This window comes from Pelophylax lessonae (assembly GCF_965119305.1).
Source record: "Pelophylax lessonae genome assembly, chromosome: 2".
NCBI classification, from domain to species: domain Eukaryota; kingdom Metazoa; phylum Chordata; class Amphibia; order Anura; family Ranidae; genus Pelophylax; species Pelophylax lessonae.
The window spans coordinates 199,869,579-200,157,936 of record NC_138769.1 but is presented as its reverse complement, the minus strand read 5'-3'; the positions used below and the strand labels follow the sequence as shown (position 1 = coordinate 200,157,936).

The 288,358-nt window shown below is 42.2% G+C and overlaps 2 protein-coding genes across 2 annotated transcripts in view; both read right to left on the bottom strand.

The window, feature by feature from the left end:
• Positions 1 to 115,670: 115,670 nt before the first annotated feature.
• Positions 115,671 to 247,229, bottom strand: CLCN4 (chloride voltage-gated channel 4). Its single transcript, XM_082245435.1, has 13 exons — positions 247,107 to 247,229; positions 238,560 to 238,716; positions 198,705 to 198,856; positions 191,204 to 191,303; positions 176,528 to 176,715; positions 168,782 to 168,904; positions 165,797 to 166,003; positions 165,630 to 165,710; positions 157,661 to 158,206; positions 141,551 to 141,737; positions 135,877 to 136,275; positions 122,582 to 122,798; positions 115,671 to 116,574 (listed from the first exon to the last, which is right to left on the bottom strand). Exons 3-13 carry the CDS (start codon positions 198,846 to 198,848, stop codon positions 116,484 to 116,486), a joined length of 2,283 nt encoding a protein of 760 aa, XP_082101561.1. The 5' UTR covers positions 198,849 to 198,856; positions 238,560 to 238,716; positions 247,107 to 247,229; the 3' UTR covers positions 115,671 to 116,483.
• Positions 247,230 to 268,514: 21,285 nt separating this feature from the next.
• The window catches only part of WWC3 (WWC family member 3), a 357,513-nt gene continuing 337,669 nt past the window's right edge, over positions 268,515 to 288,358 (bottom strand). The window contains exons 19-23 of the mRNA XM_082245434.1: positions 286,976 to 287,140; positions 281,451 to 281,543; positions 277,253 to 277,483; positions 273,503 to 273,630; positions 268,515 to 269,270 (exon numbers count right to left, since the gene is read on the bottom strand). Of these exons, the coding sequence (XP_082101560.1) occupies positions 269,204 to 269,270; positions 273,503 to 273,630; positions 277,253 to 277,483; positions 281,451 to 281,543; positions 286,976 to 287,140 (684 nt within the window). The 3' untranslated portion in view covers positions 268,515 to 269,203. The remainder of the gene's footprint in view (positions 269,271 to 273,502; positions 273,631 to 277,252; positions 277,484 to 281,450; positions 281,544 to 286,975; positions 287,141 to 288,358) is intronic.

Genomic DNA, 288,358 nt, shown 5'->3' with positions numbered 1-288,358 from the left:
GTGTAGATAGGTGTATGTGTATCATCAGAAACTGTAAAGATGTATTTCCTTTAAGGCAATTCTCTAAAGGTTTGTTAGGTATGTTTGGAGTTTTGCAAACACAATCTTTTAGAATGTAAGTAAAACATAAATTGCTGTTTCCACAGATCCTCCTCCTCCGAAAATATGACACACCCCTGTCCAAATTCACCAAGCTGACTGTTCTGTGCCATGTCAAGAACCAGCCAGAGATTCCAGCATCGCACCACGGTGCTACAAATTCAGCGCACTTGGAGTGACGTCAAGAGAAGAAATCCAAGAGCGATGAGGAAGGCAGCGGCTTGAATCTCTGGTAAGTCAATATGTGAAATAAATATGCGTGTGTGTGTGTTCACAGCCTTTTGAACTCCCTTTATAATTTGTCAGTAAATTATATCCTCTTTGTCTACTTGTTCTAGACACAGCTGATGTCCGCCAAGCAGTAGTCTGCTTGGTGAAAAAGCAGAGGAAGAGGAATGCAATCCTAAAGCTTGTGGCCCCAGGGAGTGAGCCACTGCAAAGGCTCCAAGGAGTTAATGGTAATCAGAAGCATGGGAATTTTTGTTGGACTCTCCACATTTTAAGTCCTTTAGAGGGAGTGTGGAGCATAAAAAAAAATATATATATACTCTTGGGGGGGCACCTGATCTTATTTCCATTTTTTAACAACTTGGATTGCTCTTACAATGAGGAAGATTGGAACTGCAATGCTTTTCGCTACCCTGAAAAGGGCTACATTCCTGACAACTGTGTTTGACTTTGATCTGAGCTTGCCTACACGCAACCACATGGTAAAAAGTGGTGTGATTGGGGCAGGTAGAATTTGCTAGCTGGGTGCAAAACACAGCTCACTGCTAAAGGAAGACAAACTGTTCTGAATAACCTGCTTTCAGAACAGCCTTCCTCTCATTCTCCAAATTATTCCTATATTCCAGACCTGGTTAAGTGGCCCTTCTTCTTCCTTTTATACAACATATTATACCACTTTATTAATATGTTGTACATTTTATTTTATTTTTTTTTATACATATTTTTATCATATATTTTTTATCATTTCTTAATTTTTTATTATGCAAGTAATCATCATTATCTTCTATCATTATCTTATATATGCATTTCAGTATTTTATTCATTGTGCATTCTTTATATAATATTCATTGTATAATAAATATTTAGCATTATGTAGCTCTTGGAGGGTGTGCACGTCCCTTCTGTCTCTGCTAGTTATGATTGGATCTGTCCCCGATTACACATCTTCTATATCTTTAAGATCTATCATCTTCAGCCACTATAATAAAATCATGGGGTTCTGCCTGGTTCACAAATTCTTTCATAGGAGAGACCGATTAAATCAAACACCGCCATACATTAGATATTAGATATATATTCAAGCAATAATATGGTTACAAAAACATGGCAGATAAAGCCTCAATACATTTTGTCTCTAGCGGCTGTACTTGCACATAAAACAGGTCCTCCGTACACCTCCCGTCATCCCCAGAAGAAGTCACGACGCACGTGACGCAACGCGTAGGGAAGTGGCGGAGATAACCCGAAAGGGACGCCCACACTCTTACAGAAGCATCGATGTACCCTGTTTTAAATGCGAGTTTATACTACTTATTTCCCCAATAAATATCATACTTACTGCACCATGAGAGGTTCTTTTTAACTCCATACATAAGAGACAGCTATATGGCAAAGGAGTAGTGGATGCAGAGGACACCGAGCGGGCTCCATTGACCCAGGACCACCAGGAGATATTGACCCATATATACTTACAGGCTGTTTTACAAGAAAGTTAAAGGTGAGCGGCCAGGCACACTATTTGGTGGCACTGCTTAGAAGAACACCATCACTTCTGTCAAAACACCCACTTTATTATTATCTGTTTTGCAACCCCAAAGGATACTAGTTACCGATCAAGATCACATCACTGTGAAAGTTTATTCACCTATCTATATGTTTAGACACCATATTGGACTTTATTGGTGACACTTATCAAGAAGTACTTTATATTTATTTATTTTTTCACGCTATTATGGACTTTTATTGACTATATGGATATCTGAAGATTAATAGTTATTACAGCTTTGTACATCTTTTGTATACCACACCATTGTGATTGCATGATTCTCTAGCACTTAGCACTTTGGTACATATCCATAAGTCACTTGGTTACTTATACATAGTTTTTTCTACCTCATCTGTTTATAGCACAGCTTTGCACATATACACTTGGCACTTTATTTTTATTTTTTTATTGTCTATCATTTATCTCACAGCAATTGCACTTTGCATCATCATATCTATATAAGCTTTGACAATGTTTTTTTATCTCGTAAGCATTTTTGATGTGATTATATCATTACTGTATGGGAATTACACTCTGTCTGTAATTTGTGCTGTTTTTCTGTAGAAATTAATGACAAGGAAGCCAAGGAAGATGAGCCCGAGTGGCAGGAGGCCACTCCCCCTCTGGCCCACTGTAAGTATTTTGACTGTGAATGTCTTTTTTCTGTGTCCTTGTTCAAACTTGGAGGACTGCAATGTTTTTGGTGTTTTCTTTTATTTTGTTGTTTATGTAGCACCAGCCATGCTGGCCACCAGTAGGGAGGAGAAGGAGAAGGCAGGCCATCCCCCACAAAAGGATGCCACTCTCCCTGTAGCCCACTGTAAGTACTTTGAATGTGAATGTCTGTTTTCTCGGTTTCTAGTCAAACTTTTGTGGCTTATTTCTATTTTTTTTTTCTTGGGTTTGTTTTTGGAGCAGCAGCCCTGTGTTCCCCCAGGCTTGAGGAGGAGGAGGAAGATGAAGAGGCCACCCCTGTCCAGGCCAATGTAAGTACCCTCCACGTGTTTGTGTCATCTCTGGGTCCCTGGTTTAACTTTAAGGGCTGCAATGGTATTTGTTTCATTTGTGTTTGTTTTGGCTTATGTAGCACCAGCCATCTCAGAAGCGGCTGAGTTGGAGGGCAATGGAAGAGGGGAGGCAATGGGAGCACCATGGGCACCATTGTATGCCTGTCTACATCTGGGGTGGTGGAAGGAGGAAGTTGTGTATGCCTCATTAATGTACCTCGGCCACGTAATGGCATGGCTAAGGTACATTGATGATTTTTTTATGGCCTGGCATGGTACAGCCGCGGAATTGGAACTTTTCATGGAGGAACTTAGTCAAAATAGACGTAATATTCACTTGACCTATGGTTGATCCAAAGGAAATTTATTTCCTGGATCTATATATTAGGTATTCAAAAACTACGTTTAGGGAGAAAACTGCTGCGAATACCCTGCTACACATAGAGAGTCACCATTCCAAGCCCTTGTTTAAGGGTATTCCAGTTGAACAGTTCCTAAGGATCAAAAGAAACTGCTCAAGTGAGAATGACCTCTACAAAAGGTTCAGGGAGAGGGGCTATTCACATAGGACCCTTAGGAGAGCAGGAAGTCTGGTTAGTAAAAGAACTAGGAAAGATTTGCTGGTTCCAAAACCAGCTGTCCCTGTAAACTCTGAAACTCCACGAAGGATCATCACTAAATATGGAGCACAATGGGATGCAGTTGGCAAAGTTCTACGAGACCACTGATTCTGACTAGATCAGAGAGATTATGGCCAATAGTAGGCCCTAGACCAATGACATGTTGAAACACTCTGAATTTCAGAGGAAAACCAACAGAAACTGGCTTACGGATCTCTCTGAGCTAAAAGGAATATTTGCCTGTGGCCACTGTAATATGTGCAAATTTGTGGATAGATCTAATGAGGTATCTGGGTGGATTATTCCTATATTTAATTCTGTAATTAGACTTTTTCAATAAAGGAACTTTTTTGCATCTTACACCGTTTTTGGTTCTCCTTAACAACTACCTTTTCGGGGTGTCTCTCAGTGTTCTCCACGGTTTTCTTATCTTTACGAAGATGGGAGGCCTCATCAGCCCAATGTAAGTACCTACAATGTGTTTGCCTACTTTATGTGTCCCTTTTCAAACTTGCCAGAGTGAAATGTTTAATTTTTTTCTTTTGGTTCGTAGTAGCAGCCAAGTTTTCCCCCATGGAGGAGGAGGAGGGCAATGCCCAGGCACCAAAGGAGGCAGCCTCTCCTCAGGTCCACTGTAAGTACCTTCAATGGGATTCACACATGTAATGTGTGTGTACTAGGGGGGATGTGTATATGTGCAAATGTAAGTTTTGGGAAGATCCAGTGTATTTAGCTAGATGTGACAGGAAGATTGAAGTGTTGGACATGGAGGATTGGGAAGTTCAAGGACAGAGAATATCCCGTCAGGGCCAATGTAAGGCTCTCCATCCAGGATATGTTTTTATGTCCTACCAATGGCCATTAATTGCTTTATTATTTTTCCAATGCAGTCAGTGTTGAGCGGCTATTGGTTAACTTTGCCCTATTCAAATCTGGTAGTGGGGGCTGTGGGGAGCATTGCTGGACATTTTAGGCTTTAGTTAGTTTCATGAGACCACCCTATTCTAATTTTTTGTTTTGTTCCCTGAAGTGTACATTGCATATTTTGTAACTCTAGTTTATTTTTTGGCATGTTAACCTCATCTGATCCTGGTGTTTACATGATTAAAAATGTGGTTGGATTGGGTTCAACATTATGTGTGTTCTTCTTAAGCTCTTAAATGCTTAACCCTTGGAATCAAACACATTTGAGTTAAATTTGTGTATTTTTTTCCCAAGGTTCATGGCCAGAGAAAAGGTCCTATCAGGCCAGCCAAGTGCCCAGAGGAGGCTGGGCATCCTCAGGGGAGTCAGTGGAGAGCCCAACATCTTCTCCTGCTCCCCAGACACATGGTCAAGTTGGTGAAAGTGTTTTTGACCAAATGTGCAATATTTGTTAGTGTTGAAAGTCTACGTATGTGTGTGGGGCAGAGCAAACTTAAAGTGGTTGTAAAGGCAGCAGGTTTTTTCTCTTAATGCCTTGTATGCATTAGGATTAAAAGGCTTCTGTGTGCAGCGGCCCCCCTCAGCCCCCCTTATACTTACCTGAGCCCATCTCACTCCAGCAATGTTGCAGGAGACACTCGGCTGGTCAAGACTCTCCCTCCTCATCAGCTGAGATGGAAGCGCGGCACCATTGCTGTCAGTCCAAATCATTGAGACAATCAGGAGAGAGAGAGGGCAGGGCCGGGTCATGGCTCAGTTTCTGAATAGACACAGGGAGCTTGGTGTCAGGTCAGGTGCCCCCATAGCAAGCTGTCTGCTGTGTGGGCACTCAACAGGAGGGAGGTGCCCGGAGTGGTGGAGAGGGGCCTGAGAAGAGGAGGATCAAGGCTGCTCTGGGAAAAACCACTGCACAGGTGGCAGCAGGTAAGTATAACATGATTGTTTATTTTAAGCATCAAAAAATGAGACGTTCAAATCGCTTTTATGTTCTTTGTGCCTCAGTCATACCTTTTCGAAGAACCCCCTTCAGCACAGAAGATGGAGTACATATCTGTAGGCTACACATTTCTCTCTGAAGCAGGAAGCTTGCAGTGTAGAAACTAGCTTCAGCACTGAAAAGGTGCGAAAAGCACCCTTTCAGGGGAGTGTGGAGGGGGTGAGGAGAGAGAGAGACAAAGGTAGAGAAAGGTGTAAAAGAATAGGGGGGTTAATTGGTGAACATTTAGAAAAAGAGAGAAAAGATGGGGAGGGTGGATATGGTGTGGATAAAGATGAGATAATGGGGGAGGGGGATAGAGGGGGAGAATGAGAAGGGGGGTGTAATGGTATCGTGCGTGAGGACACCATCTCATCCTCGGCATCCATTTTGTTTAGTGACCCAGGCTCACCCCCACCCCACCTCAATTAGTGTCACTGAATGCCAGGTTCCTGCACAGCTGACATTTTTCACACCTTTCATATACACAAGCAGACTGACTGCCCAGACATGCCGTCTCCCCGTCCTTAGAGTTAATTGGTAATCTGAACACAGCCATATGGCTCCCAGGTCATTCGAAAAAAATCTAGAAAGTAGATATTTGGATGCCACATAAAATACAGATCGAATCAAGATCAAACAGGAACACCTTCATGCCTAGGAAAGACAAGCTATCGATCAGATGCCTTACAGGTCAGAGGTTATTCCGAGATAACCCATGTTTAGTGTCTAAAGATAGGACATTGAAAACCGAACCATCAAATATCGGTTTCAAGCATGTAACCGTTACATAACTCAAGATAGGAGTGCTTTTAATAATCTGTCAAACCGGGAGGTCCCTTAGCAGTTTATAGACTCAGAGCCTATTGGCCAAGTACTTCTGGTGACACCCCTGGGGGGTCAGTGAAAAAGGGCAGGAACTGATCGAGAGCTCAGTTCTCATCCTACCATCGAAAGCCATAACATCGCCCAAGGGGAACCAATCATACCTGTTCAGCTTCTGAAACTAGGGTAATACCAGGACCGTTTTATTACAAGTATTTTCATTCTTTATTCTCATATTTCTAAATTGCTGTATTGTGTCTCTATTTCTTTGTAACCCATTTTTCTGTAAATATTTTTATCTGCACCAATCTTAACCTTTCTTATAATTAAACCTTATTTTGAAAAGTGTTAATTTTGTCTCTAAGCTCTTAAATGCAAACTGACCCAAAGAACCTGTCTCCTGAAAGCGCGCTACTGTTTAGGCTAACCTATCTGAAACATTCTTGTCTGAGGTGACAGTGTGTGTTACAGATGGTTATTCTAAAGTCATAATTGATATTTGTAAAATCACGAGCGTCCTCTAGGCTCATTATAACGTAGAGGTGGTGGCAGAGAAAGGGTTAATTGTTTAATTAGCCCGGTGACAATCGCTCTCAGTCTGCTGGCATCTAGATTGTGGTCCCGCAAGCTGGACAATCTGTGTGCTGGGTGCAGCTGAGAGTGGCATTGTTACGCAAGTGACGGCAGGGTGTGAGATTGCTTGGTCTTTGGTCACGAGTTGGATGAGAAGGCCAGGGGTCTGATACCCACCACCGTCACAGGGGGGTGTGAAGAGACATAGATGCAAACATAGAGAGAGCAACAGTGTGAGAGGAAGGCGAGGCACTCTCTCTGGTGTGTTTCTCCTCCTGCTCGGTGTGCTGAGAAATGGGAGGCTGCTATGCTGTGCTTTGTAGTGCTAAAGCGATCAAGACAGCCTGTCAGCCTTCCCCCCACCATACTTTCATTTGCCAGTGATGGAAGGGAAGGAGACCAAGGTTTTGGTGCAGGGCAGCAGAGGAGGCAGTGTGGCATGGAGAACAGGACAGATCTTGCTGTGCAGGGAAGCAAAGGATGTAGGTGTGTTAGCACAGAGTGGAGGAATGGACAACCCTGTCTTTGCTGGGTAATGTTCCAGGGCCAACACCTCCTCCTCCTCTCAGCTATTTTCTCCAGCTGCCTCCTCCTTCCCTCTCTATGTTGACATCATGGTTATGTGTCCTCCAGCACTGCCTGCCATCCTCTGCCCCTCTGTCTCCCCTAAGCATAATCCCATGTATCCACCTCACCTCCAAATCTCACTGATTCTGTAGTCACTGTCAGCAGGGTGGTGGAGAACTAGGGAGGCAGAGCCTTTGTGGTGAAGTAATGTCTAGCCTCCTCCACTTGGAGTGCTGGGGCCTAGGCATATACAGCAGTGATTGCTGGACACCGGGCAGCCATAGAAAAGAGTCATTGGACAGGTTATGGTATGCATCTTCCACAGGACAGGGCTCTGGGGATGGGACATGGGCTACTTGTGTGAAGGCCTGAGCAGTGTAAGCAAGGCCTGTTTGTTTGATACATTTCAGGCAGTGTGTTCCAAAGGTTCATGTGTTTTGGGGCCACCAATGAAGTGGCCTTAGGCAGCCAAAATGTTTAGGCTGTGTACTATGTTGTATGTTGTGTTTGGGTGTTGGGGTGTTTGTGTTTATTACAAATTTTCTTTGGATTGGCCACGCTATCTAAGAAGATAGGACCCTTGCTGGCCATACCATCTACTTAAGGAGATAGGACCCTTACTGGCCATACCATCCAAAGGAGCCAAGATATAGGATTTGAGGGCCAAAGGAACCATACACAGCCTGGATTACAGGCCTGCTATCCCTGCAGGGGTTATTATTTCTGGTAAGTGCGGTCCTGGGAGTGAGGGGAGCACCGTTGACCCATCACATCGGCCACACTTGGAGAGATTCGTTAAAACAGCACTAGAGTCACTTTCTGATGCGATACGATACGGAGTTGCACTGATTTATCCCTGCACTGGAGCACTTTCACTTTCAGGTGCAATTTGGACTTTTTTGTAACGTATTTGTATGTAACTTTACATTTCACCTTATGTGCTATTTGGACACTTGATTTGTAGCACTTTTGTGTGCGATTTGGATTTTTTTATTTTTTATTTTTTATGTTTATGCTCATGCGACTTTAAATTGGAAAATCGTACCAATTTGTAGCAACAATAAGCTACCTGTTGTGTAATAGATATTTCTCACAGCACTTTATGTTTATACCTACCTTTGATACGTCTTCACTCATTTAGTTTAACCCACACGCCTGGTGGGCTTATTTACTAGTTGGTATTACCAACACACGGTCACTCAGGCACTTTATATCTGACCCTGGTTGGGAATTTGCACTTTAATAATTATATATGGTGACATGTATCACAGTTTGATTTATTAGCACCTAGTCACTCGGTCACTTTATATAGATCCCATTTGAAATCTGCACTATAAACATTATATACGTTTTCTGATATGCATTATACTTTTTTGACTTTTATTATTCACCACTAAGTCACTTTCAATTGTGTACTATATTATGTTTAAGTTATAACTTTGTGACCATTTTTACTTATTTCTTTGGGCTATACCCTCTCCCTTACATACTATTTCTATATAAAATTTACATTGGGAAGCGCCAATTAATCAAGCATGGTACTACGTAATATTCCAAAGCATAACTGTGCTCAGCTCAATGGTTTAGTGGCTAGCACTACTGTCTATCAACACTCAAACAAATGGGTTCAAATCCTAGGCATACCATCATCTACATAAAATGTAGTAAGTAGGGTTGAGCGAACACGGACTGTATTATTCGTGTTCGTACCGAATAATTGGATTTTTGTTACCCGAACACGGACCCGAAAACGTTACTGTATGTTCGGGTAAAAATCCGTGTTCGGTCATTTTATTTCCGGGTTTTGCATGCATTGGCGCACTTTTCATGGCGGGCTTTCAACAGCCAATCAACAAGCGTTTAACTGGTGTGCCTAAGCCATCCCAGCCATGCCTACAAATGTATTAGTAGCTGTGATTGGCCGTCTGAAGCATGTGACCAAGTCTTTATAAGTTCGAGGCAGCGCCGCTGCGGCGTCATTCTGCTGTTTAGTTCAGGGAAAGAGCACACATCAACGTGCTGGCTGCTGATTAGGGACAGACAGGAAAAAAAAAAACATTTGTGTCCGGATAGAATTGAGGGACAGGTCGGAGTGTGTTAGGCAGGGCGAGTTGTAGGCATTTTAGGGAGAGAGTCTGCTGATTTTTAGGGTCAGTGTGTTCTACAAACTACAATCGATATTGCTGTGTGGGGTGGGGTTTGCAGTGACCGATCTACGATCTTATCAATCCTTTTAGGGAGAGAGTCTGCTGATTTTTAGGGTCAGTGTGTTCTACAAACTACAATCGATATTGCTGTGTGGGGTGGGGTTTGCAGTGACCAATCTACGATCTTATCAATCCTTTTAGCGAGAGAGTCTGCTGATTTTTAGGGTCAGTGTGTTCTACAAACTACAATCGATATTGCTGTGTGGGGTGGGGTTTGCAGTGACCGATCTACGATCTTATCAATCCTTTTAGGGAGAGAGTCTGCTGATTTTCAGGGTCAGTGTGTTCTACAAACTACAATCGATATTGCTGTGTGGGGTGGGGTTTGCAGTGACCGATCTACGATCTTATCAATCCTTTTAGGGAGAGAGTCTGCTGATTTTTAGGGTCAGTGTGTTCTACAAACTACAATCGATATTGCTGTGTGGGGTGGGGTTTGCAGTGACCGATCTACGATCTTATCAATCCTTTTAGGGAGAGAGTCTGCTGATTTTTAGGGTCAGTGTGTTCTACAAACTACAATCGATATTGCTGTGTGGGGTGGGATAGGAGATAGGCAGGTGTCAGTGGTCCACATCCATTTTGCTGTGTGTGGGGTGCAGTGAACACAATCTTTTTGGGGTGCAGTGAACACAATCTTTTTGGGGTGCAGTGAACACAATTTTTTTGGGGTGCAGTGAACACAATCTTTTTTGCCCACTGAGGAGGAGGGAGAAAAGTATTTTTCTATCAGGCACTGTGTGCAGCGTTTTTCCTTCAGATGTGCTGTGCTGACTGATCATACACTGCTGTGTTCAGTTCACATGTGCTATTATTGAGTGGTTTCAAAAATCATACACTTTTTTTCTATTCCACTATTCAATATACAGCCTTGGGTTAAAAAAAATTAAATTGTGGCCTGCAGCAGAGGTGAATGATATTTGGGGTTTTTGGGGTTCATCTCATACTTCTGAAGATTTGAGGGTGCTGCCTGTTCCAAACTCCTCCTTCTCCTCATCCTGCCTTTAGGGGTACAAACAATAGTAATTGGGGCCTAGTGTACTTCTGTACGTGTGAGATACATACACTTTTTTTGATCATATTTCCTATTCCGCTATTCAATAAAAACCTTTGGGGATCAATTAAATTGCGGGATAGTCTGTGTTGGTACGTGTGAGATCCACCTTTCCAAGTTTTTGGGGTTCATCTCATACTTCTGAAGATTTGAGGGTTCTGCCTGTTCCATACTCCTCCTACTCCTCATCCAGCCTTTTAGGGGTACAAACAATAGTAATTGGGGCCTAGTGTGCTTCTGTACGTGTGAGATACATACACTTTTTTTGATCATATTTCCTATTCCGCTATTCAATAAAAACCTTTGGGGATCAATTCAATTGCGGGATAGTCTGTGTTGGTACGTGTGAGATCCACCTTCCCAAGTTTTTGGGGTTCATCTCATACTTCTGAAGATTTGAGGGTGCTGCCTGTTCCATACTCCTCCTACTCCTCATCCAGCCTTTTAGGGGTACAAACAATAGTAATTGGGGCCTAGTGTGCTTCTGTACGTGTGAGATACATACACTTTTTTGGATCATATTTCCTATTCCGCTATTCAATAAAAACCATTGGGGATCAGTTAAATTGCGGGATAGTCTGTGTTGGTACGTGTGAGATCAACCTTTCCAAGTTTTTGGGGTTCATCTCATACTTCTGAAGATTTGAGGGTGCTGCCTGTTCCTTACTGCTCCTACTCCTCATCCAGCCTTTTAGGGGTACAAACAATAGTAATTGGGGCCTAGTGTGCTTCTGTACGTGTGAGATACATACACTTTTTGGGATCATATTTCCTATTCCGCTATTCAATAAAAACCTTTGGGGATCAATTAAATTGCGGGATAGTCTGTGTTGGTACGTGTGAGATCCACCTTTCCAAGTTTTTGGGGTTCATCTCATACTTCTGAAGATTTGAGGGTGCTGCCTGTTCCATACTCCTCCTACTCCTCATCCAGCCTTTTAGGGGTACAAACAATAGTAATTGGGGCCTAGTGTGCTTCTGTACGTGTGAGATACATACACTTTTTTTGATCATATTTCCTATTCCGCTATTCAATAAAAACCTTTGGGGATCAATTAAATTGCAGGATAGTCTGTGTTGGTACGTGTGAGATCCACCTTTCCAAGTTTTTGGGGTTCATCTCATACTTCTGAAGATTTGAGGGTGCTGCCTGTTCCATACTCCTCCTATTCCTCATCCAGCCTTTTAGGGGTACAAACAATAGTAATTGGGGCCTAGTGTGCTTCTGTACGTGTGAGATACATACACTTTTTTTGATCATATTTCCTATTCCGCTATTCAATAAAAACCTTTGGGGATCAATTAAATTGCGGGATAGTCTGTGTTGGTACGTGTGAGATCCACCTTTCCAAGTTTTTGGGGTTCATCTCATACTTCTGAAGATTTGAGGGTGCTGCCTGTTCCATACGCCTCCTACTCCTCATCCAGCCTTTTAGGGGTACAAACAATAGTAATTGGGGCCTAGTGTGCTTCTGTACGTGTGAGATACATACACTTTTTTGGATCATATTTCCTATTCCGCTATTCAATAAAAACCTTTGGGGATCAATTAAATTGCGGGATAGTCTGTGTTGGTACGTGTGAGATCCACCTTTCCAAGTTTTTGGGGTTCATCTCATACTTCTGAAGATTTGAGGGTGCTGCCTGTTCCAAACTCCTCCTACTCCTCATCCTGCCTTTAGGGGTACAAACAATAGTAATTGGGGCCTAGTGTGCTTCTGTACGTGTGAGATACATACACTTTTTTTGATCATATTTCCTATTCCGCTATTCAATAAAAACCTTTGGGGATCAATTAAATTGTGGGATAGTCTGTGTTGGTACGTGTGAGATCCACCTTTCCAAGTTTTTGGGGTTCATCTCATACTTCTGAAGATTTGAGGGTGCTTCAGTCTGCCTCCTGCCTGTTCCGAACTCCTCCTCTTCCTCATCCTGCCTTTAGGGTACAAAAAATTGTAATCTGGGCCTAGATTGTGTTTGTACGTGTGAGATACACCGTTTTGTAAAATTTCTCCTATTCCGCTATTCAATATACACCCTGTTTGAGTGTAAAAAATTAAATTGCGGGATAGTCTGTACCGGTACATGTGAGATACACCTTTTTAAATTTGTTTGGCGCATCTCCTTCTACCGCCGAGGATTGCAGGGCGCTTCAGTTTTTGCTCCTGTTCCCAACTCCTCCTACTCCTCTTCCTCATCCTGCCTTTAGGGTACAAACAATTGTAATTGGGGCCTAGTCTGTGTTTGTACGTGTGAGATACACTGTTTTTTTATCCTTTTTCCTATTCCGCTATTCAATATACACCCTTTTGGGGTAAAAAACATTAAATTGCGGCATAGTTTGCATATTTGACTGTCAGATACACCCGTGCGATACTGTTGTTGTTTTGTTCCGCTATTCAATAAACACCTTTCTAGGGCAAGATCATAAATTACAGAAATATGAGGAGACCGCCAAATAGGGGCCGTGGCCTGGGTCATGGTGCTGCTGGTAGAGCTCCTGTTGCAAGGAGAGGACGTGGTCGATCTGTGCCAGCTACACGCACAAGTGAAACACCTTCCACAAGTGTGAGTAGGCGACAGAACCTGCAGCAGTATTTGGTAGGGCATAATGCTCCTCTAGACGTGATGAGGCCTGAAGAAGTACAGGCGATAGTAGATTGGGTTGCTGACAGTGCCTCCAGTTCCCTCATATTGTCTCCCACCCAGTCTACTGCAGAAAGGTCAGAGTTGGCACCTGCAGCCAATGTCCAACCGTCTTTCACCTCACCCCCTTGGAAATCAGGCAAGCAGTCTGGGCCCCAATCCATACAGCAGTCTCTTGTTCTTTTTGAGGACTCTGTCAGCAGGGTTTCCCAGGGCCATCCACCTAGCCCTGCCCCAGAAGTGGAAGAGATTGAGTGCAGCGATGCCCAACCACTTATTTCTCAAGATGAGTACATGCAAGGACCATCGCAGCACGTCTCCGATGATGACGAAACGCAGGTGCCAACTGCTGCGGCGTTCAGCATTGTGAAGACCGACAAGGAGGGCAGGGGTGAAGACTGGGTGGAAGATGATGTGGAGGACGATGAGGTCCTCGACCCCACATGGAATGAACGTCATGCAGGTGACCTGAGTGGTTTGGAGGAAGAGGCGGTGGTCGCACAGAGCCACCAGCACAGCAGAAGAGGGAGCAGGGTGCAGAAGCGGAGCGGCCGTGCCCTAGACACTACGCCCGCTACTGCCCAACGCAGCAAGGGAACGAGCGCACCAAAGTCAGCTCAAAGGAGTTCTCTAGCGTGGAAGTTCTTTAGAAAATGTGCTGATGACAGGACACGAGTGGTTTGCACCCTGTGCAATCAGAGCCTGAAGCGAGGCATAAACCTTCTCAACCTGAGCACAACCTGCATGATCAGGCATCTAAGTGCAAAGCACGAGCTGCAGTGGAGTAGACACCTTCAAAACCAAGAAACGTCTCTGGCTCATCCTGCTTCCTCTTCTGCTGCAGTCTCGGCCGCTCCAGCCACATCTGTAGTGATACCGGCACCTGCCACCCCGCAAACAGAGGATCTGTCAGCAACACCACCACCTGGGTCACCAACCGTCTCCACAATGTCCCGTGGAAGCGTTCAGCTTTCTGTCTCCCAAACACTTGAGAGGAAGAGGAAGTACCCCCCTACCCACCCGCGATCCCTGGCCCTGAATGCCAGCATTTCAAAATTCTTGGCCTTTGAAATGCTGTCATTCCATCTGGGGGAGACGCACAGTTTTAAAAACCTTATGTTAGTGGCTGTCCCACAGTACGTCGTGCCCAGCCGCCACTACTTTTCCAGGCAAGCCATCTCTTCCCTGCACAACCAAGTGGGGGAAAAAATCAGGTGTGCACTGCGCAACGCCATCTCTGGCAAGGTCCACCTAACTACCGATACGTGGACCAGTAAGCACAGTCAGGGGCATTATATCTCCCTAACGGCACACTGGGTAAATGCAGTGGCGGATGGGCCTGAGGCGGATAGCAATTTGGCGCATGTCCTTCCACCACCGAGGATTGCAGGGCGCTTCAGTTTGCCTCCTGTTCCTAACTCCTCCTACTCCGCTTCCTCATCCTCTACCGCCTCCTCATCCGGACAGCGTAACACCTTCACCACCAACTTCAGCACGGCCAGGGGTAAACGACAGCAGGCAGTTTTAAAACTTGCCTGTTTGGGGGACAAACCACACACCGCGCAGGAGTTGTGGAGGAGCATGGAACAGCAGACAAATGAGTGGTTGCTGCCAGCGAGCCTCAAGCCCGGCCTGGTGGTGTGCGATAACGGGCGAAATCTCATAGCAGCTCTGGGCCTAGCCGGTTTGACGCACATCCCTTGCCTGGCGCATGTGCTGAATTTGGTGGTGCAGAGGTTCCTTAAAAACTACCCCGATATGTCAGAGCTGCTGCAGAAAGTGCGGGCCGTCTGTGCGCACTTTCGGCATTTTCACCCTGCTGTTGCTCGCCTGTCAGCGCTGCAGCATAACTTCGGCCTTCCCGCTCACCGCCTCATATGTGACGTGCCCACAAGGTGGAACTCCACCTTGCACATGCTGCAAAGACTGTGCGAGCAGCAGCAGGCCATAGTGGAGTTTCAGCTGCGTGAGTCGCTCTGCGGAACAGCACCACTTCACCACCAATAACTGGACCTCCATGCGAGACCTGTGTGCCTTGTTGCGCTGTTTTGAGTACTCCACCAACATGGCCAGTGCCGATGACGCCGTTCTCAGCTTAACTATCCCACTTCTATGCCTCCTTGAAAAAACAATTCGGGCGATGATGGAAGAGGATGTGGCACAGGATGAGGAGGATGAAGAGGTAACATTTCCAAGGCTTTCAGGGCAGTCATTCGCAAGGGGCTCCGAGGGTGGGTTCCTGCACACACAAACGCCAGGGACACAATTGTCCAGCAGGGGCACAGTTCTGGAGGATGAGGAGGATGAGGAGGAGGAGCTGCAGGAGGAGATGGAACCATGTTCACAGCAGGGTGGCACCCAGGCCAGCTCATGGCCATCACTGGTGCGCGGCTGGGGGGGATACAGAGGACACGGACGATACACCTCCCACAGAGGACAGCCTTTCGTTGCCTCTGGGCCGGCCGCCTGGCACACATGAGCGATTACATGCTGCAGTGTCTCCACAATGACCGCCGAGTTGCCCACATTCTAACTTGTGCTGATTACTGGGTGGCTACGCTGCTGGATCCCCGTTACAAGGACAACGTACCGTCCTTAATTCACTCACTGGAGCGCGATCGCAAGATGCGCGAGTACAAGCGCACGCTGGTAGACGCCATGCTGCTGGCATTCCCACCTGACAGCGGAGCCACAGTGGAAGCACAAGGCAGAGGAGGAGGAGGAGGAGGAAGAGGTCGCCAACGCAACTAGGGCACCGCCAGCACCTCAGAAGGCAGGGTTAGCATGGCCGAAATGTGGAAAAGCTTTGTCAGCACGCCACAACAAACAGCAGCACCAGCAGCTCATATGGAACGTCTTAGCAGGAGGCAGCATTTCACCAACATGTTGGAGCAGTATGTGTGCACACGCCTAGACGTACTGAATGAGGGGTCTGCCCCCTTCAACTTCTGGGTCTCCAAGTTGGGCACATGGCCTGAGCTTGCCCTTTACGCCTTGGAGGTGCTGGCGTGCCCTGCAGCCAGTGTATTATCTGAACGGGTATTTAGCACGGCTGGGGGCGTTATCACAGACAAGCGCAGCCGCCTGTCCAGAGACAATGTGGACAAGCTCACGTTCATTAAAATGAACCAGGCATGGATCCCACGGGACTTTTCCGTACCTTGTGCAGAATAGCGATGGATACCGACCTTACCCAGCCATTGTTCCATTTTTGCTATTTCTCACTCTTTTGGGGTGTACCCTCATTTAAAATTTGTGAAAAGAAGCAGTGTTGGCTACCTCGTCCTCCTCAGGGCCAGATTAACGTAGGGGATATTGGAGCTGCAGCTCCAGGCCCCGGGTTGGCCATATTCACTGTTACCGCTCTTCTGTCACTTGTAAACACAGAAGTCTGGCTTCTATGCTAGCTTCCCCAGGCAGCTCCCTCAGAACCTCCCCACACAGCACGAAGGCCGGACAAGGAGGGACAGTTGCCGATGCATGGATGTGTTTATGGGCTTCAGAGACAGCATCCCATGTGGAATTAGGCATGCATGGCTGCACCCTTCCTCCTCTGGGTGCATGCCAAGGCACGGCCCTTAAGACCCTTCAAAATCCTCAGCACCAAGCCCATGATGCTCTTAATCTGGCCCTGGTCCTCCTCCACCTCCGCTTCCACCTCCACCTACACCGCCCATAGGTGTGCGCAGCCTATTGCATTATATTATATTAAATACACATGCATGTGTTTGCCTACATGTACATGGCCCCGATACATTACTCTCCCTGCTGGCAAAGAGAAATAGAGCAGAGCAGGTCCGAGGGAGATCTTTCCCATCTCCTCACTGGCAAACAGAGCGATAATGCTATGTGCCCTAGGTGATTAGGGTGTGCCCAGGTACACCCGGCACACCCTGTGCACACGCCTATGACACCGCCACATCCACCACCACCTCAACCTCTCTCCTTCTCCATATGGGCCTCGTCCTTCAGAGATGAAGAACATTGTTTTATTTTTCTGTTTTTTTTTGTTGTTTTAAGTTATTTCCCTATCCACATTTGTTTGCAGAGCACTTGCCATGCTCTTAACTACGTTTTGCTGCCATTTGCAGCAGTCTAGCCCTTTCCATTGGTGTTTTAGAGCCATTTTAGTACCTGAAAGTTCGGGTCCCCATTGACTTCAATGGGGTTCGGTGTCTGGGAAAAGTTCGGCAAAAGTCCGGGACACGGACCCGGACTTTTTTTTAAAGTTCGGCCGAACCCGCCGAACACGGACATCCAGGTGTCCGCTCAACTCTAGTAGTAAGCTGTGGATGCTGAAACTAGATGAACACCTAATTGCCACTGCCACATCTGCATGGTTGTTTCCCTAATTTGCATGCAGATGTATGTGATTTAGCAAAAGTAATATCATGTGGAGATAAAATAAACACACACCAGCAAACACACAGGGTTTTAGCAGGATTGGGACTAGAACTCACGACCTAAGTAGTCTTTGTCCATGAGCGCAGATAACTACGCCAATGAGTACAATTAGACATGCGGGAAAGTTTAGCATGATTAACCACTTTACCACTGGTCACTGTGCTGCTACTGCGGCAAAGTGGGTCATTAAGGTCTGGCGACGTAGACCTATGTCACCAGACTGTCCCCTCCGCCGCCGGAGGTTTGCTCCCGCTGTATTCAGACACAGCGGGAGTCGGGCCAGGGGAGGAGATGCGGTGATCACCGCCGCTCTTCCCCGATCATCGGGGATCGAGTGAGGAAATCCGCCCGCTTGTGTAAACAAAGCGGGCGGATCTCCTCTGTGACAGACAGTGACAGATTACGGGATTCAGCATAGCTGAACCTGCGATCTGTGTCTCTGTCACACAACCCCCTCCCCCACACACGTCAGTAAGCATGAGACATACATTTAACCCCTTGATCACCAATAAAGTTAACCCCTTCCCTGCCAGTGTACAGTGCCAGTGTCCAGTATTACAGTAACAGTGCATATTTATAGCACTGATTACTGTAGTAATGTCACTGGTACCCCCAAAAGTGTCAAAAATGTCAGTTAGGGGTCCGATCTGTCTGCCGCAATGTCGCAGTCCCGCAAAAAAATCGCAGATCGCCGCCATTACTAGTAAAAAAAATGAACAATAAAAATGACAAATCTTTCCCATAGTTAGTAAACGCAATAACTTTTGCGCAAACCAATCAAAATATGCTTATTGTGATTTTTTTTTTACCAAAAATATGTAGCAGAAAACAAATTGGCCTAAAATGTTAAAAAAGTTTGATTTATAAATTTTTTTGGGGAATATTATATATCAGAATGTAAAAAATATTTTTTTTTTTTCAAAATTGTCACTCTTTTTTTCAAAAATTAAAAATTGATCAAATACCACCAAAAGAAAGCTCTATTTGTGGTGAAAAAAAGGACATCAATTTAATTTGGGTATAGCGTCGCACAACCGTGCAATTGTCCATTAAAGTAACACAGTGCCGAATCGCAAAATATAGCCTGGTCAGGAATGGGGTAAAATCTTCTGGTCTTAAAGCGGTTAAAAATACGCTCATTGAGAAATTTTTTGTCAAAGACATGTAGCTAAATACATTTTGGCCTAAATATATGACAAAAATTTAATATTTTGGATATTTTTTAACTGTCAAAGAAGAAAATGTCAATTTTTTCGCAAAAGAAAGCTCTGTTTGTGGGGAAAAAAGGACGTAAATTTTGCTTGGGTACGGCGTTGCATGACTGCGCAATTGTCAGTTAAAGTTGCACATTGCCAAGTTGCAAAAAGTGGCCTGGACGTTAGGCAGGAAAATCATCCAGGGCTAAAGTGGTTAAAGAATGAACAAAGATAATTAGAGAACTCTATAGTTTTCTAACAGGAAATCTAAAAGTTAAAACACATAACAGATATATAACTATAAATAAAAAATACATGTAACCTTACAGAATAGCAGACATTACACTGTAATAGTCATTCAGAACAGCATTTGTTAGCAAAAGAAGAAAACAAACTAAATAATAATTTTATCAAAACAATTAGCGAGTTAGAACACATCCAATATAACAATGTTTTTTTGGCATGCATATACACAAATAATCATAGCTGAATAGGAATTGCCAGTTATGGAACCGCGACCGCGACTATGTCAATTTGGAATTCACTATTGCATATGTGCGTACTTTTACGCGCTTTCTCCGTTCGCATGTTCGCCTAGTTGAGTTCTCAATTACTCTAAATGGGAGTAATTAAATGTAGAGCAACCATTTCTTCTCCTTCTTCTTAGTGAATTAGGCCCTATGTGTCAGATTTGTCCGCCGCAAAGTCACAGTTCCACATTACCAAAAATATGTAGCAGAATACATAATGGCCTAAATTGATGAAGAAATTCGATTTTTTACATTTTTGTACTGGGTATGTTTTATAGCATAAATTAAAAAATATTATTTTTTATTCAAAATTGTCGGTTTTTTTGTTTACAGCGCAAAAAATAAAAACCACAGACGTGATCAAATACCACCAAAGAAAGCTCTATTTGTGAGGGGAAAAAAGGACCTCAATTTTATTTGGGTACAGTGTCGCACAACCGCACAATTGTCAGTTAAACTAACGCAGTGCACTCAAACAAAGAAAATACCTGTTTATCATAATACAAATCTAGTATTTTGTAACTTCATGTGTACTATACTGAAATCTCAGATATTGTTGGCTCTTCAAGCTATTTTCAATGAACTACATAACTATTCTCTCTATGAGGTGGAGATGAGGAGCAGGAGGGGTGTTTTATAGCATTGGAATACATTGTTATTATTATTATTATTATACAGGATTTATATAGCGCCAACAGTTTGTGCAGCGCTTAACAAAATGAAGGCAGACATTACAGTTACAATACAATTTGAAACAAAAGAATCAGAGGGCCCTGCTCGTTAGAGCTTACAATCTAAAAGGGAGGGTCAATTGATACAAAAGGCAATAGCTGTGGGGGATTAGCTGATGGAGCAAGTGAAACAGTGTATTAGTTAGTAGCCGGGCAGTGGCGTACTAACGGGGGGGGGGGGGGGGGCGCGGCCCGCCCCGGGTGCCACGCACTGGGGGGGTGTCAGGCTGCTCGGAATATCAGTCAGTGTGAAGGAGCTGCAGCTCCTTTAGTCCGCGCTGCTCGCGGGGGCGGGGGCGGGGGCGGCGACCGGCGGGAAGAAGGTGAGCACTGAGCAGCCTCCTTCTGTGTGACTGTCTGGACTGGAGAGGAGATGGGACAGCTTTATATAGAGGGATTCATCTTTCCGTATTTCTCCTGCTGCCGTTGAATGGCCGATTCTCCTCTCCCTCCTGCAGTCAGTTAGCGGCAGCAGGAGGAATATGTAAAGATCAAATCATCTATCTGCAGCTGTCCCATCCCCTCTCCTATACAACTTGCTGGCCCCCTAGTGCTCTCCAGCCCCCCCCTCCCCTTGTTCTTAACACCCCCCCTGCTCTAAACACCCCCCTGCTCTAAACACCCCCCCTGCTCTAAACACCCCCCCTGCTCTAAACACCCCCCCCGCTCTAAACACCCCCCCTGCTCTAAACACCATCCCTGCTCTAAACACCCCCCTGCTCTAAACACCCCCTTGCTCTAAACACCCCCCCTGCACTAAACACCCCCCCTGCTCTAAACACCCCCTTGCTCTAAACACCCCCCTGCTCTAAACACCCCCCAGTGCTCTAAACACCCCCCAGTGCTCTAAACACCCCCCTGCTCTTAACACTCCCCTTGCTCTTAACCCCTCAGTGCTCTTGCCCCCCCCCCCCAGCGCTCCTTAGCCCCCCAGTGCTCTTCAGCTCCCCGCAGTGCTTTTCATCTCCCCCCTATGCTCTCTGGCTCCCCCAGTGCTCTCCACCCCCCTGTGCTCCCTGCCTCCCCCCTCAGTGAGTTCCAATTCCCCCCATGCTCTCCATCCCCCTGGTTTTCCCTGTCCCCCCTCCAGTGCTCTCCACCCCTGCGCCTTCCAACCCCCCTACAATGCTTTTCAAATCCCTCTTAATTCTCTCCAGTCCCCCTCCGCGCCCTTCAGCTCCTCCAGGGCTCTCTGCTTGCCCTGTGCTCTCCGGCCCCCCTAATGCTCTTCTATCTTCTATCATGTCTGCAGTCTCTGACCTTCTTTTGTATCATGTCTGCAGTCTCTGACCATCTCTTGTATCATGTCCTCAGTCTCTGACCATCTCTTGTATCATGTCTGCAGTCTCTGACCATCTCTTCTATCATGTCCTCAGTCTCTGACCATCTCTTGGATCATGTCCTCAGTCTCTGACCATCTCTTAGATCATGTCCTCAGTCTCTGACCATCTCTTGGATCATGTCCTCAGTCTCTGACCATCTCTTGGATCATGTCCTTAGTCTCTGACCATCTCTTGGATCATGTCCTCAGTCTCTGACCAACCATCTCTTGGATCATGTCCACAGTCTCTGACCATCTCCTGTATCATGTCCTTAGTCTCTGACCATCTCCTGTCTGTTGTCTGCAGTCTCTGACCATCTCTAGTATCCCGTCCGTAGTCTCTGGCCATCTCTTGTATCATATCCTCAGTCTCGGATTTCTCTTGTATTGGGTCCGAGTCTCTGACCATCTCTTGTATCATGTCCTCAGTCTCTGACCATCTCTTGTATCATGTCCTCAGTCTCTGACCATCTCTTGTATCATGTCCTCAGTCTCTGACCATCTCTTGTATCATGTCCTCAGTCTCTGACCATCTCTTGTATCATGTCCTCAGTATCTGATTTCTTTTGTTTTAGGTCCGTAGTCTCTTACCATCTCTTGCATCATGCCTTCAGTCTCTGACTATCTCCTTTAGCATGTCTCCAATCTCTTACTCAAACTTAAACACATTAATAATAGTATTAGCTATCTGTCTATGCCAAAGGTAGGACTGTGCAGGGGAGGCAGAGAGTGCAAAAGGGGGAACTGTGATTAGAGAGACAGGGGGGGGCAGACTGCAAAGGGCACTGTGATAGGGGGGCTGGGAAATTTGTGCAATAAATATTCTTGGAGACATTACAAATTTTCACGGGTGTTTTTACATTTTAAAGTGGGGGGGGGGGTGCCAGATATAGGATCCGCCCCAGGTGCCAAATGCTCTAGCCGGGTTCATGTATTTTTGTACAACAACTACAGATAAATTCTTTAACCAGTAGATGGCAGTGTTTATAAGATTTTAGCTGCATTTATGGTTAAATTTACTAAAGGTAAATAGTCTGTTCATTGCAAGTGCACCCGCAAGAGCACTGCAAGATCTGAGGGGAACATGCAAGGAAAATAAAAAACTGCATTTTTACTTGCACATGATTGGATGAATCAGCAGCACTTCAATTCCTTTCAGAGCTTCCCTTCAGATCTAGAGCAGCTGAACCTCCAAGTGCACTTGCAGTACACTTCTAGTGCACAGTATATTTGTTTTTAGTAAATCAAACTCTATGTCTTTTCTCTAAAATAAAGTTCCTGTTTTCTGTCTGCAGTTAAGCAGCAAAGCCCATGTGAACTGTGCACGGTCTGTCTGTTCTGTAGGGTTATATTCATAATTTCTAACATGTAGCCCAAATCAGGAAAGCTGCATAAGATGACAATGCTGCTCCTCCATAGATACAGTATGTGAATGTTGTCACCCTGGATCACTAGTAAAAAAAAAAAAAAAAGGAAAAAAAAAAACTTTAAAAGGTTACTAATGCAGCCATCACATCTAAGATGTCGCAAACTGCAAAAAAGAAAAAATTTGTTTTGATACTCCTAAAGCGGTTTTAAACCCAAAACCAAAACATTTATTATATTGCAGCTTACCAATTATTAGCGCCGGTTCACACTACCGTGACGCTACTTCCCGGGGCGACCTCCGAGATCGCGGTACGAGCAGCGCGCCGCGACCTCGGAGCGGCCGTCACGGACTTCATAACAAGTCTATGGCGGTCGCCTCCTGGTCGCCCCAAAGAAGCTCCGGACCCTTTTTCTAGGTCGGAGCGACTTGTGTCGCTCCTATTAGAACGGGTCCGCAGCTTCCCTATGGGAGGCGACCTGCGGCGACCTGTGAGGCGACCAGGTCGCCTCACAGGTCGCCCTAGTGTGAACCGAGGCTTAGATGTGGTGGCTGCATTTGTTTTTGTTTTGTCCCTTTAAGGATAAAGGTTTTACATAAATAAAGAAAAGCTGACCATTGTAAGCATCTCTGTCAGTGGTAAATGATCTGTCTCATTCTTGTAAACTGATACATATGGAAGAGAGCTTGTTCTTTTGAAAAGAAACATACTTACTGGCCAGATCACCATATAAAGATAAAAGAAGGAAAGCTCCAAAAAGAAAACTAATGCAGCCAACATACAGTATCTAAAAACTGGTCAGCTGCAATATAACAAAAGCTTGCTTTTGGGTTTAATACTGCTTTAAATGTCTCTCCAATACAGATAGATACATCTATCAAGTCACTTGAATGTGAAGACTCTCCACAAGAATACATTAATACTAGGATGTATCAGGTAATTACCCAGATCTGCAAGAGTATATTACAGGAACTAATTATAATGCTATTGTCCTAAAATATTCTGTCTCATTCATTTAATGTATGTCTAGTGGCCTTTTTGAAAGACATTAAATAGAAACTGATTACTAAGAGCAACGAGCAGGTACAAAATGTAAAATACAATAACCTTGATTTGTTTCCTAGACGATGGATAATAAAGAAGGTATTGGATTAGCGAGAGAAAAAGAAAATCAGAAGCATATCTTTATCTACAGTAGACACCCTTTTTTTGGTGACTATGCATCTGTATAAATATCACACCTTATCAGCCTGATTCTAGAGAACTGCAATAAATAAAAATCTCTTCGGAACTGCCAGCTACCCATATACTCTAATATGTGATTTAAACTATTACTCTCATCTACCCACAAAGAAAGTGTAATCTTCAAATTCAAAACATCACCCCCAGTCTGCCCAAACTGACAAAGGTGATTCTCACCCTGAGAAGGCATCTCATCCACTGTCACACCTCCATAAAATGCACAACAGTGTATTAAATGCCACTCCATCCAAAAATTCCCAGTATATACTGGGCATAGGGGTAGGGGCCTGCATGAGGGTGCTAGGCTTTGTCTTAAATTAAAGGGCTTGCATATTGGGCATAGGGGTAGGGGCCTACAGGGGTTGCTAGGTTTTATCTTAAATTAAAGGGCTTGCATTTTGAGGACCATAGGTTGTATAAATTGGGAGATTTGTCTCCTTATCCCCTTTATGCAGGCACCAGATGTTACCACAATGAGGGAACTAACTTATTGCTGACAGGTATATATACTATTATTACAATATACAGTATATTTTAGGAATTTTTACACTAATAATGGTATATACACTTTATTACCAATAGTATTGGGATGACTGTCTTTACATGCACATAAACTTTAATGGCAACCCAGTCTCCCATCCCTTCATCTATAGGGTTCAATATTGAGTTGGCCCACCCTTCAACTCTTCTGGGAAGGCTGTCTACAAGGTTTAAGAGTGTGTCTATGGGAAAGTCATGTTGGAATAGGAAAGGCCCATCCCCAAACTGTTGCCACAAAGTGAGGAGCATGAAATTGTCTAAAATGTCTTGGTATGCTGACGCCTTAAGAGTTCCCTTCACTGGAATAAAGGGACAAAGCCCAACCCCTGAAAAACAACCCCACACCATAATCCCCCCCTTCCACCAAATGATTTGGACCAGTGCACAAAACAAGGTCCATAAAGACAGGGATGAGCAAGTTTGGGGTGGAGGAATTTGACTGGCCTGCACAGAGTCCTGACCTCAACCCAATAGAACACCTTTGGGATGAATTAAAGTGGAGACTGCGAGCCAGGCCTTCTCGTTCACATCAGTGCCTGACCTCACAAATGCGCTTCTGGAAGAATGGTCAAACATTCCCATAGACACACTTCTAAACCTTGTGGATAGTCTTCCTAGAAGAGTTGAAGCTGTTATAGCTGGAAAGGGAGGGTCAACTCAATATTGAACCCTACAGACTGAAATAGGGATGCCTTTAAAGTTCATGTGTGTGTATAGGCAGGTGTCCCAATACTTTTGGTAATATAGTGTAGCTGTAGATATGCATGTTTTTTCCTTGGTAAGGACTCTACATATATAGTGTATATGAAGATGGAATACTGGGCTGACTTTAATTATATACTGTGGCCCCCTTTTGATTAGCTCCCTGCTACAATGGCTATGTAGTCTCCTTTATTTACTAATTATTTCATGTTTTTATAATCCATTATGACTTGAAAAGCTGCTTATGATGGTCACTAGGCATGAGAGTCGTGTATGTATTGCTATTAGTGTTTATTTTGTTTACTGCCCCATAGGAAGTGTTTACTGGGATGATACTTACTACCATCTCTTCTTTCGCGAATCTATGGCTGTTGTCTGGAGAGCGGAGGCCATGACCCAGCCCTAGATGCCACCCTGCCTTACTGCTTTTAATGGTTTTTGTCAAATATTGCTATTTACATGAGGTGTGTGCCAAAACACTGCTCTTCAGATACACTGGACAATTTAAATGTTTTTTTTTTAATGAGTTATATATGGTTAATTGCAGATATTTACCTCTATACTCTCCTGAAGAAGCAGGTTTGGGGTCTGAGAAATGATTTGAGATCGCCTCCTATCAGCCAAAGATTCCAAAATTCATGATTTAGTTTATGATTTTATGGGCTGTTATGGTGGAATGTAATGGTTTTATGTGATATTACATATATATTTACACATAATGTGAGCAGTAGTGTATGATATTTTAATCACTGAGGATGTTTTTATATAGTTAACACAATTAAAAAATATATATATATAAAATATGATTATGTAGTAACATGGATTATACAGTACAGTGCCCTTTAGAGTCCCACCTTTGACCCATCACAGGGTAGTTTTCTGGTGTTGTGGAATTTGTGGGATGTGGACACATTTATGTTTAGAAGCATTATGTAAAATGTAGGTATGCTATCTGTTTATTCTTACCATTGTCTTTATCAGTTGCTTGGTAATATAAATGGTTTTCCAATACAGTGTTTATGTTTGGAGACCAACCTGAATTGTATTTACTTTTAGCATGTCATAGTATTCTAAGTTTCCTTCATTGGTAAAAATTTTTCTCATTTTGTCAAATGCGTTATTCTGTTGAGATTCCCATTATAAGTCAGAGTTTTTCTGGAAAAGTTCTCCCAGAGGTGATAAATTCACAGCGAGACGTGGAAGTCATTTTGTTAGGCAACTGAATATAACCTTTTCTAGTTCTGAATAGTTTGCAGGTTATTTTGTGTGACAAATTGCTAAATTTTTTTCTGCATCTGGTTTTTACATTGTTATGACAAAAAGTGTCCACAATTTATGACTTTGGTTACTTATTTCATTTTCTATACTGAAGTCAGTCCTTTTTTCCCTGGATCATTCAACCAGGCTTTCAAATTGGAGTCATGTTCTTCAGTAGTGCTGCCAAATACTGAGACCATTTACATAGCAGGCTTCCATTTCGGTCCTGAATATATTTCACCTACATTGCTCTGAAACACTTTCTGTGCCAATTGAATTTCTACTGGTACACAGATAAATTGGTACATTTGTTCAGATGTGTTTAATGTTTAACCACTTTACCACCGGAGGATTTTGCTGTCTTACGTCCAGGCCACTTTTTGTGATTCGGCACTGTGCGACTTTAACTGACAATTGCGCGGTCGTGCGACGCTGTACCCAAATGAAATTTACGTACTTTTTTTCCCACAAACAGAGCTTTCTTTTGGTGGTACTTGATCACCTGTGCAATTTTTACTTTTTGCGCTATAAACAAAAAAAGAGCGTTTATTTTGAAAAAACAACAATATTTTTAACATTTTTTTATATGAAATTCCCCCCCAAAAAATGTAAAAATCAAATTTTTTTAAAATTTTTGGCCAATTTGTTTTCTGCTACCTATGTTTGGTACAAAAAAATCACAATAAGCGTATTTTGATTGGTTTGCGCAAAAGTTATTGCGTTTACTAACTAAGGGAAAGATTTCTGTCATTTTTGGTGGTTTTTTTTAACGAGTAATGGCGGCGATCTGCAATTTTTTTTGCGGGACTGCGACATTGCGGCGGACAGATCGGACCCTTGACTGACATTTTTGACACTTTTGGGGGTACCAGTGACATTACTGCAGTAATCAGTGCTATATATATGCACTGTTACTGTAAAAATGACACTGGCAGGGAAGGGGTTAATTTTATTGGAGAGGGAGGGGTTAATGTATGCCTAGTGCTTACTGACGTGTGTGGGGGGAGGTGACAGATGGCATGTTCAGCTATGCTGAACACTGCCATCTGTCACTCTCTGTCACTTAGGAGATCCGCCCGCTCTGTGTAAACAGAGCGGGCGGATCTCCAAACTATATACCCCGACGATCGGGGAAGAGCAGCGGCGATCGCCGCTGCTCCTCCCCTGGCCCGACTCCCGCTGTGACTGAAAACAGCGGGAGCGCGCCTCCGGCGGCGCGCAAGCGCCGCCTACAGGGGGAGGAGTCCAGCGACGTAGGTCTACGTCGCTGGATGGGATCGTGCCACATTGCCGCAGTAGCAGCAATGTGAGCGGTCCTAAAGTGGTTAAACTATTCTTGTGTAACTTTATTATTGGTATTTTACTAGCTTACTAGCTTACTAGTTTTGTCATCTACTAGCCTTGTATAGGGACAGGACTACACACCCCAGGATTCTCTGGGAAGGAAAGGATCAAGGACACCATCTTGTCTGCTGGGGAGAGGGGAGTCACCACGAGGCAGGAGAAGAGACTGGATGAAGGAGAGAGGTGTTGCCTCCCGGGTCAGTCCACCATGTTGTTCCAGGCATCCATGGTCAGTTGAGGACATCCAGGCTGAGGCATGAAGCATTCCAGGGTGAGGTGACCAGTCGGGTTTCCAGAAGAGCCTGCCTGTTCTAGGACATTTGTTTTGGACCTTGACCGCAGGATTAGTGAGAGGGCATGTGCCCATTTGCAGTAAACAAGGACACTGCACAACGACAGAGTTACTTCACTTTGCCCTTACTTGCCAGCACCTGGGTCTCATTGAAGCCCTGTTAAGCAGTCACAGTGTGCCCCCTGCTATTCGGATACTGTCAGCATACAACAGTTTACACTTTGCCAAGCAGAAGTTTAAAGCAACTAAAGTGGCTAGTCGAAGATACAAGGCCTCATCCTTCTTCCAAGGGACTAAATTTACTGGTTCCATACAGGCACGCGCACACATGCTCAGGGTCCTGTGTATGTAGTGTGTGTGCAGGGTAGTCTAACTTGGGAGTTAAGCCACTAAGCACTGAATTATGTACAGTGTTTGTAGTTGGACCCATAGTGTCAGGGGATAGAAGAGTGAGGTCTGACATAAGAGAAAGTCATTCTTCTGCTCTTCTCCTGCCTGGGTTCATAGAGACAATTTAAGTAGAGGTAACCAAGCCAGTATAAAGTTGCCATCTTGTGATTTGTTGTTATTGAAGTGTTTTGTCTCTGCTTTTGGGGCATTTTACAGATATGGAATCCCCTGAAAGCAGCCTGATATAATATATTGATTTATATTTCTCTTAATCTCAGTTATTGCTCTTCAGCTAAGTCATTCAAGAATATGGAAAAAACAGGGGGGATTTGTGGGACTTTGAGTGAGTACAGCTAGATATATGTATGTATATGATTGTATTGGATGTCACGGAGATAGGATAAAATCCCAAATAGGCTTGCTATTGATATCAATAAATGTGATATTTTAGGCTATGAATTTTGAATTTAATATGTGAACCATGTGTCAGCTCTCTGTGGGTCCCCATTTTCTGGGTCTTTTTAAGTGATTTATGTATATTATAAGATTGTGTACCTACAGAGATTTAGCTGTCACAATAAATCGGTTATTTATTAACAATGATTTTGTATATATTATTATTGCATTTATTCTTGCCTAGATTAATTACATATATGATCTATCCTTGATTCATGTTACTTCATTGATTGTGAATGTCATATTGGGTGCTAGGTTAGTAAAGGTCCCCTATTTGGGATTTTATCCTATCTCCGTGACATCCAATACAATCATATACATACATATATCTAGCTGTACTCACTCAAAGTCCCACAAATCCCCCCTGTTTTTTCCATATTCTAATAGGGATGGAGACAGCTAGATACTTTATTTATATGGCAGACCTATTCCCCTTTGCTTGCCCTCATTCAAGAATATACTATTACTGTCTGATACTTTTACACAGAAACCTTATAGTAAAGACATTTCTGTGTTTTATCATAACGTGAATGTTTTTATTGGTCTTTGCACTTACACTATTGCCAGGTGTGCCAGAGGGGCTGAGATTGTTCTTGGGGTTGAGAGGCAAGATCAGATGCAGCAGATCATAAAGCGGTAAGAACAATGCCCTAGATAAGGTGGAAGGAGGAAACTACCTTGGGGAGAAGATAACCTAAATACTATGTAATGCTAAAATAAAAGCAAATTTCTTTCCTACAACCACTTATCCTGCTCAGATAAGGGCCTAGTATGGACTGGGAGGGACCCCATGCCATTTTTTGTTCTTTCTTTTTTTTTTAACTAGTTGGGTGTCGGCAATTGCAGCCACTTAACTTAAATGTGATTTGACTCTGTTTTTTTTTTTCTTTAGAAATGTCATTTTTTGCTGCAGCATGTTCCATACTTGCTACAGATGTGCCACTTTACAGGCAGACTAAGGTAACCCCCCAGGCACTATATTTAGAGGATTGTTTCATTTTTATTGTGTTATTTTAAGCATCGTTACAATCACTGCTCCTACAAAAACGATCATTTAAAAAAAAAAAAAAAGACAATTTGCATTAATACATGTCCCCCAGGGCAGTACCCCTCCCTCCCCATACACTATAATCCCCTCCCCCCATACACTATAATCCCATCCCCCCATACACTACAATCCCCTCCCCCCATACACTACAATTCCCTCTCCCCCCCCCTCATAGCAGAGGAGCCAGACACAGCCAGCACACAAGAAACAGGCCCGGGGACATCGGTTTCAGAGGTGCCAGGTAAGTCCACTGCACATTTGCATTCTCGTGCTACCCTCACACCCCTGGAAATGACAATGTGGACTGACACGCTGACAGAATGTTACAGTTGAACATGGCAAACATGTATAATACATGTCAGTAAGTTTGCTATGTCCAGCTGTAACATTCTGTCGGCGTGTCAGTCCACATTGTCATGTAACGTTTATGCGTTTAATATCCATTGTTTCTTGACAATGGGAATCAAATGCATAAACATGAAATATTCCAGACAATTGTCATCAGTCATTAATATTTTCATGAATATATCATAGTAAATGTTGCATTGTATTTTCTGTGAAATATATGAGCGTATTTTTTTTTTTTTTTTTCGGGGGTGGATCTCGGGTGAGTTCCCACACTTTTTTCCCCAGGACTTGACCCCTGCATATATGTATATGCATATATATATATATGCATATATATATATATATATATATATATATATATATATCTATATTAATAAAACCCATATGTCCCTGCGTCCGCTTTCCGTGTGTCCTTGATATTGCACTACTGCGCATGTGCTGAACGAACAGCCGTTGGGACGCAGAGAAAACCGCCGCTGGAAAATTGCTGTCACGGACGAACCAAAGGTGCTGGAGACCCCAAAATTGTACTGCAGGTGGCCAAGACACTCCCCTACAGCTGAGAAAAATTTCTGGGTTCGGGGATGAAATGGCGCGGAACAGTGACTCCGAGAACCGGGGCACCCACCGCCATAGACTCCAATGTTAAACCTGGTCACCTCGCGGTTAGGTCACAGCCCGGTTCTCGGGGTCACTGCTCCGCGCCCTTTCATCCCCGAACCCCGAAATTTTTCTCAGCTGTATGGGAGTGTCTTGGCCACCTGCGGTACAATTTTGGGGTCTCCAGCACCTTTGGTTCGCCCGTGACAGCAATTTTCCCGGGAGGGAGGTAGTGGTGTATTTGGGTGTCTTTTCCTATTAAATGATCCACTGTTCTGTGTGTGTCAGGAGCTCCCCTCCTCTCTGATTTCCTGCCCTCACATCTCCCCTCCCCCACACCAATCTCCAACCCGACATTTATCGTTCAATCCCCCCATACACTACAATCCCCTCCATACATTACAATCCCCTCCCTCCCTCATACACTACAATCCCCTCCCCCCATACACTACAATTCCCTCCCCCCATACAATACAATCCCCTCCCCCCATACAATACAATCCCCTCCCTCCCCCATACACTACAATTCCCTCCCTCCCCCATACACTACAATCCCCTCCCTCCCCCACACTACAATCCCCTCCCTCCCCCCACACTACAATCCTCTCCCTCCCTCCCCCCACACTACAATCCCCTCCCTTCCCCATACACTACAATCCCCTCCCTTCCCCAACACACTACAATCCCCTCCCTCCGCCCCCCACTACAATACCCTCCCTCCCCCTCACGCTTTAATCCCCTCTCTCCCCCATACACTGTAGAACCCCTCCCCCATACACTGCAGAACCCCTCCCCCATACACTATAATCTCCCCCCCATACACTACAATCCCCTCTGTCCCCCCATACACTACAATCCCCTCCCTCCTCCATACACTACAATCCCCTCCCTCCCCCCACACTACAATCCTCTCCCTCCCTCCCCCCACACTACAATCCCCTCCCTTCCCCATACACTACAATCCCCTCCCTTCCCCAACACACTACAATCCCCTCCCTCCGCCCCCCACTACAATACCCTCCCTCCCCCTCACGCTTCAATCCCCTCTCTCCCCCATACACTGTAGAACCCCTTCCCCATACACTGCAGAACCCCTCCCCCATACACTATAATCTCCCCCCCATACACTACAATCCCCTCTGTCCCCCCATACACTACAATCCCCTCCCTCCCCGATACACTACAATCCCCTCCCTTCCCCAACACACTACAATCCCCTCCCCATACACTACAATCCCCTCCCTTCCCCAACACACTACAATCCCCTCCCCCCAACACACTACAATCCCCTCCCTCCCCCACTACAATCCCCTCCCCCCCACACTACAATCCTCTCCCTCCCCATACACTGTAGAGCCCCTCCCCCATACACTGTAGAGCCCCTCCCCCATACACTATAATAACCCCCCATTCACTACAATCCCCTCCGTCCCCCCATACACTACAATCCCCTCCCTCCCCCATACACTACAGTCCCCCCCCCCCATACACTACAATCCCCTCCCTTCCACACTACAACCCCCTCCCTCCCCCCCACACTACAATCCCCTCCCTCCCCCCAACACTACAATCCCCTCCCTCCCCTCCACACTACAATTCCCTCCCTTCCCCATACACTACAATCCCCTCCCTCCCCATACACTACAATCCCCTCCCCATACACTACAATCCCCTCCCTTCCCCAACACACTACAATCCCCTCCTCCCAACACACTACAATCCCCTCCCTCCCCCCACCCATGCTTCAATCCCCTCCCTCCCCCATACACTGTAGAACCCATCCCCCATGCACTATAATCCCCCCCCATACACTACAATCCCCTCTGTCCCCCCCATACACTACAATCCCCTCCCTCCCCCATACACTACAATCCCCTCCCTCCCCCATACACTACAATCCCCCCATACACTACAGTCCCCTCTCTCCCCCCCCCCCCACACACTACAATCCCCTCCCTCCCCCACACACTACAATCCCCTCCCTCCCCCATACACTACAATCCCCTCCCTCCCCATACACTATAATCCCCTCCCCCCATACACTATAATCCCATCCCCCCATACACTACAATCCCCTCCCCCCATACACTACAATTCCCTCTCCCCCCCCTCATACACTACAATCCCCTCCCTCCCCCCCACACTACAATCCCCTCCCTCCCCCCAACACTACAATCCCCTCCCTCCCCCACACTACAATCCCCTCCCTTCCCATTACACTACAATCCACTCCCCATACACTACAATCCCCTCCCTTCCCCAACACACTACAATCCCCTCCCTTCCCCAACACACTACAATCCCCTCCCCCCCAACACACTACAATCCCCTCCCTCCCCCCACTACAATCCCCTCCCCCCATACACTACAATTCCCTCTCCCCCCCCTCATACACTACAATCACCTCCCTCCCCCCCACACTACAATCCCCTCCCTCCCCCCAACACTACAATCCCCTCCCTCCCCCACACTACAATCCCCTCCCTTCCCATTACACTACAATCCCCTCCCCATACACTACAATCCCCTCCCTTCCCCAACACACTACAATCCCCTCCCTTCCCCAACACACTACAATCCCCTCCCCCCCCAACACACTACAATCCCCTCCCTCCCCCCACTACAATCCCCTCCCTCTCCCCACCCACGCTTCAATCCCCTCCCTCCCCCATACACTGTAGAACCCATCCCCCCATGCACTGTAGAACCCCTCCCCCATACACTATAATCCCCCCCATACACTACAATCCCCTCTGTCCCCCCATACACTACAATCCCCTCCCTCCCCATACACTACAATCCCCTCCCCCCATACACTACAATCCCCTCCCTCCCCCCACACTACAATCCCCTCCCTCCCCCATACACTACAATCCCCTCCCCTCCCAACACACTACAATCCCCCCCCCATATATATAGCTCCTTCTGTTCTAAGTATACTAAATAAAAAAAAAATAATATATATATATATATATATATATATATATAGCTCCTTCTGTTCTAAGTATACTAAATAATGTATACATATAAAGTACAAGTGTCTCTGCGTCCAGTCCCTGTGTGCGTGGGATTGTGCTACTGCGCATGTGCCCCACGGACAGCCGTTGGGACTTGGAGCGCAGAGACTTCGGGCAGCCGGGCAAAACTGTTGGAAGCGGTGGGTGCGCGCTGTTTGTCTGTTTTTACAAATGTTTGACCACATATGTTCTAGCGCCCGTTAATTTAACGGGCTTAATGTCTAGTATAATATAAAATGTGTTTTGTGTTTTGTGCAACGTTTTTTTTTTTTTTTTTTTTAATTTCCCTCCCTAGTTCCGCTCCCATGCAGCATTGCTGCTGCAGGGAACGGAACTAGGAAGTGATCAGACCGACGGAGGGACGGAGGAGAGGCGGGACTCTCGGCTGACGATCTCAGAAATGAGAGATCATCGCTGGATCGCCAGGAGAAGGTAAGAGAACACCGCTGCGCTCTCTGCAATCCACCCCGAGCGTGACTCGGGGTTACCGCTCCTGATATGAAAAATCAACCCCGAGTCACGCTCGGGATTACCGCCTAGGAGGTTAACAAAAGAATGATCTGTGTGTGTTTTAGATAATAAACCCAAAAATCCTTACTAGTGAAAAAGTGAATTTATGCTCCAAGGTGCTATGCATACAAAAATATTGGTGTTAGACTATATAAAGTGACTATGTGCTAAAATGTGTTAATTGTCTAAAATAGCAGTGTGCTGAGATCCTGCCTCTAGAGGGAGTACTCTAGGAATTCCTAAATCCACAGTGAAAATATGCAGTATAAATATATAAATGAATATGAAAATAGTTAATGTGTATAAAAAATATTCCACACAAGGATAAAAATAAATATATAAAAAATGAATCAATTATAAGTGACAAGTGCTCTTAGGATTCCATCAACCATAAGTGACAAGTACAAGCGGCAGACCAGAGAAGTGATCGGGTGAGCGGCGACGGTTCCTCCATGTCCAGCACACTAGCGTGGAGTTGGTAAGGACGTGGGGAACACCCCAAATCCCATATTTTACATGCGCTGTTGATGTTGGTTTTTATGTGAGTGCAACTACTATTTTTTAACAATAAAATTGGAAGTTTTAAAACTGTATTGCACTAGTGGATTCCCCTTTGTTTTTCCCTATATGTAAATGTGAGAGGAGAAACTTAACGGTGTTTTGCCATTGTGCTTGTAGCCCTGACCATGCAAATGGAGGGCATCTTGTTGGGGTGAGTTACCAGATGATGGGAGAGGGATCACACAGGTGGTGGATCTTAGTGGTGTCCAAAGCTCTTTCCTTCACACCTGTCACTATTTTAGCACATTTGATTAATGGACTTTATGATATATTTTGTGCACAATTACACTTTATGTGTGTTTATTCTTTATGATTACGATTATTTGTTGTAACACTGCATTTTTGGCACATATTTATGTGAACACTTATTCCCTTTAAGAGTTTTTTTGCGCAGCTTGTGGGAATATATTTTTCACATTTTATATTAATTGTGTGGTTTTAAGCTGCAGCATACTGTTGCCTTTATTATGTGTAAATGTGCATACACCCCAATCATTGTAGTAGCATGCACCTATACACATCTAGATCCTGAGAGATCTTACACAAAAGAGGTGGTTCTATCCGCAATACACTTTTATTGAAAGGGTTACATAATATATATACAAATTACACACTAAAATACAAAGTATTCTGTGAATGGACAGCGGAGAGGAGGGGCAGGCAGAGCAGCTTCTGTGTAGCAGAGTGTATCTCTAAAGTCAGAGTCCTGGGGGTATAGCAATAGCTGTACTTCCAGCAATCAGTAAAAATGTAAATAAAAGAGGTAAATCCATGAGGTGGTTAACTCCTCATTGGACTTAACTCCATACTACGTAGCATATTTGTAGACGTTCTGCAATTTCAAAGTCTCACTTTAATCCACAGTTTCAGACACAGCAAGCTGGAAGGCATTAACTACCACAGTTCTGCCTGCTTAGCTAACACTCTCTAGGAATCCCTTGTCAAGTATTACATTTTTATTGTAAAACAAAATATATATACAGTATATTCTAATATACTGTAATATACTACTGACCCAAAACCATTATTGATTTTAAAATAATCATCAACTAACCAAGTTATAGTATAATAACCCTACTGAAGATACTTCAACTTACCCCCAAATGTCCTTTAGTCCCATGAATAGATAAATTAGACTTCTGAGATTAAAATTAGATTTTAGAAGGTTCCTCCACTATTCCAACACAATTGAAAATTGACAATAAAAGATTGTGAGCTAGTGAATCCTTCAGTACATCCAAATTCTTAAATTATCACTTACAGTCTACTTTTCTAACTTGGAAATACAGTATATATTATTATGTTACAGAACTTCATGTATGGCACACCATGGATGTTTTATATGCATTTTATATTGAAGAAATCACAACCTCCTGGTCTTGTTATGGTTATGAAATGTTTGATATTTGTTTTTTGAGATGATGTGATTTCTGTCCTTTTTTTTACCATGAACATCGGAAATAAGTTACATCCCTTAAGTAACTTTGCCATGCTACACCAGTTCCTTATTTTTCAGTACAATCCCTTGAACTCTCTGCAAATGCCTGATTCTGGATAACACTTTTAACGATTAAAGTGAATTTTTCCAATCTTGAACATAGAGATATCTTCATAATCTGTGTGCTGCTTCCAGCAGTATAAGAGCAATGCAATTGCATTTATGTAATTTTGTACTTCTGTAACTCCTCCCCCTACATATGATGTGATTTTTCCTTCCTCATTTGCGAGTTCCTGTATTGTTCCAAAGGATGCACATCAAGATCAAGGCTAGAAAATAAATATTCCTTTTGACCACTTCCATCATTGGTCTAACATGGTGGAGACCATAGATAACTATGGTTCCACAGTATATTCAAACTTTACAGATACAATATGGAGCCAACCTAACTCATTCTAAAATCATACATTTTTATTGTTATATATCTGCCTGAGAGGGTGTCTCAGGCAGACATAGAGGTCATAGACACCACAGTAAATATTTCACAAGACTCACTTATCTAGGGCCACTTAAAGATAGAATCCAACTTTAAATATGTGCCACTTGCTTGTATGTCCGCCATACCACTTGCCACTTCCATTATTGCAATATCAACATCTCCCTTATATTGTTTGTCTCAACCCTTCTGCATGTAATAAAAATATTTGTGGATGCCAAGTGTTTGTTAAGTTCAGCTACTTAAAGATCATCTGCAGTGATTGTCTCTGCTATAGTCAGGCCATGAATAGAGATCTCAGGAAGGGATAAGTCACTATTATAAAAACTGGAGTCAGAATAATAAGCTTAATCAGCAGTCCTTTGGGTAAAATATGCAGCATAAGCAGACTAAACAGTGCTGAGAATGATATGCAAATTTTGACTTTTTGTCACAAGACAGAAACTAAGCCCTTATCTTCATCTCTAAATTCACCCCCTGGTCCTGACATATACAAAGAGCAGTGACACAATGCAATCCCAAGGTATGCGATCTGTGACTTCCTTCACCTTCTCTGTGACATGTAAAAGACAACATGGTGGTACCCAAGGAGAATACCTAGGTTTCCAGAGTAAATTTTCTGTTCACTGATTATACACATAAAATATACACCTCATTTTTGTCTGCAGTTTCTAAAAGCATTGTCAAAGGCAAGGGTTGCTTTAACAAAGAAGTTCCACCTAGTGTAAAATGTCAGTTGGTAGTGGGTGTTCATACACACTTCAAAAACTGGCATATCTGTACCCTTAATTTGTGGTCCTTTCACTCATTGTCTTGTGTATTGTCTCCACATTGCTGTTCTATAACTCTTTGCTGTATTGTTTCTTTTTATTATTGTGTTTTAAAGCATGTCTGTTCTTTCTATGTTCCGTTTGCCAGTAAAAAATGCATTGGAAGCAGATATTCTGTGTTATTCCCAGCCAACAGTGTTGATTTACTAAAACTGAAGGGTGCACAATCTGGTGAAGCTCTGCATAGAAACCAATCAGCTTCCAGGTCCGATCAAAGCCTTGTTGAACAACTGAAGTTAGAAGCTGATTGGCTACCATGCACATTTGCACCAGATTTTGCAGTCTCCAGTGTTAGTAAATTAACCCCACTGTCTCTGTATTTAACACTATCGGTTATATTTTTTTTGTCCCAAAAAAACTTAATTGAGTTTTAAAGTATGATAAATGACAAACAATTGGCTTATATTTTGCGAACGCAGCCGCTGAAATGTAAAACAATTTGCATATAGGAGGCATAACAAGTAATAAACAAGCAATGATCAACCTTGTTGTTTGATAACAGAGTTGTGGGATGGCCTTACTTAGGGCCAGGTTTACTTTTATGTCATGAGTAGGTACTCTCTCAGTAGTTTGATGATTATTAGGGTATATAGTTTATCTTTGTAATAGAATAGATAGGAATTCTGGAGTATATGGATAATTAACAAGTAAACAAGAGTTATTAAGAAACTGTGTGAAGAAGGAATTCTGGGCTGAGATTATAGCCTAGTAGGTATTATCTGGGGTCATGGTTTTGTGCAGAATTGATTGGGGTTGAGAAATAGAGGGGTTTAGCCAGGGTAGGGAGGTTAAGATTAATGGGGAATAAGAAAAGGGAGGGTAGGGGTGCTAATCAGTGGTGGTGGTGGTGGGGGGGGGGGTTCATTAGTGGGAAAGTAAGACTAGGGGTGAACGGGCAGTAGAAATAGGGGGTTAATTTAGTGAGAGGGAGTGAGGGGAAACTTAAACTTATAGAAAGTGAATAAGGAAAGGGGGTGACCATCCTCCTCCAGTAAATCGTATCTTTTCCTGGGAGACAGCGTTGGTATTTTACGCGAGGCGAGGAGGTTGCTCGTGTCTAATAAAATCAAGCCAGCAAGCCCAGGTTTTAAGTAAATTGGCGGGAGTGGCGGCACTGTCTATTGATTGATGGGTGAGTTCTTCCATTTCTGCAATTCTCTTAACTCTTTGGATCCACTCCTTGATCTATGGGTATTTTTGTCTTCCCAGTGTATAGGAATGCACATTTTTTTCTTGTCTGCCTGCACACTGTCAAATGAAGCCATATACTGAAAAAAAAATACCATAATTCTGTGCCCAGAAGTCGCTGGTATTTTAAACAGTCTCTTGTACAACTCTATGACTCTGGTAAATGCAGATTAAGCATGTACATGCATACAGGTATAGACGGGGCTCTTTTTGTCAGAGAATAAGTGCAGGAACTCCCGCCTTCAGAGCCACACCTTGTCTCTGCCCCCTACCCACCTCTGATCACCATCTCTTGGTTCCACCCCCTGCCCACCTCCCAGTACCGGACCTTTTAGAGAATGCAGAACCAAGTATCATTTTGCTGTGCTAAATAATTTGCATGGTTTTCGTTAATGATAACCAAAAAAGCAGTAAAATAGATCCTCTGCAACCAGCAACAATAGACCCCACCCCAGCAGTAATAGAAAAACCCCCAGCAACACTAGACCCACCCCAGCAACAATAGATCCCATACACAACATTATGCCCCCCCAGCAACAATAGACTACCTATTACAAAACAGCACACCAGCAACAATAGATCCACCACTGCAACAGTAGACCACCAGCAACAACAATAGATTTCCCAGCAGCCAGCAACAATAGACCTCTCCCTCAACAATTGACCCCCACCCCGCAACAATAGACCCCCTCAGCAACATTAGACCTGCACATAAAAATTGATTCCTAGCAGCATCAATAGACCTTCCAGCATACCCCAGTACCCCTTGTCATTACATACATTCAGTGCTGAAGATGCCAGAGCTGTGTTCCCCCACATTCCCTCTGAAAAAAGCCCTGGTTATAGACATGTGCCCCAATGTAGACAATCTTCATCAAGGGGCATACATTAATTATTTGCATGTATTTGCTTAGATCTGCATTTACTATCTTACAGCTGCATCCTGTCATTGCTTTGTACAGGCAGCTATACACAAAACCTGGGACTTTTGGGCACAGGATGCAGCTGCTTTTTACAGTCTACGGACTATTCACCGGTGTGCATGACCCCTAATACATGACCCTATTATACCCATTATGCCTTGGGTCCTGGGGTGAAGTAACTTCCATGAGCATCATTCAATGCTGGCCAATAAATATGGGCGAAGACACCAAATCCAAAAGAAGACCAGGCTAAAGTACACAAAATGAGATTGTCAGACAAATGATTGTCTGTTTATTTTTGCATGCTAATCTCCATATCAAAAATGAAAAGGTTACTAAAGTACAAAAATTCTCGTACAACAGAACAAAAATTTGGAAGTGATGTAATATATTCTATTGTATTTGCATTGTATTTTCGGATGAAAACTGTGCTGATTAACCACTTCTGGACCGGAAGGATTTGCCCCCTTAATGACCAGGCCATATTTTGCGATTCAGCACTGCGTTACTTTAACGGACAATTGCGCGGTCGTGTGACGTTGTACCTAAATAAAATTGACGTCCTTTTTTCCCCCCACAAATTGAGCTTTCTTTTGGTGGTATTTGATCACCTGTGCAATTTTACTTTTTGCGATATAAACCAAAAAATGTTTTCACATTCTGCTATATAACATTCCCAAAAACTAAAAAATCTACATTTTTTTTACATTTTAAGCTTATTTTTTTTCTGCTACATATTTTTGGTTTAAAAAATCACAATAAGCGTATTTTGATTGGTTTGAGCAAAAGTTATCGCGTCTACTAACTACGGGAATGATTTATGTAGTTTTTATTCTTTTTTTTTACTAGTAAAGGCGGCGATCTGCGATTTTTAGCGGGACTGTGACATTGCGGCGGACAGATCGGACCCCTAACTGACATTTTTGACACTTTTGGGGGGACCGGTGACATTACTATTTTAATCAGTGCTAAAAATATGCACTGTTACTGTAGTAATGACACTGGCAGGGAAGGGGTTAACATTGTGGGTGATCAAGGGGTTAAATGTGAGCCTAGGGGAGTGATTCTAACTGTGGTGGGGCGTGGTTTGTAAAATAATCATAGAGACCTGTGATCCTATATAGAAGGATCACAGGGGCTCTATGATCATTCCAGGGAGAAGAACGGTCAGCTGTGTTTACAACAGCTGACCGCTCTTCTCTCTCAGCGAGGAACGATCGCTGGTGTGAGGTGATGAGCGGGGGCGGGGGTGCGCCGCCGACGTTGTGTGCTCGCCCCCCCCTAGCTGCCTGCACGCAACCGACGTATACCTATGCAGTATAAAGTGGTTAAACGAAAATGATCCTGTGTACGGGTCTTAAAGTAGAACTATAGGCAAAACTTGTTTTTTCATTTTGGATATAGTAAGGGAAGGTTATAGATTTTATTTCGCCCTCTATTTCCCATTGCGGAGAATTCCCTTCACTTCCTGTCCCATAGCCAAACAGGAAGTAAGAGGAAATCCCTGTAAATTAGGGGAATTCCTTGGGGACTCCCAGGCCACCAGAATTGTGTCCCCATTGGAAAATTTGCCTTCTTTTAATTTTCTGGGGACAACACAAAATTTGGGATTTTCTCTTACTTTCACTTTCAATGATAATGGTAAACAGGACAATCAGAGAGGGTTAATCTCCTTAACAGGGGCCCAAACAGCAATAAAAAATGACAGAGGTTCTAATCCACCTCCCCTCTCTCTAAAAAAGAAAAAAAAGTTTTGCCTTTAGTCATACTTTAAGTTGTCAGCAGCAGCAATTGAACAATGTTGGGGATTGCAGACATATCATCACTGGAGGAGGGCACTTTGGCAGATAAATCTGCTATACTGTGCAATTATGCTGTAAATACTTAACCACTTGCCGACCGCCGCCCGACTATATACGGCGGCAGTCAGCCCCTCCCAGGCAAAGTGACGTACCGGTACGTCACTAGCCTGGGAGCGAATAGGGGCGAGCGCGCGGCCGCAGGAGGCGCGCTCCCGCCCCCCCGCTCGTACCCGACGAAGCCGGCGTGTGTGACCGGCGGACCCGATGTCCGCCGGTCACTCGCGATCGTCGGGTAGAGAGGGAGAAAGGCAGGCGGCTAATGTAAACAAAGCCGCCTGTCATTCTCCCCTGTGTAAAAGCACAGATCACTCGGTCCTGCTATGTAGGACCGTTGATCTGTGCTGTTACACCACTAGCCACATCCAATGACAGTTAGAAACGCACCCCTAGGGACACACTTAACCCCTCCCTCTCCAATAAAGTTAACCCCTTCCCTCCCAGTGTCATTTTTACAGTAACAGTGCATATGTATAGCACTGATTACTGTAGTAATGTCACTGGTACCCCCAAAAGTGTCAAAAATGTCAGTCAAGGGTCCGACCTGTCCGACCTGTCCGCCGCATTGTCGCAGAACCGCAAAAAAAATCGCAGATCGCCGCCATTACGTGTTAAAAAAAAAAACAACAAAAATGACAAAAATCTTTCCCTTAGTTAGTAAACGCAATAACTTTTGTGCAAACCAATCAAAATACGCTTATTGTGATTTTTTTTTTACCAAACATAGGTAGCAGAAAACAAATTGGCCAAAAATGTAAAAAAATTTAGATTTTTACATTTTTTGGGGGCGGAATTTCATATAAAATGCAAAATTGTCGCTCTTTTTTTGTTTATAGCGCATGATCAAAAAATCGCACAAGTGATCAAATACCACCAAAAGAAAGCTCTGTTTATGGGAAAAAAAGGACGTCAAATTTGTTTGGGAACAGCGTCGCACGACCGCGCAATTGTCTGTTAAATTCACGCAGTGCCGAATCGCAAAATACCCCCTGGTCAGGAAGGGGGTAAAATCTTCCGGGGCTTAAGTGGTTAAAAGTGTAAAAAAAATAAAAAATAAAAATGAAGAAGCAGTGTGTGGTTACTGTGTATACATAAACCAAGTGCTATTCTTAGCATACATATTTTAGCTACCTTCACTATTTCACTCATAAATAAACATCGATTGTAAGGATGAAGTAGAGATTTTTGTCTGATATGGCCTGTTTTGGCTTACTCTGTTTAGTGGCGGCCAAAAATTAGCACATGCATGGCCATGAAAATGCCTTCACCAGCAGTTTTGGTTTTGCAGTTAACCTCTATTTTCTAAGCTGTCAAGGCAAAGAAAAAACACAGCCACCACAGAACAGGTTTGTTTGAAGTCTTTTTTTAGAGAAAGAGTAAGATTTCCTGAACCATTTCGAAAATTTTCAAGCTCAGTGGCTTTACTGTAAACATAGTCTGAATGTCTAGTGTGCTGCTTCCCTTTGTCCACTGCCAAAAAGATGTCACAGTTTTCGATGATCAGCACTACCAAGTTTCGTCTTAAGAATTTACCTCTGTCTTTTAACAAAATTCAGAATAAGGCAATGCTTTATTGCAACTGTCAGGCCCAATTCTGCTTCAAGACAAAAGAGAAACAAAAACACAGTCCATCCAAAGAAAATACCAAAACAATGAAGCTGAGTGCTCACTGACCATATTGAACTGGTTGACTCTCTTTTTTTTTCTTATAAGAAATGTATAAGAGTTTTACATTTTATTTTAGAAATATATGTACTGCTTTGACTTTATAGTGAGATACCCCCCCCCAGACATAACTATGTATGTATAGCATGTGTAATGATCATAATGTAACATCATAATGTCAAATTTAAAAGCCAGTTCTAGTCTCTGTTGGCAGGTGCAGTTAACTTGCTTGCCACTAGATGGCTCTGTTGCCATTATGACATGGTAAGGGAAAAGTTATGAGCAGGTTTTAGGTCCCCTTTGTGAGAAATCCCTCCCTTAGGGATGTAATGGGTGGAGTTAGCGCTCATATAAATACCAGCTGTGAGCCCAGTTAGTTTGGAATATAGGAACAGGGCATCCCAGAGCGGCAAAGATGTAATCGTGAACTGAGCTGATCTAAGGAGCCCTGTGCAGAACTGAATTCTCAGAAGAGGTGGTTTCAGATCATGGGATGAATAGCTAGAGTCACCTTGTCTCCCTTGACCTCCTTCTGCAGGTCCTGTAGCAAGTGCATAAGTCCTTAGAGGCCTGGACAGAGTCTTCATATGTGAAAAACGGTGGACGCTTGGGAATGGGTTTATGATATAGGGGCATGCCTTGCTGAGCAAAAATATAGATGGGACATTTGTAAGGGAATGGAAGTATACTAAAAAAAAAAAAAAAGCCTTGCCCACCTGACTCTTAGATGCGGTCTTAACTCTGTGGTGCTCCCAGGGAGAGGAATAGGGGAGAGGGAAGATGCCTATTTATATGTGAAATTTACATTGTAGAACAACCCATTCATATTTAAAATTATAAATACATTTTTTTTTTTAAGTGATCATAACCTCTGTTCCCAGATGCAAAAGGAGCTTAGAGAGCTGGGGGTGGAAAACCAGCAGTAAACAGATCTTCCCAATGAATAGCTGTGTGTATGTGTGTAGGGAAGAAGGGAGAGGCATGTCAGCACAGGTCTGTGCAGGCTGTACTCCCAGCACAGCATGCATTGGCATGCAGAGGATCACCATCAGGTGCCATTTTCTCCTCCCCTGCCACATGGGGGAGTGTATCTGTAGCACATTCCCCCCTGGGAGGAGGTAGGATTCCAATTAGTCATCATGTTTCATATAAGGGTCGCTTATACGGCAGCCGCGTATAGTGTGTGACAATAGAAATTAGGCAGGTAATGTCCTACCTACGGGGGAGTGGGTGGTCTGCCCCAGTCGCCACATATTGGAGGGGTGTCAGGCCAGTGACCCTGCATAGGATGCCCCATCAGTGTTGAAAAACTTATAGTTTGGGAGCAGTGCCATCCCAAGCTGACCAATATTTCCCATAGGCGCCAATGTTATAGACAGGGAGCAGTGCCATGCCAAGCTGACCAAGATTTCTTTTAGACGCCAATGTTAAAGACAGAAAGCAGTGCCATGCCAAGCTGACCAATATTTCCCATAGACGCCAATGTTAAAGACTAGGAGCTGTGCCATGTCAAGCTGACCAAAATTTTCCATAGATGTCAATGAGCACTGAAAGCTGAAAATTGGTCTATGCAGGAAGGGGGTGAAGGTGTCCTGTATTTAAGTGGTTAAGGGGAACCCTATGTCAGAATTTAAAAAAAAAATGGCATGGCCCCCCACAAAATCTAGGTTTTAAGGGGAACTCAACGCCAAACTCAACGCCAAAATGTAAAAATAAAATGTCGTGGGGTCCCCCCCCAAAATCCATACCAGACCCTTCTCTGAGCATGCAGCCTGGCAGTCCAGGAAAGGGGGGGGGCGAGTTTTCACCCCCCTCCTGAACCATACCAGGCCACTTGCCCTCAACATGGGAAGGGTGCTTTCGGGTGCTCCCCAAAGCACCTTGTCCCCATGTTGATGGGGACAAGGGCCTCTTCCCAACAACCCTGGATTGTGGTTGTGGGGGTCTGCGGGTGGGGTGCTTATCGGAACCGGGAAGCCCCCTTTAACAAGTGGGTCCCCTGATCCCGTCCGCCCTATGCGAATGGGTATTGGGCTTCTTTAACACCTCAGCAGTGCCACAGGCTGATCGCCTCCATGCCATGCCGCAATGATGCAGTAATTCATACAAAAGGAGTCCTGATCAAGTGCATACTATACTGTGCATGGACATACTTTTCAGTAAGCCAAGATTTCTGTTTTAAAAATCCTTTTTTTTTTTATTTGTCTTATGTAATATTCTAATTTTCTGAGATACTAAACTTTGGGTTTTCACTAGCTGTAAGCCATAATCGTCAAAATTAAAAGAAAGAAACGCTTGAAATATGTTACCCTGTGTGTGGTGCATCTATATAAATTATACAAGTTTCACTTTTTGAATTGAATTACTAAACTAAATTACCTTTTTGATGATATTTTAATGAGATGATAAGTTATGAAAGATAATTCATTTGAACAATGTGTGCCCATTTAAAAAAGTAGAGTTGCATCTAGTAACCCATCTAAGTAGTAGCCAATTTAAGCCAATGTGTTTTTCTCAGACTGGGCATATAATTAGTATGTAGCTTCAAGGAAAAATAGGTTTATTTCAGCTGAACAATTTGTATGGAATGTTTACCTGGAAACCATCTACCTGAATTAATGCAAACTCCACGAGACATGCCAAATGAGTGTCCACTCTTGTTTCTAACTGCCTTATAAAAGGCATTGTTATGACCCCTAAGGCATATTGCCTTTCCACTGAGCAAAGAAAAGGATGATTGGACACAGCATGTGAATACATTTCTACTCAGCATCTGCTCCGGTCAAATATGCTTACATTACAGCTAAACCCAACACCATGGTGTGCTGGCTCTGGGTTGTGTTAGGTTTGGTCTTTCTTTAGGTAAACATCACACTGTATTGAAATCCACCTTCTACAGTAAGCAGTGTAATTTAATTGAACCTGCAGACATGATTTATGATAGGCTGAGTGTTCCACGGTCTTTGGTAAATCATTCTGCCACAATGGAATCCAGTGCACAAATTGTACTATGAGCTCATATAGATATGCTCATGGTAATGGACCGTTACTGTTGCCATATGGAGTTTAGGCGTAATTTCCCTTACCGTGTTGTGATGATGAGGAGATTATGTATAAATCTCCATTGTAGAGATTGTAAATATTTATGTAAATATATACATGTATGAGATATTGAGTTTTGGATTTTACATTTAGTTGAGATAGGATTGTCAATTATATGAAGCTGGGTGACTTCCTTTAGCAGTCAGTTATAGGAACCGGTTTAACCAGTCCATTTAAAATGCAGGCAACTGCTGTTTACATATAAACAACTACGGATAGTATCATCCGGTGATTACATCTTTGGAAGCGAGACTTTCTGGAGCCAGGGCACCACAGGTAGGAGTGAATCCCCCCCCCCAACAGAAAAGGAGTGGTTAGAAAGAGGCGTAACTATGGGAGGGGGAAATGGTCCAATCTGGGAGGAGATACCCCCACAGGAAGTGACAGAGCAAGATAGCTGAACCAATGAGTATTGCCCTATACAAGGCTATGGGAGATGGGTCTATATGAGGAAAGACAAGATAGAGCGACTTCCTGTTTGGCATGGGAGAGCGAGAGCCATCACTAGAGGTAATTATGGATTAAGGATTAAGGGTTTACATTGTATATTTTATTTGTGTGTCGGTCATAGTGTGTGTATATGAGTCTATACTCTATGCATTGTATTTGTTGAGTTAAACTAGGAATCTTTTACATTTTGTAGTATGTACAATAGTTGGATTGATGTAAATTAAGTAGGCTTTGCAAACCTTATACAAATAAATAATTGCTGTGTTAAAGTTTTCATTCAGTCATAGAACTCTCATTATTAACCCAAATATTGTCTGAGATAAATTAACTCTCATATATTTTTAGGGTAACAGTTACAAAAACTGCCACATTCTCAAAACATCCTCATGTTTAGCTAGAAAACCGCCGTGAATGAAAACCCATTTAGCACTGAGATCTGATGGTTTTTACCTTTGAAATGTTTTCTATTTCAAAACAGAATAATTCAATGATTATGGGCCAAAATACATGAGTTGGAAACACAGAAATGTTGTGAACTGAACCTGAGGAACCTTAATTAGTATTATGGACTACCCACTGTTTTATCATTCCTTTGATTATTTTCTATTGGTTAATGGTGCAGCAACATAAATAATAACTGAATTCAAAATAAAAAAAATATATATTTGTGGATGATTTTACTAAAAGAGATGGTAAAAGGAAACACAAACTTAAAGTGGCATCAATGGGTAATTTTTCTTTTTTTTATAACAAACATGTCATACTTACAGTACCCCGGTCCTCCACTTTTTGGGTTCCGCGCCAGCGCTCCTGGCTCCTACTCTTCAGCCAGTACCCCCAATAGCAAGCCGCTTGCTGTGAGGGCATTGGTGCCTCCCGAACCCCACTTTATACGTTTATAAAACACAGACAGCTGGAGAGACAGACACAAGGATGTATTTCTGTATGAGGAAGGACGTTAACCTTAGAGTCCAAAACGTTACTAAATGAATTACTCTGCAATTGTACTGATGGTGATACTGCGGGGGAAATTGCTGTCTGAGCTGCCCTGGAAAGCCACGGTACCTTGTGCCCTGTTTTGCACAGTGTGGAGACTTGTATGTTACCCATCTGAGCTGGTTTGAGATCTGGATCCTTCAGGAATTCCTTGAAAGGCTATATCTTATATTCCATCTGGTAAGCGCAATAGCTTGTCTTTGGCACAAACACATTGTGGAGGAAGATTCATTGAATTCTGGTGGAGGACTTCAACTTTCTTTCACATCCAATTTCCACTGCTTTTTGGACTTTTCTTTTTTCTTTATTTATATATTTAGACATATGTGAGCATTATTTTGCATGTTGTTATACATTCACTGTATCACATAGTATGCATAAGGGTTTACAACTCCCTGTTTAAAGTTGTGAACCCATACTGTATTGATAAGTTTATATCACATATATATATGTTTTATTAACATACATCACTAGTAGCGCAGCTACATTATTATTTGTGTTTAAGCGTGGTTATTTTTTTTAACATAAAAACTAATGCTGTATTCTGTAATTGTTATGCAGCCTGACTGCACCAAAAAAAGACTTCAATTGGGCTTTTAACATTTCATTCATATATAAACTGAGAATGTACAGACATTTTAATATCTGTCAAGAACTATGTTGATATAGTTTATCCTCAACTGATTTTAGGATTAAGTCTTCATTAATTACTACAGAAATTATAATTTACATGAAAGAAACAGCCACAAAATGATATAAATCTTCTGTAAAGTGTGAACTGCCAACCCTAATCTCTCAGTGGACTCATGGTCTAGCCAGATGCATTTTTTAATTCTCACAATGTGTAAAGGGAGTACGGCATTAATAATTCATTTTCTCGCAGAGAATTCACTTACTTGATTAAAGTGACACTATAGCAAAAAATATAGTGTTATGTTCATATGTTTAGTGTATGTAATGATAGCATTAGAATATGAAATCTTTGTTTTTCACATGCCTTTATTCATATTTTTCTTCATAGGCCAAGCTGTGCAGTCAAAAGGGACAGTGACAGGCTGAGATAAACCTTAAAATTGTTACTGAGCTTTCTTTTTTAGGAGGATTTAAAGCAGCTGACTATAACTACTTGACCTTCGGAAGATTTATCCCCCTTCATAACAAGGCCATTTTTTTGCTGTACAGCACTGCGTTACTTTAATTGACAATTGCGCGGTCATGCAACGCTGTACATAACTCAAAGTTATGTGCTTTTTTTTTTCCATAAAAAGAGATTTCTTTTGGTGGTATTTGATCACCACTGTGTTTGTTATTTTTGCACCAATTTATGCAGCGCTAGCTCCAATAATATTATCTTAAGGTGCTAAGTGCAAAAATAGCTTATATGCGATAATCAATAAATTATAAAGTGCATATAATGAATTATCATAAACACAAAGTGCTAAGTGCTAAAATAACATCTATGCAATAACTAATAAATTATAAAGTGCATAAATCCACATAAGTGATTATAAAAAGTCCAGGTGAGTATACAGTGCTTGAAAGAACAAGTCCTTATTGTGATCCAATTAAGGTGCCAAAGTGCCAAATAATTCAGGTGCTTGCAAAGTGACAAGGTGCCCCTCAAGGTTCCCCACTCACCAGATTGCTGATATAAAAAGACCTTGGAAATTATTGCACACTGCCCGGGATCTTATAGGACCAAAAACTTCAAAAAGTATGGCCATACTGCTGTCTGCTGAAAGCGGAAGCAGACCCAATTAACCTCGATGGCTACATAGGAGAAGTTTTTGGTCCTATAAGCACCAGGTATTTTGGACCAACTGAGAAGCAGAAAGAGTGGATCACTTGATAGGGGAGTATCAATAGGTATGGGTCCTTTCTTCAGACACTGTCACTATGCCTGACCTTCTACCACAGGATCTGGACCCCTTTGTGAGTTGTGAGTTCCCTGACAATGTCCTTTTTGGCAGCAAAGTATGAGCCTGACAATAGGAAATAGGTTTCCAAACTTCTTGGTTGGAAACCCAATTCCTGCCCCTAAGCCCCCGTTCACACTGGGGCGACCTGTCAGGCGACCTGGTCGCCTGACAGGTCGCCGTAGGTTGCCTTCCATAGAGAAGCTGCGGACCCGTTCTAATAGAAGCGACACAAGTCGCTCCGACTTAGAAAAAGAGTCCGGAGCTTCTTTGGGGTGACCCGGAGCGACCTGCATAGACTTCAATGTTATGAAGTCCGTGCTGGCCGCTCCGAGGTCCCGGTGCGAGCAGCGTGCCGCGACCTATGAGGTCGCCCCCGGCAAGTAGCGTCGCCCCAGTGTGAACGGGGCCTAAGAGCCTTAGGAACTGGTTAAAAAAAAAACCTTCTGCTAGGGGCACTACACACAGCCTATGCCTTTTGTTAAAGCAAAGTTCCAGCCATTTTTGTGTTTATTAAAAAAATAAATAAATAAAGTTTAACCTCCCTGGCGGTATTATTCTGTCAGGAATTCTGTTCCAAAAGCGGTACAATTCTTTTCATGGAAATTTGGCGTTATGTATTATAGGCCTACAATTCTTAGTAATTACTGACTTAAACCTGACCAAAACAAGACTCTAGTAGACATCCCAGATGTGATAAATTTGAAACACAAACAAGTGAATTATAATTGAATCAATAATATTATTTTATTATTTAATATATAATATATATAATAAAATTATATTATTGATTAGATTATAATTCATGCGCTATATATTATATATATATGTGTGTATATAGATATATATATATATATGTGTGTGTGTGTGTATATATAGGTATATATATATATATACATATATATGTACATATATATGTATATATATATATATATATATATATATATATATATTTGCATAACGCATGAATTATAATCGAATCAATAATATAATTTTATATATATATATATATATATATGTGTGTGTGTGTGTATATAGGTATATATATATATATATACATATATATATATATATATATATATATACATATATAAGTATATATATATATATATATATATATATATATATATATATATATATATATATATATATATATATGCATATATATATGCATATATATATATATATATATATATATGCATATATATTTATATATATATATATATATATATATATATATATATATATATATATATATATATATATATATATATGCATATATATATATATGTATGCATATATATATATATATATATATATGCATATATATATATATATATATATATATATGTATATATATATATGCATATATATATATATATGCATATATATAATATAAAATGTGTTATGTGCAACGTTTTTTTTTTTTTTTTTTTTTAATTTCCCTCCCTAGTTCCGCTCCCATGCAGCATTGCTGCTGCAGGGAACGGAACTAGGAAGTCCTCCTACCGACAGACGAGCGGCGGAGATCTCGCTGGCGGTCACAGCAATGAGAGCTCATCGCTGGATCGCCAGGATAAGGTAAGAGAAGCTCCGCTGCGCTGTCTGCACGCTCTGCCCATTGACCCCGAGCGTGACTCGGGGATACCGCTAATAGCAGAAAATTCCTACCCCGAGTCACGCTCGGGTTTACCGCTAAGGCGGTTAATAAACACACACGCACCTGTTCCATGATCCAGCGAAGTGGCCGCCCGAAGCCTCAGTTCTCTCCCTCAGCTCTTCCCGGCGCCGGCATCACTAGCTGCGCATCGTGACTGGCTGGGCAATCTTCTGGGACCTCTGACATGTCCCAGAAAATTGCAGGGAGAGAGAGGGAAAGGAAAACTTCCGCTAAGAGTGGGAGAGGGTACCTGTCAAATTTAGGTACCCGCTCCCCCCCAAAAAATGACATGCCCAATGTGGCATGAAAGGGGGTGAGGAGCACTTAAAGCGGAAGTTCAATTTTTGGGTGGAACTCCACTTTAATAAAAGAGTTGACTGTGATTTTACTTATTTTCAATTCCTGGTTTATGTACTAAACAGTTGGCAGAGCAGGAGGCACCTTTTCCTATTCTTTATATGGCTGGTATAGGTGTCAAAAATGCAGGGTCAATGAACTTTCATTTTCATAGCCATGTGTAGGCACAAAATGAAGATGTAAAAGATTGCCTAGGAAGGCAGACAAAATAAATCTGATAATGCACAGCACAGTAAATGCATTCAGTTTTGTGCACATTTATGTGTTTAACTTGTTTAGATTCATTGCTTCTCATCAGTAAATCAGTGTTTAAACAAGCGTGCCTTCAAAACAGATTACAAGTATTCAAAGCTATGGGACATTACATTTCTCCAGCTCAAAATAATGGTCTCATACATCACATCTTGCCATTTAGGGAAATGGTTGATAGATTGTTTGTACAGAATAGTAGTGTTGAGCGAACACGGACTGTATTATTCGTGTTCGTACCGAATAATTGGATTTTTTGTACCCGAACACGGACACGGACACTTTACTGTATGTTCGGGTAAAAATCCGTGTTCGGTCGTTTTATTTCCGGGTTTTGCATGCTTTGGCGCTCTTTTCATGGCGGGCTTTCAACAGCCAATCAACAATCGTTTAACTGGTGTGCCTTAAGCCATCCCAGCCATGCCTGCAAATGTCTCAGTAGCTGTGATTGGCCGTCTGAAGCATGTGACCAAGTCTTTATAAGTTCGAGGCAGCCGCAGCGGCGTCATTATGCTGCTTAGATTCAGGGACAGAGCACACATCAACGTGCTGGCTGCTGATTAGGGAAAGATAGGCAGGAAAAAACCATTTGTGTCCGGATAGAATTGAGGGACAGGTCGGAGTGTTTAGGCAGGGCGAGTTGTAGGCATTTTAGGGATAGAGTCTGCTGAATTATAGGGTCAGTGTCTTCTACAAACTACAATCGATATTGCTGTGTGGGGGGTGGGGTGAATCTGCACTCAATCCTGATCTACGATCTCTTCTCAATCCTGTTAGGGACAGAGTCTGCTGAATTTTAGGGAAACTGTGTTCTACAAACTACAATCGATATTGCTGTGTGGTGTGGGATTGGAGATAGGCAGGTGTCAGTGATCCACATCCATTTTTCTGTGTGTGAGCTGCAGTGAACACAATCTTTTTGGGCTGCAGTGAACACAATCTTTTTGGGCTGCAGTGAACACAATCTTTTTGGGCTGCAGTGAACACAATCTTTTTGGGCTGCAGTGAACACAATCTTTTTGGGCTGCAGTGAACACAATCTTTTTGGGGTGCAGTGAACAAAATCTTTTTGGGGTGCAGTGAACACAATCCTTTTTGGTGTGCAGTGAACACAATCTTTGTGGGGTGCAGTGAACAAAATCCTTTGTGGGGTGCAGTGAACACAATCTTTTTGGGGTGCAGTGAACAAAATCCTTTTTGGGGTGCAGTGAACAACATCCTTTTTGGGGTGCAGTGAACACAATCTTTTTGGGGTGCAGTGAACAAAATCCTTTGTGGGGTGCAGTGAACACAATCTTTTTGGGGTGGAGTGAACAACATCCTTTTTGGGGTGCAGTGAACAAAATCCTTTTTGGGGTGCAGTGAACAAAATCATTTTTGGGGTGCAGTGAACACAATCTTTTTGGGGTGCAGTGAACACAATCTTTGTGGGGTGCAGTGAACACAATCTTTTTGGGGTGGAGTGAACAACATCCTTTTTGGGGTGCAGTGAACAACATCCTTTTTGGGGTGCAGTGAACACAATCTTTTTGGGGTGCAGTGAACACAATCTTTGTGGGGTACAGTGAACAGAATCTTTGTGGGGTGCAGTGAACACAATCTTTGGGGGGTACAGTGAACACAATCTTTGTGAGGTGCAGTGAACACAATCTTTGTGGGGTGCAGTGAACACAATCATTGTGGGGTGCAGTGAACTCAATCTTTGTGGGGTACAGTGAACACAATCTCATACTTCTGAAGGTTTGAGGGTGCTGCCTGTTCCATACTCCCCCTACTCCTCATCTAGCCTTTTAGGGGTACAAACAATAGTAATTGGGGCCTAGTGTGGTTGTGTACGTGTGATATACATACACTTTTTTGGGATCATATTTTCTATTCCGCTATTTAATCAAAAACCTTTGGGGATCAGTTAAATTGGGGGATAGTCTGTGTTGGTACGTGTGAGAGAGATCCACCTTTCCAAGTTGTTGGGGTTCATCTCATACTTCTGAAGGTTTGAGGGTGCTGCCTGTTCCATACTCCCCCTACTCCTAGCCTTTTAGGGGTACAAACAATAGTAATTGGGGCCTAGTGTGGTTGTGTACGTGTGATATACATACACTTTTTTGGGATCATATTTTCTATTCCGCTATTTAATCAAAAACCTTTGGGGATCAGTTAAATTGGGGGATAGTCTGTGTTGGTACGTGTGAGAGAGATCCACCTTTCCAAGTTGTTGGGGTTCATCTCATACTTCTGAAGGTTTGAGGGTGCTGCCTGTTCCATACTCCCCCTACTCCTAGCCTTTTAGGGGTACAAACAATAGTAATTGGGGCCTAGTGTGGTTGTGTACGTGTGATATACATACACTTTTTTGGGATCATATTTTCTATTCCGCTATTTAATCAAAAACCTTTGGGGATCAGTTAAATTGGGGGATAGTCTGTGTTGGTACGTGTGAGAGAGATCCACCTTTCCAAGTTGTTGGGGTTCATCTCATACTTCTGAAGGTTTGAGGGTGCTGCCTGTTCCATACTCCCCCTACTCCTAGCCTTTTAGGGGTACAAACAATAGTAATTGGGCCCTAGTGTGGTTGTGTACGTGTGATATACATACACTTTTTTTGGATCATATTTTCTATTCCGCTATTTAATCAAAAACCTTTGGGGATCAGTTAAATTGGGGGATAGTCTGTGTTGGTACGTGTGAGAGAGATCCACCTTTCCAAGTTGTTGGGGTTCATCTCATACTTCTGAAGGTTTGAGGGTGCTGCCTGTTCCATACTCCCCCTACTCCTCATCTAGCCTTTTAGGGGTACAAACAATAGTAATTGGGGCCCAGTGTGGTTGTGTACGTGTGATATACATACACTTTTTTGGGATCATATTTTCTATTCCGCTATTTAATCAAAAACCTTTGGGGATCAGTTAAATTGGGGGATAGTCTGTGTCGGTACGTGTGAGAGAGATCCACCTTTCCAAGTTGTTGGGGTTCATCTCATACTTCTGAAGGTTTGAGGGTGCTGCCTGTTCCATACCCCCCCTACTCCTCATCTAGCCTTTTAGGGGTACAAACAATAGTAATTGGGGCCTAGTGTGGTTGTGTACGTGCGAGATACATACACTTTTTTTGATCATATTTCCTATTCCGCTATTCAATAAAAACCTTTGAGGATCAATTGAATTGCGGGATAGTCTGTGTCGGTACGTGTGAGAGAGATCCACCTTTCCAAGTTGTTGGGGTTCATCTCATACTTCTGAAGGTTTGAGGGTGCTGCCTGTTCCATACTCCCCCTACTCCTCATCTAGCCTTTTAGGGGTACAAACAATAGTAATTGGGGCCCAGTGTGGTTGTGTACGTGTGATATACATACACTTTTTTTGGATCATATTTTCTATTCCGCTATTTAATCAAAAACCTTTGGGGATCAGTTAAATTGGGGGATAGTCTGTGTCGGTACGTGTGAGAGAGATCCACCTTTCCAAGTTGTTGGGGTTCATCTCATACTTCTGAAGGTTTGAGGGTGCTGCCTGTTCCATACCCCCCCTACTCCTCATCTAGCCTTTTAGGGGTACAAACAATAGTAATTGGGGCCTAGTGTGGTTGTGTACGTGCGAGATACATACACTTTTTTTGATCATATTTCCTATTCCGCTATTCAATAAAAACCTTTGAGGATCAATTGAATTGCGGGATAGTCTGTGTCGGTACGTGTGAGAGAGATCCACCTTTCCAAGTTGTTGGGGTTCATCTCATACTTCTGAAGGTTTGAGGGTGCTGCCTGTTCCATACTCCCCCTACTCCTCATCTAGCCTTTTAGGGGTACAAACAATAGTAATTGGGGCCTAGTGTGGTTGTGTACGTGTGATATACATACACTTTTTTTGGATCATATTTTCTATTCCGCTATTTAATCAAAAACCTTTGGGGATCAGTTAAATTGGGGGATAGTCTGTGTTGGTACGTGTGAGAGAGATCCACCTTTCCAAGTTGTTGGGGTTCATCTCATACTTCTGAAGGTTTGAGGGTGCTGCCTGTTCCATACTCCCCCTACTCCTAGCCTTTTAGGGGTACAAACAATAGTAATTGGGGCCTAGTGTGGTTGTGTACGTGTGATATACATACACTTTTTTGGGATCATATTTTCTATTCCGCTATTTAATCAAAAACCTTTGGGGATCAGTTAAATTGGGGGATAGTCTGTGTTGGTACGTGTGAGAGAGATCCACCTTTCCAAGTTGTTGGGGTTCATCTCATACTTCTGAAGGTTTGAGGGTGCTGCCTGTTCCATACTCCCCCTACTCCTAGCCTTTTAGGGGTACAAACAATAGTAATTGGGGCCTAGTGTGGTTGTGTACGTGTGATATACATACACTTTTTTGGGATCATATTTTCTATTCCGCTATTTAATCAAAAACCTTTGGGGATCAGTTAAATTGGGGGATAGTCTGTGTTGGTACGTGTGAGAGAGATCCACCTTTCCAAGTTGTTGGGGTTCATCTCATACTTCTGAAGGTTTGAGGGTGCTGCCTGTTCCATACTCCCCCTACTCCTAGCCTTTTAGGGGTACAAACAATAGTAATTGGGGCCTAGTGTGGTTGTGTACGTGTGATATACATACACTTTTTTGGGATCATATTTTCTATTCCGCTATTTAATCAAAAACCTTTGGGGATCAGTTAAATTGGGGGATAGTCTGTGTCGGTACGTGTGAGAGAGATCCACCTTTCCAAGTTGTTGGGGTTCATCTCATACTTCTGAAGGTTTGAGGGTGCTGCCTGTTCCATACCCCCCCTACTCCTCATCTAGCCTTTTAGGGGTACAAACAATAGTAATTGGGGCCTAGTGTGGTTGTGTACGTGCGAGATACATACACTTTTTTTGATCATATTTCCTATTCCGCTATTCAATAAAAACCTTTGAGGATCAATTGAATTGCGGGATAGTCTGTGTCGGTACGTGTGAGAGAGATCCACCTTTCCAAGTTGTTGGGGTTCATCTCATACTTCTGAAGGTTTGAGGGTGCTGCCTGTTCCATACTCCCCCTACTCCTCATCTAGCCTTTTAGGGGTACAAACAATAGTAATTGGGGCCTAGTGTGGTTGTGTACGTGTGATATACATACACTTTTTTTGGATCATATTTTCTATTCCGCTATTTAATCAAAAACCTTTGGGGATCAGTTAAATTGGGGGATAGTCTGTGTTGGTACGTGTGAGAGAGATCCACCTTTCCAAGTTGTTGGGGTTCATCTCATACTTCTGAAGGTTTGAGGGTGCTGCCTGTTCCATACTCCCCCTACTCCTCATCTAGCCTTTTAGGGGTACAAACAATAGTAATTGGGGCCCAGTGTGGTTGTGTACGTGTGATATACATACACTTTTTTGGGATCATATTTTCTATTCCGCTATTTAATCAAAAACCTTTGGGGATCAGTTAAATTGGGGGATAGTCTGTGTCGGTACGTGTGAGAGAGATCCACCTTTCCAAGTTGTTGGGGTTCATCTCATACTTCTGAAGGTTTGAGGGTGCTGCCTGTTCCATACCCCCCCTACTCCTCATCTAGCCTTTTAGGGGTACAAACAATAGTAATTGGGGCCTAGTGTGGTTGTGTACGTGCGAGATACATACACTTTTTTTGATCATATTTCCTATTCCGCTATTCAATAAAAACCTTTGAGGATCAATTGAATTGCGGGATAGTCTGTGTCGGTACGTGTGAGAGAGATCCACCTTTCCAAGTTGTTGGGGTTCATCTCATACTTCTGAAGGTTTGAGGGTGCTGCCTGTTCCATACTCCCCCTACTCCTCATCTAGCCTTTTAGGGGTACAAACAATAGTAATTGGGGCCCAGTGTGGTTGTGTACGTGTGATATACATACACTTTTTTTGGATCATATTTTCTATTCCGCTATTTAATTTAACTGGGTCTCCATGCGAGACCTGTGTGCCTTGTTGCGCTGTTTTGAGTACTCCACCAACATGGCCAGTGGCAATGACGCCGTTCTCAGCTTAACTATCCCACTTCTATGCCTCCTTGAAAAAACAATTCGGGCGATGATGGAAGAGGATGTGGCACAGGATGAGGAGGAGGAGGAGGATGAAGAGGTAACATTTCCAAGGCTTTCAGGGCAGTCATTCGCAAGGGGCTCCGAGGGTGGGTTCCTGCACACGCAAACGCCAGGGACGCAATTGTCCAGCAGGGGCACAGTTCTGGAGGATGAGGAGGATGAGGAGGAGGAGGAGCTGGAGGAGGAGATGGAACCATGTTCACAGCAGGGTGGCACCCAGGCCAGCTCATGGCCATCACTGGTGCGTGGCTGGGGGGATACAGAGGACACGGACGATACACCTCCCACAGAGGACAGCCTTTCGTTGCCTCTGGGCAGCCTGGCACACATGAGCGATTACATGCTGCAGTGTCTCCACAACGACCGCCGAGTTGCCCACATTCTAACTTGTGCTGATTACTGGGTGGCCACGCTGCTGGATCCCCGTTACAAGGACAACGTACCGTCCTTAATTCACTCACTGGAGCGCGATCGCAAGATGCGCGAGTACAAGCGCACGCTGGTAGACGCCATGCTGCTGGCATTCCCATCTGACAGCGGGGCCACAGTGGAAGCACAAGGCAGAGGAGGAGGAGGAGGAGGTCGCCAACGCAACCAGGGCACCGCCAGCACCTCAGAAGGCAGGGTTAGCATGGCCGAAATGTGGAAAAGCTTTGTCAGCACGCCACAACAAACAGCAGCACCAGCAGCTCAGATGGAACGTCTTAGCAGGAGGCAGCATTTTACCAACATGGTGGAGCAGTATGTGTGCACACGCCTACATGTAGTGAATGACGGGTCTGCCCCCTTCAACTTCTGGGTCTCCAAATTGGGCACATGGCTTGAGCTTGCCCTTTACGCCTTGGAGGTGCTGGCGTGCCCTGCAGCCAGTGTATTATCTGAACGGGTATTTAGCACGGCTGGGGGCGTTATAACAGACAAGCGCAGCCGCCTGTCCAGAGACAATGTGGACAAGCTCACGTTCATTAAAATGAACCAGGCATGGATCCCACGGGACTTTTCCGTACCTTATGCAGAATAGCAATGGATACCGACCTTACCCACCCATTGTTCCATTTTTGCTCTTTCTCACTCTTTTGGGGTGTACCCTCATTTAAAATTTTTGAAAAGAAGCAGTGTTGGCTACCTCGTCCTCCTCCTCAGGGCCAGATTAATGTAGGGGCTATTGGAGCTGCAGCTCCAGGCCCCTACCTTTTATATAGGCCCCGGGTTGGCCATATTCACTGTTACCGCTCTTCTGTCACTTGTAAACACAGAAGTCTGGCTTCTATGCTCGCTTCCCCAGGCAGCACCCTCAGAACCTCCCCACACAGCGTGAAGGCCGGACAAGGAGGGACAGTTGGCGATGCATGGATGTGTTTATGGGCTTCAGAGACAGCATCCCATGTTGAATTAGGCATGCATGGCTGCACCCTTCCTCCTCTGGGTGCATGGCAAGGCACGGCCCTTAAGGCCCTTCAAAATCCTCAGCACCAAGCCCATGATGCTGTTAATCCGGCCCTGGTCCTCCTCCACCGCCGCTTCCACCTACACCGCCCATAGGTGTGCGCAGCCTATTGCATTAAGGTGTGCACCCCAAAGTTGAAATACACATGCATGTGTTTGCCAGCAGGGAGAGTAATGTATCGGGGCCATGTACCTGTAGGCAAGGAGAAATAGAGCAGAGCAGGTCCCAGGGAGATCTTTCCCATCTCCTCACTGGCAATGCTATGTGCCCTAGGTGATTAGGGTGTGCCCAGGCACACCCAGCACACCCTGTGCGCATGCCTATGTCACCGCCACATCCACCACCACCTCAACCTCCCTCCTACTCCATATGGGCCTCGTCCTTCAGAGATGAAGAAGAACATTGTTTTATTTTTCTGTTTTTTTTTTGTTGTTTTAAGTTATTTCCCTATCCACATTTGTTTGCAGAGCACTTGCCATGCTCTTAATTACGTTTTGCTGCCATTTGCAGCACTCTAGCCCTTTCCTTTGGTGTTTTAGAGCCATTTTAGTGCCTTAAAGTTCGGGTCCCCATTGACTTCAATGGGGTTCGGTGTCCGGGAAAAGTTCGGTAAAAGTCCGGGACACGGACCCGGACTTTTTTTTAAAGTTCGGCCGAACCCGTCGAACACGGACATCTAGGTGTTCGCTCAACCCTACAGAATAGTCCTTTTAAGATACTTGCGGGGTTTAACAGAAGTGAACTTGAGTCAATGTCAAGCTTCCAGTTATTTGCAGTAGAAGCTTTTTATTTTCTTTTATCTCCTGCACATAATTGGATGATCAAAATGAACACAGTTTCACATCACTTCATGTGCAAAGATTTATTCATAGTTATTGTAGGCCATACATAGAGAGGTCTAGCATTAATAATTGCAAAACATCTAATATTCGCCTATATTTCCAGTGAGCTCCTTTGAGTTTCATTTTAGTTTAGTTTAATATTTTTGATTTGACTTGCTAGCACTTCCATCATTTTATTGTATTAACCACTTAAGCCCCGGAAGATTTTACCCCCTTCCTGACCAGGGGGTATTTTGCGATTCGGCACTGCGTGACTTTAACTGACAATTTCGCGGTCGTGCGACGCTGTACCTAAACAAATTTGACGTCCTTTTTTTCCCACAAACAGAGCTTTCTTTTGGTGGTATTTGATCACCTGTGCGATTTTTTGATCATGCGCTATAAACAAAAAAAAGCGTCAATTTTGCAAAAATAACAATATTTTTCACATTTTTTATATGAAATTCCCCAAAATAAAAATGTAAAAATCCAAATTTTTTAACATTTTCGGACAATTTGTTTTATGCTACATATGTTTGGTAAAAAAAAAATCGCAAAAAGCGTATTTTGATTGGTTTGCGCAAAAGTTATCGCGTTTACTAACAAAGGGAAAGATTTTTGTCATTTTTGTTGTTTTTTTAACGCGTAATGGCGGCGATCTGCGATTTGTTTGCGGTACTGCGACATTGCGGCGGACAGATCGGACCCTTGACTGACATTTTTGACACTTTTGGGGTTACCAGTGACATTTCTACAGTAATCAGTGCTATACATATGCACTGTTACTGTAAAATTACACTGGCAGTGAAGGGGTTAACTTTATTTGAGAGGGAGGGGCTGTGTGTGTCCCTAGGGGCGTGATTCTAACTGTGATTGGCTGTGGCTTGAGTTGTAGGAACAATGATCAACGGTCCTACATAGTAGAACCCTATGATCATTGTTTCTACACAGGGGAGAATGACAGGCGGCTTGTTTACACTAGCCGCCTGCCTTTCTCCCTCTCCCCCGACGAACGCCGAGTGACCGGCGGCGCGCGCTTGCTCCCCAGAGCCTCACAGGCTAGTGACGTATATATACGTCACTTTGCCTGCGAGGGGCTGACCGCCGCAGTATATGTACTTGCGGCGGTCGGCAAGTGGTTAAATGGAGAGATTTGTAAATTACCCACAAGACTTTTTTGGAGTGGTGAGGGATTAGAATTGCTTTTGAGTTTTACTGCTATCTGTTTGAGAGATTTCCCCTCATTTCCTGTCCTGTTAGCCAGTGCTTTCATATGTTTATATTGTTTTTCAGAGCAACCCTCACTTCCCGTCTTGAGTGAAGGTGGATTAATATGGTTAAATCAGGGTAACAAATAGCTGCCCAGTAGTCACACAGTTAGTCAGGTTTAAAAAAAGACACTAGTCCCTCTAGTTCAACCAAGTAGAAATAAAAACGAACACCTCCATATACACAATCCTATACCCACAGTTGATCCAGAGAAAGGAAAAACGCTTCCTGAGGAAGCGTTTTCACGCGAAACGGCCGTAGATCAGTATTACATGCCAGAGGTCCTAGCCACCAGTGCTATTGTGGGTTCTGGTGGCTTTTCATGTAAGTGATGTTCTGAAGATTGGACCTTTGTATTTGTCTTTTTCTTGTTTTTAGTTGTTTTTAATAAATGCTACACTATGGAAAGCATTTTCTCTCTTGCATATCTATTGATATAACTTCCTGCTGGTTGGAGTACTTGAAGGAATTTTTTCCGGTGTCATCATCTCTTCTGATTTGCTTTCTGGCTCAAGACCTGCTGTATAAGATACAAAAACGCATTAGCTGTCCTAATAAGACAGCAACATGGTCTGGTGAGTGCGCATTTCTGTTTTTGGGTGAAGGACCACTGGTGGAGGATTGACCTTGTTTACACTGACACTGATTATCCATATGGACTTTTTTTTGTAGTTTTATGGACTGAGTTCATTATTTTTGATCATATGCACTATATGTTCACTAATTTTATGTTTTAGCGCTGCAACCTATTTTTTCAAATGTTTTTTATGTTTGTATTGTTTGCAAGCTGCTGATTAAGTATTTTATTTTAAGGCGCTGACTTCACTTTTATGTTTATATATGTTTACTTTTGGTAAGCAGTTTGTACTAATGATGGTGGTCACTGTTCCGCTGTTTCTTTGGTGAAGTCTGGTGTCTGAAACATTCAATTATCATATACTGGTTTTTAATTTACCTCATCTGGTAAGCAGTTTGTACGTCTGGTGGTGGTAACACACTGCTCGAGGAGTTTGGTTTATTTGGAACATCTGCCACTCTGTGGATTCTTCACAGTTTTGTGTGATTCACTCTCACGCTCAACACTTTTTACACTTGTAAGTTTTCCTCTATTCACTTCTATATAATATTTATCAGTTTTACGCTATGGGATCCAATCTCTTTTTTTAACTGTACGTGGTATGATACCGGCTAAGCCTACCTTATAGTCCAAGTTTGGGAACACAGTGGAGTACCTGTCCTTGAAGTGGAATATCCTTTTGGTGATCTCGGGTGTGCAAATTCCCTAAATGGCGCATTATACATTAAGTTCTGGTAAGCAGCCTGTACTATTAATCAATGCACACTGTCAGTGAATACTGAAAACAACATTGGGCAGATATACCTCCAACACAATAGTGTTAACGATTTGCAGATTGGTGTAGAGAAGCATACTGTTAATTACTCCTCTGTTCCCCACACGTCCTTATCTTCTGTCTTTCTAAGGTTCTTTTATATGATATTACCTAGGATGGACGAGAAGAGGGCTAGCAGAGATCATGAGTAAAAAGCATGTTACAACAGCAGCTTCCCTGCACTGCTCTACATTTGTTTGTTATTTGTTGTTAAATCTACAGCTTGCTGAGATCCAATATTTTCTGAGCTTTAGATCTTAAAAATGTTTTTCAGGGGTTCCCCAAGATCTAAAACATTTCACCAAGGCTTCCTCCAAGGAAAAAAGGGTGAGAAACACTACTCTATAGCAACAGAAAGTCTACCTGAGACTCCTGCCCTGCTGTCTAAACTGCTGAGAGTGATAAACTGAGAAACCTATTATAGCTGGGCATGTCCTGAAGCCCATGGGGTTGTAGTATATTAAGTTAAAGTGGCCTGAGCCTGAATCTGAGCATGGTGAGTAAATGGGCTCTCCACTACAGTAGGTGCCCATCATTCCAACAGGACAGGAAGTGATGTGGAATCAAGACAGAAAGTGAGTGAGAATCTCTTTGAAGGCACTCCAGATAGCAGCATACCTCAACATAAGTTCTGCTCTTTTTCCACTACATTAAAAACTAGTGTAGCACCCTCCTAGGTAGGTTGCTAGGATATAAATGGTTAGCATAGTGTGGTCTTATCCTTAATAGGAAACTAAGGGAAAATATAGTAGTTTTCTGCCTAACAGGGAGTCTGAATTTGTACAGCCAAGGAGTTCTGCGTGTTTAACAAGTGTTTCTGTATTTGCATTGACTCATCTATATCCAGGCAGTTTTGGAAATTGCTAGGTGGACAGGAGTGACTCATGCAGATCCGTAGCATGAACATGGATGCTGTCCCAGCCAATTGCCAGCATAGGGGCCTCTATGCTTGCTGGGAAGGGATATTTATGTTCAGTGAAGAGACACAGGAAGTGGTCTTTGCCTGGAGAGGAAAGTCCAGCTGAGGAGGGATGCCTCACCTTCCTCAACACCTGCTGCCACACAGCCTCAGGCTGGAGGCCTGGAAGCTGGAGAGCTGATCCATGTGTTCTGAAGAGCTGACTGAGGGAAGCCATGCCTGGGAGGATCAGGATGCGACTAATGTGAGTTCCGACCAAGGATCTAGGGGACTATTCTTTTGTAGGCTACCCGTCTGTGCAGCAGAAAGGGCATACTGGCTAGTGTACTGAAGAGCAATAGTCTATCCTTCTCATAGAGGACTTGTTTAAGAGTGCATGTTGCTTCAAGTAGGAAATCCACAGTCAAGTTGAGGAAGTTGTCTGCCCTGTAATTAGTTAAATCTGGAGTATCCTACTATGTTCCCTTCCTTATCCAAGTTCTCAATAAAACATAAAAAACAACCAAAACCCCTAGACTTAGCCTGCGGCTGCAGTTTTGATAAATTCCCATCAGTCTACTATCTATTTGCTGAACCCATGTGTTAAGGAGGTGTTCAGTGTTTTATATGTTAAGACATTAAGGGGTTGATTTACTAAAGTCAAAAAGACTGTGCACTTTGCAAAGTGCAGTTACACCCTGCAAGAGCAGTTCCTCCAGAGCTTAGTAAATGAGCAGATGCTCTGCTGACTTCCAACATCCAATCATGTGCAAGTGAATATGCTGTATTTTTTATTTTCCTTGCATGATTGGGTATTCTTTGCAAAGTGAAGCTTTACATTTACTAATATCTGGAGCAACTGCACTTGCAAAGTGCACAGTCTTTTTCCCTTTAGTAAATCAACCCTGTAATTTTCTGGATCTAGTTTGTAGGAGTCCTGATTGTGATTTAGCAGGGAACTGGAAACTCAAAATGTGTTAAAATATAATTGAGCTAACTGGTCCTTTCAATTTAAAACACAGGTCTGATGCTAATATAATAGTATAAGAACATTACACCTGCGTTGCCATGGAAACCAAGGGTTTACGATTGAATGCATTTAATAAAAAGAGAATATTGCAATGTAGTGCCATCACTGCTAGTTTGTCATGGAAACCAAGGCTCTCTGAATGTTTACCATTTATAAAAAGTAAGAACTTCTCCTGGTGTCATATGAGGATTAGTCTTCAATCCTACATGATGTCCTTCCTCTTTGGCTCAATGACAAACTCAGAGTACTGCTAGCTTAAGTCCACTGACCTGTAAGTACATCATCTCCTCTAAATGCTAAGTGCTAAATGCAAGTATTTTTATGGCAACATATTACACATGTATAGCTAAAGGGACAATGAAATCTTGTTTTTAACGAAAGAACCGTTATGTTCAGTCCTCAATCTTTTTAAAGTTAAAGCAGAACAGCTATCTATATTTTGCTTTTCAACAGCCTGCTGTACAAGTTGTAAGCTTCTGTAAGATTTTATACTTTTAGGCCTTTTGAACACTAGATGAGGCTCCAGTATTTAAGTGTGGGAGGGCACAGGTACATCTACTAGCCCACTGGCCCAGCCTATCAGACTCTATGAGAGCCTGACAGCTGCTGTACTCCAGGATCACTTGGGAAGAAGAGAACATAACATTTCTAGAGACTTTTATTAAAATCAAACTTACAAGAATAGTGCACTCAACACAGTGCACATGAAACAGCATTTTTATCTGTCGCTACATTGCAACCAGTCCCAGCCACTTATCCAGTCTTTCCCTGTTCAGCAGGTCCTAGCCATGTCATCACTACCAGATCTCTATGTGCTTGTCAGTCTTTGACTTACACATTACTTCATCAAGTTTTTTTTTTTAGATGCTCCATACATATTAACATTTAAATTTAGTATATTGAATAACTGTTAGATGAAGAAATCAGAACCCTCTGACACACTAGTAGATGTACATGTACCCTATAATGGTTACAAGACAGAGTAACAATGACAAGGTGATGATGTTCATCAAAATTACAATGACAAGCTTATTACCAGATGTAAGGGACAACACGCTAAGCTATCTGTAATACCGACAGCCCTGGTCATCTGGATGGAGTGTTCAATTACAGGATAGTGAACTCAGGGGGCCAAGAGGCTTCTCGAGACAGACACTGGTCCTGATTGCCCCCTGGAGGCCAGGCAGGAGTTCACACCACATAAACAGGCTCCCCTCTCCAGCCAGTGTCTGTTAAGCACTGTTTTGGTCTCTCCAACAAGGGTAAGCAGTCTCACCCTCAGATGTTTAGGACACCACCCTGAAACTCTAGTCTCTGTCTTTTGTGGCTCGTCCTGTATTGCTCTGCCATTGTAGTTCTCTGCAGTTGGTCTCTCTCTTATCAGCAGTCTCATTCCTGTCTCTTAAGCCTTAGCAGCTCCTGAACAACAGTCTGCAGCCACTACTTAGCACCCCACATAGAGCTCACCTCCATTGTGTGGGCTCTTGGCAGCTCAGCCCGCTCTTGTAGTGACCTTGTGATCTTTTTCTACATCCCTAAACACTACAGTCCTGTAGTTCCTGACCGCCCTCAGGTTCTCTCTTCCAGCAGAGGACTACTTAAAGTCTCTGGGCAGCTAGAGATGCAGAGTCCCACAATTGGCTCTGCTCAACCCATGCTTCTGGTGCTTTCAGCACTGCTTCCTGGGCTCTCTGCTTACTTCTACACTCTCCAGGCATGGTGGGTGAGGCCAAGTCCCAGCCACAGTGATGGCCAACCACCATTTCCCTTCCCCACTTATAAGAGTGGGATTAGTACTAGACTTCAGCTACAGCTTATCAATGCCCCCCCCCCCCCTTCTGCTCTTCTCCCTGCTCTTTTTTGATAGGGTTGTTCATTGTCGTGCAGTTCTCTTAATGTGTGACTAGAATAAGCTCCTATCCAAGCTGTATATGGTGCAGAATCGAAGAATGAAATTCTGGAGAGTTCTAGGAATCTTCCCTCACTAGAAGATTCCAGTGTTTGAGAGTTCCCAAGGAGCTTCCCCTGTGTGCATGAATGTTTCTGGAGCCTGCCATTTGAGGAAGGCACTCTTAGCAGCCCACACCGCTGAACTCAAAAAATAAAGATTTGTTGTCTAATAGAGAACATCTAGAAATTTAAATTTTGCCTAAGCAGTACCCTGAAAATGTACCCTTTGTTCTCAATTTCTCCTGTAAATTAGCAGTGCACTTCCTGACAGGTTAATTTTCCTATTATCCCATAGCTGTATACCTGCAGTGTGATAGGCACTGTTGCCTGTGTCATTTCCACAAGCGTTAAAGTGATATTTGGTGATGCCACAACGGTGCTGTACCTAAGGACCGTCGTTTTCCTGTTTCTGCTTCATTAATTTTGTGGATTTGTGCCTCTTCCACCTGTTTTGTTGCTTCTTACCATTCCCCTACCAGTCATCAGATCACCAGTTGTCTGGGGGGGGGGCTTGGGTGGCAGCAAGGACACGAGGAAGCAAAGCAATGCTCCTCTACAAAGATGGCCTCCTCCCCATAGAGACATGGAGCACACCAGTGCATAGTAAGTCAGTACGCTGAGGATTCGCCATGAGATGGGATGAGGTCCAGGTCCATTTCTAATTTAATTTCCTATGTCTGGGGGGGCTTACAAAAACTATACACAATGGATCTGTGGTTAACATTAATGCCTTTGAGCTCTGGTGTTCCGAGTTCAGTTTATTCTTATGTCTTTGCATGGAATGGTATGTTGTTGTTTATGTAATTGGTTTGCTTTTCACGTGTTAAAAATGTTTTAATACATTTATTCTGATTCCAAATTATCCTTAGAGTGCTTATGTTTAGCACTGTGATAAGGACATATGGAGGTTCCCAGGGGGCAGAAACTGTTGTCAGTCATTCAATGCACATTGTAAATTACTGCAGAAGCAGCTGGATGCATGACAAGTAGAAACAGTATGTTGGGACTTGCAGTTAATCAACAGCTGAAAACCAGGGAGGATAGAAAGTTCTTCCTAAACTCCTAAATCCTCAGCAGCTGGAGGTGTGATAGAAGGTAAAAAAAGCATGTTGGAGCGATCCTCAGAAGCTAGGGTTATAAAGGGTGCCCTGACCTACTATACATGGCTGGGACATGTAAATTAGAGATCGACCGATTATCGGCAACACCGATATATCGGTGGCCGATATGCACTTTCCCCGATATATCGGAATCGGCCTTTGGATTTACCGATATTGACAATATTTCGGGAAAGTGCTTGTACTGGAGTGATGCCTGCATCTAGAGGCATCACCCTGGTACCGGCGTCCATAGCTGACGGTTGGCTGTCTTCTAATGACAACCAATGCGGCTGAGAAGCCGCTCGGCTGTCATTACAAGGAGCGGGAGGGGACGCCCCCCCCCTCCCGCGGCTCGCCGGGTCTTCAGTCCCACCGGGAGACCCGGGCATCCTACCTGCACCATCGGCGTCTGACCGGGTCTCTATTTTCTTGAATTCGGCCCGGAATTGAGTACCCGGAAGTGATGTCATGACATGGGTACTGGCAGGGCTGAATTAAAAAAACTTACAACATTCAAAACAGCCAAACTTGGCGTTTTGAATGCTTTTAAGTGCAGAGGAGGGGTTTGGGGTCTTTTAGACCCCCAGATCCCTCCACCACAGTACCTGTAGGCATAAAAAAAAAAAATGTAATGTCCGAAAATATCGACCAATATCGGCCGATACCGATATCCGATGACCAAAATATCGGTATTGGCGTTAAAATAACTATATCGCTCGATCACTAATGTAAATCCCATTTTCCTTGTGCATATTTTTACCATATTGCATGTCAGTGGAGAAGCTAAAGATGTGGGGACCATGGTGCAAATTGTGGACTGTAGTACACAATTTTGTTAGGTCCTACACTTGACACTCTTTCCTAGACAAATTATACCACTTCCTCCGCCCACACAATTTACTGCCCCTCAAATTATTACATTTGCAATTTTACACAGGTAAGGTGCTGTAATAATGTGACAAAATAAACAAACTGCTCAATGTCCAATCTGGACCACAGTCCCTACACCACTGTAGCTATAAAGCCTTCCTCTTTAAAGCCTTCAATAAAAGGGACCACTTGCTTAATGACTAAGCAGTGGAGCTTTCAGCTTAAAGTGGTATATGTATAGTAAATAAATCATAGAAACATTTAAAGGGAAACTCCACTTTCATGGGGAAAAAAAAAACAAATAAAGAAAAAATAATATAGCGTTTACAATTGCAACAAAATACATATAGTAATTGAATGTTATTGCAACCGCTGTAATTTTCAGAAAATGCAATGCAATATAGCTACCTGGAGCTGTTCTGTACACAGAATGTGTACTGACCACACCCCAGAAACATAATTTCCTGCTTGTGTGATTGGCTCACCAATTTTCCCAGAAGTCTGCCTAAGATACAAGTCAGATTTCAGGCATCCCCTGCAACAAAAATGTCATTTTTGATGAGATACTCCCAATAGGAACACGTCTAAAGGGATGCAGGCCCAGCAGCTTTCCTTATTAGTACTTTGCAGCTGCACAGCTGATAGATAATTATGAAACCACTCCCATTAGACCCACTCAACACAGAGGGACAGAGGAACAAACAGGGATTTCTTCAGAATAACAAAAGGTAGGAATCTGCAACAAAGTTTGTTAAAATCCCTGCAATGTACAGAGATCACCCAGAGGGGAATGTGTTTTTCTCAACAAAAGTGGAGTTATGCTTAAAACACTTGCCTGATAGGAAAAGAAAATTATCACTCTGAATGACATAATATTAAGGTGCCATCTTTCTTAGGCTGGGTTCACATATGTGCGGCCGCGGTTTCGTGCCTGGGGACCAGTGCGTTCTCTTTCAACGATTCAGGTGCAATCCATGTCCGAATTTTTGCCTGAATTGGCACCTAAACTGGACCCAAAACCGCACAGGACCATTTTGGAATACGCACCGTGGCCACTCTGGACCTGTGTAAACTGGCTCCAATGAGAGCGGGTCACACTCCATCTGAGAGCGGGTCATCCATCTGCTGATAGAACAGAGCCTTGGGGGCACTTTGCACAAGCTCAGTTTGGAGTGTATTCCTAGAGATTTTTTTATTTTTTTCTTGGGAGAGTGCATGTGATCAGCACAGGGCCAATCAGTACTGTCTAGACAGAGGGTCAGGGGTCCTGCAGCCTCATAGGACAGTCAGGGGAAAATAAAAACTCCTCCTACAAGCTTTAACAAGTGCTCTGCTGGACACTGATAGAAGTCACAAGACTGCTTCAACTGCTGATGAGAAAAGGTATTTAGCCGTTAATACGATTGCATTTCCATGTTCTGTGTACTGTGGGAGACCAGATATAGTGAATGCCAGGACCTAGGTAACACTTTAAAGGAGATGCAAAGTGCAATCAAACTGTAATGTGTAGGGTCAGCTTTATATCTGTTGGGACAAATTAAATTCAGTGAACAAAGTCTATAAAAAGTATTGTGCGTATATAGAAAGCCTAAATCAGAGGTTTATCCCTAATATATTATTAGATAAAGTTTCTGCCTTGGGAAAAACCAAGTCTAGATTTGTATAATGACCACCTTCACAGGTTTTTAACTATGGCTATGTAAGTTGGTAAAAACATGTATCATGGTCAGCATATATTTGTTTTAATGCATGATGTGCTTTTGTGTAAAGGTAAAGAGCTAGAATTATAATAAGGCATTAGGGTTAGGCCTAGGTTCAGGGTTAGGTTGTACTGTATTTGAGGGTTATGCATTTGGATTAGTGGTTAGGCAGATGTTAGGATTGGTTTGGGGGGTTACGTTGGTTGGTTAGTTGGATTAGGGGATAGGCAGAGTTTTATACTGTAAATAGGATTAGCAAACTCTACTTTAAATTAGGATTTAAGGTATGAGTAAAGTGATTATGTGAGAAATGTTTTAATGCAATTACACCCTGCCTCTGTACAATAAAACTAAAAAAAACCTTTCCTGCCACCCCCACAGCTGACAATCACTTTATTTAAAAGGAAAACCCAGGTGAAGTTTCTTCTGAAACTGAAATGTCCCAAAGTGTTGATCTCCTGTTTGTTTCTGTAGGGGTCAGTGGGAGTAACCATAGAGCACTGGGGGGGAAGGGGGCACAGGACACAGAAGTGACATGGAGGTTGGATTATGTAACAAGTGAAGGATGTACAGGACACAGGAGATCAATTTGTCCACACAAAATGCGCAACAAGCCTGGGAGTCAGGGCCTTAAAAAGGCTCTGGCTGACCCAAGGTAGGGTGGCAGCATCTCTTTTTTACTGACTTCGTCTGTGGATTGTTCTTGATCAGCAGCGCGGAGGCAATAGAGATACAAATTTACATTGTTCTTTACAGAAACAGGGTTTACTGTATTTGTACTTGAAGATTGAAGGCAGTTCACTTTAATGTTCAAGTAAAGATGATATGCCTCTGGATGGGTTTAGCTAAGCCATGTCCTTGTCCATTGTGCCGTTGCATGAAATATCAAATAGCCCAAAGTGCAAAGCACAATGCACATCCAGAGGGATACCTAATGCCTTCCTTTTTCTCAGTCCGGGTCTGAAACTAAATGTATGCTGAAGCTGCTTGCTTATGAGAGTCTGTGATCTCCAGTGATGGCATGAGTGCAGTGCAACAAAAAGGTCATTATTTATGGCTCCATCCAAGGAAATCATTGATTCAAGTAAGCAAGGTGAGTAGTTTTCTTTATTATAATAGTTACAGAGCAGGCAGCAGGCCAGTAATGTTTAACACTTGTAGGCAGGTGTAATCTACTTTCTTCACTGCAGGTGGCACTTAACTGCAGCAGCACTGCAGGGGGAAAGGAGGTGAAGAGGAACATAATTCCTCTGTGGTTTCCTGGGCGACTGGGGATGCTGCCACCCCATCTTGGGTCAGGCAGAGCCTATTTAAAGCCCTGGCTCCCAGGCTTGGTGAGCATTTTGCATGTGGGTAGTGTAAGGACCTGTCGCCCGTCTGACAGGGACAGTTATTAGCAGCAGGGAGAGGTTCCAGATGATTAGGGAAAAGACAGGGACACGCTATCCTTCCTGGACACCTCCCCATTTGAGTACAGACCGGCCAGGCTGCATTCCACCCCTCAAGTCAGACACTTTTGGCACAACAAGACCTGCTCTGTTTCACATTGCTACTGCATTCTGTGAGTATTCCCAGTCGGGGGCCTTCCCACCGTGCTTGCATCTGGACTCTAAATGCACCATGCACTATGCTGCACCTCCCCACAAACTGCCATCGGATTATGATATCTTTTATTAATAGAAAAGGCAGAAGTAAGCTGTTATATGTACAAAGTTGCATTGTTTGCCTTATTATATTAATAGGAATGTTTTTTGCTTTTTTTTAAGAATATGTGCAAACAAGCATACACAATAAATGTGACCATATTTAGAAATAACTGTTTTTCTAAAAAAAAAACATGCCATATAGATGAAATTGTAAAAAGGATAATCCACGACATTTATCAATCATTTTCAGTAGCAAAAGAGAATGTCATCAGGCTGTTCATCATATTGACATTTACTTTCTATGGAATATTAATTTCATTGACGTACAGTTGGTTGACATGCTGATCATTGAATACTGCATATTCTTGGCACACTTCCTAATTTGTTTGAATGCTGACGTCTGTACTGCGCTGCAGAATTTCACGGTATGTAATTTTCTTTGGCACTCTTAATGTTTTTACACCTTAGTGAGAAAATGTAAGTTGAGGGGTAAAGCCATTTCGAACCATCAGCTAGGCTTTTGCTGTCAGAACAAATTAGGTGTACAGTTTTGGTAGGAAACAAACAGCTATTTCTGCAATATGAATGCTTACATTTATATAGTGTTAAAATTAAAATAAAGAAATATGAAAGGTGTAAAAAAATAAACTACAAACATACCGCTGACATTTAAATAGAAGTCTTGAAAATAGAATTATATGCTACAGACTAGTGATGACCAGCGTAAGTACTACACTTGCCTTGATGATCTTGGGTTGCCCTGTGGGGTATATCTGTGCCTTGGACTAAAAGGCCGATTTAAATAAAAAAAAAAAAAAAAACACTGCAGATAAAAGCGGGCTGAGGAGCTAATGTAATTATCGCCCATCTTGCTGGGATGCTATACAGGCATACCCCGATTTAAGTACACTCACTTTAAGTACACTCGCGAGTAAGGACACAGCTTGTTCAGCTTGGCATGACACTACTCCCGGTTTTTAACATTGGCGTCTATAGGAAATCTTGGTCAGCTTGACATGGCACTGCTCCCAAACCATAAGTGACAGGGATACCAAACTTAGGGAGCACTGAGAGGGGACCCAGGACTACAACATATCATGTTTGTGGCTGGCCAGCTTGCCTAAGTAATCTACTATGTCATAGTCCTGGATCTCCTTAACATGCTCCCCAAGCTTGGTGTCCTTGTCACATGGTTTGGGAGCAATGCCATGTCAAGCTGACCAAGATTTCCTATGGAGCTAGTGTATTTACATGCATTGAGAAATGAAAAAAGGTATTGCTTCGCTTTAAGTACATTTTCGTTTTACATACATGCTCTGGTCCCATTGTGTACTTAAAAGTGGGGTATGCCTGTATTTTGTGCTTCTTAACCAAGATTTAGCACTGTTGGGAGATCACTGCTGAACCATTTGCATTTTTTAGGGTCACGGGAATCAGATATTTGATATATATAAAAGCTTAAGCCATAAGAATAAAAGATAAAAGCTGACAGGTTCAAACACCCTATCAGTGTGAGAGTTTTCCCTAAAAACAATGAGCCTTGGGCTGATAAATTTGACAGCCATGTGAGTGCAAATCCTAAGGGACACTGGGACTAGGAGGAGCAGAGGAACTGATTTTCTGAGACTGTCCAACTAGGTTCTTCCTCTTCAGGCTAAGGGAATGGATGAGAACACATCTGTTGCATACTGAACAGACTGTTGAGAAGTCAGACCAGCGGTGACACCCTAGGCAGTGCAGCGCAGACCACAGTGAACACATCTGCACTGGTGTCACAGAGAGACCAGAGCATCCTCTCACCCTCTACTTCCCACTGCAGAATTTCTTGAGGCATTCTGTGGAGAGACTGAGGGGACCCCCCCTTCCTACAGCAAGATTTCACAGCCGCACGACAGGGACTGGTGAGAGGGAACTACTCATTGTTTACACTGCTAGCAGGGACTTAGTTACTGGTGGCAGGACGTTGGGTATACTGCACCTGTACCACACCTATACCATAATTTCCTGCATCTTTACTGCACCTTTACTGCATATTTACTGTACTTGTACATGCTGGTTTACTAAAACTGTCATTTGGTGCACCAAAGCTTCTTAAAGGACCCCAATGATTACCGGCAGAAAAACAACAAGAATGATCACCTCTCCTGTAAAACCATCCTGCAAGTCCCCTTTTTTCCCCCAATTCCTTCATTTCTATGGAAAGTAAACACGAATTAGTCTAGGCCTATCATAGTCACCATCAATGCACTTTGGAAGTATAGTTTCTGAGTTCGGAAAATCAAACTTTATTGCTGCTCCCTGCTGCACTTTAGGTGACCTTGCTACTGTTTATGCTGTGTCATCTTATGCCTAGTCCTTATTACTAATCACCCTGCATGCTGAATTGTGTTATTACCATTGTTAATTAATTTTTATGCTTACTACATTATCAACCATATCAGCTGACCATATATTATGTTTTCCTTTACTAACTGTTCAGTGCTTGTTTTCTTTGATATAGTACTACTACGGGGTTTGAAGTATTACTTTCAGTGATTTTCTGTGATATTGCATGCTTTGGAAACTCAACCTAGTGTGACAAAGGGGCTGAAGTCCTTAAAGAGATAGAAGACCTATCCTAAAAAGTGGCTCCTACTTGGGACACTACAAATAAGTTGATGAATGTCTTCTTTCCCCCCTCATTTCTGTTTGTTTAGAATGAGTGCATATTAGCTGTGATCTTGTGCACTGCTCTACGCACACTACACATCCCATAGTCCTTAGCCCATCTCGGGAGTAAGCAAAAGAGAGTGGCTTCATTCCTACATACAGTGGGACAATGGAGAACAAACAAAGTTACCCCCTGACAGGATGTCAGATCACAGCAACAACAAAAAAGGAATTTGTAGGAGGCTGGGAGCAGTAGAAGTTTCCTTTTTGTAGCTGTGAATTCATACTTGAATAGATGCTTTTTAAAGAGTTTAGTGTCACTTTAACCACTTGCGGACTGCCCACAATACATATACTGCGGCAGGGCAGGCACTCTGTGCCAGATCATATACCTAGTATGTGATCTGACACCTCCTGATCTCGGACGTGTGATCACACACAGTGGGAGCCCAGCGGCGGGTTCCTGCGGACTCGTTTTCCACCGGCACCCACAAATTATACAGTAAATATAAATTATACAGTGATCAGGGCACTTAGAGAGAGTGAATCTCTCAGCAGGGGACACAGACAGCAATAAAAACCTGGTGGTTATAACCCCTCACCACACAATTCAAATCTATAAAACTATTAGTTAGGTATGCTTTAACCCTGACCTCCCTGAACCTAACACCTAACTATAATTTAAAGTGGTAGAAACTGCGGCTGGCAAAAATAAATAAATAAATAAATAAATCCCCTGCAGAGGCAATGGCATAATTTGCTAGTATGCCTCGCAAATATTTACCTTAGATTGAAGTCCTCCAGTGGTGCGCTGTCACTGCTGAGAGGACTTCTATCCTACCTGGCCTTCCTGCCAGATTCGCAGGCTCTGGCTGTGTGAGTGGCCGGAGCCAAGATGATGTCACTCCTGCGCAAGCCCGTGAGAGCTGTTTGCTGTGACATTGAGCTCTGAACGTCCGGCATGGTATTCTGGACCTTCAGAGCGCATTCGCCAGTGACGTCACCGGCTGAATCCCTTGGGAATATTTCCTAAACACTCTTAAACAAAAGATTTAGGAGATATTCAATGTACCTACAGGTAAGCCTTATTATAGTCCAAAAAAAACTTTACTACCACTTTACCTCCTGGTCCATACTTACTTTTTCTTTGCCAAATGAATCAAAATTAAAAGCTGGTACTGAGTTTTTTGCTAAAACAAAACCTAAAGAAAAACTGGATTCACACTGTTGTGATGCAGCAACACATTATGCACTTTGATGCACAGGCAGTTGTTAAAGCAGAGCTCCACCCAAAAGGGGAAGCTCCACTTGTCTCCCCCCCCCCTCATTGCCACATTTGGCACCTTTTGGGGGGAACAGGTACCTGTTCCCACTTCCAGGCTCACTTTGCCAAAGTGATCTGGAAGTTTGGCCCCCTCTCCATTTCCCCATAGCCAGCTCATTCTCAAAGCGCAGCACAAATCCCGCATGCGCATTAGGAAACTCCGCTGCTGGTTTCCCTTTGCCAAGATGGTGGTGACTCGGAAAAGGAGTAATAAGAATAAGGACTCGGATCAGAATAGACTCGGGTAAGGACACCGCTGCCTGGACAGGTAAGTGCCCTAATAGTAAAAGTCAGCAGCTACAGTATTTGTGTATTTGAATGGCTCCCCCAATAAACATTTTTTGTAATGCGTGGTAACACACTGTGGTGCGCTGTATTGCTAAATATGATGTGTGTACCTTCTTTGTGTTTTTGGTTCGTTAGGCAGCTCATTCAAATTAATGGGTTGCCTTATCACAACACAGGTTAACATGCAATATAATATGTGTTACTATGCTGTATTAATGTACTGCGCAGTTGTAGATGGGCCCTTAGACTTTGTGTACACTGGCAGCTCCTGACCGCAGCCATTTTTGCTGCATTTTGCATTTTCCCAAGGTCAAAACTTTCCTATCCTGAACGCGTCCAGGAGAGGGAGGTTTAACTTCATCTAAACACAGAAGCTCCTAAAGTCTAAAAGCCTATCAGGTTTAGTTACTAAAGGAAAATCCACTATGCTCTACTGGAAGTGCAGTTGCTGTAGATCTGAGGGGGGCATGCAAGGAAAATAAAAAAGAGCATTTTTGCCTGGACGTGATTGGATGATAGAAATCAACAGAGCTTCCTCTCATTTCAGATCTTCCCCTCAGATCTACAGCGACTGAACTTCCACATGCAATTGCAGTGCACTTGTAGTGCACAGTGGATTTTCCTTAAATTAAATTAACCCTATGTGTACATGGAGAAATGGGCCCCTTTAAAACATACATCTGTTTGTCCATTTTTCATCCATTCGTTTATGGATGAAAAACTGACTTCAATGCATCTCTATGGAAAAAGGAATGTATTGGATGATCATCCATATACATCAGTTTACATCCGCATCCTTCAACATCCGTTTTTTGAAACGTATCAAAGCCCTTTTTTTCTTCCGTTAAAAAAACAGAACGGATGAAAAACGGATGTAAACGGACAAATGGTTTGTTTTTGGATCAGTTTTTACATTGGTAGTGGATATAAAAAACTGATGAGAAAATGATAAGAAACTGATGAGGAACTGATGAAAAACTGATGTAAACTTCATTCGTTTTTTCTTTAAAAAAACGTGACTGAACTGATAAAAATGAATGGTGCGGATGAGTGAAAGGGGCCCATAGGCTTTTATGAAGTTGAGTTGATTGGAGGGAAGGGACATACACATCTCAAAGCACACCAAGGCTGTCAACCAGCTGTGGTTCCTCCCCTGTCATCTTTTTTCTCTTGGTGTCAGGAAAACTTGTCAGAAGAGACTCATGCTGATAGCAGAGGAACGAGACAGTAGAGAGAAATTACACTTAGTGCTTTGGAGAGAGGCAAGTACACACTATAGAAGGACATGCTTTGTTCAAATTTCAGGTCTGAGGTTTACAAACACTTTAAGACCCAATTAAAGGGCCACCATAAAGGGATATGAAGAGGTTAAGCTATGAGAGGTCAGTTGTGTTGATTTCCAGCAGAATGGTGATTTCATTGACTGTTCTTGACAATACAGGAGTTTGGGTTGTCTCTTTTAAAAAGCGATAGTTGCTGGTGACATAAACTGACATAAGTGTTCTATGTTCATAACTTGCCAAATGTTCTGCGTTGCATTGTGTAAGTGTGGGAGAATGCATAATCTACCAATGTGTTAAAATACATATGTAAGCAAGACATGGGTTACGAGCTTACGTGTCTGTCTTCTACACCCAAGGTCGGACTCTGTGTTATGGGATCTCCTGTGAGAGACTGCTTCATTTCTACAAAGGAAAAATAAAAGTTCAAATAAATTACATTCGCAGGATTAAAAGAAATATCTCCGACTGGCACCAGCACACACTTCTGATTTATGGAAGAATATGAAATGTCAGAAACATTATTTTCCGTATTAACTTGTCAGTATTATAGTTACTGTTAAATGTTCGTTCAAATGAGTCACCCGCTTTGGTGTTATTTCTATGACAGTGTTTGAAATGTATAGAGAAACTTGTAAAGTACATTTTTTTTAGCTAGTATTGCGACATTTACATAAAAGTAATTTTCATTGAGACTTTACATTTTTTAATTGCTGTTCTATGTCTTGTTTACTAATGCTTTCTTTAATGGTTAATTGGATTACAGGAAATATGGTTGCCATTCTTTAATTTAAAGCCCTACTCCAAAATCAACTCTCCCACCCCACCCCGCCTTAAAGCCATCACTAAACTATTAAAAGAAACCTTGATGCCCTAGAGCAGTGATGGCAAACCTTGGCACCCCTAATGTTTTGGAACTACATTCAGGGCCGGACTGGGAATAAAATTCAGCCCTGGAAATAATTTCATACCAGCCCCATAGCATTATTATACCGACCCAACAGCATAACTTCATTATTTTCTTGTTCATGATAGGGAAAACCATGAGTTTTAAAGCACATTTGAAGAGTGTATTATATATAGTTTATTATGTATTAGGTCTGACCAGACTTCTGAGGTTGAGCATCCCATCCCCCACACACACCTGTACTCTATTGGTGTCCACTATCAAGTAGATATAGGAGGAGTCCCCTGTAGTGCATTAGCACATCTTTCCCAGCAAGGAGTGTTGTCTCCAAGGGTAAGAGAGGCTGGATTCACCCCTTTTTTATGGATAGTGTAGGACCCACTGATAATGGGGTACTTTGACGCAGTGGTGGGCTTGAGCACGATATGGCCATATGGTGGGACTAAATCCCCATTTTTATTTATGGATTGTCTCCATATTTGATAGTCATTTCTTTTGCATGTGTGCGCTATTCTTTTTTTAATATTATATATAGATAAGACAGATATGAAAGCACATAGGGCTTTATAATTATAAGAACAAACTCCTTTCCAGGCTCCCTCTCAGAGACTGCAGACAGGATAAAAGACAAGAGATGGTCAAAGGCTGCGGACATGTTACAGGAGATGGTCAGAGGCTGTGGACATGTTACAAGAGATGGTCAGACACTGCGGACATGGTACAGGAGATGTCATGGGCTGCGGACATGGTTCGGCAGATGTATGGGCTGCGGACATGGTATAGGAGAGGTCATGGGGTGCAGACATGGTACAGGAGAGGTCATGGGCTGCGGATATGGTACAGGAGAGGTCATGGGCTGCCGACATGGTACAAGAGAGGTCTTGAGCTGTGGACATGGTATAGGAGATGTCATGGGCTGCGGATATGGTACAGGGAGGTCGTGGGCTGCGGCCATGGTACAGGAGAGGTCATGGGCGGCGGACATGCTACAGGAGAGGTCATGTGCTGTGGGCATGGTACAGGAGAGGTCATGAGCTGCGGACATGGTACAGGAGAGATCATGGGCTGCGGACATGATACAGGAGAGGTCATGGGCTGCGGACATGGTACAGGAGAAGTCATGGGCTGAAAACATGGTACAGGAGAGGTCATGGGCTGTGGACATGGTACAGGAGATGGTCAGAGGTTGCGGACATTGTACAGGCATCTGCGGAGGAGAGGGGGGCAACTAGAACATGTTAAACCCTGAATAATGGTGTAACATGTTCTAAAATGTGAATTTATTATTTAAGCTGGTACACATGCACAGTTTTTTTTGTTCAGATTGCTGGCTGATAGGTTCTTGCATCCACACAAGTCTCTCTCTCTCTCTCTCCTGCTGTGTAACCTCTTCCAGCTCCGCCCACCTGTACTGGAGCTCTTTCTGTGAAAGCCCCGACTCAGCCAGCTGACAAAAAGAGGCATGACTGCACTCCAAAGCATATCACTCCACCAGGCACCAGTTCTAGTGGAGTGGGCGGCACCTGGCTGCTGCTCTTGTAAAAAAAAAATACATAAGCAGCTCATAGCCGACAGCAGCCCCAGGGCAGCGGGCCTGCCGGGAAATTTCCCTCTATCCCGGCAGGCCAGTCCGGCCATGACTACATTTCCCATGATGCTCAACTACACTGCAGAGTGCATGAGCATCATGGGAAATGTAGTTCCAAAACATTTGGGGTGCCAAGGTTTGCCATCACTGCTTTAGACTAATAAGTGGATTGAATGAGCAGGGCATTATGCAACCTGGACAAGGATGCTACGCAGTGGCGGCTGGTGCTCAAATCGTACTACCAACTTCCCCCCACCCACGGGAAATGGACGGGAAGGCGGCGATCAGTGGCCTTATGTTAGGAGGCCAATGACGAGGTGATGCAGGATCCGGGGTAGGGCTCCTGGAAGATAAAAGATGCTGTTGCTGCTCCTTGCTCCAGCTTGCCGGATCTGTATGTAAAACTCATAATGTAATGTGCAATAAAGTGGCAAGTGCCATGCCCAAAGTGGTTCCTTGGCATCGGTAATAAGAAACAGAAAAAGGTGACATGTGCTGTGAAACAATACTGTATATATTGTTTCATAGCACATGTGGGCTAATGTGTCCTGTTAACATCAAAGGGCTGCTGGAGGGAGGAGAGGGCAGAATCCTTTCATCCAGCGACTTTTCCAGTCGCTGCAATGTGCTGTACTAATCTCCAGCTGAATGACAGGGGTGCCATTACTCATGTATTTGTAGCATCCTCCTAGATAGGTGCTAGAGAGGGAGTATAGGTTTGGATCTTTTCTGCTTACCAGAGAGATTGCCAGGTAAATCTATATTGTTCTCTGGCTACCAGAGAGCAGGATCTGCTATTGAGGTCTGCTCATGGTGCTCAGGTGCAGCTCAGTTTGTCTGAAGTGTTTCACGCTGGTCCAATAGGGAGGCATGTTGAACAGTGGGAAAAAACTTGACAAATGAGTGCACATCCTTTTAATACAGTCCTGGTGATTGACAGAGGAAATTGCCTCGGTGCATGCTGGGATACTGTATAAATGCCAAGGGCACATGTGCTTGGAGTCTTTCTGCTAGTCCAGCATCCCGGAGATAGAGGGCAGCTGCCCCTCCCTTTGTAAAAGTTGCCATCCAGCCTCAGGTAGTCGGCTTGAGAGTCAGGGAGGATCTGAGCCCAGAGGTCCTGCAGAGCTGACTGGAAGGGAGACACTGGAAAGGATCTTATTCTGCATATAGCGAGTACAGATCTGTGTCATTGGGCCTATCCTGAGAAGGTCATGTGGACAGGTGCCACATGACTGGAAGCTAGAAGAGTCAGTGAACAGGTGGCAGTCAAGGGGATGTTAGAGAGTGTCCTGAATATAATGTAGTTGCATCAAGTCTGCTGCTGGAGAAATCAAGAAGACTTAACCCTTCCATACAAGTGGCAGTATGGTTAAAGCAGTGTGACTGCTTCCACAAATAACCATGTGAGGCCAAGTGAGAGTTGTCCTTATCAACTGTAAATAGTTCCAGCTGGAGTATCCCACTATCCCACTAAGTTCCACAATAAATATAAAACCAAAACCCCTGGACTGTTTATTGCGTAACGAGCCCTTGTTAGTAAGGATGGATGTGTGAACTGTCCCTAAGTGACTGTCTGCAGGTAATCAGCATGAAAATGACCCAAAACATTCTGCCAAGGCAACAATGGAGTAGCTCAAGGAGAAGCACATTAAGATCATGGAGTGGCCTAGCCAGTGTCCAGACCTTAATCCTATTAAAAATGTATGGAGGGAACTGAAACTTCGAGTCAAGCCAAGTGACAGCCAAGAAACCTTAAAGATTTAGCGAAGATCTTTAAAGATGAGTGGACCAAAATCCTTCCTGAGATGTGTGCAAACCTGGGAACCAACTACAAGAAACTTCTTACCTCTGTGCTTGCCAACAAGAATTTCTCCACCAAGTACTAAGTCAAGTTTTGCTTGAGCAACAAATACTTATTTTACTCACTGAACTGCAATTCAATTTATAACATTTGTATCATGTGTTTTTTATGGATTTTTTGGGATTTTTGGGATATTCTGTCTATATCATTTAAAATACACCTATGATAACAATTACTGACCCTTCATCTCTTTGTAAGTGGGCAAAATTACAAAATCTGCAGGGAATAAAAAATGTTTGATCCCCTGCAGATTGCACATGCAGACCAAACTGTCCAGGAAAAGTGGCAGGGGGGTGGGAAAAACTATTATTATGACAGGGGCTGCATTCAATGTCTACCTCGTATGCATAGGATATGGGGGAACACATGGTGTTCAAAACTAAAAACGTGGGACTTTGTATGAGGTGTGGCCAGTGTATACATGATAATATAGTGGTACTGCATATACAGCTGCTGGTAAGCATGAAGGAGCATATGATTAATCATCACGTGTTTATTAACATATTCTATAGCACTTTACATTAGTACAATAAATAGTCATAAAATCAAAGGGGGATGTATACAATATACACATGGATACCATGATAAAACCATAATAAATGATACACACATTAACAGATAAGACCAACAGATGTAAGATGTAAATGGTGATTGGATGCATGCTGTAAATTGGCAATCAGTTGAAAAGGCCTCTTGGGCTCTACGCGTTTCGTGAAAGATAATTCACTTCCTCAGGAGCAGGCTCATTTCGGTCTCTAGAAAATATGGCATATGGAAATTCACCTATTGCTGTGTGGACCTTGCGCCCTGGTTGTGTGCGGAACCCTTGCTCCCTCAGTTCCCTTCATGGACGTACCCTCGGGTGGCCTCCAGCCTCTTTGACATTGTTTACCCTATTGTAAGTTAATTTTTACATATTTCCCCAATTTTTTAATCATTTTTTTTGGATGCTATACCAAATATGCCATATTTTCTAGAGACCGAAATGAGCCTAATCCTGAGGAAGTGAATTATCTTTCACGAAACGCGTAGAGCACAAGAGGTCTTTTCAACTGATTGCCAATTTACAGCATGCATCCAATCACCATTTACATCTTATATCTGTTGGTCTTATCTGTTAATGTGTGTATCATTTATTATGGTTTTATCATGGTATCCATGTGTATATTGTATACATCCCCCTTTGATTTTATGACTATTTATTGTACTAATGTAAAGTGCTATAGAATATGTTAATAAACACGTGATGATTAATCATATGCTCCTTCATGCTTACCAGCAGCTGTATATGCATTACCACTATATCATCATGTATACACTGGCCACACCTCATACAAAGTCCCACATTTTTAGTTTTGAACACCATGTGTTCCCCCATATCCTATGTTTATCATATTAGGGATGGAGACTCTATTGCACGAGTCTCATTTAAAGTCCCATTCTCCTTTCCTTCCCCATTTTGTCTTGTTCCCTATCCTCCCCATTTTTCCTTTTATCCACCTTGAACATACCTCGTATGCATATAGTTATTGTCTACCTTTTAAAAAATAATGTAAAAATCTACAGTATTTTATAGTTTGTACTAATTTGACATTTTTCCATTTGCTGAACAGCTTGATTTTTATGTAAATGTAGAGAAAAATATACAGTATAAAGGCATATGAAATTAAACAGGGACTGATATACACACTTCAATATTTTTTGCTTTCTGCTTTAAAACATATCCAATGAAAACATTTCTTCCTAAATTTAGGCCACCTGCTACATGTTATTGGTAAAAATAAAAACTCAATTAGCGTGCATTGATTGGTTTACGTGAACATTATAGTGTTTACAAATTATGAAATACATTTATTGAATTTTAATTTATTTATTTATTTATTTTTACTAGTAATGGCTGTGAGCATCGGCTTATAGCGGGATTGCAATATTGCGGCAGACAATCAGACACTGACACTTTTGACACTTTGTGGGAACCAGTGACAGTAATACAGTGAACAGTGCTAAAAATACACAGTCACTGTACTAATGACACTGGCTGGGAAGGGGTTAAACACCAGGACAATCAAACGGTTGAAGGGGTGCCTAGGTAGGGAGTTTATGTATACTGTGTGAGGTGCTTTTACCAGGGAAAGTGATGGATTTTATTCCCTGCTTTGCAGGAACACAAAGTCCATCCCTTCCCCCCTGTCAGAACAGAGATCTGCTTTGTTTCTCTTACTGATGATCGGCAGGAGCCAGCGGACATCCAGTGTCTGGCACACGCAGATTGGTTTTACAGCAGAAGTGGATCACCGGTGGTGTGTGGGCCCCTGGGAAGAAGTGCAGAATCACATATATATATATATATATATATATATATATATATATATATATATATATATATACGTGATTCTGCACAGAAAAGCTGCCCTGTAAGATTGAAACTGCTATGGGGCGTTCTTTAAGTGGTTAAAAAGGATCTTGTACTTAAATTTGCTTGTTACATAGCATGCCTTCCTCCATTTTAAAATGCCATATTATACCCGTAAAAACACAACTGCTGAGAAAAGTTAGAAAATATTGAAAATATACAGTATCTCACAAAAGTGAGTACACCACTCAGAAGCTGAGGGTAAAGGTGATGGACTGGCCAATGTCTCCAGACCTACACCCTATTGAGCAGCTGTGGGGCATCCTGAAATGGAAGGTGGAGGAGCTCAAGGTCTCTAACATCCACCAGCTCTGTGATCTCATCATGGAGGGGTTGGAAGAGGACTCCAGTGGCAACCTGTGAAGCTCTGGTGAACTCCATGCCCAAGAGGGTTAAGGCAGTTCTGGAAAATAATGGTGGCCACAAAAAATATTGACACTTTGGGCCCAATTTGGACATTTTTACTTGGGGGTGTACTCGCTTTTTTTGTCAGCGGTTTAGACATTAATGGCTGTGTTGAGTTATTTTGAGGGGACAGCAAATTTACACTGTTGTACAAGCTGTGCACTCACTACTTTACATTGTAGCAATGTGTCAATTCTTCAGTGTTGTCACATAATAATATATAATAAAATATTTACAAAAATGTGAGGGGTGTACTCACTTTTGTGAGATACTGTACATTCCTTCCTACCCATCTTCCATCTGCCGTGCCTATGAATGGGCGACAGCATGGTTCTTCCAGTGAGTTGCTGGGAAGGCTGAAGCAAGGGCCTGCAAAGGCCTACATGTATAATAATCAAAAACCGCTGTCCCCATGCCTATACTGTATACATTTACAGATTGTAGACAGAAATATGTTTTATAGCAGTTATAAGATTAACTACATTAAGCTGGTCACGTTTACCTAAATATTTTTAAAAAATTCTTAATGGCAGACATTCTTATCATTTTTCATCTTAACGTCAAGACTGGTGAACTTACCTACCTCCATCACTGTTTTTTTTTTTTTTTGTCGTAGTTAAACTTATGTGGGGAGTTAGTGGAGAGGTGATTGTGGTCAGTGTTTATCTATTCGTATTTGGAACTTGGCCTAGATGGCTGAGCCTTAGTTATTGATTTTTTTATGGCGAACTTTTACTTTCGTTTGTTGGTGGACTTGAGTCTAAATTGCTAATTCCAGTTTGGGTTATTTTAGTTTTATTTTAATAAACCTGCTTTTCTGGGTGAAATAATTTGTTGAACCTCAATACAGTTCTACAGCCTAAGTCAAACCTATTCAAAATTATGCTGTCTTCTCTTTCTTAATTTAATTGAAGACCTTCCATAGCGTATCCAAGCCGCTTCCTCTGTTCTAAAGAGTGTCAGGAAAATACTATGACCAGGATAGTTAAGAACCATCAGACAAGTCTAGTTTAACAGTGTGTAGCATCATGCAGTTCTAGTAGCTTGCCCCTTGGTCACCCCATGAAACTCATCACTGCCAGTCTGTCCTACCATCTCATTACCAAGAACTGCACTGGAGAAGGGTTCTGTGTGGATTTAAATACTGGTATTTTCCTGACACTTATTAGAACCTAAGACGTTAGCGTTACAAAACAAGTCCAGTTGAAAGTGCATAACTACTACTAGCTATGCCTAGAATGATAAGCGCTCTGCAATTAAATCCTCTCCCTAAATTGTACAATCTAAACAAAAGTGATATGTATCTAAAAATTTAATCTGGGCAAAAAATGTGCAATATAACAAAAATATCAGAAAGCAAATAACAATGTGGATCAGTATATTATAGCAGATATAGTTCTTCGAATGTTTGTGATATATCCCAAAGAAAAAAAATTTCAGATTGTCCAAAATGATAATAAATGTCCTATATACCATGCAATCTTCCTGTTGCAACAATCCTATGAAAGTGCAACAAATTTCTTCCATCTGCATCAGGAATTCACACTTTATCCCCCAATGAAAGTAGCACAGATGCGCCCGCCACCAAAGCTTCAGCTGCCTGCCAGCCCACACTCAATCAATATTTGAATAAAACAATATAGCTTGCGCTCCCCTCTGCCTGGCGTGAAAGGGAGCACTGTGACAATGTGCACACAGATACCAAAAATTTTATTAAAGAAGCAGTATGGTTCACAGAAAATGATAACCCCAGTCCTAGAAAAGTTTCCTTAGGACTTTCATTCTCATAGCATGTTTTATAAACTCCCTTATTGGAAATCTTTCTGCACCCATAAAAACATGAATGGTTCTATTATTTGGGTTTGTTTGAAGTTGAAAAGATTACGCAATGGCAATTATGAATATGAATGGATTAAAAATGTTTTATTTGGCTATCCAGGCCTATAAATGCTGAGGTTAAAAATTCATAAAAAGATATAATTTCCCTAATAAATGAATAAAAGTCAAATATACAATGAATAGGCTGTGATTCGGTCTACACTGTGCTTGTGAAATGCCCCTGTGTGCAGAGGTGGGATTTATAGGGTTTATTTTGTTGACTGTGCCCTACACATTACTCCATGCTAGTGAAATTGTAGATAACAAAATCATTTTTCTGAGATTTTTGTTTTATGGAGAGAACAATAATCACACACTTACTTGATCCACTTTAAGTGACTGACTAATGCTTGAACTAGAGCGATATATTGTTTCCCAGCAACAGGAAAATAGTGTGACCACACAATTAAGAGGTTTTAACATCACTCTCTTCCCTTTTTCCATTGAATCATGCTAATGTGGATTAGGAGCATTCGGGTGGCCATTACAAGCTTTTCAAAGGATTTATATTAGAAACCCAAAGTGGTGACATAAGACATTGCGAATTAACTGTACTATACTATTGCATTTTGCTATTAAATAGCTAGCTCATTTATGTAATGTTGGAGAGCAAAAGGTTCTATAGAAAATAAAGAACACCATATTGACAGGTTATAGCTTTTCTAATCAAATAATTAAGAGAAAGTCTACCCATTTGGATGTATGCATTGTTGTCTAATACAGTATATGGTTAATTAAAAGAGTTTACTGAGCACAGATTCCCTTCTGCGATGCTGTCTCAAGTTGGCACCCTGACCAGCACTACACAGTCTTCACCATGAAAACCTTCAGCCAGCAATTATTTACAGGTATTTATGGCCATCGCAAAGACATGAAGGGAGCTGTGACATGCATCTTCAGCATGGAAAGATGCCAGCTGAAATTTACACACACACACAAATGAACAGTGACAGTGATAAGTGACAGTGACAGTTTTCAATTAAAGAGAGGGAATCTTAAGGCATACAGATTTTGTTGAGATCTTTCTTTAGATCATCCATATTACTCCATAATTTCCAGGTCATGGGTGCACCCAAAAAAAACCCCTTCACTTCCAAACTGTTTTTTTTTTTGCATTTTGATTATAAAAACAGACCTAAAACCCCAAAACAATATGCATTTTGTAAAAGCAATTTTTTTATGTCACACAAGATTTACGCTACTGTTTATCAAATCTAGATTTTTAGTTAAGAAAAAAATATACTGAAATTAATTTTTGTGCACAGAAGGGCACTATAATCCCATTTTTAAAATAAAATATAAACAATGAGGATGTGTTTGTATAAATAGGTACTGTAGACAACCTGTCCTAAATAGGGGCGACCAGTAAATGTAGCTTTGCTGGGTTGTAGGTAACCTGGAAAATTTTTAGTCTTTTAGTCTTTGTGGTCACTTGGGTTTTCCCCTTAGTTCAGTGTAGCTGTAGTTCTTCCTTTTTGTCAGTAGGTGGCACTGGTACCTTTAGCATTAGTATGATTAGCTACAGTAAAACTATGCATACTTCTCTCAACCAACTAGTAAGAGTTTCCTGACCCATGGTGCATGGTGGGATAGTGTATAAATGTTCAGGGAGGTCAAGTGATCAGGGTCCTCCTACCCAGTTCTTGGTCTTGTGTGGATGTGTAAGGAACAGCTGGGCTGGGTAGGCCTAGCCAGGTGCTCTAGGCTCTGCAATTGAGGGCCTGTCTGCATGCAGGAAAGGATGGAGAATTGAGATAAAGTACCAGAAGTTACTCTGTTATAGACCAAAGACTGAGGATAGCCTGGGAAACCATCAAGATGGCCTCATCCAGACAGGTCCTGCAGGTTACTGCGAGTTGTTGTTGCTTTAGAATGCAGCTGTTGCTACTAAAGCACAGAACGCTGGGACAGCATAAAGGCTCTTTTTCTGTTCTGCAATCTACTTCTTTACCTTTCTGCTTGCCTACATGTTCTAGGGTGGTCTGTGTCCTATCCCTCTCTCCCTGAATTACAATCACACACAATATATATATATCATTTTTTTTGTGTGTGATTGTAATCGTGGTATATGTAGTACAGGCTGCGTAAATGCAGTGCAGTGTTAAAAAAATCATATATATTTTATATGCAGGACACCTTTTGGGTGTATATATATATATATATATATATACATACACTGTGGGAGAACTACCAGGGTCGCAGCAGTCGCACTTGCGACTGGGCCCTGGAGTTCCGCCACTATGGGAGGCCCTGCCTGTTCAATCACTGTAGGGGGCCGCATGTTCCCCCACTGTGGCGGGGGTGCCCGCCGTTAAAGGGTCACCCACCAAAGGGGGAAGGGGGGGTAGGGTGCTCACCCGCCTGCTGCCTATTGCTGCAGAATCCATCCAGTGATGTCTGGAGGCAGAGCAGAAAGTCAGCTGGTCAGCTAACAGCCAGTAGAGTGGCCATCCCTCTGCCTGATCCCATCTCTCCCACTGCCATCCCTCTGCCTGATCCCATCCCTCCCACAGCCATCCCTCTGCCTGATCCCATCCCTCCTACCGCCATCCTTCAGCCTTATCCCATCCCTCCCATCATCCCTCTGCCTAAACCCATCCCTCCCACCGCCATCCCTCTGCCTGATCCCATCCCTTCCACCGCCTTCCTTCTGCTTGATCTTATCCCTCCCACTGCTTGATCCCAACTCTCCCACGGTCATCCCTCTGCCTGTTCCCATCCCTTCCACAGCCATCCCTCTGCCTAATCCCATCCCTTCCACCACCTTCCGTCTGCCTGATCTTATCCCTCCCACAGCCATCCCTCTGCCTGATCCCATCCCTCCCACTGCCATGCCTCTGCCTGATCTCATCCCTCCCTCTGCTTGATCCCTATCCCTCCCATCACCGTCCCTCTGCCTGATCCCATCCCTCCCACCACCGTCCCTCTGCCTGATCCCATCCCTCCCACCGCCATCCCTCTGTCTGATCTCCTCTCCCCCCTCCCATCAGGCAGTGGTGATGGGGAGGACAGAGATGGCATCAGTAGCGGTGGTGGTGGGGATAGGGATGACATCAGTGGCAGTGGTGGTGAAGATAGATATCAGTGGTGGTGGGGATAACGATAACATCAGTGGCAGTGGTGGTGAGGATAGAGATGACATCTGTGGTGGTGGGGATAGGGATGACATCAGTGGCAGTGGACATTGTTATTCCTATCCCCACCACCACTGCCACTGATGTTGTCCCTATCCTTACTACCACTGCCACTGATGTCACCCCTATCCTCATCATTCCGACTTATGTAATCCCTATCCTCAACACCGCCACTAATGTTATCCCTATTCTCACCACCACTGCCACTGATGTCATCGCTATCCCCACCACCACAGCCACTGATGTTATCCGTATCCCCACCACCACCGCCACTGATGTCACCCCTATTCCCACCACCACCGCCACTGATGTCATCCCTATCCCCACCACCACTGATGTTATCCCTATCCTTACCACCACTGCCACTGATGTCACCCCTATCCTCATCATTCCCACTGATGTTATCACTATCCCCAACACCACTGGCACTGATGTCATCCCTATCCACACCACTGCCACTGATGTCACCCCAATTCCCACTACCACTGTCACTGATGTCATTCCTATTACCACTGCCACTGAAGTCATCCCTATCCCCACCACCACCGCCACTGATGTCATCCCTATCCCCACCACCACTGCCACTGATGTCACCCCTATCCCCACCACCACTGCCACTGATGTCATCCCTATCCCCACCGCCACTGATGTCATCCCTATCCCCACCACCACTGCCACTGATGTCACCCCTATCCCCACCACCACTGCCACTGATGTCATCCCTATCCCCACCGCCACTGATGTCATCCCTATCCCCACCACCACTGCCACTGATGTCATCCCTATCCCCACCACCACTGCTGATTTCATCCCTATCCCCACTACCACCACTGCTACTGATGTCATCCCTATCCTACCACCACTACTGATTTCATCCCTATCCCCACTACCACCACTGCTACTGATGTCATCCCTTTCCCACCACCACCATACGAAACTAAATACACATTTTGGGGGCGCCTGTGAACAAAAACCTTGATTTTACTGCACACTGGAATAAGAGCAATAATTATAGGATAATTTTTCATGGTTAACTCTGAACTGATGACCTCTATGATCTTTAATAGCTTTGCCTATAGAAAATACAGGGTACTGAAATGTGTTGCTATTTGCAGGCATGTGTAGTTTTAAGGTTTGACATGTTGGGTATTGATTTACTTGACACAAACTCATCTTTTATATTTTACTAAAAAATCGGGTAATACATTTTTATTGTGCCCTTAAATTACCTGTTATCTCTTAGTCTGGGTTCACACTAAATGCGGTGCGAACTCACAGCGTGTTCCCTGCAGATTCGGCACCGCATCTAAATAGCAACCCTTCCATGCTAACCGATTGCGTAGGGTATGTTAAGAAATATACAGCGCAATTTGCAGAAATGGATCACATAGGTGTGCAGGCTAAATATAACTAAAAAACATAGAGAAAAGTTAGTTGTTATAATTTGTCATTTTGTTTAAAAAAAAAAATGGGCTGCTCAGGCTAAAATGCCCGGGCCTATTTTTTGTCCCAGTCCGGGCCTGACTACGACACTAACGCAAATGCTTAAAACTATTTGTTTGCTTGGTAAACATTGTTTAATTTAGATTTAAATGGTTAATCTAAATAACTGATGTAACCAAACCCAAAACGTGTTCCTTATTTTCTTGCTAGAACTGAAGTCAGTTTAATGGAAATGTGTCTGCAATTAAAAAGCCTTTTAACCTTTTAGTCCATTTAGCTGTCAGATACATCAATGCCTGTTTCTCTGCTTCTTAAACTGATAGTGGCATTAATATGGAACTCAAACATGAGAATAATTGATCTTGCACATCGTGCTTGTCCTTGCCTATAGCAATATTGACATGGGATGAAGTGAAGTGTTCTTTTGGGTCTATTTTTTCCTGTATATTGATGACTTTTTGCTTTTCAGAATAATATATGGGTAATGTGTTCAATTTATTTATGAGAAAAAGGCTGTTTATATGGTTTTTCTATGAGAGGGGATTATCCAAACATTAATCGACCCCTTTTTAGCTTTTATTCTTTGTCTGTGGAAGAGAACAATGTTTCATAACTGTATGTACCATATTGTATCACACTTAAGATTTTTCAACAAAATTATTGGAAAAGAGAAAAGATAAGAAGATGGGTGAGAAAAAGATCATTAATGCAGCTTCTCATTTTAAAATATTCAAAAAGAAAGCAAAGGAGGCTAAAACAGTTACAGTATCTACATAAACTGGGAACTCTGCAAGAGCCAGTTATCTTAAGTGAATGAACTAGCAAGATCCAGGGTAGGGATGAGCCGAACGACCCCCTGTTCAGCTTGCACCAGAACTTTCAAACATTGCAAACGTTTGGAACGGAATAACGAACCCTATTGAAGTCTATGGCCCCGAACTGGAAAAATCAAAATGAAAGAATCAAAATAAGAAATGACAATAAAAATGGAAAAATTCCTTTTAATATATTGCCTGGGGGAGGGGGTTGTCCCCCTTAGTCTACCTGCAAATTGGCACATTTGTACTGTGTATAGAAGCTGCTGCAGAAATAATTGCATTATAAAACCAAAAAATAACATTTTTCCTGTAAGCTCTCTTTATTTTGAAAACAACGGTTTAGGGAGCCAGTCTGTATGATGAGGCCACAATGTAGTGCACTGGGAGCAAGGTTAGAGATTTTTGGGATCAATTCTGGTGTCTCTTCTGCAGACTTTGAAAAGAAGTAAAAGGTGCAGAAAAATTGGTATTTTGGTGTCTGTGGCGCCTTCACAACGTAACCCTATAGAGGTACTCTTGATGAAAGCAAGAATTTGCCTTGCTGTCAAAAATTTAAATTATATGCACCTGTCAAACAGGTGTGGAAAAATTGGTCTTTGGGTGTCTGTGGCGCCTTCACAACATAACCCTATAGAAGTACTCTTGATGAAAGCAAGAATTGGCCTTGCTGTAAAAAATTGAAGTGATATGCAGCTGTCAAACAGGGGAGAAAAAATCGGTCTTTGGGTATTAATTGTGCCAATAAAACCTAGAGCAGATGAACTCAACACCCACAACACTAGGCAGCATAGAAGTTTTGCAGAGATTCCACATCCCAAAAACACTTAATCAGTGACATCGGCATCAGGGGCTTCATGTGTCAAAATATAACCACGCAAATAACTAAAACAAAATAAAGCTGCAGCTTATAGTGGGATAACATCTAGAACCAAATAAATAAAAAGAAGCTGTGCTATATGTGACCAAATACAAATAACACAGTAAGTGTTCTCCTCTATCTCCATTATCGTGTCTCAGCAATGTGCCAGCTTTGTGGAAACAAGAGCAAGGACTAGACGGGTGCTGCATATGTGCTCTGAGTCCGCTATCCGTTGTATGGTGTGACATCTGCCATATTGACGGTTTTTAGTAATCCCCATCTACTGTCAACATCTCCATCTGGATCCATCAGTGATTGTTTGGTTGGCATATCACTTACCACCACCTGGTAAGCTCATAGGCATGCTTTACTGACAGACGCACCGTGGAGGAGAACACTTACTGTGCTGTGGTGGAGGACTTCACATTCCTCTATACATTTTTTGTCACTTATTTTTTTGGGACTTTATTAACAGTCTTTTTTTAACTTTAATATTGTGGGTCTATATTTACCTATTTTTCTTTGCACATATATTGGTCTCATTACTATTGTGCACATTGTTCATCAGTTTGAATATTTTTATGTTTTTATACATTTATTTGTATTTGGTCACATATAGCGCAGCTTCTTTTTATTTATTTATCAGAGGCTTCATAGCTGCTGGTAATCCAGGACTAATTCATTTTGATAAATGTCAGACGATCCACAGAGTCTGCGGACAGACGCGTTCTATTATCAGTAACAAAACCTTCAGCAGAACTGAAAGCAGATTCAGAAAGCACGCAGGATGCAGGGCAGCTCAGCAACTCCATTGCATACTGCGCAAGTTCTGGCCAGTGGTCTATTCTCATGACCCAGTAACCCAGTAGATCGTCAACTGGAAAGTGCTCCATGTCTGTTTTCGCTCCTAGATAATTGTCCACCATATGATGCAGATGCTGCCAATGGGATGTGGAAGCTGAAAGCCCTGGGTGGCAAAGACTAAAAAAATTGTGAAATGCATCACTTAGGCAGCCCCCTTCTCCACCGCTCCTTTCTTTACCAACAGAAGCCTCAAAACTATGTTTTCCATAACACTGTAACCTACCAGAGTCAGGAAAAGCATTATATAAACTCTTAAAAGTGTCCTCAAGAGCTTTCATCTTCTGCACCCTCTGTGGGGACGGGAAGAAGTCTGAGACTTTTCCCTTGTAACAGTGGTAAAGGAAGGTTGCCAACCAATAGTGATCCTTCTCCTTGATGCCACATATTCTTGGGTCCTTTCACAGGCTTTGAAGCATGAGGGAGCTCATGCACGCAAGTTTGTGGAGGCATGAGAAGCAGACTCCTTGGGGTCACTGAAGATTACAGTATCTGGAACTGCCTCCTCCCAGCCACTTACTTCTCCCAAGGGTTCTGGGGATGGAAAACCATCTGTTGAGGGTTGACGTATGTATTCCTTTGCTTCAATGCCTCCAAGACTGCCAGAATCCTCCCCCTCCTCCCTCTCTTCTTGTGCTTGCTGTGGCATAGGAAGAAAGGTGTCTGCATAAAGCAGGCCTTGAGAGGAAAGGAAGTCCTCCTCTTCCTCCCGCTGCTCTGCCTCGAGTGTCCTGTCCATAATGCCAAGCAGAATCTGCTCCAGCATGAACATAACAGGGATTGTGTCACTGATGCATGTATTGTCATGGCTCACCATGCTTGTGGCTTCCTCAAATGGTGACGGTATAGTGCATGCATCCTTTATCAGCAGCCATTGGTGTAGGGAAAAAAATCTGAGCCGGCCTGAGGCTGTTGTTGTACCATACTCACACAGGTACTTGTTGATGACCCTCTACTGCATGTGCAGCTGCTGCAGCATTGTCAAAGTTCCACCTGGTGGGCATGTCACAAATCAGGCGGTTTATGGGCAGGTGCAATTCTCACTGAATTTCAGCAAACCGAGCACTGGCTGTGTTTGACCACCTGAAATGGCTACAGACTCTTCTGGCCTGCTTTAGCAGATCTTCCAACCCTGGGTACCTATTTAGGAAATGCTGCACCACCAAATTGAGGATATGTGCCAGGCATGGCACATGTGCCAACTTTCCCAGTCCATGGGCAGACAGAAAGTTTGTGCCATTGTTGCACACCACCATTCCTGGCTCCAGCTGGCGTTGCATGAACCACCTCTGGGCCTGCCCCTGCAGAGCTGCAAGAATTTCTGCTCCAGTGTGGTCCCTGTACCCTAGACACACCAACTGAAGCACTGCATGGCACCTTTTAGCCTGACTCATTGAATAGCCCCTTGAACACTTAAGGGGTTCTTGAGATTTGTAGGACTATTCAGCAGAGGAGGGCATGGAGGAGGAGGAGGGGGTAGAGCTGACAAATTTTGCATCATTACCACTAGCTGTATGGAGACGAGGTGTCACAACAAGCTGCATCACTGAGCCATGTCCTGCATCCTTCTGACTTGCAAGCAGAGTTACCCAGTGTGCTGTGAACAAAATATAAGTCAGCAGTAACGTGGACTTTGCAGGTGACTGCCTTGCCCAACGACGCCACACTATTGCCTTCCATGTGATGGTGCAGAGCTGGAATGGCCTTACGTGAAAATAAATACCGACTGGGAACCTGCCATTGTGGTACAGCACATTCTGAAAATTCATGGAAGGCTGCAGAATCCACAAGGTGGAAAGACATCAGCTTTGACAAGCTTGCATTTAGACGATGGGCATGTGGGTGGCAGTGATTGTACTATTTTTTTGCTGCAGCGGATGGGGCAGAGAAATGTGCCGACTATAGTCTACAGCTGATGTTGTGCTACTGGCAGATGTGCTGCAAGGAGCTGGGACACTCTGCGCTATACCATCATCCCTGTCACTGGAGGCTGCTGAGAGTTCATGAGGTATAGCTGGGGTAGACTGAGGTGAGTAAGGAGGATGTATAGAATTGCATCCCTTTTGTGTGGCTTTCAGGTGCTCTAGCCAATGGGCTGAGTGGTGGAAGGTTAAATATCTCGTCAAGCATGTGGTACCCAAATGGCTGCTGTTTTTGCCACGCTTCTTGATGTGCTTGAGACAAAGTTTTCAAATTTCAACAGTGTAATCGGCTGCACATGTGCTAAAAAAGCCCAGACAGTTGTGCTGTGGGAAGGGTGCCGGGAGATAACAGCTCCACAATGTGATGGAATAGGGTGGCTGCTCTCTACTCTTCCATTATGGCTGCCTCGTTGGGGTTGTGCCTCACCCTCACTTTCCTCCTCTGCTCTATCTGGCACCCAAGTGGCGTTAGTGACATCATCATCATCATCATCTCCTTCATCCTCATTATCACTGGAGACAACTTGGCAATACGCTGCGGCTGGGGGAACATGACTGCCAATTTGTGTACCAGTGTTCTTCTCTCTGTTAGCTCATGTTCTTACCTTCCTCAACCTCAGAACCAACATCTGAATCATGTAATGGCTGTGCATCGTCAAGAAGCAAGTGGCTGACGCTGTGTTCAAATAACTCAGCTGACTGCTCCATGCCTGATGTCGGGGCTATGGCAGGAATAGCTGTGGACAAGGAGGCAGATTTAGCCACTCTGGAAGCTGCAGTGGACTGTGCACTAGTCTCTGCTTGGGTGATGGAGGATGAAGATAGTTTAGTAAGTCAGTCCACCACTTCCTCTGCAAGCTGTGACTGGATAGCATGTGCAACATCACTAAACAGAAGAAATGATGCCCTGCCTGAGAACTGACCATGTCCACCTTTGCCTGTGGACACATATGCTGCTGGCCCCCTCACAGAGCCATGGGAACATCTGCCTCTCCTTGTTGGCCACCCAGACATAATAGGAAGGTGCTTATTAACATAATGTGTATGTGGATGCACTTTAATCAATGGAAAGTAGTGTTTGGTGCACTTTAACCTGAGTACTCACTACACACACCCCACACTCACTCCACCGACACACTACAATATACTGCAAAAAAAACTGCACTAACGCACTTAAATATACTGAAATAAATGGCACGTAACACACTGAAATATACTGCGTTAAACGTGCAATAACGCACAGAAATGTACTGCTTTAAATGTGCACTAACGCACAGAAATTTACTGTGTTAAACAGCACGTAACACACTGAAATATACCACCTTAAATGTGAACTAACGCACAGAAATGTCATTTGTTAAACGGCACATAACGCACTGAAATACACTGCGTTAAACGTGCAGTAATGCACTGAAATATACTGTGTTAAATGTGCAATATCGCTCTAAAACATACTGTGTTAAACGTGCACTAATGCAGTGAAATGTACTGCGTTAAACGTGCAATAACACACTGAAATATACTGTGTTAAACGTGCAATAATGCACAGAAATATACTGCGTTAAACGTGCAGTAACGCACTGAAATGTACTACAGTAAATCTGCCCCGACAAAACAAAATGCCACTAAAGTAAAAATGAATGGTCACTCACTACACTCACTGAACTATCACTAGATTCACACTAAAGTAGAAATGCATGGTCGCTACACTCACACTGACTGAACTATCATTAGATTCACACTAAACTGATATTCTACACTGACAATAGAATCAGAATAGCACACCATAGCACACTAACTCTCTAATAGCACTGAACAGAGCCCTGTTCTATCTCTCTCCATGCCGATATCACAATACAAATGGACGATATTGAAAGAATACTTTATAGTGTGGGGTGGGACTAAGAGCAATGAGCCATGATTGGATAGAGTCATCATTAATTTCTCCAATCATGGCTCTGATAGTGCCCTGTGCCCTGATTGGGCAAAGCTTTTATTGTTTCAGCCAATCAGGGCTTCCAATGCACTGTACGGCGGTGCAATGCATTGTGGTCATTCAGCAGGCCTAACAAACGATCGGATGCCCCAATAATTCGGGTGTTAGTCGAACGTGCGAACAGCCAATATTCAGCCTAAACTCATGCTCGGGCCGAACAGTTTGCCCATCCCTAATCAAGAGTTATTTATGGAAGTTTTCAGAGGTTCCAAGAGAAAATGGTAAGTTTAGATGCACATACAGTATAATGAAGTGCTGTAGCACATTTTTTTTAATTGGAAGCCATAGCTCTACTTTAGGAAGGTATTGGGGTGCTATAACATGCCAAGCCCCACAGCTCATACAGCAATCCACAGGGAGCTCTAGTGCAATCTGGTCAATTTCCAAGATATTTTCGAGAGTTGGAGAATCTTTTTGAACAATAACAAACCCCTTCAACTATTGGAGGAACTTTATATTGCCCCTTTCGATGGTAATGCTTAAATGTGATAGAAACACTTGCCGTTAACCAGTCAATATGTAGTCACCCTTACATTTTGTTCTGATTTGTCAATGAAATGTTAGCAGTTTAGAACAACAAATATACCCATCCACCAATAGGACATCAGAAAGGGATTTACTGTACATATATGCACTTTTTCTATGCCACCCAGATGTCATCTTCACAGCTTCTACTATTCAGAATCAGATTTCAGTCCCTTTTTTATTGCAGAGCTCCCAGAGTAAACAGATCATTGTGGCTGCACACCTCTATATGCCTTATATTCTTATCATAACAATTTCTAAAATTACTAAAATTTCTGAAATGTATCAATCTCCTTCCCTCTCTGGGAGATCAACGTCCTTTGCAAGTAATGTTGGGTGGAAGTGGAGATCATCCACCTTCAGCATACACAAACTAAAGCTGGAAATACATGTAAATGTAGGCAGTTGGTTGGTCATCATGTCCTCCATGTTTCCCTTCTTGCTAAGCACCAAGCAAGGATCACATGAGAGGCCTACCCCAGGGTGGGTTCTTATGGGCTATGCTAGGCACTTTGGTAGGGTCACCGTCTCACACTTGGGGTACCTTTACTTGAACAACAGAGTGAGCCCTAATAAACTCTGTCAATGTAATATACATCACCACGGTCACTTGTGCATTTAGGAGGGACATGCAAAGCCCTTTACCTCTCCACCTGTCCAGGGTATCACCGATACTTCAGTCCTAGTAACGGTATGGGGTCCCCCGTGCACCTAGTGCCAATTCTATACGTGCACTTCACTTGACTCTTCCTCCTCCATACCTGTGTGGTGCAGATCTGCTCCTGTTGCTATGAGAGACGGATTGCTGCTGAAGGAGTGACGACAACATTGTGTACTGGTAACTCTTGTACTGTTATCTTCATTCTCCAATGTGTTTAGTGACCCGAGCTGTAACTACTTGTGCGGGTTACTTACATTACACCCCTTCAGTAACTTCAAACCAGGTGAAGGCAAAAGTTTTACTTAAATAAATAAACATGATGACAAAGACAAATGACAATCCAAAATAAAGTGCAGACATTTCCCTAATGTTTCTGATCTCTAATTTAGGCTTGTAGCTGCCATAGCATACCTGTAGAGGAAAGAGTCCATCTCTGGGAAAGTCAATAACTGGTGTCTTCAACCAATCCTCCTGGGTAGTGGGAACTTCAAATTCGGCACATCACTGGATTTCAGACTCCTGCAGAACAGCAGTATGACAACCCCTAGGTTTCCCCTCCCCTGGGCAGGAACCCCCTGTTCCTTTTATATCACAACAAAACCATTGGGACTCAATGAAGCCTGCCAAAAGCAAACCCAGGAACACAATTATCTCTCAACTTCTGTGCTAGGGTAGCGTTAACTATTACCTGCCTACAGGCTGAATGTAAAAAAAAAAACAGATTCCTCTGTGACAGACCCAACCAGGACAGGTCCTTTTGCAGGGGACTAGGGGCTAGCCTTCTACCCACATTATGGCCCATGGAGGAGACCAGGGATTTTGTCTGCTTCTCCCGGTCAGAGCATGGAAAAGAGCTCAGTTTAGCCTCTGATTCCATAGAGAGAGCAGATCATTCTCGAACAAAGGGCAACAATACGATGAACGCTGAGAATGAGGCTTGGATTCATTATCTGAATAAATAGAATATAGCTTTCCTTCTGGAGTGGATGGAAAAGTGTAATATTAATCTTGTACAGGTTAATGGTCACAAGGATTATGGTGGCCCTCCTGCCGACTTGGTTGGAGAAGCTCCTTCACTTGGGACAAAAATGTTTATCAATAATTTCTCTCAATAAATCAATAAAGATAAAAAATTCCACTTTTTCAGACTGCTGGAATATTGAATGAGTTTTGTCTTATGATGAGTTCTGTAATGGACAGATTACACAAGTGAAAGCCAAACACCTGACAGACAGCATGTGTACTGTACTTTGCGTATCTGTGGGATTGGTACTTGGCCGTTGATTAGCTTACTTACTGGTAATTTGATCACTGTTAGCTGTTAGTTACTAGCTGTTGATTAGCTTACTGTATATGTCACCTGTTCACTAGATGTACTTTTAGATGTACTGCTGTACTGATGATATTACTGTTTAAAGTTTGCATTGTTTAGGATAATGTGATCAAACTCTTATCTGATTTTGTGAGGTATAAATTAGGTGTGAATTTACAATAAAGGGTCAGTTCCAGTTTGCACCTAAGCTAGTGTTGTTTATTTTTTGGGTGCAATGCTCAGCATGAATGAATAAATGGCATATGTGTAACAGATGTGTCATTAATCTGAAATTAAAAAAAACAACGCAGCCTTGATTTGAACTTAAAACAACCCTGTCAAGAGACATAAGTATTAAAAACTGCAGATACTTGTAGAAGAAGAGAGTGTATACCCACCTTTTCTAGTGCTCGAGCAGATGAACGTTGCTCCATTCAGTAGATACAGTCCCTTGAAGTCTATGGAGAAACCATCTGGGTGTGTTGATCTCCTGGCTCTCCTACAACTCTCACTTTTTCCTCCTGCTGACATCTACTTATTCAGGATGCAGTAGTGAACTGGAGGTCAAGAGGAGAAATCAGTTGATCAACACTTCTAAAAGTGGTGTGGGTTTTCCAGTGGACTTTGGGGGACCATTTATACCAAACACAGCAGCATGAGCACTGGGAAAAGTGATTCAACACTCTTCTTTTACAAGTGACAGTGTTTCAATATCTATTTTTCATTACAGGGTTACTTTAACTGTTAACTGTAAATCTGAACATATACTGTATAACTGTATATATTTAGAAAAAAAGTTAGTTGTTAGAGCCAATCTACACCACATTGTTTAGGCTGCTTACCTCAGAAGAGCCCTTGAAATAAAATTATTATGAATACAGCTCATGGTACATTAGCATGATCAGTAAGTTGTAGATATAAAAATATTTGCATTGCTCATCAGTGAAGCATTGACCCTTACATTGGTAATCGATTTTGTGATCTAGTACAGTGCTGGCCAATGAAGAAGTGACCCTATACATTGGTAGTAAATGTAGTATTACCAAATACACTAAAGTGAACCTTTACATTAGTAATCAAGGTAGTAATCCTTTACATTGGGGATCATTTGGAGAAAGTCCAACTTACATTGGAGGTCAGTGGGAGAAGTGCCCCTCAGATAAGTGGTTAGTGGGAGAATGACCCCCTTATAATGGTGGTCAAGGTCAAGCTGCCTGTTTCACATGGACTTCACTTCTATAAGACCAATATGAACAACAAGCTTTACAAATTGAATCCCAGGACGATGTCGATATGACGAAACGCGACGGGACGTGGCTGTACGGCAACTGGAAGGAATGTAGGATGCAACACCAGAAATGACGATCCGGGGACATGGAGTGTGGTTGCGTGAGACACGGCTTTAGAAATGTGCAGTCCTCTGTGACCAGAATATGCTAGTAGCATTGCTGTCATTTTTATGCGATACCCTACTATGCATAGTGTGAGTGCATTGAATGCGTATTAGTTTTAATAAATTGTGATAAACGTTATTGCACTAGTGGATTTCTTTTTGTTTATACACATATTACTTGTATGGACCCACATTTAGGAGTGGACACTGAATGTGGATCACCATCAACCCTAAAGGGGGTAATTGCTTAATTTTGCCAATATGAAAATATGTGGCAATCTTATCTTGTGAGTGGACATCTAAAGGGGAGAGGTGTCACCTGTGCATGTGGTGTGGTGGATAGATTTTGGACAAAATCCAATTATTATGGACACTTATGTTTTATCGCTTCTCAATATATTTTTTTGATTTTCAACTTTGTAATTGAGGACTTTCTAATTTATTTTTTTGGGGATTTTATGCACTTGTCATTCACGGTGACTTATTTATAGCGCCACTATCCACTATATTTCTTATACTATATTTTATCATTTGCATTGTGGTAGATACGTTGTCAAAGCATTTGCATAGTTTTCAGCAAGCTTTGTTAAAGCTTTTAAAGTACACTTCAGTTTCTTTTTTGTAAATGTTAAACACATATCCTAATGGAAGTGCTGATTGTCACTTTAAACAAACTGCTAGCAGGCGTCAACACTACTTGAAGCTTGTTGAAAGCCTGCAAATGCCTGCTAGCAGTTTGTTTAAAGTGACAATGAGTGCTCCCATTAGCATCTGTGTTCAACATTTACAAACTGAAGCTGAATGGTACTTTAAAAAATTCATAAAATCTTGCTGAAAGCTCTGCAAATGCTTTGTAAAGCTTGACAACATATCTACCATGATGTAAATACTAAAATATAGTATAAGAAATATGCTGTTCACCACTGATGGAAGTAACTGCATTTAAGTAAACTGCGTTACTTAACGCAGTTACTTTAGAGGGCAAAGAGTAATCTAACTGATTACTTGTCCCCTCATGGTAACGCCGTTAAAATTACTTTGGCCGCGTTACAGTAATTACATATATCGCCACTAGATGGTAGTAGTGTAATTCCTCCTCTCCTCTATGACCGAGGCCGGCGCTGTCCGCAGTACTGGCCTCAGTCGATGAGAGAGAGAGGCAGCAGCACAGGCCTGGAGGAGGAGGACGGAGCCAGACGGAGCCCCAGTGTGCCTGCCACCACAACCACCAGCAGCCAGCCAGGCAGCACTGCAGCACAACAGGTACCAAAAAAAAAAACTCAGTCACAGACAGTCAAGACAGGAGGACTCAGGACTCAGACCCCCACCACCAGTGTGCCCCACCACAGGACTCAGACCCCCACTACCAGTGTGCCACACCACAGAACTCAGTCCCCCACCACCAGCCAGCACTCCAGACAGCAGCAGGTACCAAAAAACAAAAACAAAATATGGTTACTCACACAGTCAGGAGGACTCAGACCCTCACAGTGCACCACACCACCACCATCCACCACCACCTACCCACCCTATACACTCACTGACCCCTATATATACCTAGCCACCCACCCTATACAGCCACTGACCCTATATAAACCTACCCACCCACCCTATACACCCACTGACCCCTATATACACCTACCCACCCTATACAACGGCAGTGTACCATGCAGGTACCACAGTGCCACTCTCAGCAAATACCACTCAGGTACAACCCAGCAAATACCACGCAGGTACCACTAAGAAAATACCAACGCATACAAGGGGCAAATAAGTTATTTGACATATTTGATTATTTTTTTAAAGTAATGCAATAGTTACTTTCCCTGGTAATTAGTTTCTTTTTTACTGATGTAACTCAGTCACTAACTCAGTTACTTTTTGGGAGAAGTAAATAGTAACTATAACTAATTACTTTTTTTAGGTTACATGACCAACACTGCTGTTCACACTGCTCTTATACAAGCTAAAGCCCATGTAAAACAGGTCATACATTAATGATCAGAGAGGAGCTCAATCCGTCACTGACTACTGCTCAAGAACCCTTAGCAAGGGTTGCTGGAAACTTAGAGTTCCACAGAGCCCTGACTGATGAAAGAATGTCTACAGGATAAGGCTGGCCATACATTATACAATTTTCTTACAATTTTCTGTACAAGTTTCTTGAAATTTACATTCAACTATGTAGTACAAAGGCCTGCCTAGTTGGATACAAATGAAAGTGTTTAGCTTTGACCTCATATTATGTGGTTTGTGGTAAATCTAACAGGAAATTGTACCAGAAAATTAGTGCCAAAGCCTTAGTGCCAAAAAAAACTCAAGAAGGGAGGCTACCCATCTGAACCTTGTTGAGAGAGAATACTCCAAAGTCATCAGGCTTTTTAGTCTCTCTCAGCTCATCACTGAACTTCTCTGACTGACAGGTGGACTGTGTAGCTCAGTCGTCCTCAACCCTGGTCCTCAGGGCCCACTAACAAGCCAGGTTTGCAAGATAACTGAAATACATCCCAGGTGATATAATTTGCTGTTCAGTGATTGCAGTACTCTAGTCTGCATCTCCTCAAGGTAATCCTTAAAATCTGGCCTGTCAGTGGGCCCTGAGGACCGGAGTTAAGGACCACTGGTGTAGCTGTCAAAACCAAATTTTAAAGCCCAATTCTAGGAAATTTAGAAAAATACTGACAGTTACCAATGAGATGGTTACGAATTGTTTAGCCACCTGCGGCCAACCAGGTACAGGCCCACTTTACATGCTATCACTCGTATACACAGGTATCCTGCATGAATAAGGATGCTTTAAGGCAGGAGCCAAATTTTTCCTCATTCCTTTAAGTTAAAATTGGTACACTTCCAAACAGTAGCAACAGAGTAAAGCATGTTGTTACATAGTTACATAGTTAGTGAGGTTGAAAAAAGACACCAGTCCATACAGTTCAACCTATGATCTGTGCGTGTGTTTGATGTTAGCCGTACATTGTATACCCCTGTATGTTGTGGTCTTTAAGGTGCCCATCTAATAGTTTTTTGAAACTATCGATGCTTCCCGCTTATACCACTGCTTGTGGAAGAGAATTACTTACTGCTCTGACAGTGAAGAACCCCCTATGTATTTTAAGGTTAAACCGTTTTTCCTCTAGTTTTAGTGAGTGGCCACGTGTCTTACTGTATTCCTTTTCTCTAAAAAGTTTGTTCCTTATACTTGGGTCACCAGTACAATATTTGTACATTGATATCATAACCCCTCTCAAGCGTGTTGTAACTTCTTGTCACAGTCCATTAACCCATATTCACTGGAATAATACAGAATAACCTAAACTGAGTCAGGGGTTCACTTCATGTGCTGGGAAGCTCATAATATGGGAAGCCCACAGGGGAGGACAGAGAATGCAGTTTTACTACCTCATTGCTTCATGTTGCCTGTCTGGTCTGTATGTCACCAGCTGACCACTTCCTTAACTACAAATCCTATATATATAGGAAATCAGCCAGAAGTGGCAGAGTTAAAATGTCCTTCCTGCAAGGAGAGGTGCACATCAAAGGAAAATAAGTTAACCCCTTCCTGCAAGCATTTGTGCAGTTTTCCCAGAGTTCAGCTTTAACATGAGACAACTTTTCTTCTGCAGATAAAGACAGTGCTAGGGCCTTTTTTACTGCCCCCAAATAATTGTATGATTATTTTAATGTTTTTGACATTTAAATCAAGTACAAAATATGAAGATGCATGTGTATGATCTACATGTGTACATCATCATATATTAAACATGATATTATAGTTGGGATGACCCAGTTCAGCTCTCAGCATCCTTTTAATACATTAAAAGTTAATGATTTAACTTGTACTCCTTCTAAATGCCCCTCAAGCCAACGTCTATCAGGAGAAAAAACATGAGTTATACAAATTGCAAAGTGAAACATTTCAATGCATTAGGTACAAAGTCAACACATTAGGATTGGTATAATTATTTAATAAAAACAAAACCATATTTTAATACATGTGTCTGGCTGTTGCAGATAGCTCATCTACTCTGATATAATATGACAGGTGTTACAGTTGTGCAGCAGCCATACTAATTTTACTTATACTGTATATGCAATAACTAGCAAATAATGGGAGATCTCAGTTGAGGATGGATTACATAAGTAAATCCAGGGTTTTACTATACCTACTACTCCAGTAGGTAATGTCGGGACTTTTTTTTTTTTTATCTGCAGCATGGAAGAACTCAGTTCTGCCACCTCCGGCATTCCCACCATTCACCAAGCTAAGGGAAAATGCCCTTGCAAGATGTAAATTCCCTTGCAAAGTGAACAGACTATTTACCCTATAGAATTATGATCACTGTAATTTAATAGTGTAAAATTTAGTTACAGCTTTCATGAATTAGTGCAGCAGAAGATGCTGTTTTTTTTTTTTTTTTTTTAGATTAGCCTACATTTACACCAGGGATTCTCAAACTACGGCCCTCCAGTTGTAGCAGAACTACACATCCTATGAGGCATTGTAAAAAAACTGACATTCGAAGACATGACTAGACATGATGGGAATTGTAGTTCCTGAACAACTGGAGGCCCATAGTTTGAAGACCCCCTGATTTACACCCTACCGTGCATATTTATGTCTCTGATCGTGTGTCCATTATATATACAGCTCACAATTGATTGTAGAAGCACATCCTCCACAGTACAATCAGGATGGCTAACAATATTTTTACTTGAATTGAGGGTTATCTAATGTATTTAGAAGGTTCAAACTGTTTTTGATAAATAAAAAAACTAAACAAAAAAAAAAATCCTCAAATCACCACCTAGTAAAACTTTTGGGCACCAAAACATACTGTATATCAATGTCTTTGACACTTACCTTAGGCAGAAGTAGCTGGTCATGTACATGGGCCAAAAATGTAGTGTAGGACTTAGTGTAAATCCACTTTTGTTGAGAAAAAAAAACAACCCTCACTTGGTGATCAATGTATATTGCTAGGATTTTAACAAACTTTTTGCAGATTCCTACCTTTTGTTGCTCTGAAGAAAAAGTTGTTTGTTTCATCAGGCTGACTGCAGGTCGGATCTGAATGGGAGGGTCTTGTTCACTATAATCCCCTGGTGCAATCTCAGGATCTGCATTCCTTTAAAAGTATTTAACCCTTAGGGAGTATCTTACCCAAACTAAAATTTCTATTACAGGATATGCCTAAAATGTGACTTGCCAATTACACAAGCAGAAAATTTGATTTCTGGGGGTACTCTGTACACCAGTGGTGTAAACAAAAAGGCCTCCAGGTTGATATATTGCATTGAGTTTTACAGAAAAATACAGCAGGTGCAGATGGAAAAGCAAAATATGTTTTTAATAACATTAAATTACAATATGACTTGTGTAGCAATTATGCTATACTAATATATATATATATATATATATATATATATATATATATATATATATATATATATATATATATATATATATATATATATATATATATATTTATATATATATATATATATATATATATATATATATATATATATATATATTTTTTTTTTTTTTTTTTGCTATATTTTTTCTTTTAACATCTGATCGTCTAGATAGGGATGTAGAGTAGAATAATACTATACATGACATATCTTATTCCATTCAATCAGAATTTCAATTCAAGAGTTTATCTGAAAACCTAGCCTGGGAGAGTCCACTGTAAAGGAAGTTAGGGATTCAATGGCTCTTTTTGATGCCTCTCTTTAGTTTCTCTCATCCATGTATTAGACAAAAGGGGCACAACCAGTTACATTTCTGGATCAGTATACCTAAAATTAATACTTTTATTTTTAATAGATTAAAGCAAGTTCAGCCACCTACCAACTTCTTAAAAATTTGTCAGAGACTAATAATAGCCATCTATACCTGAGCTCTCAATTTCCCCAAGCTGCTGTGTCCATTAAAAGCGGTCCTACTTTCCTATAGAATTTTTCATAAATGTCATCTTATAGACCCCACTTGACTAAGTAAGAGAAATGAGGCTTCTTGGTTGGAAAGGGTGGGGGAGCTACAACTTTGATATCCAGAATTAGAAAGTATTTAAAGCCATTTTTTTTTTCAATTATGGATAGTTTACGGAAAGATTAGTGAATCGTTGGGTCTTTTGAGTTGTCACTAGAAAAGTAACAGATGGGAAGTGTTCTAAATATGAGACTTGATGCAATGACAATTGTCTAAAAGAGGATTTCTCTCACTTTAGATATATTTTCTATAGAACAGGAAGTGAATACAAATCTCTCCACTAGAACAAAGATGTGGGGAAAAAAATTCAGAATATTGGGCCCCTTTCTTACTCCATCTAAAACTAACAAAAAGGTTTTGGCTTAAAAATAAGTTCATACCTCTCACAGGTGTGCTTCAACCCTCCAGCATTGGTGCAAAGCCAGAACACCAGCATTGGCTGATATGAACTTGAGCATGAAATGAGATTGCTTTCTATGATTTGCACAAAAAACCTTGGATTTTCAGAATTAGAATGTATTTAAAGCCATTTTTCAATTATGGATAGTGTACAGAAGGATTAGCAAATCTATGGGTCTTTTGAGTTATCGCTATAAAACTAACACATGTGAAGTGTTCTAAATAAGAGACTTGGTGTGATGACAATTGTCTAAAAGAGGATTTCTATCACTTATGGTATATTTTCTATAGAACAGGAAACAAATAAAAATCTCTCCACTAGAACAAAGATGTGAAGAAAAATTCAGAATGTTAAGCACCTTACTTACTCCATCTAAAACCAACAAAAAGGTTTTGGCTTTAGATATAAGTCCATACCTCTCACAGGTGTGCCTCAGCACTCCAGCATTGGTGCAAAGCCAGAACACCAGCAATGGCTGATATGATTTGATCATGGAATGAGACTGCTTCCTATGATCTGCACAAAAACCTTGGATTTCCAGAATTAGAATGAATTTAAAGCCATGATATGAACTTGAGCATGGAATGAGACTTATGATCTGTACAAAAAAACCTGTTTTAAGAACATTACCACCACTGCTTATTAAGTGTCTTTATTCAAAATACCAGTGCAGAATATACAAAGACTTTATTCTATTGTATGTACTAACATTTGAACACTTAGATATGACATTATTCTGCTAGTCTGATTAACTGTTGCAACTGCAATTTAAGCCTTTTTTGATGATGGACTATGTATACAGAAAATTATCCAAGCACTCGTAAACACATCCAAAAAATCTGTTTTTATGAGGATGGGCTACGTGACAAACTAACCTTCCATCCACCAACAGCTCAATAATCAGTCCATTAATTGCAGAACGTTTTGGTAGCTCTGTTCATATCAAAAGGTCCAAAAGTGTCATTGAAGAATCTGACTGAGTGTTTTATGGCAATAAAATCATTTTGTGTATCTATGACATTATAAAATGAAGCCAGTTGTTTTAACTTAGTTTTCATACTTAGAAGCTCCTGTCAGTGTACAGTAAATGTCACTTTATGTCCCTATGTTATTTGCTTCTTGGTGCATTGTGTAGACTTGTCAGCTATAAAAAGAACTGTAAGTATTAGAAACTTGACTCCTTCAGCTTTAATACCCTATACACCAAACTAAAAAAGGACGGGACTCAGAGCCAAGGTGTGCTGCTTGTAAACATGTTCACACAAGGAGCAGAGGGATCACCTTGTATGGCGGCTGCTACTCTTTTATTGTCAGAAAGCCGAAGGTAGAGAGGACACCACTGTTTTTCTTGTATTTAAATAAGAGGCAAAATATCGCCTGTCGTTCATATCCTCTGCTGCGACTGACCCATTTTTATTGATGAAGCTAACTAGCTAACTCTGCTCTCATATAGCACAGCACCCCAACAAGGGACCTACATGAAGACCAAAATGTAAGAAAAGCAGTGAGTGCCACACCATGGAGTCCAAAACCTATGTTAATGAATTCACACTAGAACAGCCAACAGTTTTAGGGGTTCAGGGCACCCCCCCTTCTTTAGGCTATGTAATAAAAATTACATATACAAGCAATACAGTGGTGTCCTTACTCCACCCAGATTTTTTTATTGGACAGTGAAAGAGCAGCAGCAGACAAATTAGGTCATCTTGCTGCTCCCCTCGCTGCTCACTCTGCTTTCTGTTTTTCTTACATCTAGAACCACTAAATTCAACAAATGTACGTGGTGTCATCCACCTGACTGTGCTGTGTGGCGAGCTTTGTAAATATCAGGACTGCAAGGACATAGGTACAAACCTTTTAGCAGGGAAAAGAGATTCCTTATATATGCATTTTATCTGTGCATTTAACAGTTTGTCTGTAGTATAGCTTTAAGCATGTTCATCCAAGATGAACATATATAGAAAGCAAGAAAAATGTACTTTTAATTGAAATAATTACACAAAGACAAATGAGGACACAGTGACAGAGCCTCTGGAACATTCAGGCAGAATTCAAAATCTTAACTTACATCTCTGTGGTTCTTTTGTGTCACAGTAGTGATAAGTACATACCTTAAAACTAACACCTTATCATATATATTTTATGTGAATTTACAAAAAAAAGTAAGCAGTTGATAAAGCAACATGTAAGTAAGAAGAAATGAAAAAGGTGGACACGGTTTTGCCAATAATTCATGTATTTATGCTTCATATAACTGTTAAAAAAAAGTTATTCACCATAAATTATTTCAGCCGCATATATACTGTACATTAGTTTTAGTATTAGTTTGATGCACTGATCTCCATATGTTCAAGTAGCCGCTCTATAAATTGTTAATTCATATTATTGTTCTTTTTCTTAAATGCTAATTTGCATATTTATGGCTCAGTTCTACATTTATTTCCACCTGTTTGTAAATAATTGTATGCGTTAAATTACTTACATTATTTTATTTATTTATTTTTATTTACTATAGCTCACTCATAAATATGAATTTCTAAAACGAAATTTGTAGTGCAATGTTAGTATAAAGGCAGTAGAATTTTTATAGGGACATCAGTGGTAATGCATGTCAATTTATAACACAATGAAAGTTAATATTATTGACATCAGTCCCAGTACAATGCAGAATTCAAATAAAGAAAAAATGTGTTGTACTTTTATAAGTGTAGTTGCAGGTCCTGTTCTTTATATTAGTGTTTACAGATGCTAAACTCCAAAAAAAAAAAAAAAGTAAAAAAAAAAACAGGGTTCACATATATGAAAATTGGATGCGCTTTTATTCACATCCAATTCTCATAACATGTGAATGGGACCAGCTTTCAATGGAGTCAATTCACACATGTCTGGGGTGGCCACGGTATGGTTTTAAAAAGGATCCTATGCGTTTTTGTGTCCGGTTCATGTGTGAATTCAGGGAAAAATTTGGCTCTAAATTGCACCTGAACCAGTGAAAAGAAATGCACCGGACTCCAGACTGCAAACCATAGCCGGACATGTGTGAGCTCAGCCTTAAAGTGCAGCTTACCAGTCCTTTGATGTGGTGGCTGCATTCATTTTATTTTTCTCTATATTCTGAGAATACGGCCTTGTTCTCACGGCCACTTAAGCGGAGATACAAACGAGTGATTGAGCTGTGGTTTACCACCTCCTGACCACTCACCTACAGAAAAACATGCAACCAACTAGGATTGTACACATGTCGCTGCCTTGATGTTTTGCTTTGTGGCCCCAGCAAAAATGGAATCCCCTGTTGTGTTTAAAGGGCAGTACTGCCATCAAACATAATCTATTCAAGTAAATGGGGCCATGGCACAGCCATCCTGCAACTGCATGCAATTCACCCAGTTGCAGTGCAGTGGTTTAGCCTTTTCCAGGGTAAAACATATCACATATACAAACAAATGGCAACCACCCCAACCTATAAGTAGCCTTTGCAGCAAGGAGCACATGGAAGGGCGATGAAAATCAAAAACAAACAAAAATTCCCAGTTCACTTACCACTTAGCCTGCAACAAGGCCAAATTAATCCTTCATTGTTCAAGGGGTGTAGTCGCACAGAATTGCAAACATATGTGTAAGCCGCAGTGGCCACGTCACAGCACCCCAGTGTGCTGGGGTCCTAATTCTATGATTTTGAGAGTCTCCCAAATTGGAGCACATATATAAATAGCGGGCCCACCGCCTCCTTAAAGATATAGGGACGAATTGGAATCCCAGTAAGGGCACAATGGCAGTTGAAGGTATTTCGTGCATGCGAGCCCGCACCCATTCCCAATTTGTACAAACAAATGGCAACCCCCCAACTTATAACTAGCCTTTGCCTTACACCGCATTCACACTGCAGCGGGACGACTTCGGGGCGACCTGTGAAGTCGCGTGCAGCGCGACTTTGGCACGACTTGCATGGACTTCATAAAATGAATGTCTATGCAAGTCGCTCCAGGTCGCCCCGAAGTAGTACTGGAACCTTTTTCTAAGTCAGAGCGACTTGTGTCGCTCCTATTAAAACCGTTCCGGTACCACACAATGGACCGCGACGGTCCGCGACTTGTCATGCTGACCAAGTCGCCTGACAAGTCTTGTTAATGTGAATGGAGTCTTAGAGTGCATGGAAGGGCAATGCACGTTAAAAACAAACAAAAATCCCCAGTTCACTTACCAGCTAGAGATTCTCAAAATTATAGAGTTAGTAGTACTCTGGGGTGCCTTGACGTGGCCACTGCGGCTTACACATATGTTTGCTAATGCCTGCAACTAAATGCCTTTGTTTTTAATGTGAACTGTTAGACTGGGCCAATTTGGTTTTGTTGCAGGCAAGCTGGTAAGTGAGCTGGGAATTTGTGTTCTTGATGTGCGTTGTCCTTCCATGTGCTCTTTGCTGCAAAGACTAGTTATAGGTTGGGGAGGTTGCCATTTGTTTGTACAGTGATGCTTATTATTGCTGCCACCAACACCAATGCTATGGGGTATTATTGATGCCACTGACACCAACAATGGGGCTTATTTTACTTGATCTCTTAAGTATTTTCCCAGGTCTGATTTTGTATAATTCACAGCAAAGCAAAGGGGGAAGGGTGGGACACTACAGTAAAGCAGCGCCCACTTTACTGAAGACATTTTGGCCTCACATATAAGTGTTTGTTGGGCAGCATGCAATATTTTTCTTCTCAATCCCTTCAAGGCAGACGGGCCACATGGCGCAATGCATTTTCACAGCTTCTTCAGGGTGTCACTCCTAATTCTCTTCAAATGTTGGCAATTATGATTTATTTAAAGCCCACTGACACTTTTTATAGAACTGGTTTTTGCACTTACTGACTAGCAATGTAAGGATCACAGTTTCATACTTCTGACCACTGCACTCTGTGCTGAAAAGCGGCTACAGAGTTTGTTACACTGTGAGAGGTTTATATATAACATTTCATCTTTCATTTTCTGAGTGAGCATTTCTCAATATGTTCTGTCTGCTTTTATTAATACACAGGATTCAGATATGGGACTTAGCTCCACTACTTATACCACCAGCACAGCACCAGCATAAAAAATGTCTGGAGCTGCCCCTGAGGCAGGGGGATTTGTCATTTGCAGAAGATAGATTAAAAAGAAGATAGCACTGTGGCAAAACAAATGTACCCACCACATCTATGGTGTGGTAAGCTGCAATTACATTTTTGGGGTTTAAATAGGCTTTAATTGAAATCTAGCAAAAAAAAATAAAAAAATATGCACAGGTCAATGCCATTTTTGTATTCTAATTAGAATCTTCCCAATTACTATACAGAAGATTGGCCCTGGTCAGAGTCATCCATGCAATCATAGCAGTGCACAATTTATGATAATTTTTTAAATATGTCAGGTAAGTATTTTCTAATTTTTTAGCTTGAAGATTATGAAAGGACTTTGGAAAGAATGGAAAAGAGTGCCACGCCCCTTCTGCCTTTTTTTTAGCTTACTCTGAAAGGTTTATGTTTATAAGGTGAGTTTTGGTCATTTAGGGGTAGTGCCCCTTTAAAAATCGTAAAGTATTTCACGTTTTGCTTACATAAAAAAATGAGAATTTCTTGATATTTAAGATATGTGATATTATGTATCAATTAAAGTGCCGTGGCCATTTTCATGCCAATTTTGTGTTTTGTGGTCTTTTTTGTTTTTAATTATGTTTTAAGAATTTTGAAGGGGGGGGGGGGTTGCGGCCTACAGTTGGCAGTTCTTGACTAAAATATCAGGTAAGGAAATTATGAATGTTGGCTCTCCTCCAGCAACAAGACATGCTCCTATAAGACTATGGGACTGGATGGACGATACACAATATTTTACATGCATACAAGCAGTAGGTGCCTGAGGATACAGGAAGTAAAGTTCAAGCTTTTGAGACATGGGGAGCTACACAGGGCACTTAGGATGACAATTTAGGCATTGATTTGTCTCATAAGAGTTAAAAAATGTTTTTTTTTTTTTCAGAATCAGACTTACCTAGGAGGATGCAGCATTGATCTGATGCTGCATCTGTCCCCGCCAGTTCGAAGGCTGAGAACCGAGTGATCAAACACCGCTGATCGCTCAGTTCTCACAGCTCCCTGAGCAGAAGGCTGGTGACTGTCAGTCATTGCTGTCTGCCTTGCCCCCCCCCCCCCCTTCGCTCACTGGAGCGCTGGCCTATGGAGGGGGCAGGAGCGGCTAGCTCTGGCTTTTAGTGGCTCGCGGAGAGACTGAGCTGAGTGCTGATTCAGGCATATGGGCGGTTCCCACTTCATTGTCTTGATCTTGCCTGAACCTTGTCCAGCTCTGCGACGTCAGCCTACAAAGGGCTTCAGCCTGCTGTCTGCTGAAAATGGGTCACAGAAGTGCAGAACAAACTGAACTCCTTTGATCCAAAGGACAAGTGGATTTGATCTTGACATATAGCTCCCCACTCTAAGATGGAGTTACTCTTCAAATTTATTTTAATGGGGCTCTAGTTAGCCTAAGGTTAATTGGTAGCTTTGTGTTCATTTGTTTGTAGCTTTGTTGTTTGATTCTGCCTGTTGTTAGGTAGTGTCCCCGTCAATAGTGCATGAAGATACAATAATGCTGGGTTATGAATATTTGTCTTCCTGGCCAACCACTAGGAGTTTTATTGCCAGTGATGCAGGCTGAGGGAGGATATAAATATTTGGGGTGACCTTGTGAGCTCTCTCTTGTCTCCTAGACTTTGCCTGGGGGGGGGGGGGAGATATGTAGTGCTGTAGTTCTCTGACCTCTCAGGCCCGTGGCTTGAGGATGGTAAATGTGTTGTGCAAAAAAAGGCCTGGGTTTGGAGCCTAAAGAGCTTTCACTGCCTCGCTGGAGGGTACATCCAGGACAATTGAGGGTGAAGCCTGGATGAGAGCACAAGAGATATTTCATCTTCTGAATAGTTTCTGGAAGAGCTGGGTGCAAGCTTGGACATTGCAGGTAGTCTGGTAGATCATTCAGGAAATGCATATGATGCATCTGAACACTGCTGTACAGTCTGGAAGAGCACAGAATGATGGTTCTGACCTAAAGGCCCTCATGTGCTTTGTCTGTAAGGAGAATCTGGAGGCTGTGACTAGTTCTCTTTTGTGGTATCCTGTTTTCTAACTCCCCCCCCCCCCCTCACGTTGTGCAAATAAATCCCCTTCAAGCAAAGACTGACAAAGTGGAAGCCAATCAGTCGGTCGCCATGCAAGTTTCAATGGTGCTGTGGGGCAGCTGTGGAACAGTTTACCTCTGGAAAGCTAGGAGGGCCTGTTAAAGTCAGCAGGTTCTTAAGAGGTGAGCACTACATAAGTCTAAGAGGGGCAGAGACTGATATAAATGGTTAGCACTTCCACATATAGCAACATACTATATGTCGGTGTGACAAAAAATAACATATTAAAAAGTAGTTATCCAATATGTTTCTCAGTTAACTGGCCTTTTTTTTACCATATATCATTAGAAAGCAGGTTCTTCTTAATGTCTGCTATGACGTTCTGCAGACCAGACAAATTTTCATGCAGCGAGATGATTTGTAAATGAATTCTGTCATTGCTACGTGTACATCATCCATTTTTCAGATCAAATCTAACATATATTAGTAACTTTTTGTAACAGAGTTTTTGTCAATAAAAATACTTGATGTTTAGTGAGAAGTAAACATTCACTCACACACATGCACAGTACTCAGAATCTAGAGAGAACACTTTAAGGTCTAGTTATAAAACAGTGAATGTGACTTTCACCAAACATTCTCTGGTGGAGAATCAATCTTTATCATTTAGGGCGCATGGACCTGGAAGATACACCTGCAGAAAATGTTTGCTGATTGTCAGATTCCCTACTTTGTAAATGTGGAATGTGCATTGATGAACAGAAGTACAATACATTACTGTAAAGCAGCTCCACACAATTGTTCCTTATGTCTGTCTTCAAGTATTTAGTCCCATTGTCATTTTACATCTTTCCATGACCTGATGTCAGGTAGATCTGTTAAATCAACAGTTCTTTAACGTAAGCCTCTGCAAGGCACCAGCTCCTGCTCTTGTCGAAATCACAGAGAAAAACTCATTATCGTCAAGGGATTCTGCTCAGTTTCCTGTGGATGCGCTGTATATCCTAGTTGAACATGATCGATTCAGGGTCTTGATTAGCCATTTGAGCCATGTGCCTCAAAACATCCTTTTTCGTTATAATACCCAGAAGCCTCCTGTAGGAAATAACCAGGAAAAACCCATAAAGATCATTAGAAGACAGTTCACTACATTCTACTTTACTGTGCACGTGGCCCCTGTAAATCACACAAAATCCGTCTCTGTGCTTCAATAAAACAGTGAGAAACCAGAAGAAAAACACATGGTACGCTATTTCTAATTTCCATTTGTGTTCTGGAAAGCCAAACAGATGTGGTGTGCAAAGCAATGAATGCAATAGAATCTGTGCATTGTGAAAATCAGCACTTTGACATGGCAGGTCATACATGGCATTTTCTGTAAGTTTCTGAAAAAAACAATATATTTTATTTCATTCAAACAGTTCCCCAGAGAAGTGACAGAGTTCCATACTGTGTTTCACAATAATATACTAGGTATTAATATTTTGGAAACCGGATGTGTTGAAGAATTCTGAAACAGTGATGATAACCTTTGCAGGTCACTTCTGCATATGAAAACATAGTGCAATAAACTTTTTATAACATTTAGCATACCCTACAGACCCATTCCTCCTATTCTTGATAATCCTGTGTATAAGAGAACCTTCGGAATGCAAACCTATTGTATGACATTTCCTGGGGCTCACTGTGTTCTTCTATGGGGCTTTATTACAATAGAGTAATGGGTTTCCACCAGACAAATCTGATATAACTGGATCTGCAGTACCTTAATAAAGTCATCTTTATCCAAGATTAAAAATGTTATACTGTATATTGCAGTTTACCAGTCCTTAGATATGGTGGCATCATTTGTTTTTTAGGTTTAGGCTCTTTTTCCTTTCGTTTTACCTGTTGATCCTGCCAATAACATACTTCCAGTAAAAGGGTGAAAACACTCACTGCTGTACTATATCTATGAAGGAGAACTGTTATTACCCTTGAAGTGGAAGTATGTGTCTAAAAACATTCCAATTAATATTATATCTTCTCTTAATCAATTTGTTTCTCAATCCCTAACTTTATGGAGACAACATAAAAATAAATATAAATTAATTTCGGAAACACCACTGAATGCCACATACTTGGGTGACCCAAAATTTCTCCCAGGCTTACATATAAAAGATATCTTTACCACTTGGATTTCCAGGAATCTAACTTCCCTTTATAACTTTATAGAAAACTCAACATTTATCTCATTTTCATACCTACAAACAAGATATGATATCCCTTAGAATTAATTCTGTAGATTCCTTCAAATCAGACACTTTTACACCACTCACTACCAAACCTCAAACATAACCCCCCCCCCCCCCCCCACCTTTTATGGAAAAAATATGTTCACAAAACCCAAGAGGGAAAGGTTTGATCTCAGAGATATATAACAACCTAGCAAATACTGACTCATAGAAAAACTGCCATACATGCTCAAATGGGAATCTGAATGGAATATCTCCCTCTAACCAGAAGACTGGGATGATAACATTATTAACCTTAGAAAATGAACTAGATCTCTTACAATACGCGAAAACGCTATAAAACTCATTACAAGATGGTACCTAACTCCAACCAAGTTACATGCCATTTTTCCCTCCATTCCTTCGCATTGTTTTAGAGGATGCGATTCTCCAGGTTCCTTCACACACATCTTCTGGGAATGTGGAAAGTTAGCCAACATTTGGCTTCAATTAGAAAAAATTGCTTCTACTATTTCCGGATGCTTCTATTACTCTTAATTTATCTAATTGTCTTCTATTCTCTTCCATTACTAACCTATCCATCCCTCATATGAGGCTAGTGCATACAGTAAGTGTTGCTATACACTGGTTGATAGCATTACACTGGAAATCCCAATCGTTTCCCTCTTCTCAACTCAAAACAAGAATTAATGCAATCAGCCTCATGGAAAAAATCTTTCACATTCTTTACAACTCTACCCACTTCTATGACAATAAATGGGACCCCTGGTTTAAACATGCAGAAATTCTACTCCAACCAATTTAATTCAGATAATAACAATTTTGATAAGATGTTGATCCTTTGCCTTGTTAAATTACTTTGCTGAGTAAAGATGCCATTAGAAATATACAGAGTTGTATAAAGTACTCGAAACCCATACTTGAGTAAAAGTACAAGTGCTGGATCAAAAAGTGACTTAAGTAGAAGTGGAAGTGTTCTATCAAAAAGTGACTTAAGTAGAAGTACTAAAGTATTCAACATTTTTTGTACTTAAGTATTGCAGGTAGTTTTTTTAAAAATTTTGCTACTCAAGTACTGAAAATAAAAGTACCAGTAGTTTTGAAAAAAAAATTGCTACTTAAGTACTGAAAGTAAAAGTACAAGTACTGTGTTATGTAGTTATTAAAGAAAAAAGTCAAAAGTTTGAACATCATATTGTTTTTTATTATTTCAAATGCAGCTTTTATTTATACATACAGTAGCTTTTATTTTCGTATGCGCTGATAATACACATGTTTTGAGCTTCATGAAACCTGCCATCTACTGTTCTGGCAGTGGTAATTTTTATAATTGTAACGAGTAACTATGCAGCACAAAAAAAAAATATTGGAGTAGAAGTATTGAAATCATTGAAAAAATGTAGTGAAGTAAAAGTGGAAGTAGGAGAGAAAAATTCTACTCTAGGAAAGTACAGATACCGCCTTTCGGTACTTAAGTACAGTAGTGTATTAGTTCTACTTAGTTACTATACATCTCTGGAAATATACAATATACTGTGACACTAACCACTAAATATTTATTCTATTTTTATCTGACTGACAACAATGATTCTGTTATTAGACTATACAGTATATCCTATCTTTTGTACCCCAATAAAAATCTATTTGTAATACCTTGCTTGTTGATATACAATGTTCTTTTGTACCACCATTTTGTCCAAAATAAAAAGTTTGTAGACAAAAAAGAAGTGAAAGTATGTTAGTAGAACAAAACCCCATCCTCTCCTCATCTGATTTTCTATAGTCCACAGAACTGAACTGGGCAGAGTTGATAACACTTCTAAATGCATAGGGGGTCACTGGATTTCTGGCAAGCTCAATTGTGTTTTTTTTATACCAAACACATATAAAAAAGCACTTTAAATGGCGTATTTAACTTAATTGTTGGGGTTTACATACACTTTAAGACTTAATCAGTCTCCGCCTCAAAAAGCATTAAAGTACTTAGGGCTTTAAGCTGGTTCATATATGGATTGAAATTTGGGCAATTCAGCCGGGACCAGACAAATTTAGATCCATGTATGGGCAGGCTGGTTCTACAAAAGTTGATTTACCAATTGACTTCCGTACAACCACCTTTTTCTTTTTTTTCCCAATCAATCAGTGCCACTGGCTATAGCTGGCAGCACTGGCAAGTGCAGTGGGAAGGATTCCCCCATCCACATCTAGTATGTGGATGGGGGAATTTTTTTTTGTTCAACCTGCTGGTTAAAGGAAAAAAATTACTAATGTATGGGCTGCCTTAGGCCAGCCATAGACGGAGCGAATTTCTTTCCTGTAACCACTGACAGTGTTGACAGGGAAATCCCTCCCGCCAAGCCATTGTGTTCTCCCGAAAGGGGAGTGGGGGAAACTGTCCCTGCCAGGAAAACGCAGTAATTATTGCTAGCAGCTATAACAGTCCCTTGTAAAAATTTGAAGGTATAATCCGGCAGGCTGGTTGTACCAAAGTTGATAGATCAATCAGCTAGGATACATTTAGCCTGCCCATGCATGTTTCAAATCTTCCTGATGAACCGGACAAGAATTGAACCGTCTATGGTCAGCTTAAGGCTGTATAAAGCTCTTCATTGACACTAGAGGGTGGAGAACTGTGCCCTGGGGCATACAGATGTGACTGGGTTTCTAAATATAAATTGTCAAATGATGACTATTTATGTCTAACCTATGGAGCAGGGCAGGAGAAGCATGTTGCAGATGCCTCAGGTGGTGGCTTATTAAAAGAAAAATAACAACAAGTAGTCAAAATGTGATAATTTGTAGATTGTTATTGCCCTTAAGAAAACTTGGCCAACAATGGCTGACCATTTATATATTAGATTGTCTCCTGGTGTAAACATTGTTGCTAAATAGGAGATCAGCAGCAAAGATGATATGCTACTTGTTGTTCTCTCACCATGTAATCTCCCCTACCTTGCTACAGTCTGTTTAGTTTCAGGACTTGGTGCTATAGGGGGGTTGCCAGATTCCACCTACAGGTTAATATAGCACCTACATGGCCAGTCTGTACCCAGCCTGTGAGTCCACCTCTCTATGCAATAGAGCAATAGATTAGTTTCCTAGTCCAAGAGTCCAGTCCAGTGTTTGTGCCTGAATTCCTGCTCCTCTGGTTTAGACTTCAGTTTGTGTTTAACAATGTTTGTTCGCTGCCCACCCTGACCTTTAATCTGTCCCTGTACCTGAATCTGTTGATTGTGTACCACACTCCAATTGCCGCAACATGGTACACCTGCTGGTAAAGTCCATCATGCCCTTTGGGTGGTTGCTCTGGTGAAGATCTAATGGGTGTACATAGACCCTGCAACTCGGCCATTTTAAGGGTTTAAACCCCCCTCCTACGTGCAGATACCATGTGTTTACATACATCTATTTGCCATGCATTCATATTGAATTGTTTGGATTTCTAAAAGCCAAATATTAATGGTTTCAAAAGCTTGTGTACATTAGGCCTGTGGCTGGTCAGGTGGCCATATATTTTTAACAGATTTGGCAGATTAGGTAGGGAAATATAAAAATGCGTGCACTACCTCGATAGACAAATAAAGCATGCTTATAGAACCTTCCCTGTATCTGACACTAAAGATATTAACTAAAGAATAGGTAGGGAATTATAAAAATGTGTGCACTACCTCGATAGAAAAATAAAGCATGCTTATAGAACCTTCCCTCTATCGGACACTAAAGATATTCACTAAAAAAAAATGGGGGCAAGGAACTAGTGCAGGGATCCCCTTTTCATTAACATTTGGTTGCCCCCACCCCTGCTGCTTACATGCAACTTCTATTCATTTTCCCACCTCCCTATTCGATCACTGCAACAAAGTGAACAAGCACTTTGTAAGCTCCATATCAATCGCGCAGTACAGAAGCTCTTGTACTTTTTTGGAGCGTATTGCGTTGCGCGATTTTGTTTGCGCGATGTTGCCGCGATTCGGCGGGCGTAAATCGCGGAAACATCGCTCTGCGTTTGGGGGGCTATTGCAAATCAACGGGCAACGCTAGGCGTCCCGCGATTTGCAATAAATCTCCGAATCGCGGGCGGAACCGCAGCGGTTCTGCCCGCGATTATAAGCTGACATGTGAATGCAGCCTTACACAGGCTAAAGGCTTACCACTCAGGTATCAGCACTTGGGCCTGACAATTGACTGTTGAGACACCCCATACTGATTTTGGAAGAAAAGAGAGGGAGTCACTTGCTCCCTGATACCCAAATCACATTTCAAATTTTCAAATAATAGTTTTAGTTAGAGTGGAGAGGGCTTAGAACTCCTTGTCATGTTTTTATCACATATGTGCCCCCAATAGGGAGATTCACCCTATCTATTTCAACAGTTTACCTTTAGCGCTAAAGGAGTAAGTAAAACAAAATCCAATATTTTAGGTTGTCTCCAACAAGCAATATTGGGGAAATCTTCCAAAGAAGATACTAGTTCTGGGGACCCTGGGGACAACCAGGGATTCCCTCACTTTGAAGGAATTTCCTCCTACTTCCTGTTTTGGCTATGGAACAGTAAGTGAAGGGAAATCTCCCCAATGAGACACAGATGACAAAAAAACTGATGGGGGTTAAAACTTTCCCTTAGTCTGTCCAAAATTTAAAAAAAAAGTTTGCCTTTCCAGTAGTTCTCCTTTAATTGCTCACTTTAAAGACACGTATAGGTAAAAAGCACATCACTTAAATGTAAAACAAATCAATAATACTTTACTGGTGCAACAAATGGAAAAGCTTGTTAAAGTTCTAAAAATCATTTTTAAAGTTGATGAAAAGAATGATCGCCATGCACTGGCTAAACCAAAACAAACAAAATCCAAAAAAGAAGATACTCACCCACTGCGAGTAACAAGACATTGCCTTAATCCAAGTTTTCTAAAGATATCTACCACTGTTTCCATAGGTGTGTGGTCAGTGACAGTAAAGGGACTCAGGTTGAGTATGCGTCTTAGTTTCAGTGGGTATGGACTGTTAGCTGGAAGTTCTGGTGGATCTTCTGTGAAATAGATTATTGAGTTGCTCACCACTCCATCCTGCCTTTGTCTGGCATTTTCTGAAAAAGACACACAACACCTAGTAAGCCAATCATAGTGATTTATTTCTTAAGAGCAACCAATAAGAACTCACAGTGCTAAAGTCACATAGTATGTAGTCAATTCTGTTTGTTTGTAACATTTTATGGCACTTAAAGGAAATCTTCAAAAATATGCAGGCTACCATTGTTAGTCTCTTTGTGAGATTTTTTTTATCTGGCTGTTGTATTGATGCTTCCAAAATCATTGATCAAAAACAAGCAAAGAAATAAGGAATTATGTATTTTCTCCCAAATCTGCTGATGATGTGTTTTGGGTCTTTGATTTAGTATTTAAGACAGAACAAGGTAACTAGCATTTTAAAAAGGAACCCAGCAATAACAGTATTATTATTGTACTGCAATAATACAATGGTGAAAGGGTAACTCTGTTTTTGTTCAAAATTGATTTATGTAATTGCCTGCACTTAGTTTTTAAATTCAATTTGAATTATATTTTTAACAGCAATCCAAAGTTTTCTAAAATAAAATGAAAACTTCTCCTGCTGTGTACCATAGCACCTGACTACAGTTTGTAGAGCAGATTCCTTAGAATATATATCCCTTGGCTCCCATAATTGCCTCACTTTTTCACTCACATAATTAAAACAGTGCTGGGGGATCATTAACACAACTGAACTTTCACTTTACAGATGATGTCCAACAAACACATTTTCAAAAGCTCTCCAAAGCTTCTCAAGGGTGGGCGTGCAGTTCTATAGCACCTTTAGGCATTGGCTTGGAGTGAAAGTCCGTCTGATTTTACCCCTCCTTTTACACTCCCCTGTGATTAACATGGAATGGGAAGCTATTATACCAAATTTATTCAATAGAAAATTCTGATATTACAGCATCTTCAGTCTGATATCCTTTTTCTAGGGGCACAGATTGCTGGAAGTAATGAACGTAAGTCCTCTATGTGCACTGTTAACACTACTAAGAAGGTAGTCAAAATGTTCATAGAGGACATGTGAAGAAAATGACTTAACTACATGGATGGTGCTCAAGAATGGCACAGGGATCTAGATACTACCCTGTCACACATAGTGCTAGTGCACATTTCTGAGTTCATTGCATTTGAATATACAGTATAACCCACATTTGTCAAACACAGGCCTTGTCACGTGGCCCTTGCATCCATTTTTGCAGCCAGAAACGTGGCGGAACAACATTCCTTCAGCCCTCACCCTCGGCTCCCACTCCCTGCTGTCACTTGCAACAGAAGGCTTCTGTGTTTACAAGGGACAGCTTTGCTCTCAGCAGCTCATCATGGCAGGGACAGATTTCCAGAATCTGAGAAAGAGAACGACCCGCCGAACCAGGGAAGTACTAGAGCCGGGCAAGATTGGAGAGAAAGATGCGAGAAAGATTTGGGGGGCAGGGATTGTATACTGTGCATAGCCCACCCCTAAACCTTGCACTCTGTACACAGCACACCCTTGAACTGTGCAATCTGATCATAGCGCACTCCTGAACCCTACACTTTGTACATAACACACATCCCTGAATTCTGCACTCTGTGCATACGGTACCCTTAGAAGTGCACTCTGTACATAGCACACCTTTGAACCCTGCACTCTGTACACAACACTCTTCTGAACCCTGCACTCTGTACCTAGTGCATTTCTGAACTCTGCACTCTGTATGTAGCATAATCCTGAATGCTGCACTTTGTACGTAACGCAATCCAGAACTCAGCACTCTGTACGTAATGCACTCCTAAATTCTGCACTCTATACTTAGCATAATCCTGAACTCTGCACTTTCTACGTAATGCACTCATGAACTCTTTACGTAGCGCACTCCTGAACTCTGCACGCAAACACTGCTAAACTCTGCACTCTGTACGCAGAATAATCCTGAACTCTGCACTCTGTACGTAATGCACTCCTGAAATCTGCACTCTGTACTTAGCATAATCTTGAACTCTGCACTCTGTATGTAACGCTCTCCTGAACCCTGCACTCTGTACGTAACGCACTCCTGAACTCTTCACACTGTATGTACAACCGGCCCTTTGAGGGTAACCATACTGCCAGTGATGAAATTGGGTTTGACACCCCTGGTCAAACTTCTCCGATGAAATGATAGCTGTAAAGATTTTTACATATTACATGGATGGATACCCAACAAACATTTAGCAGGAAGGATACTGATCTAAACACTAGATTGGGGAATTGTCATATGTTAGATATGTTTTCCACTGAAAAAAACTGCTTTAATACATACCAGTATTGTGTATCTTATCATATTTATAAGTATAATATAATGTGACAGCAGGTAGCCTGTTCAAGTCATGAAAAAGAACCAGTTAAGGATTTGATGGATGAAACTGGTCATGCAGAAAAATTGGCCTTTCTTTAACATTTTGATTGATACAGTTGCAGATATCAGACAAACATCCGTAATTATATTTTTCTGCTTATTAAGACAAGGACAATGAACTGATAACATTTTAATCTCACCAGCTGTGTGAGGAGTTTAGTAATTTTGTTATTTCGACAATTATGATTGGAGATAACCTCTCTGCAAGCCCTTATGTTGGAAATGGCCTTTAAAAGGATTCTGTGTGTTATTTAACTTCAGTTTTATCATTTTATTTCTATTTAGTGACTAAACTCTCTAGCATTCTTGTTTATCATCAAGTTCTCCATGTACAGAATTGTTGAAGATTATCTTCAATGAGTATTAACCACTTAAGCCCCGGAGGATTTGGCTGCTCAAAAACCAGGGCCTATTTTGCGATTCGGCACTGCGTGATTTTAACGGACAATTGCGCGGTCATGCGACACTGTACCTAAACTAAATTGATGTCCTTTTTTTCCCACAAACAGAGCTTTCTTTTGGGGGTATTTGATCACCTGTGCGATTTTTATTTTTTGCGCTATAAACAAAAAATGAGCGACAATTTTGAAAAAATAACAATATTTTTCACATTTTTTTATATGAAATTCTCAAAAAAAAAAAAGATAAAAATCAAACCATTTTAACATTTTAAGCCAATTTTTTTTCTGCTACATATTTTTGGTAAAAAAAAAAAAATCGCAATAAGCGTATTTTGATTGGTTTGCGCAAAAGTTATTGCGTTTAATAACTACAGAAAATATTTATGTCATTTTTATTGTTTTTTTTTTTAACGAGTAATGGCGGCGATCTGCGATTTTTTTTGCGGGACTGCGACATTGCGGCGGACGGATCAGACCCCTGACTGACATTTTTGACACTTTTGGGGGTACCAGTGAAATTACTACAGTAATCAGTGCTATAAATATGCACTGTTACTGTAAAAATTACACTGGCAGGGAAGGGGTTAGCTTTATTAGAGATCCAGGGGTTAAGTGTGTCCCTAGGGGTGTGCTTCTAACTGTCAAGGGGCGTGGCTTTTAATGTAACCACAGAGACATACGATCCTACATAGCGGGAGATCACAAGTGACCGGCGGACATCGGAGCCGCCGGTCACTCGCACAGGGATGCCAGGGAACGAGCAGGGGCGGAAGCGCCTCTGGTGGCGCGCGCTTGCCCCCCACAGGCTCCTGGGCGAGTGACGTAGTAGTACGTCACTTTGCCCAGGAGGGGCTGACCGCCGCAGGCGGTCGTCAAGTGGTTAATATAAGTGGTTAATATGACACATATCTACAAATATCTACTACAAATATAAAAAAAAAAAGACAACTGAAAGTAGATTATTGGGGTAAAGTTGTTTATTTTGCTTTTGTTTAACGCAATAATTATGTCCTAAGCTGGTCCAGTATTGGGACCCATGAAGGGCCAATACACAGAGGAAGTGGACACTCTAATACCTAGGTTTTAATAAAATAGGAAATTTTTAAATTATATTAAACATAACTCCTACACTTTAACATATTTAACTATATATATATATATATATATATTTATATATATATATATGTTCAAATTTAGGAGTTATGTTATGTTTAATATAATTTAAAGAAATAATGATACATGTAAAAAGTTTCCTATTTTTTAAACTACAGTTACAAATCAATATTAATATAACACGGTAATGTACATAATTATTAAGAAAGTACAAAAAATAAAAAATATAGTCAAGCTGTCTTTGCTGTCTATACACAAAAGGAATCGGCAATCTTTCTTCTCCTATCCAAGTTGTTAGGTGCCAAATCTGCAACAGGATTAGGAATTCACAGTGAGATCACATGGACCAGAGCATTCAGCGCTCAAGTGGAATTTCCATTTTGGGTGTAGAAGAACAAAAGCCTCTGTTTAAGAACAACACCTTCTATGACTGTTATTTTCTTCCCCCTTAAATGTTGTTTGAACAAATATTTGCCAATCCAAAAAATCAGCAGAAAACTGTTCATGTCCTGCGCTAGGTATAAAGCAACATTTCTCTACATGATAGAAGAGGTTTTTGCCTTTCCGGGCTTTCTCCCCTGAAGAAGGAAGCCACGCCATCTAAAATGCGTGTTCATAGCAACCTTAGCGTCAAATACCAGTTGGCACTGATCGAGGATCACTTGGATGTGTATCTGGATTGAGTCTCTAGGTGGTCGGAAGATTCTTGTGTGCAGATGGCTTGTGTGCATATTGTCTGCGGCTGCACGCTGAAATAGTAAGAACTTTGGCTGTCAGCTTGCCCTTGATCCAGCCTGGAGCCCTACACATGGGAGATGCCACTACAGTTTCACACAGATACGCTTGTTCCGCTGAACACAATGTGAGCGTTAAGTGTTACTTTGTTCTCTTTTAATTTTATACAATAGACGGTGTTGCACTAGGAGCCAGTGTGCTCTGTCTTTTCTTTTTATGTTTTTGCAGCTATCAGTTTTCCTGCTGGTGGTTGGAGCAGCACGGCACACTGAGTTAACCCCTTCCTTGGTGAATGTTTTAAGACCTGGTTAAGCACAATTCTGATTAGTTAGGATCAACCTATTTTGTTGTGTTTTCACTTTGCTCTTACAGACTCATTGGACTCTAGCGCTATGTTGGTATTTTTTGTTTCATTCTTGGCTTTTCTCCCACCCACTGGATGAAGATAGAATTTTGTTCTATATATATATATATATATATATATATATATATATACTGTATATATAGAGCTGTGCACTGCATTATTGTACTCTGTTGCAAAACTACTGTTTAGTAAATGCATTGATGAAAAGAAAATTCGCCAGATATAACTGGCAGTACATCTACAGCAGGCGTCTCCAAGCTATGGCCCTCCAGTTGTTCAGGAACTACAATTCCCATCATGCCTAGTCATGTCTGTGAATGTCAGAGTTTTACAATGCCTTATGGGATGTGTAGTTCAGCAACAGCTGGAGGGCCATAGTTTGGAGATCCCTGATCTACAGTATACCCAGCCTATACCAGGAGAAATCCATGAAGTAGCCAGTTCAGAATAGAAGTAGTGGCAGACATTTGAAGGAGTCAACTAGAGACAGTGAACAGGAGGGTTTCTCTGGTGCACCATTTGAGATGTCTGCTCGCCTGTTGCACTAACCTCAACTGTGGATGTTACCACTTGTAATTTGTAGCTGGAAAAACAATAGCAATGGAGTCCTCTGAAGTGAAGTGTGTGGTACTCTTATCTAAGCCTAAGGTCTGAGAAGTGAATTCATCAAGTGTCTGTGCTGTGAACTGGCCAAACGAGGAAGAGCTTAAGCTCACTGTCCCTGCATAGCTACTGGGCAAGAGGCCCCCTGAAAGTCTGGAAACTGGCATCCCAGATGTTAGGGGGTCCTGGAGTCTTACAAGGTTCTGATGATCCTTTGCCTATGTTTACCTATTTATGTAAATGGCATTTAAAAAAAAAAATCTCTTCCTTTGCACGGGTAGAGCCACAGCCCACCATGAGCCACTAGCCACGAGCCACCATTTATTCTAGTTTACATGGACCATTAGACAATAGATAATTGTAATCCATTCTGATTGCAGATTGTGGCACCAGGGGAACAATACTAGGATGGCCTCAGCCTATTTACCTTGCAGGAAGTAGCAATTAGACATGTTTATTATTTTCACCCAATACCTTCTGTTTTTATCCACAAAATAACCTTGTGGCTGCTTGTTATTCTACCCTTGCCAGGTACCAAGCATAGCATGTACGGTGAATATATGAGTGCCTGTCCATATAACTCTCTAGGCAAAGCTACTGTATGGCAAGCTTAAATCAATGAAATGATTTAAAGGCAGCTGCTCCTTGGGCAGCTGCTCCTTTCAAAATGATTTACAAATCCTATCAATTTCAGGAGGACCATGCTATCTATGAGCATGTACAGTTCTCATCTGACAACCTCTACTACCTGACTGCAACAAACATGAACTATTAACATGTATTGCACTGGTCAATACTCAAATGTAGTTAGAATGGAAACCTCAGATTTGATCATCACAATATTGTCTCCTGCAAGGGCGAGAAAAATTCCACAATTACCAGGAAAATTGTGGACAACAGTACTTGGTTTATCATTGTTTTTTTTTTTTTGTATCTTGGTTGCTTGGTTGCTTGGCTGTTCATAGTAACAAGTGGAAATTGAAGCTGGTTATACATAACTATTCTATGTTAATAAGGTCCTAAAGAAAAATGTTAAAAGTAAAACAAAGGGAAGAATAACCAACATCACAGATTCCTTCAGTCCAAATATGTGAGTTTCATATGTTGAGATAATAAAAATTTACAGTGCCTTGAAAAAGTATACATACCCCTTGAAATTTTCCACATTTGGTCATGTTACAACCAAAAACATGAATGTATTTTATTAGGATTTTATGTGATAGACCAACACAAAGTGGCACATAATTGTGAAGTGGAAGGAAAATTATAAATGTTTTTCAAAGTTTTTTTACAAATAAATATCTAAAAAGTGTCAGCCTCCTTTATTCTGATACCCATAACTAAAATCTAGTTGAACCTATTGCCTTCAGAAGTCACCTAATTATTAAATAGAATCCCCCCCCCCCCCTGTGTGTAATATAATCTCATTATGAATACAGCTGTTCTGTGAAGCCCTCAGAAGTTTGTTAGAGAACCTTTGTGAACAAACAGCATCATGAAAGCCAAGGAACACACCAGACAGGTCAGGGATAAAGTTGTGAAGAAATTTAAAGCAGGGCTAGGTTATGAAAACATATCTCAAGTTTTGAACATTTCACAGTGCACTGTTCAATCCATCTGCACAACTGAAAACCTACCAACACATGGCTGTCCACCTAAACAGACAGGCCAGGCAAGGAGAGCATTAATCAGAGAAGCAGCCAATAGGCCCATGGTAACTCTGGAGGACCTGCAGAGATCCACAGCTCAGGTGGGAGAATCTGTCCACAGGACAACTATTAGTTGTGCACTCCACAAATCTGGCCTTTATGGAAGAGTGGCAAGAAGAAAGCCATTGTTAAAAGAAAGCTATAAGAAGTCCCGATTGCAGTTTGCAAGAAGCCATGTGGGGGATACAGCAAACATGTGGAAGAAGGTGCTCTGGTCAGTTGAGACCAAAATTGAACTTTTTGGCCTAAAAGCAAAACTCTATGTGTGGTGGAAAACTAACACTGCACATCACCCTGAACACACCATCCCCACCGTGAAACATGATGGTGGTGGCAGCATCATGTTGTGGAAATTCTTTTCTTCAGCAGGTACAGGGAAGCTGGTCAGAGTTGATGGGAAGATGGATGGAGCCAAATACAGGGCAATCTTAAAAGAAAACCACTTGAGACTGGGGTGGAGGTTCACTTTCCAGCAGGACAATGACCCTAAACATACAGCCAGAGCTACTATGGAATGGTTTAGATCAAACCATATTCATGTGTTAGAATGACCCAGTCAAAGTCCAGAATCTAAATCCAACTAAGAACCTGTGGCAAGACTTGAAAATTGCTGTTCACAGACTCTCTCCATCCAATCTGACAGAGTCTAAACTATTTTTAAGAATGAGCAAAAATGTCACTCTCTAGATGTGCAAAGTTGGTAGAGACATCCCCAAAAAGACATGCAGCTGTAATTGCAGCGAAAGGTGGTTCTACAAATTATTGACTCTGGGGGGCTGAATACAAATCCACGCCACACTTTTCAGATATTTATTTGTAAAAAAATTGAAAAACTATTTATCATTTTCCTTCCACTTCACAATTATGTGCCACTTTGTGTTGGTCTATCACATAAAATTCCAATAAGATACATTTTCGTTTTTTTTGTTTGTAACATGACAAAATGTGGAAGATTTATTTTTCAAAACACTGTATAGGTGATATCAGAAACATTAAAAATACTGTTTTATAATTTTAGGGCTCTTTCACACGGGCGGTCCGATCAGATCCGCCTGTCAGTTTTTTAGGCGGATATGATCGGATGCCCCATTCAGCTCTATGGAGCAGCGGATGTCAGCAGTGACATGTCCGCTGACACCCGCTGCCATCCGATCCGATCCTGTCCGTGAAATCCGGACGGATGGAAACCCTATTTTCCATCCGTCCTGGGGATGGGATCGGATGGGATCGGATGAGAGCGGACAGGCAGTCCGCTCTCATCCAATTCCTCATAGAGAGCAGCGGGGGCTGTGACACCTCCCTCTCCGCACTGCAAGCGGAGACGGAGCTGTCATCCGCCGGTTCAGCGGGGATCGCGGATCGATCCCCGCTGAGCAGCATGGATCCGCCTACGGAGGCGGCCCGTGTGAAAGAGCCCTTATAATTGTCTCATAATTACTGTAGTTGTACAGATGTCTAATATACAGAACAGAGAGCAAGTTAGCTGAATTTTTAGGCAATAAATGTAATTAAAAATTGCAAAATTGTTGTATTTGTAAAATGTATTTTTGTATTCTAATTATTGCACATGTATATTATTTTACAAAAATGTAATTACATTTTAAAGCAAAATGTTTTGATTGAAAGAGCTCTTAAAAGAGGACTGGCAGCATGTTTTAGCCTGTATGGGAAGTGGTTTTCATAATTGTTTAAAAATTCTCACATCTAAAGAAGTTTGGGCTATTTTTTGTCTGGCTTTTGGAGTAATCCATCCTGCGGTATGCTATTGTTCAATGAAACAGGATTCCTTATGTAACCTAAGGGACCATACACTAAAGAGAAAGTCTAGGACAGTACAAGCCTATTTTACTGGAATAGCTCTGCTTATAATAGTATTTAGGCTGGCAAATAACTGTTTTACTGAAATCAATCCTAAAGGGGAAAATGTTAAACACCTCAATACATATCTAAAAAAAAAAAAAAAACAATCAAGTTTATTATAAAAAAGGACAAGTATAAAAGGCAGCTGGCAAAGTAGTCAGAAACCAGTATGTAGTTTCATTTTCACCAAACATAATACATTTTTAATTGTCCATTTCCACCTATAAAAAAGAAACAAAATACCAGTATAATGGGTTAACTTTAAGGATCATTTACTGTATCCCATTTCCAGCATCTATGTTTGTATCCATCTTTGCTTTTTGAAAACTAAACCTGATCACCATTGGAAAGTGCTGTTTGGATATGGGAGACCCGCTCTGCATTGAAATGAAAAAGCAAATTGAGCAGCTGTTTTAGAGCACAGCAGGATGTACTCACAGCCAGGGGCCACGGGCAATATTGCCAGAGGCAAGAATTATCTCCAGGAAAAGCAACCCATGATATTGGCATTTTTTTTAGTGGCTGCAGGAAAGGGTATGATTGTAACATTTTTAGGGAAAGTACAGTTCTACATAAAATGGTAACAGAGGTGACACTTTAACAGGTGGGCACTGACAGCATTTCACCCAGCAGTGTATTATATCACCCTTTAATACCATAGTATATCACACTGTGGTATTTAATGTCACCTATACTGTTATATTCAGCAGAGACATGCTACAGTATATCATCCAGGGGAAGCCTTCCATCCAACAGAGACATATTATCCAGTCACAAGATATCACTTAGAAGGAGCATATTAGAATAGCTAGTCACAAATTACCACCACCTACTTATTTAAGGGTTATTAGGCACCTTTTTTTTGTGGAGAAATCTAGTGTCGAGGGATAGGATTTGTTACAGACTGGGCATTTTACATTCTGTGATTTTTATAAACATGAGACCCACTGATCTATCTTAATGTACTACTTCTGTTCACTAGGAACCCCACTGCAGGTACACTGGCTCTCCATACTGAGTTACCCCTTTACCTTATGGTTTACACCAGGGGTCTCCAAACTTTCTAAGCAAGGGGCCAGTTTACTGTCCTTTAGACATTAGGGGGGCTGGACTGTAGTGCGAAGAAAAGGTCCCCGACGTCAGTGGGAAAAAACAATGCCCCATCTTTGGTGTCAGTGGGAAGAATTGTGCCATATAGTTGATGTCATTGGAAGGAACTGTGCCCCATTGACGGTGTCACTGGGAGGAATTGTGCCCCTTCATTGGGCTCAGTGGCGGGGGGGTTACGCCCTATTATTGGTTTCAGTAGATGAAATAGTGCCACAAAGGCCAAATAAAAGCACAGGCCACAGTTTGGAGACCCCTGGTTTACACTGTAGTAGAAAAAGTACTGCCGGCTGGTTATGACAGGCTGTAATCAGAGGCTGACATGTTTTGGGCTTCCACTACGTGTGATTGGAGCAATTGATTTTAATTAAATAAATTGTATCTCCTAATGCACTACTGTGGTCTGCATGTCTCTTGACCCTGAAAGTGTTCCTGAAAGAGGATTGCCTAGAAGCAGTTTTCCATGGCTACCAAGATGGCCTTGTGATCCCTGCTAATCTGAGTATATCCCAAATGCTGAACATTGCTGACTGATGTTTTCTATGTTATCCTATGATAGTTTTGTGAGTTACTACATATAGCTCTAAGCTACATTGTATCTTACATTGCACTTTATGCTCATATATCTTGTCCAATGATAATACAACGTTTTAGCAAATTTTTATACAAATAGTATAATTAATATTTTTATTTTAATATTTATGTATTTTTGTGACAATTGTGCATGTGTATGCATTTGTGCATGCATCTGTGGGTCTATTGATTATCTGCAGAGGTAGTGAGAGGCCGATCTCCAGCTGTTGGTGCCATTTTATTAGATATTATGTGTGCATATATACATACATTTATTTGCAGGTGTGTATGTACATATATACCTTTAATCATATTTATGGGTCTCTTTGTATATTTATATAACTTATTAAACACATTGGTATGAAGCCGATCTATCAGTTTGGAAGATAATCTTTGTTATTTACTATATAATTTTTTTAAAACTAAAAAGCCCATTATGCCACTATTTTGTGTGGTTGCACCTATACATGCTGCAATCTTGGTTGTCAATCGTTAAGTTTAGCCTATAGTAACATTCCCCTATTGGGCTGCTTGCGCCAACCAATCTCCACTCCATTGGTCCCTGGTCTACCATCTGTTAGTTTAAATTCTTTCCATTCACAATGGGGTGGTTTAGCCTAATAAAGGAGGCAGGGCCTTAGAAACGCATTCGGCCCGCCCTCTTCCTTGACCATGCAACAGTTTGTGTCAGCTCTGACAGTGGTTCAGAGTTCAGATGCCGCTGGTGATTCATCATGACTCGGCAGGTCCAAGTGTGTGGGCCAGCGGTCTTCATCTGATTCCATCTGATCGTGACAGCTGTGTGTCTCCATGGCCATCCACACTATCCCTATATGCTGTTTGAGAGTTACCTTGATGTAAGTGTTTTTAATAAAGCTTATTTGGTTTTACAATCTCACATTCACCTGGCGCCCTTCATTGCTGTCTTTTTGTATATTTATTTTTTCAAAGCTATTGGGCCTCCAACTCTCTAGGGGTGCATCGAATGTCTTCTTTTTGTTTTACAATCAAATTGTTGACTCCCTGTCTTATGTAACATTGGTGCTGCTACACTAGAATATAAGTTTTATATACTATCCACAGGAACTTATTGGCCCTTTGCACTGTTTTGACAAGTAGAGCCCAGAAAGAACTTCTTAGTAGTAAAACGTCTAGTGTGGGAGGCCGCCGTTGACCGTTTACCTTTTCTAACTAATTAGCGAATGATAGCCCTAAACTCTCTGCTTACATATGCAGTCAATTGCTTAGATTGGTTTAAAGAGGAGCTCCAAGTTCCTTCAGAAAAAAACTAAAAGTCAGCAGCTACAAATGCTGTAGCTGCTGACTTTTAATATTAGGACACTTACCTGTTCAGGGATCCCATGGTGTCTTCACCCCAGCCGATTTTTCAATCGGCTCTTAGGGTGCTGTAGCTCCCATTTTTTGTAAAGGAAAATGGCAGTGAAGCCTCGCGGCTTCACAGTTGGCTCCCTACTGCGCCTGTGTGATGTGCGCTAGGCTTTGTGAATGGCCCGGCGGGGGGTGGAGGGGTGCGAACTACGGGGTGACTTTGCCGTGGCAAGATCAGCCACAAGTGGGAGTGGGTACCAGTAAAAACCAGGTACCCCCCCCCCCCCCGGTAAGGTGCAAAATGTGGCAGCGGAGGGAGGGAGGAGGCGGATCAGCAAAGCCTCCCCTTTTTGGGTGAAGCTCCGCTTTAAGCTACATTTTCCCCATTGGTACTCATCTGGGACATGTAGTATTTCTATATTTGACTAGTTAAACATTTATATACAAATTTGTGTGCATTTTATGGATGCTTCTAATTAAACTAAGATCTCTGTGATTTACATGTGCTATAATGCAAGAAAATATAATTATAAATACCCAGAATTATATTCAGCATAAAACAATGTGTATCCAACATAAAACTATGTGCCTAGGAACTAAACTCAAGTTTAATATACTGTTCAAGATCTGGATGTGTTTCAGATGTAGAGTAAACTATAATATTTGGGAGATCTCATATCTATCACTTCCAGCTGCAAAATGAAAAGATGCATGTTATGTTTGGAACATTTGTCTTGATTTCAGTATAAAAACTGGGGCATGCATTTATTGTATAATTTAAATAATATTTGCAAAGAGGTTTTAAATCTATTGAAATCCTAAAAAATAAACTTTTTTCTGTTTACTTCAGCAACCGGTGCTCAAATAGTAAATGATGACAGAAAACGAATGTTAGATGTAAACAAATCAGTGGAAACCCCATGTCAAAACCAGAAACTTACTTATTGCAATTATAAGTTCTCTTCTTTGAGCAAAACCAATTAGACGTTCGGAGTCTCTGGATACCACAACAGGGAAACCATTATAATCGGTGTCCTTGATTAGAGTCTCCACATCTTCTACTGTCATATTGTCCTGGGTAAGAACAGAGAGTGGTGGCTCACCACGACGAGGCCGCATGACGTCCGTGGCCAGTGTCCTGTGGGTGAACTCATCCTTTACATCAAGAAATGGGTATCCATTTAAATGGATGTGTGCTTCATAAATTCCTTCTTTTCCAAATGCATCTGCTACCCATTTACTGGTGACGGCAGCTGCCATTAGTGGTACAATGTACTCCAGACCACCCGTCAACTCAAACATGATGACAACCAAGGAAACTGTCATCCTGGTGACACCACCTATTAACAAAACAAGATAACATTTTCATTTGAGGCCTACTGTATGATATACAGTATAGTACTTGAAACAAAATAATTTTTAACTTTTGTGAATAATACCATTAATCAAAATACATGTTAACCCCAGAGGCTAAATTAAAGGTCTCACAGGTAGATTTAAATGCTAAATGATAGATGTGAGCAAATTTGATTAAGCCACTTCTCAGAAATAAAACTTTTACATTTTCACATTGAGCTGTTTAAGTGAAATTTAATTGAAGAAAAAATATTTTTTCTTTATTTGGGGGGGGGGGGGGATGCTTTTTTGGGTCGTTTAGTTTATTTATTCATTCAGTATTCTTTGTATTTGTGTTTTATCCTTTTTTTCAGGTATTTGATATTTTTTGTGTGTACTGTGTGCAGGCTTTGTTGGGCCTCTAAAGGCCCGTACACACGATAAGAAAATCTGTAGGGAAAATTCGTCCGACGACCGATCTGTCGATTTTCGGATTGTTAGTATGGTGCTTTCGACAGCCGACTCCGACTTTTTGGCTGACAAAATCCTGATGTGCAGGCTATATAATTTTGTCGTCCGTCAAAACAACGTCCGATTTTCGTCTCATTAGTACAGATTTCGATGGAGAAAAATCCTAAGAGCAACACTAGGCAGAGCAACACTCAGAGACGAAAGAACACCTACAAAACAATCCAACAGATGACATCACTTCTGAAGTAGGATTCTGTCGTACGGGAAAATTCGTATGAAAATAACCTCTTCACTTTCCACATCAGACTAGCATACCACAAAAAACGGATGACAGATTGTTTGATAATCTGATCGTGTGTACAGGGCTTAACACTAGGGGTATACCGAATTAAAGTTCAGAGTATACAAAAATATGTGTGTACTGTTTACTTGACTGGAATTTGTACTGTGCTTTCACAACTAAATGTACATTCTCAGCATATCTCAGTGCTGAGGTGGAAAAACTCCTGTGTGTACTGTATGCACGGGAGTTATGACATTTCAGCCATGTCAAAAAAGTTGTCCAGAGATACTGCACCTGCAAAAAGACCAGATAAAGATATCACCATTGGTGATGTAGGAAGGGTAGAGGAGTTTACGTCTAATTAAATTGTGATTACCCAATTTACTTCACTGCATTTTGCAAAATGGAAACATTTTATGATGTTTCAGTGAAATGAAGACTATGAATGTCAATCATTCCTACTTGCTGGCCATGAAGAATGGATGAGAGCTGCTTAGTCACCTTGTGGTCCAAGGATCCAAGAGTGCCAACATATATACTAACTATCTCTGGTCCAGGAAAACCTGGAGGCCCCAGAATGACAGCAGTATTGAATTCAACTCTTAAGATATTTTTAAAATATATGATTATGATTACAGTATGATACCACACACTGATTATAGTGACATTGTCAAGTTGCAAATGTGACACTTTTTTCTACAGCTAGCCAGAACTACCAGTGTAAGCAAAGGTCTATAATATTTAAAAACCAGATACACAATGTCCACAATTAAATGTATTCAGAATGAATGCAAATTTTATTATATTGAAATGTAAATGTGATTAAAGGCTCTTCATTTTTTTTTTAAATATGGTGGTAATCCAGTTTTGTCAGCAATGTTTCTCCTTTGTTTGAGTCACATGTAAAAAATGTTCTATTTTTCTACTGCCAGCTGGAAACACAGAAGAAAAATTACTTTTAATATGGCAGTAAGGATGGCCACACAACTGTAATTTTATTGCCTGAGAACAAGATTTTTACAAACTTAAAACATAATTTCTGTGTTTTAGGTTTCTGGTAAATGTGATATTATAAGGTAGAGGAGAAATATTATCATCTTTGTAAATAGTACTCATTTCCTGCAATGTTCTGTATGCTTGTATTGGCCATTCTTTGCTTTAGGTATAACTAAAGGTAAAATTTCTCTTTTTTTTTTTAGGGTTTTTTTTAAGGTTTTTGTTTGCTTTAAGTGGTGAGGAATTAGGCAGATTTACTCTCTCCCTTTTTTTCCAGGTGACCGTTGTTACTGAGTCTGAAAGTGAGGGAACACTGAAAGTTGAGCTGCCAGCAGAACAAAAATAGAGAGGGCAACTGTTCTGTTCTCACTTACTGTGGTGTTTACAGGATAAAATAATAAGGAAAATCTCATGAATGGGACACAAGAAAAAAAAAAAGACAGGGGTTTAACATTCTCTATTCTATCGAAAATGGAAAAAAAATATACTTTAAATCTCAGAATATAAAGGAAACCTGTAGTGAGAGAAACACATCTTCACTTGGCCACCTCTCCTTCTGATGTTGCCAGTGCATGGCTATCTTGCTGTACATCTAGGTTCAGTACTTTAAATGTTAATCCAGATCAGTTACTTAAAAGTCAAAAAAAGCGAGGCAATAAGCAGAAGCAAGTCAGAAATGTTAGCCTCAGTGCTGAAAATATTTAAAACAGTTGAAAGTTGCACATGGGATATTTGTTTGGCCTTGGTGATTGGTCATTTAATCCTCCAGTGCTATGTTGCAGGGAGAAAGGTGTCATGTGACATGCTTCTTGATAGCTGGAAGTAGTGGAGAGTTTTATATAAGTGCAGCAGGGATAAGAACAGCGTTAGTCTGCAAGTTCACTAATCCATTGCAATTAATTAGAAGTTCCTTCAATAAAGTCAGGAGTGTAAGAGAATCATCCTGAATGGTTGCAATGAGTACTGCACTTTGCACTAAAAGTAGTACTATAAAGTATATTTATAAAGCAGTGACTAAGACATTTAACAAACTTTCACTGCAGGTGAATCTTCCTGGTGCATGCATATTGAATTACAGTGATTGATTTACCTGCAATGAATGTTTGGTGAATGTCACATGCACTGCTTTATAAATATGCCCCATATGAGTACTGCACTTTGCTCATACGGGTCCAAGTAATTAGTTCGCTTAACTGCCTCCCTGCCGAGCTGCACATACTTGTTTTTTCACTCTCATGCCCCTTCATTCTGATGTATTTGAAGAGTGCAGCAGTGTAGTAAACCTTTTTCTTTGCCCTGCATGGGTGAGGCTGGGTTCACACTTATGCGAATTGGATGCGGATTTCCCCGCATCCAATTCGCATGACAGGAGAGTGTGACCGGCTCTCAATAAAGCCGATTCACACAGCTCCGGGGCAGCAGCGGTCAGCACTGGGAAAGGCTACTGTATGTATTTGCCTACGTTTCAGATCCGAATTCAGGCAAAATTCAGACCTGATTCGCACCTGAAACGGAGAGCAGGGATGCACCGGCCCCCCCTGCTGCGGGCCGTGGTCGCAGCTAGTGTGAACTTGACCTGAAGCACAAGTTCATATTTAGGTTTGGTTCTTATACTGTTGTGTTGTATGGGAATTGCTGCGTTTACTGAAAAATGTAATTACTAGGAATATACACACTTATACACATAAAATGTAATTATGAAACTATCAATATAGCTGCCAACACCTGATCCTGAATCAGAGAAACCAGATCTAAAACATTAAATACATAGAAAGTGGTGTAGCGCTATAATCGCTCAATAAAATAAATAAGTCCATCAGTCCGTGATACGACCACATAGAACAATATAATTCAATAGAAGTAAAGAAGATTCAATAAAAAGTTGTGCCATATGATCTTGAAAATACACCAACAAATCTTCCAGAAGCCCGGTGCAAAGATATCCACCACCATAGAAGATCACTTAGCCTCTTACCAGAAAACCATGATCCTTATTACAGGGATCATAGAGAACAGGAGATCAGACACAGTTATACTCCAGGATAGGTCTCACTGCTGCTCCATCCTCGATCGTGCCCGTTCGTCCCACAGTGATATATAACGATCATATAGAGAAAGGGACAACTCCCATAGTGTAATATTGTCAGGCAACTTTATTATGCATCAAAAAGCCAATTGGCAACTTACATTTTGGCCGAGAAAGCAAGGCATGTGTAATGGAATCTCCTGAGAACTTCTTTGACCGGTATCTAACCAGGAAAATGTCCGCCGCGTCCCCCGTCCGTAGCAGCGTGACGTACCGCAAGCTCCTCCTACGCGTTTCGTCACACGTTCTGACGTCGTCAGGGGGTGTGGCTGTGCAGCAAGTACGAGTATTATATAGGCTACGGAGCGGACAGGCGGGGCTGAATAATTATAAACCGGATCCAGGAAGTCGGATCACTTGCGTGCAAACCCCCAGAAGCGGATCCACTCCCCAAACGAACCGGAAATGGACATCTAGTTCACCCAAACAGGGAGTCCATAAAAAACATTGAAATAAATAATTGACATAACAGCCTTTTTGCAGCCTTTTTGCAGCAACAAAAATCACTCATGGCCAAAGTCAATCGGAGATATTTGGGAAATTATGTTTTTTATATTATTATTATGTTAAGTGAATCACAATTTGATCTGTGTAGTCACGGCTGTTTACAGCGGACAGCAGAACACAGCGCCACCCCCTGCCAAGTTGAAACGCGTAGGAGGAGTTTGCGGTACGTCACGCCGCTACGGACGGGGGAACGCAGCGGCCATTTTCCTGGTTAGATACTGGTCAAAGAAGTTCTCAGGAGATTCCATTACACATGCCTTGCTTTCTCGGCCAAAACGTAAGTTGCCAATTGGCTTTTTGATGCATAATAAAGTTGCCTGACAATATTACACTATGGGAGTTGTCCCTTTCTCTATATGATCGTTATATATCACTGTGGGACGAACGGGCACGATCGAGGATGGAGCAGCAGTGAGACCTATCCTGGAGTATAACTGTGTCTCATCTCCTGTTCTCTATGATCCCTGTAATAAGGATCATGTCGTTCTGGTAAGAGGCTAAGTGATCTTCTATGGTGGTGGATATCTTTGCACCGGGCTTCTGGAAGATTTGTTGGTGTATTTTCAAGATCATATGGCACAACTTTTTATGGAATCTTCTTTACTTCTATTGAATTATATTGTCCTATGTGGTCGTATCACGGACTGATGGACTTATTTATTTTATTGAGAGATTATAGCGCTAAACCACTTTCTATGTATCTTATACTGTTGTGAAAGAAAATAATAGCTTGCAAGCCTCTATTAGCTTAAACGACTGAAAGTTTACATTATATTTGTTAGGACATTTAGCATTTAGTATACATTTTTGTGAAATTAATAATTTTACGGCATAAAATGAACTAGGGCTTGATATTTTCTAGGATTTAAAAATTGTATTGGAACACAAAATTGTAATAAGTCAATTGGTACACAAGTAATAACCTACAATACTGTACCTAGACAAGCTGCGGCTCCCACCATGGCATATAGCCCCGGAGTAACACAGTCTGCTCCTGGTCTGCACCAATTTCTAAAGATTATCCAATCATGATGATGATAAGCCAGTTGTTCCACCCCAACTCCAACTATACGGCCGGCTATTGCTCCAACTGCTATGCTTGGGATGAACAAACCAGATGGAATCTATAAAATATGAAATCCACAGCTAATGAGGGAAAATAAAATGTACTGTGTAATACAATTTTTCAGCAGTTCTTCAAACAGCTTAAGGGCTGATAAATATCACGATCACAAGTTTATTTAGAATTAATGCGGTTTTGCCAAGTTTTAAAAAAAAGCTGCGCCATCAACTGAAAGTTTCAAATATTACTAGCCAAAATCTATATTTGTTCACGACATGAGTTATGTGTTTATGTTTATGGGAACAAATCTGTCCCCTAAGGAAGGGACTAAACCTGGTGTAGCCAGGTTTTGGACTACAGCAATATGGAGAAGGGGACATTGCCTTTTATTCTTTTCTCCCTCTACTGAGATACTGATGTAATGTTGCACCTTTCTCCTACAGCCAGCAGGGGGAGAGCTAAAGCCATCTATGCAGAATGCTGAGAATCCTTGGAGTTGTACATTGAGACAGCAACCATATAATGGAATGAATGGGCTCGTTACACTACAGATCTCAATAGGAACTGGGCAGTAGGAGCAGTGGAGAGATTACTAAACTGTAAAGAAAAGCTCTTTGCCTTGGCACTGAGGGAGTTAGAGAGGAAGCACATCTGTCTGGATATTTGCTTTCCAAACAGAGACCATGCCAGTGGAGATCCAGGCCTGACACTGGGATTGAGATCACCCAGGGGCAGCGCAGCACATCACAACAATGGCACGGCTGCAGCAGGGAAACTGCAGCATCTACTCTCCCTCTGTTTCCCACCGCTGATCACCGGAGGCTTTCGGAGAACAAAGCACCCCCGTTCTACAGTAAGAGGTCACCGCAGCATCCCAGGAACCGGTGAGTGGGCTATTCGCCTGTTACTGATACTATCAGGAACTGAGCCACTGAGAGCAGGACACCAAATGTGCCCATACTTCCCCCCTCCTGCACACTATACCAAACTTATTCCAAACCTAGATTGCACCTATACCAACCCTATACTGCATTCTACTAAACCTTTACTGCATGTTTTACTTCCACCTGTCTCGAGACTATACCATTCCTATAATGTAACTATACTGCATGCAACTGAGACTGTCGTTAAGTGCACAGATGCTCTTAAAGGGCCCCAGCAATAGCCGGCAGAAGAACATCTCAAAGGATTCTCCCTTATGTAATATTTAATCTGCAAGCTCCTTTGCTTCACTGCTACCATCCTCATTTTCTTTTGGACAGTGCATATCCACTCATTCTAGAACTAGCATCACCACCATAAACTCACTCTGGCCGTATAGTTACAGCAGTCGGTAGCACTGCGGATCTGGAAGCCAAATGTCATCTTATGCCTAGACCTTACTGTTAATCACTATGTATGCAAAATTAAGTTATTGTTAATCTAATTTATGCTTGCCTAGTTACCAACCATATTGGGTGACAATATATTATTAAGTTTGCTTTCGCTATTTAGTTTGGTGCCTGTTTTCTTTTATATAGCATTACTATTGGGTAATTCTGCTGCATCTGATATATTTTTATGTATATAATATATATATAGCACTGTCCCCATAGGGCTTGCTGTGTGTCGATTTCTTAGGCCTCCCTCTGATTATCTACAGACAGTTGCTGGGGGGTTTTCACATATCCTTTCTTACTCCTGTTTACTTGTTACTCAATAAATAGTCCAGGGTATTTGGTTTTGTATTTATTGTGGAACTTGGATGGGAGAAAGAAAACAGTGGGGTACTCCAACTGAACTATTCACAGTTGGTAAGGACAACTCTCACTTGGCCTTCCCAGATTACTTGTGGAAGCAGACACACTGCTTTTACCATACTGCCACTTGTATGGAAGAATTAAGTCTTCATGCTCTCTCTAGCAGCAGACCTGATGCAACTACTTTATCTTTAGGACACTCTAGCATCCCCTTGACTGACACCCATCCACTGACTCTTCTACTTGAAGGGATGGCCCTCACGGGACAGGCCCCATGACACAGATCTGTACTAACAGTAGGCAGAATCAGATCCTTCCTGGTGTCTCCCTTCTAATCAGCTCTGCAGGACCTCTTGGTTCAGCTTCTCTCTCTGACTTACAGGCTTTCGTGTTGACCACCCAAGGCTGCATGGCAACTTCTACACAGGAGGGGAAACCACCCCCTCCCTCTGGGAGCCCGTTCTCCAGCCGAAGACCCTGAGCACATGTGCCCTGCTTTTTATACAGTCAACCAACGAGCCACTTTCCTCTGCCAATCCCCAGGGCTGTAACAATGCCTGTACCCTCACTTGTCAGGTTTCCTCCCACTGTCCAATATGCCTCCCTATTGGACCAGTGTGAAACATTTAGACAAGCTGAGCTGCACCTGAGTACCATAACAAGACCCTATCAATAGATCCTGCTCCCTGATAGGCAGAAAGCACTCTAAATGTACCTGGTATTCTTCCTGGCAAGCAGAAAGACCCAAAAGCTACACTTTCTTCTAGCACATATGTAGGATGGTGCTACATCCGACGCCCCGCCAAACCGAGCCATGTCCTCATTAGCTCTGGGCATCCGCCCCTACAAAAATACCTGTACAAAATCTTACAAGGAGTATCCCACAAACTTGGAAAAGGGGAAAAGAGAAGTTACATATGTACAAGGCCATGGGGAATACCCCATATGTGGCCGGTAGGCACAATAATTTAATTGAAAAAATATAGACATATGCTGTATCTACCAGGTGCACTATATTAGTGCACCCCTCGCCAAACAAAGACTGCTTGACAGGGGAAAATGGTTGAACCCCCTTACTAACTATACTACAAATAACATTTTTACACATACGTATACAGAAGTGGGTCATTAACAACCTCCACTGAGGCATGAAGACTCCTTGCAGGCCTGCAAAGAAAAACACAAGCATATAGCAACTATACATTCCATATACTTGCAGTGAGACTGTCCTCTCCACAGAGGCGACCTTCTCACCTGAACAATCCCTATCATTAGCATTCATGTAGAGATAGCTGATGCATCCAGCCCCCTAAGGTCAACTCTTGACTCGTTGTCCTGTTGTGTTCATGTAATAGATAATAGACTTACCATTCTGACTAACTAAACATACCCTGTACTTGTTCCATTCGGGAACCACATGACTAGCAATAGGCAAAGTCCCTTTCAATTACCAGGGTACTGACTCTTTCCTGTTCTAGCCAGACCCACAAGTTAGCATGAAGAAGTTCAGAGTCCATCCGAATGATGCTTGCTTACATCTTCTCTTGGTGACATGCGGTCATTGCTGGAGCCTTAGGAATAGCTGTATATATATATATCTATATAATACTTGTGAGTGTCTGTAAGAACTCTTCAAGGGAGCCCTTTCTCCCTGGCAGCCCCTTCTGTGAAGAGACAATGAGACACTACCTTTTTCTCACAAGGTAGCAACTCACTCAAATTTCCTTCAACATTACACTGGGCCACTGGCCGAAAGGAATCTTTGCAAAGTGTCCTTAAATTAAGTATCTTCGCAAAGTGTTCTCAATTAGGTATCTTTGCAAAGTGTCTTTTCTCAGTATTTCTTTTAGGAACGGTAATGTTCCATGGCCCAAAGGACCTGTGAACTAGGGGTTTACCCCCTCCAGGTAGCAGCCCCTGGCTTTAACAGGAGAAGTCCTCTATGGCAGAAGTTCTATTCTTCCAGGTGATGAAACAATAGCAGTTTTAGTGATCCTCTTCTTCATTTGCAAGAAAAGAAAGGGAAGAGGATTTTGGAAAGGGCCTTTAGCCCTAATAGCAACATATCAACAGTGGTAATTCTTGGGGCTCAACAGCCCCTTTGTAAAATGCAGCCCTTTGAACAGACCAAGAACTCGGTGTACCTCAGTAGTAATGGTTAGAATAAGGTTTATGAACCATCTTGCCTTCAGGACTCAAGATGCTCCCAAACTTGGCCTTTCTTGTCTGGACGGCTGATTTCCACTCGATCAATATGTATCGACCGCCCCAGATTCCAATTTTCTTTGATAGATTTCCCATGGAGCATATGGATAATCGTACCCATATTCCATGGCCACCTTCCTCTGGATGAACACCCTTGAAAAGGAGAGAACCTGGGAAGTTTCTGCCTATCTCCTCTCCCAGGTGGAGCATATGAGGTCTCCACTTAAGAGATCAGCTTGGAATAGGAGTCATTCTGTGTTCAGGCCTGAGCATAGGTGCGGGGTGGGGATAAGTCTGGCACCCTTGTGGTGTAGGCCTCACAGAACCCGAGATTTCTTGCACACTTCATGCGAATGACCGTTGCCCCGTCTCTTTACTAAGCCAACGTGAACTTGGAGGACTTGTTCTTGCCTCAGTTCCCCAGTCCCACTCAGTTTCCACATCTGATCCCCATTCACAGATTCCTTCTTCCAGGGACCTGAATCGGCACTCAAATCTTGGTGACCCCACATCAATAATCCCTGCTTCCTCCTCACTGGACGAACTCAGCTTCTGGATCCATTGAAGCCCCTCTGCCTCTTTATGAGCTGGACTTCTTGTTGCTGCCACTGCAATCAATGCACCCTGTGGCCACTGCCCGGCCTTCATGACTTGTGTGCATTGCACCTCTTAAATGTGGGTCTCCCTGGTTTGGCAGATGGTTGTGTGGGTTTGACCACGGGTCCTGGCCCCAGCGGTGTTCTCAGCACTCCCTGTCCTCTTCCAAAAGAAATAGCTACTACAGGTGATAGCAGTTCAGAAGTGGTCCCTGCTTCCCAGTTTAAATATAATCTTCTGGGTTGATAATCACTCTGCTCCAACCTCAGCAACGTATCACTGCAGTGCCCACACTGCCCCATGTTCACAGTCACACAGATACATTCAGGCGCCTGCCACATACCAGTCCAAGATGATCCGTGTCCCTTCCGCTGCACAACGCAAGACTTCCTTTGGGCATCAATCAGACTCCTGTGTCCAACAGGGTCAGATTCTGTGTCTAAGTCCGCTCTGCACCAACATGCCTGATAGCCCCCGCACTCCGGCTCACCACGATATCCACCATCTTGCTACTCCACACACGTGTCTACTCCTCAGCTACACCCGGTAGTGGATTGGCACCCCATGGACGGTGACTCCGCCCACGTCCCCACACTAGCTGACTCTTTGATGGTGGCTCCTCCTGCTAGGCAGATCTCTTTGGCGCGCTCTCTCCTGCGTGGTACAGTAACCCCTTCGCTGCTACCATAACACTCAGTCTGCAGAAATGGTACTACAATGCAGAATGTGTTCCCTGCCACAGACACACATACATCTGCCTCTTCTGCCTTTACTTGAGCTCTGGTTGCACTTTTTTGTTCAAATGTCAACCAAACTCCCTCACTGCTGCTGGAAACTGTCCTGCTGTTACCGACTACACAGCAGACATTTTTTTCCACAGCACATATACTGACACAACCCCTAAGGGGCCAATCCCTGTATCCCAGATTACTGCTTTCTTGACCATAACTTGAAAGCACACTTACATTGATCACTGTGAAGCAGACATTACTTTCTTCCACAGCACAACACATCCTTTCTTCGATGACACTCCAGCACTTTGCATAAGAAGTCATGGTGTTTCGAGGGTAACTATCTGGCTGTTGCTGGTATCAACAACAGTCATAACTCAGAGGAAAATCCTAGATGACGCCCCCAAATGTATCACTGTCCCTGTAGGGCTTGCTGTGTGTTTAGTTCTTAGGCCTCCAATTACCTGAAGACAGTTTCTGGGGGGTTTTCACATATCCCTCCTTACTCCTGTTTGCTCGTTACTCAATAAACAGTCCAGGGCATTTGGTTTTGTATTTATTGTGGTACTTGGATGGGAGAAGGGAAAAGTGGGATGTTCCAACTAGACTATTTACAATAGATAAGGACAACTCTTACTTGGCCTCACCAGATTAATTGTCTGACACCCGTCCACTGACTCTTCTACTTGAAGGGATGGCCCTCACAGGACAAGCCCCATGACACAGATCTGTACTCACAGTAGGCGGAATCAGATCTTCCTGGTGTCTCCCTTATAGTCAGCTCTACAGGACCTCTGGGTTCAGCTTCTCTCTCTCTGACTTTCTGGCCCTCAGGTCGACCACATAATGCTGCATGGCAACTTTTACAGAGGAATGGCAGCCGTCCCTTCCCTCCGGGACCCCGCTCTCCAGCCAAAGACCCCGTGCACATGTGCCCCTGGCATTTATACCGTCACCCAGCATGCAATGAGGCTCTTTCCTCTGCCAATCGCCAGGGCAGTAACAATGCCTGTGCCCTCATTTGTCAGGTTTCCTCCCACTTTCCAATATGCCTCCCTATTGGACCAGTATAAACATTCAGACAAGCTGAGCTGCACCTAAGCAACATGAGCAAGCCCTATGAAGCGATCCTGCTCCCTGGTAGGCAGAAAGCACTCCAAATTTACCTAGCAATCTTTCTGGTAAGCTGAAAGACCCAAAAACTATCCTCTCTTCTAGCACCTACCTAGAAGGGTGCTATAAATATATATATATATATATATATATATATATATATATATATATATATTCTTGTGACTAGCCCACACTTACACTCAAGGGGTGTTTGTTCAGCAGGTGGGAATGTCTTTTTAAAACTTTTCCAAATAAAATCCAGAAACAAAGACTGAGAGCAGGACTTGTAATGACGTAACACCAAGAAAGGTCTCTGCCAGAACCTGAAGACGATTTTCACCTGATCTACTGCAATCGCCTGGGGTCCTCATTGCCAAGGAGATCTTAAAATTTCTATAAGCTAAATCCACCTGTTCGTTTTTTCCTATTGTATACAGACCATAGTTTTGATAGGAAGTAGGTACCATTTTTCCTTGTTATAGGTATAGTTGTCAGGCTTGTGCTGTATTCCTATAACTGTAATTGTTTGTATGTACAGAATTTTTGTTTATAAAAAGCACAATAATATACCACAGAGTTTCCTTGGCTTGCAGTGCCGGGTCACACTTATACGATGCGGGAAGGCTGCAAATTCGCAGCCTGTTCCCGCATCGCAAACGCACCCTTGGCTGTTCACACTGCCATATGCGATACGCTGGGGGTGTCAATTAAATGTTAACGACACCCCCAGTTTGATCGCATATCGCAGTGCGATCTGACAATTCGCACAGTATCAGATCGCACAAGTGTGAACCACTGTGCGATTCGATCCTGATGCGGCTGAAAAAAAGGGTCATGTGCGACTTTTGTGCGGGTGCAGTGCGAATTTAGCCATACAAAGTGTATGGCTGAATTCGCACCGCACAGCCGATCGCATGTAATGAATGAGCAGTGCGCTCCAATATTACATGCGATCGCCGCACTAGCAAGAGTGTGAACCGGCACTTACTGCAAGAACCTTTAAAAAGACACAAGAAAAACAGTACTGAGTATTACTTTCAATGATTTCCTGTGATATTGAATGTTTGTACACTCCTAATGTGTCAGAGGGGCTGAGGTCTTGAAAAGGTCAAAGCAAAGAATAGTGGACCCATTCTATCCAGCAGCTCCTAGGGATGTAGCGCTACACTGGGTAGGTTTTCAAATAAAAATTCCTATGAATTTTCAAGACAGTTGACAGTTTGAAAAATGTGTTTAAAAAGTAGTTAACATTTTTGTTTTATGAATATTTAAATACGCTGTTAGAAATTTATTCTTGATCAAATGAATGTTCATAAAATGAACAATTTTGAAAGAAAATTCTACTAGTGTATAGCCAGTTTAAGAGACAACATAACTTGGTCCAGAAAATAAAGGTAGCAGATTGCAAAACTATAGCATTCACAGGTTGTGCATACAGTTGGAGGAATTGTGGAGCCTATGCATTGAACTATTTTATTTTTTTTATTTTATCTATTTTAAATCCCTTGGGGGAGCTTAGATACTTCCAAAATTGGGCCTGGAGAAAAGTGTTGTTAGCGTATTTTAAACAGACTGTGGGCAGGCTTTAAATATGGCTGAAACAGGAATGATCAGTAAATCATTGGGAACATTGTAGTAGCACTGCACTGAGGCTAGGAAGTAGCTCATTTGGAAGCAAGCTCATTATATACAGGGTACATAGCTAACTACAATAGTTGTGTGCTTTTGTGCCTTAAACTTCTTTTTATGGCCTGTCTTCCAGTTGTCACTGTCACTTTCTGGGGTAAAAATATTCAAAGCCTTTTTTCTTTCTTTTTTTTATAGATTTGAGCGTGGAAAGGTTCAAACAACTGTCAGGTTTTTATTTTGGTCTGGACTGTGACCACTAAGTATAAGATTTCCCAGTAGGGACACTGAATGAAGCAAAAACACATTATTAGTAAATAGGGGAATAGTTAGAGCCTCTGTCAGTTTAATATCATGGTCTCTGTGTTCCTATTACAGTGACAACTTCTCCCTTATTTCTTGTCATGTTGTGACAGCCTGTCACAGGGTCAGAAAGTGAGGTGAGACAACAACTTGACAGACATTTTTAATCTTCCCAAGAAAAAAAAATGGCTTGAGCTGGGCTGGGTTTTTCAGCATTCAACAAATATAGTGCTGATTTTAAGTTATAATGCATAGTCCTTTAAAGCTAAACTCCAGGCAGTTACAAAAAGAATACCAAGTATTTTATTTGTGTATAAAAAAAAGGTGCGCTGGTCTGTGATTAAGCTGCTACCAGAAAATTTTTTGTAAATGTGTGAATATGGGTGGTGCGCTAAATCCAATAAACGTGAACAAATAAATGTGACCAAAACAGATATAACACAGACAACGCAGCCCTGATCTGTGGCCAGTTCTATATATAAATAGGTGTGTTGGGCCGGTATGCACGTTGTCGCTGTGGTTTGCTGAGGTCGGAGAGGATGATATAAGCCCTGCTGAACCTTGGGAATCTGCCGCATCTATTCATATGGAGAGAAGCAGCTTGATAATCCCCATGATTTCACAGAGTGCTATTTAAATACCGTTCTGGTAAGAGGCCATCTTGGTTTTTGCACGCACGGTGAAGAGCACCTTTTCTTTTGTGTGGTCACAACAAGTGGTTGTTTGGAACATTATATATTTTGCACTTACTTAATATCCGCCCGGTAAGGAGGAATGTCACAAGAAGTGGTTGTTTGGAACATTATATATTTTGCACTTACTTAATATCCGCCCGGTAAGGAGGAATGTCACCAGGTGGAGGGATTTCAATATCATCATTTGAACCATCACCTTTATTCACCTTTGTTTTTGTGTCACCATAATTTATAATCGGAGGAGTTTCATTACTTTGGACTTTGGGACTTTATGATAATATCTGTTGTGGTCACATTTATTTGTTCACGTTTATTGGATTTAGCGCACCACCCATATTCACATATTTTATTTATGTGACTGTGGTTTACTGTACCCCCGATGGAGAGGTATTCACCTGTGTTAGGGAAGGGAACAGAGAGGCAATTATTTAAAGTTTTTATATACATACACTATATTACCAAAAGTAATCCCGTCTACCTTTACAGGCACATGAACTTTAATAGCATCTCTTCTAGGAAAGCTGTACACAAGGTTTAGGAGTGTGTCTAAGGGAATGTTTGACCATTCTTCCAGAAGCGCATTTGTGGGATCAGGCACTGATGAGGACGAGAAATCATAGCTCGCAGTCCCTGCTCCAATTTATCCCAAAGGTGTTCTATCGGGTTGAGGTCAGGCCAGTCAAGTTCTTCCACCCCAAACTCACTCATCCATGTCTTTACGAACCTTGCTTTGTGCACTGGTTCAAATCATTTGGTGGAGGAGAGATTATCATGTGGGGTTGTTTTTCAGAGGTTGGCCCCAAGTCAGCATACCAAGTCATTTCGGACAATTTCATGATCCCAACTTTGTGGCAACAGTTTGGGGATGGCCCCTTCTTATTCCAACATGACTGCGCACCAGTGCACAAAGCAAGGTCCATAAGGCCATGGATGAGCGAGTTTGGGGTGGAGGAACGTGCACTGATCCAAATCATTTGGGGGAGGGGGGATTATGGTGTGGGGTTGTTTTTGAGGGGTTGGGCTTGCTTCCAGTGAAGGGTACAATTAAGGCATCAGCATACCAAGACATTTTTGACAATTTCATGCTCCCAACTTTGTGGGAACAGTTTGGGGTTGGCCCCTTCCTGTTCCAACGTGACTGCGCACCAGTGCACAAACAACGTCCAGAAAGAGTTTGAGGTGGAGGAATTTGAGTGGCCTGCACAGAGCCCTGACCTCATCCCTATAGAACACCTCACAAATGCGCTTCGGGAAGAATGGTCAAACATTCCATAGAAACACTCCTAAACCTTGTGGACAGCCTTCCCAGAAGAAACCTATGGACTAAGACTGGGATGCCATTAAAGTACATGTGCGTGTAAAGGCAAGTGTCCCAATAATTTTGGTAATATGTCATTATAGGTCATATATAGAAGGTAAGTGTGAGTCCATTGGGGGTGGGATCACATTAGGTTTGTTTTTTGTTCACTTGGATGTAATACATGGATTCAGGATACATTTTGGGAAGAATCAGCATGTTGAATCAGCGGGGTTGGAAGATTGCGTGGACACAGTTTTGATCACTGAGTATGGATATCATGTGTGGACACTATCTATGATCACAATCTCTTTAGGCTTTGAACTTTTTAGACATTGTTGATGTACTGTCACTGTACTAGTTATGCTTATGTAGTGCTCCCCCACAAAAGGGCCACTGAATTTAAAACAGGTTCTTTCCCAGACAGTGCAGGGGCAGCCAGGAACATAGCAACATTTTACTCACTCTGGTTTAGTAATCAGTCTAAAACATGTCTTTTTAAAAAAGATATTTATATGAAAGCTCAGCTCCATTTTTTGACATACAGTACATTACATAGTTTGTTTGGGCCAGCTTGGATTCGTATTTTCTGCAGGATTTTCTGCCAGCTTTGCCAGCAAGTATACACATATACCCATGAGAATTGCCCCTAAACTAGCATATGTATAGTTGTAATAAAAGTATTTTTTTAAGCAGAAATCCAGGCTGCATGAGGTAGGCGTAATGTGTTCATACACATACATCTATGCTGTCCCTCGTAAAATACAGCACTGTAGATACCCTATTGTGAACACACTTGAACTGTACCAGGTTTGGTCCCTGTGCTTAACCACTTAAGCCCCAGAGGATTTGGCTGCTCACAAAGACCAGGGCCTATTTTGCGATTCGGCACTGCATGAATTTAACGAACAATTGCGCGGTCGTGCGACGCTGTACCCAAATGAAATTGATGTCCTTTTTTTCCCACAAACAGAGCTTTCTTTTGGTGGTATTTGATCACCTGTGCGATTTTTACCTTTTCCGCTATAAACAAAAAAAGCTTCGACAATTTTGAAAAAATAACAATATTTTTCACATTTTTTTATATGAAATTCCCCCCCAAAAAAATGTAAAAATCAAACATTTTAGGCCAATTTGTTTTCTGCTACATATTTTTGGTGAAAAAAATTGCAATAAGCAAATTTTGATTGGTTTTTGCAAAAGTTATTGTGTTTACTAACTACGGGAAAGATTTATGCCATCTTTATTGTTTTTTTTTTTAACTAGTAATGGTGGCGATCTGCGATTTTTTTTGCGGGACTGCAACTTTGCGGCGGACAGATCGGACCCTTGACTGACATATTTGACACTTTTGGGGGTACCAGTGACATTACTACAGTAATCAGTGCTATACATATGCACTGTTACTGTAAAAATGACACTGGCAGGGAAGGGGTTAACTTTATTAGAGATCCAGGGGTTAAGTGTGTCCCTAGGGGCGTGATTCTAACTGTCAAGGGGCGTGGCTTTTGATGTAACCACAGAGACATACGATCCTACATAGCAGGATCGTATGATCTCTGCAGTTACCAGGGAGAATGACAGATGGCTTTGTTTACATAAGCCGCCTGCCTTTCTCCCTCTCCAGCGGGAGATCGCGAGTGGCGGGCGGACATCGGAGCCGCCGGTCACTCGCGCGGTGATGGCAGTGAACGAGCAGGGCGGGAGCGCGCATCTGGCGGCGCGCGCTCGCCCCCTATTGGTTTGCGGGTGAGTGACATACCAATACGTCACTTTGCCCAGGAGGGGCTGACCGCAGCAGTATATGTACTTGCGGCAGTCGGCAAGTGGTTAACTTGTCTAAGGTTGGCCATACACAGTTCGAATCATTAATGGGATTATCGTTAGCAGCTTCCCCCATCTGCCACTGCTTCCCTGATGGGAGCAGACAATTGCTTGGCAGGAAGGATTCCCCTGTCAGCACTGTCTGTGTTGATGGGGTAACTGTGCAAATTTCTTTACTGTAACCAGTGGCTGAAGGAGAGAAATTCACACCATGTATGGCCTGCCTAAGGGTGCATTAACTCCTGCAAAAGCACACTGCCTGTGATAATATGTGAGAACCCCAGAGGAAGTTCCAATGATTAGTAGAGGTAGATCCATTGAAAGCAATGGGAGGCTGCCTGCTTTTGCAGCTAATCATGCACACTCACATGCAGCTGCCTGCGTTCAGGACTTTTCACTCACATATAATCCCTGCCTGAGCGATTTACATGCGAATAGCTGTGAGAGGCGGCAACCTCTTTGTTTTCGAAGGGGGGTGCCTTTCCCAGGTAATTGTGGAAACCCCTGCTGGGGTGCTTTCATGTGGTTACAGGCAGTGTGCATTTGTGGGAGTGGGGCTTCAGGGGTGCTTGCATATGGTTACAGGCAGTGTGCATTTGTGGGAGTGGGGCTTCCGGTAGACGTCACTTCTGCTTGATGGAACTCATGTGGAAAAACAATGATGGCAATAGAAAAACTGAAAAGAAAAATGGCATAGGTGTCCCCCCCAGTCCATACCAGGCCCTTTGAGTCTGGTATAGATTTTAGGGGAACCCCACGCCAAGATTTTAAAAAAAGCACGTTGCCCCCCCCCCCCCATCCCAAAATTCATACCAGACCCTTATCTGAGCATGCAGGTCAGGAAAAGCCTGAAGCATACCAGGCCACATGCCCTCAACATTTGGGGGGTGCTTTGGGGTAGAGGGGACCTTGTCCCCATCAACATGGGGACCCCAAAGCACCTTGTCCCCAAGGGCCTCTTCCCTACAACCCTGGGTTGTGGGTAGGGGGTTTATTGGAATCTGAAAGCCCCTTTTAACAAGGAGACCCCCTGAATCCCAGCCCCCCATGTAAATAAATGTGTGACGTCACTGACCCAACATTCACAGATCGGTGACGTCACACAGATAAGGGTCTGGTATGGATTTTGGGGGGCTCCACTGCATTTTTATTCTTTATAAGTGTCATTTTGCTGCAGGAAGTTCTATACAGGGTACAGATGCACCATTTTACAGGCAGAATAAAGGGACCCCCTCCCCGACACTATATTTTAGGGAATTTTTCATTTTTATTGTTTCACTTAGGGCATCACTACAATCACTGCTCCTTTAAGAATGGTTCTTTTTTTAAAACATTTTTTCATTGATACATGTGCCCCAAGGAAGTACCAAGGCCCCACATACCCTTTTTATGGCCAATAACTTGCATATAAGCCTTCAAAATGGGGGCTTTTGATTTGTCAAGTTCGGGTCCCATATATTTTTATTGAGTTCTTGGCTTGGGTCCGAACTTTTTACATCTTCAGGAGTTCTGGTGCAAACCAAACAGGGGGGTGTTCAGCCCAACTCTATTATACATTGCTGGTATGTGTGCTGGGAAATTTTTGTCTGTTTGTGATATACTATACACGGTGGTAAAAATAAATAGTTTACATATATCCATTACAGTAGGCTAAAATGCATTTGCATTGTGGTGTATTGGCTAGGTGCGTTAGAGCAGCCTTTTTCAACCAGGGTGCCGAGGCACCCTGGTGTGCCTTGAGGTTTCTTCAGGGGTGCCTCAGCAAAATGCCCCAAACATTTCCCAAAAATTGTATACAAGGCAGCGGGTGGATGAAGCCTGCCTTTTACGTTACACAAAGTCACAGGTTTTCATTGTGCACCGTTACGGCCCTCTAGCTGCCGACCTGCTAATGACCAATGACATCATCAGTTGATAAGGAGGATGTCAGTCGTCTGAGTAGCATGCTCGTTTGACCCTCCCCTGCTTCTCTCCATAAGTTTTGGGGTCATATTAGCTGAGTGATGAAGAAAAACCGAGGAAAAAGAGAAACATTGGAAGTACTAGTCAGTACCAAATTGTACCTCTAACGTTGGGCATCCTACGTGTGTGTATGTTGCTGCATTATGTAAAACTTTTAGGATGGGGTGCCTCAAGACTGTCCATAATTTTTTAAAGGGTGCCTCGAGACTGTCCATAATTTCTGGGGTGTGCCTCGACTGAAAAAAAGGTTGAGAAACACTGCGTTAGAGTGTTATTCAAAATCATAGGTTGCGGTGCCATTTATTTTAAATGGCACCGCAACCTATGATTATTTTAAATGACACCCAATGCCCCTAGACAGTACATTACAAATGGTAAGGATGTATTTATTCATATATTGAGGTGGACTACCAGTCCTTTCAAAATTAGTGTATTGTATCTGTAAAGCACAGAAGTGTGATTAAATCAAAAATCATTCTTTTTTAATAAAATTATAGCTACCTTTTAAGTAAACCAAAACATTGAAGGACAAATGACCTTGAATAAGTTTGCTATTGGTCTTTAACGAATGTCTAAAATATTCCAGTGAAAAAATGCTGAATTCATTCTCCACTAAAATATTTTAAGGAAAATATTATTTTAGGGTGTGTGCATCTAAAAATGCCAGATGGACAACTAGTGATTCAGAGTAAATTATATAACTGACATTCTGTGGTTAAATGAACATACTAGTACCCTATGTATGCAACTAGTCTACAGTATGTTATTAGATAGTTCTGTGTTCATTTACATATTATAATCATTTAACAAAGGACTCAGTGTAGAGTGTGGACACACTTGTGGCGGACTATGATAAAACACATTTCAATTCATGCTACACAAAACAGATCAGGTAGACCAAAACTGCTCCGCAGTGTTCAGTACTTCCCCGACAACCAGAGGATATTTATACTTGAAACTTCTATCAAAGACATACTTGTATCACGAGGGATTGTTATTTTATTAATGGTAGATATTTAAATATTTAGAAAAGTGCTCCCATGTGACTTGCTGCAGCTGAGTCTCTTGGTGGTCCTTCTTATTAAAACAAGTGGTAAATATTCATGAAACCAGGAAAGACACCTGTAACAAGTCTACAGGCTAATATAAAGGAGAACATGTTCTAGATGAGAAAAACAGGCTGAATAATTGATCAATTTAAACCAAGAAACACATCTTATAAAAGAAACATCTGAGCTAACAAGAATACTGTTTAGGATTAGGCACAGAAATATTCATAAAATTATAGAATATTGAGAACAGACCAAGTAGTCCATCCAGCCTGCCCATTTATTTTCACATAGTAATGCTTCTATATAAGCATAGTCACGTGTATATCCAATACATATTTAAAGGAGATGTATAGCAGCAATTAAAAAAGGCACCAGATCTGCATAATTCTCAAAATGGTGAAAATTACATGCATTTTTAAAAATCCTTTATTATTGCAAGATCTTGAGAGACTGTACCTAGACAAAGAGAATTAGCTGGAACTTAAGGACCAGACATTATTAATAAAAAGTACAGCTTTTTTTTTTTTTTTTAATTATTCTTTCGCTATATATTGTAAAATGTCAGGAATTTATTAATCATTAATAGGTCCTTTTTTAAATTGAGACCTCATCCACTTTTCTGCATGGAATCACATTTATGACTTCTTGCATACAACATTAGTAATTTGCATCAAAAATAATCTCTGCATTAAAAATGTTCACAAATAAATTAAGACATTGTTGATCAACATGCTCTGCATTACTGAACCGAGGAGTCCCAATAATCAGAAATATTTTCATTTTAACTGATAAAGATAATAATGATAAAAATAAAAAAATAGAATATAATAGTGGGCTTACCTTCATACCAAATGTGAATATAGTAATGATGATTTTAAACACAAGAGCTAATGCCAACTGCCACATTGCAGTATAGACCCCTGGACCAGCTGGTCTGTCAGGAATGTCATCCACTGGTCTGGTCATGTTGATATCATTGATGTAATCACAGAGTTGAGAAGACTCCAGAGCTCTGCAGTCATTAAACAGTTCTGAGATCAGCTCACTTGTGCTCCTCCGAGTATATGGATTTGGGTAAGCAATAATGGCTGTGATTGCAGTGACCACAATGACTTCCAGTACTGGATACTTGCCAAGGCTGGTGGTCTTGCGCCGACGGCACCAAGCAATGTTGCAGCGAATGAAAAGTGTCCCCCAAAGCCCTCCAAAGACACCAAGAAGGATGAATGGAATCAGCTCCATCATATACCATGGTGTATGATATTCCACATAGAACAGAACTAAGCGACTGTTGCCAAATGGGTTAATAGATCTCAGCGTAAAGGCAGCAACAAGGGCAGCAAAAAAAGAACGCCACAGTGTCTTTAAAGGAAAATAGTAACTGACCTAAAAAAGAAAAAAAAATGCAAATTGTTTAAATCATAATTTTAAAAGTTTAGAGATACACTGAATATTCCCTTAGTGATACATGGTGACTTACTGTACATGAACTTTCTTCCATTAAAAGCAAAGAGAGGTGTTTTAGATGACATGTTGGTTTTCAGCACACACTGGTGGGAAAAAACAGCCATAATCTTCTTAAAAAAAGGTTTCAACCCTCTGCTATACTATACTCAACCAGCTTTGAGCCATGTGGTCATCTGACCTACACCACTAAGTATAAGTCATTAAAATGGCAGAAGAAAACACTTGCGGAGATAAAAAAGAAACAATGATTTCTGGGGGACTTTTTTTTTTTCTAAAATCTAGTTTTTTTTCTAAAATTTTAAATAGCCACTGGGTGAATAAACTCACAGTGGTCTACTGAAAACCGATATGTCAAAGTTTAAGAGCCAATTAATAAACCAACAGTCATTTATCCATAGCTAATAGGTCAGTTTTGGGTTGACTTATTTTTAAATTATATCTAAAGTCTAACATTTATCTATCTAACATTTTTCATTTTCGATAGCGTAAGGAATGGTCAGGTTTTTTTTTTTTAACCTATCCTAAAGAATTAAAAAAAAAAATTTCTCTTAATTTCAGGTCCTATAGATACACCTGAAAGTAAGAGGAAATCTCTCCAAAGTGATGTAAAAGTGTGCATTGGAAGATTTCCCCTCTATTCCTGTCCTGAAAGCTTAACATTTTGGATGTTTCCTAACTTTCAGTCCTAGCTGCAATGGCCACAAAGACAAAACGAGAAGTTGTAGCTCCTTTGCAGGAATACAGTTAGCAACATAAAAATTGAAAGGGATTCTAAGCATTTTTGGTTTTAGAAACACAGTCCATCCCTGTCTTCAATCTGTGTTCCTAAAAATATGATATCAGATTGAAAATGCTGCAATGTCAGTCAGAAATGCATGCCATCAATTAAATGTCAATGTCAGCAACATTCCATGTTACTTTCAAGCTGTCCAAGGCCAAAGGCTTAAAAATACACCTTTCCCTGTTTTGCATACTTGTTACTTCCTGCGTTAACAAACAGTAAGATTTAAAGTGTATTTCCACTTTTGCAGCCAAATTGGGATAACATCTACTTTATATTTGTTACATGTTCCTATTAACTTTTAACATTACATGCTCTTCCTGCTTTATAATGTTAGGAAAGGGGGATGTGGAGTAATATTTACCATAGTTTACCCTGTCTGTACTGTTTTGACAGTTCTTCATTATAAGGTTGTAAACTAAATTTGAAAACTATCTGTCCTAACAAAGATTTAAAAAGTTTAGAAACCACCCTCCTGCATTTTATGGTAATGAGAAATAGCTAGAGTCTGCGTTGGGACAGAGCGAATCTAAAGAGCCGTACACATGGGCTGAATATTGGGCCGCATCGTCTGGTTCAATAGAAACCAGCCGACATTCTGCCCATGTATATGACAGTCGGTCCAACAGAAGCCGGTTGCCGTATACATCTTCTGTCAAAGATAATTTACCGAAAAAGGTCTGCCGATCAGAGGTCTCAGCCAATGGTGTAATCTGCCGGGGGGGGGGGGGGCGTCTTCCGGTCAGAACACTATAGCTTAGCAGTGGAGTTCGCTCTACTAACATCAGAGCCTGAGCTGGCTGCACCTGACCCCTCCACAACCTAGCGCTCCAGGTAGCACTGAGATTCAAGCGATCAGCAGTCTTTGATCAATTGGTTCTCGGCCTTAGAGCCAGTGGGGGACAGATGCAGCATCGGACCAATGCTTCATCCACCTAGGTAAGTATGATTTTTGAAAAAAAAAAAAAAGCAAAACTTCTCTTTTAAGAGTCTCCAATAATTCTTAGTATCAGCCATGATACCTTCTACTTAGAAAAATTTAAAATGTAAGAAATATTTAAAAAAATATATATTTTAGGTGTTCTGTGAATTCACATGTGTGGGAACACATAACAAAAACATATAGTGGGGTTTTCTCAAATTGACTGCAAAAGTAGAATTACCCTTTAAAATGCAAACAATATTACTTCTAAGGGCAATAGCACCCTTTCACTCTAGTTATCCTTGCATTAGCCACATCAGTTACCCTGATATAAGTGGCAGCATTAATATACTGCTTTATATCCTTAGGACATCTCAGTACTCGTAAATGTGGAGTATAAAGATGACTAATGTGAACAAAATCACAAGTGTTGTGCAAGTCTTCTGCATTGTCGTGCTTTTGGCGGCCATTATGGCAATTGTCTAGTCAATGACTTTCTATACACCTTTGTTTTTAGTCTTTACCTTCCATCTCTTACATACTTTACAGTTTACATATTTTCCATCTGCTAAAGCTCTCTGTTTTATAAGTCCATGCTAAGATTCTAAATGTCCCAACTGAATAACCATTAGTTTACTGCTGCTCATGATATATAGTCATTTACCTCCAGTGTAGAAGTCCAGAGGTCTTCTAATTCTGCAATGCAAACAAGTGCTAGAAGACATGATTACCAATTCACAGCTGAACAAACAGTAAACTAAATGTTTTGTTTTCTCAAATGTTTCTCAGAGGTTACTGAAAACCGGTCAGTATTAGCAGCATTTTACATGTAGCTCTTCTAGTGTGTGTAATAGGATTGCTGAGTTCCTAGGAAAAGGAAAGCAACTATGACTGGTACTTTCAATGTAAAATATACTGCTCAAAAAAATTAAAGGAACACTTTGAAAACACATCAGAGCCCAATAGGAAAAATATCCTGCTGTACATCTATACTGATATGGACAGGGTAATGTGTTAGGAACGAAAGGATGCCACATCATTTAATGGAAATGAAAAATATCAACCTACAGAGAGCTGACGTCAGACACCCCAAAAATAAAAAATAAAAAATGATGCAGCAGGCTAGTCCATTTTTCTAAAATTTCATTGCAACAACTCAAAATGATACTCTAGTTGGTATGGCCCCCACATGCTTGTATGCATGCCTGGCAACAGGGGGCAACAATTTTCCCAATTTCCCTTCGGGATTAATAAAGTATTCTGTATTCTGTAATGAGATGATGGATGGTGTCCTGGGGTATTTCCTCCCAGATCTGGACCAGGTCACTGAGCTCCCGAACAGACTGAGGTGCAGCCTGGAGGCATCAGATGGACCTGAAACATAATGTCCCAGAGGTGTTCTATTGGATTCAGGTCAGGCGAGTGTGGGGGCCATTCAATGGTATCAATTGTTTCATCTTTCAGGAACTGGCTGCATACCCTCGCCACATGAGGTTGGGCATTGTCATGCACCAGGAGGAACTCAGGACCCACTGCACAAGCGTAGGGTCTGACAATAGGTCCAAGGATTTCATCCCGATACCTAATGTCAGTCAGGGTGCCATAGTCCAGCCTGTAGAGGTCTGTGCGTTCCTCCATGGATATGCCTCCCCCAACCATCACTGTCCCACCACCAAACCGGTCATGCTGAACGATGTTACAAGCAGCATGACATTCTCCATGGTTTCTTCAGACCCTTTTACATCTGTCACATGTGCTCATGGTGAACCTGCTCTCATCTGTGAAAAGTACAGGGCGCCAGTGGCACATCTGCCAATTCTGGTGTTCAATGGCAAATGCCAATTGAGCGCCATTGTACCGGGCAGTGAGCACAGGGCCCACCAGAGGAGGTCAGGCCCTCAGGCCACCCTCATGAAGTCTGTTTCTGATTGTTTGGTCAGAGACATTCACACCAGTGGCCTGCTGGAGGTAATTTTGTAGGGATCTCTGGCAGTGCTCATCCTGTTCCTCCTTGCACAAGGGCGCAGATACCAGTCCCGCTGATAGGTTAAGGACCTTCTACTGACCTGTCCAACTCTCCTAGAGTAACTGCCTGTTTCCTGTAATCTCTTCCATGCTCTTGAGACTGTGCTGGGAGACACAGAAAACCTTCTGGCGATTGCACTTATTGATGTGCCATCCTGGAGGAGTTGGACTGCCTGTGCAACCTCTATAGGGTCCAGGTATCGCCTCATGCTACCAGTAGGGACAATGACCCAAGCCAAATGCAAATCTAGTGAAAAACAGTCAGAAAAGACGAGTAGGGAAAAAAAATGTCAGTGGCCTCCACCTATAAAACCATTCCTGTTTTGAAGGTCATCTCATTGTTGCCCATCTAGTGCACCTGTTGTTAATTTCATTAACACTAAAGCAGCTGAAACTGATTAACAACCCTCTCTGCTACTTAACCGATTAGATTAATATCCCAGGAGTTTAATTGACTTGATGCTATACTCTGATTAAAGGTTTTCCTTTCATTTTTTTGAGCAGTATCTATCTATCTACAGTGGGTACGGAAAGTATTCAGACCCCCATAAATTTTTCACTCTTTGTTATATTGCAGCCATTTGCTAAAATCATTTAGGTTCATTCTTCTTCCTCATGAATGTACACATAGCACCCCATACTGACAGAAAAACACAGAATTGTTGACATTGTTGCAGATTTATTAAAAAAGAAAAACTGAAATATCACATGGTCCTAAGTATTCAGACCCTTTGCTGTGACACTCATATATTTAACTCAGGTGCTTTCCATTTCCTTAACCCTTCCTAGAGCTGGCCGTCCGGCCAAACTGAGCTATCGGGGGAGAAGAGCCTTGGTGAGAGAGGTAAAGAAGAACCCAAAGATCACTGTGGCTGAGCTCCAGAGATGCAGTCAGGAGATGGGAGAAAGTTGTAGAAAGTCAACCATCACTGCAGCCCTCCACCAGTCGGGGCTTTATGGCAGAGTGGCCCGACGGAAGCCTCTCCTCAGTGTAAGACACATGAAAACCCACATGGAGTTTGCTAAAAAACACCTGAAGGACTCCAAGATGGTGAGAAATAAAATTCTCTGGTCTGATGAGACCAAAATAGAACTTTTTGGCCTTAATTCTAAGCGGTATGTGTGAAGAAAACCAGGCACTGCTCATCATCTGTCCAATACAGTCCCAACAGTGAAGCATGGTGGTGGCAGCATCATGATGTGGGGGTGTTTTTCAGCTGCAGGGACAGGACGACTGGTTGCAATCGAGGGGAAGATGAATGCGGCCAAGTACAGGGATATCCTGGACAAAAACCTTCTCCAGAGTGCTCTGGAACTCAGACTGGGCCGAACGTTTACCTTCCAACAAGACAATGACCCTAAGCACACAGCTAAAATAACGAAGGAGTGGCTTCACAACAACTCCGTGACTGTTCTTGAATGGCCCAGCCAGAGCCCTGACTTAAACCCAATTGATCATCTCTGGAGAGACCTAAAAATGGCTGTCCACCAACGTTTACCATCCAACCTGACAGAACTGGAGAGGATCTGCAAGGAGGAATGGCAGAGGATCCCCAAATCCAGTTGTGAAAGACTTGTTGCATCTTTCCCAAAAAGACTCCTGGCTGTATTAGATCAAAAGGGGGCTTCTACTAAATACTGAGCAAAGGGTCTGAATACTTAGGACCATGTGATATTTCAGTTTTTCTTTTTTAATAAATCTGCAACAATGTCAACAATTCTGTGTTTTTCTGTCAGTATGGGGTGCTATGTGTACATTCATGAGGAAGAAGAATGAACCTAAATGATTTTAGCAAATGGCTGCAATATAACAAAGAGTGAAACATTTAAGGGGGTCTGAATACTTTCCGTACCCACTGTATCTATTATATATATATATATATATATATATACACACACACATACATATACACAGTGTTCAGCATACATGAGTACACCCCTTTTGAAAAGTAAGATTTTAATCATTATCTCAATTAACACAAGAACAATTTCCAAATGTCAACATGTCAAAACAGTCAAAAAAGTTTTATAGAACATTTGTTTAGCTCATTACATGAAAGTAAGGTTAATAATATAACTTTGATTACAAAATCTTCACGTTTTTTTTTTTTTTACTTTGTTTTTTTATTGTTTTGAGTAGCAATGTACAATGTACGAGAAAGGCAAACATGAGCTCAGTAAGTTTGAAAGAACAGCACAGACGTGAGAAGAGTAAAGTGTTTCTTGTAAAAGGGATTCTGGACAGGAGGTTGAGATTATTACTGCATTCTCTCCAACAGTTTGATGAGGTGGAAGGGTAGATACAGTATCTCACAAAAGTGAGTACACCCCTCACATTTTTGTAAATATTTTATTATATCTTTTCATGTGACAACACTGAAGAAATGACACTTTGCTACAATGCAAAGTAGTAAAGTAATGAAATGCAGCTCCCTGACACTAGAAGCACTAATCCAGCCCCACAGAAGGACATTGCACCACCATGTTTAACTGTAGGCACCATGCATTTTTCTTTGTACTCCTCACCTTTGCGACGCCATACAGTTTTTAGGCCATCAGTTCCAAAAACATTTATCTTGGTCTGATCACTCCAGAGTGCAGAGTCCCTGTAGTCTTCTTCTTTTTTCAGCACAGGCCCTGGCAAATTCTTGTGCATGGGCTTTAGGAGAAGATTCCTTCATGGACGACAACCATGCATGTCATTCCTCTGCAGTGTACACCGTATTGTGTCACGGGAAACAATCACCCCAGTTTGGCTCTCTACTTCTTTAGGTAATTGCAGTGAACTTGTATGCCAATTTTCTTCAACCCTTCTCATCAGAAGATGCTCCTGTTGAGGTGGTAACTTCTGTGGATGGCTTGGATGTCTCTGTAAGATGGTTGCAGTTCCATCTTTGTTAAATTTGTGTATAACTTTTTCTACAGTATTCTGACTGATAAGTAAAGCTTTGCTGATCTTCTTGTAGCCTTCACCTTTCTTTGTAAAGAAATAATTTTCTTTCTCGAACCTTGTGAAATTTCTCTTCCATGTGGTGGCATTGCTGACAGCATGAAATATGAAGGGCTTTTCTTTGTTAACTAATGCCCTATTATAATCAATTGTCTGCTGGACACCTGTTTAATGATCAATTAAACTCACCTGTAGTTGAATTCTTGTTAATTAGGATATTGTTGTTTAAAATTCAGCTTTGCTCCTAAGACTTTCATTGCGTTGTATTCATTTTTGCAAAAAGGTCTTGAATGAATTTGTTAGGAAAAATACTTTTTTTTGTGTGTGCAAATTAACACATCTTGGTTGCAATCAATGGCCCGCATTTGTGGGAGTATTTTGTAGTATAGTGTCCCATAGAAAAATGTTGATTGCAAAAGGAAAGTAAAGGTTTTCAGACAAATCTGTTGGGGTGTACGAATTTATGCTAATCACTGTATAAAGTTTATATATATATATATATATATATATATACACACACACACACACACAAACATAGTTCTGTCTGAATAATGTTTAAATATTCAAGGCAAGCAGAAGCACAATGGCTTGGAATTTTTCATTGACGTCAGCACCATCAGTTTCAATTTACAGAACAATAACAGTTAAGAGAAACACACCGTACCTCTTCCAAACTGAAAAGAACACCGCCAATTGGAGCTCCAAAAGCAACAGAGACTCCTACTGCAGCTGCGGCCGAAAGCACCTGTGACACAAATATATCACCAGGTTAAGACAGAACTTTCATAGGGGATAATGAATTCACATTTCTCCTTTCATAAATCAACTTACTTCCCTCCTTTTTCCTTCATTTTTGCTGTACTTGGAGTACAAGCTGCAGAAAAAGTTGCCACAACAACAGGCTACATGGACTGATGGTCCTTCTTTTCCAAGACTTAAGCCAGAGGACACAACGAGAACTAATGTTACTGTTTTTATTAACAGTGTCCACTTTCCTAGGTATCCTCTTATTATGAAGCCACTCAGAATGGTCTTTATCTAAATGTGAATAAAAGGTAAAACCCATAAGAAAGTAAGTTTAGCAAGTAAAAAGTAAAATGTTCAGCATTAGTTCTGTATAGACAAATAGTGTACTTATATCGGTGACACACTTTCAGAGAGTTAGATCTTGGCACCTTTATTTCATATTTTAATATTATAGTTATTATTTAAGTTTTTGAACAAATTACAAACATATATCACTCCTAAAGTCTTACGAGACCTCTTAGATTGCCCAGACATTGTAGGACTCCCTCCATAGTTAAAGAATGTATTTCTTCTTTGATGTTAATGCAAGAATCCTGAATTCATAATATTCAAAGCCTGATAAAATTCTCTGCTTAGGTGGCTGTAACCAGAATAATCATTGACTAATAAGGGAAAATAAAAGGATACTATTTTGGATGAAATGCTTAAATAACTAGATATACAATAGATATACAATCAATTCTTATGTTGCAAAGATTAATGTTTAAAAGGAACTAAAACCTTAAAACCCTTAAATTAGAAAATAACTGTACTGTGGAAGCTGTGTCCAAAAAAGAAAAGGCAGACAGAGAGCAAAGGACTAGTCCCCAGCATTGCTTATGGCCTCCCTGCAGAAAGGTTTTTTAGCCCATTACTGGCTTACCCTGCTTTATTATGCACTGTTTCTATGTGTAGAGGTAGAGCTTTGCTTTCTGATGTCAGAACTTTCAGCAAGGGGAGCAGTGAGCTGCAAAGTAGTGACATCAATAAGTTTTACTCCAAATCTGAGACTAACAGTTCAAGGTAGCAGTGCCTTAGCTCTCACACTGCAGATATACAGCTATGAAGCCTTCACATACAAGGAAGTGTACTGTTTTTTTGACAAGGAATTTGAGCCAAAATGCAAATAAGAGTTAAGGGTACTGCTTAGGCATAATTAACAGTTGCAAATGTTGCCTACAACATAGCATAGCTTCACTTTTTTTAAATTCAGATCCAGTTTAAAGTGATACTAAAGGCATTGCTTTTTTGTTTGTTTTTTAAATAACAAACAAGTTATACTTATCTGCTCTGTGCAGTGATTTTGCACAGAGCAGCCCCAATCCTCCTCTTCTCCAGTCCCCCACTGGTGCTCCTGGCCCCTACAGTAAGCAGCTTGCGATGGGGGCACCTGAGTACCCTCGCTCCCGAGTCGCTGTGCTGTGTGTCTTTTCACACACAGACCCGCGGCCCCGCCCAACCATCTCTCTCTCCTCATTGGCTCACTGGCTGTAATTGACAATGCCAATGGCTCCCACTGCTGTCTCAGCCAATGAAGAGGGAGAGTCCCCAGAGAGCCGAGGCTGTCTTGCACATCGCTGTATCGCCATGTGGCTCAGTTAAGTATTAGGGGGCTGGGGGCGCTGCTGCACAGAGAAGGTTTTTTACCTTCACGCATAGAATGCATGAAGGTAAAAACCATGAGCTTTTAGAACCACTACGGGGTTTTTTTGTGGGCTTTTGTGTTTTATTTTATGTCTATTATGTTATATACAGTATGTAAATATTTTATGAATATCATTATTTTACATTGTTTACAATTATCTCTGTGGACCACAAGATGCATTCTCTTCTATATAGGAAAAGAGAGGAGGGAAAGATGTTCTACAATCCAGTATTAGGGTGAAAACATTGCTTATCCATAGATATAGTATGGGTAGTGTGTGTGTTACTGGGAGGATCACCAGGTGTTAATAAATTAAATAAAACCTGAAAAAAAGAAAACTAATGCAGACACTACATCTAAGCAGGGCGAAAGGGGAATGTGCCCCTTAAGTACTGTTGATATGTGGTGAGGAAGCATGCTGGGAGCTTTGGCCGCTCCATTCTCCGGCACCTCACTGATGAGAGGGTGTGCACCATCACTCTTGTTAGAAGGAGCAGGGGTCTTGATAGCTGCTGTCAGGAGGATTCAGCTCTCCCCTCCGTCCAACAGTAGCCTGCTGTGGACATAATAAAGAGGGTGCCTGATGAGAGCACACCTCAATCTCAGTGCGGTGCTGCTGGGGAGTAAAGGGAGATATGTCACATGACCAGAGATATGAAGGAGGAGAAGCTGCCTACATTCCCATTGGGCACCACACTGAGAAGGAGATCTAAACTTAGTAAGTACACAGAGGGTGGGGGGACAACTCACCTGCAGGCCTCCCCTCTACTCCTCAAAACCCCCCAAGAACCCTTAGCCTCCTCCCTCCCTTAGAACTCTTTAGCCCCATCCCACAAACATTATACACATTTCAGAGTAGCACACTGTGCGTACCCCTTAGCTCCATTTCCTCCGCCACTTACGAGAGAAGGGGTTGTGCGCAGTTTGCTATCTTCACCCTGGGCATTCGATGTCCTTGTCTTTGTACTGCAAGTGCAAACTAAGAACTGATATGCTACAATATAACAATTTTTTGTCATTTGGTTTAGATACATTTAAATACCTTTTGAATCACTTACCCTGAACTTGTATGGAGCCTACAAATAATTAAAATCAGAACTACTGATCTGCTTGCTTGTCCTCTCGGGTCATTGACTCAGGATGTATTAGAGTCCAGGGGATCAATGAGTCAGCCCAACAACTTGTAATTTTCATTAAGAGCCCTGCAATGTCAGGCTTTCTTGAAATTCATTACAGTTTGTGATTAATATTTGCTCATCCATGAAAAAGACATAAAACATTTCAAGAAAATTTTACACGCATCTTTTTGTAGAATTTAATTATGTTCTACTCTTGAGGAAGACTAAAGTCAGAAGGAGTATCATAAGTTATCATTAAGATCTCACCTCAGGAATTCCAGAGCCACAAGCATATGGAGCAAACACTCGAACCAAAGCCACCGCCAAGAAAGAAAAGAGCAGAGCCCACAAAATATAGAGGAAATAATTTAAAATATATGCGCTGGCTCCCTGAAAAACAGTGAAAATAATAATAGTTAGTCTTACTGTCAAAAGTAACCATTCAATGGCATTACAACAGGAAACAGTGGTAGCAACAGAAAAAAAGCGTATAACAAAGGCACCGTAACAACGTATAACACAGCAGAAAATTACAGTGATATTGATAGTTGTGCTGTATGGTCTGGTTTTGGCTGGTAATAATAATGAGAATAGGTAAAGGTTTGCAGTCTAAAAGTGCTGAACCTCTGCAGAAATGGTTGTGTTAGTATTCAATAATTCTTGTAAACTTTACAGATTCACTAAAATACACAAAAGTTCAATTAAAATTTCTGTCTAAACCAGGTAAATACTGTACATTCCATTTGCAATACAAAAGTAGTGCTAAAGCTGGCCATACAGGGGTCAACATTTGGTTGGTTCAGCAGTGACGGGCTGAACTTTCGATCGCCAGCAGCGCATTCTGTTGGGGGGAACTCTTTCTGTTGTCAGAATACAATAGCTCAGTGGGGGGATTCCCCCATCCACATCAAGTGTGTGGATGCGGTAATCGAGTCATTTTGTTTTTTTTCATTCAACCCACTGAATCTACACTAAATTAAACAAAAAAAAAACTCACCTTTGGCCTTCTTAAAGCAGTAGTAAATGGAGGGGGAAAAAAACTTGAAGGTAAAGTCATAATGTGCTTGTATGCATCGCATACGAGCACATTATGTCAAACTTACCTTAAAGAGGAAGTAAACCCTCCTCTGCAAGTTGTACCTATAGGTAAGCCTATGATAAGGCTTACCTATAGGTACTGTAAATATCTCCTAAACATGTACCGTTTAGGAGGTATTTACCTTACATGCAGCCAGTGACATCACTGGCGCATGCGCTCTGAAGGAACGGCCGCTGGTGCCATTCCTTCAGAGCCCCATGCCGTGACCGTCGGCTCCCGCGCGCGGGAGTGACATCACCGCGGCTCCAGCCAATCAGCCGCGATCCCAGAAGACGGGTGACTGAACATGTCGCCCGTCACAGAGGTAAGCGGGCGGCACGGCGGGGGCTTGTTCTAAGGTAAGTATTTCATAATGAGCTAGTATGCGATGCATACTAGCTCATTATGTGTTTCTCTTTGAGGGTGAAAAAAAAATCGGGTTTACAACCTCTTTAAAACGAAGCCCTCCAGCAGCATGCAGTCAGTGCTGACAGGGCTTATATCTTTACCCAGTCTTCCTTTTGGGTTAACAGGTTTTGGCCATTTGAATAGCCGAGCCATGGGGACGTCGATCCCGCACATGCGTGCAGAAGCCTCACCAACTGTACAGGGCTCTGAATGGACAGCATGCCATCCCTTCAGAGCGCAGTGCATGCGCTGGTGACAACACTGGCTGCAGAAAAAGTGAATATCTCCTAAACATTGGAGGACATATTCATTTTGCCTACAGGTAAGCTTTATTATAAGCTGAAAAAAGTTTACTACTGCTTTAAGTATTTTCTATCCTTAGGAAGCTTCCACAATCTGAGTACAAAAGTCTATCCACTATGCTGTAGAGAAAGACTGAGAAAATTGTCAGATGAACAGTGCCAATCAGATACAGGCACTATTTGTGTATTCTGATTGGTAGGGGAGATTCAACCATCCATGATGTTTAGGCACATGGCCAGCTCAACTTCCTGTGTGTCCCCAGTGGATAAATAGGAAGCAAAAAAAACGAAAACTCCACAATCCAGTGGCCAGTCACGCTTGCTTTGCAGGATGTGTCAGGGGCGTTCTTGAAGACCACCAATTCTAAAAGCAAAGAGTGGATAATGCAGAGGCTCCAAGGGCTCTTACAATGCCTGCAGCAATGGATAGTCAAGTATGTATTACCAAAAAACCCTTGGCAGGTCTAATCTTCATATGTATGCTTATTGCTGACTGCTAGCTGCGGTGCTACTTTAAAAAACAACTTCAAACAAACCTAATGGCAATCAGTGGAGCGGAAATAAGTGATTGTAGTGGGCCCCAGTTCACCATGCTACTTTTCAAAGCTCTGCAAAGAGAGCAAGCAACAGTCTGCTGACCATACGGTATATGTCAAAGCTGGTTATTTTAATTTTTAATTAGAGAGGAGTCCCTGAGAGCTTCTTCTAAAGTGCCCTATAAACAGTCTGTACCTATCAAAATTAAAAAGTCAGAAGATAGGAATATCCTAGGCTCTCCTAATCTGTGTAGTCTGTGTATACCTATTGCATCTACGTACAAGTTACAGTTGCAGAAAAATAGTTATTAGAATTATTTTCTGTTTGACATAACGCTTTACCTACAAATTTTCATTACCAGTGCTTGGTAATACTCTAGCAGTGTGAGGTAATCACCCAATTCAAATAAAAGAATAGGGACCAGGGTAGGGTTTCAGTTACGTGAACAACCTCAAAGTACTTTTATTGGGCCAGCAGCTATGATCATAATGTTTTTTTGTTCCACACAGCTTGGTATTGTTCACATATTACAAATATATTCTGCATGGGATAGATATGTTTTAAGTGAAGAATGGGCATTATTGTCAATAGCACCCAGACCCTTTGATTTCTGTATTAAATGGTATGAAATTAAAGATGGAAGCTTTTAACCAGAAATGACAACAATTAAAAAAGGAACCAGATAGGCTCATGCTAGATGTAGTTTAGTTTGAAGGTTTACTTATAAAATAAATAGATTTTTGGGTTATAGAGCTTTACTTCTTTTGTCTGATATTTACATTTTAATTGCAATGACAGGGTTCTGAGGAAACCTGAAGTCTGATGGTTTCTGCCTTTAAGCTGCTTGACCTCAAACATAGCACACTCAGAAGCTAGGAGATGCATAAGGTCAAGGAGAGACTGTCATGCCCAGTGGCGGAGCTAGACTTTTAAAACAGGGGTGGCAAAGGGGGGGCAAGGTATTATTTTGGGGGGTCAATATACAAAGTGCCCCCATCAATGCAGTGACCAACGTGCCGTGCCCCCTTCAATGCAGTGACCAGCGTGCCGTGCCCCCATCAATGCAGTGACCAGCGTGCCGTGCCCCCCATCAATGCAGTAACCAGCGTGCCGTGCCCCCTTCAATGCAGAGACCAGTGTGCCGTGCCCCCTTCAATGCAGTGACCAGCATGCCGTGCCCCCATCAATGCAGTGACCAGCGTGCCATGCCCCCTTTAATGCAGTGACCAGCGTGCCGTGCCCCCATCAATGCAGTGACCAGCATGCCGACCCCCCATCAATGCAGTGACCAGCGTGCCGTGCCCCCTTCAATGCAGTGACCAGCATGCCATGCCCCCTTCAATGCAGTGACCAGCGTGCCATGCCCCCATCAATGCAGTGACCAGCGTGCCGTGCCCCCATCAATGTAGAGAGACTTACCTGCATCCCCCGCTTCTCCTCAGTTCCCCGGCGTCTCCTCGAGTCCTCCCGCCTCCTCCTCGGCCAATGGCATGCGTTCGCCTTTTGGCCAATCAGGAGCGGGTCTCAGACCGGCTTCCTGATTGTCCAGGAGGAGGATCCGTGTGACAATAGCAAATTTTCATTCGCTATTGTCACATAATGGGTGGGCTCGGGGCGCACTGCTCTGCACCCCGGGTCCACCCTCTTCTGAAGCCTATTAGAGCATCTGGCTCTAATCAGGTGACAAAAAAAAGAAATCCCATTGAACTCCATGCGTCTGGCGCCCCACATGCAGATTAGGGGGCCGGACGCATGGATAGGGGGGCAGCGCCCCTGCGCCCCCAACACACCGGCCGCCACTGTAAACAGTGTAATGTTTTCAGCGGGGTGGCAACAGGGGTGGCAAGGACTTCGTCTGGGGCGGCAATTGCCATCCCAGCTAGCCCTTTGGCTCCGCTACTAGTCATGCCTAGTACATAAGTTAAGAATATCAGATGAAAAATACCGCGATCGTATGATAATCTGATCCGTAGTAAACAGCTTTTGAGAACCGATTATGACAGTTCATGTGAAATTATCCAAAGGGACAAACACAAAAAATTTTCTCGTACGATACCAGAACGCCCAATTTTAGTTTAGTTAGTAAAGTATTAGTCCGAAAAGAATCAGAAGACCAAGACCATTACATCACTTCTGAAGTTGTATTCTGTCGTACGAGAATTTCAAAACTTTAGTAACCTCTTTATTTGCTATATGAGACTAGCATGCAAAAAAACGATCATTCATCTGATATTCTCATTATGTGTACGAGGCATCATTGCAGTTTCCATATTTACCTTCAGTCAGGTCCTTTTTGAAGACTCTACATCCTGAAGATATAATATACAAGGACAGCAGCTGATTCCTCTGTCTCCTGTTATCTCTCTCGGTCATGTACTACAGTAGCTCTGTTCTATCGGAGTGTCTTGATGGATTTATTACTAGACATCACTGTAACATACTTGCTGCTAAGCCAAGGTATATATTTTATCAACTCATCTGCCAATAAAGTGTACATAATACTAGCTAGCAGGATGCAGATCATTCAAAAGGCCTGTCAGATTTAGTCCTCTAATGTCAGTCACGGCATCTCACTATCTTACATCCAGATACTAGAGGCATGATCACTGTGTGAAACAGCTTAATGCGAACTGAAGCTTCACGGTCAGTAACAAGTGCATAAATGTTCAGCAGTCTGATGGATTTTTTGTTACTAAACCTTTGTACAAAATGTAATCAACCCTTACTCGCTCATATACGTATAATTTTATTGTCCCATAGTAAAAAATGAACATTAATACCTTCTAACTAATATTTTTTCAGGAAACCATAAAAACTTGTACACTACAGAAAACACATCATTCACAAGAAGTTGTTGAAAAACGTAAAGTATGTGTAACAGAGAAAAAAAAAGCAGGGGCAGCTTCGGACAATTTTTTTTTTTTTTTTGGGGGGGGGGGGGGGTGCTTTGCTGGTGCTTGGAGTATAAAACCTCATTTACACTGGACATTATATATAAACGCCAGTAGCTTTAGCTGTAGAATGCATGTCAAAACGCAAGTTTTGCCAAATTTTTTAGCATTTTTGCATTTGTGGTTTTTAGCGTTTGTGCTTTTTAGCAAAACTATACTCCCACAAAGGCTTATTGCTCAAAAAAAGATCATAAACGCAGAACAACCGTGTATTTCAGGGTTTTTTAGCTTTTTCAGGGTTTTTACAGCTTAAACACTCCTCTTCATACCCTCTAGTTCTGGGAGGTTTTCCCAGCCAGAAAACGCCCCTGTAAAAAAATGGTGATAAAAGCCTATGGGCACATAGGATAACATGCTGGGGAGTTTACTGGCTGCAGAAAAAAAATGTCTGAAGCCAAAAACAGCAGCTGTAAAAACTTCTAGTGTGCATGAGGCCTAAATGGGGGAGCTAATGCCAAACTCATTTGACATGACCCAAAAGTGGCCATGGCCAAAAAAGTTGCTGTTTCTTCATGGTATATGACTTGTAATGTAGCACTTTTACCCCTTTGTTTAGACAACATATGACCTGATAGTACACTGAAGAGATTGTGGCCAGCAATGATAGTTCTCAGCAAATCTTAGGGCCAGCATTGATAACCCCAAGCAATAACCCCCAGCAAGTGTCAGGGCCAGCAATGATAACCCCAATAAATAACCCCCAGCAAATGTCAGGGCCAGCAATGATAACCCCAATCAATAACCCCCAGCAAGTGTCAGGGCCAGCAATGATAACCCCAATTAATAACCCCCAGCAAATGTCAGGGCCAGCAATGATAACCCCAATCAATAACCCCCTGCAAGTGTCAGGGCCAGCAATGATAACCCCAATTAATAACCCCCAGCAAATGTCAGGGCCAGCAATGATAACCCCAATCAATAACCCCCAGTAAGTGTCAGAACCAGCAATGATAACCCCAATCAATAACCCTCAGCAAGTGTCAGGGCCAGCACTAATAAACCAAATCAATAATCCCCGGCAAGGGTCGGGACAGCAAGGCTGAAATAGTTGCTTTACTGGCTTAGGCTGGGCATATAATTATGCCCTGCTAAGCCCTTTACTCACCTGCTGAGCAGAGCAAGCATTGCCCTGCCGTGTCCTGCTGCACTGCTGTCACAGCCTGTGCCCAGTGCAGCCATCATTGCTCCTAACATCATCAAGCGCCAGGTGCTTTTTCCTGGTTCAGGCAACCGGCCCCCTGCTGGCATGCACCAGGTTTCTCCACCTCCAGCTTATGTTAATGAAAGTGAAACATCCTGGGATATTTCAAATACATATCCCAAGGGGCTTCACAGAGCTGGAGATGTCATTTTTGCCTGGGCGAGAATGGCAGCTGGGGGAAAGGGGAAAATGAACAAATACAGAAAAAAAATGTACTGATTCTATATGTGGGGGGGGAGGGGGAGGGGGATGGGGAGGGATCAGTGCAAGGATGCCTAGTACATCCAGGGGGAGAAAATCCAATTTTTAGACCCCTGTTTTTTTTTTTGTTTTTTTTTTTGCTGTCAGTATCCCATCAAGAAGATTTCCCTTCGCTTCCTGTCCCAGAGACACAACAAAAAGTAAGAGGGAATCTCTCCAAATTGAGAGGAATCCCTTCTTAGACAGTTGTTAATGGAACTGACGTCCCCACTAGAAGATTTAACTTTGCCTCCTGCTTCTGTGAAAACTCCAAAATTTTGGATTTGCCATCACTTTCTGTACTGGAAACAATGAGCATCAAGGCAACAGAGAGGGTGGATCTCTTCAGTAGATATTAGATATTATACTTCCTTGCTTTTTTTTTAAATACAAGATTTAAAAAAGATACATACAATTTAATAAGTGATCGACCGATATCGTTTTTTTTTTAGTGCTGATACCGATACCGATATTTTGATCATTGGATATCGGTATCGGCCGATATTTTCGGACATTTAAAAAATGTTTTTTATTTTTCACAGGTACTCTGGTGGAGGGATCTGGGGGTCTAAAGGGCCCCAAACCCCTCCTCTGCACTTTAAAGCATTCAAAACGCAAAGTTTGGCTGTTTTGAATGCTCACATTTTTTTAAATTTTCCGCCGGGTACCCGGAAGTGATGTCATGGCAATACTTCCAGGTTTTTTACATGGAGACCCGATCAGAGCCGAATGCGGCTTTGATAGGGTCTTCTCTTCGGCGGCCGTGCAGGTAAGATTCCCTGGTCTCCCGTTGGGACGGGAGACCTGGGCGAGCCGCGGAAGGGGGGGGGGGGAGACATCGGAGAGCATTGCCGATAATCAGTCGATCCCTAAATTTAATTATATGTGATTCGATTTGTACTCATGATCCTCTCCCAAGCACCAAATTCATTGATGATATTTTCATGGCAGTGACAATAGGAACAGCGTTTGTTGGTCACCTTTCAGGTTGTTTGAGTCATTTTAGAACGGCTAGTGCAATTAAATAGTGAACATACATGAAGCTTAAACAGCAAGTTCTGTCCAGCAGCCTTGGAAATGTACTGACTGCTGGAGAATGCATGTTGTCCAAGATTCTGTGGTGAATGAAATTATGTTGCTCCCTGTGAAATAATTCCTGCCAAATAATTCCTCTGTACAGGCAATTGCAAATTAATCTACAGTGAAAAAAAAGTTATTATGTGAACCATTTGGCAATCGAAAAGGAAGGGAATGTTAACTACATCTGGCGATCTGTTAGGAAAAGCATTTCTTTACCTCTGCCTGACTGATTAGCAGTTCAGACCATTTCTGCCATTGAGGACATTTATCCCGGTCTTCAAACGTGGCATCGTTTGAACGCCAGCAGCACTGTTCATGGCTATACCAAAAGTCGTTCAGACAAATCCCTTCTTTCAGATCTGTCATCCAGTCCACAGCTAAGTCGATAACACCTGCCAAGGTACCTATATACAAAACAGAGTGAGATTTAGAATCTTTTCTTTATGTTACAAAAATATAATCTTGTGAATTACATACATTTGTTTGGAATCCATGAACCAATTATTGTACTTTATTACATATGTTGGCAGGTAAAGTTTTACGCTGTCCCAGTTGGGAGGGTAAGAGTTAATTATGTTTCCCGGTTCTGTCTTGGTGGGGTTTCTTGGGTTCGACCCACTGGCCCTGTGCTCTATAAAATTACACAGGGATCTGATTTGGGTGTGTGAGCATGCAAGAAGTTTACTGAAAGTAGGCGGTTGCTGCTATTACAATTGCAGAACTTTGTCCTGTTGGCCTGCTGAATATGCAGAGTCAAGAGTGACAATTAATGCACTTTTGCTGGGAGGAACCTGCTGAAGCCTGGAGGAACTGTTGGGACTTATGCCCCGTACACACGTGCAGATTATCTGCAGACTTTTGTCTGCAGACTTACCTTTTCTATGTAGTGCAAGGGCCTGCCGGATTGCATACAAATTGAAAGTGTTTAGGTTTGACCTCATATTATATAGTTTTGGTAAGTCTGCAGACAAAAGTCTGCAGATAATCTGCACGTGTGTATGGGGCATTACAGTCCACACCAATGATGCCAATCCTGGATACTGCCAGAAATGGACTCTTTCTGTGCAGGTATGCTGGGGCAGCCCCAACCATGGGTTAGGGACTAGGGATGTCAGGAAAAGACTGTTGCTAATGTTATTTGGAATAACCAAGTTTTCAAGTAAAGCTTCTGAAACAAGAGGTTACCAATGGAAACTAAGGTTTCTTTAGCAGCCTGTTGTAAGTGTGTACATGTGGCAAGTGGGTGAGTTGTTGTCGGCACTCTCTCCTTGAGCAGGTCTGTCTTCCATAGCAACGAGAGCAGATCTGCACGGCAGAAGTCCTAAGCCTGTTCACAGGTACGGAACAGGAAGAGTTATGTGAAGTGCGCGCAAGGATCATTACGGGGCTCCATACTATCATTGGGAGGTAGTGGTAATACCCTGAACAGTTGGAGAGGACAAGAGCTCTGCGTGTCCCTCCGAAATGCATCAGTGACCATGGTGGTGTATAATTACATAAGGAGGTTTACCAGACTGCAGTTGTCTGTTCAAGAAAACACCCCATGTGTAAGGCAGTGACCTTAACCAAAGTGCCTGTCCTTGCCCAGACATACCTACCCAGGGGTCGGCCTCTCATGTGACCCTTGTTTGGCGCCCAATGAGTAGGGAAACATGGAGGACAAGACTACTACCCCATCACCCTACCCCCCTGACTACACATATGATGACATCGATCTGAGAAGCACCAACAAATATTCAGTTACTTGTGGTCACTTTTTAGTAATAGCTTTTCTGTTGCATATAGCTAACACAGACATGAATTCATCAGCTAAAACAGAAGACATTCTCATGTCTATAGTAGGCTGGTGACCCCAGTGATCAGCCATCCTCTAGGCAAATGGTCCACTGGGTAGATTGAGAAACCTGACCTGAAAGTAAAAATCCCACCATGATAAAATAATCTGAATGCTTATTTTCCCCTTCCTTGCCTATTCACATGAACAGAAATGTTCAGCCAATGCAGTCACTGTACAGCAGCCCCAGCAGCCATGCTGCAATTGCCCAAGTATATTGGAGCTGACAGTGAATTGGGGATTTGAGTAATCTCTCTTATTTGTTTTTTTTTTTTTTTTACCTTTACTCCCGCTTTAAGCCATCTATAACTAACATTTGCTGTCCTCATTCACTCGGGCACTGTCTAATCTGGGTTTATATGTTTTTAGAGGACATTTCTAAATTCATACAGTATACATGCATGTAATGATTTTATAATGGTGTAATTTACACTGTATTCTTACCTGCGTTTAGGTGTGGTTAGTTTAGCTGCAGAGAAAATAGAATTTTGTGCAACCAGGATCTGATCAGACACTCTAAATGCAGTTAAACACACGTAAACGCATCTAAACAAGTCTAAACATGTCTAAACCTGCTGTACAGCAGGAACATTTAAACAGAGGGCAAAGTGATCTTGGAGGCATAAAATCAGATTTTACATCCCAAATTTTTCCTGTGTTTAGAAAAACTAAACACAGGATTGCCAATATGAATGGCTCTTTGGAACTGTAAGGATTTCATAATACCAGAGCTTTAATTCCAACTAACTATCTTAAAGAGTTTCATTGGGGTAGGAGGAGCTAGCAATTAGTAGCTTATAACATTTCTAAAAGTGTCAGATTCCTATTAACTTTGCAGGACGTGTCATCAAAAAGTATCTATTTAAAAAGGATTTTAAACAAGGATGTTCTGTTTTAATAAATAAAGCATTTCAATTAACAAGTTTTAACTGAAAAGGTAAAATCACTTTTGTCTATTAAGCTACAAATTAATTAAACCTCGTACACACCACTAGTCTTTTTTTTTGTTCAACCCAGCGGTTTGAACAAAAAGAAACTAACAGCTCTGGTCGGAGCTGCTGTACCAATAATCCAATGTTAGTACAGCAATCTCCTCTGCCTGTCTATTGTGTTCTGACTGGGGTACGGCCCCCCGCCAAAACTCTCTGGTCAGTTCTCTCAGCCATTGGCTGAGAGCGCTGACCGGGAGCCAGTCGGCTGCTGGTTTTCCAGCATGCCCTGCCAACAGAAGCCTGGCCGAACAGTTGGCTTCAGTCAGACCGGCTACTATACACACAGGCCGAATAGCGACAGTTTTTATTGCACCAGCCAATGTTGCCAGACATTCGGCCCGTGTGTACTTTAAACTACTTATGTGCAGCAGATGGAGGATGGACAGTTGTTAGGAATGAGATGGGTCATGGAATAATATTATAATGTTCCATGTCTCCCCACAAAGGGGGGAGATACTGGGAAAGGGGGGTTTTAAATGTGCCCAAAAATCGACCAATAAATAGCAAAAATAAAATCAATATATTTTTATTTATACAAAAGTATTAAAAATACAAGATATATAATCATAAAAGATATGTTATGTTTTACACATTGCCATACAATACAGGTATTAATATCTGGGTAGGTACCATATAGTTTGGATCAACGTGTTTCACCTAAAACAATGGCTTCTTTAGGATCCAATTATTCAATATTGCTAAACTTCAAATACAGTATCCAGAAGGTTATATGTAAAAAAATATACAATATGTGTACACTCTAAAGGATCTGAGAAATGCTCGGATCCAGAATAGAACATTCAGCCTATGGTGTTAAGGTCAAGGACTGGAAATGAGGTCGCCAAATGGAAAATTTGATAAGGATAAACTACAGAAAAGAAGAGATAGGTGAGAACTAGCAACCACCATGTACAAGAATCCGAGTGTCACAAAGATTATATATGTGCAAGTTTACACAAGGGATCCGATACAGAGGTATCACTTGTACAGAGTGCGGATGAAAAGGAATGAGTAGAAAAAATCCAGATGCCTGGAAGAATATATATATATATATATATATATATATATCAATATATATATATATATTATCTCTCCCTCTTTATGGGGAGACATAGGACATTCCCCTCTCTTCCTAATCATTTAGGGGATTGTGCCAAAGTTGATTGTCCCTTACCCAATATTCTCTTCACATATTGTACTTTTGAAGTGATGTTGTGTTGGTTTCACTATGATCTTCCCCGTGTTCTTTTGGGTTTAGGGGACAGCATACCTATGTATACTAATCCACAGTGCACACTGTTTTTTTGTGTATACAGGTTGTAATAAATAAGCAGTGGCAGTGGCAGTGTTGGATTGACTATTAAACTGTCAGCATTAATTGACAGCACTATATACTGTAATTCTCTGCATAAATAAACAACCTTGCAAAACCTAATCATAAACATGGCCTTCGGTCATATGCAACATCAATAAATGGAGTATCAATATTTTTTTATATTTTAGACTAATAGGTTTTACTTGAAAAATATCAGATTCAGCAGATCAACCCAATACAGGACAACAAAAAAATAAATATTACTTGTGGTCCTATGGTGGACCCTTACATCTTTAGTTTTACATTCAAATACCACTTATCAGTTCATTAAACTATCATGATTGGCTATATGCTAGAGAGGATTATCAAGCACTGAGCAATGTCTGCCTTCTCAGTAACCACCCACAGCAATGATCATTTTAGATATCTCTGTAAGAGGTGCGTTTTTCCAATAACTGCCAGTTTATTAGGGTTCTTCCTCCTGCTGACCCCCGGTGTACGAGAGCATTCTTCCCACTGACCACCAATGTGTCATTCTTCCTATTGACCACCAGTGTAGCTGGTCCTGCTATCCACTGTGTAAGGAGGTATTTCACCCTACTAGCCACCCTGCATACTTTGCAGGGTGGCCAACAATTAAAAAGCAATGGCGGTCCCTCTCCCACTGTCCACCAATGTAAGGGGATCTTTCTCCAACTGTCTAGCAATGTAAGGGGCAAATACTCCATTAACCAGCAATCTGAGTGAACCCTACATTGTTTACTCTGTGAATTTCTTTTCTGGACATTATTTCATTACCAACATATTTTTATAGTACAGACCAGCCCTGGGTGTCAAATACCCTAACCAAACCACATATTTTGTTATTTTATTTAATCATATATCTCAACTTACTGTTCACGCTATTATACGCTGAGCTGTAAATATAGCAGGGGTTCTCTGAGACTTAAAAAAGTTATTATTAAGGGTTCCTCCATGTTAGAAAGACTGAGAAAGAATGCTCTTGGCTTTATTGAAGACAGAGAAATTTGTCATTTGTGCTAATAATAAAAGAAACAGTGACATCTAGAGGCAGTTTATGTTACTGTTATTATTCAGAATTTCTTTGCTTATATGCAGTATATATATATATATATATATATATATATATATATATATATATATATATACACACAGAGTGGAGAAAATAATTATTTGATCCCCTGCATATTTTGTAAGTTTGCCCTCCTACAAAGAAATAAAGGGTCTATAATTTTTATTGTAGGTGTACTTCAAATGATAGAGACAGAATATAAACCAAAAATCCAGAAAAAAACACATAAATGTTATAAATTGAGTTGCAGTTCAGTGAGTGAAATAAGTAACTGAACCCCAAACAAAACGTGACTTAGTACTTAGTTGAGAAACCCTTGTTGGCAAACACAGAGGTAAGACGTTTCCTGTAGTTGGTAACCTGGTTTGAACACATCTCAGGAGGGATTTTGGTCCACTTTTCTTTACAGATCTTCTCTAAATCCTTAAGGTTTCTTGGCTGTCTCTTGGGCACTCGAAGATTCAGCTCCCCCTATACATTTTATATAGGATTAAGGTCTGGAGACTGGCTAGGCCACTCCATGACCTTAATGTGCTTCTTCTTGAGCCATTCCTTTGTTGCCTTGGCAATATGTTTTAGGTCATTTCCATGCTGAAAGACCCATCCATGACCCATCTTCAGTGTTCTGGCTGAGGAAAGAAGGTTCTAATCCAAGATTTTACAATACATGGCCCTGTCCATTGGCTCCTCAATGTGGCAAACTGGGCCTGTACCTTTAGCAGAAAAACCGCCCCACAGCATAATGTTTCCACCTCCGCATTTGACTGTAGGGATGGTGTTCTTAGGGTCATAGTCAGCATTTTTCTTCCTCAGCTAAGAAACCTTAAGGATTTAGAGATCTGTAAAGAAGAGTGGACAAAAATCCCCCCTGAGATGTGTGCAAACCTGGTCACCAACTACCCGTAATGTCCTACTTCTGTGCTTGCCAACAACGGTTTCTCCACCAAGTTCTAAGTCATGTTTTGCTTGGGTATCAAATACTTATTTTACTCACTGAACTGCAGCCTAATAATAGCATTTGTTTTATGTATTTTTTTCTGGATTTTTGATTGATATGCTGTCTCTTGCATTTAAAATACACCTATGATAAAAAAAATTATAGACCCTTCATTTCCTTGTAAGAGGGCAAACTTACAAAATCTGCAGTGTTCCTCACTATATACTGTATATATAGTATCTCACAAAAGCGAGTACACCCCTCTCATTTTTATAAATATACCAGTGAGCAGTGAGATATCTGTCTGTCATTTCCTACAAAGACTCACGTCAAGAACTTCCCCCAATACTTCCCCTCTACTCTATAGAGAGGAATGCAGAATATGGGCACTCAAAGTCACTTTGCCTTTCTATATATGTAAACGAGGACTTTTTACTCTTTTTACACTTTTATTACTGAAGACCAATTTTTACCTCAGCAACGATCAACTGTTTTTTACATCATGTTTAAAAATGTTTTATCATCTACTTTTCAAACATTGGGCTTTTACAGGCACTATTATTCTGCACAGTTGAGCAGTAGTTAACATTGATCCTTGGCACTGGACTCTTGTGTTTAACCACTTGACTACAGCGCACTTTCACCCCCTTCCTGCCCAGACCGATTTTCAGCTTTCAGCGCTCTCACACTTTTAATGACAATTACTCAGTCATGCAACACTGTACCCATAAAAAATTGTGTCCTTTTCTTCACACAAATAGAGCTTTCTTTTGATGGTATTTAATCACCACTGGGTTTTTTATTTTTTGTGCTATAAATAAAAAAAGACTGAAAATATTGTGAAAAAACGCATTTTTCTTTGTTTCTGTCATAAAATTTTGCAAATTAGTAATTTTTATTTACAAAATTTGGCCAAAATTTATACTGCTACTTATCTTTGGTAAAAATAACCCAAATAAGTGTATATTATTTGGTCTTTGTGAAAGTTATAGAGTCCACAAGCTATGGTGCGATTCATTGAAAATTGATCACACTTGATCACACCTAATGTACTGAAGGCCTATCTCATTTCTTGAGACACTAAAAAGTCAGGAAAGTACAAATACCCCCCAAATGACCCCTTTTTGGAAAGTAGACATTCCAAGGTAACGGTGATTGATGGGGTGATGGGCGATGGTCACCGATGGGTGACAGGTGACGGGCGATGGTGCACGGCGGTACTGATGGCAGTCTCTGGTGACAGGTGAACTTTAGGCTACGTTCACATGTGAGCGTAGCGATCATGGGCAGAATCACCGCGATTCTGCCCGCAATCCGGAAATCATTGCAAATTGCGGGGCGCCTGTGCGTTGTCCGTGATTTGCAATAGCACCCCAAACGCTGTGCGATGTTGCCGCGATTTCCGAATGCTGAATCGCTGTAACATCGCGCAAACAACGCATGACGCCCCAAAGAAACTCTTGTACCTTTTTTGGGCGTCATGCGATGTTTGCGCGATGTTACCGCGATTCGGCAGGTGGAAATCTCGGCAACATCGCACAACGTTTGGGGTGCTATTGCAAATCACGGGCAACGCACAGGCGCCCCGCGATTTGCAATGATTTCCGGATCGCGGGCAGAATCCCTGTGATTCTGCCCGCGATCGCTACGTTCACATGTGAACGGTATGGGTGTCAATTTCTGGGCACTGATGAGGTGACTGTTGGGTGACAGGTGCAATTGGGGGGGGGGGGGGGGGCTGAGGACTGTGTGGGGACCTTTATTTTTGTGCTTTTACTTTTACAGGTGTACAGAGCAGTAACTCACTGTTTCTGGCTCTGCTCTCCTCACACTGGAAACTGTGTGAGGGGAGAAGAGCTAGTAACAGTGAGTTACTGCTCTGTGTTTACATTTTGTGATCGGCTGTGAATGGATTCACAGCCGATCACATAGTAAACAGTCACTGTCAGTGACTGTTTACTACTGCCGGTGACTAGCTGTGTTCCTAGGGAACACAGAGCCACCGACATGACCGCACTGCGCGCTCCCGATTGCGCATGCGCGGTCATCTTCTGGGCTCCTCTATTGTGATCAGCTGTGTCATTGGAACACAGCCGATCACGTGGGAAACAGCCATGCCCATTGGCTGTTTCCCCCCTGCCGGTGACGGGCTGTGTCCCGGGGACATGCCGACACCGGCAGTGCAGGGTGGCGCGCACACGATCGCGCGCCTGCCCTGCCTGAATTTGCCGCTGTCATATGACGGTGGCCCAGAACAATGGTCGCACCGCTCCGCCATAATATGACGGCGGGCGGGCGGCAAGCGGTTAATCACACAAGAGGCAAAATCTCCATTAACTTTATATGTTCTCCCTGTGTTAAACTCAGCAATCCCAAACACCTAATAGCAAAGCTTACCTATTAACATGTCCTTTAGTTGAAAATTCACACAAATTATTATTATTATTTTTTTTTGCTATGTTATCGGTGGTCACATGACCACTCAGTCTCCTCTTTTTCCCCCAGCAAGGCTTGGGGAGGGGAGAGACTCAAAACAAGCAAGGGGCTCTCAGATTTCTGCTATGTAGACTCCTGCTGTATTGACAGCTACAGTATCTCACAAGAATGAGTACACCCCTCACATTTTTGTAAACCTTTTATTATATCTTTTCATGTGACAACACTGAAGAAATTACACTTTGCTACAATGTAAAGTAGTGAGTGTACAGCTTGTATAACAGTGTAAATTTCTGTCCCCTCAAAATCACCCAACACACAGCCATTAATGTCTAAACCGCTGGCAACAAAAGTAAGTACACCCCTAAGTGAAAATGTCCAAATTGGGCCCACTTATCCATTTTCTATCCCCAGTGTCATGTGACTCATAGTGTTACAAAGTCTCAGGTGTGAATGGGGAGCAGGTGTGTTACATTTGGTGTTATCGCTCTCTCACTCTCTCATACTGGTCACTGGAAGTTCAACATAGCACCTCATGGCAAAGAACTCTGAGGATCTGAAAAAAAGAATTGTTGCTCTACACAAAGATGGCCTAGCCTATAAGAAGATTGCCAAGACCCTGAAACTGAGCTGCAACACGGTGGCCAAGACCATACAGCCGTTTAACAGGACAGGTTCCACTCAGAACAGGCCTCGCCATGGTAAACCAAAGAAGTTGAGTGCACATGCTCAGCATCATATCCAGAGGTTGTCTGGGAAATAGAGGTATGAGTGCTGCCAGCATTGCTGCAGAGGTTGAAGGGGTGGGGGATCAGCCTGTCAGTGCTCAGATCATATGCCGCACACTGCATCAAATTGGTCTGTATGGCTGTCGTCCCAGAAGGAAGCCTCTTCTAAAGATAATGCACAAGAAAGCTCGAAAACAGTTTGCTGAAGACAAGCAGACTAAGAACATGGATTACTGGAACCATGTCCTGTGGTCTGATGAGACCAAGATAAACTTATTTGGTTCAGATGGTGTCAAGCGTAAGGGGCGGCAACCAGGTGAGGAGTATAAAGACAAGTGTGTTTTGCCTACAGTCAAGCATGGTGGTGGGAGTGTCATGTTCTGGGGCTGCATGAGTGCTGCCAGCTCTGGGGAGCTACAGTTAATTGAGGAAACCATGAATACCAACATGTACTGTGACATACTGAAGCAGAGCATGATCCCCTCCCTTCGGAATCTGGGCCGCAGGGCAGTATTCCAGCATGATAGTGACCCCAAACACACCTCCAAGATGACCACTGCCTTGCTAAAGAAGCTGAGGGTAAAGATGATGGGCCAAGCATGTCCCCAGACCTTAACCTTATTGAGCATATGTGGAGCATCCTCAAAAGGAAGGTGGAGGAGTGCAGGGTCTCTAACATCCACCAGCTCCGTGATGTCGTCATGGAGGAGTGGAAGAGGACTCCAGTGGCAACCTCTGATGCTCTGGTGAACACAATGCCCAAGAGGGTTAAGGCATTTTTTACAAAAATGTGAGGGGTGTACTCCCTTTTGTGAGATACGGGCAGGGGAGAGAGAGAGAGAGAGAGAGAGATCACATCCCTCATTCTCCATCTCCTCCACCTCTTCCTACAGTAATACTGCAGGTCCACAATATGTACCCCCAGGTTTGTAGCTATGTTACTGCCAGTCAGCAGGTATTTTTAAAAACAAGGTCTTTAATTTAACACAGGGCTCTCAAACTGGTGGCCCTCCAGCTGTTGCAGAAATAAAATTCCCACGAGGCATTGCAAGGCTGACAGGTATAAGCATGACTCCCATAGGCAGAGGCATGAGGGGACTTGTAGTTCCACAACGGGTGGAGGGCCACCAGTTTGAGACCCCTGATTTAACACATAATATTATTATTATTATAATACAGGATTTATATAGCGTCAACAGTTTGCGCATCGCCTAACAAAATGAAGGCAGACAATACAGTTACAATACAATTTGGTACAAAAGGAATCAGAGGGCCCTGCGCTTGGAGCTTACAATCTAAAAGGGAGGGTCAACTGATACAAAAGGTAATAGCTCCAGGGGATAAGCTGGTGGAGAATGTGAAACAGTATATTAGTTAGAAGCCGGATAGGCTTCTTTAAGAGAAGGGTTTTCAGGTATCGTCTAACGAAAGATAGATTAGGGGACAAACAGACCGATTGGGGTAGAGAGTTCTAAAGCTTGGGAGAAGCTCTGGAGAAATCCTGAAGGCGAGCATGGGAGGAGGTGACAAGGGAGCTAGAGAGCAGGAGGTCTTGGGAGGATCGAAGAGAACGGCTTGGCTGATATTGATGTAGCTTGGGGCAGAGTTGTGGATGGCATTGTAAACTATTGTTAGTCCTTTTAATTTTATTCGCTGGGTGAGTGGAAACCAGTGAAGGGATTGGCAGAGAGAGGTGGAGGACACTGAACAGTTGGTAAGGTGGATGAGTCCTGCAGCAGCATTCATTATGTACTGAAGGGGGGATAGTCTATGTAAAGGTAATCCAATGAGGAAGGAGTTGCAGTAGTCGAGGCTAGAGATAACCAGGGAGTGAATTAGAAGCTTGGTGGTATCGTTGGTTAAAAAGGGGCATATTATAGAGATGTTGCGGAGGTTAAGGCGGCATGATTTGTACAGGGACTGGATGTGGGCATGAAAGGACAGTGCAGAGTCCAGGGTTACCCCTAGCACCCTGGCATGTGTGGAATGACTGATAGTTGTTCCATTGATCTTGACAGAGAATTCAGGGGAAGGGGCATGTGTGGGAGGAAAAATTATGAGCTCGGTTTAGATAGATTCAGTTTAAGGAAGTGGTGTGATATCCAGGCTGATATGTTAGTAAATCAGTGATGCGGGAGGAGACAGAGGGTTGAGCTGAGGGGTAGAGAGATACATTTGGGTGTCATCAGTAAAGAAATGGAAGTTTAAGCCATGGTAGCTATGTGGAGTTGTAAGTGACACTGAAGGTGCGGTGATATAGGTAAGATTCGAACCAACGGAGAGCGCAGTCACGGAAACCAAGCAAATTGAGTTTTTGGAGGAGGAGGGGGTGGTCAACTGTATCAAAGGCAGCAGAGAGGTCCAAGAGAAAGAGTACGTAGTAGTGACCATTGGTTTTAGCTGTTAATAAGTCATTTGTGTGTTTTAAAGAGAAGTTTCTGTGGAGTGCTGTCGGCGAAATCCAGACTGAAGGGGATCAAGAAGGTTATTCTCAATGAGGTGCTTGCACAGTCGGTTGTAGACTAGACGTTGAAGGAGTTTGGAGGCAAAAGGGAGTAAGGAGATGGGTGTTAGGCTGTTAAGATTGGTGGGGTCTTGTGAGGCTTTCTTTGGTATGGGAGTGACTAGCATATGCTACAATACTCTTGATATTGCTATCAACAGATTTATTAGATTTAGCCTTTAAAGGCTAAGCTCACCTTTTTTTTCTAAATTCCAGCTTCCCTATGTACCAACATAGAATTAATATGCCTCTTTTGCAAAAAAGATAAAGCATTAATATCCCATTCAGTCTGATCTATGGAGAATTTCCACATTACTTCCTAGAAGGCTCTTAGGTTGTGAAAACCAGTATGACACAGGAAATAGTTCACAAGCTGACCTCATCCTCAACCTTAACACACATGATGCCACTGCTTTTACCACTCCAGCAGATGGTTAACGCCCACCTCTACAGGTGCACCCAAATCGAATGCAGGGATCATTGGTCTCACTAAAAACTCAGCCATCCATTTTTTTTTCATACCTTCACCTTGCATAGATTGTTTACTTGGCAGAGTGTGCAGGAGCTGAGTGATCACAGCCTATGTGGAGCAAAGCTGTAGTATTGAAAACAAGAAAAGATTGTCCCTGAAAGTCTATACAGCTCACCGTACATTATAAAATCTAACTGTACAATTTTCTTTAGATCTACCATCAATTATGTAGTGCAAGGCCTGCCTGATTTGATACAGAGTGATTGGACAAATGGTGTGTCCCTCTATTATATAATTTTGGTAAATCCAAAGAAGATTGTACAGAGATTGTACAGTCAGATTGTACAGTGCATGGCCATCTTTATATACCTAAAATGAACTAGTGGCTCTTTCAGCCAGTAACTGTTAACAGCATTCCAAACGCACAAGCAGATGCACATTTTTCCACATGAAAGAACGAGTGACAAACGCAGAAAATGCACAGCAAAAAATGTGCAAATTGCAACACGCCAAAATGTCCCATGAGCTACTTTGCTACGTGTAGGGCAGCACATTGAAATCAATGGGCTATGCTATGCGTGTTGCAGGAAAAATTAGCCAAAAAAGGTGCACTCCCACTACACTAGGTGTAAATGGGGACTGAAAATGAAATTGGCATGTTTGCACAAGAACAATGAGGCTCTATTCACATCTGTGTGTTTCCAACAGCATGGCAAACCACACAGAAAATGAGCGATTTGCCATGCGTTTCAGAAACACGCTGAAAATGTGCATCGTGCTTGCGATGTCGCTACATGTTAAAGGCACCCCAAGTGTGGCAACCGCACCTAAAATTGCGGTACAAAACTCACTACGCTCTGCTCCAAAAAAATTCTGTAGCTTCTCTGAGGTGATTGTTGCACGTAGACTTTGTGTGACGAGTGAAAATGCTCCAAAGCGCAAAAAAAAAAAATGCATGCAGGAATGTGAGTTCACGCTATGTGGAAATGTGAATGGAGCCTGACAAGTGTCTCCGTCCACTCCCTCCTATGTACTTGTATAACGATGGCCATACACTTTGAAATTTGATTGTACAATCTCTGTACAAATTCAGAACTATGAAATCGGAGGACACACCTGACCAATCTATTAAATTTATATCAAATCAGACAGGCCCTTGTACCACATAGCTGATGGGAGATCTAAAGGACATTGTACAATCAGATTGTACAGAAAGTGGGTGGAACATGGTATAGTAATGAGGGAGGTGTGATCCAAAGTTGTGAACACCCCCCTATCACTCCCTCTTATGTTATGCAACAAGGAAGTAAATACTGCTGGTAGATCATCTACAGGAAGTGATAGAATCTGAAAACCATTTTAGAAATCCAAATAGAAGAGATTTCAAAGCCTTCTATAGATAAGGAAAGTAAAAGAAACACACATTGAGATAGTTGGGCCAGAAATTACATTTGAAAATGCACGTGAGGTCAGGCACTGATGTTGGACCAGAAGGCCTGGCTCACAGTTTCTGCTCTAATTCATCTCAAAGGTGTTCTATCGGCTTGAGGTCAGGACTCTGTGCAGGCCAGTCAAGTTCCTCCTCCCCAAATTTGCTCATCCATGTCTTTATGGGCCTTGCTTTGTGCTTGTGCTCTGGTGCGCAGTCATACTGGAACAGGAAGGGACCATCCCCAAATTGTTCCAACAAAGTTGAGAGCATGAAATTGTCAAAAGAGTTTTGGTATGTTGGCGCCTTAAGAGTTCCCTTCACTGGAACTAAGGGGCCAGGCCCAACCCCTGAGAAAAAACAACCCCACACCATAACCCCCCCTCCATCAAATGATTTGGATCAGTGCACAAAGCAAGGTCTATAAAGACGTGGATGAGCGAGTTTGGGGTAGAGGAACTTGACTAGCCGGCACTGTTCCTCCACCCCAAACTCGCTCCTGACCCCAACCCAATAAAACACCTTTGGGATGAATTAGAGTGGAGACTGTGAGCCAGGCCTTCTCATCTACTTCAGTGCCTGACCTCCCAAATGCGTTTCTGGAAGAATGGTCAAACATTCCCATAGACACACTCCTAAATCTTGTGGACAGCCTTCCCAGAAGAGTTGAAGCTGGTATAGCTGCAAAGGGTGGCCCAATTTAATATTGAACCCTATAGACTAAGACTGGGATGCCATTAAAGTTTGTGTGCGTGTAAAGGCAGGCGCCCCAATACTTTTGGTGATATAATCTATGTGTTTTTAGGTCATTTTACTTACACATAGGCCATAAGGTCATCCTACTCAGTGTAACCATATATTTCTAACTGGAGCCATTCAGTTTTGCCTTGGAGATGTATGAATAGATGGTTGTGCTTGAAGGGAATTATAAGGGGGCGAGGGTTGTGGAAGTATTTTTCCAGTGAAGGGTAAAGTAAATAAGGATGTTGATTTCAGTAATGGGTACTAGATGGGGGGAGCATGCTGCGTAATGCAGGGAATCCTGGTTCATTTCTTGCAGAGGTGCACAGGAGAATAAAACTGTTATTCTGCTATATGGACTCCATCTATATCTCAAAGCAGTGAGATGCAATACAATGAACATCGATCTTACCTGCTAAGAGTCCAATTTTAAGCATGACAACCCATCCTGACCAGGCATCTAGAAGTCCTTTGATGAATTCCCATACAGATTCCTTGCTTTTGTGTGTGATCTAAAAGAAGTCATTATTATTATTATTATTATTATTGTTAATAACAATAATAAACAACAGTGAAAATACAATCCTGTTATTACTCAAAATTCCATCAACAAACTGTAGCCTCCTCACCCAATCAAACTTGGACCAGAATACTGATCATTTGGAATCCATTTCCCCAGCAGTTGTTATCGGTTCCCAAAGATAAGGCCAACACCAGGTGTTTCTCCTAAATGCATAAGACGATGAATGTGTCTATAGCTACCCATTATGCATTCGGCAGCAATCTAACCCCCTTGTTTCATTGCTTAAATATGTAAAGTGTTTAGAAACCAAAGAGCACAAATGTTTGGCCCCTTTCACACGAGCTGACCGTCTATCTGTTTTTGACTAATGACAAATGCATTCCTATGGGAGATAGAAGGGTAAAGCCGCTCAGGTGTATGTTTCAACCTGGTGCAGGTCAGATCCGTCATCCAGAAGCATAGGAAAATCCAAAACGTGAGACCGCACTCAGGATGTTGTTTTGTTGAAATCAAAAATTCTCTTTATTCCTCAAATAAAATAGACAGACAGTGTACAAGCAGACGTGTCAGGTTGACGCGTTTCACGACATTGCTAGTCGCTTACTCAGTGTGGTCATGAGTAAGCGACTAGCAATGTCGTGAAACGCGTCAACCTGACACGTCTGCCTGTACACTGTCTGTCTATTTTATTTGAGGAATAAAGAGAATTTTTGATTTCAACAAATGCATTCCTATGGACAAGCGGGAGTTAAGGGATGATCATCCATTAACCATCCGTTTACATCCGCTTCTGATCCATTAAGTTTTTTTAAGCGTAAAAGGGTATGTCGAGATCCGTGAAAAAGGACAACAGTCCTTTTAACGTTCGCTCAGATAAGATCCGCTTTGAATAAATTATGTTTTTTTAATGTATTGTTTGTGAAGTCAACCTATGACCCAAGTAGTCAGGGCCGCTGATAGGGGGGGACCATCAGCCCTCTTGTAGGGGGCCCGAGCACACAGGGGGGCCCACACAGAGAGGGGGATTAGTGATGGACAACAAATACAGAAATCTTCCTCCAGCACCTGAATCTGATCTGTCCTTCTCCTCCCAGCTTTTATCTGTTGAGAAAGAGACAGTTGTCCCTCACTAATCCCCCTCCCTTGTGTGAGCCCCCCTCTCAGCACTTATCTCTGCTCAGGAGTTTATTAGTAAATTGTAACTTTGTTTCTCTCTCTCTGTCTCTCTGATCACTGAGCTCCAACTGCCCAGCCTGTATATTTTTCTCATCTCATCTTCTTTTTTATTTAACATAGTTTTTTGTTTTAGATTTAGCCGGAATTGTGCTTGTTATGTTATATTTGTGTCTGCTAATAGTGATTTTGTTGTAATGTTAGCTAAATATATCTTTAATATTTTCTTGGGGGGGCCCTGCTAAGTAGTCTGTACGGGGCCCCGCGATTTCTAACAGCAGCCCTGCAGGTAGTGGTCTTTTACAGTAGGAAGAGCATCCCCTTGGAGAATATGGCCAGAGACATCTCCCAGGAGCCCCTAATACACTTGGTGCATAAGAGACCAGGCTTGTGGGACAATACATTTCGGGAGCACAGTGACAGAGTGGCAACACAGCAAATGTGGGAAGAAATCTTTAATATTGTGACATCAAATTGGTCCACCCTCACTGCCAAACAGCGTGATACACATGGTAAGTGTTTCATACTTGCAGCATGCTCCCAAACTCTTATCAGTGTTTTGATGTAGAGAAGTGGGACTACCATGCATATCACATGTGAGTAAAGTACTGTTCAGTCTTTCACTGCAGCAGAGCAAATGCATGTAGCAGTCTGCATTGTATAATTGTTATTTTACTTTTGTAGTAATGCATGTGAATTTGAGGTCAGTGCACATTCTTTCTGGCCTGTCTGATGAAGTGTGCATCTTCTCCATGAAGGACATCATTGCTGTGTCTATCCCTGCCCTTTTTGCACACAGACAGTTTTGGGTGACCTTAGGCTAAAAATCTTCAACGTATACTAACTGCAGTTATGCCTTGGTGTTCATCTGAATATGATATTTTTATACAGGTGCACATGATGTTCATGATCTTTGGGAAGAACCAAGGGCATGCTGAATCCTCCACAGACTAATGGAGGAGAGTCCTATTGGTTATAGTTTTTTTCTTTTTTTGTCCCTTTTTATTCAAAATTTTGCTCACTGTATTTTACAGGAAACTAAATTAACACCAGATAGCATTCTCTCAGTGACCAGTTTTTGAAGAAACTTCAAGGAGGAGGCATTAGAGAGCCTAAGCGGTTCCAGAGCTTCAATAAGGAAAAACAATCTACTCCAAAAAATTGTCCTTCCAAAGGAAAGTCATAGACGTTAGATTGCAAGTGAAGTTTGGATGTTCCCTCTAGAAAACAAAAAAGTTGGTCTCTCTATGGCAAGGTCTTGTGACCAAATGTTCCTCTTTTTTTAGTACATTATCAAACATCTCAGAGGGTGAGGACAACGCTGAAGAAAACCTTATGGATGTAAATGGATTGATTGACGGATGTAAACAGATGTTAATGGACGCATTGACAAATATAAATGGATATTAATGGAACAGAAGACGGCTGTGAACTGATGTGAACAGTATCTGCTTTCAACGTGGCTTAACTGATGATGCTTGTGTGAAAGGGGCCTTATGTTTTGTAGCTCACCAGTCTATAGATGTGGTGGTTGTATTCTTTTTCTTTTTTCCAGGCTATTTTTCTCCTTAATTTTCACCTGGAGATCCTGCCATTAACACACCTCTACTCCTGGGGTGGAAAGACTCACTAACTATACTGAATATATGGGAGAGCAGCGTTGTCACCCTATAACATAAATTGTTTCCCCCTCTCATCATCTTAGTACCATAGGAGGAGGTGTTTTGTAGTTTGCAGAGAGAACTGGGAAGGACTGATAACACTGCTTAAAATAATACTGCAGAAAGAATAGGGAATTATGCGCTCACTGCATTTCTGGCATGATCAAAAGGTTTTTTTCTCTCTTATCAAAGAGAGTAATAGCAAAACACTTTTTACCACACCGGGTCCAATAAGAAAAATGAATTGTTAAAGTGTATATACACTGTAAAGATTGCAGTGATTTGAATCACTTAGACTGGTATACACACATGCATGTATAGATGTATAGATAGAGCTTATATAGGGGGCCACAAGACTCTTTTATGTCTTGAGTCTTGAAAATGCACTATACAGGAATTTAAATATACAGTACACCCCTCACATTTTAGTAAATATTTTATTATATCGTTTCATGTGACAACACTGAAGAAGCGACACTTTGCTACAATGTAAAGTAGTGAGTGTACAGCTTGTATAACAGTGTAAATTAGCTGTCCCCTCAAAATAACTCTACACACAGCAATTAATGTCTAAACCGCTGGCAACAAAAGTAAGTACACCCTCTAAGTGGAAACTTCCAAATGTCCAAATTGGGCCCAAAGTGTCAATATTTTGTGTGGCCACCATTATTTTCCAGCACTGTCTTAACCCTCTTGGGCATGGAGTTCACCAGAGCTTTACAGGTTGCCACTGGAGTCCTCTTCCACTCCTCCATGATGACATCACGGAGCTGGTGGATGTTAGAGACCTTGCGCTCCTCCACCTTCTGTTTAAGGAAGCCCCACAGATGCTCAATAGGGTTTAGGTCTGGACACATGCTTGGCCAGTTCATCACCTTTACCCTCAGCTTCTTAACAAGGCAGTGGTCATCTTGGAGGTGTGTTTGGGGTCGTTATGTTGGAATACTGCCCGATGGCCCAGTTTCCGAACTGAGGGGATCATGCTCTGCTTCAGTAAGTCACAGAACATGTTGGCATTCATGATTCCCTTAATGAACTGTAGCTCCCCAGTGCCGGCAGCACTCATGCAGCCCCAGACCATGACATCACCACCACCATGCTTGACTGTAGGCAAGACACACTTGCCTTTGTACTCCTCAACTGGTTGCCGCCACACAAGCTTGACACCATCTGAACCAAATAAGTTTATCTTGGTCTCATCAGACTATAGGACATGGTTCCAGTAATCCATTTTGCGGGCTTTCTTGTGCATCATCTTTAGAATCATCCTTAGAAGAGGCTTCCTTCTGGGACAACAGCCATGCAGACCAATTTCATACAGTGTGCAGCATATGGTCTGAGCACTGACAGGCTGACCCCCCCCCACACTCCTTCAACCTCTGCAGCAATGCACTCATACATCTATTTCCTAAAGACAACCTCTGGATATGACGCTGAGCACGTGCACTCAACTCCTTTGGTCGACCATAGCGAGCACTGTTCTGAGTGGAACCTGTCCTGTTACGTCACTCTATGGCTTTGGCCACCGTGCTGCAGCTCAGTTTCAGGGTTTTGGTAATCTTCTAATAGCCTAGGCCATGTTTATGTAGAGCAACAATTCTTTTTTTCAGATCCTCAGAAAGTTCTTTGCAATGAGGTGCCATGTTGAACTTCCAGTGACCAGTATGAGAGAGTGAGAGCGATAACACCAAATTTAACACACCTGCTCCCCATTCACACCTGAGACCTCGTAGCACTAACGAGTCACATGACATCGGGGAGGGAAAATGGCTAATTGGGCCCAATTTGGACATTTTTACTTAGGAATGTACTCACTTTTGTTGCCGGCGATTTAAACAATAATGGCTGTGTGTTGAATTATTTTAAGGGGACAACAAATTTACACTGTTATACAAGCTGTACACTCACTACTTTACATTGTAGCAAAGTGTCATTCTTCATTGTTGTCACATGAAAAGATATAATAAAATATTTACAAAAATGTTAGGGGTGTACTCAATTTTGTGAGATACTGTATATTTTGTAAGATATTTTTATTGAGATTTGCCAATACAAGTAATACAAAGAAAAAAAAAACAGTACATCAAGGCTCAAGGTGCCCATATAACATCTCAAATGAAAAAAAACAAAAACCCTTTAAGTAAACCCCAGCTTAGTGTCCCCTATTTACAATAGGGTAAAGTTAGTGCATCTGGTAACAACCAGTAGTACACAGGCGTAATCTAGCAAAGTAGCAGTGTAATTACATTCCTGGCTCCACAGAGGCAGTAAAAGGACTATCTAGCCAACTATGCCACATTTTCAGAAAGATTTGGGATTTCTTCCTAATCTCAAAAGTCAGCTTTTACTATTAATCCTAGCTTTCCTAGCCTTTAATTATAAGTTTGGGGTGCTTTTCCAGGATATAAGGATAATTTATCTGGAAGAGAGAAAAGTTCTGATAAAGTAGGGTTAAATCAGAGTGGTGGATTTGTGAAGTTTGTCAAGAGGACTCCTGCATGCGTCTTTAAGCTTGGGAGAATAATGTAAGGGAGGTACATAAGACCGAAGTACCCACATCAGTTGACACCTCTCGCCTATACACCATATTTTGCAAAGTTTCAAAGGAAGGCACAATAGCTGCCTCCACTGCTATGCAGGCAGTTCCTGGGGATGGAATGAGCCATCATGCACATATACTAGTTGGGCAGCCAAAGAATAAAAATAGAAATCAGGAAAGGCTAGGCCTGCTATATGGGTAGGTAGCTTAAAGTGATTGTAAAGTCTAATTTTTTTTAAAATAACAAACACGTTATACTTACCTGCTGTGTGCAGTTGGTTTTGCACAGAGTGGTCCGGATCCTCCTCTTCCCGGGTCCCTCTTCTGGCCCCTCCATCCTGTTGAGTGCCCCTGCAGCAAGCAGCTTGCTATGGTGGCATCCATGCAGAGTCACAGCTCCCTGTGTCCATTCAGACATGGAGCCGCGACCCGGCCCAGCCCCCCTCTCTTCTGATTGGTTGACTGACTTTGATTGACAGGAGCAGGAGCCAATTGTGCTGTGCTGCTGTCTCAGACAATGAGGAGGGGCAGCTGAGAAACTCCTGCAACATCACTGGATAAATATGGGCTCAGGTAAGTATTAGGGGGCTGATGGGGGCTGCTGCACACAGACGTTTTTTTATCCTAATGCATAGAATGCATTAAGATTTTAAAAAAAAACCTTCTGGCTTTACAATTCCTTTACGGATTCCCAAGGCCTCTCGAAGAGTTTGCCCCTTCACAAAAAAGCGTTACTTATAGAATCCAGCTGTTTAAAATTTGCATAGGGATCTGACATGCTGAATTAGTCACTCCCTATAGAAACTCTGTGAGAAAAATAATTTAAGCTGGTTTACCCTACCCGTTAAGTCTAAGGGAAGATCCTTTCATTGCTTAGTATTGGTCTACAGGAGGGACACTAAAGGAAGGACATTGTTGGCAATAAAGGATTGCAAATGCAACTGGACAATTATGCCAATATATTTAAAGGACTCAACTATCTGCAGACATGAGGTTGGTTGTACATGAGTCAACGCACCCTGGTCTATGGAAAAAAAAGCTAGCTTTGTCCCAGTTGACTTGGAATCCAGAGAAATTGCCTATATTATTCAATAGTGAAGCAAAGCATTAGGATCAACTAGGTATACTAAGGTATTGTCCGCATATAAGGATATATGTTCCTCCAGACCAGGCAGACCTTCTGATGCGGGCGGCCAATAATTCTATGGCGGGGGTCAAAGAGCAGGAGCAACTGTGTATTGGGAAGGGGGCAGAGACATGTCTGTTTACCTATACTTTGGCATTTGGGTCAGTGTACAGCGGTTTGATCCAGGCTATGATGCGTGGACCAAAGCCATAGAGCTGGAGAATGCAAAATAAAGTCCACTCCACACTGTCAAAAGCTTTGCGCGTGTCTAGAGACACCATGTGCTGGTACTGGAGATTATGAAAAAGTCTTCCAATGTCTATCCTAGTAGCCTGGGATAAACCCTCTCTGGTCACTACCAATCAATTTATCTATCAACTTATTGATATGATTAGCTAGGATGTTCACCAGTATTGTAACAGCCATGTTGATAAGTGAGATTCATCTGTATTATTCGCATTTAGTCGGGTCCTTCTGTAGTTTGAGGATAAGCATAATAAAGGGGGAAAGATACCTATCTCCAGGGCTGATCGGTATATTTGAAGGGGATGCGGACTAAGCAAGGAATTTAAATATTTAGTGATATATGAACATTGCCAGATTTGACACACAGTATCACAGTGGACATCTTATCCCAGCCTCTGGATAAGACTGGGTACCATAAAATGACTACATTTATGCACCTTAAATTGTCTAATTTGCTAAAAATGAGTCCACCTATAGGTAACTTTTCTTGAGCTCAATATTAGCAATCAATTCCATTATCAGCTGGTCATTTTCTTTTAATATTATCCTTCTGTCTAATTTGAATGCTCTTGCAATGGTGTAGGGTGATTATCAGTTTTCAATTCAGAGCGATACAAGTCAGATATGAAGATATGGTTCTCTTACTTTTCTATGCCTGTCTGTGTCCCGTGACTTCTCCCTTAGCCAGTCAATAGTATGGAAGTCCTCATATGTTCCAACATCTGGAACTGGCTCATCAAGGAAATCCATCAGGTTGCTGGAACCATTTAGCTCTCCAGTATTAACCATATTGGCTTCTACAATCAAAAAGCATTTACATTATTAAACATCCTTATATAAACAATGCCTTCTTCAGATTGTGCTGTACTGTCAGTATATATATAAGATGTTTTTTTTTGTTATATATACAGCTTTTGATGTCTAATTAATTGCATACAATTTAGCCTATAAACATTTTGTTGATTCATTGAAATTTTAAGACCAAGGAAAAAACATTTATATTGGCACTGCAGTAATTAGGATCAGATGTTACCTCTCAGATGTAATGTTAAATATCAAGTGCAATAGGTTATTTGTATCCCCCCAGACCTCCAGTTCAACCTTAAACGCAGGCCTGGCTCTGTGACGCTGCAGCTTTACTTTATGTTACATTACAGCAGAATGGTTTTCAAGTGGGCACATTTACCTGTGTCTGTATTCCGATATAGGATGGTCAGGCTGCCTAGGATTCAAACAAGCTACAGATGTCATTGTACTGCTTCTCCTTACAACAACTGAGACCAGTCGACAGAACAGTGGCACTATAAGCAAAGGCATGAGTAATCCAACATAATACTTGCTATGCAATTATATGAGAATTAAAAAAAAGTAAGGAAAAGGAACCCAGAGTTTTTGTATGTTTTCATATTTTTTTTTTATTATGTTTAGTGTTGAGCGAACACGGACTGTATTATTCGTGTTCGTACCGAATAATTGGATTTTTTGTACCCGAACACGAACACGGACACTTTACTGTATGTTCGGGTAAAAATCCGTGTTCGGTCGTTTTATTTCCTGGTTTTGCATGCTTTGGCGCTCTTTTCATGGCGGGCTTTCAACAGCCAATCAACAATCGTTTAACTGGTGTGCCTTAAGCCATCCCAGCCATGCCTGCAAATGTCTCAGTAGCTGTGATTGGCCGTCTGAAGCATGTGACCAAGTCTTTATAAGTTCCAGGCAGCCGCAGCGTCTTCATTCTGCTGCTTAGATCAGGGACAGAGCACACATCAACGTGCTGGCTGCTGATTAGGGAAAGACAGGCAGGAAAAAAACATTTTGTCCGGATAGAATTGAGGGACAGGTCGAAGTGTTTAGGCAGGGCGAGTTGTAGGCATTTTAGGGATAGAGTCTGCTGAATTATAGGGTCAGTGTCTTCTACAAACTACAATCAATATTGCTGTGTGGGGGGTGGGGTCTGCACTCAATCCTGATCTACGATCTCTTCTCAATCCTGTTAGGGAGAGGCTGCTGCTGAATTTTAGGGTCAGAGTGTTCTACAAACTACAATCGATATTGCTGTGTGGGGTCTGCACTTAGTCCCGATCTACGATCTCTTCTCAATCCTGTTAGGGAGAGGCTGCTGCTGAATTTTAGGGAAACTGTGTTCTACAAACTACAATCGATATTGCTGTGTGGTGTGGGATAGGAGATAGGCAGGTGTCAGTGATCCACATCCATTTTTCTGTGTGTGAGCTGCAGTGAACACAATCTTTTTGGGCTGCAGTGAACACAATCTTTTTGGGGTGCAGTGAACAACGTCCTTTTTGGGGTGCAGTGAACAAAATCTTTTTGGGGTGCAGTGAACAACATCCTTTTTGGGGTGCAGTGAACAAAATCCTTTTTGGGGTGCAGTGAACAAAATCCTTTGTGGGGTGCAGTGAACACAATCTTTGTGGGGTGCAGTGAACACAATCTTTTTGGGGTGCAGTGAACAACATTCTTTGTGGGGTGCAGTGAACACAATCTTTTTGGGGTGCAGTGAACAAAATCCTTTTTGGGGTGCAGTGAACACAATCTTTGTGGGGTGCAGTGAACACAATCTTTTTGGGGTGGAGTGAACAAAATCCTTTTTGGGGTGCAGTGAACAACATCCTTTTTGGGGTGCAGTGAACAAAATCCTTTTTGGGGTGCAGTGAACACAATCTTTTTGGGGTGCAGTGAACAAAATCCTTTGTGGGGTGCAGTGAACACAATCTTTGTGGGGTGCAGTGAACACAATCTTTTTGGGGTGCAGTGAACAAAATCCTTTTTGGGGTGCAGTGAACAACATCCTTTTTGGGGTGCAGTGAACAAAATCCTTTTTGGGGTGCAGTGAACACAATCTTTTTGGGGTGCAGTGAACAAAATCCTTTGTGGGGTGCAGTGAACACAATCTTTGTGCGGTACAGTGAACAGAATCTTTGTGGGGTGCAGTGAACACAATCTTTGGGGGGTACAGTGAACACAATCTTTTTGGGGTGCAGTGAACAAAATCCTTTTTGGGGTGCAGTGAACACAATCTTTGTGGGGTGCAGTGAACACAATCTTTTTGGGGTGGAGTGAACAAAATCCTTTTTGGGGTGCAGTGAACAACATCCTTTTTGGGGTGCAGTGAACAAAATCCTTTTTGGGGTGCAGTGAACACAATCTTTTTGGGGTGCAGTGAACAAAATCCTTTGTGAGGTGCAGTGAACACAATCTTTGTGGGGTGCAGTGAACACAATCTTTTTGGGGTGCAGTGAACAACATCCTTTTTGGGGTGCAGTGAACAAAATCCTTTTTGGGGTGCAGTGAACACAATCTTTTTGGGGTGCAGTGAACAAAATCCTTTGTGGGGTGCAGTGAACACAATCTTTGCGGGGTACAGTGAACAGAATCTTTGTGGGGTGCAGTGAACACAATCTTTGGGGGGTACAGTGAACACAATCTTTTTGGGGTGCAGTGAACAAAATCCTTTGTGGGGTGCAGTGAACACAATCTTTGGGGGGTACAGTGAACACAATCTTTTTGGGGTGCAGTGTACAAAATCCTTTGTGGGGTGCAGTGAACACAATCTTTTTGGGGTGCAGTGAACAAAATCCTTTTGGGGTGCAGTGAACAACATCCTTTTTGGGGTGCAGTGAACACAATCTTTTTGGGGTGCAGTGAACAAAATCCTTTGTGGGGTGCAGTGAACACAATCTTTGTGGGGTACAGTGAACATAATCTTTGTGGGGTGCAGTGAACACAATCTTTGGGGGGTACAGTGAACACAATCTTTTTGGGGTGCAGTGAACAAAATCCTTTGTGGGGTGCAGTGAACACAATCTTTGGGGTGTACAGTGAACACAATCTTTTTTGGGTGCAGTGAACAAAATACTTTGTGGGGTGCAGTGAACACAATCTTTGTGGGGTGCAGTGAACACAATCTTTTTGGGGTGCAGTGAACAAAATCCTTTTTGGGGTGCAGTGAACAACATCCTTTTTGGAGTGCAGTGAACACAATCTTTTTGGGGTGCAGTGAACAAAATCCTTTGTGGGGTGCAGTGAACACAATCTTTGTGGGGTACAGGGAACAGAATCTTTGTGGGGTGCAGTGAACACAATCTTTGGGGGGTACAGTGAACACAATCTTTTTGGGGTGCAGTGAACAAAATCCTTTTAGGGTGCAGTGAACACAATCTTTGTGGGGTGCAGTGAACAAAATCCTTTTTGAGGTGCAGTGAACACAATATTTGTGGGGTGCAGTGAACACAATCTTTGTGGGGTACAGTGAACACAATCTCATACTTCTGAAGATTTGAGGGTGCTGCCTGTTCCATACTCCTCCTCCTACTGCTCAACCATCCTTTTAGGGGTACAAACAATAGTAATTGGGGCCTAGTGTGGTGGTGTACGTGTGAGATACATACACTTTCTTTTTGATCATATTTTCTATTCCGCTATTCAATTAAAACCTTTGGGGATCAATTAAATTGCGTGATAGTCTGTGTCGGTACGTGTGAGATCCACCTTTCCAAGTTTTTGGGGTTCATCTCATACTTCTGAAGATTTGAGGGTGCTGCCTGTTCCATACTCCTCCTCCTACTCCTCAACCATCCTTTTAGGGGTACAAACAATAGTAATTGGGGCCTAGTGTGGTGGTGTACGTGTGAGATACATACACTTTCTTTTTGATCATATTTTCTATTCCGCTATTCAATTAAAACCTTTGGGGATCAATTAAATTGCGTGATAGTCTGTGTTGGTACGTGTGAGATCCACCTTTCCAAGTTTTTGGGGTTCATCTCATACTTCTGAAGATTTGAGGGTGCTGCCTGTTCCATACTCCTCCTCCTACTGCTCAACCATCCTTTTAGGGGTACAAACAATAGTAATTGGGGCCTAGTGTGGTGGTGTACGTGCGAGATACATACACTTTTTTTGATCATATTTCCTATTCCGCTATTCAATAAAAACCTTTGAGGATCAATTGAATTGCGGGATAGTCTGTGTCGGTACGTGTGAGATCCACCTTTCCAAGTTTTTGAGGTTCATCTCATACTTCTGAAGATTTGAGGGTGCTGTCTGTTCCATACTCCTCCTACTCCTCATCCATCCTTTTAGGGGTAGAAACAATAGTAATTGGGGCCTAGTGTGGTGGTGTACGTGTGAGATACATACACTTTCTTTTTGATCATATTTTCTATTCCGCTATTCAATTAAAACCTTTGGGGATCAATTAAATTGCGTGATAGTCTGTGTCGGTACGTGTGAGATCCACCTTTCCAAGTTTTTGGGGTTCATCTCATACTTCTGAAGATTTGAGGGTGCTGCCTGTTCCATACTCCTCCTCCTACTGCTCAACCATCCTTTTAGGGGTACAAACAATAGTAATTGGGGCCTAGTGTGGTGGTGTACGTGTGAGATACATACACTTTCTTTTTGATCATATTTTCTATTCCGCTATTCAATTAAAACCTTTGGGGATCAATTAAATTGCGTGATAGTCTGTGTCGGCACGTGTGAGATCCACCTTTCCAAGTTTTTGGGGTTCATCTCATACTTCTGAAGATTTGAGGGTGCTGCCTGTTCCATACTCCTCCTCCTACTCCTCAACCATCCTTTTAGGGGTACAAACAATAGTAATTGGGGCCTAGTGTGGTGGTGTACGTGTGAGATACATACACTTTCTTTTTGATCATATTTTCTATTCCGCTATTCAATTAAAACCTTTGGGGATCAATTAAATTGCGTGATAGTCTGTGTCGGTACGTGTGAGATCCACCTTTCCAAGTTTTTGGGGTTCATCTCATACTTCTGAAGATTTGAGGGTGCTGCCTGTTCCATACTCCTCCTCCTACTCCTCAACCATCCTTTTAGGGGTACAAACAATAGTAATTGGGGCCTAGTGTGGTGGTGTACGTGTGAGATACATACACTTTCTTTTTGATCATATTTTCTATTCCGCTATTCAATTAAAACCTTTGGGGATCAATTAAATTGCGTGATAGTCTGTGTTGGTACGTGTGAGATCCACCTTTCCAAGTTTTTGGGGTTCATCTCATACTTCTGAAGATTTGAGGGTGCTGCCTGTTCCATACTCCTCCTCCTACTGCTCAACCATCCTTTTAGGGGTACAAACAATAGTAATTGGGGCCTAGTGTGGTGGTGTACGTGCGAGATACATACACTTTTTTTGATCATATTTCCTATTCCGCTATTCAATAAAAACCTTTGAGGATCAATTGAATTGCGGGATAGTCTGTGTCGGTACGTGTGAGATCCACCTTTCCAAGTTTTTGAGGTTCATCTCATACTTCTGAAGATTTGAGGGTGCTGTCTGTTCCATACTCCTCCTACTCCTCATCCATCCTTTTAGGGGTAGAAACAATAGTAATTGGGGCCTAGTGTGGTGGTGTACGTGTGAGATACATACACTTTCTTTTTGATCATATTTTCTATTCCGCTATTCAATTAAAACCTTTGGGGATCAATTAAATTGCGTGATAGTCTGTGTCGGTACGTGTGAGATCCACCTTTCCAAGTTTTTGGGGTTCATCTCATACTTCTGAAGATTTGAGGGTGCTGCCTGTTCCATACTCCTCCTCCTACTGCTCAACCATCCTTTTAGGGGTACAAACAATAGTAATTGGGGCCTAGTGTGGTGGTGTACGTGTGAGATACATACACTTTCTTTTTGATCATATTTTCTATTCCGCTATTCAATTAAAACCTTTGGGGATCAATTAAATTGCCTGATAGTCTGTGTCGGTACGTGTGAGATCCACCTTTCCAAGTTTTTGGGGTTCATCTCATACTTCTGAAGATTTGAGGGTGCTGCCTGTTCCATACTCCTCCTCCTACTCCTCAACCATCCTTTTAGGGGTACAAACAATAGTAATTGGGGCCTAGTGTGGTGGTGTACGTGTGAGATACATACACTTTCTTTTTGATCATATTTTCTATTCCGCTATTCAATTAAAACCTTTGGGGATCAATTAAATTGCGTGATAGTCTGTGTCGGTACGTGTAAGATCCACCTTTCCAAGTTTTTGGGGTTCATCTCATACTTCTGAAGATTTGAGGGTGCTGCCTGTTCCATACTCCTCCTCCTACTCCTCAACCATCCTTTTAGGGGTACAAACAATAGTAATTGGGGCCTAGTGTGGTGGTGTACGTGTGAGATACATACACTTTCTTTTTGATCATATTTTCTATTCCGCTATTCAATTAAAACCTTTGGGGATCAATTAAATTGCGTGATAGTCTGTGTCGGTACGTTTGAGATCCACCTTTCCAAGTTTTTGGGGTTCATCTCATACTTCTGAAGATTTGAGGGTGCTGCCTGTTCCATACTCCTCCTCCTACTCCTCAACCATCCTTTTAGGGGTACAAACAATAGTAATTGGGGCCTAGTGTGGTGGTGTACGTGTGAGATACATACACTTTCTTTTTGATCATATTTTCTATTCCGCTATTCAATTAAAACCTTTGGGGATCAATTAAATTGCGTGATAGTCTGTGTCGGTACGTGTGAGATCCACCTTTCCAAGTTTTTGGGGTTCATCTCATACTTCTGAAGATTTGAGGGTGCTGCCTGTTCCATACTCCTCCTCCTACTGCTCAACCATCCTTTTAGGGGTACAAACAATAGTAATTGGGGCCTAGTGTGGTGGTGTACGTGCGAGATACATACACTTTTTTGATCATATTTCCTATTCCGCTATTCAATAAAAACCTTTGAGGATCAATTGAATTGCGGGATAGTCTGTGTCGGTACGTGTGAGATCCACCTTTCCAAGTTTTTGAGGTTCATCTCATACTTCTGAAGATTTGAGGGTGCTGTCTGTTCCATACTCCTCCTACTCCTCATCCATCCTTTTAGGGGTAGAAACAATAGTAATTGGGGCCTAGTGTGGTTTTGTACGTGCGAGATACATACACTTTTTTGGATCATATTTCCTATTCCGCTATTCAATAAAAACCTTTCTAGGGCAAGATCTTAAATTACAGAAATATGAGGAGACCGTCAAATAAGGGCCGTGGCCTGGGTCGTGGTGCTGCTGGTAGAGCTCCTGTTGCAAGGAGAGGACGTGGTCGATCTGTGCCAGCTACACGCACAAGTGAAACACCTTCCTCAAGTGTGAGTAGGCGACAGAACCTGCATCAGTATTTGGTAGGGCATCATACGCCCCTAGAAGTGATGAGGCCAGAACAAGTGGAGGCGATAGTAGATTGGTTTGCTGCTGACAGTGCCTCCAGTTCCTTCACATTGTCTCCCACCCAGTCTACTGCAGAAAGGTCACAGTTAGCACCTGCAGCCGATGTCCAACCGTCTTTCACCTCACCCCCTTGCAAATCAGGCAAGCAGTCTGAGCCCCAAGCCATACAGCAGTCTCTTCTTCTTTTTGATGACTCTGTCAGCAGGGTTTCCCAGGGCCATCCACCTAGCCCTGCCCCAGAAGTGGAAGAGATTGAGTGCAGCGATGCCCAACCACTTATTTCTCAAGATGAGTACATGCAAGGATCATCGCAGCACGTCTCCGATGATGACGAAACGCAGGTGCCAACTGCTGCGGCGTTCAGCATTGTGGAGACCGACAAGGAGGGCAGGGGTGAAGACTGGGTGGAAGATGATGTGGAGGACGATGAGGTCCTCGACCCCACATGGAATGAACGTCATGCAGGTGACCTGAGTGGTTTGGAGGAAGAGGCGGTGGTCGCACAGAGCCACCAGCACAGCAGAAGAGGGAGCAGGGTGCAGAAGCGGAGCGGCCGTGCCCTAGACACTACGCCCGCTACTGCCCAACGCAGCAAGGGAACGAGTGCACCAAAGTCAGCTCAAAGGAGTTCTCTAGCGTGGAAGTTCTTTAGAAAATGTGCTGATGACAGGACACGAGTGGTTTGCACCCTGTGCAATCAGAGCTTGAAGCGAGGCATAAACCTTCTCAACCTGAGCACAACCTGCATGATCAGGCATCTAAGTGCAAAGCACGAGCTGCAGTGGAGTACACACCTTCAAAACCAAGAAACGTCTCTGGCTCATCCTGCTTCCTCTTCTGCTGCAGTCTCGGCCGCTCCAGCCACATCTGTAGTGATACCGGCACCTGCCACCCCGCAAACAGACGATCTGTCAGCAACACCACCACCTGGGTCACCAACAACCATCTCCACAATGTCCCGTGGAAGCGTTCAGCTTTCCATCTCCCAAACACTTGAGAGGAAGAGGAAGTACCCCCCTACCCACCCGCGATCCCTGGCCCTGAATGCCAGCATTTCAAAATTATTGGCCTTTGAAATGCTGTCATTCCGTCTGGTGGAGACGCACAGTTTTAAAAACCTTATGTCGGTGGCTGTCCCACAGTACGTCGTGCCCAGCCGCCACTACTTTTCCAGGCAAGCCATCCCTTCCCTGCACAACCAAGTGGGGGAAAAAATCAGGTGTGCACTGCGCAACGCCATCTGTGCCAAGGTCCACCTAACTACCGATACGTGGACCAGTAAGCACGGTCAGGGGCGTTATATCTCCCTAACGGCACACTGGGTAAATGCAGTGGCGGATGGGCCTGAGGCGGATAGCAATTTGGCGCATGTCCTTCCACCACCGAGGATTGCAGGGCGCTTCAGTTTGCCTCCTGTTCCTAACTCCTCCTACTCCGCTTCCTCATCCTCTACCGCCTCCTCATCCGGACAGCGTAACACCTTCACCACCAACTTCAGCACGGCCAGGGGTAAACGACAGCAGGCAGTTTTACAACTTGCCTGTTTGGGGGACAAACCACACACCGCGCAGGAGTTGTGGAGGAGCATGGAACAGCAGACAAATGAGTGGTTGCTGCCAGCGAGCCTCAAGCCCGGCCTGGTGGTGTGCGATAACGGGAGAAATCTCATAGCAGCTCTGGGCCTAGCCGTTTTGACGCACATCCCTTGCCTGGCGCATGTGCTGAATTTGGTGGTGCAGAGGTTCCTTAAAAACTACCCCGATATGTCAGAGCTGCTGCAGAAAGTGCGGGCCGTTTGTGCGCACTTTCGGCGTTCTCACCCTGCTGCTGCTCGCCTGGCAGCGCTGCAGCGTAACTTCGGCCTTCCCGCTCACCACCTCATATGTGACGTGCCCACAAGGTGGAACTCCACCTTGCACATGCTGGAAAGACTGTGCGAGCAGCAGCAGGCCATAGTGGAGTTTCAGCTGCAGCACGCACGCGTGAGTCGCTCTGCGGAACAGCACCACTTCACCACCAATAACTGGGCGTCCATGCGAGACCTGTGTGCCTTGTTGCGCTGTTTTGAGTACTCCACCAACATGGCCAGTGGCAATGACGCCGTTCTCAGCTTAACTATCCCACTTCTATGCCTCCTTGAAAAAACAATTCGGGCGATGATGGAAGAGGATGTGGCACAGGATGAGGAGGAGGAGGAGGATGAAGAGGTAACATTTCCAAGGCTTTCAGGGCAGTCATTCGCAAGGGGCTCCGAGGGTGGGTTCCTGCACACACAAACGCCAGGGACACAATTGTCCAGCAGGGGCACAGTTCTGGAGGATGAGGAGGAGGAGGAGGAGGAGGAGCTGGAGGAGGAGATGGAACCATGTTCACAGCAGGGTGGCACCCAGGCCAGCTCATGGCCATCACTGGTGCGTGGCTGGGGGGATACAGAGGACACGGACGATACACCTCCCACAGAGGACAGCCTTTCGTTGCCTCTGGGCAGCCTGGCACACATGAGCGATTACGTGCTGCAGTGTCTCCACAACGACCGCCGAGTTGCCCACATTCTAACTTGTGCTGATTACTGGGTGGCCACGCTGCTGGATCCCCGTTACAAGGACAACGTACCGTCCTTAATTCACTCACTGGAGCGCGATCGCAAGATGCGCGAGTACAAGCGCACGCTGGTAGACGCTGTGCTGCTGGCATTCCCATCTGACAGCGGGGCCGCAGTGGAAGCACAAGGCAGAGGAGGAGGAGGAGGAGGAGGAGGTCGCCAACGCAACCAGGGCACCGCCAGCACCTCAGAAGGCAGGGTTAGCATGGCCGAAATGTGGAAAAGCTTTGTCAGCACGCCACAACAAACAGCAGCACCAGCAGCTCAGATGGAACGTCTTAGCAGGAGGCAGCATTTTACCAACATGGTGGAGCAGTATGTGTGCACACGCCTACATGTAGTGAATGAGGGGTCTGCCCCCTTCAACTTCTGGGTCTCCAAATTGGGCACATGGCCTGAGCTTGCCCTTTACGCCTTGGAGGTGCTGGCGTGCCCTGCAGCCAGTGTATTATCTGAACGGGTATTTAGCACGGCTGGGGGCGTTATAACAGACAAGCGCAGCCGCCTGTCCAGAGACAATGTGGACAAGCTCACGTTCATTAAAATGAACCAGGCATGGATCCCACCGGACTTTTCCGTACCTTGTGCAGAATAGCAATGGATACCGACCTTACCCACCCATTGTTCCATTTTTGCTCTTTCTCACTCTTTTGGGGTGTACCCTCATTTAAAATTTGTGAAAAGAAGCAGTGTTGGCTACCTCGTCCTCCTCCTCAAGGCCAGATTAACGTAGGGGCTATTGGAGCTGCAGCTCCAGGCCCCTACCTTTTATATAGGCCCCGGGTTGGCCATATTCACTGTTACCGCTCTTCTGTCACTTGTAAACACAGAAGTCTGGCTTCTATGCTCGCTTCCCCAGGCAGCACCCTCAGAACCTCCCCACACAGCGCGAAGGCCGGACAAGGAGGGACAGTTGCCGATGCATGGATGTGTTTATGGGCTTCAGAGACAGCATCCCATGTTGAATTAGGCATGCATGGCTGCACCCTTCCTCCTCTGGGTGCATGGCAAGGCACGGCCCTTAAGGCCCTTCAAAATCCTCAGCACCAAGCCCATGATGCTCTTAATCCGGCCCTGGTCCTCCTCCACCGCCGCTTCCACCTACACCACCCATAGGTGTGCGCAGCCTATTGCATTAAGGTGTGCACCCCAAAGTTGAAATACACATGCATGTGTTTGCCAGCAGGGAGAGTAATGTATCGGGGCCATGTACCTGTAGGCAAAGAGAAATAGAGCAGAGCAGGTCCGAGGGAGATCTTTCCCATCTCCTCACTGGCAATGCTATGTGCCCTAGGTGATTAGGGTGTGCCCAGGCACACCCGGCACACCCTGTGCGCATGCCTATGTCACCGCCACATCCACCACCACCTCAACCTCCCTCCTACTCCATATGGGCCTCGTCCTTCAGAGATGAAGAAGAACATTGTTTTATTTTTCTGTTTTTTTTTTGTTGTTTTAAGTTATTTCCCTATCCACATTTGTTTGCAGAGCACTTGCCATGCTCTTAATTACGTTTTGCTGCCATTTGCAGCACTCTAGCCCTTTCCTTTGGTGTTTTAGAGCCATTTTAGTGCCTTAAAGTTCTGGTCCCCATTGACTTCAATGGGGTTCGGTGTCCGGGAAAAGTTCGGTAAAAGTCCGGGACACGGACCCGGACTTTTTTTTAAAGTTCGGCCAAACCCGTCGAACACGGACATCTAGGTGTCCGCTCAACCCTAATTATGTTCTACAATAACATTAATTGAATTAAACAAGTAAATATGAACTATTACACATAAGTATTTGATATGAATTATTTCAAAAAGTAGGTGTAACTCCATGTTTCTTTTCACGTTTACTGGATATACATACCAAAAAATCTGTTTCTTGGAGTTCATAAGTAACACAGGGTTTAGTTTTTTCAGACAACTGGGTTATACTACCACACACAGGAGGAGTTGGACATTGAAACATTTTAAAAATATATAGTAGAGTGATGGCAGAAATAACGAGCAAGTAGTCCATTGAGTCTGACTTTTTTTTTTCATCATTTTATATATATATATTTTTTATTTTTTTGTAGAACTATTTTTTAGTATAGATGTTTGTTCCTAGCATGTTTGAATACACTTACTGTTGACTGACTCACTACATCTGTTGTTTGTCTATTTTAAGCATCAACTACTCTTTTAGTAAAATAATGCTTCCCATGATTAGTTTCGAACTTTCCTCCTGCTAGTTTAAAAATAATGTCCCCATGTTGTTGATCTTAGGCTGGCCATACACTATACAATTTTCTTATTCAATTTCCTTTAGATTTACCTTAATCTATGTAGTGCAAGGGCCTGCCTGACTGCATACAAATTGAAAGTGTTTAGGTTTGACCCTATATTACATGGTTTTGGTAAATCTAAAGGAAAGTTGAACAAGAAAATTGTATAGTGTATGGCCAGCCTTAGTTTCATGATGAAAATACTGCCCCCCTGAATCTTATTCACCCACTTTAAGTCCAGACACTTTCACCCCCTTCCAGTCCAAGCCATTTTTCAGTTCTCAGCACTGTCATATTTTGAATGACAAGTACTCATGTCATGTCAATTACTTTGTCATGCAAATCTGTATCAAAATGACATTTTTATCATTTTGAGACAGACAGATCTTTCCTTTGTTGGAATTTAAACACCACTGTTTTTTTTTTTTATCTTTTTGCTATATAAATAAAAATTGAAATTGAATTGAATTGAAAAAAAAAAAACACTATTTTTTAGTTTCTGTTATAATATTTTGCAAACAAATAATCTTTCTTCATAAATTTAGGACAAAATGTATTCTGCTACATTTCTTTTGTAAAAAATAATCCAAATGACTGTATATTATTTATTGAAAGTTATAGAGTCTGCAAACTATGGCATATACTGTATATTAGGAATGGGTTCAGGCGTGTTTGGGATCCCACCTGCCCGATCCTGCCAGGAAGCCGACACGACACACAGCTAATCACAGACAGTGGGACATTTCCCTGTCTGCAGCTGCACAGATCAGGAAATGTCTCACTGCCTGTGATTAGCTGTGTGCAGTGTCGGCTTCCTGGCAGGATCGGGCAGGTGGGATCCCGAACAAGCCCGAGGCCATCTCTACTGTATATATGAAGATTGATCATTTTTTATATACTGACTGCTTATCTAATTTCTTGAGGCTCTAAAATGCCAGGACAGTACAAATACCCCTCAATTTACCCATTTTTGGACAGTAGATAGTCCAAGGTATTTAACAACTTACCTACTGGGCACTTTTACCCCCTTCCTGCCCAGGCCAATTTTTAGCTTTCAGCACTTTAAATGACAATTGCACAGCCATGGTACACTGTACCAGTGGCGGGCCCGTGCATACGGGCGCCAGGGCGCCGCCCCCCTACCCCTGAAAAAAAGAAAAAAAAAATGACAAATAAAGTTTTACAAAAAAAAAAATTGGGTTCGCCGGCCTTTGTAATGGAAGTGGTGGCTGGGGGGGTGGGGTTACGTCCCAGAAGAGGCGCCGATCGGCAGCCTTCTGGGGGCGTAACCCGATCGCAAGTCCTTGCGATTGGACACCCCCACTTTCGGATATCCTGGCTGTGATTGGTCCAGTTTCCAGCCTGGACCAATCATCATCCAGGACATCCGATCCCTGACGTCACAATGGGGGCGGTGCCGGTGCGTGAGTCAGTCACTCACCGTCACCGCCGCTCGGAGGACGAGGGAGAAGCTTCTCTCCTTCCCGCCGCCGCCGCCGCAGAGAGGACGGACTGGATCGAGGAGGGAAGAACCCGCCACCGCCGCCAGGTAAGTGCATTAAATTGAAGGGAGCACGCACGCTGCACTCTGCATTGATTGGGGGACAATGCTGTGGCACTCTGCATTTATTGGGGTACAATGCTGTGGGCACTCTGCATTTATTAGGGTACATTGCTGTGGCACTCTGCATTTATTGGGGTACAATGCTGTGGGCACTCTGCATTGATTGGGGGACAATGCTGTGGGCACTCTGCATTTATTGGGGGACAATGCTGTGGGCACTCTGCATTTATTGGGGTACATTGCTGTGGGCACTCTGCATTTATTGGGGTACAATGCTGTGGGCACTCTGCATTGATTGGGGGACAATGCTGTGGGCACTCTGCATTTATTGGGGGACAATGCTGTGGGCACTCTGCATTTATTGGGGTACAATGCTGTGGCGCTCTGCATTTATTGGGGTACAATGCTGTGGCACTCTGCAATCATTGGGGTACAATGCTGTGGGCACTCTGCATTTATTGGGGTACAATGCTGTGGCGCTCTGCAATCATTGGGGTACAATGCTGTGGCACTCTGCAATCATTGGGGTACAATGCTGTGGGCACTCTGCATTTATTGGGGGACAATGCTGTGGGCACTCTACATTTATTGGGGTACAATGCTGTGGGCACTCTGCATTTATTGGGGTACAATGCTGTGGCGCTCTGCATTTATTGGGATACAATGCTGTGGCACTCTGCAATCATTGGGGTACAATGCTGTGGGCACTCTGCATTTATTGGGGTACAATGCTGTGGCGCTCTGCAATCATTGGGGTACAATTCTGTGGCACTCTGCAATCATTGGGGTACAATTCTGTGGCACTCTGCAATCATTGGGGTACAATTCTGTGGCACTCTGCATTTATTGGGGTACAATGCTGAGGCGCTCTGTATTTATTGGGGTACAATGCTGTGGCGCTCTGCATTTATTGGGGTACAATTCTGTGGCACTCTGCAATCATTGGGGTACAATGCTGTGGCACTCTGCAATCATTGGGGGACAATGCTGTGGGCACTCTGCAATCATTGGGGACAATGCTGTGGGCACTCTGCATTTATTGGGGTACAATGCTGTGGCGCTCTGCAATCATTGGGGTACAATTCTGTGGCACTCTGCAATCATTGGGGTACAATTCTGTGGCACTCTGCAATCATTGGGGTACAATTCTGTGGCGCTCTGCAATTATTGGGGTACAATTCTGTGGCGCTCTGCATTTATTGGGGTACAATGCTGTGGCGCTCTGCATTTATTGGGGTACAATGCTGTGGGCACTCTGCATTTATTGGGGTACAATGCTGTGGGCACTCTGCAATCATTGGGGTACAATGCTGTGGGCACTATGCATTTATTGGGGTACAATGCTGTGGGCACTCTGCAATCATTGGGGTACAATTCTGTGGCACTCTGCAATCATTGGGGTACAATGCTGTGGCACTCTGCAATCATTGGGTACAATTCTGTGGCACTCTGTAATCATTGGGGTACAATTCTGTGGCACTCTGCAATCATTGGGGTACAATGCTGTGGGCACTCTGCAATCATTGGGGTACAATTCTGTGGCACTCTGCAATCATTGGGGTACAATTCTGTGGCGCTCTGCATTTATTGGGGTACAATGCTGTGGCGCTCTGCATTTATTGGGGTACAATGCTGTGGCGCTCTGCATTTATTGGGGTACAATGCTGTGGGCACTCTGCATTTATTGGGGTACAATGCTGTGGGCACTCTGCAATCATTGGGGTACAATGCTGTGGGCACTATGCATTTTTTGGGGTACAATGCTGTGGGCACTCTGCAATCATTGGGGTACAATGCTGTGGCACTCTGCAATCATTGGGGTACAATTCTGTGGCACTCTGCAATCATTGGGGTACAATGCTGTGGCACTCTGCAATCATTGGGTACAATTCTGTGGCACTCTGTAATCATTGGGGTACAATTCTGTGGCACTCTGCAATCATTGGGGTACAATGCTGTGGGCACTCTGCAATCATTGGGGTACAATGCTGTGGGCACTCTGCAATCATTGGGGTACAATGCTGTGGGCACTCTGCAATCATTGGGGACAATGCTGTGGCGCTCTGCAGTGATTGGGGACAATGCTGTGGCGCTCTGAATTGAAAGGGGCATGCACGCTGAACTCTGCATTGTGGGGGAACAGCACAGTGTTCATTGCATTGAAGGGGGCACAGCACAGTGTTCATTGCATTGAAGGGGGCACAGCTTCAAAGTCACGCAATTTTTTTACTGCGTTTTTTTGGCGCAAAGCAATACCTACATTTTTCTTTTTGCGCCCCCCCCAAAAATTTTGAGCACCAGCCGCCACTGCACTGTACTCACATGACATTTTTATCATTTTTTTCCACACAAATATAGCTTTCTTTTCATGGTATTTAATCACCACTGCATTTTTTATTTTTTTTGCTAAATAAAAGAAAAAAGACCAAAGATTTTGAGAAAAAAAAAGTTTTTCATAGTTTGTTTTAAATTTAGCAAACGGGTCATTTTTCTCCTTCTCTGATGTGCGCTGATGAGGCTGCCCTGATGGCACTGATGAGAGGGCACTGATGGGCACTGTTAGGCTGCACTGATGGGCATTGATGAGGCGGCACTAGTGGGCAATGATCGGTGGCACTGAAAGGCACTAATAGATGGCACTGATGGGCACTGATAGGCGGCACTGATGGACACTGGTAGGCGCCACTGATGGGCACTGATAGGTGACACTGATAGGTGACACTGATGAGAAGGCACTAATGGGCACTTATTGGCAGCTCCGATGAGCAATGATTGGCAGCACTGATGGCCACTGATAGGCAACACTGATGGGCACTGTTGGAGCTGCACTGACAATCAGGACACTGATAATCGGTACCCTGGTTATTAGTGTAGATGTCCCTTTCACACAAGTTGGTTACTGGCTCTCCTGTCCTTATTCTGTCAGCTTGAGGAAAAGAATGTTGATGCCCGCCTTGTGTTTACATCGTGATTAACTGTTTTTGGACATAGCTGATCACATGGTAAAGGGCCGCTGTAAATGACCATTTACCCTGATCTGTGATCAGCTGTGTCCCTAGAACACAGTGATAATAGAGACCGTCAGTGATTAATAAGAGACATGTTGAGGTTTTTGTAATTTTTTATCACAATTTTTTAGAAAATGGATAAATTAAATGATTTTTTTTTTCTTGAAGTTATCATTTTTTTTTTGTCAATTATTTTAAGTTATTTCTCACACAAAGCATTGTCATACTTATAATTACACCCCAAAACACATTCTGCTATGCCTGAGTATGGGGATACCACATGTGTGAGACTTTTTCACAGCCTAGATGCATAGAGTGACCAAAAATTCAAGGCGCGCCTTCAGGCTTTCTAGGTGCATAAATTAGGTATCTCATTTCCTGACTACCAATCACATTTTGTGAGGTCCTAAAGCACCAGGACAGTGGATACACCCAAAAATGACTTTTTTGCCAAAAGTTTTTGGAAAATTCAGATTAAAAATTAAAATTTTTCACACAAAATTGTCATATAATAAGATGTTTCTAACACACATCATAGGCATACTAAAAAAAAAAAACACCCCAAAACATATTCTGCTACTCCTTCCAGAGGGGCTCAAAGTCGACAAAAAAAACCCTTCAAGCTTTCTAGGGGCATAATTTACAAATCTAATTTCCTGGCCACCTATCACATTTTTGGAGACCGTGGAAACACCTGAAAAATGATCACATTTTGGAGAGTAAACACTCCAAAGAATTTTTTTAAGAGGCATTGTGAGTATTTTGAAAACGTCATTCTTTTGCCACATGTTTTTCGAAAATGCGGAAAGATGAAAAATAATATTTTTTTACACAAAGTTGTGTCAATTTATTAAAGCTATTTCTCACACACAGCATGGGCATACTTAGAATTACACTCCAAAACACATTCTGCCACTCCTCCTGAGTATGGTAATACCACATGTGTGAGACTATTTAAGTGTCTGGACTGATTGTGTACCAGTTATTGCATCTTGTGTATCACAAAAATCAACTAATTGTGTCATAACCAGTGTACTGTAATGGTCACCTCTGTGCTTCTGCTCTGACCATGAAATATAGCTTAATATAGCGTCACCCAAAGCAGTCCCAGTCCCTTTAAGCAAAGCAAGCCTAGCCTACTGGGCAGGAATGCCAATGTTCACTGGCCAGAAAGTATAGGAGGTTATAGAAAGGAAGAAGAAAAGAGTTCCTGTGACTTTAGGAGTCCAGTTGTCTGCAGGGGATGGATGGGACTGGTTTCTCTAAAAAATTTAGTCAGCAGGATGTGAAGATGGGTCAGTACAGGCCACATGCAGAGACATGGTCAGCAAATAGGTAAAGAGTTAGTCTAGGCAGCATGCAGAAACATGGTCAATAAACAAGCTAGAATTGGTACAGGCAGCAGGCAGAGGCAACACTGCACTGGTGTGGCGATGATCGGGAACAATGTTGTTGGCTGCACTGGTCTGGTGGTAGGGGGACTTGTGTAGCAATGATCAGGAACACTGTTCCTGGCCTACACTGGTCTGAGGACACTGGAGTCTAGTGTGGCAGCAATCAGGATTTTTACTGGTCTGGTGGCATTGGGACTGGTGTGGTGACAATCAAGGACACCATGGCTTACACTTGTATGGTGATACTGCAACTGGTGTGGCAGTGATAAGGAACACTGTTGCTGGTGTACACTGATCTTGTGATACTGGGACTGGTGTAGCAGTGATCAGTTACACTGTAACTGATGTGGAGGTGATCAGGGACACTATAACTGGCGTGGAGGTGATCAGGGACACTATAACTGGGGTGGTGATCAGGGATACTCTCAGTGTTATGGTGGTGATTTTGGACAATATGACCGGTGTGGCGATGATCAGGGACACCGCAACTGGTGTGGCAGTGATCACGGGCACTGTAATTAGTATGGTGGTGATCAGGGACAATGTAACTGGTGTGGCAGTAATTAGGGACAATATGACTTGTGTGGCAGTGATCAAGGACAATATGACTGGTTTGGAGGTGATCGGGAACACTGGGGCTGGTGTGGCAGTGATCAGGACACTGTAACTGATGAGGCGGTGACAACATGGGACAACATGACTGGTGTGGCAGTAACCAGGGACAATATGACTGGTTTGGCAGTAATCTGGGACAATATGATTGGTGTGGCTGTGATCATGGACATTGTGAGTGGTACGGTGGTGATTAGTGCCACTGTGAGTGGGTGGTATTGATCACAATAAACTAAAGGAAAAAAGAGTGTAAAGGCGTTCAAGGGTGGCCTACCGGTATTTACATATCAATTAAAGGTACACCAAGCCATCATATAAAAGTATATCATATAGGTACTTTTTATACAAAAAATTGATGCGACATTAAAATATATGCAAATTTTTATACACAGAAAAACTTGTTTAATATAAAAAAATTACTGTCAAGTATAGTTTTGACTTTTTTGGGTTAGTGACATCCCGATAAAGACATTTGTTTGACTCCTATTGCTGCATTTGGCAGCCCCACTGTTTACAGAGTTATGTCCTTTATTGATCAGTGTAAGCATCAGATATCACACTGTTGCCTGCTCCCAGGGAGCAAGGACAAGTGGCGGATGCGGGAGGATATAGAGGCACGTCCACCTGCATTGGTGCTGTATATGTACAGTGGCCAGACAGGAAGCGGTTAAAGATTTCAGTCACGTCTCCCCTTTCCATTTCTTTCTCCAGACTGTACATACAATATTAGGTTCCTGAAGCCTCTCCTGATATGTTATCCCTCAGACCTTTTACCATGTTTATTGCCCGTCTCTGGACCTGTCCTAACTTATCAATATCTTTTTGTAAGTGAGGTCTCCAGAATTGGATAGAGTATTCTAAATGATGTTTAACTAAAGATCTATATAGGGGAATCAGGACCTTCTTCCTCCTGCCGGAGACCCCTGGCAAACAGATGCCAGCCCCAGGAATAACCACTCCCAATCCCAGCATGCTTCAGTTTTGTAGAAAAGAAGTACTGGGCGTAACTAACAAACACAGAGAGGTGGGACGTGTGTTCCCTAATGAACTCAAAGGGTACATATGCACACTGTACAATTAAAAACAACTGCTGCTGCTGTTTCTGGCAGTGATTGGGCATTTATTCTTTTCATTGGCCAGAATAAATAATTTATTCTGGCAACTGAAATTAAAAAACACCCAATGTTTAGGCACTAAATGTGCCTAGCGTTTACACATGTTTTTGCCTTGTTTGGTATTTTTCTATCAAAACACTCCCCTCCTGAACAAGATTCTTCTGCATGCAGACAAAGAGCATTTCACTGCCTCAAAACGTTGCTGCTCCTACACTCTGGTAAAAGCCTATGTGTGCATGAACACATATGCTTTTATTGAGTTGAGTTAAGGGCCTTTGGCAAACTAAACGCCAAAAGCTCCTAAACGTTAGCAGTGTGCATGAGGCCTAAAAATTTGATTTTATAGGAAGTACAAAATACCTATTATCTTCCTCTTTCATTAAGGGACACAAAATTCAGTTATTCAGAGGCTATTAGAATATCCAAAAACAGTCCAACTGATGGATGGACAACAGTAACAAAAAACTAACAGGCCCACATAACAAAACAATAGAACTGGCGGAACATTGCAGTTCAATAAGCTGCCTGAAGGAGCTTACGCTTGAAGTTGGCATCAGATAAGGACTGAACATTTATTTGAGAATGTGTGAACAGAAGACTTGATAACAGACTTGTAAACCTGCAAAACAGATGCCTGATGCCAAAAATACCATGTTTTACCCTGGAGTATCTTCTTGGGTAAAAACGTATTTCCTTGCACCAGGTGAAATATGTAATTCATGTAAGATAGTAGACCTTGTGGGAAGTAGACTATGTAGCTTTAACAGTGTGGAGAATATAAAATTAGAGGGACCCCTGTCTCCCAAGGCCTGAGCTTCAACAGCCATTCCAGTGACCATGGAGCAAGGCGGTACAAGTCCTTGGAACAGAATTTCTGCCCCATCCAAAAAGAGCCCATGGGGAGTCTGCCAGAAGTTTCATCAGTTGGAAGTAACACATCTATTTGGGCCAATTCAGAGCAATATTGATCAATGGAATGCCCTCCATCCTGATCCTGCACAGTAGAGAAGGAAGAAGTTTCAGAGGAGAAAATGCATAGATCAGACTATACTGAACCCATGAAACCAGACAATCTCTGCATTTGTCCAGCTTGTAGCTGAACATGGAAGCCAGGAGGTCCACATTTGGCATCCCCCACTTGTAACGCAGGTCCTGAAATACTTCTGCTTGTAGGGACCAATTCCCCAGCGCTGCTGGCTGAGGTTTAAACCTCACGGGGAGGCATGCTTGCTATTAATGGTTAACCGCTCCTATGGAGTTGTAATGTTGTGGCATGCAATACGGGCAATTTCAATGTAAAGGGGTGCTAGAGTTTGTATAAGACACCACAAGTGCAAGGGTAACGATGTACCAGAATGCAGCTGTGTTAATTCAAGACAATTCTCCTCTCCTATATCACTGCTCCTGAAGCCTGTTAATCGGTCACCCAAGGGTTTGCACAGCCACATGTAGTCACCACGTTTCGCTAATGGGCGTATCTCACTTAGCTTCATCAGGACCAATGAGCTGCTTCTCCGTACAACACTTTAAGGCCATGGCTCCACCCATCTCTCCCTGTCATTGCGTCTTAAAGCTACACAGCTAAAAAAGTTCATGGGAAGTAAATTTGTTATAATTAGTAATTCACAGATTACCCATTTTACTAAAACTCTTCTTATATTTCTATTAATATTAATATTATTTATGTTTATTCTTATAGTTCATGTTCATATAGGTGTTTTATGGCATTGTTGTTAAAAATTATCCTTTGGAAAAAAAAAAAAAGAAATGATCCTTATTTAATTATCACTTTGCATTTATTTTAAAGTCCAGAAAAGAAAGATATCTAGTTATATATCATGTGCAAAACATCTAGCTCGGTTAATTTTCCAAAAATACCTGGAGATTCAATTCTATATTTAAACCTTTTGATCTTAGAGTATCCAATCTATTTATGCACATTTTTTCACATTTTAATAGTTCCCTATCAAAATCTCTTCTTCTTTTTGGAAAATGAAGGGCGTAAAATCCTTTTACTTTTCTACCATCCAGTTTTCCCTTATAAAATTTTAAGAAGTGTTGCACCAAGTGACTATCAGGGTCTTCAAAAGGTATATGCCTAAAATGTTCTCCTATTCTGATCTTTAATTGTCTCTTTGTCTTATCTACATATTTTTTGTTACATGGAAAGGTGATCATATAGAGCAGCGGTCACTAAATGGCGGCCCGCGGTCCATTGGCGGCCCGCGCGATGCTTCCGCCCGGACCGCCACCTGTATTCTGCCCCCTCCTCACTGCGGCTCCCGGCTCACTTGCAGCCGGTGTCCTGTCAGGCCGCGAGCCGCGAGTAGGGGCGTGACGTCACGCGCGCGCCCTGCCCCCTGCTCCTGACTGATAGACATTGCGGTGTCCTGTCGGGCCGCGAGTAGGGGCGTGACGTCACTCGCGCGTCCCGCCCCCTGCTCCTGACTGCGGCTTCCTCTAAGCAGGGCAGCGAGCTAGGGTGTGACACTATGTGCACGCCCCGCCCCCCTGTTCGCGGCTTTTGGACAGCTCCTGGCTCCAGGTATGTGGAGCACATTTTTAGAGGGGAATATCTGCATTTAAAAAAAAACCTCTCAAGCTTTAACAAGTGTGCAGACAAGTGGCATATTTTGTTGTGCTCATTAGAGTGCCCCATAAAAGAAACAAAATATGCCCATCAGAGTACTCCCTTGACATAAAATGTGCCCCATATTTTATGCTAAGGGACAAGCTGATGGGCATATTTTATGTTAAGGGGCACGTTAATGGGCATATTTTATGTTAAGGGGCACGCTAATGGGCATATTTTATGTTGAGCGCAACGCTGATTTACACGTTTTGTTTTGCCCATCAGAATGCCCCCTAACATAAAATGTGCCCATCAGAGTGTACCTTATTTTATGTTAATGGTCACGCTGATGGGAATATTTTATGTTAAGGGGCACTCTGATGTGCATATTTATGCTGTGGTACACACTGATGGGCATATTTTATGTTAAGGGGCACTCTGATGGACATATTTATGCTATGGGGAACTCTAATGGGCATATTTTATGTTAAGAGCAACGCTGATTTACACGTTTTCTTTTGCCCATCAGCGATCCCACCGTCATAAAATATGCCCATCAGGGTGCCCCCTAACATAAAATGTGCCCATCAGCATGAACCTTAACATAAAATATGCCCATCAGCGTGCCCCTTATTTTATGTTAAGGGTCACGCTGATGGGCAAATGTTATGCTAAGGGGCACGCTGATGGGCATATTTTATGTTAAGGGTCACGCTGGTGGGCACATTTTGTTCTGCCCATCAGAGTGCCCCTAACATAAAATGTGCCCATCAGCGTGACCCTTAACATAAAATATGCCCATCAGCGTGCCCCTTATTTTATGTTAAGGGTCACGCTGATGGGCAAATGTTATGCTAAGGGGCACGCTGATGGGCATATTTTATGTTAAGGGTCACGCTGGTGGGCACATTTTGTTCTGCCCATCAGAGTGCCCCTAACATAAAATGTGCCCATCAGCTTGCCCCTTATTTTATGTTAAGGGTCATGCTGATGGGCATATTTTATGTTAAGGGGCATGCTGATGTGCATATTTATGCTGTAGTACACACTGATGGGCATATTTTATGTTAAGGGGCATGCTGATGTGCATATTTATGCTGTGGTACACTCTGATGGACATATTTATGCTATGGGGCACACTGATGGGCATTTTTTATGTTAAGGGGCACTCTAATAGGCATATTTTATGTTAAGAGCAACGCTGATTTACACGTTTTGTTTTGCCCATCAGCGTGCCCCCTAACAAAATGTGCCCATCAGAGTGCCCCCTAACATAAAATGTGCCCATCAGCGTGCCCCCTAACATAAAATGTGCCCATCAGAGTGCCCCTTATTTTATGTTAAGGGTCACGCTGATGGGCAAATTTTATGCTAAGGGTCACGCTCTCGGACACATTTTATGTTAAGGGGCACTCAAATGGGCATATTTTATGTTAAGAACAACGCTGATGAACACGTTTTGTTTTGCCCATCTTTCTGAGTCATAGCACAGACTTCAGATCCGGACCTCGGCCCAAAGAAAATTTTAGCGACCGGACCTCCTTGAATTTTAATTCATTACCCCTGATATAGAGTACCCTGATAGTAAAGTAATTAATAAACTATGATTTTTATAGTGATTTCAAGTTTCTGAGTCTAAGAAGGTAGCTGTCTGATCTACATATTGACATATTTGACACCTGCCACATTAGACATGCCTTTGAATGGGAAAATCGAGAGAGCCAGGTTGAATCTCCACTCGTAATAAATTCTGAATGAATGAGATGGTCACTTAGGTTTGACGCTCTTTCTGGCTATCATCTGTGAATATTGGTCCACAATCTTTTTATTTTTTGGACACCCTCCAATGTTTGTTTAGGATGTTTTTGACATCATTCCATTGTACGTCTAATCTGGTTATCATTCTTACTGGCTGTATATCCTTTTATTTTTCTTCTTGTGATTTTATTAGGGACTAGCAGGGTTTCTCTCTCTGTTTCATATGCCCTTTTTCTTATTTGGTAATGGGAATATCCTTGAACCTTATATACAGTCCTCTTGCTTTCTTTTTAAAATAATTGAAATCTGAACAATTCTATGTCATCGCAGAAATTGTCCAATGGGGATCCCATTGATCAGAGACTTTGAATGGTGACTGTCTGCTTTTTAAAAACGTATTTGCTGCTGTAGGCTTTCGATACATTTTAGCTGACAGCCGTCCACCTTCCACTCTGATACAGAGATCGGGAAAGGAGATCTCATGGCTATCACATGTGATATATTAGCCCGATGTTCAGTAAGTTAGTATTTAGTTGGTCAGTTTGTTTTTTTAACTCCTCAACATTACCTTTCCATACAATCAGGAAATCATCAATGAATCTTAACCAGAGTCTTACATAGCCTTGATACATTGATGTGAGGTAATTGCACTGTTCCTCCCAGTACCCTAAATGGAGGCAAGCGTAGGACGGCACCTACGGTGCTACCATCAAGGTTCCTTTGATCTGTTGGTAACAGTCATTATTGAATTGGAAGAAATTATTTACCAGAGCAAACTCTAATAATTCAATGATGAATTAATTCTGTGCCCCCATATTAGGATCATTCTGCTCCAGGAAGTATTGAATTGCTCTTAATTCACATCTGTGGGGTATCGAAGTGTATAGGGATTCTACGTCGACCACCACAAGTATGGACTCATTATCTACCTCTATCTCAGAGAGCTTACCCAGTACATCTTTTCTGTCTTGTACAAAGGACACAAGGTCAGGTATAATTTCCTTCAACAGGAGATCAATATACACTGCCTGGCCAAAAAAAAAAGTCGCCACCAAAAAAATAGGTCACACACTCTAATATTTTGTTGACTTTGATTATGGCACACATTCACTGTGGCATTGTTTTTATAAGCTTCTGCAATATCACAAGATTTATTTCCATCCAGTGTTGCATTAATTTTTCACCAAGATCTTGTATTGATGAGAATTGGGCCACTGCGCAAAGCCTTCTCCAGCATATCCCAAAGATTTTCAATGGGGTTAAGTTCTGGACTCTGTGGTGGCCAATCCATGTGCAAAAATTAGGTTTCATGCTCCCTGAACCCCTCTTTCACAATTTGAGCCCGATGAATCCTGGCATTGTCATCTTGGAATATGCCCCTGTCATCAGGGAAGAAAAAGTCCATTGATGGAATAACCTGGTCATTCAGTATATTCAGGTAGTCAGCTAAACTTATTCTTTGGGCACATGCAGTAACTATCCAATAGGATAGTTACTGCATGCTTAGTTTAATTAGTTGCTTCCAGGTGGCGACTTTTTTTTTTTTTTGGCCAGGCAGTGTATTTCCCTGTTTTTCAAATGGGCCCTTTGCAGTCAAAACAATTGGCCGACCTGGGGGATTTACTGGAACCTTGTGTATTTTCGGAATTACATAGAAAAATCTGAGAATTAAATTCTTTGACTTCAACAAAAAGTTTGTTCACCAGAATAGGAAATGGATCATCAGTTAATTTACTATGTATATTTACATCCCCTAGTTGGATACTGGGTTGGCATCAATCCAGAGATAGCCCAGTCTTTGGAGGAAAACAACTCAATTTTTCTGGAGACTGAACTGATTTGCCCCAGAATGTTGAGTTGTAAGGCTCTAAAGGGAAATTGTGCAAATGGTGTTGCCTCAAAGGAGGCTACCTTCAGTCCCAAAACTCTCATACAGAATCAAAAACTTTGACATCTTCTGGACTGTAGCTCAGAAGCGAAGTGAAAAGTCAGAATTTTGTTTCTTGGGGAAGAAAAACTTTGGCTTGAGTTATATCCAGGATGAGACCCAGATACTCCAAGCGATGTGTCAATTCCTTCACTGGATCTGCGTCACAGCACGGGACTCTCTGCATCCAACTGTCAGTCAGAATTTGTGCTGAAATTTCCCTCAATAGGAGATGCAGCATAGTAAGGCTAGCATGTGGGCCAATACTTGGTATGTATTTGGGCTGCGGAAGACAGACCAAGTGATAGGGTCACACAACAATAGTGTTGAGGACCCACATCAAAACAGAGGTAGTGAATATTGTGCTGGAAAGATGGAGACATCAAGTTTGTATCCTTGATGTCTGCCCAAGCTAGAAACTCTCCCTGAAATAGGGGGGCTTTAACTGGCCTGTTGGATGCCCCCTTTCAGTTTTAGGACAGTGAAAGGGTTGGAATAAAACCCCTGAAACCTCTCTACCTTTGGAATGACAGTGACTGCAGACTGCATGAAGAAACAGTCAGGCTAGATACCATGAAGCAGGGAGAGGGGAGAAAGCAGATCTCTAGCTTGTAATTTATGGAAGCTACATTTTTATCCAGGCATTTGAGATACTTGCTGACCAAGTGTACACAAAGACCAGCAAATGTCTCCACTTTGGAAAGTTAGGATGTCCCTTCATGGCAAAATGGACTTTCCTTCGGGTTTAGGGGATTTAGAGGTGTAATGTTTAGAACTGAACTGGGCCCCTGGCTTGGGTCTATAGCCCTGGTGGTTGAAGCCCAAGAATAACTAAATGGACTCTTCTTGGCTTTAGAGTAGGGAGGGGTTGTTCCTGTTTAAGGTTTGGATTTCTTCATGTGAGGCGTAAACAATGATTTGGAATGGGCAGCTTTAGGGGACAGGCCATGCAGCCGGAAGGTGATGGAGTGGTGCTCTATCATTTGTGAGGAATGACCAGACACAGATTAGTATACACAGCTATATTTTGATTACTAGGAGCTTCACTGCTTTGTTGTTAAATCCTTGTTCTATTTTCTGACTACCAGCTGCTCATGTATATTACAGGTAGTAACTGGAAAGCCGCCATTAGCTGTAGGTGACATAATGGTGGAATATGCCCCCTGGACTACAGCTCTGAGTAAATGGCCACGAAAGCTACCACGAGCAATGTCCTATACTAGTGCTTTAACACTAGTTAAAAAAGTGTCACAAGATGAGGCAGCAATAACCCTGGCACTACTGCTAAGCTAATCAGTTTTCTGTAATTTACACGAGCAGCTGGCAGCCATATAAAGCACCTCAATTGCACAACAGATCAGTGTATGTCCAGCTATGCAAAACAGGGAAGTTTATACTGTAATAACCCGTGTCAGGTCATTCCCCACAACTGATACAGCATCACTATTCCTACAGTATCACTATTCTGCTGAAAGCCTGCTTATGTCTTATACTTGCCTCTTTTGAAGGGGATCGTTCATATAATGAATGTGCATAACTTTAACTCCCACTGGATGAAATCCCAAAGTCAGGTCATAGGGGGTCAGATACAGCATAGTTTGTGAATAGCTACGCCTAACTGGCCTTAGCAAGGTTATACTGCTTTACCTGTTAGGACTTGCAGATAACAGTTGCAATTGCTAGCAGTGTTTATGTGACATTATAGCCCACTGAGGGCTCATTAAGACCAGCTGCTATAAACATGGTGGCCATGGGGTCCTGGGCTCTGTTCCAAACTTGGCCTTATCTGAATGGAATTTCTATGTCCCACCTGTGTTTGTGAGGTTTACTACAGGTGCTCTGGTTTCCTCCCACAGGCCACAAACAGCTTAATTGCCTTCTGTTAAGGTTTGCCTTATAAAGTGTGCACATGTGCTCCCTAATGTGTGAGGATAATGGATTTTAAAGTCCTCTGGGACAATGCTCTCTTTAAAACACAAAGGTATATGTCAGCTCTGTATAAATAATTTGTAATAATGTGGCAATAAATACACTTTTGTATGAACAAAGTTCAAAACAATGTGTAGGAGAGTTCTTCTAGATATATGTAATTATCTTGGTGGTACACACACACATATATATATATATATATATATATATATATATATATATATATATATATATATATATATATATATTCAAAGAAAAGATTCAGAACAAGTTTCAAACTAAAGAGCTGATACTCCCTAAAGACATAATTGTACTTTAAAGGCAAATAATATTCCTAGGGGGGTCGCCATTTAGCATCTTGTCTGATTGTTCAAGCTGCTTTTATTCTGCTATAATGTGAGTGCAACATTTTAACTCCTATATTATAGTTTATAGTCACAATACTATACTATGAGAGCACTTTGTTTTACTTCTGAGCATTTTTTTGAGCCACTTAGAATGGAAAGGTCAGAGGGAGACCTTAATCTACTATGCCCACAGTGGTCAATATTGTCCGGTAAGCAGCTGCAATACACTCTTTGGTCAGGTATCACTGCCCATCATCTGATTTTACTAAACATCACAGATTTAGCACTTATGTGTTGTTTTTTTTTACCACCGAGTTCGATGGAGATTCTCCTTTCTGTCAATGGTGGACTTTATTGGTGGACTTTGTGATTAATTTCCTTTTTTTTCTTTTGGATTACGTATTTTTTATTTATCACTTGTTAGTACAGTTTTTTTCAATCGTTTACCTTAATTTTTTTGTCTTTATTCACTGAGTTTGTAGCGCTGCACTTACTTTGTACATTTATATTTGAGTTGTTGTATCTGGACTCTTAGTGCTAGCAGCTTTGTATAATTATTTTTTCTGAGCGCAGTGTTTTTTTCCTTTATTTTTAAAATATTTTGAGTATAGCCCTTCCTGAGATTTTAAATGCACTCCACCCAGCCATAGATAGATTCCTTTCTTTTCTCCATTAAATTTAAGCAATATAACTTCCAATTGGACAACTAAAGAGCATCACTACACTGCTAAGGTCAACCCTGCTCTCTTCTACTATCAGAAAGTTTCTAATGCTAGTCCAATAAAGTTTTCTATTGCTGTCTAATATTGGAACATATAATAAATAGCCTCCATATAGGAACGAAAAGGGGTTTTCTGCGCACGCATAGAAGAAGCGAGAAACTGGCCAGGCAGTTTGCAGCTGCGGCTGTGTGGCTCCCCTTAAGTAGTGTGGATTCTGCAGAAATGTGGACATGTTAATAAAAACTTTGGAGGAGAGGAGTGAATGGTAACTTAATGAATAATTATACAAAGTATAGTTATCTCTTATAAATATACTGAATTTATAATTTTTATACATTTATAACTGATTGAATGGTAATCTTCCTGCATCATTTTTAACCCTACCTCCAACTAAATCTATTTTTTTTTTGTTCGATTTTGAATAGAAGGGGAAAGGTTTGGAATCTTCATAAATGTTTTGCTGCCTGTGCCCCCACTTAGAAGTTTTTCCACATTTCCTGTCTCAGTGACAGGTGTGACCAAGACAGTAAATCAGTAAATAAGAAGTAATCTTTCTAAAGAGAATATAGCCACAGTAGAGGAAAAACTAGAATTTTGAGGGACAAAGGAAGCCTTCTACATGGGGTTATACTGCTGCCTACAGAAGGCTTGGACACTGGCAAAAAAAAAATGTATGATAGCCAATGATATTTCATCCTATAACCAGCATGTTTCAATTTTGAAGCAAGCACTACCAAGAGCATGATTAAAAACATGGGGGGGGGGGGGGCACCTTTGTCCCTTAATGGATTCCAATTAAAGGATTTTACAGTGAATGCAAACACCTATATTCTTTCATGTCCTTTGAGGGATAAAGGAAGTCTTTAACATCCAGACTTCCAAAAGCAGTCTAACTGAGTCAAGTACCACCTGAAGGACCAACAATCAAAACTGGCACCAAATGAGGAGCCCCTCCCCCATCCTTTTCCATTTGGGAAGGAATGCCTGTTAACAAAAGCTGGAAGAGAAAACATGGGATCTATACCTGATACCTGATGAGTCGGCCAAGATTCAAACCATCTATGGCCGCCCTAAGGGAAAAAATATGCTGAAATAGCCTCCCTGACTCCTTCTAGAGTCTCAAACAGACACCAGACTGCCATATCAAGACTTCCTGTTCCTCCTCAATTGTAGATGCATGCCAGCACAAGGATGTTGTCCAAAGGTACCTGTACCAACAGACCTATTCAGGAAATGTTCTCACAATGTAGGAAGAACAACCTGTTCTGAGACTCCAGAATGTAGACTAGAAGACAAAGGTTCTCCAAAAGAAATTGGGAATAGAAAAATTCACCAACCGTAGAAGACTAATTTACTAGGTCAGGAACTTCCTTGTACCTCAGAGGCTGAAGTTTAGACTGTTGAGGTATCCTGACCCACAACAATTGAAGAAGGATGTAAGGTAGTTTGAAATGCGACTGGGGTATAGGATGTGCCTTGAAGAGGCTGTCTGAAAGGGTAACTCCTGAAAATGATGAAAAGTTTCCAGCACTGCTTTCTGATACAAGATTCACTTGGATCTTGGAGACGACAGGACCATCAGAAAGATATAGCTCACTAGGGCCTATGTTGACTTTTCTCTCCAAAAGAGGTTATGGCCGGCCTTAAGGAAAAAATATGCTGAAATACCCGTTCCCAGGTTGCTGAGGTGCAACAATTGCATGGTTCTCGTATGCAGCAGAGTGTCAGTACTAACCTTCTGGTGAACTGGCAAGCACCAGCGGACTAGTACATCCTGGTTGTAGACAAACCAGCACTTGGTGATGTGGTGAGTCCCATAAGTGCAGTTCCAGCTGGTGCGGTGGCTAGCACAAGTTGTTTCCCGCAGCCCCCAAGAATTAAAAAACAGGCCTGTAAAGCCCATAGTTTGCTTCCTGATACACTTACAAATCCTGATTGGGAGCCCACCACTTCCTCAGTGCCCATACTTCCCCCATTAACTGATCAACCCGGAATTCAGGCGGAAACAGCCGATTTAATTCCCTTGGTTTTTATGAGCTGTTTTTCACTGAAGATCTGTACAGATCTATTGTGGACCAAAGAAATATATATGCTGATCAATTTATCATCTCAAACATAAATTTGACCCTTGCCAAAGAATTTGCATGGAAACAAATCACTGTTTCAGAATTTAGAACCTTTTTTGGGCCTATCCCTCATAATCATTAGCATTACTAAGAGTGAGTTGCGGTCATATTGGTTTACTGACCCAATTCATCTTATGCCCGGGTTCTGCTGCCATGGCCAGGACTAGATACAAGCAAATCTTGCGGTTCATGCATTTTAATGACAATGAACTCTGTCGTCCTTGGGGTGACCCTGGATATGACCGGCTTCACAAAATTGGGTCCCTCGTAAATAACTTCAACCAAAAATTTGCAGCCTTGTATATGCCCCAACAATCTGTTTGCGTCGATGAGTCACTGATTACATTTTCTGGCCGCCTTGTTTTCAAACAGTTTCTCCCCAGCAAGCGTGCCAGATATGAGGTCAAGATGTATAAGCTCTGTGACAGGGAAACAGGCTATACATGTCGTTTCCGGATTTACAAAAAGATAGCAGTGTGGAACCCCCCAACTGCCCAGACTACATAGCGAGCAGCGGCAAGATTGTTTGGGTCAACCTTATTCGGAAAGGGGTACCATTTATACGTGGTCAGATATTACACAAGCGTGTCACTTTTAAGTCACCTTTTTGATTCTGGAATTGGCACCGTGCGACCTAATCGCCAGGGCTTCCCCTAATGGCTTGTAGATGCCCGACTTAGACGTGGGGAGAGAGCCTGCTTGAAGTGTAATAAATTGCTTGCAGTGATGTGGAAAGACACACGGAAAGTTTTTGTTCTGTCATCCATTCACACAGATACGACAGTCCAAATTACAACGGTGACTAGTGTTGTTGAGAAGCCCCTTTGTGTTCACGAATACAACCTTAACATGGTAGGGGTGGACTTCAATGACCAGATGATGGCACAATACCTAATTGCCCACTGGTACAAAAAAGTGTCTGTATACTTATTCCAAACGACTCTGCTGAACGCTTATGTGCTATACAAAGCGTCAGGAAGAAGTAGATTCTTGCTAAAATTCATGGGAGAGATCATCACAGCCCTTCTGTATCCAGAAGGTGCTGTGGCCCAAATTCACAATCCAGATGCAGTGAGCTGGCTGCATGAGAGGTATTTTCCGGATGTCCTTCCTGGTACCTCTACCCAAAGAGCTCCCCAAAGAAGATGTCGTGTCTATTGAAAATGCACATATAGGCGAGACATCCGCTAATTTTGTCCCTCCTGTCTTGTTTAACCTGGTCTCGGGTACTGTTTCCGTTGCTACCACACACTAGTGGAATATTAGTATAGGGTACAGCACGGCACAGTGTAGGGCACACTTTCACACAGTATTATAATAAAAATAATCAGCGCTAGCCCTTAATAAATAAGGAAAACAATAATGTGCACAAGGCTGCAAACAATCAGTGGCAAACACAAAAACACCTGGGGAGGAGCCAGCACGTCATCACGTCGATTCCCGAAGGCTACAGGCAGTGTTTAGATGCCTAGAAAGTCCGCACTACTCTAAGTGCTTGAAAATGTAAGTGTGTTTTCATCTCTATGTACAAATAAATAGCCTTATAAATCAGAGAGCACTAGATCTCTTTTTATTTTCCACACCGGATGCCTTATATACCCGGAGGGAGTATCAGAAAGCGGTGATAGGAAGGTGGACCAGGCAACTGTGAATATCCCAGAGTGTATTTTGATTCTCAGGAGTCTATCTCTAAGGTGAGCTGCTAATCTTTCACTAGTCACCAGGAGCACTTTGAGTGAAGCATGCAGCACCTTTGATCACGTTCACGAATGAAGATTGATTTTCAGTTAATACTGTGTCACTTTTTCACTGCGAATTGGGACTATTATTATTAATTTAATCACGGTTTATGTTTTGATTCTATCACTTGGTATCACAGTCTATGGATTGATTTAGTTTGAGACTCCCACCCCCTACCACTGCCTTCAATGGTTTTCTCAGGCTCTCCTGTCCCACCGTGTAACCCGAGAATGCAGCCGGTGGTTCCATCAGCTGACCATAGAGCTGATCAGAGACCAGAATGGCTCCAATCACTACTATGGCCTAGGAAACCAGATGCTATGAGCCTTTATAACTTAAATTTTGCCGGATATAAGCAGCGCCATTTTTAAATTGGGAAAGCATTTTATCACACCAATCTTGGTGTGGTCAGATGCTTTAAGGGCAGAGGAGAGATCTAGAGTCTAATAGACCCTGATTTTTTCAAAAAGGAGTACCCAGGCTCTCACTACTTACTGCTATCATAGGGGAAATTTACATTCCCTGCGATAACACTAAAAGTGATGGAAAAAAAATGAAAGGGAAGGGAAGGTGTAAAAAATAAAAAAAGGAAAAGCAAAATAAATAATAACGCCCCCCCCCCCCCGTGTTTGCATGCAAAGACGAACGCAAGCATTGATTTTGTGTCATATGTAAACAGCAATTGCCCCATGCATGTAATTCTAGCAGTAGACCTCCTCTGTGAATCTAAAGTAACCTGTAAAGGCTTTTAAAAAGGTACATAGTTTGACGCCGCTGCATGGGCGTGCGCAATTTTAAAGCATGTCATGTTTGGTATCTATGTACTCAGCAAAAGATCATCTTTTATATCATACCAAACAATTGGGCAATATATTGTGCATTTGTGCATTCAATTTAAAAAAAGTGTGTTTGTTTCCTAAAAAAATTGCTTTTGGAAAATCTCTGCGGAAATACTACCGTGACAAAATAAATTGCAACACCCACCATTTTATTCCGTAGGGCCTCTGCTTTCAAAAAAATATATAATGTTTGGGGGTTCAAAGTAATTTTCTAGTAAAAAAAATAATAATTTTTTCATGTATACAAAAAGTGTCTGAAAAGGCTTGGTTTTCAAGTGGTTAGAAGAGTGGGTGATATGTGGCATAGGCTTCCAATATTCGGCATAAAATGCCAGGACAGTTCCAACACCCCCCAAATGACTTATTTTTGGAAAGAAGACACCCAAAGCTATTTGTTGAGCGGCATGTTGAGTTCATGGAATATTTAAAATTTTGCCACAAGTTTTGGGAAAATGACATTTGTTTTTGTTTTTTTACACAAACTTGTCACCACACAAACTTGTCACTTAAATTATATATTGCTCACACATGCCATGGGTATATGTGGAATTACATCCCAAAATACATTCTGTTGCTTCTCTTGAGTACAGGAATACCACATGTGTGAGATTTTTTGGTAGCCTAGCCATGTACAGGACCCCCAAAACGAATCACTGCCTACTGGCTTTCTAGGGGCGTAAACTGTTGATTTCACTCCTCACTACCTATTACAGTTTCGGAAACAATGAAATGCCAAGATAGCACAAACCCCCCCTAAATGACCCCTTTTCGGAAAGTAGACACCCCATTTTGCAGCTCTAATTTGTTTTGAAAAATAAAGAAAGAAAAGGAAATTTATTTTTCTTTTTTCAATTTTCAAAACTTTGTGCAAAAAAGCAAGATCTGCAAAATACTCAACATGCCTCTCAGCAAATAGCTTAGGGTGTCTACTTTCCGAAAAGGGGTCATTTGGGGGGGTTTTGTGCTATCTTGCCATTTCATGGGCTCCAAAACTGTGATAGGTAATGAGGAGTGAAATCAACAATTTCCGCCCTTAGAAAGCTAGAAGGTGGTGATTGGTTTTTGGGGTCCTGTATGCGACTAGACTGCCAAAAAGTTTTACACATAGGGTATCCCAATACTCAGGAGAAACAGCAGAATGTATTTTGGGGTGTAATTCCACATATACCCATGGCATGTGTGAGCAATATATAATTTCAATGACATGTTTGTGTCATTTTTCAAACACTTATGAAAGAAAATTCCTTGGGGTGTCTACTTTCCAAAAAGGGGTAATTTGGGGGGGGGGGGGGGTTGCACTGCCCTGCCATTTTAGCATTTCAAGAAATTAGATAGGTAGTCAGAGAGTAAAAGCTGCGTAAAATCCAGTATATACAGATATAGACGCTATAACTTTTGCACAAACCAATAAATATACGCATATTAAGATTTTGTTTTATCAAACACATGTTGCTAAATACATTTTGGCCGAAATGTATGAGAAAAATTTAGTTTATTAGATATTTTTTTTAAGAAAAAGTAGAAATATATTTTTTTCTTAACATTTTCGGTCTTTTTTTTGTTTATATTGCAAAAAATAAAAATCCCAGTGGTGATCAAATACCACCAAAAGAAAGCTCTATTTGTGGGGAAAAAAAGGACATAAACTGTGTTTGGGTAAGGTATTGCATGCGCAATTACCAGATAAAATCACGCAGTGCCAAATTGCAAAAAAAATGGTCTGGTCATTAACCACTTCAATATAGGGCAATTTCACCCCCTTCCTGCCCAGGCCAATTTTCACCTTTTAGCGCTGTTGCTTTTTGAATGACAATTGCGCAGTCATACAACACTGTACCTAAACCAAATTTATGTCATTTTCCCCCCACAAATAGAGCTTTCTTTTGGTGGTATTTGATCACCACAAGGTTTTTTTCTTTTTTGCTAAACAAATAAAAAAAAGACCGAAAAGTTTGAGACCCCGTTCACACTGGGGCGACGCTACTTGCCGGGGCGACCTCACAGGTCGCGGTGCGCAGCTCGCACCGTGACCTCGGAGCGGCTGGCACGGACTTCATATCATTGAAGTCAATGCAGGTCGCTCCGGGTCGCCCCAAAGAAGCTCCGGACCCTTTTTCTAGCGGGCAGCACTGATGGGGAAGGCAATGGGGGGCTCCATGAGCCCTGATTGCCATCCCTGATGGCCATAGTGGGCATCCCTGGGGTCATGGGTGGGCATCCCTGGGGTCATGGGTGGGCATCCCTGGTGGTTCTAGTGGCACCCCCCCCCAAGGGTCTGCACTGGTAATCAATGATCTGATTACCAGTGCCGACCCCCCCCTGTCAGGAGAGCCGCAGATCGGCGCTCCTTTACTCGTGCCTGTCAGGCACATACTAAGGAAAGCCGATCAACGGCTCTCCCTGTTTACTATGTGACCAGCCGTGATTGGACACGGCTGGTCACATGGTAAAGGGCCTACGTCAGTAGGCTCTTTACCGAGATCAGAGATGCGGGGAGTCAGACTGACACACCTCGTCACCGATCGCCGCTCTGCACGCCCCCGGGGGACGCGCAGAGTGCATTATCCTGCCGCCATCATATGACGTCCGGTCAGGATAATGCAACCACTTTCCCGACGTCAAACGCCTATAGGGCGGGCGGGAAGTGGTTAAGGGGGTAAAACCTTCCGGTCCTTAAGTGGTTAACACAATTTAGGTTTGATTTGATCGTTTGAGGTTATCCTAAAAGGATAGATACACAAACTTAAAACTCATTTGGCTGTACTTCTCCCGTGGATCACACAGTAGTACAGTTTGTTCTGCACTCCTGTGACCATTTTCATCAGACAGCGGGCTGAAGCCCCTGCTTTTGGCTGACGTCACAGAGCCAGTCCACGCTCAGGATCGCGACAATATGGTCGTCATCCTCCCACATGCCTGGACCGGATCAGCCTCTTAGCGAGCCACTGAGAGTCTGAGCTGGCCGCTTCTTCATAGCCCAGTGATCAAGTGAGTGTGGGGAGGCAAAGCAGAGAGCCGATGACTGACAGTCACCAGATCTCTGCTCAGGGAGCTGTGAGAACTGAGCGATGGGTGGTGTTTAATTGCTCGGTTCTCTGTCTTAGAGTCGGCGGGGGACAGATGCTGCATCCACCAAGGTAAGTATAATTCTTAAAAAAACACAATTCCCATACTTTTCTTTTAATACAGTTGAAAGGCTTTTGTTCTCAAAAGAACTGCTTCTCTTCCACAAAAGTCAGTGGGAATGCAAAAAAACATCTTGAAGCAGGTTGATAAAGCTTAGAAAGAGGTCAAGTGCAGATCAGAAGGAGTGGAGCTGCAGGTCAAATGTGATTTCTGAAGAATCTCAAAAAGCATTTAAATATAATTTAAAATGCAACCAGAATTCAGCTGAAAGCATGCTGCATGTGCCCATCAACACAAGCCCAAGGTCCTTCAGCACAGGCTCTAAGACCCCATTCAGACTAGCGTGACTTGTCAGACGACTTGTCAGCCTGACAAGTCGCGCTCGGTCGCTCGCCATTGATTAGCACAGGACCCGTTCTATTAGGAGCGACACAAGTCGCTCCGACTTAGAAAAAGGGTCCTGTAATACTTTGGGGCGACCTGGGAGCGACTTGCATTGACTTCCATTATGTGAAGTCCCTGCAAGTCGCGCCGAAGTCGCGGTGCACGCTGTGCACTGCGACTTCACAGGTCGCCCCTCGAAGTCGGATCACCTCATTGTGAACCGGCTCTTAACCTGTTGTTTGGGCAAAAAAAAAAAAAAAAAATAAAAAACACACTAGTGTTATTGCTGGAGCAATATATAATTCCCCCATCAGCTCTTTTCACTTTTAATTTATTTCTAAAGCCCAATACCAGTCCAAACTTTTTTTTAACCTTTGCATTGAGTGAAGAATCTCTTTTATTTTTGTTGTATGTGTCCCTGTTGAGGAGATTACCATTATTTCTTGTTCCTTTTACGCAGCAGTCTTACAAATACATTTTTTTGGGAAAAAAATACACTTTTTTGAATTAAAAAATAAGAAAACGGTAAAGTTAGCCCAAATCTTTTCAATAATGTGAAAGAAAATGTTACGCTGAGTTAATTGATACCTAACTACCAGTTTAGAGTTACAGTGCTATAAATTTTGCTCTCGCTCGAATGCTTGCGGTGATACCTCATATGTGTGGTTTAAACACTGTTTACATATGTGGGAGCGGTTTGCATATGCGTTCGCTTCTGCATGTGAGCTCGGAGGGACAGGGCACTTTTTTTTTCTTATTTATTTTACTTTTTTTTTTTTACACTGTCCCTTTAAAATCTATTTTTTTTTTATCACTTTTGTTCCTATTACAAGGAACGTAAACATACCTTGTAATATAAATAAGCAAGACAGGTCCTCTTTAATGTGAGATCTGTGGTCAAAAATACCTCAGATCTCACGTTTACACTTAAAAGCATTAAAAAAAATACACTATGAGGCGGTGTTCTGTTTTCCTTTTTTGGGCCCCATGATGAGTTGATTATCGCTCGGTATATGCTGGGACTAAGAAGTGAGGAGCGGAGGATCCTATGATATACACACCTTATTCACGCTATATGACCTTTGTGATGAGGGTCAAATATATCTGGTAAGGATCAGTGTGTGCGGGTGTCTGGTGGCGGCTTTTTCCCACTAAGGATCTTTACTTCTGTCTCTCCGAAGTCCTCCATACTCATATATATGGAATATTTATGAACTGTTGCTTCTCCCTTGGATTTTTAGGAACATTCTGTGTAAACAGTTTTTAGATTAGCGCCACATTTAGATGTATTAAAAAAAATGGGCCCTTTAAGGCCAGAGGTCGGGAGCAACGTTTGACGTCGCTCCAGTCCTCCAAGGGCATAGAGTCGAGTGTGGGCCATCTTGCCCTCACTCGACATCCTGCCCATCCGTACAGAGAATCGGATCATTCTCCCTGCTACCAACAGCTCAGGGAAGAGGGATAATGCCTGGCGAAGCGGTGGGGCAGGGGGGGGGAGGGCACCTCTCCCGCCGCCCATAAAAGTGATCCCGTCGTGAATCCACCACTGGGATCACATTTATCTTAAAGCAAACCACCCACCGTTTAAAGATTTACCGGGTAACCCCGATATTTAATGTCTAAGTAGTGGCGTAAATACACACTGGACGGTCCAGAAGTGGTTATGATAAAAAGCCTTTTGTGTGCAGCCGCCCCAGCACCCCCTAATACTTACCTGGGCCCCATCTCTATCCATCGATGTCTACGAGTCCCTCGGCTGTCTGGAGCTCTCCCTCCAAATTTGCTGTCAAAGTCAGTTAGCCAATCAGGAGAGAGAGGGGCAGGGCCGAACGGCAGCTTCGTGTCTGAATAGACACATGGGGGTGCCCCCATAGCAAGCTGCTTGCTGTTGGGGCACTCAATAGGAGGGAGGAGCCAGGAGCAGCGAAGAGGACCCGAGAAGAGGAGGATCTGGGCTGCTCTGTGCAAAACCAACTTCACACACAGAGGAGGTAAGTATAACACGTTTGTTATTTAAAAAAACACAAGACTTTATAATCACTTTAAAGCCTAAACCCATGCAATATTTTTAAATGTAGTTTTCGATAGCCTGTCTGTGGAAGAAGTACAAATTCTGTCCCATTTCTATGTTTGTCTATGACTCCATTGGGGTGTTTTTCCCTTCCCTGCTGCTCCTGTGATGCCTAAATAAGAAATGTGTCTTTGTTTATGTCTGTTTCCCCATTGGAGAGGTTACCTATCATTTCCTGTACTGACAGGAAGAAGATTTTTATGTGGTTTTACCTTTTTTGTTTGTAGGATGTAACAGTTTGTTTGGTTCTTCTCTTCTTTTCTACTAATTCACAATCACAGAACTAGTAAAAGGGATGATGGCAGCAAATATAACTTGGTTTCCATAAACTGCAATGAATAGGGAAACAGGACTCCCATGTCCCATGGCCTACAAAAAGAAACAGGATAACAAATTAGCCTAATTTTATTATAATATGCTTACATCACACAGTACAGTTAAAGCAGAGTTCCGGCCTCAAAATCGACATAATCGACATAATCACCTTTCTTCCACTTCCTCCCTCTGCGGCTGCGGCCCGCACCGTCACTTACTCCTTGCATTGATTCCTGGGAGCTGAACGTCATCGCTCCCAGGAATCAATCCGCCTGCACCGGCCCTGACGTCAGTTCCGATGCGGCACCTCATTCCCTGCTAAACAGCTTCTGGATATGCCCAGAAGCTGTGGAGGAATGACGCGCCCGCACCGTAAGTGACGAGCGGGGCCGGTGCAGACGCATTCTGGGAGAAGAGGACACGGAAGAGGACGCAGAAGAGGACGCGCTGGCTTCAGCTGCCCACATCCGAAATGGCAGCGCTGGAGAATAAATTTTCAAGGTAAGTATTTCTTTCAAAACAGTAATATGTTACTAGAAACATACCTCCCAACTTTATGAGATGGGAACAAGGGACACCTAATAGCAAAAGTATGTAGCATAGAACACACACCCTGCCATGCCCCCTTAAAGTATTACTAAACTCAGGACCCTGCATTCACTATATCTGGTCTCCCACAGTACACAGAACATGGAAATGCACTAGTAAACATAAACTGATAGATATATTTTCTCATCAGCAGTATATAGCAGTCTTATGACTCCTATCAGTGTCTGGTTAAAGCTTGTAGGAGGAGTTTTCATTCTGCTCTGACTGTCCTATAAGGCTGCACCCCTAAACCTCTATCTGGACAGTGTTGATTGGCCCTGTGCTGATCACATGCACTCTACCAAAAAAAAAAAACTCTCAAGCAATACACACCAAACTGAGCATGTGCAGCTTGTCCCCAAGCCTCTGTTCTATCAGGAGATGGATTGGGGACAGTGAAAGAAGGGGATGATCAGAGAAAACAAGATCAAACAGCCTTTTTACACAATGCAGAGGTTTAACCCCCTTAGGTTCCACAGTGGGTATAACAAGCATGCTTTACTGCATATACAGACTTATTTTACTGTTGTGGGTTTAGTAACACTTTAAACATACTGGCAACTATATATACAGAAGTATGCCTATATGTTGTGGGTTTAGTAACAATTTAAAGGAGAATTATACAAAAAAAAATTGATTCTTTAACCACTTAAGCCCCGGAGGATTTGGCTGCTCCAAGACCAGGGCCTATTTTGCGATTCGGCACTGCCTGACTTTAACGGACAATTGCGCGGTCGTGCGACGCTGTACTCAAATAAAATTGACGTCCTTTTTTTCCCACAAACAGAGCTTTCTTTTGGTGGTATTTGATCACCTGTGCGATGTTTAATTTTTGTGCTATAAACAAAAAAAGAGCGACAATTTTGAAAAAAATAACAATATTTTTCACATTTTTTTATATGAAATCCCCCCCCCCCCCCAAAAAATGTAAAAATTAAAAATTTTTAACATTTTAGGTCAATTTGTTTTCCGCTACATATTTTCGGTGAAAAAAATCGCAATAAGCGTATATTAATTGGTTTGCGCAAAAGTTATTGCGTTTACTAACTACAGGAAAGATTTATGTCATTTTTATTGTTTTTTTTTAACGAGTAATGACGGTGATCTTGCGATTTTTTTTTGTGGGACTTTGACTTTGCGGCGGACAGATCGGACCCTTGACTGACATTTTTTACACTTTTGGGGGTACCAGTGACATTACTACAGTAATCAGTGTTATACATATGCACTGTTACTGTAAAAATGACACTGGCAGGGAAGGGGTTAACTTTATTAGAGATCCAGGGGTTAAGTGTGTCCCTAGGGGCATGCTACTAACTGTCAAGGGGCGTGGCTTCTGATGTAACCACAGAGACATACGATCCTACATAGCGGGAGATCGCAAGTGACCGGCGGACATCGGAGGGGCGTGGTTTTTCGGTCACTCGCGCGGTGATGGCAGTGAACGAGCAGGGGTGGGAGCGTGCCTCCGGCGGTGCGCGCTCGCCCCCTATTAGCTCGCGGGCGAGTGACGTACTGATACGTCACTTTGCCCAGGAGGGGCTGACCGCCGCAGTATATGTACTTGTGGCGGTCGGCAAGTGGTTAAACCCACAAGCACTTTGTTTTACCAATAATGTTAATTTATACTGGCTTTTGAAATTTACAAATGCAGCAATTTATAAATTGGATGAAAGGTTTAGCACTGGAAAAAAAGTTTATAAGATAAAAAGTGCATTTTATATACAACTATATAGATCAGACCAAAATGAGAGACAAATGAGGAGGAAAGAGGAACAGAGGGACTTTGTTCCAAATCAGGTACAGTCCCTCTAAATCAGGGACAGTTGGGATCTATGCTAGAAATGTTTGTAACAAGTTTCCTGTTGATGGGCATTTTTTCCCTGCATTTGACATGCATTTGTAACACATGTCAAATGCGCGACAGCAAAATCCCATTGACTTTATTAGAGAAATACACATGGCAGTTCAGAGGCTGTGTTTGACCTGCTTTGCACTTTTGCCCTACAGAAATCTTTTCAGTGCTGGCTGCTCCAGTCCCTGTAAACTTGAACAGAAAGTATATTGAGATTAGGTTTGATCGGTTGGTATATGGACCTTGTTGCTAGAACAACAAAACAGATAGAGCCACCCTGCAAAAATAGATTACTAATGCTTACCTGTCTAGCAGGTGGTTTGGTAAATTTTTGCACTGCTTTAGAGCTGTGGGCACTGCCAATATCTGACTATTCCGTGTGTCGCTGAACATGCTCTCTGCCAGGGCCTGTGATTCATCCCACTGGTTGCTACATTACTACTGAATGTTTTAAGGGTAAGAATTGACGGAAGAAACCATAGAGCACAGTGAGGCACCACACATTCCTCACTGCCCGAAGTGTGCCCGAATGTGTTCAGACCTCTCCAGTGATTAAGTTCAGTCTGTACTGAAGCAGACCAAATAGCCAAGGGACAAAATGAGTGCTTTGTATATGGGTGATGCAGAGAACCTCTGCAAAAAGAGAGGCTTGAAGCAAAAAAAAATAAAATAAAAATAAGCGAAGGGCCACATGACAAGGGGGACAGTGGAAGAAGGACAGGATGGAGTAATGGACTTGGAGAGGGGATGTTACGTACCAGGATTGGTCAGTTCATGGAGAGTAGGAGGGCTGCAGAGGGTATACACGGTGGGATCTGTGGAGGCGGCAAGTAATCAAAATGGTCCTGGAAGAAGCTTAATACCCACCCTTCCTTTGTTGGATCTCTTTTCATGTTGGCTATAATGTTTTGGTGGTTGGGGTCTTCAGAGGCGTTCAGATTTTCAATAAATTATTGTAGCAAACCCTCTAAGGTATGGAGTCCTCTGTAGTATCCCAGTTAATGGTGGGTTAACTGGGAAGTGGTAAAGAGGAAGTATCTGCTAAAAGGTGGGTTGTCCCCGAGCCAGTGTAGCGCGGCTGGGGAGATTTTAGAAGTCATGCAAATACAAAATTAATGTTGGTTGGTTGGTTGTTCCTCCTAAGACCGGAAACCTTTATGTTATTTATTAATATTTTTTCTGTTTTAAGGAATGTTAAAAGTTTTTGGTTTTGTTAATACATGGCCATCGCAGCCAAATTTTCTCCATATTGGTGCTGTCTCAATATTTGGTTACAAAGGGTCTTAATGGGTAATTAGTGGTACCTTTTGATAGGAGGTTAGGAACATCTGAAGTACCCTACTCAAGTAATTCTTGTGTAGACAAGGGAAAGGTGCCACAAGGCTGGAGCATTAAGGTCTCCCTGGACAAGAACTTTTTATTACCGCAGTCTTGCAGGAGATAGCAGAAAGGGAACCAGAGGCTGGTTGGCTGCAGTCACTGCCTCCCTATTATCCAAACCTTGAGAGCAGAGCGGGGAGAGGCATGAGGAGAACTTAGACATATGTGCAGCGGAAGGGAAAAGTGTGTGTTGAAGAGAGGAGAAACAAGGCCAAAGCTTTTGGTGTGCCAGGAATGACAGAGGACAGTATGCTGGAGTGCAGATAAAACTGTGTTGTGTGGTGAGCAGAAGACCAAAGAAGCCAGGAGGTTTCTCAGGATAATCTTTATGCAGCTCTGGTGGGCAAGAGTGTTCTCTAAAGGGCAGAAGAAAATATGCATGTGTTAAAAAAAAAAAGCCACGGGCTTAAATATCGACAATATGTTGATGCAGTCTGCTATGACTAAAGATGTGGTGTACCAAACTCAAAATGCCCGGTCGTGGAGCAGCTTGTTGTCGCTGATTGTCACTCTCAGAAAGTGCAGGATAAAATACCTGAAAGTGCTGAGCACCATCTCCTTTTACTACTTCAAGGCTTAAAGAAAGTACAAGGGTCTGTGCAAGAAGAATGTTCAACTGTGAGCTTCGTAAGTGTATTTGCCCCAGTCATTCAATAGTTGGCACATGTGGAGGTATTTTACCTTCATAAAAGGTGCATAGCTAGAAGCGATTACAAGACAATGTCATTGGTTGGAGCCCTGTTAATGCCCACAAAGATACAAGGTCTTGTAAATCCCTTATATGTAATATGGCTGATGTGACCTAGAAGGTGATATTCAGACATTTGCTTGGATGCCTAATCATAAGAAGCCTTTGAAGTGTCTCTAGGAAACGTATGCCATTGTGGTGGCAAACAAGTGTATAAGGTACCTCTAGTTACATACTGGGGGGGGGTCCCTTTAAATGCTGTATTGGGCAGCTGTGCCAGCAGAAGTATTTCCAAACTGAAAAGGCATGAGGGAAAATAATCTGGTTTTAAGCCATACAGCTCCTGCAGTGGGTGGACTTACTTATATAGAAACATAGAATGTGTCGGCAGATAAGAACCAATTGGCCCATCTAGTCTGCCCAATATATCTGAATCCTATGAATAGTCCCTGGCCCTATCTTGTATGAAGGATAGCCTTATGCCTATCCCATGCATGCTTAAACTCCTTCACTGTATTTGCAGCTACCACTTCTGCAGGAAGGTTATTCCATGCATCCACTACTCTCTCAGTAAAGTAATACTTCCTCATATTACTTTTAAACCTTTGCCCCTCTAATTTAAAACCGTGTCCTCTTGTGGTAGTTTTTCTTCTTTTAAATATGCTCTCCTCCTTTACCGAGTTGATTCCCTTTATGTATTTAAAAGTTTCTATCATATCCCCTCTGTCTCTTCTTTCTTCCAAGCTATACATGTTAAGGTCCTTTAACCTTTCCTGGTAAGTTTTTTCCTGCAATCCATGTACTAGTTTAGTAGCTCTTCTCTGAACTCTCTCTAGAGTATCTATATCCTTCTGGAGATATGGCCTCCAGTACTGCGCACAATACTCCAAGTGAGGTCTCACCAGTGTTCTGTACAGCGGCATAAGCACTTCTCTCTTTCTACTGCTTATACCTCTCCCTATACATCCAAGCATTCTGCTGGCATTTCGTGCTGCTCTATTACATTGTCTTCCCACCTTTAAGTCTTCTGAAATAATTACTCCTAAATCCCTTTCCTCAGATACTGAGGTCAGGACTGTGTCAAATATTCTATATTCTGCCCTTGGGTTTTTACGCCCCAGGTGCATTATCTTGCACTTATCCACATTAAATTTCAGTTCTGACCATTCTTCTAGTTTTCCTAAATCCTTTTCTATTTGGCGTTTTCCTCCAGGAACATCAACCCTGTTACATATCTTTGTGTCATCAGCAAAAAGACAAACCTTACCATCGACGCCTTTTTTCAGGAATAAAATTGGAAAATAAATATATAAAAACCAATGCGTTAAATTATATATATATATATATATATATATATATATATATATATATATATATATATATATATATGTATATATATGTATATATATATATATATCAGACTAAACATGGACCAAATAAGAGACGTTCATTTTTAGAGTTTACGTATACTTTAATTTCCTACTTTTTCTCATCACTTGGGTTGATGTCAGACTGGTGATAGCAGGAATTAATTGCTGCTAGAAATCACTAATGCCAGTGATTAACAGTGATTTGCAGCTAGACTTATTTTCTAGAGTCGCTGGCGATTTGTGGCTGCGAATCAATTTGTTGTTGGTACAAGCTAAACTAGTATTATTATACCATTGGGTGGTGTGCTCTACTACAAATTGCTCTTGTTCAGTGATTTGTAGATAAGCCCATAGTGGTGAATGAGGAACAATTGTCGCTGATGATCTTGTCGCCGACATGAAAGCCTGCTAAAAAACTCGATCACTGAGCAATTGAGCTATAAATCGCTGAAAACTTTTCCAGTTCGTATTTTCATAGAACAAAACTATAACTTTCTTACCGAGAAAGTGCTTAAAGCGGTTATAAACCCAAAAGCAAACATTTATTACATTGCAGCTTACCAATTCTTAGATGTGATGGCTGCATTCGTTTCCTTTTTTAGTCTTTCTTTCATCTATTTTCATCTGGTGATCCAGCCAGCAAGTCAAAAGCACAAACTCTCCAGCAGAATGTACCAATTTTCATGGATGCGAAAAACCACTTAAAACTGGCAGGGGTGATTAAAATGATCAGCTTTTATTTATTCATTCACAGCCTTTATCAAAAACTGTTTGCTGTAACTGCCTATAGAGTGTGAGCTGGAGTTTGGCTTCAATTTGCTTGCGTATCTAAATCTGCTAATACATATACATTCCCCTCACCCCAGATTGACAATGCTGAAGTCAGCTGTGCCTCCTGTTCTCATTTCACCAGAGTGGTGTTTCACTAATGCAGAATGTGTGTTACTAGCCAGATTACCAAGTAAAAGATGAGGGGAAAAAACCCAAAGAAGAGAAAATGTATGCAGCCACCACATTTTAAGATTGGTAAGCTGTAATATGTTACATTTTTGGTTTTGGGTTTAGAACCAGTTTAAAAAAAGGGAGGCGGGGGATCCCTGTGAATTAAACAACCATCTTACATTAGCCTGGGGCAGAAACCCCTTCTTTCATTCCAGCTCACTAGTTACTTCACTCGCAAGTTTAGATCTGCTTTAGGGCCTAATATCAGGGGGCCTAATATCAGGGAGCCTAATATCAGGAAGCCTAATATCAGGGGGCCTAATATCAGGGGGCCTAATAGCCTAATATCAGGGGTCTAATAGCCTAATATTAGGGGCCTAATATCAGGGGGCCTAATTGCCTATTATCGGGGGCCTAATATCAGGGGACCTAATAGCCTAATATCAGGGGGCCTAATAGCCTACTATCATTAGGCCTAATAGCCTAATATCAGGAGGCCTAATAGCCAAATATCAGGAGGCCTAATAGCCTAATATGAGGGGGCCTAATAGCCTAATATCAGGGGGCCTAATATCCTAATATCAGAGGGCCTTATAGCCTAATATCAGGGGGTCTAATATCAGGGAGCCTAATATCAGGGGGCCTAATTGCCTATTATCAGGGGGCCTAATATCAGTGGACCTAATAGCCTAATTTTAGGGGTCTAATAGCCTAATATCAGGGGGTCTAATATCAGGGGGCCTAATTGCCTATTGTCGGCGGGCCTAATATCAGGGGACCTAATAGCCTAATATCAGGGGGCCTAATACCTTAATATCAGGAGGCCTAATAGCCTAATATCAGGGGGCCTAATAGCCTAATATCAGGGGCCCTAATAGCCTAATATCAGGGGGCCTAATATCCTAATATCAGAGGGCCTTATAGCCTAATATCAGAGGGTCTAATAACAGGGGGCCTAATAGCTTAATAACTGGGGACCTAATAGACTAATATCAGGAGGCCTAATAACAGGGGACCTAATAGACTCATATCAGGAGGCCTAATAACAGGGGACCTAATAGACTAATATCAGAAGGCCTAATAACAGGGGACCTAATAGACTAATATCAGGAGGCCTAATAACAGGGGGATTAATAGCAGAGCAATTATACAATACATGGTACAGTAAAGCACAGTTTGACTACAGGTAAACAAACAATAACAATGGCCTTATATATATATTTATATATATATATATATATATATATATATATATATATATATTGTTGTGTCTCTAACAATAAATGCACTTGTGTGATAGACAACATTGCCATTCTGTTATCGGGTTGCCTGTGAGTGAATCATGAATTATTAGGCGCTCAATACTTACACAGCACGGATACTTGTACGCTGTATGTCTGACATTCTACTTATTAGCATCGCAGTAGATTATGAATGCAGTTTGCCATTGCAGAACAAAGAGGCTTCATGTGCACAATAGGCCTTCTGCTTCACAGCCCATATGGCAGCATTTGTGCTGTCAGCTGCCCATGCAAATGCAGTGTTAAGACTAGCAACATCATGTATAGCATTACAGAACAGCAATAATCTTACATGCAACATAGAGACTCTGTGCTCTTACCTGCAATGCAACATCACTTAGCCCAGACCCTTGGCTATCCTCAGCATCATTCGCCTAGGTGGTAAAGCTGTTGGAGCAATGATGTCATTGAGGGGAAGCACGGGAGTCATGTGACCGAAAAGTCCATTTACAGACAGCAGCCTGCCTCCATCCGTCAATGGCTGATTTAAAGGGACAATGTCCTGCTGTCAGGGGAATAGTGCGTGAGCTTGTTCTTTATTTCTGTGCCTTTGATTACGTATCTAAACCCAGGCTGCAATAAAATACCAGGCAGGCTTTACACACATAAAGCAGATTAGTGGTTTAAGGGCTATTATGAGGAGGAATGCCATTCATTGCACATTTAATTACTCACATAATTTTGTTTATATTTCTGAACATTAAAGATAAGTACTTGAAAAATGCTTTTACCTAAGGGTCCCTTTGCACTTGTGCATGCATTTATATGCAGCAGTGCACTACATTAAGACAGTAAAATCATTTTATATGGGATGGCATTGCACAAAAACCAACACTCAAAACTTTTTTTTGCAATGCAGCTTACAACAGTGCATGGTCTGTGTCTTGTATGCTGTACTGTATTGTGCGATGGGTTGTCTAAATGAATGGCATTGGCACCACAATGTACATAGTATCATGAGTTAACCTGCATTGCGGTAACACATGGTAAAAAACATGTTTTACCAAGCGTTACCGCATCGCTTGTGTAGAGTTAAGCCTAGTACAAACGCAAAGATTTTCGTCCGTCTTTTGTCCAGAGTGGTGTTTTGTTGGTTGGAATGTTCCTAGAGTGCACTGGACGTTTGTCGACTGACAAAAATCTACTTCAGAAGTGATGTCATGTGTTGGTTTTCTTTCTTTGTGTTTTTTCTTCTCTGAGCATGCCGTCTTGCTCATAAGATTTTTCCCTGTCGAAATCTGTACTGACTGCACGAAAATCGGCTGTGTTTTGACGGCGGACAAAAAATTTTATAGCCTGCACACCAGGATTTTTTTCGTCCGAAAAGTTGGAGTCGGTTGTCGGAAGCATCATACTAACAAGCCTAAAATCGGCAGATCGGTCGTCGGACGAAAATTCCCTGCCGAATTTCGACGTGTGTGTGTACGAGGCTTTAGCCAAAAAGGTCCACTCAACCGAACATTGCTTTTTCTGTTCTTTTGTTGGGTGGCAGGTAAGTTGAATCAAACACAGACTTCTTAAGGTTCTCAGGATAGCAATGGAGCAATGCCTTTAACAACATTCCAAGTTCTGCTCAAATATGATCATTAAAAATTAAATTCAAATTAATATGTCACATTCCCACCAAGGTCTCTGTAACGTCGAATTAATAAACTGTGGAACCCCCCAGCTTGCAGACCCCTACAACCAATGAGCCAGGGTTGTAGGGAAATGAGCATTTTTTCCTCATCAAATTTGGGACACGGTGCTTTTCCCCCTGTCAAGGTATCCTCCCCATGCTGGGGACATCTGGCTCCTCTTTCTTGGCAATTAAGGCTGGTTGCTCAGATAAGGGTTTTCTATGGATTTTAGAGGGCCCACGCTTTTTTTTTTTTTCAATATTGTCCTTTAACCCTTTTGCTGCAAGGCCCTGTGTTGTGTCAGAATAGGCGACCCGTCAGATTAGGTAACGTTCCATCACCTGAATACTTACTGCGCATGCAAAGGTTTGCTAATCTGACAGAACACCTGCAGTTATAAAGCGCCAGCGGACATCTTACTACACCCAGCTACGTCATTTAACCACTTAAGCCCAAGCCCTATTTCGGACACTTTTTGTTTACAAGTTAAAATCAGTATTTTTTCCTAGAAAACTACTTAGAACCCCCAAACATTATATATATATTTTTAGCAAAGACTCTGGAGAATAAAATGTCGGTCATTGCAATATTTTTTGTCACGCGGTATTTGCGCAGCGGTCTTTAAAACGCCATTTTTTTGGAAAAATTATGAAAAATCACATTTCACTGCATTTAAAAAATACTAAACAGTAAAGTTAGCCCATTTTTTGTATATTGTGAAAGATGATGTCATGCTGAGTAAATAGACACCCAACATGTTACGGTTTAAAATTGCACACACCCGTGGAATGGCGACAAACTACGGTCAAAAATCTCAATAGGCCACGCTTTAAAAAATTTTTAACGGTTACCAGTTTAGAGTTAGAGTGTAGCTCTTTTTTTTTTAAATTATTGCTCATGCTCTGGCGATCGTGGTGATACCTCACATGTGTGGTTTGAACAGTGATTTCATTTGCGGCTCGACTTCCGTATACGTTTTCTTTCGTGCGCGAGCTAATGGTGGCGGGGGCGGCTAAAATCATTATTTTTTTTTTTCCTATTTATTTTATTTTTTTTTTTAACTTTATTACAGGTTTTTAAAAAAAATAAAAAATCTGATCACTTTTATTGCTGTCACAAGCAATGTAAACATCCCTTGTGACAACAATATGCAGTGACAGGTACTCTTTATGGAGGGATCGGGGTCTAAAAGATCCTAGACCCCTCCACTACACTTCCATGTATGCAAAACACCGAAAACTGCATTTTTGCATACAGTCTTTTTTTAAATCTGCCGCCTTTTGCAGCAGAGTAACCTGGAAGTCACGTCATCGGAGACCCGATCAAAGCCGCTTCCGGCTTAGATCGGGACTCCATCCAGCCGGTGGGACGGGAGGCCCGGGCAAAGCCACGGAAGGCGGCGGGGGGGAGGGACGTCCCCTCCCGCTCACCCGGGTAACGATTGAGTGGCTCCCGAGCCGCATCGGTCGTTACCGATGGAAAGCCGACCGTCGGCTCTAAACCACAGTACCGGGATGGTGCCTCTAGCTAGAGGCATCACCCCCACTCCGGTATAACACCGCAAAGTTTGCCGACGTAGCCCTACGTCACTTTGCGGTAAGTGGTTAATGAATAAAGTGAGTGTATATAAATCAGTAGAGTATATTGAGATTTGTCATGCTGTTTTCATGTTACATTTTCAGGTATTTTTTAAAGGTTTAGCACTGACCAGTGCCTCTGCCACTTTCCTACTGCTGGCATCCAGCTTCTTTCAAAATGTAACATTCAAAACAGCATCAGAGATGTCAATATACTATATTTATTTATATCCGCTCAGTTTATTGCTAAAATGACTGAAATTCAAGACGTAGCTGGGTGTAGTAAGATGTCTGCTGCTGCCTGCTGACTGCAGGTGTTCTGTCACATTAGCAAACCTGCTACTAATGCGCAGTAAATATTCAGCTGAGGGAACGTCACTTTCGTTATGTAAGCGGATGGGTTGCCTAATGTGACGGAAAACACCCTGCGCTCAACATTTAAACTCAGGTGATCAGACCATTTTTGCAATTTTTCCTTTGCTTTTTCATTTTTCCCTTTACAGCTTTGTGTTTGAGTTTGTGAAAGACCCCCCAATCCATCATACATTTTGTGAAAACATAGGACCAGTAGAATAAAAGGAAGGTGTTACTGATTTTGTTAGGCCCTGTAAAATTGTCGTAAATGTTTATCAAAACAACATTTTGGCTAAAAATAGACTAAAATCATTATAATTGGATACATATGTGGCAAAATTTATAAAATTCATCCCAAACTCCTACTAAATATGTAGCGCTCACCCCCCAGGAGCCACTTAACCACTTCAGCTCCGGAAAGGTTTTTACCCCCTCGACCAGGCCATTTTTTGCGATTCGGCACTGTGTTACTTTAACGAAAAATTGCGCGATCGTGCAACGCTGTACCCAAATACAGTTGATGTCCTATTTTTTCCCACAAATAGAGCTTTCTTTTGGTGGTATTTGATCACCTCTGAGGTTTTTAGATTTTGCGCTTTAAACAAAAAAAGTGACAATTTTGAAAAAAAAAACAAAAAACACAATATTTTTACTTTCTGCTATAAAACATTCCCAATAAAATTTTTTAAAAATCACCTTTTATTTTATCAATTTAGGCTTTTGTATTCTGCTACATATTTTTGGTAAAAAAATTCCCAAAAAGCGTATTTTAATTGGTTTGCGCAAAAAGCGTTTACAAACTACGGGATAGATTTTTTGACTTTTTATTTATTTTTTTTTTTTATTAGTATTGGAGGCGATCAGCGATTTTTAGCGGAACTGCGACATTGTGGCGGACAGATCAGACCCCTAACTGACATTTTTGACACTTTTTGGGTACCAGTGACATTAATACAGCAATCAGTGCTAAATAATATGCACTGTTACTGTGCAAATGACACTGGCAAGGAAGGGGTTAACACTGGGGGTGATTAAAGGGGTTAATGTATGCTGCATGCCTAACTGTGCTTACGGACTGTGGGGGGGGGGCTTAGCTTAGCTGAAACTCCTGATCTCTCTCTGCCTGTGTGACAGAAGACACGCCTGCTTTGTTTACATAAGCATGCGGGTCTTCTGTCAGTTTCTCTGAAGATTGCGGAAGGCCAGTGGTTGCCTCCCGCTGTGTCTAATCACAGCGGGAGCGCGGCTCTGGCGGCGCCAAGACAGAGTGCACGAAATCAAGTAGATCTACATGATTTTGCACATCGGAGCCTCCCTGCTGCAGTAAATCTGCATGGAGCGGTCGGCAAGTGGTTAATAGATGCTTTTCCTAGTAGTGAATCCAGGCACACAGTCACTCCTTTTGGCTCAGTGAACAGTCTAGGGGTATGCTTTTCTGATGCTTAATTGCAGAACTTGAATAGATTCAGGGTAATTGTAGGATACACCAGTAACTTTTAGTAGTGAACTTGAGGACACTAAACTTCCTCTAAGTAAGGTGAGCAAGGGTCCTTGCTTGCAGCAAATATTAGACCAAGCTTTTCAGGAACACTTTAGTAGTAGTAGAACTTTTATTGCAAGAGGTTTAGCAGCAGTAACGTGAGCAAAAGTCCTTGCTTGCAGCAAACAGTGGCCCGGAGCTTTGTAGTAGCAACTTGAGGATATTATACAGGAGAAGTATGGGCTTGTTTTTTGTAATTATTATTACCTAGCTGGATGCAGCATTGGTAAGTTTGGCGGTTCTAACACTGAGAAAAGAATGCTCAAACACCGCCGTGCGCTTGGTTCTCAGAGCTCCGTGTGTCTGTCAGTCAGCAGCTCTCTGATCTGCCCCTCCTGCGCTCACTGGAGCACGGGGCTGTGGAGTGGCCGGCCCAGCCTCTCAGTGGTACGTTGTCATATAGTCACGATCCTTCCCGAGCCTGGACCGACACTGGGCTTCAGACCGTTGTCTGCTGAGAACTGGTCACAGGAGTGCAAAACAAACTGCACTCCTATGATCCACAGAAGTACAGCCAAATGATCTTTGTCAGTTCTTCGCCTTTAAGGATCTGAGCAGCAGGATCCTTGCACAGCAGTTAATGGACTGAGCGTTTCAGGATAACACACGCAATGTCTCCTTTGAACAAAACTGACTTTAGCACAAGAGGAATAGCAGTAGCACATAGTCTCAAGGATCTCTCACACCAGCCTGTACTCACTAATGTCCTTGGATAATTGGTTGCCTCCTTCCAATATCTTCCAGATACTTTTCCAGTGATACCAGACTAGATCCCTAGACAAAAAGTCCCATAGTCAGCTTCAGCAACTTTCAGTAGAATAGGCCCCCCCTCCCCCAAGCTAACCTAGCTGGGACCTTGATGAGCAGCAAACACATGGCAGGCTTGCCCAGTGGGCAAATAGTCCCCCCAAGCTGTGATCTCCTTCTCAGTGGCAAGGCCTCTCAGTTCCAGGTTTTAGAGTACTTATACCTACACACTCCAAGCCACCATCTGGGCACACTCTTCCCAGGGATCAAATTAATAACTAACAAATATTTGTACATTTTAAACTGCGCCTTTTTGTGAATGTATGAATGTGAGTTAGGGACCTTAGATTGTAAGCTCCTTGAGGGCAGGGACTGATGTGAATGTACAATATATATATATATAGGTAAAGAGTTACATAAATTAATGGCGCTATAAAAGTACCTGTAATACTAATTATTAGCACACACAAACGCAAAGTCCTTGCTAAATTCCTACTAAGGCCTCGTTTACATAGGGTGTACTAAAGTGTATGCCCATGAAGGGTCGCGTTTACCTGTATGGGGATGCACAGGTGTTCCGTGCATACCCGTGCAGGCAGTTCTATTCATGTCAATTGGGACGCAGCGGCTGCCTGGAAACACCCGCTGCTCCCAGTCTGACATCTGTGTTAGTGTGGGTGCCCGACCCAAAATCCAGACTTCGTGAGCTCAGGGACGTGCACCCGAACTCACATGAATGTTGAATTGGGAGCAACGGCTGTGTTCATGCAGTTGCTATATCACAAATTACATCAGTGGGACGGCTTGCATAGGGAACACCTGTGCATGTAAACACAACCTTGCAGGAGTGTACACTGTAGTATGCCCTGTGCGAACAAGGCCTTACTATGTATTTTTTTTACAATTTTATTATCTAAAATGTTGTGCTTTTTCTTTGGGGGGGGGGGGGGGGGGGGTTGGTTGAGATATCAGTGATCTAAACTGTCCCCCTGATATCTCTTCTTTGAGACAGAGAAAGGGACTGAAGGCATACAGTCCCCTTCTCTGCAGTCTCAGCTACACTGCATATGGGTGAATAGAAGAGTAGAAGTCTCTGTATAGAGTGTCCTATTTATTCACAAACTGAAGCATAGTAAACATTGTTTACTAGCCTTCAGTGATGAATGAACACAGAAGCGATTGGTACAGATAATTCCATTTAGATGTATTCATTCAGGAAAGGAAGGGGCCTGGTAAACACCTTTACCAGATCCCCCCCCCCCCTTTCTCCACACACTTAATCCTGACACAAATCTCCAGCTCTAGCAGCAGCTGCAGCCGACGGGAGGGGTAGGTGGCAAAGCCAACCAGCAGCACAGCAGGGACAGATGCCGGGGGATCAGTGAGGGTGGGTCCATTGCAGGGAGTCAGAGTGGCAAAAAGATGCATTGTCAGCCACTAATCAGAGCTATCTGATTATTCAGCAGAGTCTGCTGAATCGTTTTGCTGAAGTGACCATGAGTTTATAGCAGAAGGAGGAATGCCAGGTCCGGAGGTAAGGCTGCTCCCCCAAACTGATCTTTAAAATATTTTTTTTCTTTTACTTTTGTACCCTAGGTCAGTGCTTAGGAAGATACAGTAGATTAACTCAGTCCCAAAGCAACTGTGTTGCACTGCAATGTGGTGCATTGAATAAAAATGCACAATCTTTGCTCAATGACCAGTAGTGCGTTCCACCATGTTGCAGTGAATGGATTTGAATAGAGTGCCTTTTCTCAGTACTACAGCACCTAGTAGTCCCTAGGTTTCCCAGTTCTGTAGCACAGTTGTGAATATATGTTTATTTCTTGAAGTCTCCAGAATTGAGGCTTGTGCTGCTGTGAACTGTGTTATCTCCATTGGGTGTGAACCCATCTTTAATCCTTGTGTTAGGACAGAAACTCAATCATATATTAAGTAATCATACCTCATCTGAAGACAACAAGTTGATGAGATGTTACGGATCAAGTCAGTAGTGGATGGCTCACATAGACATGACTAAGGGCAGATGTCTGCCTCTTCTCTGTACTGTGTGTCTGTTGGATGGAGAAAGCTTGTTGGGTGTTGGCTAAAAAACAAGGTGAATGATTCAGATCCAGAAGGTGTAGTATTAGCCAGAGGTGTTTGTTCTTTCACAAACCAGCTATTGTAAAATGCGCACATCTATCTGAAGGCTGGGATTAGGTGTAAATCTCATTAAACAGCTGTCAAATCCACAATTAAATCTGAAATATTTGACTTGTTTATTTCCTGGCGGAAAGTCACAACAGAATGATCTTTTTTTCTCCTTCACCGCTGCAGGCAGGTTTTTAGTTATATCTACAATACCTTGTTAGTACAACTCCTAGCTGCCCTACCATGACTGCAGATGTCCGGATATACTAGGAACAAGAAAAAACAGAGGGCGCATCTGCCTAGCGCATTATCTAAAATAAAAATGGCTTTATTAAAAGTAAGTGCAAAACTTTGTTAGTGACTGACCTAGAACAGGCATGCATCCAGTGAAACTCCCATCCAGCATACCTGTGTAGGGATCTGCTGCACTCTTATGTCTGTATTTGTAAGTGGCTGTGCTGTGAGTTATTTATGTACCTCACTTTCTGTCCATGTATGGCTGGATTTAAAAAAATCTCAGGAGGAAGTGAAGAGAGAAAGATGGACTTAGCCACATGACTTTACACACACTTGAGCTGATGCTGCTGTTGTATTTTATCCAGACCAGAAGCAGAGACTTTTATGCAAGTATTCCTTTTTTCTGTGTACTAGGGACTAAGTGCAGAGTAGTAGGCTAAGTTCCAGTGCCACACCATGGTTTCTGTTTGGTGGAAAGCTGCATTCCAGGCTGGTTGGACAAAGGCTGGTGGGTCTCCTCATCACTGCAGCTCTTGTCTTCAGGTCTCTGACACCACGACGAATGCCACATTGTAATAATCCTTAGAAGCCCCTGTAACTGGACTTTGCAGCAACATTCTGCTGGAGGTATCTCTATTAATAATTACATATACCCAGGTATATGTGGTCAATTCCACCGGGACTCTTGTTTTGCCCTTTGCTGACAATACTTGTTTGTACATTGGATGTACAATATGTACTATCAATAACATTTTCCTATATATAGCTTGTATTATTTCTTTTAATGGTAGGCAATGGGCATCTATATACAGTACTTATGGTAATGATATATACTGGTTGCATTAGTTCCCCTGCTTTCAAATACTTTGACTTTGTAATTAGTTAAATTCCCAGTAAAGAAATCCCCTCGTTCACAGAGGCTTTACCCTGGGTGGAGGCACTGCCAACTCTATTATCAAACCAACTCCTCCTCGTAGTGAAGGTTCTGGATCTTTTTATTTACCTGCAGGTTTAGCGCAATGTCCTGTTTGGGGAAGGTTATTTTTCACAACCATCCTAAAAGAGGGCTACACCTGTTTCAGATCAGTGATGTACAGTGTTATGTCTCAAATTTAATTCTGTTCAGGAAACATGCTGTACCTGGGGGAGACCCAGTCTGCATGGATATTATGGTAACCTGCTGACTTGACAAGATCCACAAGCAGTTTAACTCCCCAAGAATCCTTTCCTGTGCTGTAAAGCAAAGGTTGGAAATAAACCACTGCACATGTCGTTAACCATGGGTCATCAAACTAGGTCCCCACACTCTAGGAACATCAGTAAAGACAAACTTTGGTCAGATTCCCCCCACCCATTGTTCTTACGGAGATACAGTGCCTTGCGACAGTATTCGGCCCCTTGAACTTTGCAACCTTTTGCCACATTTCAGGCTTCAAACATAAAGATATAAAACTGTAATTTTTTGTGAAGAATCAACAAGTGGGACACAATCATGAAGTGGAACGAAATTTATTGGATATTTCAAACTTTGTTAACAAATAAAAAACTGAAAACTTGGGCGTGCAAAATTATTCAGCCCCTTTACTTTCAGTGCAGCAAACTCTCTCCAGAACTTCAGTGAGGATCTCTGAATGATCCAATGTTGACCTAAATGACTAATGATGATAAATAGAATCCACCTGTGTGTAATCAAGTCTCCATATAAATTCACCTGCACTGTGATAGTCTCAGAGGTCAGTTTAAAGCGCAGAGAGCATCATGAAGAACAAGGAACACACCAGACAGGTCCGAGATACTGTTTTGGACAAGTTTAAATCCGGATTTGGATACAAAAAGATTTCCCAAGCTTTAAACATCCCAAGGAGCACTGTGCAAGCGATAATATTGAAATGGAAGGAGTATCAGACCACTGCAAATCTACGAAGACCTGGCCGTCCCTCTAAACTTTCAGCTCATACAAGGAGAAGACTGATCATAGATGCAGCCAAGAGGCCCTTGATCACTCTGGATGAACTGCAGAAAACTACAGCTGAGGTGGGAGACTCTGTCCATAGGACAACAATCAGTCGTATACTGCACAAATCTGGCCTTTATGGAAGAGTGGCAAGAAGAAAGCCATTTCTTAAAGATATCCATAAAAAGTGTTGTTTAAAGTTTGCCACAAGCCACCTGGGAGACACACCAAACATGTGGAAGAATGTGCTCTGGTCAGATGAAACCAAAATTGAACTTTTTGGCAACAATGCAAAACGTTATGTTTGACGTAAAAGCAACACAGCTCCTCGCCCCGAACACACCATTCCCACTGTCAAACATGGTGGTGGCAGCATTATGGTTTGGGCCTGCTTTTCTTCAGCAGGGACTGGGAAGATGGTTAAAATTGATGGGAAGATGGATGGAGCCAAATACAGGACCATTCTGGAAGAAAACCTGATGGAGTCTGCAAAAGACCTGAGACTGGGACGGAGATTTGTCTTCCAACAAGACAATGATCCAAAACATAAAGCAAAATCTACAATGGAATGGTTCACAAATAAACATATCCAGGTGTTAGAATGGCCAAGTCAAAGTCCAGACCTGAATCCAATCGAGAATCTGTGGAAAGAACTGAAAACTGCTGTCCACAAATGCTCTCCATTCAACCTCACTGAGCTTGAGCTGTTTTGCAAGGAGGAATGGGCAAAAATTTCAGTCTCTCGATGTGCAAAACTGATAGAGACATACCCCAAGCGACTTACAGCTGTAATCGCAGCAAAAGGTGGCGCTACAAAGTATTAACTTAAGGGGCTGAATAATTTTGCACGCCCAACTTTTCAGTTTTTTATTTGTTAAAAAAGTTTGAAATATCCAATAAATTTTGTTCCACTTCATGATTGTGTCCCACTTGTTGTTGATTCGTCACAAAAAATTATATCTTTATGTTTGAAGTGTGAAATGTGGCAAATGGTCGCAAAGTTCAAGGGGGCCGAATACTTTCGCAAGGCACTGTATCTTTCCATCTATGATCACAGTATGAATAGTGAAAACAGTGAATTTTTGTTTACCTGAGCTTATGCAAAAATTCCTTAAAGCGGAGTTTTGGCCACATACACATTTTTGAGATAAAAATACCCCCCTAATCCTCAACTAACACCATTTACACTAACCCCACATTACAATTCAAGACAGTAATTGAATTAATGTAAAACCTTACCTTTAAAATTGATTGCAGAGCGCGGCCATCTCTGTGACCTTCTTCCTGGTTTCTGGCTCCCAGAATGCCGATCGCAATCTTGCACATGCTCTGTAGATTTTGATCGGCTATCAGAGCAGCCACCGGCCATTCCCATTGCATCCTGGGATTGATGACTCACATCTCCCAGGACGCAATGCGAAACCAGAAGTGACATCCGGGCCGTGGCCGCAGAAGGAAGAAGTCGGACAGAGATGCCCCTAAAATAAGGTAAGTGACCCCCCCCCCCCCCCCCAAAAAAAAAGAAAAAAAAATGTCCAATTCTTTTTCCCCACAGGAATCTGGAAAGAAGAAAAAGAGGGTGGAACTCCGCTTTAAACTAGACCTGTCGATAGGGAGAAAGATGGGCTGCCATTGCTGATGTTAAAAAAAAAAAGCTATTTGCTCTTCTGTTCCTGGGTCCAATACTTTCCATGTCACAGTGTGCAGCCAGTAAAGTTATAACTCCCAACCTGCATACACATTCCTGATCAGTGACCCAGAAATCTTTGAGGCCAGAGGGTTAGCATAACAGCTGTGGGAGGCTCAGTAGCTTAGATGTTAGCACTTTCACCTTGCAGCACTGAGGCTTTGGTATGTATACCAGCAAAGGCTCTATCTGCATGGAGTTTGCATTTCTTCCTGTGCTTGTGTGGTTTTATTCTGGGTACTCAGGTTAAGGCCAGGTTCACACATTTGCTGCCACGGGTTAATGCCTGGGCTCCAGTACGTGTCTGTTTACTGGTTCAAGTGCTATTCAGGCCTGAATTTTTGCCTGAATTTGCACCTGAACCAGACCCAAACACGCCAAGGACCCATTTGCAATCTCCCCCGCGGCCGCCCCAGACATGTGTGAACTGGCTCCACTGATAGCCAGTCACACTCACCTGTCATGCGAATCGGATGCGGAGAAATCCGCATCCAATTTGCATGTATGTTGTGAACCCAGCCTAATGCCTCATACACACGTTCAGATAATCGTACCAAAAAAAAGGCTTTAGACTTGATCACACGATAATCTGATTGTTAGTAAACAACTTTCGACAGCCGATCATGACAGTTTGTCCAACAAAACACAAACACGAAAACTTATGTCGTACGATAGTTTAGCGAATGACAATCGTTTAATCAGTACAGTATGCGTCCGCTAAAATTCGATAGACAAAGACCACACATGATCAGAAACACAAAAATAACCCGGAAAAAGCCTGTCTGCCATTGTTTTTGTTTTGTACTATCTGATACGTAGCTACGCAACCAAGAAGCTTTTCCAGAATCGTACGAAAAAAATCATACTCTAAGTACGCATTGTTGAATTCGATACTAGTATCATGCAACAAAATGCGAACGATATGTCATCCGATTATCTCATCGTGTGTACGAGGCTTAAAGACATGGTGGTAAGTTAATTAGCTCCTATCTAAAAACTGACACTTGTATGTGTGTAAGTGTGTGCATGTGAGATAGGGACCTTCGATTGTAAGGTCTTTGGCGGCAAGAACTGCTGTGAATAGAAAGGCATGGAAGGGCGCTATATCTACTCAAATAAAGTGGAATAAGAAATAAACCTGCATACATAAATTCCTAAAAAGTCATGCTTAAACATCTAAAAATAATAATCAGGTAATCCTAGCTGTGAAAAGAAATACTGTATGTAAACAAATGTGCATAAAAATCAAGCAGTAGTATGAGAGAAAAACAAAAAATATTAACAAAACAATTAAATATCCAAGTCCATTGCAAAATAGTGGTGAAACCAAAAAAAAAACAGTCTATATCGGTATGTGCTGTGATCCAATGAAATCAAGGTAAATAGTGAAAAAAAAAACAGTGCTCTATCCCGACAACTGACAATCCACTACTGTGTGCAGTGGCCGCTCACCTTAATGCCCCGTACACACGTGCAGATCGTCGGCCGAACGATCGGCCGTCTTTTGTCCAGGGCTGTCGTGTCTGTTGAAAAGTGCAAAAGACTGCACAAGAATTTTGTCCGCCGACTACAGCCGACTGCAGAAGTGATGTCATGTGATGGTAAACTTTCCCTGTGTTTTTTCTTTTCTGAGCATGCCCAGTCTTGCAAATCTGCTGTCTGTCGGCCGAATTCTGTATTGACTGGCGAACAATCGGCCGCTCTGGTGTCGGCATACAAAAATTTTAATGCTTGCACGACAGATTCTTTTCGGCCAAAAGTGCGGTGTAAGCTGTCGGAAGCATCATACTAACAAGCCGAAAATCGGCCGATCGTTCGGCGGCCGAACATTTTCGGCCGACAATCTGCACGTGTGTACGAGGCATAAGACAAATAATATTGCGCTTTCAAGGGGTCAATCATCGACTGGTGAAGATCATTCCATGACAGATGAAATTCAGCTCTCACATAAAATGAAAATAGGGGTCTCCATAGAGTAGTAAATTAAAACAACATTAATAGAACATAGTACTGTAATTACTTACATGTAAAATTGCAAAGATGTGTGTAGAAAAACGTGGGTCACACAATATTGCAGGGTGGAAAATTCTGAACTTACGAGTTCGGCAAGCAGCTTGCTGTGGGGGCACCCGAGCCAAATCACAGCTCCATTCAGACACGGAGTCCCGTCCTGGCCACTCTCTCTTCTGACTGGCTAGATGACTTTGATTGACAGCAGCAGCAGCCAATGACGCCGCTGCTGTGTCTCAGCCAATCAGGATGGAGAATCTTGGATGGCTGAGACACTCAAGGGACATCTTTGGATAGAGAGAGACCTCAGGTAAGTGTCAGGAGGGCCAAGGGGGGCTGCTGCACACAGGTTTTTTTTTATCTTAATGCATTTCTAAGCCTTTGTTTAAAATTTTTAGGGACTCGTTAAGGACTGGAATAGTACCACTGGATTGGCGTAGGGCCAATGTGGTGCCTATATTTCAAAAGGGATCAAAGTCTTCGCCAAGTAACTATAGACCTGTTCGTTTAACTTCTATTGTCGGGAAGATATTAGAGAGTTTAACCACTTTAGGACTGGAGGATTTTCCTGCTTTACGTCCAGGCCACTTTTTGCAACATGGCACTGTGTGATTTTAACTGACAATTGCGCGGTCGTGCAACGCTGTACCCAAACTAAATTTACGTCCTTTTTTTTCCACAAACAGAGCTTTCTTTTGGTGGTATTTGATCACCTCTGCGCTTTTCATTTTTTGCGATAATAATAAAAAAAGAGCGAAAATTTTGAAAAAATAACAATATTTTTCTACTTTGACAGTTAGAAAATATCCAATATATTCAATTTTTGTCATATATTTAGGCCAAAATGTATTTAGCTACATGTCTTTGACAAAAAAATTCTCAATGAGCGTATTTTTAACCGATTTAAGACCTGAAGATTTTACCCCATTCCTGACCAGGCCATATTTTGCGATTCGGCACTGAGTTATTTTAACGGACAATTGCGCGGTCGTGCAACGCTGTACCCAAATTAAATTTATGTCCTTTTTTCCCCACAAATAGAGCTTTTTTTTGGTGGTATTTGATCACCCCTGTGCGATTTTTACGTTTTGCGCTATAAACAAAAAAAGAGCGACAATTTTGAAAAAATAACAATAAATTTTTATATGAAATTCCCCCCCCCCCAAAAAAAAATGTAAAAATCAAAATTTTTACCAGACTTCTGTGGTTGAGCACCCTCCCCCCCCCCCCCCCCACACACCTGTACTCTATCAGTGTCCACTATCAAGTAGATATAGGAGGAGTCCCTTGTAGTGCAGTTGCACATCTCTCCCAGCAAGGAGTATTATCTCCAAGGGTTAGAGAGGCTGGATTCATCCTTCTTTTTATGGATAGTGTAGGACCCACTGACAATGGGGAACTTTGACGTAGTGGTGGGCTTGAGCACGATATGGCCATATGGTGGGACCAAATCCCCATTTTTATTTATGGATTGTCTTTATATTTGATAGTCATTTATTTTGCATGTGTGCGCTATTCTTTTTTAATATGCATGTCGCTTGGTTCATAGCTGCACCAGCTTTAGAAATACATGTTCAGGATGTGCTCCCCAGCTTTTTGCTTGTTTATTATGTATTCGGTCTGACCAGACTTCTGTGGTTGAGTACCCCCCCCCCCCCCCCCACAAACACCTGTACTCTATCAGTGTCCACTATCAAGTAGATATAGGAGTAGTCCCTTGTAGTGCAGTTGCACATCTCTCCCAGCAAGGAGTATTATCAAAAGGAGGGTGTGTTGGACGCGAAACGGCCATAGAGCTTGTTATCTCAAACACCTAAGGTCCCAGTCATCACTTTTCATTTTAGTGGTGGCTTTATATGCGAGTTCTTTTTTACCGTTAGATGAATAAAGTGCAAAAAAGGTTGGTGATGGCGCTAACCTGATTTCTGTGTATATTGCACAAGATCCCGTGTATAAAAGAAAATGGTGATTACCATAACAGGTAAATAAATTAACTTATAATAAAGTCATAAAAGTGCAAGTGCCAGAGTTCAGGATCTGTATATTGGGCTCAATAATGCATGCCCCAGAAAGTGCTTAAAGCGGAGTTCCACCCTAGTTATACATTTTTTTATAAAAATACCCCCGGGACAGTCAGGGCTAGCACATTCCACAATGGCTAGCCTCTGATCTGTCCCGGGTTGCACTTACCTTTCAGGAGAAAAACTTACCTTGAAATTGTCTTCTCCAGCGCTGCCATCTCGGGTGTGGGCAGCTTGAAGCCAGCGCGATCCTCTTCCGCGTCCTCTTCGGTCCTCTTCCTCCTTCTTCGGTCCCACGATGCACTGCAGCGGCCCCGACGTCACTTCCGGGTCGCGTGCGTCATCCCTCCACAGCTTCTGGGCATGCCCAGAAGCTGTTTAGAAGGGAATGACGCGCGCGCCCCGGAACTGACGTCGGGGCCGGTGCAGGCGCAATGATTCCTGGGAGCGATGACGTTCAGCTCCCAGGAATCATTGCAAAAGCCAGGAAGTGACGAATCGCCGTGGCCGCCGAGGGGAGGAAGAAGGAAGTAAGGTGAGTATATTTTCTCTAAAAGGTAAGTGGAAAAAAAAAAAAAAATTGCGATTATCCATTTGTTTTTCAGGTGACCGGGAGCGAGAAGATGGAGGTAAGTATAAATTTCGGGTGGAACTCCGCTTTAAGTGATAAAATAAATGTGCAAACATCCAATAAAAGTGCGTTTTTATTTTTCACAAATAGTGCATAAATAAATAAATAGTGCGGGTATTTGTTAAAATGAATATAATATAAACAGGTAAAAATTATTGTCCATAGAACTTCCAAGCTCTGTAGTGCCAAAAAAGGTGGTGCTAGTGCAAGAATAGATGGTGGAAAACACTAAAAGCCGTGAAAAAAAGGTAAAAAGGTTGTGCCTATAGAAGGACACTAGGTGTCGCACTCACCCCTTTAGAAGGCACACTATAAATGCAGGCTGTATATGTTCGGATACACCCAATGGGGACAAGCAAATGGTCTCAGGCTGGGCAAACCTCAGAGGATCCTCCACGCATGGGTCCGGTCTAGGTGCTCAAAGACAGAGAGCCCCATGGTGTAGTATATCTTAATAATGTACAGGCAAGTGTAGGTAAACTCACGCTTTGGGTTGATCAAGTTCAGTCTCGGATGCAGACGCCGGACGCTGAAGCTTCTTCCGCGTTCCACGGCTCCCAACTGCAAAAACCGGAAGTGACGTTGACATACAAACTCCGCCCTTTTTTTTTTAAGTTCAGTCTGGGATGCAGACGCCGGACGCTGAAGCTTCTTCCGCGTTCCACGGCTCCCAACTGCAAAAACCGGAAGGGACGTTGACGTACAAACTCCGCCCTACGCGTTTCGTCATCTGACGTCAACACACCATCCTCCCGGTTCTTAAATGCTCATTTGTATCCCAGCAACCAAGGACGCTACAGCACCATATTGGATCTCTCATGAAGTCAGACAGCGGCCATATTACTATCTCCTAATGTTGTCCGTTCATGAAAGGATATATCTAAGTGAGTGTTCATCGTGTCTGATCAACCGAAAACGGAGCAAATTAAAAACAGTTTTCTAAAAGCTTTTAATTGTAAATAAGTTAAAAATGGTATGTAAAACCATTGATAAAAATAATTTTAAACGAGTTTCAAAGTAAAGGATAGATAGAGAAAACATATTGCAATATAAGGCTAATATAAATAATTATCTAGGAAAGGAGACCCAGTGCCATTATTGCAAACGATGCTAGGTGCAATTAGTGCAATGTGAGTTCATAGGTGAGTAGTGAGAAAAGGGAGACAATGAGAAGTTTTGTTTCCCTAAATATGTGAGTGATGTTGGATGGGAAGGCTGGGGAAAAAAACCTTCCAAAAAATATTAAAATTCATTCCAAGGGGATTCTTATACGTCTGGCCTTGGACACAGTATCTGATTTAGTACTATCATTTTCGGAGGATGAGGTGGCGACAGCCAGCCCTCGCTTCTACCCCTTCTGGTAAAAGTCCCGGTCCCGACGGTTTTACTCCCAAATTCTACAAAACTTTAAGCTCCCTCTTAACCCCTTTTCTATCCAAAGTATTTAACTCCATCTCGAGTGGCTCCACTTTTCCCTCACCAAACAATGGAGGCTCACATTTCCCTTATCCCAAAACCAGGCAAAGACCCCTCTTTCTGTGCCAATTAGCACCCAATTTCTTTGATTGGAGTGGACCTTAAAATATATGCCAAAATTCTAGTGAACCGGCTGCAGCCATTGATGTCGCAGCTTATACACATGGACCAGGTTGGTTTTGTCCCGGGGCGAGAAGCTGAAGGAGAAGGGCGAAAAGGACTGACCATGCCTGCACTCACGACATTCCACTCTGTCTCCTGACAGTAGATGCTGAAAAGGCTTTTGATCGAGTTGATTGGCAATTCCTAAATCTAACCCTTCAACAGATAGGTCTCGGCCCGTACATGATGTCTCGGATAATGGCTCTATATACGACTCCATCTGCTAGAGTCCATGTTAATGGTTCCTTGTCCCCTAAATTTAACATCCATAACAGAACGCGTCAAGGATGCCCCTTGTCCCCGCTTTTGTATGTTCTTAAGATGGAACATCTTGCCATTGCCATTCGTAATAACCCCTCTATCAGTGGAGTATCAGTCGGCCCTTTACATTCCAAACTTGCCTTATTTCAGGACGACTTGTTGCTCTATGTTACTTCGCCCCGAGTGTCGTTGCCTGCAATCATGGAAGAATTTCAGGAATTCGGAACTATGAGTTACTTTAAAGTCAACCACAACAAATCAAAAATATTGAACATTACCTTAACCTGAGCAGCCCTTAGACAGATCTCAAGCTCCTATCCCTTTAAGACCGGATCCTCTTTCATCCGCTATCTGGGTATCAATTTGCCCTCTGATGCGTCTCGTCTTTTCACCGAGAATCTTGAACCCCTCCTTACTAGGACTGTGCCTAACCTCTCCACTTACTCCATGAAAAGGTTGTCATGGCTCGGGAGGATCAACGTCTTAAAAATGGACATTCTTCCCCATTTTCTATACTTGTTTCAAGCAATTCCTATCCACATACCGACCTCCTATTTTGAAAAACTTTGCAGATCCCTTTCATGATACATATGGCTCCCCTGTCACCCTAGACTAAAATACATGACGCTCACCCTTCCTAAGTCTCGAGGGGGAGCTGGAGTTCCTGACTTCGCTCTTTACCATAAGGCAGCGATACTGACGCGGGTGGTAGATTGGTTCCATAATCATTCAACTAAATTGTAGGTTCAGCTGGAACACCACCTTACCCTGTACGACTTACGTGCCCTGCTGTGGACCCCCAAGGAACTCCGAAGGAGTGCATTTGCCCTGGGTAGTCTCACGCACCAGACGCTCCATGCCTGGGTTCGCCTGAATGCCTCGGGGAGCCTCTCTAAATCCCAAGGCCATATGACACCCTTCTTTGGTATTCCTTCCTTCCCACCAACAGCTGTGTGCGCTCGAGGTTTGGACCTTTGATAATAGACCGACCATAGACATGTGGCACAATTATTGCGGGCAGACCCTTCACTGTTGTCCACTCCAGATCCTCAAAACCCTCCAAATAGCGCAACGGGCTGGCTACAGAGGAAGCAGGTCCTTTCTTATCTGCGCACTCTCTCAGACGTCCATGAGGACCCCTCAGGTTTTGATACACTTTTACTCCAGGACGACCCGCCCACGCACACTTTGTCCCAACTATACTCTCTATTTATCGGGGTCCACCTCCCTGATCTACCCCCATACACATCTGTTTGGGGAAGGGAGCTAGGATGTGATATCTCCCTTATTGACTGGTGAAAACGTTTTGCTCTGACTTATGCACTTTCTCCAGCCACTAAGGTGCAGGAGAAAGGGTTTAAGCTTCTGACCAGGTGGTATAGGTGCCCCTCCACGGCCAAACACGTTAATCTGCTTCTATCGGATGCTTGATGGAGGTGCATGTCATCTAAGGGTACGTTGCTACATATATGGTGGGAATATCCCCCAATCCCCAGGTTTTGGGAAATGATCATAGCTCTGTACTGCAGGCTTCAGGCCACCACTGTTACTATTGGCCCAATTGTCCCTAATTTTAGGCTCTTTCAAATCGATTAAGAAAGATGTTCTTCGGCATTTCTTGGCAGCAACCAGGACAGTGATCCCCAGACATTGGAGGACTTTAAATGTACCTTCTAAGCTCGAGTGGGCCTTGGAGGTAGATGGGATCAGAGACCTGGAAAATCTGTTGGCTCGGGAGGATGGTAGAGAGGTGCGATTCTCCACCGTCTGGTCCACCTGGGATGTGTTCCGGTATTCTGACTAATTTAAATCTTGGACTGGGGATCCCTAACCCCAGGAACTGGTGGGTAATAGCGGGGGGCGTGCATAACCAAATAACCCCCTTCTCTGCTTTCCTTGCTTTCTCTCGCTCTTTCTTCTTATTCCCTTTCTACAAAATATTGGTCTATGTTCACTGATACTTACTAATGTCACTTTTTCCTTTACTTGACATGCAATGTTGATGTCCCATTAGATGTTTACTGATACAGACTAATATTTACACTGTCAATGGCTCTCATATAGTACTATACCTACTCGGGAGGTGCTGTCTGCAATTTATATGTCGCACTGCTACGTTCTGCTATGCCTTATCACTTGATTCTGGTTTCCATATAGTCCTCTACTGGTCATATTCGTATTGTATATTTGACATGAGAGATACCGCTTGTTCGCTGTGTTTCTTGTCTATTATCTTTTTCTATGTTTATATTGTAAAATCTAACTTTAATAAACTGAGATTGAGCTAAAAAAGGTCTGGATTATTTCCTGAGTGTACATAATATAAATGGGTACTAATATTTAAAGGTAAAGTTGATCCAGGGAATATCCCATTGCCTCTCGGGTGATCAGGAAGGAATTTTTTTCCCCTGCTGTAGAAAATTGGATCATGCTTTGCTGGGGTTTTTCCCCTTCCTCTGGATCAACTGCGGGTAAAGGATTGTATGGTTGGGTTTTTATTTTTTACTGTTTTTTTTTGTTTTCTTATTGGTTGAGTGGTCTTTTTTCAACCTTGCTAACTATGTAACTATGCACCTGTATGCATAGGCACATTACAATTAATGGGCTGTATTTTAGCTCAGTAAAAAAAAAGCAGTGCTTTTTCAAGCTGCAGTGTGCAAGAGGCCTTAGAGTGAAAAGTAGCAACAATCATGCTTCTCCAATCACAAGACAAAATAAAAACGTGTATTTCTCCTTAAGGCCTCTTTCACACGGCCGTTCAGTTTTTTTTTCCCGCTCCGGTGCTTTTTTTTTTTTACACGGAGCGGATGACACAAGTGTCATCCGCTCTGTATGTCCGCATATCATCCCATCCGTTTGCGGATGATATACGGACATAATGTAAGTCTATGGGCATTGCGGATGTCAGCGGATGACACCGCTGACGTCCGATTTTGCTTCCTTTCGGTTTTTTAAACGGAACAAAAATAGGGTTCTGTTCCGTTCCAAAAAACGGAACAGAACTGAAAGGATGAAAATCGGATGTCAGCGGATATCCGCTGACATCCACAATCCCATAGACATTCATTATGTCCGTAAATCACCCGCAAACGGATGGGGTGATTTACGGACATACGGACCGTCCGTGTGTAAGAGCCCTATATGTTACTAATGATAAAAAACATTGGAAACAAAAAATAATAAAATCATGGAACAAGTAAACACACACATTTTATCAGCAGTTATATTGGGTAATCGTTGGAGTAACCTAAAAAGCAGAGCAGTAAGCTGAGAAGTGTAACAAACACAGTGACAAAAAAGTTCAAACAACAAGAAGAGCTCTGGAAAATGCAATGCCATTTTAATCAGTATTAAAACCCTTGCAGTGATAATATTTCAGTACAGAACAGAAATCATGTGAAAGAATATGAGATATGTTATGAAGAAAAGCAAGAAATATATATATATATAAAAAAAAGCTACCAAAGGTGACAGTTTGCAAATAATATTTCCGTTTCAGGTACCAGAAAGAAAGCCAGTTCATCAGTCCAATTCAGCTGTATGACAAAACACTTGGAAGCATAAATTCAATCTAGAACAACTTTAAAGTAAGTATTTTCCTTCAAGGAAAATAAGAACCTATAAATAAATTACTGTTACAGCGAACTGTCCTGAACTTGCTTTATTTCCAATTTCCAGCCTTTTTTTAATTAAAAGTCACATTAAAAAGCATCAAAACTGTACATTTTTTTCAGAAGAGAGTAGTTGATCTATAAAATAGTTTGTCTTCAAAGATGTCAGTGTTACAGCAAGGAAAAACCAAGCCTTGCTGCGGTCATATTATAAAATATATATAATTATAGATATTTATATAATGCATATATGTTTTTCATTTTTATTGTGTTTTTTATTTTTTACAAAATAATGAATAGCTTTTAAAACATTTGTAATATTAAACTTCACTAGTTTAATAACTTCATGGAAATACAAGCAATATTTTCGATACATCCTGTGTTCGCATGAAACACGTCATACATCGTCAGCTGGCAGAGGAGGTATATTGATCCTTGGTCTTGTAAAAAATGCTATCTTCTCCCTGACAGTAACAGAGTAGAAAGGGTTTGCTTAGATAACAAGGTTACAAACAGATGTGTAGAATAAGTATTTCTTGCATTATATCTGCTCTCTCTGGTCAGCAGCAAGTTGAAGCTCAACAGCAGGCAAACAGCAAAATTAAAGTGATGCTAAAGTCTTATTTTTTTTCTTATAAAAATAACAAACATGTTATACTTACCTGCGCTGTGCAGTGGTTTTGAACAAAGCAGCCCCGATCCTCCCCTTTTCAGATCCCATGCCAGCTCTCTTGACCTCTCCCTCCTCACGATTGCCCCCTTAGCAAGCAGCTTGCTATGGGGGCATCTGAGCCCAGCCGCAGCTCTGTGTGTTCAGTCAAACATGGATGCCACGGTTCGTTCCTGCCCCCTCTCTCTCCTGATTGGCAAATTGACTTTGATTGACAGCAGCAGGAGCCAATGGCGCCGCTGCTGTGTCTCAGCCAATCAGGAGGGAGAGTTCCGGACGGCCGAGGTACTCGTAGACATAGCTGGATTGAGATGGGCTCAGGTAAGTATTAGGGGGACTGCAACACACAGAAGGTTTTTTTTATCTTAATACATAGAATGCATTAAGATAAAAAAAAAAAAAAACCCCTTCTGCCTTTAGTATCACTTGAAGTATACAATACAGATGAAATATATAAGAAAACTGTGATACCTGTCAAAATATTTGTATTTCTTTGCATCCAGTTATGAGATTTACACACCTCTGCCACATTACACAGCCCTATCTGGCGTGGTGGGAGACCTGATTTTTCTCTGCTGCAGTTCAGTCAAATTTACAAGTCTCCACAACACCCCCACCCAGTAAAGGAGATGTAGCAGACTGATGAGCTAAGCTATCTGTTATGCTGCTCTCTCCTCCTATTAGCATGCTCCTTGCATTGCAGTACAACTGATTGACTCTTTCTGCTACTTCTACATTCGGTGTATTCGGTGTACCGGAAGGACAGGGTAGGAAAAAGAGGGGGAGGGGTATGTCTCTATGTCAAGAACAATATAAAGGTGATAGAAAGGAGTGACATTACAGAAGGGATGAGTATGGAGTTAGAATCTGTGTGGGTTGAACTCCATAGGGAAGGAGAAAAGGGGAAAGTAATTGTGGGGGTTTGCTATAGGCCACCTAACCAAGGGGAGGAGGTAGAGCTGGAATCCTTAGCACTAATGAGTAAAGTGGCAAAATTGGGATCAGTCATCATATTGGGGGACTTCAATTATCCCGACATTGACTGGGATGAGGGGACTGCACACTCACAGAAGGCACGCCTATTCACAGAAACCTTACTGGATAATTACATGTCACAGTTGGTGGATTCTCCGACTAGAGAAAATGCAGTCCTGGATCTATTGATCACTAATGACCCAGACATAATCTCGGAGGTAGTAGTTCAGGACAACCTGGGCTCTAGCGATCACAGGATGATCACATTTAGTATAAATAACAATATAACAAGGCAAGTGGGGAACATAAGAACCCTAAACTTCAGAAGGGCAAACTTTCCGAAATTGTACTCATTGATGGAAAGGGTAAACTGGGACCAAACCCTGGGATCCCTGACCACAGAGGAAAAATGGGAATGCTTTAGGAACATATTAGGCAAAGGCATCTTGCAGTGCATTCCTATGGGAAATAAATTTAGAAGAGACAAAGCCAAACCTGGCTGGCTAAACCGTAGCGTTAAAAAACTTATTAGGGGAAAAAAATTGGCCTTCAAGAAATATAAATCAGAGGGCACTGTATTGGCTTTCGAGCAATACAAGGAGGCAAATAAGAAGTGTAAACACGAAATCAAAATGGCTAAAATCAACTTTGAGAGACAAATAGCGGAGGATAGTAAAAAAAACCCAAAGAAATTCTTTAAATATATCAACAGCAAAAAAACTAGGGCAGAGCATATTGCACACATAATTAGCGATGATGGGGGGATGGTTACAGAGGACACTGAAAAAGCAACCGTGCTGAATGCTTTTTTCTCGTCAGTCTTTACACAGGAAACGGAGGGGTACACTGACCATGACTGTATGGTTAGTAGTAATACACAGGACTTGCCACTATGGCTAACAGAGGGTGAAATCAGGGAAAGGCTGGATAAACTTAACACAAACAAATCACCAGGCCCGGATGGCGTACATCCGAGAGTACTCAAGGAACTCAGTAAGGTTATATCCAGACCACTGTTCCTGATCTTTGCTGACAGTATTAGGACAGGAGATGTACCAGGGGATTGGAAGAAAGCTAACGTGATTCCGATATTCAAAAAGGGCCAGAGGCATATCCCGGGAAATTATAGGCCTGTCAGTTTGACATCAATAGTATGTAAACTTCTGGAGGGGATGATAAGGGACTATATCGTAGAGTTTGCTAAAGACAACAACATCATCAGCAGTAATCAGCACGGGTTTACAAATGGGCGTTCTTGTCAAACCAATCTCTTAGCATTCTACGAGGAGGTAAGCTGTGAGCTAGATAGGGGGAGACCAGTGGATGTGGTGTACTTGGATTTCGCTAAGGCGTTTGATACAGTTCCCCTCAAGCGCTTAATTTATAAAATAAGGTTTGCAGGTATCGACAGCAGAGTTTGCTCTTGGATACGGAATTGGCTTAAAGGGCGTGTCCAAAGGGTGGTAATAAACAGCGCATACTCAGACTGGTCTGAGGTTGTAAGCGGGGTGCCCCAGGGCTCAGTCCTGGGACCAACCTTGTTCAATTTATTCATAAACAGCATTGAGGACGGGATCAGTAGTGCGTTATCAGTTTTTGCAGATGACACAAAATTGGCCAGGGCAATAACTGCACAGCATGAAGCAGATATCCTACAGAATGACCTGGACAAAATTACAGAGTGGGCAACGACATGGCAAATAAGGTTTAACGTGGAGAAGTGTAAGGTTTTGCACTTGGGGACTAAAAACATAAAAACACAATACACGTTAGGAGGGGAACCCTTGGGGGAATCAAAAATGGAGAAGGATCTGGGAGTCTTGGTTGATGATAGATTAGGCAACAGCATGCAATGTCAAGCGGCAGCTGCCAAAGCCAGCAGAATATTAGCATGCATAAAGAAAGGGATGCATTCCAGAGATAAGACTATAATCCTTCCACTTTATAAAACTCTGGTCCGACCGCATCTGGAGTGTTCTGGTCGCCAGTCCTCAGAAGGGATGTGTTGGAGCTGGAGAGAGTCCAGAGAAGGGCAACTAAACTAATTAGGGGATTGGAGGACCTTAACTATGAAGAGCGTCTACAATCGCTCGATTTATCCTCCCTGGAGAAGAGACGTCTGAGGGGGGACATGATAGCAATTTATAAATATCTTAATGGGTATCCCAGCTTAGAAAAAAAGCTGTTCATTCGAAGGGATTGCATGAGGACTCGAGGGCATACAATGCGATTAGAGGAGAAGCGTTTTAACCACAGGCAACGTGGGGGGTTCTTTACTGTTAGGGCTACAAGATTGTGGAATTCTCTACCACAAGAGGTGGTTTCTGCGGGTAGTATGGTGGCTTTCAAAAGACTCTTAGACTTACATCTCAAGGATCAGAACATTCAGGGGTATGTGAGATGAGTACAGCCACACACACCTACACAGGTTGAACTGGATGGACTATTGTCTTTATTCAACCTCACCTACTATGTAACTATGTACATTCTCATGTCTTAACTCTTAATCAGACTTTTCCACAACCCTCCTTATGTAACTACAACACAACCAAATACTTTCAATAATGCATATAAACTATTATTTCTTCATAAGGTAAGGCTGCACATTACAGTATAATAGTGTACTTTATTTTTCACTGATATAGCATCAGTCTGTACTCAGGAGTCTGTGCTGGGGGAAAGGGAGGAAAGGGGCGTGTCTGTACTGAGAGGTTTGTCCTGGAGTGGTCCGTTTGTGGAGGTTGGTATGTGTGTGGGGGAGTCTGTACTGAGGGGTTTAGGCTGGCTGTTCCTGGTTGTTCTGTACTACAGAGTTTTTTTCTTTTTAACCCCCCCCCCCCCCCAAAAAAAAAAAAAAGAAGTACACCACTGAAGCAAGTAAGAGGTGAAAGACTAGATTTCTGGATTGTATTCAATTCTTTTAATACCAGGAATGCCCCAGGTAGAAGAAAACATTTCTGCAGTTAAAGCTGAGACATGGTATACCTTCTAAGTACTGTTATTACATCACATATGAAGAATGTTTTTATTCATGATTTTATTTTCACTGACCTAAAGGTTTGTACTTGCAATGGTTCCTTTTGATTCTGACCACGCAGCTGGAAGACTTCTTTGGAGACTTTTTTAAGCATTTTCTCAGCTGCTTGTTCTTGGTGCAGCTCAAGCTTGGTCTGTCTCATCTAAAGAGAGAAATAAACATAAAACTATTCTAAGAAACAGCAAGTGCTAGTTATAGAACAGATATATCTTTACCACAATAGAAATGTTAGACTTACATTCTGGTGCCTAGTCTAAAATCATATCAACACTGCAGCATCCTCAGCTGTTGCATGGTGTGTTTTTAGAGTTTAGGGTCATCTTTCATACTTTTCCAGCAGATTTCAAATTATCAATAAAAAGAAAAGAGAAGGCGCCTGGCCCTTTAAATAAAAGATTGTTGAACCTGCTGCCCTTTTAATTGTAATAAAACAATAAATAGGTATATATCATAGGTAAAAAGGCGCTGGTAATCTTAATATATCATGTGTTATAAAAATTAATAGGTGATTTAAAGTGTAATATATGTGATTAAAAATTGCTACAAATATATATATATGATCTACTATTGGTGCAATTAGCAAAGAAAAGTGCATACCAGTGCAATTTCAATTCAGAAGTGTTTGTGCTTCTCAAAGTAAATTAACCCACAAAGGTGTGGATCAGTGAACCAATAAATAGATATATAAAGAATTCCATACAAAAATCACATAAGAATATATATATAAATGTGCTCCAAGTAGTGTTTAAAAGTCCAGGCAATAGCATGCAATCAAAATTGTGCTTGGTGGATTCTTATTAATCCCTTCACAGTGCTCCAGGTGCTGGGATGTGACAACCGTCAATTAAGAAGTGCTTGTGCTTCTCAAAGTAAATTAATCCACAAAGGTGTGGATCAGTGAACCAATAAATAAATATATAAAGAATTCCATACAAAAATCACATAAGGATATATAAAAAAATCACATAAGAATATATAAAAAAGTATAAATATATAAATGTGCTCCAAGTAATGTTTAAAAGTCCAAGCAATAGCATGCAATCAAAATTGTGCTTGGTGAATTCTTATTAATCCATTCACAGTGCTCCAGGTGCTGGGATGTGACAACCGTGGCCTCTTACCAGCTAGCAGCAGGTCACAAGGACCCCCAACGCCTGTGATCCCTTTATTGGGTGGATCAAACCTCTCCTCGATTGCTTGGATCTCTGGCTCCTATATTACTCGAGTTGGACCATGTAGTCCCCCCATACACATAAAGATATAGAAGAACAAATAGCCTCCAATAGTGAAATACTGTTTTATTCTCCATGCTAACCCGGAAGTAACACACAGAGGCATTCGGAACAGAGGCTGGGATACACATCCAACGCCGCAATACAAAGAAGGGGGAAAGGAGATACAGGGTGCTGCAGATCCCCGGAGAATATCTTCCTAAGACCCAAAAAAACGATTTTGTACTGCCGAATTGCCCAGTGCCAGGAGGGCACAACAAATAGTAAGAGGCTAATTGTCACCTTATAGTGTATGTTTTTTGGAGAATAAAACAGTATTTCACTATTGGAGGCTATTTGTTCTTCTATATCTTTATGTGTATGGGGGGACTACATGGTCCAACTCGAGTAATATAGGAGCCAGAGATCCAAGCAATCGAGGAGAGGTTTGATCCACCCAATAAAGGGATCACAGGCGTTGGGGGTCCTTGTGACCTGCTGCTAGCTGGTAAGAGGCCACGGTTGTCACATCCCAGCACCTGGAGCACTGTGAATGGATTAATAAGAATTCACCAAGCACAATTTTGATTGCATGCTATTGCTTGGACTTTTAAACACTACTTGGAGCACATTTATATATTTATACTTTTTTATATATTCTTATGTGATTTTTTTATATATCCTTATGTGATTTTTGTATGGAATTCTTTATATATTTATTTATTGGTTCACTGATCCACACCTTTGTGGATTAATTTACTTTGAGAAGCACAAGCACTTCTTAATTGACGGTTGTCACATCCCAGCACCTGGAGCACTGTGAAGGGATTAATAAGAATCCACCAAGCACAATTTTGATTGCATGCTATTGCCTGGACTTTTAAACACTACTTGGAGCACATTTATATATTTATATTTTTATATATTCTTATGTGATTTTTGTATGGAATTCTTTATATATCTATTTATTGGTTCACTGATCCACACCTTTGTGGATTAATTTACTTTGAGAAGCACAAACACTTCTGAATTGAAATTGCACTGGTATGCACTTTTCTTTGCTAATTGCACCAATAGTAGATCATATATATATTTGTAGCAATTTTTAATCACATATATTAGATTTCAAATTATGCATAGGTAGAATGAGACGTTGAAGCTAAAATGATAAATAATCGCCGGTCCAGGCTGTGATCCACCCAGATTTCTGATTAGTATCTGGCTCAGCCTTTTGACTCCAGCGATTCTTAGAGGCAGGGGGGGACAGATGCAGCATTGGGCCAATACTGCATCCACCTAGGTGAGTATGTGTGTTTAGTTTTTTTCATTCCCAATTTTTTTTTTTAAAATCCAGATCCTAACATAGTGGAATGGACAAAATGGGTTTGATTTACTAAAACTAAAGAGTGCAAAATCTGGTTTCTGCATAGAAACAAATCCGCTTCTAACTTCAGCTTGTTCAATTATGTTTTGACAAAAAAAAAACTGAAAGCTGATTGGTTTCCATACAGAGCTGCACTAGATTTTGCACTCCTCAGTTATAGTAAATCAACCCCAATGTGTATGCATGTAAAATCAACTTTAATTTCTCAAACTCAGACTCCAAGATATATGGAAAAAAGGTACACCCCCATATCCCTCCATATACACCTCCATTTAATATCCCACACTGCAATGCCTGGTGCCTGAGTGACTTATCCAAAGACCTGAATGACCTGGAATGTGAGTGTGTCTGTGTTCTGATTTTTAGAAACTCGGTATTTGCATTGGATGCTTAGGGCACTACTGGGTACACTGTGAAGCTGGTGTGGAGAACTTAAGGTATGAAACAAATGTTTTTTTGATGGCATGCTTACTTAAAGGCCTCATGCACACTGGGCGTTAAAATACCACTTTTAGGAGTATTTGACTTTATTTTTCTGCCTCTGAACAACCTTTGTTAATGTTAGTCTATGTGTCCATGCACATATAGGTCTTTACAGGTGTTTAGAGGCAGAAAAAAAACCCCATTGCCAGAGCATTTAGGAGAAGCAGCATTTGTTAGAAAAATGTTTGAGATGCCTAAATGCGTTTACAAAAAAGTCTTATGTGGGTTTTTGGATGCTGATTTTCTCCTGCCAGAAGAAAGGCATTCAGGAGAGCTGGCCAAATGCCCAGTGTGCATGCAGCCAAACGTGTATGTCAACCTACAAACTTTTTTTAACTTTGAAATCAGTGGAGGGATTGCTATTTCACAGCTACTGGGGACTCTGCTAGATAGGTTTACCTTCACTTCATGTCCTGCTTGCAACAGGGCCACAGACATAAATAAAAACCTACCTTTTTTATTTTTATTTCCATTTGTGTTGCTGTTGGAGGGTAATTGTAAGCAGTAAAACAGACAGAAAGGCATTCTAATCTAATCATTCCCTCCCTATCCAAAACTACCAAAAAAAAACGTTTTGACTTGACACTTTAACATAATCATAAAATGTATGTGTGAGGCTTATTACTTCGATCTGTAGAGAAAGTTTGTTACATTTCCTTTCAGCTATGTATTAGCAGGATATTTACTTGTCTTTCTGCCTCTATCAGCAGACAGCGGAATCTTTCATCACGCAGCACCCACTGGGGAAGCTTGCTTTGACCTCGAAGTTGTGCCTCCTCTAGACGTTGCTTGAGCTCTTTAAGAGTGTTTATCTCTTCATTTAACTGCTGTTGCTTTGATCTGGAAGCCTGGAGATCCAGCTCCAGGTCTAGAGATGTCCGTGCCATGATCTCTGCCATGGAAGACTGGCAGGCCTGCTACAAAACATAAATCACACATGTCAATCCTATGGCTTGGTAGTATTGCTGTTGAAGGTTGAGAGGAGAGACCATGTCAACAAAAACACTGGGTGTATTTATAACTAGTGTATGGACAGATAGACATTCCTAAAATCACAGACAACATACTGTATCTAGTCCTTCACAAATTAAGACATTAAGCTGTGCCTATAATATAACGGCCACTGTGCAAACTCATTCTCCAAGGAAAGAGGCTGAATTACAGGGATACACAAGCATGAATGTGTGCTAGTAAAGTAAGTACACAGAAATGTTCAAAGTATAGAGGATGGGAAAAGGGACACAAAGACTTCTAATGCACATGAGTGGTCTAATTTAGACAACCTGTAAAGACTAGCTTGGTGTACTGCTCCAAAAAAATTGAAGGAACACTTTGAAAAAACATCAGATCTCAATGGGGAAAAATATCATACTGGATATCTATACTGATATGGACTGGGTAATGTGTTAGGAACGAAGGGATGCCACATTGTTTGATGGAAATTAAAATTATCAAGCTACAGAGCTGACCTCAAAGACACCCCCAAAAATCAAAGTGAAAAAAATGATGCAGCAGGCTAGTCCATTTTGCTGAAATTTCATTGCAGCAACTCAAAATGGTATTCAGTAGTTTGTATGGCCCCCACGTGCTTGTATGCATGCCTGACAACATCAGGGCATGCTCCTAATGAGATGACAGATGGTGTCCTGGGGTATTTCCTCCCAGATCTGGACCAGGGCATCACTGAGCTCCTAAACAGACTGAGGTGCAACCTGGTGGCGTTGGGTGGACCGAAACATAATGTCGCAGAGGTGTTCTTATTGGATTTAGTTCAGGCGAGCGTGGGGGCCATTCAATGGTATCAATTCCTTCATTCTCTAGGAACTGGCAGCACACTCTCGCCACATCAGGCCAGGGATTGTTGTGCACCAGGAGGAACCCAGGACCCACTGCACCAGCGCAGGGTTTGACAATGTGTCCAAAGATTTCATCCCAATACCTAATGGCAGTCAGGGTGCCATTGTCTAGCCTCTAGAGGTCTGTGTGTCCCTCCATGGATATGCCTCCCCAGACCATCACTGAACCACCATTAAACTGGTCATGCTGAACGATGTTACAAGCATATTGTTCTCCACAGCTTCTCCAGACCCTTTCACGTCTGCCACATGTGCTCTGGGTGAACCTGCTCTCATCTATGAAAAGCACAGGGCGCCAGTGGCAGACCTGCCAATTCTGGTGTTCAATAGCAAATGCCAATAAAGCTCCACAGTGGTGGGCAGTAAGCACAGGGAACACTAGAGGATGTCAGGCTCTCAGGCCACCCTCATGAAATCTGTTTCTGATTGTTTGGTCAGAGACATTTACACCAGTGGCCTGCTGGAGGTCATTTGTAGGGCTCTGGCAATGCTTGAACAGATACTGGTCCTGCTGATGGGTTAAGGAATTTCTATGGCCCCTTAAAGCTCTCCTAGAGTAATTGCCTGTCTCCTGGAATCTCCTCAATGCTCTTGAGACTGTGCTGGGAGACACAGCAAACCTTTTGGCAATGGCATGTATTGATGTGCCAACCTGGAGGAATTGGACTGCCTGTGCAACCTCTATAGGGTCCAGGTATCGCCTCCAACACAAAAGCAGCTGAAACTGATTAACAACCCCCTCTTAACTGAAGAGATCAATATCCCAGGAGTTTTATTGACTCTTGATGCTGTACTCTGATTAAAAAGTGTTCCTTCAATTTTTTGAGCAGTGTATATCGGTGGGATACCTATATTCACAAAAGTATTCCCCCATTTTCTATCAACCTGTAAAATTAACCTTCATTGCTTAGAGACCACATTCAAGAACATGTTATAAAAACAAATTATTAAAGTGTATCTACGGTCAAAATGTAAAATCACACATTAATTTCCACATTGTATTTCAATTATTTCTAGCCTACTTCTCTTACTCTGAATGATCTTGAAATTTGTAAAGTTACTTTCTGAAGATCCCCACAAATTTAATTTCTTGAATTCTTGATATTCATTATGCTTTGCTAGTAGGCACTGCTGTGTTAGTCCCCTTTCACAGGGGCGGACCAAACGGGGCCTTCTGTCAGTATTTTAGGCAGACCCAATCAGACCATTCATTGCATGGCGGTGTTAAAAGAAATGTGTCCGTTGACACCCACCGACATCCGATCCGATCCTATCCACTAAAAACAGACAGGCGGTGATTCGTTCCCCATCCATCTGGGGGATCGGATGGCCGTTGGATGTAAACAGACAGGTGGTCCGTTTCTTTCTGACCACCCATAGAGGAGAGCAGGCTGTGTCTGTGTCCACTCTGCATAAGCGGAGCAAACACGGACCAGCCATCCACCTGCTCAACGGGGATTAGCGGACAGATTCCCTGTTGAGCAGACGAACTCCTGGCAGAGCCGGCCCCATTAAAAGGGGCCTTACACATTTCACAGAGCCTGCCTTCTGAACTATAGAAATGGTGAAAGAAGGAGATTAAGGAAGCAGAGTCAATACAGGAATCACTGCTTGCAGGCAGCAAAGTGACATGGGATATGTAGTGCTTAGAAACCGAACGTAAACAGCAGAGGAAAAGCTGCAAAGCATGCAGGGAATCCAGGAAGTTGTGGAAAGAGATGACCAGCAGACAGACAGCATTTACAAGATGAAAGATGTTTTTCCAAGTAAGCTTATATTAAATTGAATTGTCAAAAACAACCATTGTTTTATTGCTATTACAATGCTGATGTTATAAAATGAAAGTGTATGCTGTTACTATAGCTCTCCTTTAATACAAGTGACAGCCATCATACGTTTACAAAAGAGGGATGTTATCAAACAAATGCACAATTTTCATGCAGAAGTGTGGCTGTATATCTAGTGTAATATATTTAAACCATTATAAAACACTCCTCACAGTACTTCACAAATAAAGGTCTATTCAGTTACAAAGAACATAATGTATAATGTAGAGAAAGCTGGTGTGAAGGCAAAGTAGGGAACAGTTAGTCATTCTGAATGATCTAAGGTTATACATAGTGTACTCAAAAGTTCCTTCTTGGGACAAGACTTTTTTAACTTGTTTATAGAGTTGAATTTGGGGTTAAGACTTTGGGTAACACAATCAAATCTATTGAAGATATCTCCAATTTATAAATGACCAACCTAGACACACTCAGTGATTGTGCAGCTAGATTTATAAGATTTACTGTGGATAAAGGACTTACAAAAATATACATGTAACATACAATAGACAGAAGGTGAATGGGTAAATCAATAATAGATATGTACCAGGGTGTACTTGTAGATCACAACATACAATAAATAAGAGCATGCAACACCAATCTGCAGGTTGTAAAGCTTGCATGATTATTTATTTTTTTATAAAAAGTCAGGCATAATTTTACCCCTATGTACAAGGCATTTGTTTGGTCTGTATTGAATATGCAGTCCCATTTTGGGCACCAGTTCACATAAAAGATATCCAAAAACTAAAAAGACAGCAGAGATGGGCAATTAAATGAAGCAGAGCAGGGTTGACTACAGTTATGGGAAAAAAGTAACTGCTATGCATTTATTTAATTTTTAGTATTAAAATATAAATAGCCTATATAGAAAATACAGATGAAAACACGTCACACCGAGGCCATTACAAAAGACACAACCATCCCTTCTGACTGGCATCACTCAGCAACGTCCTAGCAATGTCCTGGGAGCATTTCAGTAGGGTTTCAGGAGGTATATAAATGGCCTACACCTATAGCAATGGCCTTCATTAACTATTAACTAGTCAGAGTTGCATAGTTTGTTTTTATCTACAAATACCCCTTATCAGCATAGGCAGTTTTTTGGTAAAGGCGAACCAACCTTTCAAATAAACTCTGTTTCCTAACATACTGGACCTCCTTTCCAGATTGTACAATAAAAATGCACATTACATTGATACCTGCTTATAGCGTAGTGTCCGCCTTTCCAGTGTATTTCGGATGAAAGGTGATTTTCTCGGTAATGTAGAACTATCACTATCACTTCGATATAGCTAAACAGAAGCAAAAACAAGATATGATGTAAATAATAAAATAATGTAATTTGGTATACTGCAGACACTGCTGGTAATGGTAATATGTCAGTGACACAACATACCGGAAAATTCACTGACTTTTTATTTATTCATTTTTTACTTTTTTATTTAAAGGTACACAAAATATGACAATAAAGAGTAAGTATCAAACAGCTTGTGTACCAAAGGACAGTGCAGCCAACAGAAGAAGAATTATCATAAATAACAGGTTCAAACATTGCAGTACATGCAAAAAGGGCTAGACGCTGACTTTTTATTGATTTGATCAGTTCTTGTCCTAAAGACACAAATATGTGACATTTTCCATAAAATAATTTTGTTCACCTTTTAAAAACGAAGGCCTTCAAAAAATACACTGGTTTGACCTCTACTACATCTGACACAATCAGATGGCATACTTGAAACGATTTTGTTGCCTAATACACATCTTCCACAAAGCATTAAAAATACTAATTCAACTTCAATTTTCCAATCGGTCACAAGTCAATCTTATACAGGAAGAAAGACTCTCACTTGCACCCATGTGAGTTCCTGAGCAACCAGCATTGTAATGTAGGAGTAAAGCCCCGTACACACACGCAGATCGTCGTCATACAAACGTCGGCGGACGAAAGATCTGCCGATTGTATGCGTGTTAGTATGGTGCCTCCGACAGATGTCTGCACACAATCCGCGGACAAGAGTCTTTCTTGCAAACATGAAAATTTTTGTCTGCAGACACCAGAACGGACGATTGTTCGCCTGTCAGTACAGAAATCAGCCGACAGACCGCAGATTTGCAAGACTGGGCATGCTCAGAAAATAAAAAACACAGGGAAAGTTAACCATTACATGACATCACTTCTGCAGTCAGCTGAAGTCTGCGGACAAAATTCTTGTGCTGTCCTTGTGCTGTCTTTGCACTTTTCAACAGACACCGACATCCCGGGGAGAAAAGACGAACAATTGTATGACGACGATCTGCGTGTGTGTATGGGGCTTTAGAGGTATGATTAATGTTTGTCCATACCTAAAAGTACCAGGTTTTTCTCTTTGCTCCTGGCTGCTGAGTAGAGCATTGGAGAAGCAAAGGGAAGAGCAGTATGGGCAGCTGGAGAAGGTGGAACGTAAGTGAATTTTTTTTTTTTTTTTTTTTTTTTTTTTTTTTACCTATATAACAAGTAAAGCACAGGTTTACTTTATACAAGCCAACTAAAACGCTGGTATGTTTTTACATTGAGAATAGAAACTGAAGTACAAAGGAAACTCAGAAGTGTTCTGGTGGGGATCAATTGCAAGGCAACACTGAGACAGGCATATCAGTTTCCTGAATGGGCTTATGAACTCAAATGTGTTCTGTGTTACTATGTACTTGTATTACAAACTATACTGTTATCTTTGCATTGGTTCGTTTGTGTGAAATACTTGGTGATCCTGCCAGTCCCCCCCACTTTCCATGGAAGTACATAAATTCCAGTGTGGTCAGTGGTTGAATTAAAGAAAATGAATCATGTGTTCAGTCTGCTTTACTTTTTCCTCCAGCACTGTAAATGTTTAATGGGCATGTTCAATAAAGACACAAGAAGTTAGAATTGTTTGTATGTTATCATTTTAAGCACATTGTGTTTGTCTATTTTTGTGACCTAGATGAGGATTAGATCACATTTTATGGCAAATTACTGCAGAAAAACACGGTACTTAAAGTCATACTAAAGTCTGTTTTTTTTTTTCTTTAAAAATAACAAACATGTTATACTTACCTGCTCTGTGAAGTGGTTTTGCACAAACCAACTCCGATCTTCCTCTTCTCGGGTCTCTCTTTGGCTCTCCTGGCACCTTCTTACTGTTGAGTGCCCCCACAGAAGCAGTTTACTATGAGGGCACCCGAGCCGAGCCGCAGCTCCCTGTGTCTATTCAGACACGGAGCCGTGGTTCAGCCCCACCCCCTCTCTCTCCTGATTGGCTAACTGACTTTGACAGCAGCGGGAGCCAATGGCGCCACTCCTGTGTCTCAGCTAATCAAGAGGGAGAGTCCTGAACAGCTGATGCATTGCTGTATAGAGATGGGGTTCAGGTAAGTATTAGGGGGGCTGAGAGGGGCTGCTGCACACAGAAGGCTTTTTATCTTAATGCATAGAATGCATTAAGATAAAATACCTTCTGCCTTTACAACCACTTTAACTATACAGCTGGGAATAAACACTAAGAAAAAGTTTCACTTTCAGTTCTGGCCTCATGTGTAAAGACCTATATACTAGGACATTTCCCCTCTTGTGAAGGGAAGGATTGGCGTTCAAACTGGCTGAACTTCCTTTTTAGCGCAAATTACATGGCCCCATTCCTTGGCCTTCACAAAAGTGGTCAAAACTGAGGGAACCTGAAGCAATATTTTACAGTTAAAGGTGCGTATTTTAGCCCTAGTAGTGAGCAGTACATCTTGTATAACAGTGTAAATTTGCTGTCCCCTCAAAATAACTCAGCACATAGCTATTAATGTCTAAACCGCTGGCAACAAAAGTGAGTAGACCCCTAAGTGAAATGTCCAAATTGGGCCCAATTAGCCATTTTCCCTCCCTGATGTCATGGGGCTCGTTAGTGTTACAAGGTCTCAGGTTTGAATGGAGAGCAGGTGTGGTAAATTTGGTCTCTTCTCTCTTACTGGTCATTGGAAGTTCAACATGGCAAAGAACTTTCTAAGGATCTGAAAAAAAGAATTGTTGCTCTACATAAAGATGGCCTAGGCTATAAGAAGATTGCCAAGACCCTGAAACTGAGCTGCAGCACGGTGGCCAAGACCATACAGTGGTTTAACAGGGCAGGTTCCACTCAGAACAGGCCTTGCCATGGTTGACCAAAGACGTTGAGTGCACATGCTCAGCGTCATATCCAGAGGTTGTCTTTGGGAAATAGACGTAATGAGTGCTGCCAGCATTGCTGCAGAGGTTGAAAGGGTGGGGGGTCAGTCTGTCAGTGCTCAGACCATATGCCGCACACTGTATCAAATTGGTCTGCATGGCTGTAGTCCCAGAAGGAAGCCTCTTCTAAAGATGATGCACAAGAAAGCCTGCAAACAGTTTGCTAAAGGCATAAATAAGATATAAAGAGTGCTGCGCAGTGTGAAAAAATATTGATGATCTAGGTTGTTAAATATATAGATTTATAAAATAAATTCATACATAATTAGTGTTCATAAAACAAGGAAAAAATATATAAATGTAAATAAACAGACGATATACAATTTCAATACGTACAAACGGTGATAAATCACAAAAAAAATGTGAAAACTGCAAAAAAAAACAGAAGGAAAACATTTTTTTTCCAAAAAATGGTAATCAAACAGTCACAATCACCAGTGATGAAAAATGTAAAATATATATTAAATAGCGACTTGTCAGGTGCGTCACCTCTACTCTCATGACCCCCCAATGGGTGGGTGCTCAACTCACTGTATGTGACCTTGCCGTTAAGCTTGGTCTATATATGCAGGTAAACCCTCATAGGGTTATGATGTGTGGTCTCTGTTTTCTTTATTCAAACCGGACTACCAATATTGGATGTATACCATATACCATGTATATGTATATCCCACGGGAGGGGCCAGGCAAGTGTCAGTGATCGGAGGAATTCACAGTGGCTGGTACGCTGCATCGGCTCACACTGCATTAGGTGTATGCTCAGCCATCCGTCATCTTATGCACTTTGAATATACTGTATGTATCCTGCTTGGAAAGAGTGGTTCACTATAGCACCTACAGCATGTGAGTGGAATTTACAATTTGTTTAAATAAAGCCGATTTGATCATACGATACCTGCACTATGGATATTTGCTTTTCTCCTATATGAGAGAATGGCTGAAGGTATACATCCAATATTGGGAGCCCGGTTTGAATAAAGAAAAAGGAGACCACAAATCATAACCCTGTGAGGGTTTACCTGCATATATAGACTAAGCTTAACTGCAGGGTCACATACAGTGAGCACTCAACCATTGGGGGGTCAGGAGAGTGGAGGTGACGCACCTGACAAGCCGCTATTTAATAAATATATCACATTTTTAATTACTGGTGATTGGGACTGTTTGATTACCATTTTTTGGGGGAAAAAAATTTTCCTTCTGTGTTTTTCTTTTCAGTTTTCACATTTTTTTAGTGATTTATCACCGTTTGCACATATTGGAATTGTATATCGTCTGTTTATTTACATTTATATATATTTGTCCTTGTTTTATGAACACTAATTATGTATGAATTTATTTAATCACTTTACATATTTAACAACATAGATCATCAATATTTTTTTCACATACTGCGCAGCACTCTTTATATCTTAGTTATGTCTTTCATACTCATTGATTAAGGAGTGATTAGTGCAGGCAGCAGTTTTTAGGCATAGTAGCTCACAGGATCCCGTTTTCATTCAAGTTTGCTAAAGATAAGCAGACTAAGGACATGGATTAATGGAACCATGTCCTGTGGTCTGATGAGACCAAGATAAACTTATTTGGTTCAGATGGTATCAAGCGTGTGTGGCGGCAACCAGGTGAGTAGTACAAAGACAATTGTGTCTTGCCTACAGTCAAGGATGGTGGTGGGAGTGTCATGGTGTGGGGCTGCATGAGTGCTGCCGGCACTGGGGAGCTACAGTTCATTGAGAGAACCATGAATGCCAACATGTACTCTGACATACTGAAGCAGAGCATGATTCCCTCCCTTTGGAGACTGGGCCGCAGGGCAGTATACCAACATGATAACAACTCCAAACACACCTCCCAGACGACCACTGCCTTGCTAAAGAAGCTAAAGGTAAAGGTGATGGACTGGCCAAGCATGTTTCAGACCTAAACCCTATTGAGCATCTGTGGGGCATCCACAAACGGAAGGTGGAGGAGTGCAAGGTCTCTAACATCCACCAGCTCTGTGATGTCATTACAGAGGAGTGGAAGAGGACTTCAGTCACAACCTGTGAAGCTCTGGTGCACTCCATGCCCAAGAGGGTTAAGGCAGTGCTGGAAAAAAATGATGGCCACACAAAATATTGATACTTTTGGTCTAATTTAGACATTTTTACATAGGGGTGTAGTCACTTTTGTTGCCAGCTGTTTAGACATTAATGGCTGTGTGTTGAGTTATTTTGAGGGGACAGCAAATTTACACTGTTATACAAGCTGTACACTCACTACTTTACATTGTAGCAATGTGTAATTTCTTCAGTTTTGTCACATGAAAAGATATAATAACATATTTACAAAAATTTGAGGGGTGTATTCACTTTTGTGAGATACTGTATACCCTGTGGCATGTAGCGGTTACATTTTCCTACCTTCCAGCAGCTAATAAAAGTGGAAAATGTTTGGGCTCAATCAAACCATTCAGGTCAGTGTTATACAATCTGCATTTTTCCCTGCACTTACTCTGCAAACATACTGACTTCTTGCACCTGGAGAAAATGTCTGGGAACGGACAATTGTACTGCTGCGAACAAAAGGAGACCCACGAGACCGGCGACAGGTCCTCTCTTTTTTCATAATATTGACCTCATCTGGAAACGTATCTTCAGTATTGGTCTCTTTGTCTACCTGCAATTCACATTAACACAGTACATCAATTCAGCATTAGATAAGACTGTCTGCCATTTTTTTGCCATTTTTCTTTAAGCACCTCCAGTCTGGGCCAATTCTGACATTTGTAAGAAACTGCACCTTTTTTCTAGAAAATTATTTAAACCCACAAACATTAGTATTTATTTTTTTAAACAGAGGTCCTGGAGAATAAAATGGTCGTTGTAATTTTTTTTATACCCACAATATTTGCCAAGTGGTTTATCATACGCAAATTTTCAGGGAAAAATACACTTTAAAAATTTTTAGTGCACACATATCAATCAGACCCCAGATCTCTCCTCTGAAATGCAAAGCATCAGATGATTTAAAAGCTGAAAACAGCTTGTAAACAAACAAACCAAAATTGAAAGTAATACGAATGTTATACTAATTCCATGGTTCTGTTATGTAAGAACATCTGCGATAAGTTGGATGTATGGGCTCTTTTACAGTATTACCTCATCTGCACCTGAGGAATTGTGTAGCTCATTTAAATAGTTCGGCTCCAGAGCAATTTTCTTTTATGTGTTGCATACATGTAAAAATCTTAATTTATGGCAATAAAATTAATTAAACCTTCAGAACATTATATATTTTCTGAAAGCAGATGCCCTGTAGAATAGGAAGGTGATAGTTGCAAATTTTCTATGTCACATGACACCTTCACAACTGTTTATTCATCTGAATTTTTCAGGAATAAATATAATAAAATTTATTTTAGTGCAAAAACACACCATATAATACCCATTTTTCCCTCACTTTGGAAGGATTTTTTCCCTTTTTGTGTTTTGGTTTTATGCAAGAAATGGAAGGGAAATCTCCAGAAATGTAACAGAGATGGCAAAAAAAAATACGGACAGGGTAACCTTACCTTATGCTATCCAAAATGAAAAAAAAAAAAAAAAGTAATTTCTAATTACAATTGCAGTGATAAAAATAATATTTATACTTTAAAGCAGAAGTCCACCTTAACACTAAATTCTCTAAATCTACCGGCTTTCACAATCTAAGACTAACCTATCGTTAAACCTCTAAAGAAGAAATTGCAAAACATACCTTTTTTTAAGCCGATCTGGTCAGGTCCCATGCTGAGCTGTCAGGGGCAGCTTCACCGTGGAGGCGGGTGCAGAAGAGGCAGCCAACAAGGGAAGCCCCATAGTAAATCTATGGGTGACATCACTTCTCATTCATTTC

Excerpts from the sequence above, each read along its gene's own strand:
- CLCN4 (XM_082245435.1), bottom strand. The coding sequence starts at position 198,848 with ATGGTTAATACTGGAGAGCTAAATGGTTCCAGCAACCTGATGGATTTC. Across the intron at positions 176,716-191,203 it reads TAAAATTGGACTCTTAGCAG|GTACCTTGGCAGGTGTTATC; the intron begins GTAAGATCGATG and ends TTTTGTATATAG. Across the intron at positions 136,276-141,550 it reads GGGAGCCGCAGCTTGTCTAG|GTGGTGTCACCAGGATGACA; the intron begins GTACAGTATTGT and ends TTTTGTTAATAG.